Source organism: Schistocerca gregaria, chromosome 6 (genome assembly GCF_023897955.1).
Source record: "Schistocerca gregaria isolate iqSchGreg1 chromosome 6, iqSchGreg1.2, whole genome shotgun sequence".
Lineage (NCBI taxonomy): Eukaryota > Metazoa > Arthropoda > Insecta > Orthoptera > Acrididae > Schistocerca > Schistocerca gregaria.
In genome coordinates, this window is record NC_064925.1 from 497,356,887 (window position 1) to 497,632,701 (window position 275,815).

Sequence of the window (275,815 nt, forward strand, 5' to 3'; positions counted from 1 at the left end):
TATGTTGCCACATTTTCTGATACCCGAAGCATTGTTTAGTCTAGTAGGATTCTTATTCTTTTACTGTAGATCATACTAAAACCAATGTACAGCAGCTCCATAAACAATACAGTACCCTTTACTCGAAATTTTTTTAGAAAGTTTTTACTACTTGTGATTTATCTACTACAATTAAATTTAATTTGTTGTGTGCATTTTTTGTGTATAGTTGAATTAAATAATATTTTTCAGTTATAAAAAATAGTTAACCTAAGTACAGTTACAGAGGGTGAGTGGGGGGGGGGGGGGGGGGGCAAGCAGCAGTGACAGATTTGGCAGTTCAGCCAATGGCGCAGGATCCACTCTGTGTGGCACTTTTCGCTGACAATTCATTGAACAACATGGGAATAAGCTGTCACTGTCCCCACTCCCATTCATCTCCAACCTTAACTGCAGTCAAAAGTAATTACTGTATTCTGCAAAAACCAGCTGCATATGTTCACTGTCTGGTAAAGTTACCATTATCTGATCTGACAATTACTTGCCCTCATTCTTTTAATAATAATATTTTATGACCTAAGTGGTCATTTCAGATATGATTGTACTATTTGATTATTACATTTTTTTCTATATGTTACCGTATTGTTTATTATATGAATATTCATTGACCCAATAAAGGAGATGTAGAGTTCAGCATGCGTGTCTGATCATGGATTAAGTTCATGAAACAGTTTTCCTCTAACAGCTGGTTCCTGAAAGTGTGTGGCCACTTTGTGCTTACGTACATTGCTGAGTAATAATCAGATGAGTTACATGGTACTTAGATATGAACATCCCACGCACAAGAATGGTCCAAGAAATTATTGGAAACAGGCAAGGTCTATAAGAAAGAACACTCACATGCAACATATTCAGAGGCAAACTATTGCCTCCTCCTTTGGGCAACTCCTTGTTTATTAATGTTGAATGTATTTTGATCTTTAAACAAATTATCTTTAGTAGATCATTACTTTATTTCCCTTCATATTCCAGGTGAGTGACTTTCCTGTCAACTTATATAGTTTACGGAAAGGTTTTTACACAGAAAGAATTTTGCCAGATTTTAATGTATACTTTTACAATACAGAGAAATTGCTTTCAAAGCACCACTATAACTTATGCTATTGATTCAAAGCAAAACAAAACAAAGGAATGAATACTCAAATATAAAGGAGAATATTTATTACATATCAATGCTGTAAAACATTTTAAACTAAGAACTGTACACAAATCCAATGCTGAAAATATAGTATCAGACTTTTACACTCTCATAGTTTGCCAAACAATACTTTCACATATAATTAAGGCCGACAATGTGTACAAAAGATGAAATGGAAAAAATTTTCAAGATAATATCACGTTATACAAATGCACAATTTGACGACACTAGGTTTTGTGCACTTAATTTCGTTGCATAGGTCTGCAATGTAGCTGCCAATTGTGTAAGCTTGGTCAGTTCTGCAGCTGCTTAATATACACAGACTTTCAATACAATGATATACAAATGTAGTACAATATAAATTATATGCTAAAACACTGTAGAAATATATATTTATATATAATATAGAGATCTCAAGGTAATGTAAAAACTGCACAATTCATAAATTTAATTTCTGAAATTTAGATGTCAGTAAAAATATTCTTTATTTGCTAAATCTAAATCTACAAATCAGAAAAATTCATACAAAACTTCAGATAATAATACAAAATCTTAAGAAAATATTTCCATAATTTTTAAAAAATTATCCAGAAATTTATCAAATTTTGCTTCCTGTGTGATGTAAGATAACTGACGCAACTCAGATCTACATTCGAATCCACTGAAAGAACCACTCCCCACTTACTGAACTACAATGAGAAACAATCTCGCAATCTTGCCTACAATATTTTACAAACTGCATATCGTCCATAATGCTGTCTCCATATCTTTAAAAATTTTTACATCACAAGCATGAAACCACTTCTCTTTGTAACACATGTTATGTAAATATATTGTGACAATGCTTTGGAAGGAGAATGTCAAGTAAGAGTATTTTTTTTAACTTCAATACAGATTTAATTACATACGGCATCACATTAGTGCCTGCTTTGTCTTGGTCCTCTGGTGAACTTTTCGTGGCTAAAATAATTAGATGCCACTGATGGTGTAGAAAAGGCACAAGCATATGTTCCATTACTTGACTGGCCACACACACCACCATTCACTTAGGCGCACTTAGTACCTCTAGTCCCAACACAGATTCTTCAGTCCTATTCCGCTGCTGGTTTAGCCTGTGAAATGGAAACAATGTTAATGCTGTACAGATAGTTTTCAGCGTGTTACAAGTACAAAAAATCTCAATAGCAAAATTATGCAGAGTGTACTTCTAGGAAGTGAAATGAGCAGTACTGCTGATGCATGTAAAAGTAAAGGGAACACCTAGCATTCAGATTTAGTAGTTTCTTTGCCAAAAGGAGATAAGGTTAGGTTGCAGAAGATTAAAAAGAATGTGTAGATCACTCAGAACCATGGAAGATAGAGTCCCACCTGTAGTGAGGGTGAGTATTAGTTCAATATGAAGGGGGAGGCATCATATATGGTACATTAGAAAGCACTGTGCCAGGACAGAATGAGAAGTGACTCCAGGCTTGAGAAACAAATAGCGTGTCTAAGACCCTATTTTTACAAGTGGCATTTACCTAAAATTTCCCTGATGAATCTACAAATGTGTAGAACAAACAGTTAAAACTGTAAGTTCTATTTCAATTGCAGGACTTAACTAAAGCCAAACTAACAACAATGCAATGTTACAGCAATTGAGAATACAATCTTTACTTTGGTTTGAAATTGCACTACATAGTGGGACTATGAGATATTTACCTTCCACAGACTACTTCACATCTTGAAAAGTCAAAACTGCACAAAAACCTTTTCTCAGGGGGTTGTAGGATCACAGAAGTTAAGAGCAATTCTAAAACTAACAGGAATGACTTAACTGCGAGTTTAAATCCAGTTATTAGAGAGAGGGTCCAACAAATCAATGGGAATACCCTTTCTGTGGGGCCACACAATTTTCATTCACAAAACTTTTGTTACAGAACATCTGTAGAATCTAGACAAAAGGGGCAAAGTGAGACTAGAAAGGGCAAGGAAACAAAAACCTGTCATATCTTCCTTACATAAGCATTAATATACTGTTATACACAGGGTATTTCATGCATTTTGTGTGCTTTTTATATGCTGATAGTTCTGTATTTATTTATTTAATTTATTTATTTATTTATTTATTTATTTTGTACAAAGATTTGACTGAGTATTTAAGTGAGTAAGACTTGTTTATTTATTTCTGGCATGTTGTTGTGGTCATCAGTCCTGAGACTGGTTTAATGCAGTTCTCCATGCTAATCTATCCTGTGCAAGCTTTATCTCCTAGTACCTACTGCAACCTACATCCTTCTAAATCTGTTTAGTGTATTCAGATCTTTGTCTCCCTCTACGATATTTACCCTCCACACTTCCCTACAATACAAAATATACTCTACCAACTGATCCCTTCTTCTAGTCAAGTTGTGCCATAAACTCCTCTTCTCCCCAATTCTATTCAATACCTCCTCATTAGTTATGTGATCTACCCATCAAATTATCAGCATTCTTCCGTAGCACCACATTATGAAAGCTATTCTCTTCTTGTCCACACTATTTATCGTCCATGTTTCACTTCCATACATGGCTACACTCCATTCAAATACTTTCAGAAACAATTTCCTGACACTTAAATCAATACTCGATGTTAACAAATTTCTCTTCTTCAGAAACGCTTTCCTTGCCATTGCCAGCCTACATTTTATATCCTCTACTTCGACCATCAGTTATTTTGCTCCCCAAATAGCAAAACTACTTTACTACTTTAAGTGTCTCATTTCTTAATCTAATTCCCTCAGCATCACCCGATTTAATTTGACTACATTCCATTATCCTCGTTTTCCTTTTGTTGATGTTCATCTTATATCCTCCTTTCAAGACATTGTCCATTATGTTCAGCTGCTCTTCTAGATCCTTCGCTGTCTCTGACAGAATTACAATGTTATTGGCAAACCTCAACATTTTTATTTCTTCTCCATGGGTATTAATTCCAACTCCGAATTTTTCTTTTGCTTCCTTTACTGCTTGCACAATATACAGATTGAATAACATCGGGGAGTGGCTACAACCCTGTCTCACTCCCTTCCCAACCACTGCTTCCCTTTCATGCCCCTCAACTCTTATAATTGCCATCCGGTTTCTGTACAAATTGTAAATAGCCTTTCACTCCCTGTATTTCACCCTGCCACCTTCAGAATTTGAAAGAGAGTATTCCAGTCAACATTGTCAAAAGCTTTCTCTAAGTCTACAAACACTAGAAACGTAGGTTTGCCTTTTCTTAATCCAGCTTCTAAGATAAGTCGTAGGGTCAATATTGCCTCACGTGTTCCAACATTTCTACGGAATCCAAACTCACGTTCCCCGAGGTTGGCTTCTATCAGCTTTTCCATTCATCTGTAAAGAAGTCACGTTAGTATTTTGCAGCTGTGACTTATTAGACTGATAGTTCGGTAATTTTCACATCTGTAACACCTTCTTTCTTTGGAATTGGAATTATTATATTCTTCTTGAAGTCTGAGGGTATTTCACCTGTCTCATACATCTTGCTCACCAGATGACACAGTTGTCAGGACTGATTCTCCCAAGGCTGTCAGTAGTTCTAATGGAATGTTGTCTACTCCGGGGGCCTTGTTTCTTCTCAGCTTTTTCAGTGCTCTGTCAAACTCTTCATGCAGCATCATATCCCCATCTCATCATAATCATCTACATTCTCTTCCATTTCTATAATATTGTCCTCAAGAACATCGAACCTGTGTAGACCCTCTATATACTGCTTCCACCTTTCTGCTTTCCTTTCTTTGCTTAGAACAGGGTTTCCAACTGAGCTCTTTATATTCATACAAGTAGTTCTCTTTTCTGTAAAGGTCTCTAATTTTCCTCTAGGCAGTATCTATCTTACCCCTAGTGAGATAAGCCACTACATCCTGATATTTGTCTTCTAGCCATCCTGCATTACCCCTATTTGATTTTGAATTTGTAACCCTGTATTCACCTGACCAGAAGTCTTTTTCCTCCTGCCACGAAACTTCACTAATTCCCACTATACTTTAACCTATCCATTTTCCTTTTTAAGTTTTCTAACCTACCCACCCGATTAAGGGATCTGACATTCCACACACTGATTCGTAGAATGCCAGTTTCCTTTCTTCTGATAATGACGTCCTCCTGAGTAGTCCCCGCCCGAAGATCCAAATTCGGGACTATTTTACCTCCGGAATATTTTACCCAAGAGGACACCATCATCATTTAACCACACCGTAAAGACGCATGCCCTCGGGAAAAATTACAGCTGTAATTTCCCCTTGCTTTCAGCCATCTGCAGTACCAGCACAGCATGGCCGATTTGGTTACTATTAGAAGGCCACATCAGTCAATCATCCAAACTGTTGCCCCTGCAACTACTGAAAAGGCTGCTGCCCCTCTTTTGGCATACATAGTTATAAAGCGGACAAAAAAATAAAAAAAAGACATTACACTTCTACAAAACTGGCACTGCAATGACGACAGTTTTGAAGGATGGATTTATGTAAGAACCTTTTCTTAAGGGAAGTATGGCCAACCACTCTGTCATATAGAGTAAGAAATTTTGAACATCAGTGTAAATTCATACTAAGTGCAGGCAAGATGGTACTCAGTTTTACAGGACACCAAGCATCGAGCTGAGACTATTATTTACCAATGCAGAAACTATGCCTCACAGTTCCAAAACTTCTGCAACATTAATGTTTGTATCTGCAGAACAATGATAAATACTCTGATTTTTGTAGGATTATCCACTATCCTATCTTACTCCAACAATTTGACAATTTTCTTACACTTCAAAAATATTTAGGACACACATTCTCCATCAAGATTGTATTTCTACTGGCATAGATTATACACAGCAGTTTCCTTTATTAACTGCATGGGGAAACCTAGGTACCATAACAGTTATTTAGGACAGTTGTGTGCTTTAAAGATACCTTATTTTCCATTGTCAAGCAGTATCAAAAACTGAAGCTTTGTGGGAATTCAGGATCTGCAAATGTAGTGCTAATATGAAGAACCCTCAATTTGAACTGTATTCTCAAGAATTAAATTTCAACATCCAACCATTGCAACGTGAGTCTTCGATATTTGAAAGTTACATATTGTTAGTCTTCGCAGCTATTAACATTATGGCAAAGGTATATTTACTCAAAGTCAGCAATGTCCTCCAAGATTAGCCAGAGGTCAATAAATCTGGATGTACACACAATGATTAGGGTGCTTTTGGGTAACCAAGTATTAGAAGGTAGGAAAAATAAGACCCTAGCCCAAGTAAAAAGGAAATTTAAGTAGTACACAAGTGTGTTCTCTTTCAAGCAAAAACCAACTACTAAAGCCACACAACTTCTATATAAACATCTGTAACGTACCTGCGTGTCTGTGCCAGAGTCTGTTGAGGCAACTGCAGAATCTGCTTCAGCAGGTACTGCTGCTGCTGCTGCTGAATCTACAGCCACAACTGTAACATTTTCTGATGACTCTACGACATCAGTTGTGGCAGCGGCGGAAGCAGGTGTGGGAGTAGCTGGTGCTTCCGGTGCAGGAGAATTCTCTGGCTTATCTTCCTGTGGAAGTGGCTGTGGTTCCGGAGTTGTTGGCACAGGAGGGATAACTGACGGAGGCTCTACAGCTGCTGGAACCTCTGGTACTTCAGAGGAGACCTTCACTTCTGGAACTGGGCTATCTGCTAATTCAGGCTGAGCCACCGAGACTGGCGACACAGCCACATCTGCCGGGATCTGGGGTCCTCCTTCTGTCTTAGCTGGTACTGGAGAAGCTGGTGTTGGGGAAGCCGGTGCTGCAGGCAGTGATGTCTCAACTGGGGGAACGACCTCTCTTGTGCTTTCAACAGATTCTACAGGAGAGGCAGCTGCTGCTAGCACTGGTGCTTCGGGAGATGCTGCTTCGACCTGCACCTCGACTGGTGGCTGAGGAGATTTTGGTTCTTCAGCAGGTGGTGGATTTGAAGGAACTGCTGGAGCTACTTCCTCAACTTTAGCTGGCTCCTCTTTCTCCAGTTTAGTTTCTGAATTTGTTTCTGTTGCACTAGCCTGAAAAAATAAGTACCAAATTAAAATGAAATCTTATAGGAACAGAAAATATAACCCATACATCAGCTCATTTCAGCTGATCATGCCACTTTGAATTGATTTAAGAAATTAATGGCAATAGTAAAAACCTGCAGTTTAACTTATTATAGTAGCTCCAGTGCATGTGAGATACTAGTAAAATTATTTTAACAGACTGTGTGGGCTTCATGATTATCCAAGGAAATTACCTCATTTAGAGGGAAACAAACAAGGTTTAGGCACTAATTTTTGCATCCATTTGAATTTTAGCACTCCCTCAAAGTACCAGCTTTGTATGAAATTATAGTCTATTACTTTTCAGTCACAATTGGCTACTTAATTTGTGAGATCTGCCACTCACCAGCCTTACAACTTTCCCTCCAACCATTGTTTATATTCCTCTGAGACATACCTCACTGTTATAGATTGTAACCATGGTGGTGTTTAGGAAGCCAAGCTATTACTAGCTAGATCACTGCTCAAAGTTTTTTGCTGGAGTAACTACAGTACTTACTTCCTGAGCTGGTGCCTCATTTGGAGCCAAAACTTCTGGTTCTTTTGCTTCTGGTGAAGATGGTACTTCTGATTTGTCTTCCACTTTCACTTCCACCGATGACGAATCAGCCTGAAAGAATTACATAAAAATTACTACTCACTCTGCGCATGCGTGCTTGCACACCAATCCAGACCTGCTGCTATGAAACAGGAGAACATGAAACTTTCCTGTCTGGTCCTTTATTACTTTCATAGTGTTCAAACAAGTTTCCATTCCCTTATGAACAGATTGCCCAACAGCCTCCTCCACCCTCAGTTCCACTACTTACACCCACACCTTTTGCCAGCAATTCTCAACTTCATATTTTTGTAATTACAATAAAACATTAAATAGATGAATGCTAAAACTGAACATTGTAGAATTAACCATACTAGCTTATGACAATGTATAAAATTATTTGTACATTGGTGTTTTGCAAAACACAAGGCACTAGTTTTTTTTATCTCTAACTTTATTTGCAATTAATTCTACCCGAACTTTAATAGGGCTGATTTCATAATCTAACAAGTTTGATTTTTGAATATTTCCCTTAAAATCCAAGATTTAAGAACAACATATTCAGAAAATTGAGCTAAAATATTAACAGATTTTTGAAATATGAAATAGTATAAAATTTGGTGGCGTCAATATATAACTTTTCAACTATCCAATCTTAATGTAAACTAATTTTTTCCAAATCGAGACCACCTGGTTTACGAAGTGTACGAAGTTGGTGGTTGTTAATTTTGACACATTTGTTTTGTATCTTAATGATTTTATGGTTAAATTACAGTATCTCCTGAACTAATTAACTTTCAATAAAACCAATCGCATCCAAACGTTCGGCATCAAAGGAAACATATCTATAACGTGCATTAAAAATATTTTATGAAAGGGAGAAGTAGACAAATGTTTATGCACATATGGTGCAATCACAATTTTGTTGTTATGATAAAGAGATGTCTGTAGAATGTTAATGGCTGAAACAAAACATTATGTTTCAAATGGAATCTTAACATCCACGTATTGGTCACAAGACCCAGTTAAACCCTCTTCTATTGTGGCTAAGCATATTAATTTTAACTATATTGCAGAGATAAAGACGGGCTGAGCTCACATATCATACCTGTGGTGCAGCTGTGTCTGCTGGCATTTCTGCTGTGCTAGCACCATCGGTCTTCTCTTCTGCAACCTGCAGGCAGATTTCCCTCCAGATTAGCAAGAATAAATTTATTTACAGAATTATTTAATAATCTAAGGAAAATCCATTTACAGCTGTTCCTAGTACAAAGTTAGGAAAATTATTGTACTTTTTGTTATGTGTAAGTGTCATAGAAAACCTATTGCACAGCATATGTGATGGTGATGTTTAGTGTCAATACCGATTTTGGGCAATTCGAAGCACACAAGTAAATTACTGGCATGTGGATGCTGCTTTTTCCTTATGGCCAACACCAGTGCCTTTTATTACAGTATGCATTTTAACAGTTGCTCCTACACATATTAATAGGCATTATAGGTAGAACCTGTCTCCAAATGAACCATATTATTATTATTATTATTATTATTATTATTATTATTATCATTATTATCATCATCCTCTCATGAGCGGCTTACAGTTCATAGAATAGTAAATGTTATTTACTGTGACTGCTGTATCTATCAATATTTATCATATACTCAAAGGTAAAGACAGGTTTTCCCTAATAACTTAAATGCACATTGCTTCCTGAAGTAAAGTTTTATTCTGGAAGGATGAGCACCATGACAACAACTTGAGGCTGTTCAAAACTGACAGGATGGGAGGGGATGTGAATCCCCTGACTACCAGCTTGCCTCCCTTTCTAACAACGCACTACATTTTAATCTTATTTGTTTCTGTCCTGTTTCTTGCTCTAATATTTATTGTCCTTTAAATCTCTATCTCCCACCACCAGCTGAAAGTATTAGAAGTGCTAACAACTGCAGTAACATTGTATGTTCTCTTTGTGCTCAAAATATTTTAATATCTCTTCGTCTAAAGTAATTATTAAAATGAAATATCAACCTATGAAAACACCAAATCACTGGTGCCAAATACAAATTCAGTAAAAGACGTTTTCTGACAAATTTTAGTCACAGAACTAATTTCTCCACTAACGAAACATCTGACAACTAAAGCCAGTGCTGCAAGAAGTAATTGCACCCTCAGCTGTAACAGTCTACTTATTTCTAACTCCATGCATACACCTTCGATGCCTCCTTATCTAGCACACAAACCAAGTTTTCTTCTGCACTATTACCTACATACTTTTTCTTCAGCATGATCTTATTTCCAGCCTTTCTCCCCACAGCAAAAAGGTACTTCATATTCTGTTCACAGAGGATGCAATTTAACACCCAATTGTTACCATCTTAATTCCTGCCAGCTCTACGTTGGCTGTTTCCCAAGACCCAGTTAAACCCTTTTCTATTGTGGCTAAGCATATTAATTTTAACTATATTGCAGAGATAACTGGCAACTACCTTCTAACTTTGGGTAGATCAGTCTTTCAGACTCAGAAATTTGTCGTAACTGACGTTCCAATACCCTTGTCACAGAAACCAGCCGCCGCCAATTCTCTACGAAAGTCTGCCTTCCTCTGTTGTTGCCAAAATCTCCGCGTAGCCAGCAGTTTGTGAGAACCAGAGGAGGTAGTCAATCATGGGCTGTATTGTGGGTGATCAAACACTTCCCATTAAAAACGCTGCAGGAGCGTCTTCATAGCTCCTGCAGAATGCGGCTGAAAATTGTCTTCAAGAAACGCTTGACATTTATGTTATACGGGCTGCGTAGCTTCAGGCGAAATCTCACCAGATCGACATACTTAGCGGGAGACTCGTTTTAGCCATTTATGCGTGACCACTTTGCATTCTGAACTGAAAAGAGCGACGCGAAGCGATAGACACACTAAAGACACTGCTTAACACATCTGTGCAAAGTTCCATCGGATTTTCACAGTTTTTTTCATTTCACGCCTAATCAAACCTTACTTTCCGAATACGCCTCGTATATGAAGTACCCTGATTTTTGTAATCATTTTGCCGGTACGAAATAACTGCCTCCTTGTTCTGCCAACTTTCTTCATGATTACAACATCGACCTTGCTTTTCATGTCACCTCTTACGTTTGCACACCTCTTTTCAACGGTTCCAACAGAATTTCGAACTTCTGGGTGGTTTTATAATTTATTATGCTACGTGTAGTTTATAGGATTCACGCCAATTCTGTGACTGTTAGCAGACTCCAGAATCTTTGAATGCAGTCTTAAATCGGCACTGTTTATGCTTAACCTCGCACGTCTTTGCTGGTTAAGTGCACGACTACGTTCCGTGTTCATATACGTCCGGATTTCGTATCTTATCCGACTTGTGGTTCCGAGAGTAGGTTCAGATCTGCACCCATACCAGTAAGTAGCGAGCATGAGAGGTTAATGGCCACACTGCTACATGCCACTTGCCCCACATGTCGCTCCATGCAAGAAAAAAAAATTATCTACAAAGATTTATTAAATCTTGATGTAACTGAAGTATTCACAACGTACATGCACAAGGAACGCACATCGCTGCAATTTCCGCCTCATTTACAGCTGAAATGTGAAACAAGAGCTAACATATGGAAATAATGGTTCACAGAGCAGCGGGCGAGATGTAACTGGTACCCGAATAGCAGTCGTCAGGCACAATTTCAGTGTTGTCTCCAAGGCTGTTTTCAATGCGGTTGTTGTGAAGTAATTGTGGAGACAGCCGAAACAGATTGCAAGTGGGATGCTTATTACAATGTCCCGTGTACAGTGGAAACTCATTACAAAACACATGTCAAGGAATTAATGTCGCCTGTAGAAGCGATAACCGCAACCTATTTACTTTAGCTCAAATCTCAGTTTAAGGGCAACTGAGCGTCACAGTAAAATGCTCAGGGAAGTGTTAACAGTAATTACTGTCGCTTGGTCACGTCAAATTACAATTTTCCGCAAATTTTGTTTGTAATGAGACAAAACAGCAGCTACCGTATTAAACACCCAAAGCGCTGGTTTGTGTCGGCGACCTAACACCCCCCCCCCCCCCTCCTCAAGAAACAAAAATCCCTCCAACAAACAACAGCTGGCGACTTAGGAACAGGACTAAGTAGTCAAGTTTTTTCATGTCCACGCGATACTGATTTATATGCAACACTTTTGAGAATATAAGACGAAACTTCCGAGAAAGGGATACGGCTGCGAGATATAGTTGCATTACCCGTCTCTACGTAGCTCTTTAATTTCATTTCACAGCGTCACGCAGCCAAGTGTTTCGTATCAAACACTAGTGCGAACGACAGAGGTGGTACACCCAAGCTACTTTCTCAATCACACACTCCAAAAATTTCAAACTTTTTCAATAGTTGAACTGATATTTTTGGTGAAACGTCAAATTTCAGCTCAGTTTCTAAGGGTAAGTATACAAAAATACTCGTGAAATAAAAGTAAACAAGGTTTTAAAAAGCATGGACTAAATAGTGTCCGCCTTAAAGCAATTATGTTAGGCGCTTGTTTCACGACAAGTTTCTAAGACTTTCACCATTTTGAGGTAGATCAGTGGATGACAATTCCTGTTTCGTTTGTGTGGTATTTAGTGATAGAAACATATAAACAGTCTCTGAGAACATCTGTTTACGCTATTTATGTAAAGGATGTTAACGTTAGCGATAACTGCCGTAAATTATACCATTTCACGGAGTTTCGCGCTCGTTCACTGCTGCTATATTCTTTAACTGAAAAGCCTCTATTTTAACGATGACACGTACACATGCCTGAAGATTTTTAAGTTTGACACGTGTTAGAGCAAAATCTTTAGCAGTGCCGCTTAATAACAGCTTTAAGGGTGAAACTGCAAATGGGAAATGAGTGTCTACAGTCAACGGTGAATCTACCTGAAGATACAGTTGTAAGCCCTCAAACCCGTCTTGAAAGATAAGGACATAAGAGAAATTATAACTATATCTGAGGCAGTTTTTAAACCATCTGCTCTCATCTACATGATTACTCTAATTCACAATTAGGTGCCTTGCAGAGGATTCAAGTAACAAGCCACTACTGTTCCAGTCTTTAACAGAGCACGGGAAATACTAACATGCAGATCTTTCTATGCCAGCTCTAATTTCTCTTATTATTATCATTTCTCCCTATACAGGTGGTCGCCCAAAAAATTTTCACACTCTGAGGAGAAAGTTGTTGATTGAAATTTCATGGGAAGATCCTGCAACAAAAAACGCCTTTGTTTTAGTGATTACCGCCCCGAATTCGTGTAGTATTCTATTGCGAGATACACGAAACGCGCGGCCCTTCTATGAATTTTTTCGATGTCCTCCGTTAATACCATCTAATGCAGCCCAATAAGGACTGCAAAATCAGTTATTACATTAAAATCAATCCTTTAGACAACACCGATTCCGTCTAATTCACCCGAGAAAGCACATCTGAAAACGTTACTTCATTGGGAGCGTTATCATTAATTTAATGCGATCAAGTCAAAGTTTAGTATCAGCAATACGGGGTTGTGGGTCCGCCTTGGTGCAAAGCATTTATTCGCGAACTAGTTTTAGCGACAATATGGTTATCATTAGTGGGTTCTTTAATTCTGAAATATGCAAAACATAGCATATCCACAAACATTGTAACACATTACTATACGTTTACTGTTCGGTTCCAAATAGGTTCTTAGAATTTTTTCATATTAGCTTGTTTGCTTTACGTCGCAGCATGGTTTCTACGTTTGTTGCCTCTGTTTACGGCATATTTTCTTTGTTTTTGTCGCCGTTTCTTCCGCATATAACGTACCACTTACAACTTTATGAGTGGCTGTTAGTAAATAAATACAAAACAACTTTGTCAGTGTTATACTATTGGGTTTGCTATAGTGTTGTGAATGCAGTTTTGGTGTGTACTAGGTTGTTACGTAGTTTATGATGTACTCTGAACTGGTTCTAAGGGCTCCAAGCACTATGGGACATAACATTTGAGGTCATCAGTGCCCTAGACTTACAACTACTTAGACGTAACTAACCTAAGGACATCACACACATCCATATCCGAGGCAGGATTCGAACCTGCGACCGTAGCAGCAGTGCGGTTCCAGACTGATGCGCCTAGAACCGCTCGGCCACATCATGTACTCACGTTCGTTGGGCAACTTGCAGCTGTTTTTAAACACAAACATACAACATTTGGCACTTTGTTTTTATCTGTTTTTAAAAAGCACCTGCAAGTAGTCCAACGAACGTGAGTACATAACATATTACACACCAAAACTGTATCTACAACACTACAGCAACCCCAACACTTTCATATTTTTTACTAACAGCCACTTAACATGCTGTACGCCTCAGAAGGATATGTCGAGGTAGAAGACCAAGAGGCAGACCACGACCGAAGTACATGGATCAAATCGTGAAAGATGTGGGATGTAACACCTATAAAGAAATCAAGAGAAAATCTGAAAGACGCACAGAATGGAGACAAGCTGCCATCGTAGCTATTGCAAACCAATCCTTGGATTGACCACTACAGGAGGAGGCCATTACTAGTTTCGAGTCTGAGACCGTCAGATGGTAGCGTCTACTTCTTTGCATTTTAGGATGCAAATATAGAATTTGCTATGTTTTGTGGTCTATAGCTTACAAAAGGTTTTACATTTGCCGCCTACAATGTGACAAAGTTTTTATTATTACGTAAGTTTACACTTGTATACGCCCTATACATTGTACTTACTGATGTACGTAATATGACTACAGAGCGTTTAGCAGGATAAAATTATATACAATTTAAATTTATATAGTTTTACATTTGCGTTCTAAAATATATCGAATGTCCACGCTACCATCTGACTGTCTCAAGCCCGAGCCTAGTAATTGTACAATGAAATCATTTCTGAAAGGCTTGTCGCTGGTTGCTACAGTGTAATTTAAAAAATCTACATCTACATCCATACTCCGCAAGCCACCTGACGGTGTGTGGCGGAGGGTACCTTGAGTACCTCTATCGGTTCTCCCTTCTGTTCGAGTCTCTTATTGCTCGTGGGAAGGAAGATTGTCTGTATGCTTCTGTGTGGGCTCTAATCTCTGATTTTATGCTCATGGTCTCTTCGCGAGATATACGTAGGAGGGAGCAATATACTGCTTGACGACTCTGAAGGTATGTTCTCGAAACTTTAACAAAAGCCCGTACCGAGCTACTGAGCGTCTCTTCTGCACAGTCCTCCACTGGAGTTTATCATCTCCGTAACGCTTTCGCGATTACTAAATGATCCTGTAACGAAGCGCGCTGCTCTCCGTTGGATCTTCTCTACTTCCATGAACTCCCACACTGCTGAGCAGTATTCAAGCAGTGGGCGAACAAGCGTACTGTAACCTACTTACTTTGTTTTCGTATTGCATTTCCTTAGGATTCTTCCAACGAATCTCTCTGGCATCTGCTTTACCCACGATCAACTTTATATGATCATTCCATTTTAAATCACTTCTAATGCCTACTCCAAGATAATTTATGGAATTAACTGCTTCCATTTGCTGACCTGCTATAATGTAGCTAAGTGATAAGGGATCTTTCTATGTACTCGCAGCACATTACACTTGTCGACATTGAGATTCAATTGCCATTCCCTACACCATGCGTCAATTCGCTGCAGATCCTCCTGCATTTCATTTCAGTGCAATTTTCCATTGTTACAGCCTCTCGATATACCACAGCATCATCTGCAAAAAGCCTCAGTGAACTTCCGTTATCACTAACAAGGTCATTTATGTATATTGTGAATAACAACGGTCCTGCGACACACCTGAAATCACCCTTACTTCGGAAGACTTTTCTCCATTGAGAATGACATGCTGCGTTCTATTTTTTAGGAACTCTACAATCCAATCACACAATTTGTCTGATAGTCTATATGCTCTTTGTTCATTAAACGACTGTGGGGAACTGTATCGAACGCCTTGCGGATGTCAAGAAACACGGCATCTACCTGGAAACTCTTGTCTATGGCCTTCTGAGTCTCGTGGACGAATAGCGCGAGCTAGGTTTCACACGACCGTCTTTTTCGAAACCCGTGCTGATTCCCACAGACAATGACACTAGGCTCCAGTTGTAACTGGAAATATCTACGGTGACATTTTTGCTAAGTCTACACTAACTATAAGCCACAGAGCAACAGCATAACGGATGACTGGCTACTGATCAGCGCCCGTACCTTCTGAGGTGCGGCTTCCTGCGTAGCGGCTGCAGCCGTCTCTGAAGCTGGCGGAGTAGTGGATTCAGGAGCAGGGGCAGGGGTTTCTGTCGGTGAAGCCTCGGCCACGGGAGCAGACTCCGGGCCGGGGATCACTTCTGCAACGGGAGCAGCAGCGGGAGCGGATTCGGGAGCGACCGCAACTGGGGGTGTAGGTTCTGGACCAGCTGCAGGTGCAGGTGTGGCTGTGGGAGCGGGTGCAGGTTCGGCCGCGACTGCAGCCGGCGGTGCGGATTCAGGTGTAGGTGTAGATTCGGAAACGGCTGGAGCGGGTTCAGGGGCAGGCGCTGGGGGCTGGACGGGCTCGGGCTTGGCGGGGGCGGCTGCGGCGGCGGCAGCCTGCTCGGCAGGGGTGTCGGCGGCGGGGGCGGCCGCGGACGACATGGCGGCTCGCGACAGCACGGCTCCCAGGAAGCACGCGGCGACGCCGGCGAGCCCAAGGCACAGCAGCACCAGTACCAGCGACAGCGTGTCCGGGCTGCGAGGGCGGCGATCCCTCTGGTCGGCGGCGGCGGAACTAGGCGCCCGGCACGGCCGCTCGCGCACTTTTATATTTACCCAGTACCCCTCCTCCTCGGCGGCACGGCCTTCGAGGAGCACCACGAACCGAAATACCCCGTCCCCACCCCCAGACCGGCCCACCCTGCCGCGGCATTCCGAGAGGTCGGGACACGGGCTTCCGGAAGCGGCGGCCGCCGCAGCGCCAGGCACAAAGAGCGCCTGCCATTGGTCGCCTGCCGAACGGGCGGATCGCGTTTCACGGTGACATTCCCGGCGCCCGGTCTCCCGTGGGGACACGCCCTCCCTCCGAGCAACGCGCCGCTTATTGTCTGCCGTGTCGTCGTCCGCTCGCAGCGGTACCATCCTCGCCGTTTGTACAGTCAGTAACTGCGAGGCTTCTAGTCCAGATTGTAGGTTCCTTTCAGACTATGCTTATGCAATAGCTCCATACTTACCGCTCGACGAAGATCCTAACCCAAAAACTGCACAAATCACACCAATATTCGAGAAAGGAAATAGGAGCAATCCACTGAACTACAGGTACAGTCGTCGACAAAACGAGCGAGACCCTCGCCTTTTCGTTATGCTGATCCGCACAGTGGATACGGAGATTGTATGAACTGCTAGAACTGTAGATGCCTGTGGTGTGACTAAATAACGCCAGGGATGTCTGCCAACGTGCGTCATAAACTTGTTCGCCGATGTCATGCTTGCATTGAGGTTGATGACCATTAGTTTCAGCAGATTTTGTATTATATCATACTAACGATCATTCATTGTCTCGATGATATTTGCGGTTAACTAATGTAAATAGGAAATGTACACAGTACCGGGATTTTATTCCTCTTATCTCGTAAGCTGTATTCCCCAATCTCAGGTTCCTTGGCACAAGTTGTTCAGTGGAGCATCCTCCATGTCCTGTTTGCTTTTAAGGAAACACCTTGTATATTAACGATTCAAGAGGGAGACTGAGCAGCCGTGTTAGGTTGTTCGCAGATATTGTCTACCTCCTAGTAAAGTCATCAGAAGACCAAAACAAATTGCAAAACTATTTAGAAAAGATATATGTGTGGTGCGAAAACTGGCAATTGACCCTAAATAACGAAAAGTGTGAGGTCATTCACATGATTGCTAAAAGGAATCTGTTGAACTCAGGTTACACAATAAATCAGTCGAATCTGAAGACCGCGAATGACAATTACGAAGAACTTAAATTTGAAGGAAAAACAGAAAATGTTGTAAGGAAGACGAACCCAAGACTACGATTCATTAGCAGGACGGTTACATGATGGAACAGATCTACTAAAGAGACTGTACACTCCACGGTGTAGGATCATTACCAGAAACTAAATAGGGTGAACGTAGTGCCTCGAGCAAGTTCATCGAAGAGCAGCACTTTTGTATTATCGAGGAAGGTGGGGGGGGAGGGGAGGGAGGTCACTGACATGATACAGGACATGGGGTGGACGTCGCTAAAATGCGATTCTCGTTGCGATGGGAACTTCCTCCTCACAATGCGAAAATATTTTCCTGACGCCGACAAAGGAAGAAACGATCATCATAACAGAAGAGAAACTTGAGCTCGCGCGGAAAAATGGATGTGTTCTTTCTCCCTGCGCGCTATTCGAGAGTGGAACAACAGAATTAGTGCGAAGGTGTTTCGATGAACCCTCTGCCAGGCACTTAAATACGATTTGCATAGCAGCCACGCTGATGTAGGTATCATCACATCCCACGCTGTACCGTCCGTCCCTATGCAGTCACTGACGCTACAGTTTCATAATACTGTAACAAAGTGACATCCGGGCAATTTATGTGACACCTACTCGTCACAGCACACTGTTCAGCCGGAACATTATTACCACCGACCTATCGGTATAAATCACCTATCGGTAGAAATCACCTGGCGAGAAATAACTGCCAGTCAAGACACACGCACCGTCTATCTAGTGTGAGCATGCTGTCCGTATGGAGAACTGGAAGGCACGCCATCCTGAGTATGACCGACGGCAGATTGTGATGGCCCAGAGGCTTGGCACGAGCATTCCGGAAATTGCACCAATTGTCGGGCGTTTGAGGAGTGCTGTAGTGTCTTCAACCTGTGGCGAAACCAAGGTGAAACCACGTCTAAACGTTGCGGAGTTGGACGGCCACCCATAAATAGATGTCTGAGGTCGTACGTTGGGCAGTCTAGTAAAACCGGATAGGGAGGGGGTCTAACAGTGGCGGAACTAATGTCAGACAAAGATGTATGTGAACGCTCAGTGCACCGAACGCTCCTAAAGATGGGCTTCCGCAGCCGACGACCCATCGGCGTGCCAATGTTAACGCCGCCAATTGTGAAATTAAGATTAGATACATACTGCGCATAATAAAAGCTCATGGCTAGAGGTATAACGTGGCAAAGCACCAAGATGCACTTCTCAGCCGTTGTCGACAAAAACCAACAGTTAAAAGAAGCCGTTGCGGTGAAATACTCTCTACGATTCACAGGTTCCTACAGTGTCGTGGTGCAGCTATAAGCGCTCGGGTTCGTAATCCAAAGGTCGCCGGATCGAACCTCTCGACATGCAACCTTTTTTTAAGTATTTGTTTTTTGTAATTCAAATGTATGCACATTATATATATATTCCCGCCAATCAGTTGCAACAATTATGCATATAATAAGTTGTTGAAAGTCGTTTGTCGTGGAAAAACTGACAACTTCGAACATCATTATGTTTTCCGCAAACAAAGTTGTATTTCACAAATGTTATAATTGTCTTCGTAATGCTAAGCACGTATAGTTAACGGAAGACGTAGAAACGATATTCCGAAACGAATAAGTATAGCGTAAGTCAAACGTTCGAATTGGAAGAGAGACCCCACGAACACAAATTTGCTGCGGCAGGTATGAAATATAAACTCAGTTACTCGCTCGTTACACTTTAAGGGCAGATGTTGAATGGGCCGAAACGAGCCGCCGCATAACAGCGTAGCTGCCTGCTAACATCGAAAGAAGGTAGATGCGTTCCCTAGCGCAACTTATAACATCGTCGAAAATCAGTGCGGACGTGAAAACTTCGGTACACCCTGTTAAACGGAAAAATGGAGGCTGTACAATTGGAGAGCGATCCGCCTTCAACATGCATAAGCAATTCATTAATAGTAGATTATAGAGATATTAATCTCAATCACAAAAACTAATAATTAAAAAAATTTCATGGTGCGAGATTAGATCCGGCGACCTTCGGATTACGAAACCGAGCGCTTACCGCTGCGCCACGACGCTGTTGAAATTTATTAATCGTAGAGAGCATTTCACCGCAACGGTTTCTTTCAACTGTCGATTTTCTCGACAACGGCTAAGTGCATCTTGGCGCTTTGCCACATTACACCTCCGGCCATGAGCTTTTATTATGCGCAGTATGAATCTAATCTGAATTTCACAATTGGCGGCCTCCCCTTGTGAAATGGACACATGACTAGGCACTGGACGTTGAGCGGAGACAATCTGGAGGGGGGCTCCATTATGCTCTGGGGAACATTCACGTGGGCATCCATGCGTCCAGTGGAGCTTGTCCAAGACACGACGACGACCAAGGAGTATCGTACACTGTTTGCAGACCACTTACACTCCCTTCCCGACGACAGTTGCATTTCTCAACAAGATAACGCTCCGTGCCTCAAAGGCCAGGAGTGAGAGTTGTTCGACGAACACAGTGGCGAGTTCCAACCCTGCCAAAATTCACTGGGCAACTGCCCGACTCCGGAATATCTGGGAGTGACTCTGCGCTCTACACCTTCATAGCACACAGCCTAAACATGAAAAATGTGTGCCAGAAACAACATAACACGCAAACTAACAGATAGTACATGGGGGGGGGGGGGTCACCCATGCACCGCGAGAATTAGCGGCGAGTTACCTTAGTGCTGAAAATGCGTCTTCGGCATAGTACATGTCCAGTCATACCAGAAACCGATGTGGCTCTTAATTAGATCTGTTTCACCATCACGGGTTGTTTAAGACCTACACTGTTCTGCTGGCACAGCCCCTCCTGAAATTAGACGCGAGATACCTGCTAGATGCAAGAAAAGCAAGGCTACGACTTTGCAAGAAAAGCAAGGCTACGACTTTGCAAGAAAAGCAAGGCTACGACTTTGCAAGCACGTCCTTTATACTGTCGTCAGCCAGCACATCAACTCAAATTAAGAAAGAGCTTCTTAGCAGATACTGGAACTCTCACAGGAACATCTAAGCAGATACTGGAACTCTCACAGGAACATCACAGCAAGCAAGCAAGGATCTGAAAGTGGCATGAGAAATTTCAACAGTGAGATACGGACTGTCTCGAAGAAAGAAGTAATTCAGGGAAGTGGACAATATGGAAAGCTCTCAACAGAACATCCTCTACTATCACGATATGCAGACCAAACTGTAGAAGTGAGGTTCTCTTGTGGAGTTTTTTTTTCCAAGTGCAATCCTACGCAGACTACCAACGCTCTGGGACAGTGTCATCTCCAGACACATGCACCGCGAGAAACTGAGGGCGGGACGAAATTCACTCAATGTGCCCTATTTATAGTCAACTGATGTCAACGATCGATTTCCTTATGTCGATTATACTTCTTATACGATACTAAATACAACTAGATAGTCTAGTTATTTTTGAATCCAGACGGACTTTTTTCACCTGTCATCTTTTCGCCTCATCACACGTGGCATTCACAGTCGTCATGTCTTCCACTCTAGTTTGTTCTTCGACTCTTGTCATACGAAAATCAAAGCTGTGTTCCAGAAAGTTTTTTTTTTTACGTCTAGAGGCCTAGAAACTCTTTGCAACAGCAGGGAGCAGTCGACAAGAAAATGCCTTCATTCAACGTTTCCCACAATCTGTGTAATAAGATGTACCATTGATGAAAAGGCCAACCCATTTTACTCAACTAATTTTACGAAAGTATTCGCTTCGACTAACAATGGTATCTGCATTAGTGGGTTAACATCAACGAATGCTTAAGCCCACCACAACACTGAGAACACGGAAATTCAATGTTCCCAAAATGTCTTTCCTCTCCCAGAGGATGTAGATGACAATGAACTATGTTTTTGCAGTAGCTATAGCAGAGTCTTTTTGTTACGCAATCACGGCTTCTCAACCGTATTGACAAACACGACAAATTTGTATTTTCAGCTCAGCATGCTCGGCGGGTAAAAACTTGCCAAGGTTTTTTTTTTCAAAAATGCTCCGTGCGTTTATATTTAAAGCGGGTCCGTTATGCGCAGCCGGCAAACGAGATTTCAGATTTAGAACTGAGTCAGGAGGTGAACTGCGCACCTCCAGCTTTCTGTAGACGCGACAAACGGGAGCATCTGTCGCGGTACCTGGGTCAAAGTAGTCACCACTTCAATCGATACAGTTTTTTTCTTCGCGGTTAACCAAAGGCCAAGAATTTCAAATTCTCTGATTTTGAATTGCATTGATCTGAGATTGCAGATGCGAGCAGGAAATCAGTTTCCTACGTGTGCCTTCTTTCATGTTGCTAGTCATCCTTATTCGCAAACATATCAGGCGTTTTTTATAGCTCCATACACTCCAAACAAAATGTTAACATTTGTGACAAACTATTTTTACCTATCTAGCCGCAATCTTCAGAGTATGCCAAAGAGCAATTTATTATATTTTAAAACTTATGGAGAAAAAGCTAAGTGTAGTTGCTTCTACACACTAGTTCTTTTTGAGAAGATCCTGCAGCAGCACACGTTTGGTTTGAGAGGTGTAAGTTATCGGAATGATCTATTAAGAAGGGTGAGGTATCAACAGTTAAAGGGTAGTTAAATCAATCACACTTGCAAATAAGTTTGTTCAAGTAACTGGAGCACTTTTGCAGTTAGTGCAAAATCCTCCTGAACAACAAGAGCAAAGTGAGTTTGCGATCAAGTTAAAAGAGTTGAAAATTATTTGCTGCAGGGCACAACTTTTTGCTGCGTCTTTGCACCTAAAGCAAATTGTGCAACCACCATTCTTACTCATCCTGAATAAGGCCGCCTCGACAACGTAGTATCGGGGAGCAACCTGATATCGGCTTGTTTCATCCCAGAAGTAATTGGGTGTCTGGCAGAGGATGTTAACTATAATTCCATTGAATATAGCTTTAGTTGCTAGCTATTATTCTGTCCATCTCAATTATTCGATCAGTGGTTCTATTCCTGGAGGCGCCTTCATTCAAAGGGCGAGAACCTGATAATTCACACGTTTGTTTGGTTCGGGTCATATACCTTTGAGCGTTAACCATAGCAAATCACGGTTTGCACATTTTAGTTTCGTTCAGCATTCTCCAGGCCGAGAAACTTACCTGTGTTCTTAATTTATGACGCTCCTCCCATAGAAAACTCCTCGCAAATTTTAGACTCCCCAGTATTTGCGTCTATTTCGTTGAAGCAGTACCAAATTACACTACTAAGGTACCATTACGATTACTTTTCAGCCGATGGAGCAGCTCAAATTCAGACCACGCCACACACAGCGTTAATGGATCGCGCATGAACGATTTTAAAAATTATAGCCGTCACTTTAAAGCCCTTTCGCATACCAGTTCTTCGGAAATATCACTAATCCTCACAGTGGATTTATGTACGAGGCGATTTGTAAACAGCGGAATTACAAAGATTGGAACATTAATATTGGCAACTATTTATTAATTCATAAATTTTGAGAACATTGTCTATGGACCTCAGCGATGTGGTGCTACACTTTAAATCAACATCGAGATCGCAGTAAGCTTTGTATATTGACCAGTTTCGGCTGATGTTAAAGGCATCGCTCAAGACTCTTCGGGGCCCCTATGAAGGGTGCTGGCGGCTCTTGTTTTTCCGGGATACCACGATCGTACAACAATGTACAGCAGAACCTGTCACTAAACAAACGTTATTACTATCCCGACTGATCATTTTAACATATTGATTTGAAACGAATGCAAAGTGGATACACGTTTGAAAGTTTTGTCCTTCAAAGTAGTCACAAAGTCTGTAACCCGTTGTCTGTGATGTAGAAGTCTTAGGATACCGTTAGCACCACCAGTTGTGGTGATAGTTCAAGCGGAACAGTTTATTGCCCGACGAATCTCAGTTTTGAAGCGAATGCCAAGAAGAGGTTCCCTCATCTTAGGAATACAACTGCAACCACATGGATTGGTGGATGGTACAACTATTCCCAGGCACATCGATAGAACAAATCAGTCACAAACTTGCGCCATGTGCGTCCGAGCAGTCCTGCAAACTAGTGGGCGGGTGCTGCAGAATTTGTCGCCACTTGCTTTTTAAGAAGTTCATTTTTTGGAACAACGCCTGCGACAAACTTTGAGAAAGACGGTAAGATACTGTGGGGCCCGCCCACCATTCTGTAGGGCAATGTTCGGGCGCAGCATACGGCGCACCTTGTGACTGACTCGTAAGATTTAGGATGCATTTCATGGCAATCGTTTCGGAACTCCGATTTCTCTGACAACAGACCGCTCTGCTGGAACTATCAGCGCAACTGGCGCTGCTGAAGGATATTTTACAACTTCCACAGCCTTGACAAGAGGTTACACACGAAGCCGGTGACTACTCTGAAGAACAGTACAACTTTGAAACACATTCCTACTTTGTGTAAGTTCTAAATGAATACAGAATTGGTGAGAAGTCGCTCCTTAGTTTTAAATGTCCACACGTTTTGTAATTATTGCTATTAATAGTCCTGTTACAGGAACCCTGAGAACACCTTGGCCGTCCATAGCACGATCTTACGGTGAACGAGGAGACAGCAGAAAGGTGACTTCACGAGAGCGCGCTTAGATCGCTTCATGCAAGTGTAGAGAGATGTAGTTTTTGTTCACCGACGGTGGTGGTGTTGACGGCCCTCATGAAACACTTTATGCCAAAGCCTTTACGAATTATCACACCAAGCTAAAGATAACTGGATCTGTTGTGGACAAACCACGAAGACGGCGACCTTCGGTGGCGTCATCTCTAAAAAATGTGGTGACACTGAGGGACACCAACACGCGCAGTACTGGGAAATCAACACGCCAGGCAGCTGGCACACGGTACATGGTGTATTAAAGAAGGGCCTGATCTCTAAATCCTGGAAACCCCGTATGTTTAGGTGTTGCCGTTGGAGGATTGATTAATTGAGGGGGTTTATGGGCCCAAACGGCGAGCTCATCAGTCCCGCGATTCCGAAGTTGCGCGCAGAAGAAACAGGCCCCCTAAAAATGGACTGATTCAGTCAGGGAAGTCATAAAACAATGAAGTTAAACACACAGTGAAAGGCATAAAAGGTGAGACCAAATCTAAAAACTGGTAAAGAGCGGCCGGATATCCGGAGCTGGAATCATGAAAGGGAATGGGGTTGAGTATCAGCGTCTCTAGCCAATGTGTCACCCAGTTCATTCCCTGGGATGCCCATATGACTTGGGACCCAGAGAAAGACAACTGAGCAGGCGACACAGCCAGTGGTAGAGAGGTGGTCATGAATAGCAGAGACGAAAGGGTGACGAGAGTATCATCGGTCGATAGCCTACAGGCTGCTCATTGATTCGTAACAAATTAAAACACTGGGGAGGGAGGGCTGAGAAAAAGGACAGCCATGTGAATCTCTAGAAGATCTGCTGTCGACACACTACATGACCCTGGTAATAAATGATGTTCAAAACCAGTAAAATACGTGAAAGCATATTCCATTTATTGTCTTTGGACTATCAGTGTAGAAGCTGGTGGCACTCAGGAACTGTGCAAGGATGGCACGTACAAGACGCCGGAAAACTATAGGGACGACAGATCTTAGGACCCTGGAATAGATCCGTCCTGTCATCTAGGCACCATCCTGAAGGAGGAGGAGGGGGGGAAGAGGAGGAGGAGGAGGAGGGGGGAAGAGGAGGAGGAGGGGGGAAGAGGAGGAGGGGGGGGGAAGAGGAGGAGGAGGAGGGGGGGGGAAGAGGAGGAGGAGGAGGAGGAGGAGGGGGGGGAAGAGGAGGAGGAGGAGGAGGAGGAGGGGGGGGAAGAGGAGGAGGAGGAGGAGGAGGGGGGGGGGGAAGAGGAGGAGGAGGAGGAGGAGGGGGGGGGAAGAGGAGGAGGAGGAGGAGGAGGGGGGGGGGAAGAGGAGGAGGAGGAGGAGGAGGAGGGGGGGGAAGAGGAGGAGGAGGAGGAGGAGGGGGGGGAAGAGGAGGAGGAGGAGGAGGGGGGGGGAAGAGGAGGAGGAGGAGGAGGAGGGGGGGGGAAGAGGAGGAGGAGGAGGAGGAGGGGGGGGGAAGAGGAGGAGGGGGGGGGGAAGAGGAGGAGGAGGGGGGGAAGAGGAGGAGGAGGGGGGGAAGAGGAGGAGGAGGGGGGGAAGAGGAGGAGGAGGGGGGGAAGAGGAGGAGGAGGGGGGGAAGAGGAGGAGGAGGGGGGGAAGAGGAGGAGGAGGGGGGGAAGAGGAGGAGGAGGGGGGGAAGAGGAGGAGGAGGGGGGGAAGAGGAGGAGGAGGGGGGGGAAGAGGAGGAGGGGGGGGAAGAGGAGGAGGAGGGGGGGAAGAGGAGGAGGAGGAGGAGGAGGAGGAGGGGGGGGGGAAGAGGAGGAGGAGGGGGGGAAGAGGAGGAGGAGGAGGAGGAGGAGGGGGGAAGAGGAGGAGGAGGAGGAGGAGGAGGAGGGGGGGAAGAGGAGGAGGAGGAGGAGGAGGGGAAGAGGAGGAGGAGGAGGAGGAGGGGAAGAGGAGGAAGAGGAGGAGGCGAGGAAGAGGAGGAGGAGGAGGAGGGGAAGAGGAGGAGGAGGAGGAGGAGGCGAAGAGGAGGAGGAGGAGGAGGAGGAGGCGAAGAGGAGGAGGAGGAGGAGGAGGAGGCGAAGAGGAGGAGGAGGAGGAGGAGGAGGCGAAGAGGAGGAGGAGGAGGAGGAGGAGGCGAAGCGGAGGCGAAGAGGAGGAGGAGGCGAAGAGGAGGCGAAGAGGAGGAGGAGGCGAAGAGGAGGCGAAGAGGAGGAGGAGGCGAAGAGGAGGCGAAGAGGAGGAGGAGGAGGAGGCGAAGAGGAGGGGAGGAGGAGGAGGAGGAGGAGGAGGAGGCGAAGAGGAGGGGAGGAGGAGGAGGAGGAGGAGGAGGAGGAGGCGAAGAGGAGGAGGAGGAGGAGGAGGAGGAGGAGGCGAAGAGGAGGAGGAGGAGGCGAAGAGGAGGAGGAGGAGGCGAAGAGGAGGAGGAGGAGGAGGAGGAGGAGGAGGCGAAGAGGAGGAGGAGGAGGAGGAGGAGGCGAAGAGGAGGAGGAGGAGGAGGAGGAGGAGGAGGAGGAGGAGGAGGAGGAGGAGGAGGAGGCGAAGAGGAGGAGGAGGAGGAGGAGGAGGAGGAGGCGAAGAGGAGGAGGCGAAGAGGAGGAGGAGGAGGAGGAGGAGGAGGAGGCGAAGAGGAGGAGGAGGAGGAGGAGGAGGAGGAGGAGGAGGAGGAGGCGAAGAGGAGGAGGAGGAGGAGGAGGAGGCGAAGAGGAGGAGGAGGAGGAGGAGGAGGCGAAGAGGAGGAGGAGGAGGAGGAGGAGGCGAAGAGGAGGAGGAGGAGGAGGCGAAGAGGAGGAGGCGAAGAGGAGGAGGAGGAGGAGGAGGCGAAGAGGAGGAGGCGAAGAGGAGGAGGAGGAGGAGGAGGCGAAGAGGAGGAGGAGGAGGCGAAGAGGAGGAGGAGGAGGAGGAGGAGGCGAAGAGGAGGAGGAGGAGGAGGAGGCGAAGAGGAGGAGGAGGAGGAGGCGAAGAGGAGGAGGAGGAGGAGGCGAAGAGGAGGAGGAGGAGGAGGCGAAGAGGAGGAGGAGGAGGAGGCGAAGAGGAGGAGGAGGAGGAGGCGAAGAGGAGGAGGAGGAGGAGGCGAAGAGGAGGAGGAGGAGGAGGAGGCGAAGAGGAGGAGGAGGAGGAGGAGGCGAAGAGGAGGAGGAGGAGGAGGAGGCGAAGAGGAGGAGGAGGAGGAGGAGGCGAAGAGGAGGAGGAGGAGGAGGCGAAGAGGAGGAGGAGGAGGAGGCGAAGAGGAGGAGGAGGAGGAGGCGAAGAGGAGGAGGAGGAGGGGAAGAGGAGGAGGAGGGGAAGAGGAGGAGGAGGGGAAGAGGAGGAGGAGGGGAAGAGGAGGAGGAGGGGAAGAGGAGGAGGAGGGGAAGAGGAGGAGGAGGGGAAGAGGAGGAGGAGGGGAAGAGGAGGAGGAGGGGAAGAGGAGGAGGAGGGGAAGAGGAGGAGGAGGGGAAGAGGAGGAGGAGGGGAAGAGGAGGAGGAGGGGAAGAGGAGGAGGAGGGGAAGAGGAGGAGGAGGGGAAGAGGAGGAGGAGGGGAAGAGGAGGAGGAGGGGAAGAGGAGGAGGGGAGGAAGAGGAGGGGGGAAGAGAAGGGGGGAAGAGAAGGGGGGAAGAGGAGGAGGGGGAAATACATGGAGTGCATTCCAGCGAGTGGAGATGGAGATCCGGACAGAAGAAGTGAGATGCGCATGCCAACTGGCAATTCCACCCGTGGGCAGTTGTCAGGAGATATTCAAAATTGTTCAAATGGCGCTCAGCACTATGGGACTCAACTGCTGTGGTCATCAGTCCCCAAGAACTTAGAACTACTTAAACCTAACCAACCTAAGGACATCACACATATCCATGCCAGAGACAGGATTCAAACCTGCGACCCTAGCAGCCGCGTGGTTCCGGACCGAAGCGCCTGGAACCTCTCTGCCACTCCGGCCGGCGAGAGAAATTCCTCGTTAGCAAAGAGGACAGGGTACACTGGATGGTCAGGGAATTGGCGAATGGCGATTGCTTAAGTTGGCTCCGTCTTATTTTGGAGGGGGAATCCCCCGTCTGTAAGGAGACTCAATGGAACCAGTGCGAATGGCACAAATACCCAGACGCAACCGACAATGGTGAACAGGGTCAAGTATTTGCAGAGTGGAAGGAGCCGCTGCGCCATACACCTAACTGCCATAATCTAGTCTGTGCAAGACCAGAGCACAGTAAAGATGGAGAATAGTAGTAAGGTCTGCACCCTAAGATGTGTGGGCCAGGAGGTGGAGAGCACTAAGCTTTCACATGCACGTAGTTCTTAGGTGGCCAATATGGGTCAGCCACGTCAGCTTTTTATCAAACAGACGACTAGAAAACTGACCTGGTCAGCCGAGTCCCGAATTCAGTTGGTAAGAGCTGATGGTAGGTTTTGTCTGTGACGCAGACACGAAGCGATGGACGCAAGCTGTCAACAAGGTATTGTGCAAGCAGGTGGTGGCTCCATAATGGAATAGACTGGCCTGGCCTCTTGTCCAACCGAACCGATCAACGACTAAACTGTTACGGTTATGGTGTTAGTTATGCTCGTCCACTGGGAGACGATTTGCAGCTGTTCACAGACTTCGTGTTCCCAAAAAGCAATGAAATTTTAAGGACTGACAATGCGCCATGTCATCAGGCCAGGCCGACTGTTTGCGACTGGTTTGAAGAACATTCTGGACAATTCGAGCGAATCATTTGGCCTTCCGGATCGCCCAACATGAATCCCATCTAACATTTATGGGACATGGTAGGGAGGTGCACGAAATCCTTCAGCGGGAATACTGTCGAAATTATGGACGGCTATCTTCATCTACATTTATACCCCGCAAGCTACCCAACGGTGTGTGGCGGAGGGCACTTTACGTGCCACTGTCATTACCTCCCTTTTCTGTTCCAGTCGCGTATGGTTCGCGGGAAGAACGACTGAAAGCCTCCGTGCGCGCTCGAATCTAATTTTACATTCGTGATCTCCTCGGGAGGTATAAGTAGGGGGAAGCAATATATTCGATACCTCATCCAGAAACGCACCTTCTCGAAACCTGGCGAGCAAGCTACACCGCGATGCAGAGCGGCTCTTGCAGAGTCTGCCACTTGTGTTTGCTAAACATCTCTGTAAAGCTATCACGCTTACCAAATAACCCTGTGACGAAACGCGCCGCTCTTCTTTGGATCTTCTCTATCTCCTCCGTCAACTCGATCTGGTACGGATCCCACACTTATGAGCAATACTGAAGTATAGGTCGAACGAGTGTTTTGTAAGCCACCTCCTTTGTTGATTGACTACATTTTTTAAGGACTCTCCCAATGAATCTCAACCTGGCACCCGCCTTACCAACAATTAATTTTATATGATCATTCCACTTCAAATCGTTAGGCACGCATACTCCCAGATATTTTACAGAAGTAACTGCTACCAGCGTTTGTTCCGCTATCATATAGTCATACAATAAAGGATCCTTTCTATGTATTGCCTATACAGACAGCATGGTTCAACAGACGATTCGTTGAGTCTACGATACGTCGAGTTGCTGCACTACGCCGGGCAAAAGTAGGTCTCGTCACCTCAGAGTACAGGCGCTCCGTTGGAAGGAAAGGGTCGCGAGGCGAGGCGGCTTGTCGGCAGACGGTGAGTGCGTAACAGAGCAGAGCAGGAGGCGCGGAGGTCGGCTGCGGTGGGCCTGCGGCCTCCGGACAAGGCCGCTGGCGCTCGTGTTTCCCGCTGCATCGACAGTCCTGAAACCGACACCCCGGCCCGAGCTGCATCTTGTCACGCAGCAGTGGGCTCCGAGCTTCGACCTTGTGCGGACGTCCTCAGCGAAGCCCTTCCGGGGAGCAGGCCAGCCAGAACCTGCGACCCACCGATTCCCACGGACTTTGGCGAACTGTAATCCGTTCATCATAAGAACAAACCTGACGTAAGCATTGCCCTACGTATTCTTCCACGTGGGACTGCAGCCAAGCTGTCTCGAGTACTTTCAAGTACGATAATACGGGACAACGGCTTTACCTGCGCATTTAAGTTTGACAGCACTGGCCGGTCAGCTGGTACAGTTAGCCTACAGTGACGTGGCCAGATGCAGTTCACACAAGAGGAGCAGATGAGCAGTACAGCTTCGAATGTTAATTTTTAAGCAGAATGAAATTGCACACTGCAAATCTGCCGCAATACGCTCCTTAGACGACTAGACGAAAACCGCAACACATCGATTTCATTGATTGGCGACTCCATGGAGTGTTCTGTGCACCACGGCCAAATAGTGGATTAATTGAAAGGAGAATCAGCATTGGTCGTATTTTTTTTATTATCCGCAAAATCGATTTTCGGTCACTTAGTGACCATCCTCAGTGCTGTAATATACAATTAAAATTGGTAGGCACTGGTATCAAGCTATAACCATAAGCTTAGAGCGCTCATGTAAAACTTTACAGCCAACGTAGTATACGTAAGAGTATTGAAGGATTTCACCGTAAATATTGAAGCCACTGACGATATTATTTAAGCCTAGTTTACACGACGACACTAGGTTGCAGGCAGCTGCGCTACCGGCCACTGCGCATGCGCGCCGCGCATTTGCGCAACTCGGTGAAACTAAACACTTTCGGCGTGTTCCAACTTTGGCGACACTAGTTACATGAGTTTTGAGGTTACGTGTATTCGTAGAGTGTAGACAGACTGAAGTATGAAGTGGGGAACGGAGAATAATGTTTGCGTTCTGGATATCTATGCTTTGCATAGTGTTTGTGGGATTTCAGTGACGCTGATTACAAAAATAAGCAACATACTGCTGGCGCTAAGACAGTCATGAACGATAATGACCTAGATTGACAATAACTGAGCTGCGGGACAAAATTTATTGATTTAAAAGCACATATGCAACTGAATTACGAAAAATACAAGCAAGTGTAATTCTAGCTGTGGCAATGCTCTCGTCTACAAGAAGCTGCATTCTTTAGTCAAACGTCGCTGCAGTGCTCCCCATTCACATGTTAGAATTATTGCCCCTGTACAGATCTATCTTCAACAGAGCAGTTTGCAAACCATTCTATTCTTAATGCACCCTGCTTAGAATAATTATTGTTGCTAATGTCAATAATTATTACCGTTACTGTTAATAATTATTAGTGTTAATGGAAAAGCATCAACAAAAAGGTTATCTTATAGCATGCCGTGTGTTCGATTGTAAAGCACGCAGTATGATATGTAATTTCAGTTCTGGCGACAGTCCTTCATGCAGTACAGTACCTTTATTCCTTATCGCATAATTAACTATTTAGAAGAAATGTTAACAGTTCTGGCGACATTCTAAGATAATTAAAACAACTTTTTGAATCTTGCGTTATAAATTTCAGCAAGGATACTGGGCAACCGAGCTGAGGTATTTTCTTCATCCAGTCACGATTCTCCACAGGTTTCTTTTTTTTTTTCTTATGCAGCGATTCCACACAACAAACTCACTCCATCGTCGTGCGACGTGCAGCTGCCAAAACTTCCATTTCAGACCCGACTTAGGGACCCACGAAACGACGAAACTGAAATGTATACTGGTGTCGCCGTGTCTACAATCATATATGAAACCACTTGCGTGCAACTCATTCCACGCAACGAGTGGTGCAACCCAATGTCATCGTGTAAACTAGGCTTTACAGTCAGTCGTCTGGTGATCTTAGCTCCTTCCCTATCCGAGAAACATTTCAGTTCTGGAAGTGTCGCCTGCTACCTCGAGCCTATCAACAACAGAATCCACGAAACCAACCAGCCGCAGCATTCTCTCTTTTGTGACGAGCCGTTCTATATCCCGTCACCGTTCGGCAGTGACGAGTGAAAAAGCTGCGTGTTCCTGTACGTCTGGCACCTCAACAGTCTTGTTACTTCTCGGGTCAGATCCCGCAGCTTGGCTTCGGATCAGTTCTGTTGGTTTCATATTGCAATGGTACAGTAGCAAATGTAAAATGCAGCACTTTTAATGTGCGCCCGATGCTGTGAAAATGATTGTTTTTCATGTTCCTACAGTACTTTTCTACCTCTGTGGTATAAAACGATGGGCATAGTCCAAATAAAGAGGATTTGGTTTTTCATTTTTGCTTTAAAAATTTTAATGTTTTCTTAATTTAAACAACTTATTAACAGTCTTTCATAAAACATCGGTAATTAAGAATTTCCATTTGAAATGGTAACAGGAATTTCGCGTCCAATATGTAATTAGAAGACATGCATTATTCATAAAAAAAGAGTTATGACTACAAGATTTAGGTATTTCACATTGAACGAGAAAAAGGTACTTAGGAGATTTGAACCAATGCACGAATAACCGTATTTCGTTCACATTACATTATGCTACCGACTGCACTACATGTTCAATGCGAGTTTATCAACTGCACTATATGTAACGCTGGGAAAACTTCAAAGATGATCATCTCCGTAAATTTGTGATCAACACTAAGAACAGGCTATTTCTCGGCACTTTTTAACAGGTTCCACGCGCTTGTTTCACTACCGAACAGAAAGCGGCCTCTGCCATTTTCATATTGCGCATTAACAGCGCGACGATCAGAGCACAACGTTGTAGAGGCTGTGACTACATGATTTTTAAAATAAAACTACGTAGTAAGAGCGTGATTAAGCAAAACGATGGCTGTTAATACATTTGAATATCTTAGTTTCATTTAACTTAGTAACAATACATCTAACCCATAAGTAGGACCTACTTCAACCACCAGTGTACGTTTGCTACGGCTTCTGACCAATCATAGCGTTTGTGCTTGTTTATGTCAGATTTATTGTTATACTGAACGGATTATAGTCCCGGGACACTGGTAGCTTATTACGCTTTCGTTTATGGACCGGTTCGAATAGTTACGAAGGGCTTTCAATTTATGATGCAACACATTCTTTTCCTCGTCAAACTGCGGTAGAAAGAATGCGTAATTTGTTGGACATGGTGAAATACTTTCACTTCAGACCCTATAGTTTGATGAAGTTCCAACAGGTTGCCTTCTGAATGGCGTCTGACGGCGGTGCGTTCTAAGCAGAGAGCGGTCGAGTTTCTTTTGGCGGGAAACTAGGGCATCTCAGATATTGTAAGGTGCTTGCAGAATGTCTACGGAAACTCGGCAGTGAACAAAAGCGTGGCGAGCCGTAAGTAGTGTGGTTTATTGGAATCCTGAATGAAGCCGACCTGCCTTCAGGAAAATAAAACATGCTGCTTTACTTATTGAATGCCAGTTTTTAAACACGACAGGTTTCACATGTACGACCTCAGGGAAGACAAGTTTGGATTTCAAAAGAATGTAGGCACACGCGGGGAAGTACTGACCCTATGACTTGTTTTATAGGAAACATTAAACGAAAGAAAATCTCTATGATATTTGTAGACGATGAGAAAGGTTTCGAAAATTGACTGGATTACACTCACATTCTAAAGAATTGGGGGGGGGGGGGGGGGGGGGAGGAGAGAGACGGGCTTAGGGTTACTTCCAGCTTTTAGAGAAAACAGTCACGTGAGTCGAAGGCTGTGAAAGTTAGGCAGTAGTTGAGAATGGAGTGAAACTGTGGTGTAAGCGTATCTCCAATGTCATTCTATCTGTAAAATAAGCAAGCAGCGAAGGAAACCAAAGAAAAGTTTAGGGCAGAAGTTTAAGTCCCAGGAGAAGAAATAGAAACTTTGCGGTTTCCTGATGACATTGTATTTCGGCCGAAACAGCGAAGGACCTAAGATTAGTTTAACGGAATCGATATTGCCTTGAGAGAAGGACGTAAGATGAGCAGCAAAAGCAAAAAGGTAATGGAACACAGTAATTAGATCAGGCGCTACTACTGGAATTATGTAAGTAAAAGAGAAAAGTAGCATATGAGTTTTGCTATTTGCGCACCAAAGTAAGCGATAGGAGAGCATACAAAATGCAGATTGACTATAGCAAGGAATGCTTTTCTGAAAGAGCAATATAAACTTAAATATTACGAAGTTTTATGACGGTATTTATTTGGAGTGTAGTCTTGTATAGAACTTAACGTTACGCAATTCACGCAAGAAGAGAATAGAAGCTTTTTATCGTACTGCAAAAAATGCCGAGTATTAGATGGCTACAGCGCGGAACTAATGAAGTACTGACTAGAATTAGTGAGTCAAAATATTTGTGCCATAACTAAAGTGATCGGCTGACAGGGTATGTTCTTTGCTATCAAGGAATCATTTTAGTACTGGAATTGGAGAGAGAGAGAGAGAGAGAGAGAGAGAGAGAGAGAGAGAGAGAGAGAAAGGAAACCGGAGTGCCAGTGGGAAATCCTGTGACGGAATGAAAATCCTTGTGACTTCAGTGCTGTTTATAGAGTATCTGCCGAAAATAACTTCCAATCGCACGAGGGGAGCCTTCGCCAGACGATTTAAATTACCACCCGGACATCAAACTGTTAGAAACAAACATTTACATGTGCACTTGCTGTGGCTGTGGCCTTTTGTTCTATCAAGGATTACTAAATTGTAACCAGGATGTGAATGAAAGCTATACAGTCCATAACTACCCGCAGCTCGTTTAAGAACACGTTGTCTACCGGTGCAATTTGTTATAAAATATTATCTAAATGAAACACCTAACGTCTCGTCACACTCATTGAACAAGAGCTTCTATAGTCGGTTAAAATGCTGTGGAGTCAACTCGTGGGAGTGCAGAGAATGGTCGAACAGCCCTTCACCTAACATTCGGAATCATCACGATAGTGTTTGGTGGTGCGGTGTGATGCAGCGAAACTATGTAGGAACTGAACATGCAACGTCCTTTGTTAACTGCTTTGCGCCTGAAAACCATGACAGTAATATAATGCCGCAGAAACTTACTTTACAGATAAGTCTTTAGTTTTGCTCTCCGACAAAATTTTTACCACCACCTAGTACTAAATTATTTATAAAACTTCAACGAAATTGTCCGACGATTCTGGAACAACAGCTTTTAAGAGATGTGGCTCCCTTTTCAGAGCTCATTAAACATTACGAGGACATTACACAAAATGAAAAATGGCTTTACGCTCACTCTGTAACAAAGATTGTCTTGGGATGTCTTGACTACGTACCAGCTGCTGCCTACGCCGCTTGCTTCAGGAAGGTGGTGATGTGACCTGAGTTGTTGCCAGGGGAGCCGACTGATATTAAGTAAGCTCTCTCACGACGGGGCTACATGTTTACAAACTCTAGGACGACACACACACACACACACACACACACACACACACACACACACACACACACACACACACAGAAGATTAGGCTACAGTCTAGAAATCTCACGAGAGTTTAAAATCTCCGTCACACATATTAGCTAAAATAGACGGGAGATTCCCATCGAAATTTGCTTCTGTTCTCTCATCACAACGCAAAATCCACTGAAGGCGAGGTCACACATTCGTACGAGGATTACTTCAAAATTTTTTACACCTGATAGTCTATTAGGACAACATTATGTCTGAACCTTCCTGTAGTTTGCAGGTGGTTCCGTTGTTCTGCGGTAGTTTGCGCCGTATGAAACATGTGATTAATTCCTCACTGCTGAAAAAATTTTGCAAACTGGAATCCCTCGACGCTTGCTGAAGTTGTGTGGAGACGATACAATAGGCGTGAGCAATGTGGGGCGAAGGGTACGGCATTTTCAAGGCGCTGAGAAGGATGTGCATGAGAAGCCACGGTCCGGTCGCCCCTGCACAGCTGTCATCCCTCGTAATGAAGAGCGCCTCGATCAACTCATCCCTGCTGAATGGCGGATAACGACCAGAGAACTGTGTGCGAAGCTGAATGTCGGCTGTAGTACCTTGAAAACGATGTTGGAACATCTGTTATTGCAAAATCTGTGAGATGGGTCAGGCGGATGCTTACAGAAGATGGCTCTGAGCACTATGGGACTTAACATCTGTGGTCGTCAGTCCCCTAGAACTTAGAACTACTTAAACCTAACTAACCTAAGGACACCACACAACACCCAGTCTTCACGAGGCAGAGAAAATTCCTGACCCCGCCGGGAATCGAACCCGGGGACCCGGGCGTGGGAAGCGAGAACGCTACCGCACGACCAAGAGATGCGGGAGCTTACAGAAGAACAAAAAGCTCATCGAATGGAAATTTGACGAGAGAATTTTCTGAATAGCATCGTCACCGGAGATGAGACGGTGTCACCAGTACGAGACAATCCATGAGACAGTCCATGGAATGGCGACAAGAGAATTCTCCGTCGAAGAAGAAATTCAAAACAGAGCCGTCTGCAAGCAAAGTAATGTGTGGAGTCTTCTGGGATAGCCGGGATGTTCTTTTGGATGTCCTCGAGCAACTGTCGCTTAGTACGCTACAAGATGACACTAAGCTGAAAGCCCGAATTCCTAGAGAAGACGACAACCCACCTTTTCACTTACAATATAACAACTCCAGGCCTCACAAAGATGGACAACGTGGCGAACATTTTCAAGACTCCGTGTTGTCTAAGCTTAAGTGGTTAGCGTCGCTGGTTCCGATATTTTACAAGCGCGGCATACAGGCTCTGGTTCATCGTTGGCAAAAAGTGCGTAACGAACTGTGGGGATAGCAACCTGTAGCTGAAATATTCCCTATTTAGCTCTGCTGTTGTGCTTTGTGTGTGTCACCTATATTTGCCACGAATAAAAATAGGACCCTCGTAATTGTGGTATAAAAAGCAAGCAAGCTTGACGAGCGAACAGCTAATGAAGGCAAGTAAACATACGAGTGTATCGTTATCCTTTGGAACGATGGCGGCGCCAGGGAGCCCAGGAGTGGGGCAGTGTGTTGGAGGAGAGGGTGTCACCGGAGCCCGCCGCCGTCACGGCCACGCGACGCTACAAGAGACGCGAAAGCCGACACCGCAACCCTAGCCGCGGGCCGCGCAGCGCCTGGCGCGCAGTTTCCGGCGGCCGCCGGGAGTCGAAGCGGGACCAATCGACCGCTCAGAGCCTCGTGCCGCCTCCAGGCGGCCAGGGGAGCTGACACTTAGTACAGCGATACCACCGAAGCGTGCCAAGTTCTCTTACCCAGAGAATCCGACAACTTACCTACACACAAAATTGGTTGTAAGTAAAGCAGATTTGCGACAGATTAATTGGAATAGGTCGGTCGGTCAACCTATGCGAAACAGATGGTGAAAAATTTGAGCTGGCGAATGCTTGAAGGCAAACGGCTAGTTACGAAATTATGAAGGAACAAGCAGTCTTGGTTGCTAAGTTAAAATTTTTATTTCTTCCCAATGACGCGTTTCACCTTAAGACATCTTCGGATTGGTAGCGATGGCTACGTCGGCTACCGTGCATACAAGTATCAGAGCAGGGCAAATGCCCCTGCACACATCACACTGTACAGCCACAATATGAACTATACCATCGGCGCGTCGCGAGGCTTGATCCTGTTTGGTTTGCATCAGTCAGCACCAGATGCCATAAGAAAGGCACCGCGCGGTGTTTTTAAAGGTTTGGGAAGGGACATCTGCCTTTCCGGATATTTGTACGCGCAGTATCAGATGTACCCATCGCTAAGATATATCAGGCAGTCCGGAGGCGCCTAAATGAAGGTCAAACGCGTCACTGGGAAGTAAAATTGAACACTGCAACCAAGATTGCCTGTTTATTCATATCACGCATACTGGTTGCTGTTTCACAGCCCGGAATGAAACGGAACCAGTTACGAAGATACAAGAAGCATCTGTAAGTGAGAAATCCAGAAATAGTGAAGTCTACGAAATATCGTCACCATTGGGACTGTGACGACGCATTTCTCGGAGCCCACTTCCCACGCTCCATACTCTACTGAAACCTGAAGCTGATCTAATACGTGGTACAATGGAAAGCATACTGCGCACGCGAGAAACTGAAGTCATGAGTCCGAAAGATAATGAAGGGAAAGCTACGAGGCACGGTATGCCTGTCACCTAGGCTCCTAATGCATCGGGGAAAGTACTGACCACATTCGCCACGGTGGTGTCGGTCGCGTAAAGCTGTAAGAACAAGAGTGTTAGAACTGCAGACAAGGAGCGCGGGTGCGCCAATGAGATGCTGATGGAACTTCGACAACACACCGTGTTAGGGACTGCCGGAGAGAATGGCAAAACTGAATGAAGCTCTTGAAGCAGAGCGTTCCGAGAGATCTGCTGCTGTCTGAATATAAAGGAGGCGGCAGCTATCCGAACCAGCCGGACGGAGCAACCAGCACGGCAGCTGCAGCGCCGCTGATGGTCTTAGTCGCTTATCCAGTGACTGCGTGCGCTCAGCACCGAGTCGTTTCACGCAGGCGGAACGGTGTTAGTCACTGTATCTGTGCAAAGACGTTTACCTTTAGAGCAAGTACATCATGAGTTGGTACTGTTTTCTGAACAAAGTCAAAAGTTGTGAAACGCTCTTTCATTGTCATTTCAGTACTTACAACTAGCCTTACCATTTGTGAGAAGGGAATATTAACACGTCAGGTCAGGGTCAGGGCCAGGCCTCCCTCTCCTCTCACTCGGCCCAACCAACCACTCATTCCCGAACCCAGTCGCCCAGTCCCAAGAAACCCTTAAGCCGGGGTTCACACACGCAAGTATCGCCGCAAGTCAAGTCATTCTGGAGTGGCGCTGTGAGCTACTGTTCACACTGGACGCCACAAATTCTTCGTAACTGCGCAGTTTGCAAAATGGCATCTCCTGTCTCAGCTGATTAAACGGCTGTACATATTACTAAATAAGATATTTTGGAAACCATGTAAAATATTTCTTACCGAAGTGTTTCTCGTCTCTCTTGTCTCGACTACATGTTTCAAGAACCTATCTGCAGCTTCTAACCAAGCAAGGCTGGGTTTATAAATACCGTCTATAGATGCACCACTCCTAAGTGATTTCAGTACTTCATGTTCATGTAAGCATTTCGAATGCTACGAATTTTTAATTTTGTTGTAGCTACATCAATTCCAGGTACATATTCTGTTTACTATTTCAATTAATGCAGCATCTCTCAAATTTCTGTCTCTGTATGATTCGCTTTTGTGGTTCCAAAGGCATTCTCGTTCTTGATACACCTCAAAGAATCTAATTATCGCTGTAGACCACTTTGACATATTAATAGCAAACGCACAAAAGCACTATCTGCGGACGAATACGCACTAGAAAGGGTTGAATCCAGTCGCGAGGTAGCAATCTAATGACGTTATCGGTTGTGGAGAAGGCAAAATGGCGCAACAAAGTGGAACCAAGTTCAACTTTTTGTGGCGCGACAAAAGTTGCGCTTCTTAAATGGCGCCACCGGGAACTAGGAGTTCACACATGAAACTACAAAGCAACTGCAGTTCGCCATTAATAGTGGCGATACTTTTGTTGCCTGTGTGAACCCGGCTTTACGATTGGGACGCGACAGCATCGTCTGGAACGACGGTCGCGTACTTGGCAGAGTTTTGCGGCAGCACCTTCACTTCTGTACGGTCCGTCTGGGTGCCGCTGCGGCGCGGCTGGGGGAAGTCTAATTGCTACGCATGCACACAGGCCGCTATTGATTCGCGTCGGCCACGTCCGGCGCCGCTGGAAGCCCGGCCAACGGACGCCTCCTGCTAGCCACCCACTATGCTGGCCGTGGCTGCGCACCCGACTCCAGCGTATGCGCCGTGAGAACGAGGGCAAATCGCTCCATAGCTCCTGACAATCTTCATTCATTTGTAAGAAAGCTGATCTATAACTTTTGTGGCGGGCTACACAGGCTATTGTACCAATTTTACCCCCTCGATTGCCGTTTGCAATCTATGGAAGACGAAGCCTCAACTTCAAGCACTTTGGCACCATTAGCTATGAGAAGGGTAGAATGACGGATCCTCAAAATTACAGACTAATATCCTTAAAATCGGTTTGTTTAAGGATTCTCTAACATTCTCAGTTCGAATATAATGAATTTCTTTGATAGAGAGAAGTTGCTGTCCATGCATCAGCACGGCTTTAGAAAGCATCGCTCCTGCGAAACGCAACTCGCTCTTTTTTCACCTGATCTTTTAAGGGATCCATGATTCCACGAACATAGATGCTAGTATGCGACACCCAGGTCGATAGACAGGGATCGATTTCAAGCACTGCAGAAGGCGGTGAGAGTGTGTCGAGCGAAGTAGTACGGGAGTGTGTCGAGTGAGCAGTGGTAATGGAGAGACGGGCAAGAATGGATTGCAGTGAGGATTGTTGTGGATGTTAACCATCGTTGCGTGTGACGAAATACTTAAAATCTACAACCAATAAGAGACAACAGTAATTAGATGTGTAAGGCGAAGGTAGCAACTGCCTCAATTTGTGAGTTAGGAGGAAATACATATCGGTTTATACATCGCAACCTTTGTGGTCCTTAATAATAGACAAACTTTCAATCATTCCACTATTCAATATCAGAACAGCCGCACTCGGTTGAAGTACCCCCGAAACCACAGCCGACAGCCTTTCTTCCATTAAGCACACGGCCATATAATCATAATTAACTGTTTGGCGGCTTCGGAAATTACACAAAACCCAATTAAGGATTTAAACGGGGGTGTTTCAGTCTCGAAGCGATATGAAGTGGGACAAGCACGTAATGACAGTAGTGGGGAAGGCGGATAGTCGTCTTCGGTTCATGGGTAGCATTTTGGGAAGATGTGGGTCATCTGTAAAGGAGACCACTTATATAACACTAATACGACCTATTCTTGAGTACTGCTCGAGCGTTTGGGATCCTTATCAGATCGGATTGAGGGAGGATATAGAAGCAATAGAGACGCGCTGCTAGATTTGATCACGCGAGCGTTACGGAAATGTTTCAGGAACTCGGGTGGGAGTCTAGAGGAAAGGAGGCGTTCTTTTCGTGAATCGCTAATGAGAAAATTTGGAGAACCATCATTTCAGGATGACTGCAGTACAATTTTACTGCCCCCAACTTACATTTCAAGGAAAGATCACAAAGATAAGATTAGTGGTCGTACAGAGGCATATTGGCAGTCATTTTTCCCTCTTTCTGTTTGGGAGTGGAACAGGGAGAGAAGATGCTAGTTGTGGTACGAGGTACCCTCCGCCACGCACCGTATGGTGGATTGCGGAGTACGTAGATGTAGAGATTCACATCTGCCAGTACAGCTTGTTGCTCCACCACAATATCCTCCACTGTGGTAAATTTAAGACTCAGAAAGGAGGAAGAAGAGGAAGGCGAGGAAGAGTAACTGAAGAGAAATGGGAGGAAGAGTAACTGAAGAGAAATGGTATAAATCAAGACCAAATTTGACAACTATGTGCCCTATCCGACAGAAGGCAGGCTCCGTTTTCTTTAGCAGTCTTTGTTCCCTATATTTTCACCTTACAATCACTATCAACATGGAAGCGTTAGAGGGGCCGAAGTATCCCCAATGGATTTGTCACTTTGACATCCAATGACCAGTTCACATTTAAAGTCCCTGACCTTTTCCGACGCACCACTATGCTCTTTCTGGTTCTCTGCTGACAACAGTACTCCCCACCTCGTTTTATACTTTCGGGTCGTGCTCTCGTGGAATCTAATGGCATCTACTGGCCAGTTCTGAATAGCATATGGGTGTCCAGATTCCTTTACACGACAGTGTCAATCTTTTTGCGAAAGAAGTCACGAGCACTCACGTAGTTTTGCCGACAGCCTTTCTTCCCACTCACCATTCGCGACCGGAACAGGGAAAGTGCCCGCAGGCAGCAACTCCGAGGCGTCCCGTGCGCTACAGATGTGGGCGGAGTCGTGGCTGCCCCGCCCTGCTGGAATGCGGCGCCAGATTTACTGCCAGACGGTAGGGAGGATCCGCTCCAAAATATTGTGTGCCTTACTCCCGCCAGAAATAGCCGCCCTCTACACTCCAGACTTCGTTACGCAGGCCACAATTCAAGAGCGGGAGGGGCGCCTTCGAGAGCAGCCGGCCACAAATCTCGCTGCCAGCAGCGGCCGTGACGCGCGCTGCTTAGGCAACACTGTGTGCTGGCGCTCCTGTACTACGGCATGTAGTGTCTGGACTCGCTCACTGAACCGCGCGCACACTAACCCTGCCATACTAAGTCGTGAGAGGGTGGTACTATATTCCCTACTATTAAATATTTATGCGTGAGGATTGCACTTTGATTCTTGCTCATCTTGAGCAAGCAAAACGTTATCCAGTAGCAAGCCCACAGTTATTTGAAGTGGGTTTTCGCTAGCAGCGTTGTTATGATACCAGGTATCCCACAATAGCTTGTTCTTTTCACACTTCTATTTTTGTGTTTGCACGACGAGAGGTTCAGTATACTTTTACTGGGGAGAAGTGAGTGATGCTAAAGGATGAGAGGAATATGGAGGCAATGAAACAATTGGAGATGAAAGCACTGTCCATGATGTTGAAGAGGACGTGACAGTCTATGAAGAAGTGATATTTTGGTAAAGAACCTACACCGCTACGAACTATGCCGAAAGAGCACACTGCTAGAGCAGGACACTGTTTCGTCCCAGGGAGAACGAAAGAAAGAGCTTTCAGTGTTAAAAACTGAACAGATTTATTTGCCACACACAATGTCTAAGTCCTGTTCGTAAATTATGGGGTACTGATGTCCCTATTCACTCGATTGTTAATTTCATTGGAATTAATGATTCGAATAGCTATTTTAATTATTTTCACACCGCGGATATAGAGCTCACAAGTAATAGGTATAGTATTGCAGTTACATTTTGAAGCTGAACTTTAACCCATACACGTGGCAGCCCATCGAGAACGTGGAGCATCGAGCAGCACATTATTTCCTGCACCTGAAAGGGAACGATGATGTAACAAGAAATACTGGTCAACTGTACGGCAACAATGCACTATCACAGAAGAGGCAGTGTCTCTTCAGGTGCGGCCAAAGTAGTCTAACTAATAACGCCGTAACAGACTACTGCTCTGTTAAAGAACAGGTAATCGCAAGATATGTGAAGTCGACAATGGAAAAGCGCATATGTAGATCTGATATAATTACTTTGTAGTCGAGACATTTGAGTCATCTTTATCTACGGTAATTATGAAAGCTGAAGAAATGAATTAAAATTTGTGCCACGGCCGAGACTAACCCAGGTCTCGTCACTAGCAAAGTACGCTACCCGTTACACCAGCACAACAAAACAGCTAAGACAGCTGCACGGACTATGCTAGTCCGTATTAGAATAGAATCCCAGAGTTGGACATAATGGGGAAATCTCGCCTGTACTTCAGGTGTATGTTATCTATAGCTCTGATAAAATTTGATTTTTGTTAAGCAGGCGTTGCACTAGGGTCGTCCCTGCCGATAGCTATAGCGCCGTGGTGGTGTGGTGGCTAGCATTTCTTCCTAGTAAGCAAGGGTACCCCGGTTTCAAGCCTGGCAATGTCACAAATTTTAATTCATTTCTTCAGCTGCCATTATTTGCACAGTCGGGGTTATCGTTTCAACTGTGGTGGTGGTGGTGGTGGTGGTGGTGGTGGTGGTGGTGGTGGTTGTGGTGGTGGTGGTGGTGGTGGTCTTCAGTCCTGAGTAGTTTGATGCAGCTCTCCATGCTACTCTATCCTGTGCAAGCTTCTTCATTTCCCAGTGCCTACTGCAGCCCACATCCTTCTGAATCTGCTTAGTGTATTCATCTCTTGGTCTTTCTCTACGATTTTTACCCTCCACGCTGCCCTCCAATACTAAATTGGTGATACCTCCATGTCTCAGAACATGTCCTACCAACAGATCCCTTCTTCTAGTCAAGTTGTGCCACAAGCTCCTCTTCTCCCCAATTCTACTCGATACCTCCTCATTAGTAACGTGATCTACCCATCTAATCTTCAGCATTATTCTGTAGCACCAGATTTCGAAAGCTTCTATCTTCTTGTCTAAGCTACTTATCGTCCACGTTTCACTCCCATACAAGACTACACTCCATACAAACACTTTCAGAAACGCTTTCCTTGCCATTGCCAACCTACATTTTATATCCTCTCTACTTCGACCATCATCAGGTATTTTACTTCCTAAATAGGAAAACTCCTTCATTACTTTAAGTGTCTCATTTCCTAATCTAATTCCCTCAGGATCACCCAAATTAGACTACATTCCATTATCCTCGTTTTGCTTTTGTTGATGTTCATCTTTTATCCTCGTTTCAAGACACTATCCATTCCGTTCAACTTCTCTTTCAAGTCCTTTACTGTCTGACAGAATTACAGTGTCATCGGCGAGCCTCAAAGTTTTTATTTCTGCTCCATGGATTTTAATACCCACTCCGAACTTTTGTTTCCTTCACTGCTTGCTCAATATACAGATTGAGTAACATCGGGGAGAGACTACAACCCTGTCTCACTCCCTTCCCAACAACTGCTTCCCTTTCATGTCCCTCGACTCTTATAACTGCCACCTGGGTTCTGTACAAATTGTAAACAGCCTTTCGCTCCCTGTATTTTACCCCTGCCACCTTCAGAATTTGAAAGAGTATTCCAATCAACATTGGCAAAAGCTTTCTCTAAGTCTACAAATGCTAGAAACGTAGGTTTGCCTTTCCTTAATCTTTCTTCTAAGTTCTATGGTTTCAACTACTTGCATATAATTTTGAACAGAGTTTGCCGGCCGCTAAGGTCCTCTACTGCTCACACCCATTCAGAAACCGCATGAAACGGAGGAGGAGGAGATTAGTGTTTAACGTCCCGTCGACAACGAGGTCATTAGAGACGAAGCGCAAGCTTGAAACGGAGGAACAAGCGAAAACGTTAACTTGTCACGCCAATGCAACTGACTTCTGAAGACCACGATACAGAGCTGTGTGTATCATCATGACTCCGGGAGAAAGGAGCAAAGCAAGTAGTACGCGAGTTTCGACCTCCCGAGTAGACGGCAACCTCCGCCTCGTGAGCTGCTCGCCGTAGCTCTGACAAAAACTATACTGGTGTTGTCGGGAAGCTGAGGTTACTCAGAGCAGAGCGGCAATTTTGGGTGTATTTCAGTTTTTACAGTTCCGTATCTTGGTAATATATTTTGCCCTTCCTATGCACACATTAAAGTACCCACGAAACTGCGTTTTGAGCCATAATATGTGGCCGTGGCATGTTTCTGAACGAAAATCGTCCGCTTTACCTTCTGAACGAACAGCATGAGCTGTTAGCCTATTTCGAAAATTCTATACTTCAACAATGCTGTGCAGCAATTAACATATAGAAACACCTATACACATTACATAGAATTAAGAAACGAAAATAAAACTGTCTGTGGAGATTCGAGTCCACGTTAATGCGAAAATGTTTCTTTATTACTAGCGCGCTATCCATTGCGCCACACCAACACGGCAACGATCCGCTCCATAAATGTGTACCAGCATTATCGAGACAACAGACTAACGTCACAATGGATATGCGCTGTGAGAAGTCAACGATGTGCTAGCGAAACAAGGAATGAAGCAAGCTGCCAGAAAATGGACTCTGGACTAAATTGTTCATTTAAGTAGTTTGGAATGTACAGTTACTGCACTACAGAAACAGAAGCAAAGTTTGTTCGCTGAAATGGACACAGTTTTTATAACCACCACGAAAGAGCTTTACTAGAATACCCACAGTTTAACGAATCAATCTTTGACAACTTGTGAGAATAATATTCTAACATTAGATACGTTTATTCTCTTCAGTATTTGGCGAAATAAGTTACGACGAAATAAAGAAACAAGTGAAGTTCCGGAATTCTGAAAATCGCCAGTTAACTTCATGTATTACAGTTGTAGCTACAATTTTATATGACGTGCTATTTATTGATTATAACGTGTTTTGTGTTTAACAGACCTTCGAGAATTTACGAGTGGTTCCTAGTCAGTCCAAATAGTACTTTCAAATGAATGTACGCCTGGAATATTTATCAGATAGCTTTTTAACTTTTATGGGTATCAAGATGAAACTGGTGTAACGTTATTTCGTCGTAACTTAGTTCATCGTATATTTAAGAGAATAGACATAGCTAATGCTAAAATATTAGTCTCACAAGTAGTCACTAACAGTAAGTGATTTGCGCATAATAGTATGTACAATGGAATTTTGAGTCCGGTTATGAAGATTATTGTAACTATCTCCATCGCTGTCGCACTATAAAATTTCGATCACATCATCTCAGACAGGATTCTCGCATCCCGCCGCCGAATTCGCTCTCGTATCCAACATGAACGCGGTCGTTTTCGTTTCTCTCCTTTTTCCACAAAAGGCATTAAGTGCGGCTGCAGCCCGTCGCTCTTCTATCGCAACCTCTTCCTTCACGGACAGAATGACATACTACTCTGTGTAAACGCTTCCGACATATGCTCTCGCAAGAGTCTCCGACCCTAAAGAGTACTCGCATGGAGCTATCCGACGATAACTGATGGAAAATTCGCCCCTAGTATAAACCATTCTGTGAGTACTATTCGAGTATAGTAAACTGTCCGAAAGCAAAAAACTATTGTTCACCCTAGCCCTTGTAAGGGACATATCGTCACAGGACGCTGTCAAGATAAAATGTCGCGGAAAGCTGTTGCTCCGTAACGCCCCAGTTGATTCAGCACACGACAGTCGCACATTTCTGCTTCCGGTGGTCAAATTTTGCCTCACCCTCCGAATTCACCCAGTACGTACTTTATCGTTCTTGAGAGGAAGCAACCGTTGCGGGGCAAGCGCTAGAACAACAATGTTTCGATGCCTATCACACTGATAGGAAATTATACTAGCGCCATACTACTGAAAGTACACATTATGAATGTGTTTTCACACGTTTTGTAAAATGTGGCTGTAATCGGAGCGTGATAATCCCCGGCGCAGAGCAGGCACGTCTCCCACAGAACTACGTAAAGGTAGTAAAACCTTTCCAACTGAACGCCTGAGAAGGCGCATCCGGCAGTAGTTGGGTGTGATGGCTCCTCAACTTGTTTACAGCCTGCAGCCAGTTTAGCGGCGAGTAAACGGCGCGTTAACAGCTATCTCTTACCAGCTGTAATGATCCGAGCGCTGCAGCTACTACCTGCCACCGGGATCTAAATTTCACAGATGTGTTTCTACTGCCAAGGCTATCTGCTAGTCTCTTCCTTACTTTCGGCTATGGCAGTAAGCACAAGAATCCAACACTAAATACGGATCCGTATTTTTTTATCTGATGCGTTAACAGTTTTTGTCACGGTACTTATACACAGTCTTCTGCGGGTCCAATTATAATATTCGAAACAAATTCTACTTCATACTTCCAGAAACACACGGACAGGAAAAAAATTTCTGCACCGAGATGGAGTTGTGTGACGAACTGAAGTTTATAGACTTTTTCTGCACCTTAATTTCGGGCAGTCGGATAATACTGGCGCTAATAGCGCCACTGTGAGGATTCGAATGAGTTTTGCTTTGAATATATTCTGTAACGGTCGTGAGCGTTGGTTACTTTTGAGACTGGACGTGGCGAGTTCATGTTAGCAAAAAATGCCTTTAAGGCAACAAAAACGCTACTATCCACACCTCACCTAGTTTGGACAAAGTTGTTTAACAGGACTACGAGAAGCTATATATTTCTTCTGCGATAGTGCAGAAAGACTTGGCAGGAATTTAGCCACTGTACGTGACAGCTGGCAGCGGTGGTCAGTAGAATGTAGCGTCACAAGAGGACCGGGCTCCGAACGGGCGAGTGGTACTACCGAGGTGGAAGACCATCGTTTTCGGCGTATGGCTGTCACATCGAACTGCATCTGCAGCAGGAACTTTAAGCAGTAGTTTGTACGACAGCGACAAAAAGACTGTTACAAATCTGTTGCTTCAAGGGCAGCTCCGAGTCAGACGCCCTATAGCGTGCATTTCACTGACCCCCAAACTACCGCTAATTAGAACTTCAGTGGTGTCAAGCGATAGCTCATTTGAGGGCAAGGTGAAGGTCTGTTATATTTCTGATGAAAGCTGGTTCTGCATCATCGCCAGTGATGTCCTTGTCTTGGTAATGAAGTTGTTTGAGGGTGTGTACACACACACACACACACACACACACACACACACACACACACACACACACACACACACACACACACACGTTGTGTTACCATTCACGAACAGCATTCCAAGGGAGGCTATGTGTAACAGGATAACACTCGCCCACGCACCACTGTTGCAATCTAACATGCTCTGCAGTTTAGACATGTTGCCTTGTCCTGTTCGATCACCAGCTTTGTCTCCAATCGATAACATATGGGACATCTGACGATAATTCAGTCATCCACAAACAGCATCGACATCCCTGTATTGATCAAGTGGAACATTCCACAAAATGACACCCGGAACTTTTACAATGCAATACATTCCCGTTTGCATGCTTGCATTTAACATTTTGGCGGTTACACTGGTTATTAATGTACCAGCATTTCACATTTCCAATGGCTTACTTGAGCTTACATCACATCTAGATACATATTTGTACATTCACAGCAAGCTGCTACTACTACTATCGCACAGGATAGAAGTTTGAAGTCATCCTTTATTCTCCTACAACCACAACGACACTTTCAATTACGTCGTAGGCGAACAGTCGCATAGTGGTGCTCACCCCGCCCGCCACCACATGTTTTATACCTACAAACAGCGGTCCCATCACAGTTCGCTGGGGCTCTCTTGATAGTATCTTTGTCTGTAGCACTTGCCTCGGAGGGCGAAGTGGCCTTCTGAGATACATCTGGGAACGAACCTGTTCCGTATGCTCGTACCTTCGTTAACATTCTGCAGTGGGGCATTATGTCAAATGCTTTTCGTGTATCTAGGAATATTATATGTGCTTGTTGTCCTTCATCCTGGTCCGCAAGATATCGTGCGAGAAATCACGCACGTCTTAGGAAACTCTTTGGTTGTATTAATAAGAAATCTAAAAGTGGAACAGTGAGATTGGAAGTTTCATTGAAGCGTGGTCTCTTGGTCAGCTAAAGCGTTAAGGCGACTGTTCGCAAGATGCAGTCCTGGTTTGGCGTAAACTATCATTTGTCACTTGATACTCTTTGCACTGCAGGATTTCGCTGATAGGTCAGACACGTCCCACCCAGTGATTGTTCACAGTTCACCGCACTTTTTAGCAGTAATGTACCAGGATACATGCTGGGAAGCACGGTAGGGGCGTTAGGCCCGGTGGCGGGGCTGAGCGCACTCGCAAGGCAAACATTTGGAGTGCAACGCCCTGCATGTGCAGTGCGGTGCAGCGGGGTGGGAGGAGGGAACAGGTCGATACGGCGTCCCGCCATTGTGCCGCAACTGTTTTCACTCGCGGGAGCACCTCTTCAGTTCCGCTGCTGTGATCTCCGACGCTCGGCAGTCTCATTACGGTAAACGCCGTCGACACGCAAGTGACTCTCCAACAGCAGCGTTACACGCCTCTAGCACTGCCGAAATAAAAAAGACACTCTTCTGGCGCAATTTCACGATCGAATTCGGAAGCCATCCAAGCAGAACGTCTGGTGTCCCCCTATAACTTCCATTAGAAATTGGTTGACTGCCTCCTCGGCTCAGCTGTGAAGTAATACATCAGTTCCCTGAAGACGTCCTTGGCTTCCGGTTTCTGCGATTCATCGCGCCATTGACAATACAGGCACTCGATCGACATGACCACTTCAGGACGACGTTTGGGCTGTATCGCGTGCATTCGGCTGCGTCACGAGGATGCCTTGTACAGAAACACTATCTGATTGCAGCACCACCACACGTGCGTCTTCTGAAATATTTATCGGAATGGGAAGCATGTCATGGTACAGCGTGGCCTGACAAAGTCAGATTCCAGCAGGAGTCCCACAAGGTTCAGTATTCAGCACTTTACTGTGAACTACAAAAACCAAATGTGCCATTGTGTCCACTATCGCTGTGTATGCTGACAACACGTGGCTATACACTCAGTATGAGGCGAAATGAAGGCCGGTCTTCGCTGCATCGAACAGCCGAACACTGTTAGCGAGACGACCGGTCCCCTTTGATTTTAGTGAGCCAGACTTCCTGGCTGGGTCTGTGCAACGGCGGAATTCGGTCACATACAGGGCTTCCACATTATAATGGATCACTGCAAGAAATGCATTCTTGAACATAAATGCAGATGCTAGCAAAGCCTGCACGTATTGCTGTTCTATCTGACCAGGAACAGCTGTGCAATGCTCAATACATGTTTGTACAGCGGGTGTTTCCGTAACCAAGGTAGCCTAAATGTTTGGTGAGGCACCATATCGCCGATTTATACCGAATACAGGGAAAACGGCAAAACGTCATCCACTAAATCAAGACGTGCGTGTCGGCATAATGGCTGATTATACTCTTCCCAGTTTTGCAGCCGCATAATCTAGTCATCTGAAATGCCCACACCAGGAAAACGTGGCGCCAAAGTCTTAAAACATGAGTGTAAAATGATAGTAGAAACTCATCTGGTCAGTTGACTTGTTGCATACAGTTTCCGTTTATCCAGTAATAAAGTGACCTACACGGTGTTTTTCCTATACATTGGATGTCGCATAATGGACTGGGTAATTATTTCTATCAAGAAAGTAAAGTTTAACAAGGCGGATCTAGGGCGCTGTTAATTTTGCGACTAACGCTCTCTGCGACGTACATTATCCCTGGTGACCCCACAGTAGTTGGTTAACAATTCCCGTGAAACTCAAACCCGTGACAGCGCAGCTCTTCATATAATCTATATTTTCCGTTAAACACCATGCGCATCTTAGACACGAACAATATTCAGGAAGGTCGTACGAGAACTTGTTAAGAGTCATACTTCCTGAGGATTCTTCACACTAATCTGCCTGGCATCTGCCTTTCCCACGGCTACATTTAAATAAGTCAGGACGAACTCAAGGACTAACACTGAATTCGAACACACATTTCGTGAACACTATGATGCCACAAATCAAACCTACACTCATCTTCCAATCTTTGTAATTATTTTCATTACTCAATACTAAAGTAACAAAAACTTTCATTCCTCAATACCAAAAACGCTTTATATCTTATTTGCTGCGGGTTTATTTTCGACAGGCAAACATTAAAACTGTATTGGTGCACTACCAGTTGAAGTGGAAGCAGATAAATTCAATTAGTGAGATATGTACCTCAGAGATTAAAATATTTGATCCGAATTTGGGCCAATCAGGGTTCGAATCTGTGACTGCTAAGCCACGCTGATTCAGTTTGTCTACGTCTTCCAGAAACAATTAAGTCCAACTAATTCGTCGTGTAGTGCAAGCTTCTGCTTCGTCGTTGGTGAGCGGTGTATATCAGAAATTTCCTTACCCCCTCCTAAATATTCTTTCTGCACCTCTCAGTTGAACTGATCAAAAAAGTATCAATAAAGCTTTAGTTATATCGTGCATGATTTGTATAGTCACCGCCACGTGACACGCATTTGTAATATGTCGTTGATGAAGATTTTAGTCAAACTACAACCTTAGTTTTTGAGAAAACTGAACGAGCGTTGTACGCATTGGGAAGACTGGACTCATCCTGGAGAACCTCCGTTCAATCACCATCCGACCTTCCCGATTTCCATTTTCCGAGATTTCCCCGTATCTGGGACGGTTCGCACAGGGAGGGAGGATTTTCTTCCTCGTCACAGCTTCTCTGTCTCCAGTGACATCCAAGATGTAATGTTAGCTCCTAATCTTCCTTTCCAGTTTTTATAAATATTTATATCACTTCCTGGTTCGAAGAATCAGGTAAGAAGTTACAACCATAATTCAAAGCATTTCTCGTACACTAGTCTTCTAGTGATCAAGGTTTGCACTTATTTAAAGTATTTTTAATTTTTTTAGATATCATGAAAAGCAAGTCTAGATTCTACGCGCACGTGCTCTCTGATTAACCGACACGGAGCAGGAAGTCACGTGGGCGGCACCATTACCCGCGCGCACGGCGAAACACGTGCGTGCGCGCTGCAGCCATATTGAAGCAGGCAGCGGCTGGCGGGCGGCGAGATAATTACATCGAAGGGGGCGGGGGCGGCGGGGGTGGCCGGGTCGATACCAGACGTGGGGCTCCTGTTGCCATGGCGACCGCCGCCCGCGCTCCGCATCGATCATCTGGGACACTTTCACACGCGCCGCGGGTCGCGGGTCGCCACTCCAGCGGAATGGTACCTCGTCCCGTAATGACCCGGCACAGCACCGGGGCCGAAATAAATACGGTCTACCCGTGGCCGCTACGCATCGTCGTAAGTCTCGACACGTGGCGAAGGAGCGCCTCATTTCACGGTCTGCGAATTCCAGACAATTTCTCAAATCTATGGAAATATTTTATTACCCAGCAACCCTTTGTAACTGGACCAAGCAAAAAAGGAATTCAAGAAGAGCCTCTCAATTCAGATATAGTGTTCATCCAGGGCAGGATATTGTTTCTAGCACATTTAATTGCGTGTGCACCATGTTCTCCGCACCAAATTAGTGCCGTGAGTCTGCTGACCTGGGTAGATTCCTTGACGGTATTTTGACAACCGTAAACCGGTTGTACTTTAAACGCCGTGGTTACATTGACCACTCACACAACGTTTTTCAGCTCTCTTCTGAGCTGAGTGTTTAGTGAATACTGTTTGGTGGTAATGTTAAATCAATATATATTAGATGGCGATGTGTAGTGCCGATTTTCTTGCCCAATAGTTCGCGAACCTGTTATTTCTAATTCTATACTAAACGAAGTGTTGAAATATGCTCGTGCCAAATCCACCGATATCGTTTAACTGCAAAGCCATCAGTTTTTTCGACTATATTATGTACGTTACTCGATTAAATCTCCAAACAGACCACCGATTAGTTTTTTCTCCACATGTACGTATCTGCCAGTATATTACAACTTCTGAAGTCTCATTTCTCTGATTCGAGGCTACTTTGATCATTGGCCATTGTTACACCAGCATTACAGATACACAATTTGTTGAATAGTGTATAAGCCAATGACTGTCTAAGTAATATAGACTAAGCAGGATTATACTGACGAAATCTCCATTTGTAACTGCAAATGGGTCAAACTAAGACCAAATGACAATCATATTGCTCAAACTGAAAGCTATTGTTTACGCAGCGATTGAGGTATAACATATCTCTTGAAAGAAGCTACGACGTTAGTCTGGCCGCAAGTGCCAGATATTGACTGTTTTGAAACGAGAGTTTAGGTTTAAGAGGAATAAAATTGATATGCTCTAATAAATTTGGAGCTATGTGTGTGTGGTACTCTATCCTAGTACCTTCACTGCAATATGTATTATAAATATAATTCTGATAACGGATCTTACTGATTTTTGCACCGTACTAGGTTTCTTCCTTTTGTGAGAATAAAGGACTTAAGAAAACTTTAGATCAATGTTTTTATCCCTGGGCGGTCAAAGTGTCTGTGTGTTTGAAATACTGACAAACGGAATGGCAACTGACAGTTGTGGAAGTGTAGGCCGCTCAATGTATCCCGAAGTCCATGCTTGCTTACCACTACAATTTTTCCTGTTATTTCCTCTACATTATGAAAATATATTTTAGTAATTAGTATGTAATCCTTCCATGCAAGCCCCTACGTTCACTACCGTAAATAACACTTTAGTTAAACAGTCATGATAATCTCGTCTGAATCTGAAAATCTGCCAAATTGTACCCGATTTACCGTAATTTGGCCGATCCTCCCACATCCTAATTTTACTTTTAATGGTACTGTAGAAGATGATCCACCCCTGGTTGCTCAGAGTAGGTCCTCTGCCTAAGCTGCTGCTGTCACCGTCAAGTGAGCATACGAAAGCCAGCTACAGCTTACGCTACAGTCTGTACTCTACGGACAGATGTAATCAAAAGTAGTGATTACGCATTTTGAAAGTTTTCGCTTTAATAATACACATGAAAGTCTCTTCATATCAGTACCCAGCAAGTTTGCAATTTAACAGTGCTTTCTTGGCAGACAGAGCATCTTTCTCTACAGTCACACACAAGTAACTTCGTCTGTTTCTTTGGGACCTGTTTCTTTGGCGTTCAGTGATACTGATGATTAAGAATACCAAATGGGAGTAGTAATCTCAACTTTTGCAGATAACACTCGTCGGCAACAGCGCTGTCGGAAATTTAACACGCAGGCTAATATTTAAACGTTAAAAACCATCCAAAAGCCAAAATGCCACAAAATATTTTTATTCAAGATAACCCGTTTCAACAGTCATAGCTGGCATCTTCATGTCTTAAACTTTTTTGTAGTAAAATATGTTCATTTTACGCAGAACCTCATGCACACAAGTGGATGAAACAACACGCTATACATATCTGTCACCGCTAAAAATATTTAATGACTTACAGCACCTTGTGTAAATGGCCATTTAAAGTGGATTCGCACTGTATAGTAAGTTTCCAGCATATGTAAATATATGTGCTATCGCGTATACTGCTTTTATCATGTAACCAGCATCTGTGATTAAAATGTATAAGGGCATGGCCTATTGGACAAGGTGCTTTTTGTTTTTAAGTACTTTAGCGCTGACAAACGTTTATAATGTGCTATTTCATCCGCGTGACATTGTGTTGAGGTTCGGCATGAAATGAACATTTCTTTCTAAAAAAAAAGACCGTTGACTGTTGAAATGGTTGTATTTAATAAAAAGAGGACTGTGCGGTCTTTGCTTTTGAATGGTTTTTAACAAAACAGATAGCCCTTTAATAATCTCAAATGGGAAAATTCAATCAAAGAGGCTAACAATAAATTACGATAGGTCTAGCGCGCGAAATAAACTGCAGAATTCCATCTTTGGATTGGTAGAAATATTTCGTCCGAGAACGAGTCGATTTAGCGCTCTATGCAAAATTGTCCTATACTAACCTGTTCCCCTTTGTCTAGCTATGCTGCAAGCTAGATCCATTTGAAACCTGTTTACTGTAGTCATGTCAGTCTCATTCTGCTCTCCACCCCCTACCCGATTTCCCTTCGCTAAGATATTTACGACACACTGCTTGCGCCTGATGTGATATAGCAAGTTATTTTTCTTTTGCCATAAATTCCTTTGCAGCTTAATTTTATTCAGCACTTCGTTAGTTATATTAACTGTTTATCTGATCTTTGGAATTATTCTTTAGCACAAGATTTCAAAAGCCTCTATTCCCTTTTAAGGGTCTGTTACCTCTTGTGTATCGTTTCCACATTTCACTTTCGTCGAAAAGAATTCTTAACGTTTTGTATTTTTGACAAGGCTCCACAACTACGCCCAAGATTCAGGAAACCCCTAAATTACAATAAGATGCAGCTGCCTGAGGTGGGATACTTAAAGGTGGTATATTCGTATGGGGGTACCCAGCAAAATATGCTAACTGAACTGAGGACATTTTTAAAACACTTGCGAAAGGCAAGAGGCGATCAGCATCGCAACAACTCCAGTGTCCGTGAGGGGAGGTTTGACTACTTTTTTTAACACCACGGACGGAACACACATTTCCTGCGCGCATCGCCGGAATTTACGAGGTGAAGTCAGAGCATGTGCAATGTGGTGCGCTATGAGTACAATGTCTGGGGGGTGATTAACCGCTCCGCCGCAACTATTTGGCACGGTCTCAAGACAACGAGCCGACGCTCATTGTCTAGCCAGACCATTTAGGAGCTGTGTATTCTACATCTACATCCATACGCCGCAAGCCACCTGACTGTGTGGCGGAGGGTACCCTGAGTATCTATCGATTCTCCCTTCTATTCCAGTCTCGTATTGTACGTGGAAAGGAGGATTGTCGGTATGCTTCTGTGTGGGCTCTAATCTCTCTGATTTTATCCTCATGGTCTCTTCGCGAGATATACGTAGGAGGGAGCAATATACTGCTTGACTCTTCGGTGAAGGTATGTTCTCGAAACTTTAACAAAAGCCCGTACCGAGCTACTGAGCGTCGCTCCTGCAGAGTCTTCCACTGGAGTTTATCATCTCCGTAACGCTTTCGCAATTACTAAATGATCCTGTGACGAGGCGCGCTGCTCTCCGTTGGATGTTCTCTATCTCTTCTATCAACCCTACCTGGTGCGGATCCCACACTGCTGAGCAGTATTCAAGCATTGGGCGAACAAGCGTACTGTAACCTACTTCCTTTGTTGTCGGATTGCATTTTCTTAGGATTCTTCCAATGAATCTCAGTCTGGCATCTGCTTTACTGACGATCAACGTTATATGATCATTCCATTTTAAATCACTCCTAATGCGTACTCCCAGATAATTTATGGAATTAACTGCTTCCAGTTGCTGACCTATTTTGTAGCTAAATGATAAGGGACCTATCTTTCTATGTATTCGCATCACATTACACTTGTCTACATTGAGATTCAATTGCCATTCCGTGCACCATGCGTCAATTCGCTGCAGATCCTCCTGCATTTCAGTACAATTTTCCATTGTTACAACCTCTTGATACACCACAGCATCATCTGCAAAAAGCCTCAGTGAACTTCCAATGTCACCCACCAGGTCATTTATGTATATTGTGAATAACAACGGTCCTATGACACTCCCCTGCGGCACACCTGAAATCACTCTTACTTCGGAAGACTTCTCTCCATTGAGAATGACATGCTGCGTTCTGTTATCTAGGAACTGTTCAATCCAATCACACAATTGGTCTGATAGTCCGTATGCTCTTACTTTGTTCACTAAACGACTGTGAGGAACTGTGTCAAATGCCTTGCGGAAGTCAAGAAACACGGCATCTACCTGTGAACCCATGTCTATGGCCCTCTGAGTCTCGTGGACGAATAGCGTGAGCTGGGTTTCACACGACCGTCTTTTTCAAAACCCATGCTGATTCCTACAGAGTAGATTTCTAGTCTCCAGAAAAGTCATTATACTCAAACATTATACGTGTTCCAAAATTCTACAACTGATCGACGTTAGAGATATAAGTCTATAGTTCTGCACATCTGTTCGACGTCCCTTCTTGAAAACGGGGATGACCTGTGCCCTTTTCCAATCCTTTGGAACGCTTCGCTCTTCTAGAGACCTACGGTACACCGTTTCCATTTGGAATTACTTTAGAATCACCTCTCACAAAAAGTAGCTAAGGAGTCGTCGAGCAAATTGACTTGAGAGGAAGACAGCGTAATTGGTTTATCCTGGGTTAAGAAACAGCATACTGATATTAAAACTGCAATATTGAGACTGCATTAAAGTTTCTTTGTAACTGAAAATGCTATAGTGCTGCCGGGGATAAGACCTGAAAGATCCGCGTGTACATCAGACGTGCACGTATTACAGAGGAGTTGGTGATATGTTAAGCTCTGCATTTTTGAAATTAGTCAGCGAACTGAACGATTGTTCCACTTTCAGTCGTTCTAGTACCACACGATAGACAAATTGTGAATAAGGCGAAACGCCTAACAACCAGTTGACAACTTACGAAGCGCTTTGAATTATTGCTATTCTGCCGGCTGAGTGATAAAATTAGGGGAACTGAACGAGTGCCACACCTACACGTAACCACTTCAGCACTTGAGGACTCAGCGGGAAAACTAGATGCGATTTCGAAGCTCCAGTAACACTGAGGGCATTTCTTCCCATATTCTGTCCAGTTTTTAAAACTGGTTACTTTTGCGAGTCATTTTCACTGTTATAATACTTGCGCCGTTGAGAAACAAGAGCTGGTACGCTTAAGAGACACTGTCTCCATGTTGATAGTATGTTGCGGACCTGGGTAGCCAGTGTGCCTTTCTCACTATCACCTGGTAACGTCTGACAGACACTAGGAATTTCTACTCCGCTTGGACAACTTGTGCAATGTTAGTAAACTACAAATCTGCGGTGTAGTCGTGTGCTACAATACCAATAGTGTAGTGTCCTTGGTTCCTGACGAGCATACAATGTCCTAGTGCCGTACGTAGTGCGTGTGTTTTACTGTGAAGATCACGGATTAAAACGAAAAGCAAATTTATCAAGAATATCGGAATGCACGGGAGGTACAGCTAACAAATGAATAATGTTAATATGAGACCCTGAGTGCCCTGAACACATTTTAAATGTAATGTAACTAAGATATTCGATCACTGGAGGGTGACTGATCCTGTACTATATGGATGAAATGGACACCTTACACATCTACAGCCAGTCGCAAAGCCAACAGCGTAGGCGCGACATTACGCTGAAATGAAAACCAGCCGACACTTTTTCAGTTGTGTTTCCGATGGAAGTATTGAGAATGGCTATGACGCGGAATTCGATTTGAGATCAGTTATGGTACCGCTTCTGTCATGATTTGCCTATCAATATGACAGGTGAGTCTGTAACACTTATTTTCACTCATTTTTAACTTTCAATTCAACTAAATCTGCCATTATGGTTAGAAAGAATGGGATTACGGAGTCTGAATATTTCCATTTCCTAGGTATTCAGATAGCAAGTTATCGTTGGAAGTCCATGTTTAGGAACTTGTTCAAAAACTTAATGCTGCTCTATTTAGATTAGAACTGTGCGAAGTGCTAGTCTAGTTTAGTCTATTTTTATTCGCTTAAGGCATATGGTGTTACATTCTGAGCTTACTCTCCCCCCCATTCAGAAAGGGTATTTTTGGGTCAAAACGAGCTATTCGAGGAATGTGGCGGAAGTTCCCTAACCTCTAGTCGACGCTTTTCAAGTGTGTGCGAATTCTAACATCGGCCTCTCAATAGATATTTTGTTTAATGTTAACAATATGAGCTTATTCCCAAGAATTAACAGTTTTTACGCAGTCAAAACTAGGCAGAAATCCAATTTGCATTTAAACAGCTCCTTGACTAACGCAGAAAGCTGTACAGTATTATGTTACATCCGTTTTCAATAAGCTACCACAAAGATGAGAAAGTACTGGTAATAATTCAAGCACTTCCAAGTCTAGTACTAAGTTTCCTCGTGGGTGAGCCCTCTACTGTGTGGGAGTTCTTTGGAAAAAAATTAAGGTAATTCCAGCGTTTCATCGTTGATTACGCTAATATGAACTTTTAGTTTGTCTGCTGCATAGGAGTTGCATACATTACTGCCCAGATTATAAACATAAGGCATAAAATGGCACACAAATTTTTTATTCTGTATTGCATGTGACATTATGTTTTTTTTTTGTAAGTATGTACTATTTGTTATAGGCCTGAGTGACGTAACAGCGGAATCTGACGCCATTTGCGAAAGTATATTCAAACAAGGAGACAACCCAACGCGTCCTCTGGTATTATGAAAGTCCAGAGAAACTTTGAGACATATCATAAACAGCCACCACATATTAAAAACAGCAAGTTGGGGTACGCAAAGTTTTAGAAAACCAGGAGAGTCTTATCTCCTTGTAACAGGCAGTCCTGGACGTGATGCGCAGATATTCAGACTGCGAGAGTCTCCGAACTCACAAGAAGTCAAACAGCAGAGCCTCACGTGAATGGCAAATTCCGAAGAGGTCAGTGCATCGCATCCTACATAAACAACTTTTCCGTGAGTACGAAGTCAACATCTCGCAATCCCTCCAACCAACGGATTGCAGTGTCCGTTGTGTGTTTTCTGTTGCCATGCTGGCGGAGATTAGAGAACGATTATTATCTGAAACTTGTCCTTCTCTCAAATGAGGACCGTTTTTTGTGACTGTCTTCATAGACGAGACACTGGGCTTTCTCCTGGTTCGATTACACGTTTGCAAACTGTCTCCGATCTACTGTTAAGTCAGTGGGTCTTTTAACAAACAGTTAAGTATTTATCTACACAAAAATTGATATGTCAATGCCATTAAAGTTAAAACGTATTTTCTTATGTCCCATATTTTATGCCTTATGAATGTGTGTAATCAGGCGAAGACTTCCGAGACACATGGTACTTTTCTACACTGAGATGATAGACATGGGATATCTCTCAATATTTCGAACGTCCTTTTGTCCTGCGTGGTGAAGCACCTGTGCGTGACATGGACTCAAGTTGTTGGAAGTCCGCTCCAGAAATACTGAGCCACGCTGCCCATACAGCCGTCAATACTTGCTGAAGTGTTGCCGGCAAGATTTTGTGCACAAACTGATCTCTCGATTATGTCCCACACATTTTCGACGTCATTCACGTCGGGCGATCTGAGTGGCCGAATGGCCCAGAACGTTCCTCACACCAATGGCGAAAATTGTGGGGCAGTGACATGGCGCACTCATCTATAAAAATTCCCTCGTCGTTTGGAAACGAAGTGCTTGAATAGCTCCAAAAGTTCTCCAAGCAGATGAACATAATTTGCAGTCAATCGGAGCAGAGGACTCAGTCCATTTCATGTAAACAAGCGACACCCTTATGGAGCCACAACAACTTGGGACCATGGCGCGTGTGGTCGGCGCCACACAAACGTTAACATCAGCCTTCGCCAATTTAAATCTGGACTCATCTGACCAGGATACAGTTTTCCAGTCTTCCAGTGTCCAACCCATACGGTCACGAGCCGACGAGAGGCGCTGCAGGCGATGTTCTGTTAGCAAGGGCACTCGCGTCGGTCATCTCCTGCCGTAATAGCCCATTAATCTCAAATTTCACCGCACTGTCCAGACGGTTACGTTCTACTTACGTGCCAAATTTATTTGTGCAGTTACTTCCTGCCGTGTTTCTTGTCTGTTAGCACTGACAACTCTACGCAAAAGCCGCTGCCCTCGGTTGTTAAGTCCGTTGGCCACTGCGTTGCGCGTGGTGAGAAAATGCCGGAAATTTGGTATTCTCGGCAGACACTACAGTGTGGCTCGCGGAATATTAAATTCCTTAACTATTTCGAAAATGGATGGTCCCATGTGTCTAGAAGTACCATTCCACGTTCAAAGTACATTATGTCGTGCGGCCATACTCGCGTCGGAAAGCTTTTCACATTAATCACCTGAGTACAAATGGCAGCTCCACCAGTGTAGTGCCCTTTTATCTGCATAGCGCTATCACATGACTTGTCACCTCTGTGTTAGTTTGTGATGCTTGTAATTTAACGTGCTGATTCGCTCCGTGATCATTGAGACTGAAGTTTTCACTCTTACTGAACTAGACGTATAAAATAACAGATTAAATAAAATTACATCTACATGGATACTCTGCAAATTACATTTAAGTGCCTGGCAGAGGGTTCATCGGAACATCTTCACAAGTCTTATTCCAATCTCGTATAGCGCGCGGGAAGAATGAACACACATCTTTCCGTACGAGCTCTGATTTCTTTAATTTTATCTTTTTGATCGTTCCTCCCTATGTAAGTGTGTCAACAAAACGTTTTCGCATTCGGAGGAGAAAGTTGGCGATTGGAATTTCGTGAGAAGATTCCGTCGCAACGAAAAACCCGCCTTTCTTTTAACGATGTCTATCTCAAATCCTGTATCATTTCTGTGACTCTCCCCCATACTTCGCGATAATACAGAACGTGCTGCCTTTGACCTTTTTCGATGTACTCAGTCGTGTCTGGCAAGGATCCCACACCGCGCAAAAGTATTCTAGAAGAGGACGGACAAGCGTAGTGTAGGCAGTCCCCTTAGCAGGTCTGTTACATTTTCTAAGTGTCCTGCCAATAAAACGCAGTCTTTGGTTAGCCTTCCCCACAATGTTTTCTGCGTGTTCCTTCCAATTTAAATTGTTCGTAATTGTAATACCTAGGTATTTAGTTGAACTTACGGCTTTTAGATTAGACTGATTTATGGTGTAAACCAACAGAGGGGAGTTTGGTACGCGCGGCAGACGCTGGAGGTCCGATAAGCTGCGTGTTTAAAATAAACGCGGAGCGGAGGGCCGGCTGGACGGAAGGCGGCAGCAGCGGCCGCCGGTTTGCTGCCTCGGCCGGCCGGCCCACTGCAGCGCGTGTCGTTTTTACTCGCGGGCCGCGGCGTCTGGCATCTCTGGGGCGGCGGCAGGAATCCGGGGGGAGCGCGACAGAGAGAGGCGCGCGCGCGTGCGGCAAAAATAGACCACAGCCGGCATCCGGCTGCACCCCCCCCCCCCCCCCTTCTGATCGCGTTCCGGACACCGCCCCATACAACTACGCCGCCGCTCATCACTGTGTCCGGAAGCCAGCAATCACCAGGGCGCTACACGAAACTCGCACCTATCCGAGTACCATGCGCAGGAGAGAGAACGCGGGCGAAGAGCACACCTGTTACGCGTCTTACTGGGATTACAAGATAATTAGTTCTATTCTCGCCAGTTACAATATTTTTACTTTTCTTCATGAAATCTATACCATCAAATGGAAATAGAAACTAATAATTCAGTCTTAATTTTTAATTAAAAATTACCACTAACCACAATGTTGTCGCCGTTTAGTAAACTAGCTCACTGTAACTTTGACATTACGTAGAACTACAAATTACGAAACGAATGATCAAAAAGGTTCAGTCGTGGGTAAAGTAGATGGTAGACTTCGGGTAATTGGTCGAATACAGGGAGAAGTGCAAGCAGTCTACAAAGCAGATGGTTTACAAATAACGTGCGTTCCGTTCTAGAATATATGCTGAAGTCTGTGGGAACCGTACCCTATACGACTAGCAGGGGACACAAAGTATACTGAGAGGGGCAGCATGAATAGTCACCGGTTTTTTAATTGGTGGGAGGGAGTCGCGGAGATACTGGAGGAACTGAACTGGCTGACTCAAAAACAATCTATCCCGAGAAAGTCTTAACAAAATTTTCAAGAACCGCCTTTAAATTATTACTTCAGGGATGTACTACAACCGCCTATGTATCGCTCACACAGGGATTGTGAAGCCCGCCGGTGTGGCCGAGCGGTTCTAGGTGCTACAGTCTGGAACCGAGCGACCGCTACGGTTGCAGGTTCGAATCCTGCTTCGGGCATGGGGGTGTGTGATGTCCTTAGGTTAATTAGGTTTAAGTAGTTATAAGTTCTAGGGGACTGATGACCTCAAAAGTCCCATAGTGCTCAGAGCAATTTTTTTTATTGTGAAGATTAGAATAATTACTTCACAGCGACATTTAAACTATCATTCTTCCCGCGCTCCATACGTGAATGGAACAGGAAGAAACCCTACTAACTGGTACAACGGGAATGAACCTCTGCCGTCTACCACCTCTTGGTGGTTTGCGAAGTATTGATGTATGTGTGTGTAAGGTAACAAAGCAGTAAGCAATGATACGAATAGGAATGACTCTTGCTGAAATACTGTAACTACATTGAAGCCCACTGAACACTAAAAAAAAGATAACGGCAATGTATGCTCTGCGACATGATCCTATGAGGTATGCGACGAACATGATACTGATTTTTTATTTAGCAAACTATTTTTTCTAACAAATTTTCCTGCTCAAAGTAGCTCTCTTCGGTAGCTATATATCGGCGGGGTCGGCGATCCCAATCTTGGTAACAGCACTGAAAGGCTTCAGCTTTGTAGGGCCTTTAACATGCTGTTCACATTGTTTTGAACGTTCTCCTGATTCCCAAAATTACGTCCTTTGAAGACAGTTTCGGGAAAAGATAATGGTCAGAAGGGATCAGATTCGATGACAAGGGCTATGGAACAGGAATGCCTTTGGAAGTCCAAAATTCTTTTCCAAACTCACAATCTCATTTGGATATGGTTTTCATAGACATTTACAAGGAATGTTTGTTCGTATATATGTAATTTATTACTGCAAAGTATTAACTAGCACTTGAGAATGTGACATTCTGTGGGAACTACGGAAGCTACGAGCTGGTGAACTAAGGTGGCGTTTGGGAAGAAGGATTTTCGGTAAGAGTATTTTCTCCTCGTGGCCATTACGCGAGGTGTAAGCAGGGAGGAGTAATATGTTGTTCGGCTCTTCCCGAAAAGTGCTATCTCGAAATCTGAATAGTAAATCTCTCCGTGACGCGCAACGCTTATGTATGAAGATGTGCAGCACAAGTATTTAAACAGACGATCTCATTTACTTTAGAAAAATGAAAAACCCGCCTCGATTGCGAAAAAAGCACCAAGTGTTGTTAACCCAGGTTTCGGCGTAGATAATTGCACCTTCTTCTGAACAATAAAACCAAGAAGTGCCTAAGAAGTCCTTCGTCAATGATTAAAAGACCATAGCTATACATTTATAAACGAAAGCTCTTAGGCACTTGTGGGTTTTTATTGTTCTGAAAAAGGTGTAGTTATCTACGCCGAAACCTGGGTTAACACTTAACACTAGGTGCTTTTTCGCAATCGAGGCGTGATTTTAGTTTTTAATATATTAACCAACGATTGCTGACGCGCTGCGATGTTGAAGGTTCTATCATTAACTTCTCACGAATAGCAACGATATTTTGTAACTGTGAATCGGCCAAGGCTCGACAGAGCCCGAGAAGGTACCAGGCCTCGAACCCTGAGAACCACCTTCAGTCTTCGGCGAGTTGGTGGGTCGGGCCGTGACGCAGCCGCGCTGTCACACGGGGGAAACTGCGACGCCGCCAGCGCGATGTCCTCGGGCGAAATTTAGCGGGCTCTTTAGCCGTGTAAACAAGCCGCCTGCGGCTCGCCGCTAGACCGCACAGGTGGAAAGCGGGGACGCCGCCGGTGGCGAACGGCCAAGTAGCCTCTCACGTTTCTCGCTTTTAAATCCGATCTCTGAGTCACCCAGCCTCACCTGCTTATTTCCCCTTCGCGACTTTATTACGACGTGTGAACACCGGCATACCCTGTGACATCGAGCTGCGTCCATTTCACGCCTAATGAGTTAGTGAACTTGTAATCTACTGGCGGCACACGGGCTGCTGAGTGTGACACTTATTGTTCTTTCGAGCAAGTGAGTTCCTTAGTGCGATGTGACAGACAGGATGTTACGACACGGAGGCACCTACGATTCCGCCGTTTGTGACGTTACTCTTCATCTGGATAGCACCTAGCGGCACTCATTCAAAACTACGGAACTCTAAAAGGTAAGTCTTTGAATCTTACAAGATACTAAACTGCTAATTCTGCAAATTTATTCTTCTAGTCAAATTTAATATTTTACACAAATAGCTCTGACGTAGGAATAGTCGTGCAGTTAGCTAAACGTAAAATACGCCTCGTAGTGCCGCTGTTAGCGAAGTTCACTATTCCTTGAAACATGTACGAAGGCCGCCCAGAAAGTAATGCACAGCATTTTTTTTTCTTCAACATTATTTATTGAACATAAATTACACACGAAGGAATGGTGTTCTATCTACACACCCCATTTTTCTACGTAATCACCATCCAGTTGTACGGCCTTCCTTCAGCGCAAAACAAGGCCGTGTATGTCCCGTCGGCACCATTCCTTCTCCTGGTGGCGGAGCCAGTGCTTCACTGTGTGAAACACCACTTCATCGTTCTCAAAGCGTCTTCCACTTGTTTGGGCCACTAAAGGATGCCACTCGTGGAAGTCTGAAGGGGCTTTGTCAGGTGTGAAAGCCGTGGATGGTCTCCCCGCGATCGCTGCAAATCGTGGAGCTCCGTCTAACTGCCTTCTGATGACCTCACCCTCGGTGCCCAGCTACTAACTGCACTTCCGTCAACAGCACATGCTCCAGTCTTTGCACAAGCGTTTGTGAAAATTCCTCACGGTTTCCATCTCAGCAGTGAGAAATTCAATGAAGCCATGTTGCTTGTAACGTACATCACCTTCAGACATCGTTTTGAAACTGTCCTGCAGCTACGCTATCTGCCTGAAGTGAAACTCTGCGCGTTCACTCAGGAGGCTTCAAATAACATTTAACGTTTCGCATTCGTAGCATTGTTTTCGGCTGAAAAAGTGCTGGGGAACCTTAGTACGAGGGCGTGCTGAAAATTAATGCCTCAGAGCTTTTTATTCTATTTAAGATCAGTTGAGGGACTGTCCTGCAGAGTAGTGGAGGGACATTCCCGCTTCGATGACGTAAATTTCAACTCTGTCGCTAGAGAGCTCCGAAGTTTAGGTTGTAACATGGCGGAGTTTAACGCAGCTGCCAGTGAGTGGCTAACAGCGAGCTTTAACCGAGCCTCAACAGCAGAAAACTTTTATAAATCCAGAGGAATGAAAGCTCTGTAGGGTGCTAATTGTACCGGCATCAGTACTGCGTGACGCTGAGATGGACGTGCTCGTAATGAAGAAAATGGTGGTGCCAACCTCAACGAGACAGAACTGAGTGGACGATGAATGACCCACTGGAATAGGGTTGATGTATTCATCAGATAAAATCGTCGGATAACATATGCAGCACTGTTAACTGTGGCATATCACGAGCATACAGGTCATCACTGCAGCACAGAAAACCTTGTGCCTGGTGGGTTCCTCGAATGCTCAGCTCTGACATGAAACGGAAGACTTGACATTTGTCAACAATTGCTTTTGCCGAAATAGTTCACGGGTGAACTTCCGGATGTTTTCTTTCGCGTGAGGGTGACAGGTTCTTTAACACTAACAGGTAATGAAAGCTGTGTTAACCATTTTGATCCAAAGAACAAGAGCACCAATGAACTTTCACCACAGAGGATCACAGGCGTCAAAAAATTCCAGACCATGTCAACAGAAGGCAAAGTCAAGCTCAGTATTTTAGGATGATCACTTGGGATTCATGCCTAAGGGCATTGTATAGACCTCGCAAGGTACTGCGAGGCCCTCAAAGCTGAAAGCTCGGATTTGGAGAGTTGACCAACATATGGAGCAACCTCTCTAACATAACGTCAGAATACATACGAGCGGTGCGAGATCTGCAACAATCCGAGGCTTCTGGATCATTGTCATCGATCATCCTGCATACAATTCCGACTTGGTTCCATTTGATCATCTGTTTCTTTGGCAGTGATAATATGATTGAAGAAGAGGCGAGGTTGTGACTCCAACACAATCCAACATTCTACAGTGACAGTACCTAGGAGTACATCTCTGGGAGAAATGTGTTCGTCGGCAAAGTCAGGAAGACGATGTTGAATGAACAGGTAGACATGAATCAAGATATAGAATGTTAAAGTTTTATTTACAAAGATTTACGAGTTATCGCCTAAATTCGGAGCCATTACTTCTCAGCACGTCTTCGTACATATCTGTAGTCTCTCTTGAGATGAGTAGACAGTCGTGCAGCTGAAACGTGGAGCCATTGCGTACAGGGAATACTTCGAATCGAGTGATCCCTAGCAACAGACTCCCTTCTTCAGTTAGGCTGCAATGTGATTACGAAAGATTCAATACGGCAACTGACTAGGGCACACGAAGGGCGACATAACCTTCACTGGTGACACGCTATCACACACCCAAATCGTACACGCACACGCTTCTGGAAACCATGCCACACAAATGCGAAGACGCTTTACCAGACCAACTTCGGATACACTGATACGGCAGTAAACATTCATAAGGCAGCAGCGTAAACTACTTTGACAACTGGCTCTGTCGATGCAACATTTAGTTGCCCCTAGACTGCAGCTGGAACGACAGTACAACAGATTTAGATGTCCGCCATCAAACTTAACTAGCGTCCAAGCAGACAGACTAAATCCATTAACTGACCCGGACTGCTTTCAAAGGTCAGGACTACAGTTACTTAGGAGCAATTATTCGCGAAATGTGTTCCATGGGTCCGCAAAAGCAATGCACAGCATCCTGTGCTTACATTCGGCTACTCCCCGCTGTCAGTTTGAGAGAGACGGGAAGAACGGTTTGCTTCCGCTGCGTATTCTGAGCCTGATGGCTGCATACAGCTGCCAGCAAACACACAGTCCCACCGCCAAACACCGAACTGCCAGCTAACTAAACAGTGCCTAATGATCCTGTTGCCCACGGAAAAATTAAGCATTTATGTCTTGTACTTGCCCCATGTACTTTGAAGTACTACGCAACCTAGAAACATACGATTTGTAATAGCTACAACTATTGGTCTGCAAATGACGTTAATACTGATGTAATGTTGTTCAGTACACTTTCCTCAGTCACCGAAAGAAATCTCTGCACTTCCGTAAGTCACACCCCGTTTATGCCCCAGTCATTATCAGCGTGCATAGAAGGCGCTGGTCACAGGTCAGGGAACAATTCCCCCCACAAGCGCCCGAGACACGGAGGGACGCCGCAGAATGCAAGCGCTGAATATGCCCGGCACACATACCAGTGGATGACTGGAGTGTGTGTACAGACTGAGCTCAATTGTGACGAGATGAAGTTGAACGACCACAAGTACAGCTTCAGTACAGAGTGCACTGCTTGAATGCCAATCATTATCTAAACCTGCGTTCGTGCTTTTCTACGCATATTTCAGATTCCGAAGTAGCGACGTCCGATCTAAAGTTTAGTTTAATACGAGTTATCCAGTTACATTTGTCTTTCACAGACACGTTGCAGCAACTTTATGTATTTTAATTTTTGTAGATGTAATAGGTTACTGATTAAGTTCGCACCGTCTCGAGCGCGCGACTGTGCACTAATAACTTATTGACTGGACTAAGGTACACCAGATATGTTCCATTCTTAGACATCCGCAATAACACTAGTATGTTAAAGGTTCATCCTCGCGTGTGAAACGTGCAACCTATTTCTCTATTTCTTTAAAGACAGTTTTACCAGGTTGTTAAAATTAGCAGTTCAGTCACTGTGGGGCAGTTTGGAAGTTTGGCTCATTTTCAAGAACACAAATGGATGTTGAGACATCCACCCAGAACATGGTAGAAGTCACGTGCCACGCACGTTTACACGAGGCACAGTCCTCAATCGACATTACCTCGGGATAATTAATCAGGAGCTATGCGCACAGAGCAGTTTCTAATTCACACTGATACACACTCCCAGTAGGGAAGCTTCAGGAAACTGCGCACTTTGTTCTCTGACGTAAGAATTCTTGCGCCATCCTTATTAGCAAATTAATCAACTCACATACCAGCCCCGTCGCAGTATAATCATACCTCAGGTGTCCATACAGATAAATCATTGTCACGTTGTAACCACGAAGTCCAAATCCGAAAGCAGGGTCGTCAACTAAGCACAAAACCTAGCACTGAAAGCACATAATACAGACATATACAGCCAGACAACTATCTCCTAGAACCTAGACGAGGAGTGCTTCTATTTATACAAACACGAAATATTCCAAAATAAGGAAACAGGACAAACACACTTCGAGAACCTTCTGGAAATGATAAAATACTACATAACAAGTATTTGCTAGTGCTCGAATTTGAACAGGGGAGACAATACGCTAGGTAGCGAAACTACTGCTACTCTGCAGCGCGGCACGTTTCTTTTCTACCGCCCTGCCAGTGTCCAGCTATGTTCATTTGTCTAGCTAAAAGCTGTAGTAGAAAATACTAGACCACTACTGTCGACTGCAGGTCGAAACATACATAGAATTGTCCGGTAAACGGAATGTGTCCAACTACTGAAGTAAAAGTTTTAACTTGGCAATGTAAATTTTCAGGTGTATTTTACGATGAAGATCACAGTTAATACTGCCAAGTCCGTACTAAGTGTACACAATGTAAAGCTCCTACGCACACCTCACACACGTAGCCAGTTTATGGTATTTACATCCGTTACCGAAGTAAACAGTTCACTAGTTATGAAAATGCTCGCTCAAATGCTGTGCGCTCTTCTCTACACGTAATACCTGTTCCAGTCTTAGATCGCACAACACGCCACGCGGTTTTAACTAACAGTCAATAGCAATTTTTTATTCCGTCCGAAATGCCACACGACTTCCACTACACCGTTCACTTAAATACACTTTGTACTACTTCGCGAACTCGTAATTAGCATTTTTCCGCTATTTTACAGTAGCATAGATTGCCGCGAGCCTGTATTTTTCTGATTGGCTGACATAAACAGCAAATCAGGTTGCAGTATTATCCCGCGCTAACCCGCGATTTACTTGAATGACCAATCATAGTAAAACATTTCTATGGCAATTGCTAAATAAATTTAGAAAAGTATCAAATATAAAATTACTCCTTCCGAAATTACCGATTAATTTGTGTTCTACTCACGATTTATTAGTACCATAAACTGACTGCACATTTAACTATTGTAAATCCCTGTATAGTTTAACTGGTACTCCGTGAATAAACAAAACAATTTTCATTTACTTCTGCTTCAATCTTACAACACACACACTGCTAATTACTACACATATAAAACAATTATAATTATGCAAATACATTAAATATTAGTCAAACATAACTTTAGAACATTGTTTTGACTAAGACTGCTAGCACTGTCCGTCAACTGCTGACCTCTGCCGCCTACTAGTACAACTACGTGCAGCTCTCTAACTCAGGTCCATGCCAGCTGGTGACATCTGTCGATGACTCGTGCCTATAACGATATCGTCCTAACAGGTGACAGGAGCGATGCGAAAGCGCTACGCCTCAACTCCACACTGCACGGTTCCCGGCAGTGTAGCCGGGTATCCGAAAACTCTTCGGTTTTTCGGGAAGGGCGTAGGAAAGTTTGTGATCTCTCAGTGGATAACTTCCGCCCTGTACCTGAGCAGTCTGCCTCATGCAACCCAGTAAAAGCTCTGGTTATTAAAAGCACAATTCCACTTCCGGCCCGGCTGACTTCGTGACTTTGCCGACTTTAGGCGCTGATTTGTTGCTTCCTGTGGGCCAGCGCCGGCAGCGCAGAAACTGTGGGACAGGCCGCGCCGCCAGCACGGGATTCCGGACGGCCAGCGGGTGCAGTTCCGGTGACGCAGGGGTCCACTGCGGATACACGGCCGCCGCTTACAGGAAGCGACGCGTCCTGGCCACGTACCCAGCACCCCGGCAACCCTATCTCTGAACGAGTTCCGTTCTGAAGCATCGCACCACCTTCCGCAAACGCAACGCCGTGGGCCGTTCAGAAGCCACTACACATTATGAGCACTGTCCTTGCGCCACTGAAATGATACGCTACGAACACGCACGATTCTCTGGCACTACAAATGGGTGGTCCAGCCCCCAATTCTGACCGTGTATGTCGCTTCAAAAATGTGTGATGAGGGTAATGGCACACGACAACCCACAGGAACGAGTTTACTGAAACGCTGGAGTGTTCGAACTAACCTTCAGCTCAATGGTATCCTTACCCGGTTTTCGAAAGTCTGAAGAATCACCTATGCTCACAGCCAACAATTTAAACTAGGACGTCACTCACTATCTCTACGAAGAATGCCATGCATGCTATCTATTTTGTAGCCGAGAGGAGAGTGCGCTTGATACCACTCTTACACATTACTCTGTTGCATTCGCAGAGCACGAGAGATGCTGTACCTCTTACAGATGAGACCACGTTAGAGAATAGTTCTGCACATCTCAAGCTTCTTTCACAGCCTCTGCGCCACAAAGCAACCTCGAGGACGCGCGCTTCATTTCAGGTAGCCGTTTGGATTTCCAGTTTTGGAATTCCTTCTGCGTGTATTTAATCAACAATACCGCCATTTGAGTGTTTAATTACTAGCACCATCACGATTTCAGCTTTTGAGCTATTATCAAGTGCAACTGAGAAAGAGATAAACACACGTCAAACATGTTTACATAATGGGTCTTAAAATTACTACCGCTATCATAATTACATGCGTGACTGGCAAGGGGTGTAGTTTTAGGTGATGGTGACGTTAGGTAGTGCATAGTTTAAAAATATCTAAGTTTCATTACCGCTTACAGTCCGCAAGTTCTGCTGTGCAAGCAACCTGTGAGATGTATACGATGTCCTGCCGTGTCCTTGCCGCCATGATACCTACCGAATGTTCCACCCTTGTCTTCCTTTTCTCCCAGGAGAGAGGTAACTTATACCTAGAGAGGAGCTGTTGAGTTTGGGGAAACTGCCGACAAACTGTCGTCCTTTGAACAGTAGCGGTAGAAACTGATACCTCACTTAGTATGAAGTTGGCTGTTTCGGTAAAACTCTTGTGTGGATTTCAGAAGCCTGAATAACAATATTTTGCTTTCATTTAATACGTAACAACGACCAATTGCCTACTAGTAGTTAAGAGCATGAAGACTAGTGGGATAAGAATATTGCCAAAAAATTGTTAACTTGCACAAGCTGTGTTTGGGAATGTAAGCTTAGAAATTTCAGGGTGCTCCATAAACAAGCCTCTTATGTTTAAACATATCATTAAAGATGGGTAACTTAAGCGGTTTTTCATGCCAGGTACGTACAGACATAAGCAGTATATAGATACGAAGCAAAGTATCCCACTTTATTAGTGAACGATGAGAGCGTTGTACCTCTTGAAAATTTACTATCACGTCGTCTACAGCGTTTCTTCAATAAATTACGAACGTCGAGGGGGAAACAGTTTGCGTTGCGCAACAGAATAAGTCAACGCAAGTACGTACGGAACACAAAGCACAAATATTTTTATAACAACGCAACTGAGGTTTTTATACGGCCGTATGAAGAGCATGGTGAGAATGGCTAATACGATCAGTCAGTAGACTCATTTTTGATTTAATGCAACAGTTGCCTCTGCACGGGAAAGGCAATTTTGCTCATCCTTAGAGGACTTAGCACCTGCTGCTTTGGGCAAGGCTGGGGAGGCACCACCGTTAAGTAATGTCTCCGAAAGAACAGACAGCACTTTGATCCAGCAGCCATTAAGAACTGAGACACAATGGCTGCGAACAGGCATTGCTTGAAGTCACTGGGGAAACTGTGCCGGACCGGGGTTCGAACCCCGCTTACTAGGTGAAATGCACTACATTACTAGCGTGTAAGTTGAAAATTTGGGTGTTACGAGAGGAGTGTCAGGGCAGTCGGGCACTGTCTCAGAACAGCTGAGTGGTCAGAGCACCTGCATTCCCTTGTGGATGTCTTAACGACTGGGCCACATCGCTCGAGGCATTCGAGCGTTGAAAGAGGGCCACAAATAGCAGTGGCAATGTACTGCATGCACGCTCTGGAGGCGCCGCCGCTCAGATACCTGCGCAGCTGCCAAGGCGCGCTTTTGGCGAGGCCGGCGTGCGTGGTCGTCTGGCGTTTACCGCCGTGACGTGGGAGAGCAAAACAAGCCGCACCTGCTGCCTCCTTCCTCACACCCTCACTTTCCTATGTGTACTTCTGTGCTTGCCATCTACGTTTAAACTCCCAATTACTGTAAAAGATTGCCAGGTGGTGTAATCTGTTGTATCCCATATTTGTATCTTAAGGCTCATGATCTTTACAACTTATGAATGGGAAGAAAGAATGACTGGACCTACCAAGAGTATTCAGACTTTTTACTACTTCGAAAAAATTACGTAACTTTTCCAGATACATCTGTAGTTCTGTATAGCGCCCCCAGTGAAATAATACGAAGAGACTTAAAAAACAGTATTTGTAAAGAAGAGACATTTAAAAACTGAATAGTAAACATTTTTCTCATGTACCCGTATTATAATAATTTCAGTTTCGAGGGCAAAGAATTATTAAAAAATGATCTAAAGAGACAAGATAAGCTTTTTTGTTAATTTTTTAGTCGTCTTCACTTCTTGTCTTGTCTTGGTTGCAAGTAGACTGACATCTTGCGAGTGCTGGCAAATGTAAGCATATTTGTACTAATTAAGCAGATAATATATTGATTTAACATTGTTCATTTTTAATTTGTAAGAGCTGATCCCGATTTCATGTCCGCCTTCCTTGAATTAACCTGCATTCGAGTAATTTACAGTGCAATAATCGCAGCGGCCGATGCAGCTAACGACGCCATGACGTGGCGATATTAACTTATCAAATTTAGCGGAAACTAAAAACTCGCCCGCTGTTAACATACATTTTTCTCCACAGGCGCCCGACGCTGCAGAAAATACGCAGCTTTAAGATTCTTATTTTCAGTACAACAGCTGAGAGCGAGAACCAGAGCCAGGACTGACTACAATGCAATGGTTAACGGAGGTAAGAAAAACTCTCGCGCATGTGTGGCGGCCGCAATTGTGATTAATAACTAAAGATTTTTTTGCTTTAAAGTGAACTGACTAGCCGAGGAAATTAATATGAAAAGTTTATTCCATTGTTCAACATATGTCCATGTTTTAAGATTCAGCCAGTCTAACATTCATTAACGTAAGAATTTTCACTGAAGATCAATGTTGTTAAAAAAGAGACCTTCAAAAAAGCATTTAATTCTAAATCAGAATTGAATGAAATACCATTGTGATTAAGGCCCACCACGTAAGTCGGCAACAATAACCACTACCAATAAATTTTTGTGGTAAATAATATATTTAATTACGACGGCCGACGGACGCGAGATCTGGTACACACTAACGTCTCCGGCCACAATATGGTAGCATATCGCTAGGAGCTAAAAATGGAGCAAGTCATTTTGTTTTGCCTCCTATGGCGGAGTGCTAAGGCAGTATAGGCAGTATAAGCGCGGATGTCAGTGATGGACCGACCAAGGACATACAAAGCGGACTAACACTGTCAAAGCGATATTCCCGGCCAAGAGAAGTCTACTGGTTTCAAACATAGGCATTAATTTGAGGAGAAATTTCTCCAAATGTACGCTTGGAGCACAGCATTGTATGGTAGTTGAATCGTGGACAGTGGGAAAACCGGAACAGAAGGGAATCGGAGCGTTCGAATTGTCGTGCTACAGAAGAAAGTTTAAAATTAGACGGACTGGTCAGATAACGACGTTCTCCGCAGAATAGGCGAAGAAAGCGACATAGGGAGAACACTGACTAGAAAAGGGTGATATTCCACGTGTTAAAGCATCGGAGAATAATCTCCATGGTCCTATAGGGAGTTTTAGAAGATAAAACTATAGGAAAACAAATACATCCAACAAGTACTTTAGGATGTAGAGTGCAAGTACTATTTTCAGGTGAAAAGGTTATCGCAGGAGAGCAATTCGTGGCGAGACACAGCGAAGCAGTTGAAGGACGGATGACAAAGTATCATCCCTTGTATACCTCTGTCCAAAGTTTTAGTCTCATTTTGTTCATCATGGGCCGCTTGTTGCGGGTTGCAACTGGTTATTACTACAGAGATGTCAGGTGCTTTACCCATCAACCGTGTTGACCCTATCGGTATCACTATCACCGCGTATGGTGCTGGTTTAGATGTCCTACGTCCGTATTACAATTACACCATTCGCTGTTTTCTGCAATAGCGTGTAACCTGGGTGTCATTACAGCAAAAAATACGTGCATGACAAATGCAATTTCAGCTGTAGGAGGGCGAATTCAATTGACAGCAAGGGCCTTTAAATACGTTGTCTATAAAAAATATACGCTCAGTGATTCAGAATTATGTTCACAGCACCGCACAGGACAGGACTTATACTTTGGAGAAAAAACTTAAGCCCTCAAAACCAGAGCATATGATTGTGGAAGCTTTTGGGAGATCATTAAACACGAGCTCACTAATTGGAATTTAACAAACGCTTCCGGTTCTCTTCCCAGTATTTGTAAGTTACCGGACTATTAGCTGCGAGTTCCTTCGCACATGCATTATTTCCCATGTTTACCGAATCGGATACAGTAACAGCACGAGGCATACGTGTAGTCTTAACCTTCTTCCTTACTTCTCCTCGAGTCTTACCAACTGAAGCTTGTCATCTACTTCACTCGCGACTGGAACGCATTACCTGCTGAAGAATGCTTCTTCTGACATGAAACAAAAATGCATTTGTCATCTATAAGCGCAAACCAAACTCAGATTCGGCACAATGCTGATTTGATAGTTTCCTCCGTTACAAATCGCAGTCTATTGTTGGGCATATATGAAAAACACAAAGCGCGCGTTGCAATATTTATGAAGACGCCAGACGTTTAAAAGAGCGCGAAATATTTGCACGTTGTTACAGAAAACAGTTAATGACACGATAAATGTACGCGCGGTAACTAACCCATCCCATCCGGTCTTCCCGTGTTGGTACAGGGCTTGCAACGGTGAGTAGCTGCTGCAGCGACAGCTCGTGCACGGCGCCTTCCACTTCTGCTGACCCGCAATGCACTCCCGTCAAGCGGAAAGTTCACGCTTATTATTGTTAGGCGCGAACCTTTAATATTCGAAAATTTGTACATAGCTTGTTAATGAAAAAGTAAACATGTGGAACTGAATACAAGTAGAGGCTCAAGTTTAAATAGGTGTTTTGATCTCACTATTCCTATACGATTATCTTATCTGCAACGTACGTTGCTGAACTAGTTTCGTATGACTAAACAGAGCAATGCGCGTTTGCACTTGTTTCGTCGTTTCGCGTGTGCCGAAATCGCGTCTGAATTGGATGTTTTGCAGCTGCTAGAGTTATTGAGTTACTGCTTGCCCGCATAAAATATCTTCATAACGAAAGTATAAGAAGCGCGATTAGATTCGAAATTTATTAAAAAAGACTTCAGCTCGGAGGTAGAGCAAGTTTGTTGACATAGTGGAAGTGATTTCAAACAGCTGACGATGTCATCTAACAGTTCACGCTTCTTATGGTGAATGACACGCGATAAAGAAATATGAAGCATGAAGCAATGTCGCCCGAACTGGAACTACGCAACGGCGGTTTTTGGCAAGTGGAAACTTCGTATTCATTTCTACAGTTTACATTTCGTGTACCAAAATAAATTCCCAATTTGTTACAATCGACAAATCAGTTCACACGTAAACTGGCGGATGTCCGTTCAACCGGCACAACATTTGGGCAAACGACCAAGTTGTCCTTGTCTAGTTCCGCTGCGAACTACTTGCCTCTAGGTAGGGAACGAGCTGGATTTGAATCTCTTCAATTTGTGAATTTACAACTGAGAGAGAAATGAAATAGCCCCAAACCTAAGCGGGATTTGTCTTTTAGGTATGTCCTGTTCCACAGACAAATATTTTTTGTAAATCATTAGCGTATGTGTTTCTAAAGAAATGAATTTTGCTCTGCAGCTCCCATATCAATCTATGTTCAGGTGGCGTTGGACGGTCTCGAGTACAGTGCATCACACCTCGCTCCTTATTTTTGTAGTTAACATAACTTAAATCCGACGAAAACCTATGCATAGCGCAGAAGCGAGCTCCTTCCTTCACCCCCCTTTTCATTTAAATGTTGACGCCCTACTGACAAGACACTACCTCAACCCACGCGCAACTAGTTCTCTCTCCAAAACTGGAACAAGCTGGAACAAGCTGGAACTTCAGCGTAGGCAGCGACTTGTGCAACCGCATGTCGCGGAGGCGCACTTGCCGCTAGCGCGTTTTCCAAATTGTTTCTCAACCTGGTGTTGCCGTTTGAACTAGCCTTAAAGTTCCGCGAAGTTATGTATTTCATGAATAACGGGTTAGCGAGTTAAGACCAAACGACTTTAGCAAGGACTATTTAGTAAACATTCTCTAGATTTATACCAACTACTGTCCTACTTTAGAGACGGATAAAATATTTCAGCCCATATATTTGGTACCGGCGATGATTCTACTATAAGCGCACTGCAAGAAAACGAAGCATGTTCAAGAAGTAAGTGTACTGGATATCTTTGAGAAAAAGTATTTGTAGAAAATTACAGAATACTATTGATCCACTTATTGACTATTTTTCCACATAATGGCCATCCCGTTCAACGGATATGAGCAGTGGCACAGGCATCTTTACGCCACTGGTAATTACCTTGCGTGTGTGAAAGGTAGAGTTGTGACCAAACTGTGTAATTAAGAGCTAGAAATCCTACGGACTTATTTGACAGCTATTCTCAAGTAAACCTATAGGTGTTACATTTGGTCAATCTACTTACGTTCATAAGTTACTCATAAAGACCATTTTGCGTATATACATCTAGTTTGAATATATGTCCTTATTACGTCAGTAAGTAAACTGCCAACCGTATTTGTTGCATTTTGTTCGTATAGAATATTTTCGTGAAATACTTTCTGCAGCTGGATTGACAGTATTCTCGGTGATGTTTTATATTTACAGTGTAACCTTTAGTAGTTACATTAGTTGCGTTTTACTGATATTTTGTTATCGTTTGTATCCATAGTTGTCTTGTTTCACGTGTACTATGATTTTTATCAGTAAGCCTAAATAATTACATTACAATTTGTCTTATCCGCACCTACCGGCTGTGTTTAAACAGTTCATGCATGTTTTAGGCGTGTGAGTAACCTATATCTAGATGTCGAGTATTTCACAAAAATATTTTACACATACGTGGTGATACCGATGTAGCAACAAACAAAAGGTCTTCAGCTAACTCTCTGATGCACTATGGGCATCTATTCCAACTAGATTAAGTATGAATGCAAACTGATCTTTATGTAAAATTTTATAAAGTTCAGTAGACTGATCAAATCTAACCACCTACAGGTTTGAGAATGACGCTATAGCCGAAATAAGCTTGTAGTAAAGAAGCACTATTCAACTATTTGCAGCTTACCTAGAATTAATCATTACAAAAATTTTAGGTGTTGCGAAACGTGACTTCTTATTCAGTACGTTCCAAGCTATTAACGGCACATACTTTAAGCAGTCTTATTGGATAGGGCACGCAATCATTGTCAGAAGCGAAGAATACCAACGGATGTGAACTTTTACTAATTGAACAGTCCTATTTCCGAAAACTACTTACACTGCTATAAATTACTAGTCGAGAGATTAGTCTCTTCTCCGCTTGCACAGATGTACGCCAACCGAAGTTAAAGTTGTCTGCTAATGAACGTTGGCAGTCACCAGAAAGGAGTCATCTGCACGTCATTTAGCTTATCAGCGATCTCGACAGTTATAATTAGCAAGCACTGAAAGCAGAAACACTTAACCTGTATTGGTCTGCAAGTCGCCACTTTGTACAGAGATCCTACGAAATCGAGCGCTCTCTGAAGGACACAGTTGGCACACGGACTGTCACGGTGGGTGCAGGCAGTGAAGTGCTCCCTGCATATTCAGCCGCCAGTCTAGCGGATCCGCGGTGCTCTTGCAAGACGCCATTGTGAGCCCAGCCGGCTGGCGTGGAACACGAACTGCGCCATGTGTCACTGTCGGTACGATACACATGTTAGTAGGTTCGCGCAACATGCAACTTGGAAAACTAAATTTTTTACGAGTTATGTCATGTGCGGTATTCTCATCGCGCGTAAGGCAGCGATGTACTCTACCTGGGGGCGTAACTTACCTGGGGGCGTAACTGTCTAGTTGATACACCCCAAGTCAGAGGAAGAACGAAGATTAGGACTTAACGTACCGTCAAGGGCGAAGCGTAAGATCGGATTGGGGAAGAAAGGTAAGGAACTGTACCGCGCCTTTTCGGAAGAACCATCCTAACATTTGCTTTCAGCTATTTAGGAAAGGCAGCAAAACCTAAATCTGGATGGCGATGCGGCGATTTGAACCCACGTCCTCGCGAGTACGAGATTCGTGTCAACACGGCTCCTAGGCAGTAGTAACACGAGGGGTCATATTTTTAAGTAAAGGAAATGGTGTGATTTTATAACTATCTGTGTAACGAACTCACCGACGTTCCAGCACGATTCTATACAGAAGAGGCATGACATCTTTCAGTCTTCACCCGTCCGCTATCGCAGCTGTGTGGTACCGTAGTGAATACATGATCCTCTGTTAACGTTCATTATTGAGTTCCTTTACAAGACAATATTAGCCTTGCCACTTTTTTTACACTGTCTCATGTAGTTTGAGACATTCTGATGCGTCAGACACGCCGCACAGACGAACTACTTGCACGAATGACAATTTGACTAACGGCAACAAGTGTCTTCTGCAACTGACAGATTACCGGTACCTGGAGTAGAAGAGCGATATGGCAGTCGTGGGCATAACTGACGGCGTGATTCATCTCGTTCTCTCGTTGTTGCTAGGCAAGCAATTCCGTGAACTCAATTTTGTTATTCTGATTCACGTATAGTTATTGGTAGGACACGTCTGACATTTCTTATGAAATGCTTGTACGACTTACCGCTGAAGAGATTGGAGCTCTGTGGTCTTCTATAACGTAAATCTACTTATAATGCAGTATTCTCAGTCACTTTCCACATTCGCTCTGCACCTGGAAGGAGAAAATCTGAAAATACGGAAAAATAGGAAAACTTCTGCCAAGCATTTTACAGTTTATAGATTCAGGCAGAGCCGGGAACTAGGACAACTAAGTCGGATGTGGCGACGGTCGCTGCAACATAACGCCACCATCTGGTGTTTCGCCCTGTACCAACAGTGGAACACCCTCTCCACATACCGATAATCACATTGTGAGGTCTGCAGTTCTCTTGCTAGCCCAAGTTACCCTTGCAAGAAATGGAATCTTTGACCAAAGAATGAAAATATGCTTCAGAAACTTTATTCTGAATGTTCTGCAATAACTAGTATCTCCTGAATTAAGCATTTTCCAAGTAATGAATCCAACGTGTAATCTTTGGACCTCCCAGAGACGATTCTCAAACCAGCTACGCTGGTTGGTAGGGATAAGAATGAATGGATGGATATGTATCCACAATCTGTTTATTATGAATCTTGTTTCAATAAGCACAGTAAGCCGTATGAAAAATTTTTCTTCAGGGAACAATGCATACAAATAATGTGCAAGAATCTTGCAAGTTCCTTTTTTTGTAAAGTCACACGTCATATTACCTGCCACTGAACGCTTTTAATGTTTTGCTTTTTACATCTCTTACGTTTGCAATCATATTGGGCCCTTGACTTGTTAGACGATATTAAGGTAAATTTACGAGTTCCTTTGCGTGGCCATCCTCCGCAGCAAGCACACGAATATTTGTTTTGCAAATAAAAATGCCTTCTCTTGCTACACTTTATATTATTCTCCCAGAGGCGTTTCAGCTTTTTTCCACTTTAAGACATCCGAGGGCTCTATCATGGTACAGTTATGATACACATCTTTTGTTGTGTATTATGAAATAGTTCACTTCTCGCTTCTTATTTACATAAGTGAATAGTTCTTCGCGTTCTTAGTTATATGTTTTCTATCGTCTGGTCACATGCTGGAGCTCTCACTCCAGCTTTGTACACGAAACATAAGCATGTTTGTTTGGAACATTTTTCTTCCCACTTTTCATTTTCTTTGCCCTTTTTGTGATGCATATCACTAACATACACACTATCGAAGTGGTTATGTATTGAAGTTACACTTTTCGATCAAATGTCTAATAGTGACCCAACAAGGGCGCACAAAACGAAAAGTGGTAAGAAACCTGTTCAAAACACAAAAACGCGCTCGTGTGTCGTAAATAGACCTGTAGTGCGACCTCCATCACGTGGCCAGATGAGGGGGACGCAGATGCCAACCAAGAACACGAAAAACTAAGTAACCACTTATTTACGCAAAAAACGAGGAATGAACTGTTTTGATACGTATTAACCGTACATTATAAAACAAAAGTGTAGTTATCATAGATCCCACTGATGATACCTCAAAGTTAAAAAGGGCGAAACGTATCTGGGAGAATAAAATACAGTGCGGCAAGAGAAGGCTTTTTTATTAACAAAACAAACTGACTTACTGAGGAAGAGGGACGAGAAAAAAAATGCTGAGGTCACAGGCCAACGACTTTCTTCTCTTCAATCGCTGGATTGAATACAATCCCTCTACTTAACGTTGCATTATCAGCAAACTGAAAAACGTGTTTCGTTAAGACTAGTGTAGCACTGCACTACAACAGTGCGAGGGAAAAGTTACATTATACCTATGCAGATTACTTTATGCTCCTCCTGCCTGCAGGATATTACAGTCATACTGAGGTTATTCCACAACGCCCTAAAGATTTCCTTCCCCCCCATCTCCCATTTAGTATGCAGTCTAATGACCTGGGGAACTCAAAACCTTATATCCCGTTTCCGACTAACAGAGCTACTGACGTGTGTCGTCTACCTGAAGTCTCGTGTTATCACACAACTATAAGAAATAATTTTTTATGTTTGCCACTTTACTGGTAGCGAGATCAGAAACTAGTACTTTAGACAGTAACGTTTATTGCAATCAAATACGGCTATAAAATATTTTCAGTGGCTGTTACATTTATCCTTAACGCGTCATTTGACGTTCAGGTTCACACTGCGTAGTTCTACTAGCCACGCGCAGGTAGTCACCCAACGCAGCTTTAGGCCAAGAAAACACAGGCTACTGAAAAATGATTAGAATCCGGTTTAGCCACACATTTTATCTTGACTGTCTTTCTGTACCTGATACAGAAATTTGACGTTCCTGAAGAGGCGCGTGCACGAGCGTGAAGATGTCGGGCTAACTGGGTTAGCAGTTGCCACTGTCAGCGAGCTGTGGACTGGTGTGTGGCCGGCAACAGGGAGGAAGCCGCGAGGAAAGCGCCAGCGGCATCAGGGATTCTGTGGCGGTCGGCCGGCGGAAGTCGGGATGGAAGTGCTGGGTTATGCAGGCGGGCGGGCGCCCGGCGCTGAGTCACGGCGCGTACCGTATCGACCGCGGTACGCACGCACCAGACGCACCACCGCGCCGGGCTGACTCATCCCGGAACGCCTGCCTCCCCACAAATCGCCGGAAAACACGAACAGCTCCGCGGGGCAGGCGCTGCTAACTACTACACTTACAGCTACCGGTGACGTTACGGGGAACAACTAACTTTGTGGCCTCACGTTTTCGCAGCTTTGTTGACTAACGATATATATTCGGGTGTTCAGTCGAGAAGTTTCCATTTCTTCTGGACACTATACAACCCACACTTTACGAGCCGTGAGTTATGCGTACTCCCTTACTGGGCTACACCTACTGGGATATTCACGAGAAAAGTCGGTATGACCAGAATGTGTGACAACTGTGGCAGAAGCTGCACCCCTAAGGATGAGTGGAAAAGGGCGCTTGATGCTGAAAGGTTAGAGTAATAAGCTGACATCTACCATCCAACAATACCGCTACTGATTCTTCCATCGGGGACATCGACATCTGGTAGCATATAGAACGCCGCACACTTCGAAGCGTCTCCATGTCTTAACTGCCAGTAGCACACGAAAGTAACGTAAGGCCTGCTAGCAAGACCGTAGCTTTTGACGATGACAAAGTCATCTTGACTATACCATCAAATCTGACGCAGCAAGAAAACCGCCGTGGCGCTATATGCATCTGAGTTCGACTCCCCATCTTGGTTTGTGGGGCACTCAACTGCGCAGTTATCAGCGCCCGTACAAATTCCCAACCTTCGCTCATACCAATCTAGCCACTTTCATGAATGATGATGATGAAGGCAACACAAACACCCAGTCATCTCGAGGCAGGTGAAAATCCCTGACCCCCAATCTCAGGAGAGATTCCTAAGGAAAAATATCTTATTTCGCTTTTATCAACAAATGCAAATCTCTTGTCAAAGCATGTATCGCATTCTATGCAAATGTGACATCTTACGTGGAACAGACGTTTAGAATAATCGAAGAGCTTTGCGAAACACTAGTCTGTAAAAAACAAGCAAGTCCTTGCACGATTTCCCCTCTTGTGCCAACCTCTTAACTCAGCAGCACTTCTAAGCAAAGTCCTCAATTATTTGCTAAATGTATTCCAATATCTGTCTTCCTCTACAGTTTTTGCCCTCTACAGCTCTCTCCAGTACCATGGAAGAGATTCCCTGATATCTTAACAGCCTATCATCCTCCCCTTCTTGCCAGTACTTTCCACATATACCTTTCCTCTTCGATTCTGCGCAGATCATCCTCATTCCTTGCCTTATCAGACCACTTGATTTTCATTAGTTTGTAGCACCATATCTTAAATGCTTCGATTCTCTTCTGTACCGTTTTTCTCACAGTCCTTTCATTACCATACGAAGCTGTGCTCCGAATGAACAGTGTCAGAAATTTCTTCCTCAAATTAAGGCCTATGATACTAGTAGACTTCTCTTGGCCAGAAATGCCCTTTTTACCGGTGCTAGTTTGCTTTTATGTACTCGTTACTCCATCCGTCACTGGTTATTTTACTGCCTAGGTAGCAGAATTAACTTTTAGTGTGTAAGCTTAGGGACTCATGACCGTAGCAGAAGTCCCATAAGATTTCACACACATTTTAACACACATCCTCTTTCACTTTCACTCAGCAATGTCATCAGCTAATGTTATCACTGCCTTTCACCTTTAATTGTAATTCCGCTCCTGAATCTTTCTTTTATTTCCAAGATTGGTTCTTCGATGTATAGACTGAAGAGCAGAGGTCAAACATCCATCCTTGTCTTACACCCTTTTAAGTCCGACTACTTCGTTATTGATCTTTCACTCTCATTGTTCCCTTTTTGTTCTTGTACACTATTACCCATGTTTCCCTATAGCTCACCCTTATTTATTCTCAGAATTTCGAACACCACCATTTTACATTTCACGTTTTTGCCAGGTCGATAAATCCTATGGACGCGTCTTTATTTTTCTTTAGAGTCGCTTCCATTATCAACTGCAACGTCAGAATTGCCTCTGGTGCCTTTACCTTTCCTACAGCCATACTGACCATCTGACACCAATTTTCTTTTCCATCATTGCTATAACAAACAGCTTATACCCATGTTATAATATTCGTGCAGAAGTTAATTATTTCAGAGTATATTTAGTATAACACCAATTTTTATTTTGTATCTACAGGTAACCTATCCATCTATATAGACTAGGGCTCCAGAGACGAAGTATGTATCATTTTTTCTCCCGCCAAGAAATCTACCTGCGTCTCAACTTGTTCGAAGTCTGAACAGCGCTCAAGATGTAGAGCGATGTCAGCTGCAGCCTGTCCTGCACACACTACGCCGCAATTTTTCTTACCAAAGTCTGAAATAGTTGGTAATTTTGGCGACTGCGTGACCCTGGCTGACACCCAATGCCGCCCGCTGCTGGCAAGCGCGCACCAATGGGGGGTGTGCGTCACACGGCCAAGTAAACAGCGCAGCCTCCAGTGTAAGCAGTTCTGCTGCACTACAGCTGGGACAGTCGCCAGTCCGAGAAACAACACACCAATGCATGTACAAAAGACCAAATAATACTGTACCCCCCAGTCATTTACTAACCAAATTAAGAGCATATGGACTACCAGACCAATTGTGTGATTGGATTGAACAGTTCCTAGATAACAGAACGCAGCATGTCATTCTCAATGGAGAGAAGTCTTCCGAAGTAAGAGTGATTTCAGGTATGCCGCAGGGGAGCGTCGTAGGACCGTTGATATTCACAATATACATAAATGACCTTGTGGATAACTGAGGCTTATGTAGATGATGCTGTAATATATCGAGAGGTTGTAACAATGGAAAATTGTACGGAAACGCAGGAGAATCTGCAGCGAATTGACGCATGGTGCAGGGAACGGCAATTGAATCTCAATGTAGACAAGTGTAATGTGCTGCGAGTACATAGAAAGATCCCTTATCACTTAGCTACAATATAGCAGGTCAGCAACTGGAAGCAGTAAATTCCATAAATTATCTGGGAGTAGGCATTAGGATTGATTTAAAATGGAATGATCATATAAAGTTGATCGTTGGTAAAGCAGATGCCAGACAGATTAATTGTAAGAATCCTAAGGAAATGCAATCCGAAAACAAAGGAAGTCTGTTACAGTGCGCTTGTTCGCCCACTGCTTGAATACTGTGGGATCCGTACCAGATAGGGTTGATATAAGAGAAGACGCAACGGAGAGCAGGGCGCTTCGTTGCAGGATCATTTAGTAATCGCGAAAGCGTTACGCAGATGATAAAGTCCAGTGGAAGACTGCAGGAGACGCTCAGTAGCTCGGTACGGGCTTTTGTTGAAGGTTCAAGAACATACCTTCACAGTTGAGTCAAGCAGTATATTGCTCCCTCCTACGTATATCTCGCGAAGAGACCATGAGGATAAAATCAGAGATTAGAGCCCACACAGAAGCATACCGACAATCAATACGAGACTGGAATAGAAGGGAGAACCGATAGAGGTACTGAAGGTACCCTCCGCCACACACCGTCAGGTGGCTTGCGGAGTATGGATGCAGATGTACTTCCAGACTGACACGCGGGCAATGGGACATGTGCAAGTGAACTGTATCTACCAGTATCAACTTTATCCAAGCAGTGGCGCAAATCTATCTAAATTCCACCCGGGGATCGCATTTCTTCCGCTGACAGGAAAGAGCAAAACCACACTTAATTGCTGTACAAAAACAGTTTCGAAGTACTAGGAGCCAACGACAATGTGTCAGCCGAGTTCGTCGAATCCACCATTTTGGGAGACTTATCCCGTGTCAGCGTTTAACTCGCTAGTCAGGTGCATGATAACTGCGTGGGGAGAACCAACGTTTGCAAGACATGGCTTAACGGAACTACATTCACCAATATTTTTGGCTTCACGATTATCAGCACCTCACTGGCTTTGAAACACACAACCCAATTGTCCCAGCCCCCCCCCCCCCAACCTACCGTTCGTTTTTCTAAAGAAGGATATGGTTGTCTAATATATTTTCACTCACTTTTGACTGCCTATACAGCATCTGACTACAGAATGAAAGATAAGCTGCTTTATTGTGCCAATAGATTTTCGAGAAGACGAAATGATAGTTCCACCTTCAGATGTGTGTGAGCAATGAAAAATGAATGTTCCACAGATTGAATAATATACGTTATATCACTGATTTTAAACAAGGTGAAATACAAGGAAGGTTGATAACTTTGAAACAATTAGACATTCCGAAAGGCAACTGGGCAGCGTAACGAAACACTTATAAAATGTAGGTACAGTAGATCCTAAAATTAGGATTAGGTGGTCCACAGTAAGAATCTGAGCAGTGACAGTAAGGACAAGACGCATAGTTACTGTTAGATTTCTACGACCGACATCTACGTTTTCTGTACAAATGCATTCGTTGCGCTTGACGCAATCTGTTGGAGTGGTTTTGTGGTATAACGTTATCGTCAGGCGGTACTTGCCTTATTAGTATGCCGTGTGTGACTAGTACGTTACTGGCCGAGCTACGTCGTGGAGACTTGCGGCAGTCTCCAAAATTGTTGCGACAAAACCATTGAAGGGAAAAGCGCTTATAGATTTGATCGGTGGCAAATCCTATAAATACTGTTTCGCTAGACAGCAAGTGGCAGTATGCTGACGTGACTTACGACATCCACGGCTCACTGGGCTACCACTGGGTTTGTGCACCATTCGTGTAGCTATCAGTCTTCCTTTGGCGTTACTAGTGCAGCATTGGTTGAACGGAAGCTTAGTGATGCTTTTCGCAGATTCTGTTGTCTACAGAAAAGTAGCTGCGTCAGAAGACTGCAGGGAGATCGATGGTTGACGGAGGACTCTCAGTTAACGCTGAATGGAACTAACATTGTGTAAAAAAATAGGCGAAGAGACCCACTATTGGTGATAAATCATTGGAAACGTTCCAACTGCAGAATAGAGTTAGTCTTCAGATCAGTCCGAGGGACTACTAATTACCACAAAGCGATTGTACGAAATATAAATTCCACACGAATCCATTGGAAGACTAAATTTAATACATACACGAAAGATCCACGCCACAGAACACTTGTTTCATCTATTTTTCACTATTTTAGGATCCTTTTCAAATTGGCTTAATGGAACGTTCCGGACACCAAGGGGTCGTTTAAGGAGCGCGGTGGCGTGTCGGTGACTAACTTCAGTGGCTGCCGCTTCAACAGTGGCGTCTTATCAACGGGAGTTTTGCTGTTTAAGTTCAGAGTGTAAGTTCCAAGAAAGTCTGCCTGCACATTTCTTCCAGACAGGTCAGGCGAGATGACTAGAGCGAGAAAATTGGATAACTTACAAACTGTCGTTTCCAGGCTCCAGATAAAGGGGGAAATGAGAGGAAGTACCTTCCCCGACATCCGTTGAGATGGCTTGCGAAGTATTAAGGTACAAAAAGTAAGAAGCTACAAGTCATTTACTACGACTGAAACACATTACCATTATCTCACTGTTAAGATAATTAGCTCTTATAGTGAATCACTATCTACCGAAGTTTATGACATTATTCGAGTGCGTCATAAGCAGCAACAAGAAGTTTTCCTTAAAGCTTATCTAAGCATTGAGTGGTTACACATTAAAAGCTCATTTACGACGAAGTACCGCGGGATCATTTTGAAGACTTACATCTAAGTAATTTAATTGATTCGCAGAAATGCGTAAGCTCTGTGCGCACAACCGTGACAAGGAAGAGAACCAGCCTCTGATAAAAAGTTTCCGCGGAACTCAGCTGTCCCATGAGTTCCGCGGAAAGTTGCTGTCAGCTGGGTTCCGGACTGCGCAACTTCCGTCGACGATGGTCGTACAAACCAACCGCGACGCACGCACACGCTGCAGCTCTCGACAGGCAGTCCCTTCTCCAAGTGCTGGCAACGTCCCGTTGTTTTTGACAACGACCGCACGGAAGATAGATATGGCGACGAGGCGGAATAAAATTACCTGCCCGCCGTCGCGACACGCCAGCCAGACCAGACAACCTTATTTCATAAGTCCTGAGAACTAGATTATCTTATTTATACCCCTGTGTATGCTGCGACGTTCTAACCGACCACAGGCTGAAGAGAGGAAAGTATTACTGCGTCTTGAATCAGTTAGGTAAGGGAGACCTTATGAAAACAAAGATGTTTTGAAAATTTGCTCCACTGAGCTCACAGAATATTCAGCAGATTTTGTATATAGTATTCACGCGTGGTGAAAAAAATTCACTTTATCGCTGCCTCTTAACAGCAATGGCTAGATGTTTCACCAAATACATACGACATTGCTTTGGCAAAAGTGAAACTGTGATATAGGCAGACCAACGAATGTGTACAAAGGCCCGGATTCGATCCCAGGTCGCTGCTCTCGCTAGGTACAAATTTTGATTTATCGCTTCAATCTGCATACACCCAACACAGGTATTTTAGACAAGTCTCTTGAACTAGGCAGTTTCATTTGACTTAAGCACCTGTACCTGGGTTTCATGTGTGTCGTTCGATGCTGAAGTGCTATTCCAATACAGTTGGAGCCCCTCTGCAATGCTGTTGCAGTTTAGGGGAATACCAAGTGGTCTAAGGCGCGAATCGGCATTTTGACTGAAGAGGGAGGCGTGCTAGGGTAGTCCACGCAGTAGTGGAAATCCACTGTGCCAGGGTGGCGTACTGGGTAGCGCTTCAGTCTAGTGAGTTGGGGAGACAGATTCGAAACCCGGCCTTAATACAAATTTTCATTCGTCGCTTCAGTATGCTCACATACAATTTAACTTCTGCGTCCCAATTTTAGACATTAAGACAGGCGCAGTACGGAAATTACACATTGGCACAAAATTTTTAGAATTCCTAGGTGTTTATCAATGATGCGTTATAAATCCATCTGCAAAAGCAGCTCCTAACAGCAAATATTTCAAAATGGCTCTGAGCGATATGGGACTTAACATCTGAGGTCATCTGTCACCTAGAACTTAGAACTACTTAAACCTAAATAACCTAAGGACATCACACTTCCATGCCCGAGGCAGGATTCGAACCTGCGACAGCAAATATTTATCCCTACTCTACGGATGGCTACGAATTCTACAATCAGTTTAATTCTAGTTTAAAATCTTAAAAGGGTTAGTGAAGAGGGATGCGCTAAACAGAATAGTGGGGTTGCATACTATCACATTTGTCGAAAATGAAAATTATACTGCCACAGTAGTTAGCAACAACTGTATCGGGCAATTTTCGATCAGAATCAGATCGCCACACTTGGGTGCCTCGTTGTCGTCGGTGCTGCGAGAACTTAGTAGCTATTGTGGTTTGCGCGTGCTTGTAGGAGGAAGGCAACGCACTCCGTCCCATGTGTCTAACTGTAGTATCCTCTGGTGTTCAAAACCATGACTACTGCACTTCATTCAGATGTCACCATGTCAAACAGATAATGTAAGGAAAATAACCCAAAGAACATGGGAACTGCAAGTTTTAACAATCTGCATTCTGGCAAAGCACCTATAAGGTCATGTCAGTCTACTTCTGTAAGCATTCGTTTGACAATACGGATATACACTGAAGTGCCAAAGAAACTGGTATAAGAATGCGTATTTAAATACAGAGAAATGTGAACAGGCAGAATACGGGGCTGCGTTCGAAATCGCCTATACAAGGCAAGTGTGCTGCAATAGTTAGATCGGTTACTGGTGATATGATAGGTTATCAAGATTTGAGTGTGCGTGGTTGTATAGTCGACGCACCAGCGATGGGACAGCATCTCCGAGGTAGCGATGAAGTAGGGATTCTCCCGTTCGACCATTTCACGAGAACCGTATCATGAATCCGGTAAAACCGATTCTCAGACACCACTGCGGCCGGAAAAACATCGTGCAATAACGGGACCTACGATGACTGAAGAAAATCTTTCAACGTGACAGTGCAACCCTTCCACAACTTGTTTCGTTGAATGGTTATCACGCTGACACTTTATGGCCCAGCATTGAAATCTGCAACAACATCGATATGGGCTTTCGGAGCCGAAGGCCCACTCGTGCATCCTCTGACAGCATGACAGAACTTTGTCTCGCCTGGGCCCGTCAACACCGACGTTGGACTGTTGGTGACTGGAAACTTGTCACCTGGTCGGACTAGTCTCCTTTCAAATTGTATCGAGCGGATGGACGTGTGCGGGTATGGAGACAACCTCATGAATCTCTGGACCGCGAATGTCAGCAAGCGACTGTTCAAGCTGGTGGAGGCTCAATTGCGTGGGCGTGTGCAGCTGGAGCGAAATTGGACCTCTGGTACGTCTAGATAAGACAAAGGTGACGCTTACATAAGCATCCAGTGATCGCCTGCATCCATGTACATTGTGCATTCTGACGGACTGACTTTTCCAGCAGAACAATGCGACACCTCACATGTCCAGAATTGCTACGGAGTGGCTCAAGGGAACTGAGTTTAAACTCTTCTACTGGCGACACAACACCCCAGATATGAATATTATTGAGCGTACCTGGTATGCCTTGCAACGAGCTCTGTAGGAAAGATCTGCACCCCCGCCCCCTTGTATGCTTACCGATTTATTGACAATCCTGCAGCATTCATGGAATAATTTCCCTCCGGCACTACTTTGGACATTAGTCGAGTCCATGCCACGCAACGTTGCGGCACTCTTGCGTGCTCGCGGGAGCCCTGTACGATATACCACATTCTTTGGCTGTTCAGTGTATGAGTGGATGTGTAAGCAGCACGTTAAGATATCTCTATTAGACAATCTGCGTAGTCCTAACTACTAGATTCTTATACACTAGGCATCCAGTCAACGCTTGAACATAAACCTGCTTCGCATCAGGTACTGACTTAAAGTGGTTGCCTTTCGTTCCTCCGACCAGTGAAACTTCCCTCTTAGCAGAGGATAATAACGGCGCGACTTTCTAGTTCGAGTGGCCAGAGGCGAGGATCACATTAAGCGGCAGCGGCCCTTTTACTAGACGGAGAAAACGCCAAACCTCTAGACTGTTACGGGGCGCGTCTAAGGTAGGGGTGCAGCGCATCTTGTTAATACAGGGCACCATTATACGGCGATCCTTTACAAGCTGGTTGGCTGACGGAAGAAGGCGTTCCGTGGGACCACTCCTAATAAACGTGCGCGTCTGCCACCCGTTGCGCCGACACGCACTCTTAATATGTTAAATTAAAGGGCTGACTCCGTGACTTAAAAAGCCTGCAAGTGCTTGAAAGGAAAACGTGAATGGCCCTTGTTCTAATAATTATACAAAGCCTGTAAGCACTTATTTGTGCACCGAATGTACTCCAATTAACAGCGAAAAGCGGAAATTACCATTTTCGACTACCTCAGTTTCATAGTTACCGTTCAGAATCCATTCAGTTCCACCCAACCAATTTCATTTGAGAATCTCTAATAACTTTCTAAATCTTTGTTTCTTACCTCTAAAGCCACAAACTACTGTCAAGCGCCTGCTAGAGGGTATATCCCGTTGTAACACGCACTGGGTTCACTTCGTAAGCACGCGAACGATGACTGCTGAAATGCCTTACATTCACCTTACACTGGCCGCCCCACGGAAGCAATCCTAGGGGGGCTGTAGTAGCATATTCCTACATTCCTCACTTAATACTGATTCTTGGAACTTCGCTATCAGGCTACACGGGTAATTGGTGTTCACCTATAGGCGTTTGCCTGTTCAGATATGGCTATTATTTCTGTGACGTTCTCTTTTGGGTCAAACCATTCAATATCCACGCTGCCCTTCTCTGTGAACGTTTAGTATCCTCGGAGGGCTATTTCGGACTGATTGAGCACGAGTGAAATGATCGTATGGCATTGTTGGCCGGGAGGCCCCATACAGGGAAGTTCGGCCCCCGTATTGCAAGTCCTTTTTAGTTGACGCCACTTCGGCGACTTGCTAGTCAATGATGAAATGATAATGAACACACAACACCCAGTCACACGAGACAGAAAAAATCCCTTACCAGAAAAAATCCCTTACCCCGCCGGGAATCTAACCCGGGACCCCGTGCGCCGGAAGCGAGAACGCTACCACAGGACCACGAGCTGCGGACTAAGCACGAATGATTTGCTATTAGTCTACTTTATAGGCTGGCTACTATCTTACCCACGCAACACACCAGCCTGTCACCTGCTTCAAATGGCTCTAAGCACTAAGGGGACTTTACGTCTGAGGTCATCAGTCTGCTGGAACCCAGAACTGCTTAAACCTAACCAACCTAAGGACCTCACATATCCAGGCCCGAGGCAGGATTCGAACCTGCGACGTAGCGGTCGCGCGGTCCCGGACTGAAGCGCCTAGAACCGCTCGGTCCCAGCGGCCGGCACCTGCTTTATCTACGATTCAGGAGTCCATATGATATTTGCATATCCCCACCGTTTCTATATCGAGGTATTTGTAGAAGCAGACCAATTCAAATTAAGACTGATTGCAGTCATAAGAAACTACGTTTTCGCAATTTTTCGAAGTGCACGGATTTACATTTCCGATCATTTAAAACAATGCTCGGAATCTTGGGCACCACTTTCAAATCTTATCAAGATCGGGCTCATGAGTGTGTAGTTGCTATTAACACTGTCTGCGAGGTCATTGATACAGAACATGGTCAGCAAGAATCCCAATACACTTCCCTGGAGCAGGCCTGAAACTGCAGCGTGTGGACAAAAGAAGATAACTAAAAATCGCATATGGAGCAGCAAAATCGTTGGCATTCGGAACAGCTCTTACCCTATATATGACGACACGCAAGAAAATATGTCGTCACACCGAACTACACTGGACCGAATCCAGTACATCGTAACACGAAAGGGTACGACGATAGATGGAAGAACTGCAGTGACTAACTTTGTTGAACACAGTCGCCTTGTCTTGGGTGTGCGGCGGTGCTGGGAAATTGTGGTAGCAGGGTCCGCTGAGCGGTACAGCTGAGGCGGCGGCAGTGGCAGGGGCTCTTGCGGGATGAATTGGGGCGGCGGTGCGGAATCCGCCGGCTCCACCCCCGCTACGTACGGTCCGTTCCAAAAACATGGGACACGTATCGAGGCCGCTAGTGCTCACCGAATTTATAACATACAGCGCCTTCCTGCGTTACAGAAATATTTACCAAGACGTTTGCCATTCCACAAAGTTTTTGAAGTACTCATTTCTCGATTTTTGCATACAATACCATTAACGCTTCTGATTTATGCATTTTGACTACACTAAGATACATATGTGTGAGCGTTATTTTTGCCTTCTATTACTCCACTACGACCAAACACTTATTCTGAAGGATTATTAATCTACTCCTAAACGACAGAAATCATTCGCGTTGCTCAACTTACAAACCCCGATACCAATTAAACAGTTTAGAGTTTCGCCTGAAACTCTTCGTGACTCAGACGAATGGGACGTTGCTACAGCCAGTGTAACATCCACGTGATAAATTTTTGGCTACAGTGCGACGAGAGGAAATTATGCCTTTAACATTTATAAACATTATGTATTCGACGTATGAAAAAACAGTGAAATAAAAATTATTTATGTAATATTCTATGATGTAATTAGACATATCGATATGTATCATACAAAGACAATGATAATCGTAAATTCCTTTTGTGATCTGCGATTGTCATCCTTTGTTTTTACCTTTTGTTGAATGGCTTTTGTAGGTTCAGCACGCAAGAAGCATATCAAACTGAGGTCTGTTAAATTGTAATTATTTGTCAATTATTACTTCAAAATAGAGTTCATTATTATTGTAAACATGAGTGAATAATTATTTGCAACTTTAATTCCTCTCTCAGTAAGCATTATCTGTGTTAATTTCTTTCCGCTGCGAGGAGCGCAGCCATTGATAGCGATTTGTATTGCGTTTTTGTCTCTTTTCCTTAGAAACAAATCAGATGTTTCCTTGATGAAGTGTAAATACTGCACAATACGAAAGAAGAGTTTCTGTAAAGTTTAATATGCAGTTAAAATACTTAGTTGAACAATAGGAAGTCTACAATTGTCTGCCGCCATCTTAATTATCTCTGCAGCAAATTCAAATTACGCAACTCCTGCAGAGACAAATACCGAAAGTAATAGAAATGTGTAAAAATAAATGTGCACCGGTGGTTCCGAACTCATTTTAATGAAAATTCGAATCAGATTGGTTCTTTGAAAAACAGTGCTCATAGCATGATTCTTATAAGAAACTTTTCTAGCTGATGTATGGAGCCGAAATTAATTACGCACGAGTTGAGAAGAATGTTTCAGGTAACATCCGTCAGTGTTGTGCGCGGCTGATATTCGGTGGTTGTAATGATCATTTCGCTGAAGATGACTGTTTCCATCGTAATCCATAGTTTTATAGAATCCGTTGAGTGAACTGTGATTTAGTGACACACAACTCACAGACAACACTAACACGACGTTAACTTTGAATTCCTTAGCAACTGACCAAATCTAGCCGGGAGAAAAATTTAGTAATTACTCAACGTAATAAAATAAGATTGCCATTTCCATTTACAAATTAGTTAAATAGCAAACCACTGAATAATCCAGCGAAAGCTACACCAGCTCGCGTTTGTTAAGACGAAGAAAGAGCAAGTTCTAACAGCTACTTGTCTACGTCGGGAGTGCTTTTTCATCCTGTATCTCTGTGGCAAGTAAAACAGGTGATGTGCAGTAGACGCAGTTGGAATCTACTTTAACACGAAGGATAGCTTTGCTGCCTCTGGATCACAGGCTCCCGGGTTCGATTCCCGGCCGGGTCGGGATTTTCTCCGCCCGGGGCTGGGTGTTTGCGTAATATCATTCGAGGGGTGCCGAGACTAGAAATGGAAAGATGTGGAACTTGTACGGGCGCTGATCACCACGGTGCTGAGCGCCCCGCAAACAACAACCCCCGCACAGGAGCTAACATGATATTTGTATTTCGATGGAAGTACATTTCATAGTATGGAGGAGAGGGTTCTATGATTCAGGAGTTTGCTGATTTCGATTACATATTCTATCTGTCTCTGCACATACACGCCTTAAGTAAGTACATTCATGGCGGAGAGTACTTAGTCATACGACAAACCTGCGATTTCCTATCCTCGTGTTCGTAGAAGTGCAATTTTTGTACTTTCCGCAGCCAATAACGGCATCTCCCATAGCTTGTTTTACACTGTTTATGGGTCATACAAATCCTAGAAAGGCTACCAGTTCAGTCAAACCGAATACCGCCCACAGGCTGATGTCAATCCAGGAATCGATGAGATTAGAGTTTATCCTACCCAGCTATCTTCCACTACACGTCATTTACACGAGAGAAATCTGAAATTTCATCTCACTGCGCTAACTCTGGAAAATAACTGGGTTGAAACTCTGCAGAGATCAATGTTACATACGAAACTTCCTGGCAGATTAAAACTGTGCCGGACCGAGACTCGAACTCGTTACCTTTGTCTTCTGCAGGCAAGTGCTCTACCAACTGAGCTACACAAGCACGACTCACGACCCGTCCTCTAAGCTTTACTTCCGCAAGTGCATCGTCTCCTACCTTGCAGAACTAACTACCCCACGAAGTAGTAATCTGCCAATAAGTTTCATACCAGCGCGCACATACCGCTGCAGAGTGAAAATTTCATTCTGCAAGTGCTACATGTTTACTTACCTAAAATTTTCATTTTACTTGCTATTTTGTAGGTTACAAACATGTATCTGAAATATCCGGTATATTTACAGGCTGTTTATAAATTATACAAAAGTAACTGAATTGTGGAAAGGTAAATAACTTTCGGAAACTTATGATACATCACTGAATGCAGTATATCTTCAACCAGTCTAAGATCAGAATGGAATAATGATAATTTGTTCAAGTTTTATTTAGGAATGTTCGATGTGACTGCCTTTCGTAACATGATTAATGTCATCTCTAACAAGTTTCCTGCCAAATCCTATGAAGACAGTCTTTACGCAAGGCGGTAACTGCTTGTGTTATCCGTTGTGACAGCTCGTCGACCCTTCCGGGAAGCCGAGGAACAAACGCTCAACCTTTAACGCAACCCCAGTACACAGAGGTCTATGGGGGCTAATTCCGCAAATCGTCGTGGCCACGACACTTTTACAAAGTCCAATCCAAATCGGCACATTCCTCCCAAGACGCGACAACTTCACAATGGTAAGTGTGGTGGCGCTGAAAAATTCTGTTCCCGTATTTATCTGTAATTAGGTCATTATCTAATGTTCAAGCATGTCCAGGTACGATATGCAAGAAAATGGACAGTACATCTCTTTACTACTTACAACCCTAGGCGAGTCCGCTACATGTTCTATTATGTTTCTACTCATCTTTCATCCGAACATTATGCCGGCTCACTTTACCAAGGTATGGAAAGTAGGTTTGTCACTTAACACTACAATCCATCTTCAGTCTGCATTTTCTTAAACACTTCTACACAAACGTCAGCTCGTTTTAATGTCTCATTCTCTTAAAGTTTGAGACAGTTCGAGTTTCAATGGTTCGAATGACAGGCGTTTCCTAATGCAGTCCACACTAACACTAGGCGTATTCATTGAGCTGGCACGTCTTGTTTATTTACCCGGACTACGAATTTAAGACTGCAGAACTTTTTCAACTGCTGCGTCAATGACTGTTGGACCTTCCTCACACGGAGTTGTGTGATGCAGCCAGTTTCGGTGAAATTGGTAAAAGTTTGTCGTTGAGGTGGTGGCTGCTTGCGAGATTAGTTCTGAATTTTGTGTGAATTGTAGCCGATATGGATTCCTGAAACCTTACGCAACACTGCACCGTTATACGTCGACTTCATGATGACGGTATTTATCATTCGCGCATACCATCTTCCAGCAACTTAGGTAATTAACATTTTTAAACGGGTTAAAATTTTAAAATTTACTTATTCAGTGCTGCATCAAACATTTCTGTAACTCATTAACCCTTTTCACAAAGGTTACTTTTGTCTATTTTATACACAGTACGGCAACATGACATTTTCAGTATACACTGAAGCGCAAAAAGAGGGAATGGACATGCGTATTCAAATACAGATGTAAACAGGCAGAATACGGCGCTGCGCTCGGCAACGCCTATATATGAGAAGTGCCTGGAGCAGTTAGATCGGTTACTGCTGCTACACCGGCAGGTTAGGAATATTTAAGAGAGTTTGAATGTGGTGTTATAGACGGCGCACGAGCGATGGGACAGTATCTACGGCGTAGCGACGAAGTGGGGGACTTTCCTGTACGAGCATATCAGATATCTGGCAAAACATGTGCGACTTCGCTGCGGCCGAAAGAGATCCTGCAAGAACAAGACCAACGACGACTGAAGAGAATTGTTCAGTGTGACAGAAGTGCAGCCCTTCCGCAAATTGCTGCAGATTTCAATGCTGGGTCATTAAGTATCAGCGTGCGAACTATTTAAAGAAACATCGGCATGGGCTTTCGGGAGTCGACGGGCCACTCTTTTAGCATTGATGACTGCACGGCAAAAAAGCTTTACGCATCGCCTGGTCCCGTGAACACCGAAATTGGACTGTTGCTGACTGGAAACGCGTCATCTCCTCGGACGAGTATCGTTTCAAATTTTATCGAGCGGATGAACGTGTACAGGTATGGAGACCAACCTCATGAATCCATGGACCCTTCATGTCAGCAGGAGATTGTACAAGCTGGCAGAGGCTTCGTAATGGTGTGGAGCATGTGCAGTAGGAATGAAATGGGACCCCTGATACGTCTAGAAAGACGTACAGGTAACACGCACGTAAGCGTTCTGTCTTATCTGCATCCATTCATGTCCATTGTGCATTGTGCATTGCCTCGGCAATTCTACCAGGACAATGCGACACCCCACAAGTCCAGAACTGCTACAGAGTGGCTCCAGGAAAACCCCTCGGAGATTAAACACGTCCGCTGGCCAACAAACTCCCCAGACATGAAGGTTATTTAGCATATCTGGGATTCCTTGCAACGTACTGTATTGTTCAGAATAGATCACCTCTTACAGATTTATGGACAGCCCTGCAGGATTAGTGGTGTTAGTTCCCACGAGATCTACTTGAGCCATTAGTCGAGTCCAAGCCTCGTCGTGTCGCGATACTTCTGCGTGCTTGTGGGGGTCCTACAAGACATTGGCCAGGTGTGCAGTTTGGCTCTTCAGTGTATTTTGACTAGGTTCTCGGAGATCAGGAACAGCCCATCAAATGAGATGCACCGTCATAACACGCATTCCTATGAGAGTACACATTAACGCCTCGACGAAACGCACATCATTAAAGAAATACGTCCTCAGTGCAGCTATCACTGGCTGGGCTGGGAGAATGTGTCAGCAGTCATACTGACAAAACCGACAGTGTTCGATAGAGATGAATCAAGAAAAATTTAAAATGGCGTATGTCAGAAGGGTTCGAGCCTTTCTTCTCTCTAATACGGTTCCACTGCCCTCATTGGAGGTAGCTGACTAACTGAAGTACATTACTCTTAGTAGATTCGAAGCAACCTTTCAGTAGATTCGAAGCAACCTTTCAGTAGATTCGAAGCAACCTTTCAGTAGATTCGAAGCAACCTTTCAGTAGATTCGAAGCAACCTTTCAGTAGATTCGAAGCAACCTTTCAGTAGATTCGAAGCAACCTTTCAGTAGATTCGAAGCAACCTTTCAGTAGATTCGAAGCAACCTTTCAGTAGATTCGAAGCAACCTTTCAGTAGATTCGAAGCAACCTTTCAGTAGATTCGAAGCAACCTTTCAGTAGATTCGAAGCAACCTTTCAGTAGATTCGAAGCAACCTTTCAGTAGATTCGAAGCAACCTTTCAGTAGATTCGAAGCAACCTTTCAGTAGATTCGAAGCAACCTTTCAGTAGATTCGAAGCAACCTTTCAGTAGATTCGAAGCAACCTTTCAGTAGATTCGAAGCAACCTTTCAGTAGATTCGAAGCAACCTTTCAGTAGATTCGAAGCAACCTTTCAGTAGATTCGAAGCAACCTTTCAGTAGATTCGAAGCAACCTTTCAGTAGATTCGAAGCAACCTTTCAGTAGATTCGAAGCAACCTTTCAGTAGATTCGAAGCAACCTTTCAGTAGATTCGAAGCAACCTTTCAGTAGATTCGAAGCAACCTTTCAGTAGATTCGAAGCAACCTTTCAGTAGATTCGAAGCAACCTTTCAGTAGATTCGAAGCAACCTTTCAGTAGATTCGAAGCAACCTTTCAGTAGATTCGAAGCAACCTTTCAGTAGATTCGAAGCAACCTTTCAGTAGATTCGAAGCAACCTTTCAGTAGATTCGAAGCAACCTTTCAGTAGATTCGAAGCAACCTTTCAGTAGATTCGAAGCAACCTTTCAGTAGATTCGAAGCAACCGCGCCACACAGTAATGTCAACGCCAGAACTCGAGAACACGCGTTTCACTGCACCAACTGGCTCGCTGCCAGATTTACAAGGAACAGGAGCACGCGCGAGTAGCAGCGGACTGGCGGTGGCCGTCCCGGGCAGACGGACGCCAGGGGTCGCCGCGGGACGCGAGGCGGCGCGGTCAGCGCGCTGCCAGCGATAGCTTTGTTTGTCACAGATAAACCCAAGGCGGCCGGAAGAGCCGTACTTTCGGCGGCGCGAGCCGGGCGCCGTTAGCGAGACGCCGAGGGCAAAGTTTCTGGCCGCCTATCACGTTTCCTGGCAACCAGACGCCGGCACGCTCCACCACGGACCACTGAGTGCCTCCGACCGTCTATCCACATTCACTCTCATGTCTCAAGGTCGCGACCACACAAATACACTGACCGGCACGACAAACGCAACAAATGATGTGTAATTATCTAATCAAAGTGGAGCACTTCCAAGTTTTCTAAACGTATTTTACTGCTGTTGCCTTGCGAGAAAATGAAGTGTTGATTGTTTATTGTACTAGCCTTAATTGTTTCTCGCGCAACCTTGAAAACATCACTGAATGTGAGCGAATAATGCTTTGCCACTCTTGTAGCTCGTATTATTATACTCTGAACTGTCCGCTTTCAGACGTGTTTGCAGGATCTTTCTGTGACTGTCGTAATCAGCTTTGTGGAGTGAACATGCCGTTAAGCCCTGACAAGCTGCGGAAGCTGTTGTGGTGGAAAATGGCCGCAGCATGGATTACGTTGCCCAAGTTTTGAGGATTGGACCTGCCACATTTCCACAAGCCTAGCTAGGTAGGTAAGTAGGTACAGGGAAACTTTAGCCTTTGCAAGGAGACCAGGAACATGCCTGACAAGAGCAATATCGGAGAGATGAACGCTTATTAGAACTTCAATTTCTCCGCAACCGTCACACCGCCGCCACGGAAGAACTGAAGTGTCCGTCTGGTTTATTTTGTTAAATTTGTTTGTACTCTCTTTTTCATTGCTGGACACTTAAATGCGACCGTACCACAATATTCCATCGTAAGATACTGATTAGTGATAAAAGCGTAAATTTTTAAAATAAATTTCAGTTTTTGCAAGCAATTTAAGTATTCAGTTTTTCGTGCCTGTCAGTGTATATTTAACTTGCGCAAAAACGTCAGGTAAGGGCGGCACTTTAACTAACGAGGGTCTGCGCAGAATGTCAACAACGAACAAAGATCGTGTTTGTCAATGTCTACAGACATATCCGCTAACTCCCTTCAACCAATAGCAAACGGTAGAATATGTTCATTACCACGGACGAAAAGTGCTGACTAATGTTTAAAGTCTGCGTATGTAACACCTACGGACACACCCCCGTCAGTCAGCAAAGCTTCGAAACACTTAATAAAAAACGTTTAACATGGCGATTTTAATGCTTCAGATGCTCTAAATAGTCTAAGGGCAAACACTAACACCGTACTGAATACGTAAGGTCCACCAGGAGAAGCGATGTTTTAGATTTCATAGAGCTTTCCCACTACCGTGCTCTAGAATCAGCATAATTCATAAGTTCAAATCCGCACATTTTTAGGTCATCTGAAATGACCGTGAACTTCTGTGATAACTGAGAGGGTATCTTCTCCGCAATTAATTGTCAAAATTAGCACAAACTCTGCTAATCACAGTCAAAGTCCGATAGTCACGCACACACACACACACACACACACACACACACACACACACACACACGGAAAGAGCCCAATAAAGTCATTTAAAGGAACCAGAGCATTACATAATACGACAGCTTTAAGAAATATAATTAGAGTGAAGAATTTTTCAGCGTTACTTTTACCTTCGCAGACGGTTGTAGGCCTGCTAACAAACTTTGTTATTCTATGTGGGTTTACGCACAGTCGTCCAGTCGTAGCAGACAGCCTTGCTGATTACACGATGAAGGTTATTTGGCAACAATTTGAAATTACACCACCGACAGTTCAGCTCGTTTAAAGAAGGGCAGTCACGCACGAACAATAAGAGATTCTGACATATTTACTCTTGGACAGTCGCTTGTACAGCGTTCATTTGGTACTGACGAAATGCCACAGACGTGGTTGGTTAGGACCTGTAAAAGCGTTTTCGTAATTCTTTGTTACGAAAGTTGGGGAAACCGCGACTTTTCAATTATCGCTAGTTGCACATTGGTTCCATTCGGTAACCATGCATGATTCTACGACCTTCCACTGCCGTTCTCTTACCAAATCACCTACAAACTAAAAAGTGGGCTACGTCTCAGGATCAGTTTAGCTGTGTGTCTAGGGGGGAGGGGGAGATGAAACAGACGTGTCAACTTTTCGTGTCATACATTTTTCCGTTTCTATAAATTTCCGCTAGAACGAGCACGTCGTCTGGTCCAAAAAATGTTAATGTAACTCCTCCACTGGATTAGGAGTTACATTAACATTTGTTTGACCAGACGACTTGCTCGTCGTTCTAGCGGAAATTTAGTTATAGAAACGGAAAATTTTATTACACGAAAAGTTGACACGTCTGAGTATCACCCCCCCCCCCCCCCCCAACACACAGTTTAGCTGTCATAGCTTGTGCAAGAGTTGGCGAAAACCAACGAAGATGCCATGACAGGTTCACGCGTATTTCCAGTTCTATGGGGTTTTTGTCAGAGATGTTAGTGGTAGGTTCAACATTCCCGGAAGGGCGTACTCACCGAGTTCTCCTTGGGTGGCTCTGCGGCGTCCTGCTTGCCCCTGAGCAGGTTCCTCAGCGAGAACTTCCTGGCCACCGGCTTGCTCTTATCCTTGCCCTTGTCCTTTTCCTTCTCCTTCTCCTTCTTGTCCTTCTTGCCCTTTTCCTTCTTGCCCTTCGGTTTGTCCTCCGCCGGGGAGGCGGCCGCGTCGGCTCCCTCCTTGCCATCAGCGTCCGCCGCCGCCTCCTTGGCGTCCGTGCCGTTCACGTTCGCTTCTGGCTCCGCGGCCGACACGGAGTTCTCCTCCCCGTCGGCTGCTGCGGGTTCGGCTTTGAGTGCGGCCGGCGCCTGGGGCGCAGCGTCGCCATCCTCGTCTACCACGGCCTCCGACCCGTTCACCATCACCTCGCCATCCTGCACAGACACGACACACCCTGTAGCTACACATACAGAACTGGGCGCAGCGTGTTAGTAACTTGAAAATACATATTACAACAAAATACTGCATCTTCTGATGTCTCCTGCCGCATGGCCTGATTTTTTTCCAGTCTTAACTGTATCACATACATGGACTCAGTAGTTCACTGGTATCTATTTACAAGTCATCGTGATAAAGAAGCTGACGAACTGCTCAGGTTTCCGTACAAAATTGTGTGCAGGCAGCTCATCTGTATGTTCTGATACGAGTTTGAAAATGTGAGAGAAATGACCCTACCTTTTGCTTTAAGTGACTCAAGACGCTTAAATTTGTTTTACACTATAAAGGGACAGCAGACCTCAATATTTGACAAATTTCAACTTCATAGCTCTAACCGTTTCTCATATAAAAGCGTCCTAACAGGCGGACAGAATGATACTGTAAGGGGTCCAATTTTATCGATCGCGGTACAAACCCTGAAAATCATGTTTAAGACCAATTTAAGAAAAACCCAATATTTTGTTACAGAACTAAGACGTCGAACCGTCACATCAAGCGCACCTTAGTCGCTTAAAACACATCTCACGTGTCGTACTTAGAAAAGTAAACTTACGTTCGTAAAGAGCATATGAACGTCTATGCTAGTTTAACAAAACGGTTTTCTAAACACTTTTTTGTACCTTCTGCTTTGCAAACGAAGCCCGAATCTGATTTATCGTGGTAAGTATACCTTGTGTAACAAGTGTCACTTAACCCCAGCTCGATCCCATGACCAATTTTTAAATGGAGGGATAAAGAATTATCGCAATTACACCACCTTAAACAATTATTTCAACAACTAAATGAGCGCCGAGAACCGAAAACCCACTTGGACCACTAGAGCATACACTAATTTCAGATGTGCAGGGCTGGAGGATATATTCCACAATATTCTAAAACTTATGATCCACAGCTTCCGAAGCAAACAGATTTTTGTCCCCCAATAACTGAGTTTCGTAATCGCTTAAGCATAATCTCCATCGAGTCCAGCGCCTACTACTGCGACCTAAACGGAAGTGGTAAATATTTTAGGAAATGCAACAAAATGCATTTTAACCATCAGTTGTTTGTCCCATTAGTCATCTGCAGGTTTAGATTATTAACCCTCACACAGCATGTATGGGACAAGAAAATTAGTTAAAAACATCCGATACTCCTTTCAAGCTAAACAAAAAATTATCCAGTGAAATTGTACAAACACCTGACAAATTTTCTTAGAATACTGGCAGTCATACCCCAGTTCAAATAGACGTCACAGGAAAACAATTACTGCAAGAATACCTCAGCAACCATGTTAATATCACTGCTGAGGGATTCTTTTAGTAATTCTGTATTTCAGAACTGAAACCATTGGCGTCTATTTCTTATAGAGGCACGTTGCATAGACCTGTTGTGGAAACACTGTGAAGCTGAAATTGAAAATGTTGGATCGGCACAGTGAAAGAAGGCCTGAAGGAAGAGCGAACGACAGCTTGATACAGAAGTCATGAAAATTGGCAGAAAATGACGGTTGGACAGTTGGCCTGATAGGAAACAAGGCTGAAGCAACTAAGTCTGATGAACAGACAAGCGCTCACCGAGCAAGAGTGAAGTAATGTGAGCGCGAAGTAATGTGAGCGGAAAGAAACGCGAAAGCAAAAGAACTATGAAAACACCCCTTTAACATCATGCGGTCCAGTAGGAACCAATTTAATACATACACAACTGAAAAATTTACGCAATGGTCGTGTTGCCTTAACTCAGGTAAATACGACTAAAATTTACCCTAGAGGGGCAAGAAAAATTTGCAAATTTCAAATTTCTTTTACTTGTAACGCATTTGTTTTATTGTTTTGACATGTTTCATACATGAGTTTGTACAAATTCACTTCAGCAACAAATATTAACATTAAATGTGGTCACTACAGGTAACTACCACCCCATTACAGTATACAAATTCGATATTTGTTGGTTTAACTTTGAAATAACTAGTTTTTAATTTTCTTGGTATCTCTTGAAACAGGATTTGCCTGCTCTCAGATACAAAGGTACTTTGCACACTGAACACATTCACACTGTTCACACTGTATTTTTCTTTGAACTGCAAGCTGCGCATCTTCTAGATGAGTGAATAGGTTGTTTACTGCTTTTGTGGCGAATACTTTCGTCTAAGTATGGTTTGTGTGATTTGATCTGGGTTGCTATACTACTTTGGGATGCAGAAGCAAAATTAGCTGAAACTGAATATTTTGGAGCCAAGATTTTGTACACCTCTCGAGGAAAATCTGTTGGAGAACTGCTCCATTTCGATTTCTTCGTGCATAATTAACACATTTGTTACACTGCAGTCTAAAAACTGAAGAAACAATCTCATCCACCATTTCTTGCTTTTTCTGCCAATAGCATAGTCCTTTAGTCGATCAAAATTGTCCACATAGTTCGTACTGGAATTTTAGTCTTTCCATACAATTGGACAAGTGATATTGGTTATTGTTCCATATTTCATTTTTCAAGTTACTGTGGACACATCTGATGGTGAATGACATGTTTAAATCAAGTTGACTGCCCTGTTATCTTTCCATCTATAGATTATTATGCCATCATTGCTTATTTTGTAATCGAATTCCCTCTTTCCAGTTCCTTTTCCTCCTTGACTATTGGTATGTTTTTCCTTCTGGAATTTATTGTTCCACAAGCTTACACAACATTGGATTTTAGGTCCTTGAACAGATCATATGATGTAAAATAATTGTCCATGAAAATAATGATTCTTTCCATGAAGACAACTGGTTAAATTTAGAACCACACGACTGCACCCAAGACTAGAACTCTCACAGTTTGTCGTGAATGTGGGGTCATTTCCATCACGGTCAACACTGCTATCACTAGAAGATATTTCTTCAAATAAAATTCGGTAACATTCGTCCTCAGTTATTCCTTTTCGGCTAGACATATTCGATGGAGACGAAGAAAATACATTGGGTGGAGCAGAAGGGCGGTGGTTAACAGCACTAACCACACGGAAATTTGTAAAACATGGAAAATTCTATTTCAATTTAAAGTTACATTACACGTAGACTTGTGTGATCAACACAAATATAAGCAATTACCAAAAATAGTCGTATAAAGAAGAGCTACAGAGAACACTGCACGCCGCTTCCAAGAACAGTGCTAACAATTATGTATGAACTATTGTTCTGAATACGCGTCAAAAATTCGCACAGAAGACCTGCACTGCCATCTAGTGGCATTTTAGGCAACTTACGTGGTGGGCAGAGAGAGTACTGGCCCCTGAGCGGAAAAGGGAGAAAATATGTGGTCAGCCACAGTGACCACCGCCCATTGAAACCGTTTACGTATGTGGTTAGTTACAGTTTTGGCTGCCCTTCAAAGCGTTAAAGCAGCATGCCAAACTTCGTATAATTTCATTAAGTCTAGGGGCACAAATCGATACAATTAGGCAATTTCCAAACGAGCACATCCGTAAAGGCTCGCGTACGAGCTGTGAATAGACAGCGGTTCCGGTCTCGGGTCGGCCATTCAGCCAGTGGTAAGTGAGGAGCCGTGTGTAGGACGATACAGCAGACAGCCGCTGGATGGGTGAGTCACGTGTTCCTGCGACCTGACTCACGGCGGCCGCTGGCTGGCTGGCAGTGACTCAGGGCAGGTCGCGCTCTCTGCACAACAGCTGATGCACGCCGTGTCGCTGCCGTCGCCTCATGAGGCAACACCAACAAGCGTGTCCGATTCGGCCCCAGAAAGACGTCTAAACTGCCGCTTTCCAATAGAAGCCCAAGAAACTTTCTACAATTTCCACGACCTGATACATTACGAAAGGCACGTCAAGATTAACGCACAATGACAGGAAGGCTAAATCAGAGCTGCTACGAATATTCTGACGGAAGAAGTTAAGCGTACACGTGCAGGACGCTGAGTGACATACAAATTGTGGCTCCTGGGTCAAAACATTCCGCAGGTGATAATTGCTCAGAGGGGGTGTTTAAAGTTTAGTAACTAACCAAAAAAGTCATGTATATCAACACTCCCTCCCCCTCTCCCCCCCCCCCCCCCCCCTCGCACATCACAAGTTTACGAATTGATTTTTAAAGGCACTCATATTGCAGTGATGTCTTTTCCTTCGAAGTATACCGTATAAAAATTACTATTTCTGGGCAGAAGATATTTACCGTTTCATTACAAATTGTTACAGTTTCACTGAAGGAGGGAAAATTACGCTCTAACGACCAGTCGATGGCGAGATCACTACAGCGTTCAATCACGGATGGAGAGCAATAAATAAGTTTACACACATCCCTCTATGCGGCTTACTATCATTCTAATGGTATGTTTAAGGTTCGTGTGACAGTCATGTGGCTTATTCAGTGTTTTTGGCAGGTTCTTGCGGCATATTTTTCTTGGACCATGTTTTTCGTACTTTGGGTACTTTTTGAAGCACTGGTGTTGCTGCCTTCTTAACAGTTTCTACATCTGGTATGTATTTCCTCACAAGCGTCTTCTAACCAACTGCGTACCTATGGAATACTGCCTCAGTTGTGCTATTGGATTGGTGATTTCCTGTCAGAAATGTAACCGTTCGTACTAATAGACGGAAAGTCAACGAGTAAAACAGAAATAATATCCTGCGTTCCCAAATGAAGTGTTTCATGCCCTCTTTTGTTCCTGATCTATATTAACGACATAAGAGAATCTCAGTAGCCGTCTCAGACTGTTTGCAGATGATGCTGTCATTTACCGTCTTGTAAAGTCATCAGATGATCAAAATGACTTGAAAAATGATTTAGATAAGATCTGTATGGTGCTAAAAGTGGCAATTGACCCTGAATAAGGTAAAGTGTGAAGTTATTCACCTGAGTACTAAAAGAAATCCGCTAAATTTCTATTAAGCGGTAAGTCACAAATCTGAAGGCTGTAAATTCAACTAAATACTTAGGGATTACAATTACAAATAACCTAAATCTGAACGATCACATAGATAATATTGAGGCTAGGGCCAACCAAAGAATGCGATTCATTGGTAGAACACTTAAAAGGTGCAACAGGTCTAGTAAAGAAACTGCTTACACCACGCTTGTCCGCCCTATTCTGAAGTATTGCTCTGTGGTGTGGGATCCACATCAGGTGGAACTGGCCGACGGCATCGAAAAAGTTCAAAGGAGGTCAGCTCGTTTTGTACAATCGCGAAATGGGCGAGATAGTGCCACAGATATGATACGTGAATTGGAATGGCAATCATTAAAAAAGGCGTTTAATGAAATTTCAATCACCAGTTTTCTCCTCCGATTGCGAAAGCATTCTGTTCGCACAAAGGGAGCAATGATCACGATAAAATGAGAAAAATCAGGGCTCTCACAGAAAAATGTAAGTGCTAATTTTCCCGCGCCGTTCGAGAGTGGAATGGTGGACAGCTGGAAGGACTTTCATTGACCCCTCTGCCAGGCACTTTATTGTGAATAGCAGAGTAAGCACGTAGATATAGATAATCCTGACAACTATTACAGTAAAAATATTACATTTCACGTGCAATTCCACCCGCAAACAAATCGCCGTTTCACACTATCAGTCAAGGTGCAAGTGGGTCACGCCTTACCCCGGCAATTTAATCCAGTTCCATCTGATGTACACAATGATTACTTCCTGGTGCTTGCATAAATTTTACTAGCTCAGAGTTTACTGAAAGGTTAATCACGTTTCGGCTGTCGAAACAACTGGTTTTGGTTTCGCGAACCTAACACAAGCGAAGCAAAACATTTCGATTATTGGTCGAAGGAACACGTCACTCTAAACTACATTCGGAAGACAAATTACGTGACTAATTCCTCTTCACATCACCCATCTGTCATCAGATTAGCATGTAAATTTAGAGACTAATCTGCAATTTAGTACAGTGTCTTAACAAGAGCAAACGCTTTTCTTAAGGTTACGAAAAAACAGTCTCTTTGGAAAAATAGGCTTCCTACTGAACGCACAAAGAGGAACCTTAGGATTGACAGACTAACAGATTATATTGATAATATTTAAACTACATCTCAGTTCGCGACACGTAAAAGCAGTCTAGCAATGTCAGAAAACATTTTTATGCGGCGTTTCTAGCTTCAAAGAGGAAGGAGGGACGGAAGGGCATTTTACAGCCGTTTAATTGTACGCGACACCTATACACCAGAATACGCCAAACCACGGCCTCAGTATTTACTCGAGATGGTATTGCTACTTATGTATGACCGTCTATATAAAGTTATCAACATTAAAATTTACACTGCGCACAGGAATCACCTTTTACACATTGAGATGAAGTAGAACGTATGTACGAGGCGCAGCAACAGCGTTAATATAACAAAGTGTCATCAACGCCGCATTAGGAGATATGGTATGGTTGAGAATGAAACTTCTGTAACACTGTAATAATGTGGTGGCTGTTTTAATAGAAGAGTTCCAGGTTATTTCACTTTCAGTTACCGAATTTCGCTGACCCAGTTTTTATGATACGTGAGGCCACGTATTATTTCTCTAATTTTCACGACGGCAAGTTACACTTCAGTTGCTACGATCTCTTATTGGCCATTATTTCCAGTTAGAACAAACTACAGTTTTACCAACAGTCAGTCTTACCTAACGGCACACTTTAAAATTTCTTCGTTAACATCGTTTGCCCTTGAGCAGTAACTATGTACGAGAGGCAGGAGAGACGCTCAGTAGCTCGGTACGGGCTTTTGTTAAAGTTTCGAGAACATTTCACCGAAGAGCCAAGCAGTACATTGCTCCTTGCTATGTATATCTCGCGAAGAGACCATGAGGATATAATCGGAGAGATTAGAGACCACACAGAAGCATACCGACAATCCTTTCCACGAACAATACGAGACGAACAGAAGGGAGAACCGATAGAGGTACTCAGGGTACCCTCCGCCACACACCGTCAGGTGGCTTGCGGAGTATGGATGTAGATCTACGAAAAAATCACAGGAAAGCACTTCGAACTGTTGTTTCTGGAAAGTGGTATCCATAGGCTGATAGCAACGAAGTACCACAAATCAAATCCTCCTTTACTCGTCGCCAGGCAAAGAAAGTAACTGAGCATGAATATGCGAGACTGATCTTCGAAACACGCGTGTTCAACTATGGACTTAAATTTTTCTAGTGAACTCTACAGTGCTACGCAATTGCTAATGAGAAGGAATTAGAAATATATGTTACAACGTTCTCCCGCTCCGCTTCCCCCCAACCCCCGAGCCTTACGAAGTTTCAAACGATTGAATGTCCACATTATTTTAACTATAAACCTCTAAGTCATGAAACCATCAGTCTTCTGTAAAACTGATTGCGAGGATGAAAGTACACTTGTGTATACAAATATTGTTCGGAAATTTGGGAATTTATGTAAAGGTTACATGCCCTGCTCTTAGTTAAAAACTGACAGCAAGAAAAAACTAAACTGCACATTTTCGCAGCATAGCATTTTCTTTCTCGCAGATCGTTACAACATAAAACCTGTGCACTATTGGTTAAAAATAGTGTACATCTGTCTCACTTCATTAGAGTATTTCGTAAAAATTTTAAGTAAATCTTTCAAGAACTGAGATTTTTGGAAACTACCTGTTTTATACAGAGTCCGCCAGAAAAATGTGTACAATTTTTATCAGGCTCAATCGAGATTATCGATATTGTCGTTCGATTTGACTTACGAGTGTGTTTTATGTTCTTTGGCTCAACATGTTATTTCATCTCGCTATTGAGAAAACAAGATGGCTCGAGCATGTTTGACATTCGAGCAACGAATATGTATTGTTAAGTGATTTTTCAAGTTTGATAGTGCCGTTGAAGTGCAACGTCATAGGAGCCGGGGAGTTTGAAACGGAACCGCCAACGCGCCTAACAAACGGATCATTGACTAGTCTGAATTGCAAGGAACGATGTGTGATATTCACAAAGGAAGATCAGGAAAACAGCGTACAGCTGCAAGTCCTGCTTCGTCGGCTCTCGTGTTGGAAAAGTTTGTTAATCCTCCACAGAAGTCTGCTACACAGTGTGGACGTGAAGTGGGGTTAGTACAATTGTACGAAGAATTCTAAAAGCTTCCAAGTGGAAAGTTTACGTTCCACTACTACTGCACTTTATTAATGACAACGATCCTGATCGCCCAATGTAATTTTGCGAATGGTATCAGCAAACTAACATTTGTGACGAACGTAGTGGAGTGACAAGGCATAATTTAAACTTTATGGAACCGTGAATCGGCATAAGTGTACTGAGCCCCGGAAAGTCCGCATGTTTATGTGGATAAAGCGGTCATACTACCAGGGGTTCATGTGCGGTGTCGACTATCATCCAGAGGCTTAGTAGGGCCATTTTTATTTGATGCTAGTGTCACTGTTGACATGTACCTGTACATCAATTTGGCCAGGTATACATGCTGTTTATAGAGTTGAGGTCTTCTACCAACAGGACGGCGTGCCACCATACTACCACCTAGCCGTGAGAGCTTTCCTTGCTGACAATTTTCTGGGGCATTGGATTGGACGAAGAGGGCCCATTGAGTCCCTTCCGCAGTCGCCACATCTAACACTTATGGACTTGTGGTGTAACTGTGAAAGGTATCGTCTACCGACGTAAGCCAAGCACGCTGGAGGAACTTCGCCACTAGATTACAGCGTCATGCGCAGCGATCTCCCTGTAACACTACCGTAGTTGCGTCGACCGCTCGTCGTTCTCTTCTGTATATAGCCGCCAACGGTAATCATTTTGAACATTTAAAGTAACCATGTGCTAACCTGAAGGCTGTACAACATGTGTTATCAATTATTAAATTTAAAATAAACGCATAAGTAATACTTTTCGTTGTTTAAAGAGTGTAAATTTTCTGGAGGACACTAGATTTACGTTTAAGTGAATAACGAAGTCAGGGCTACATGAACATGTTTACAGATAGTTTATATAGGTTTTGATCCGGGTTGCGAACTACAAAATATGTGACTGATAGCTGTATCTTGACTGCATGGATGACAGAATGAGAAATTTGGACTTCATTCCTACACTCGTTCCTGAGAAAAGGGGTCTTAACAGATGAACGACGAAGTAATCCTGTAAGGGTCTCATGTTTATAGGCAGGTAAGGGGGGCCTAAATACGAATCTGATTTTTTCTGTCAATGAAAGTATCTAGTCTCAGACTCTCCTGAATCTTTCACAATTCAATTTTTCCAGGAAATCTACCTGAGAATTGGCGATTTTCCACGGTTGTCAGATAGGTCGCCGCTACTTATATGGAACACGAGGCCTCGCCTCATAGCTCAGTGAACTGTGGAAGAAAGCAGGAAGAACCTCGCGGTGATCTCATTCGATGGTGGTGGTGCTTCTGACTGGCCACCGCCGCAAGACGTATCAGCGAGGAAGCGTCACCAGCCGAGGAAGTTCCCGCCAGATAGCGCGCGTCCGGTGCCATCTGAGTGAGTGCGCTAGGGCGGCCTAGTTTTAACACGGGCCGAGCACTAACTAAACCCCGTGAGAAATACTCAAGCACCTGGTCGTTCTGTGACACGAAAAACTGTGCACATCAGTCGGAAGGAGGCGCAGAAGTTAGACAATTTTGTTCATTTGCTGTAGAGTCTTTGAACGTGAGCTCTAAGTTAATGAGGTTCAACAAAATGACGCCATCCCTACTAGCCAAGAGGGATTCCGCAAACATCTTAATGTGCGAAACCCAACCCTCGTTTTCTCAGTTGACATGCTGAATGTCTTCTCTCAAGACAGATGCAGTATGTTATTTCCGGAAACCATTACACATAAGCTTATTATTTATTACTGAAAGTGTAATCGCATAGGGTATCAAGCGAAATTTGTGAGGGTTTTTTGGTAGGGACTACATTCAGTGTTATCTTGGACGCACAATCGACAGCTACAAAAGTAACAGCGGGTATTATATTAATCGCCCTTGCATAAAATAGTAACCTCAGACTTTTCGCAGATTCAGTTAGCTATAATGAAGCAATGTTTGAGAAATTAATGTACAAATAAGTGACACTGGAAAGATTTCAGATTGGAGCAAAAAATTGGCAACTTGCTTTTTGTAAAAAACTTCGGAAACGTAAAATTGTAAATTTCATAAATCGAAAAACCCAATCTGCGATGATTACAGTATCAGTGAGACACAATTGTAACGCTAACTATTACCCGAGTATTTTAGCGATATGAAATGGAACGATCATATAAACTAAATCGCAGGAAAGCAGATGACATTCATCAGTGAAATACTAGGGAAAAGCAGTCTACAAAGTAGATTGCTTACATAACACTTCTGCGACCCATCTTAGAATATTGTTTAAGAGAGTGGGAGACAATAGAACAACACCAATGATCACAGGTTTGCGCTGAAAGAACTGAACTGGCGGACGCAAACTATCCCGTGGATGCCTACTTAGTTTCTAGAAGCAACTAAATTATGAATATATACTGCAGCTCCTACACATCTCATACGAGACGCGAAGCAAGATTAGATTAATACCAACATTCAGAGGCTTTTACGCAATCATTCTTCCCTTGCTCAATACGTGAATGATCATCGGTAACGGTTACAATGGGACGTCCACTCTGCCATGTTTTGTAGAATATGGCTGTAGATGGTAATTAGTAAGAATGGGGATTTTAACATGTTAGCTTTAAAGAACATGGCCGTTGACAAACAATCGTCAGTACTCTGGTCTCGGAAAAAAAAGAGGATTTCGGTGTTTCCTGCCAGTTCTGTTTCATTTAATTATTGTATCCTAGTACGTTTCGAAGAACTTTAAAACCGGAGAAAAAGCCTTCAAGTTGGTTCTCACGCTACATTACAGTGTATGCCACTGCTTGCTTCCGAACGGAACCGAATTTAGGTTAATCTACGCCTACATTGCAGTTTTATTTAATAATCGTACCAAGAACTGAGTTTATTTTACTCTAGTTGTCGGAGGTCTCGTATCCAAACGAGCAATAGCTATATACTGACTGCACCGCTGAAGTTGGCTAAGCCCCATGACATACGTCATGTGCCTTTCGTATCAATCTCTAGCCAATGTTTGTATAATTTTGACGTTTTGCCCACCCGAGTTATGGCATTATCGAAGGTCTACCCTTCACTGGTGATGGCGGCTGAATCTTTGACAATGATAGCCACTGTTCCTGCAAACCGTTAGCAAAACAAATACACCAACATCCGCCGACAATACAGAGTTAAAGTCGACAGCCAAATACGTCAACACGTGGCTGCAAAAATCTCGACAATTTTAACTCCACTAGTGTCCTGTCTTCAAATACTAGTCTAGTAACAAGCTAGTTGTCAATATAAAAATTCTTTAACGATTAGTAATTTTCAACTCTACCGCGTAAAACGCTACGTTTTTCTTATTTGATGCAGTTACAATGTTCATCCTGCTAAATTTCCTTTACATTTAGGACACTTTACTGATTCAGTTTCTAGGGCATTTTTTCATTGTCTTTACGTATTTCTATCTTTTTACAAGGAAGCGGATCGGTTCTGAATTTTCACACTTCCGTTAATCTTCACTAAACCACTGCACCAAACAGTGGAAGTCTCCTAAACTACCTCACGTTTTCAAATATGTAAATTTCTTCTGCTAAACATTTGCAACCACGACAATTCTAGAAATAGCCCTTAGTCACTTCGGCATCAGGTTACGCGAAGCGCGTATGACTGAGTAAGATTAAGTCACTCGCATTCCAGAGTGTTGAGACTATGGATTTCACCTCTTCTGTTACGCATGTTTTTACCTTGAGAGTATCGGCCACGAAGCTACGTCACATAAAAATGGAAAGTTCACGTATTACCGCCAGCCGGAACGCAACTGGGCAAGCGTACGAAACTGCGAAATCACTAACAGCCACCTGAGTTGCTCGCATGGTAAGCAGTGTAATCACGTGACTGGAAAACACACTGATGAGAGCAGACGTACAGTAGCTTTTTCTATTACGCTGTCCGTGCGAATTTAAGCACCGGTACAACAGAGAAGCCTCACCATGGTAATTTGTCTTGCCCCACGTATCATGCTGCTCATTCTTCCATTCACGAAATGTCATTCCTTGTCTGTGAGGTCAGCGGAGCTTCAGCCAATAACAGAGTTTCTGGTAAACCATTGAGCATAATAACAGCCGGATATGAACATTTGGTACTTCAATTATTCGTTGCGGTTCGTACGTTGATGGCACATTACACTTCTTGGCGTCTAAACTGGTAGCATGTTTTAAATATACCACAATTTATTTTAATACAGCTGTTTGTTTCAATTATTCAAGCAATAGAGCGTTTTCCATCACGTGACGAATCCTTGATATTTAGTAATTTCTAAACTTGCATTACATAAATTGATAATATGAAGCGTAAATGCTATTTGGATGTTACAAACACTTAACACAGGATTGCATTCGATCATTCGAGAACCTGCTGGTAATCAAAGGTAGACTCTCAGCGCTGTGTACTGTAGGATTTTCGAATTTGCCTTAGGGCAAGGAAGTTTAAGGGTGACCCAAGTTTAGACTGTTGAAAAGTGAGAAATGTAAACAGTGGGCTTTTTCAGATGAATGGAACGTATAATTCCTTTACACAATTTATGTAACTTACAGAAAATGTAAATGTACACGTCATAGCAGGGCTATGAACCGCTGAATTTCCAAACGCGAATCCAATGTCTCACCACTGAACCACAGTGACTGGGTTGCGACACACCTCTTGCAGGTCACAGCGTTATTGACAACCTGTTAATGAGAACTATTTCGCGAAAAAAGGTGAAGAATACGGTCAGCCGAATCAAGTTTCGGTGCCGACGGTGGAGCATTTGTGTATGGTGGTGACAACTCGAAAAATTGAGGTTTGTTACATGTCCGCAGTCCTGGTAAAGACTGAAATCCTCCGTCAGAATAGCGTAGCACGCACAGAGGAGCGGAAACATACTGCAGCCCACTCAAGTGGAGTCTTGTTGGATAGCTTTTTTTCCGATAGAGTCCAACCATATAAAAATCTTAATTTTCGCAAAATTGACTTACCCCTATAGTAATCAACTAACGCAAAAAGAAACTGGCAAAAACTGAACAGTTTGTTTACAGTTTTATTTCACTTTGGGAAGCACTCCCAACATTTTCCATTTTCCTAGACAATTCGACATTTCTAAGCTCTTATTGACTAATGCCTAAACAAATTATAATCCTACATAAGCAAAAATGAGGCTTAAATTTAATAAATTTCTATCAGCAATACAGGGTAATTCAAAAGGCATTTTAAAACTTTAAAAATTCATATAAATTTTTTTGAAAGAAGTTAGAGCTAAGTTTAATGTTATTTTGTAGGGAAACGAATCACATTTTTTACCTTAAACTAAAGATGTATGATACTTGTTTGTTATCCTGCACACAGCTCATCAGAAGTCAATTTCTTCTGAAACTTTCGTCTTATTTCTCGTACGATCGTCAGTCTGTACTGTTTCAAATGCAAACGGTTCTTCAACACATGCCAAACAATCTTATGTGGGATTTGAAGTTCGAGAGTTGCACGCCAGGTCTATTTCGTAGAGCTGTAGAGAAAATTCAAGGACGTCGTCAAATGTCCTTGGACGACCTGATGATTTCCCATGTCTTACCAAGCACCCTCATTCTACAAAGCAATTATGCCACTCAAATTATAGTCCTACTAGGAGGACCTTTAGCATACTTTGTACGGAAATTACGATGAACTGTTGTCGCCGACTTCAATTCATCAAACTAAAACTAGCACACTAGGATCCAGTGCCGGCAGCCATCTTTAACGCCACTGCTGCTAGCGCTCCTTACGGTGCGATTCGACACTAGCGAATTACGCGAGAAAACTTCATGTACTTCCTTACAAACTGACACTACGATCACTTCTGTAGGTACTATTAATAAATTCATATTAATTTTCAAAGTTGTTCAGTCCTTTTTGAAACACCCTGTATATCCCAGAACAGTAGTATAGCACTGGATCTGCCTTGCAATAGCATTGACAGTTAAATACGGAAGGTACCGGTACTTTAAAAATGTGGTTTGACAGAAACCACTGGTGCTCAAAGGGTTAGAGAACAATGCTGCAACAATTCATGCCTTGTTGGTACTCTAACAATGGACCATTGTTATAGTTAGGTGGTGCAGCGCTTTCAATGTGGTCCGCCAAGTGAAGTGTCAGGATATCTCTGAAGCAGAAATCTTAAGGATAGTGCTCTAGAGCCGGCTCACGATAGTGGAAAAATTGAGTCGTCATGGATCAGTTTTCAAAATCTTACAAGTCATTTTGAACATATGAAAGGTCGCGCCGCTGCATTTCTCCGACTGCTCATATCCGTACAAATAAGGCCATCTTACAGACAATAGCGGAAATCGTGCAGCTGCGTCAGTCCAATCCAAATGACTTCCTTCAAGCGCCTGAGCACCGTGGTAGAGTAGTGCGCGACTTCTATGACACCGAGGCAAATGAGCACAAGAAAATCTTAACATGGGAATTCATCGCTGCCAGGAAAGCCGAAGATCAAAATATCATTGGAGGTTATGTGGGTGTTTTTGGACTGTCATGATGCGATGCTAATATATGCTCGTAAGGCCGGTATTACACTATCAAATTTCTTTATTAAAGAGGTGATAAAATATTCCGTCAAATATATTTGACAAAGATGTTTGACGTAGCGCTAGAAGGGGTAATACACTCATTTTTCGTCAAAGTTCAAGATGGCTGACAATAACTTGTTATTAACTGCAGCAGTTGAATGTAACAATTGCACTGTGTGAATATGCGGAAGAGAAGCGGGCGAAAAAAAAACCGGTTAAACCATGGGTTTTACGACGACACGATAAAAGCATTCAACAAAACTTGTTACGTGAGCTTATAGTGGAGGACGTCCAGTCATACATCAATTACTTAAGAATGGATGATCATACGTTTCTGTATGTGCTCAGTGAAGTGTATCCTCGTATCACAAAGCACAATATTCACTTAAGACTGCTACCTCTGCAGAAGACGGGCTCACTGTAACACTCCGATTCCTTGCTTTGGGTTAGGTTAGGTCTCCAACCTTCGTAATCTATTTTTGTATTCAGCGTGCCTCACGTTGTAAAGTGCCTCATCAGCTTCATACATCTCTAATTTTGTAGTTGTCAGCACACACTAATTGAATTTACGCGCAATGTTTATTAAAACACTACAGACGATAGAATGCAGCGATGCTAGTGCTCCATGTGGTAACATGTCACATTGCAGTGAAAAGAAGACAAGCGACTTCTTTGATCAAATCTAAAGCGAGGCCCTAGATTTGATCAAATATTGGACGACATTCGACTAAGTTCCCTATTACACCATCAAAGATATTGGACAAATTTGAGAGTGTAATACTTGCCAAAGGGACAAACTCAACTGTTACACATCACTCAAGACAGACTCGCAGGAAGCTGTCCCAGAGAGGTGTGTGTGTGTGTGTGTGTGTGTGTGTGTGTGTGTGTGTGTGTGTGTGTGTGTGTGTGTGTGTGTGTGTGTGTGTCCACGACAACGCCATAGCTAATCTACATGGGACAGTGGCCCTTGCTGCTTTTTTGGACTATCAAATTCTGCCTCAGCTTTTTATTCTTTTGATAAGACACCCAGTGACTCTTCTCTTTCCTCAGGTGAAAATACTGCGTGGTAGCCGTTTCCAGAATGCAGACCTCTGCCACCACCGATAAGAAAAACTTAATGAAGGCTGAACATTCATGTCATGGCCACAGCTAAATTTTTTTGAGGTGAAACCAGTCGTCCATTGTAAAATGGGATCGCGATCGCTAGCGCTTTCAGACGCCTGGAACGCATGGAGTGACCCGGGAGTGCTTTCGTGACAAACTGGCCACGCAAGCGAAAATTGCCCATGTAGGAAAATTGCCTTGTTACACGTGTCGGGCCATCGGCCCTGCGGCTGCGACAAGAGCCGACAGTGGCTACGAAGGGCGGCAGGTGTTCGGCGACAGGGCGGTGGACGCGCGCAGACAAAAAGGATGTGGCCTCGCCACGGCCTTGGGAGACACTCGTACTGAGCTCTGTCTAGACGCCACCACTGCGGGCCTAGCTGCGCGCCAAAAACACGGTTCCAACTTCACGACCCGTTTCTACACTGAAAGCTGCCAACACACGGTTATCACAGGGGACTACAGCACAAATGACTGCCATTACATCTATGAAAATAATGGTCATGGCCACTGCAGCGATTTCTCTACTATTTGGATGTACAACTGCTCCCCGTGCATACAGCTTCCGCGTTCGTACTGACTCGTGCACTGCATCATCCGCCAATATTCTTAGGCAGAAGTTTAGATAGGTCTGTGCGAGAGGATTTTTAATGACTCGTGCACTGCATCATCCGCCAATGTTCTTAGGCAGAAGTTTAGGTAGGTCTGTGCGAGAGGATTTTTACTCATTTCAGACTAAAAAGCCTTATGAAAAGGGGTATACCAATAAACCACAACAATAACTGAGGCAGGGAATTAGATCAGCAGGGTATTGCACTACAAGTGGCGTACATGATCAGAATAGCTGCTTCCTTCACGTATGTTACGAATTTTAGAGTGCTGAGGTTCTGTTACTGCTAATGTTAACAAGTTAGCGCCCCAGAACTATTTCGTGCGCTTTCTATCTTTTACTGTGTACGTTCTGTAGGGAATGAACATTTGCAACACCATTCCCATCTTTTCCGCGTATCTGTAGCCCCATGTAGGTTCCGCAAGTGCAGATAGTTTTGTAAATTCTATATGTAAGCCACCGTGAACGAAATATATTGTATCTGCAATAGGTGCCTGGATGACTGGCAACCTAAATAGCTAGCGCACTCCAGAGACCAAACAAGTAAAATTTTCAGAATGAGATTTTCGGAGTGTGAGCTGATATGAAACTTCCTGGCAGATTAAAACTGTGTGCCGGACCGGGACTCGAACTCGGGACCTTTGCCTTTCGCGGGCAAAGTGGTTCGCAGGAGAGCTTCTGTAAAGTTTGGAAGCTAGGAGACGAGGTACTGGCGGAAGTAAAGCTGTGAGGATGGGGCGTTGAGTCGTGCTTGGGTAGCTCAGTTGGTAGAGCACTCGCCCGCGAAAGGCAAAGGTCCCGAGTTAGAGTCTCCGTCCGGCACACAGTTTTAATCTGCCAGGAAGTTTCATGTAAAATTTTATTTCGTTGTAGACAGAGGCAGGTGTCATTCGATTTTTATCACTTTTCCATTATTTTGTACGGTACCACAGCCGTGAATGTGTAAAGTGCAGTGCAATGGTTACACATCGGCTCTTAACATACATCTACATTTCGCACCATCTACGAATTCCCCAGTGCTATAGGTACATACAATATATAATACAAAGTGTACTAGGAAAGTTTTGCAGTAAGTCGCAGGAGGTTGTTGCTGTGTTCTGAGAATACTTCATACCTGCATTGTAGCCGCAGTGCCAAGCTTACGGCCACCCTCACTAACAGGGATAGTTACAAGTGCTTCATATGCCATCGTGGTCACGAAGTCAGATTCGGGCAGTTTTGCGGTACAACTTCGAACGTGCTTTGAGCATAGACCAGTGCTTTGAAGAAGCACTCTTGTGTCCACATCGTACAACTACATTCAGGTGGTGCAGAAATTTACAAAGAGGATATTTCATTTTGGAGGACGCTGAGGAGACGGGAACGCTACGATCGTCAGTTACTGAGGAAAACACTGATGCTGTGGCGAAAGTGCCGGACGATGACAGGGGAGTGACCTATAAGCAGATAGAGGATACCTCAGGGGCTAAATGCACCTGCAATTCCTTCCATTCTGCATAATGGTTTGCAAGTAAAGGAACTGTTGTCTCTTGATAGATTGACTAAAGTGCAGATGACACGACGTGACTTCGCGCAGGGAGATGTGGAAGTTTTCTAACGGACAACCTCAGTATGTAAACATCTTGACAGGTGACAAAACTGTTGTGATACGAAGTGCCGACTAAGACTCAAAATTCGGGTCATTGAAGGCGGTACACCTAGACGATCATTAAAGGAAATGATAGCTGTTTCTCTTTCAAATCGATTGGAACTGTGGAGCGTGTTTTGGACACCCAGGAGACAGTCATAGCTAAGTGGTACACTGATCAGTGCCTGTCTAAAATTATCCAATCTTTGAAGAACCTGCGAGTGATGTCACGAATTGACACTTTGTTCCTCCATCACAAGTCTCCAGGTCACTGTGCCAAAGCATGCACCGAATACTTGCGGGGTACAGGACAGACTTCTTGAGCATTCCCTTACAGTCCACACCTGGCTCCTTTTGACTTTTGCATTGTTCCCAAATGTGGAAATGAAGCTGGAAGGAGTGCAGTTTTCAAGAGATGGACAACGAGTGCGCCTTGCTCCCTACAGAAACTTTGGAGAACTGGGTCAGGGATTGGTCTTTGAGGATGGAGAGGTTCATAATGTGGTGGAAATTACTTCGAAAAAATTGAAGCTGCATTGCAAAAATTTCCTAGTACCCTTTGTATGCTAGACTATAAGCAGCGCACATAGTATTTATAGCTCCTAAAGCGGCAGCATAGACTATGTGCAAGGAACTACCATGTCCGCTGCTTCTAGGCTGATGTCGGTATCTGTAGGGCTGCCTGTAAGGCAGAAATTTGCCATTGGTGTCAAACGTTATGAACATTTGTTAATGAAGCTACAACCGGAACCATTACGCCGACGTTTAATAGGTGTAAGATCGGTTCACAATAACCACAGGTAGTTTTGTGGGTAACAGTATTTCCGAGTGGTGCTATTCCTAAACATCTGATAACATAGTGCAAGATACGTCTTCGTTGTTTTTCTACTGCATCTCATGCTGTTCTATTTGAAATGATACAGCAGAATCACCACCCTTTTTTTCACTAGTGCTGAAACAGACCCACAAACCACAAACATGCGATGTAGTAGGGTTATCAGAGTAGAATCTGAGTATTTTTTTTGCATTTAGTGTCGGCAGGTGGCCGCCATATTGCGGCACATGCAGTCCAAAGAGATATCACTGGCCCGTAGATAAGTTTATTCCGATACCTGCATATACAGCCCCTTCAGATGCACGCATCAGTTAGCCTGCAAATGAATGCACTAGTGAAGAAAGCTATTTAGACGTTGGAGATTTGTATTTGGCTTTCGCTGGGAGGTGGACATTTGGAAATTTTCTTCGAAGAGTCAGTTTATGGAATGGGAGACATTTACACGCCAGATGAGACCATTAGGAACAAAGAACAGCCGAACCACAAGCTGTTGGAAGTGGGGGAGGAGGGAGGGAGAGATAGAGGGAGGGAGGGAGGGAGGGAGGGAGATTTAGGGGAGGGGAGGAGGGGGTGGTTACGTGCCGCCACAAGCTTGTGAGTTGGAAAGGGCCGCAGTACTCAGTTGGCTAGTGCATCCCGGCCGCTTTCCCCGAGCAAGGCCGCCAAGCCTGTCAGCCCGCATGGCGAGGCCACACGTGTGCCCACACCCGCCGTACCCTCCGATCACGCTACACCAAACTTAACACACTGCACGGCTCAAAGCAGGCAGCTGCTCATTTACAAGTAAAGGCAATCTAGAGGCGCCATTCACCTCTATAAACTTACATCCAGCACGTTCACCGCTACCGATGCTAATTCTACAGCACCATGGTCTTTCTTTTGTCATCAGTCTTCTGACTGGTTTGATTCTGCCCGACACGAATTCCTCTCCTGCGCTAACCTCTTCATCTCAGTAGCACTTGCAACCTACGTCCTCTATTTTCTGGATGCATTCCAATCTGTCTACAGTTTTTGCTCTACAGCTCCTTCTAGTACACTGGAAGTCAATCCCTCATGTCTTGACATATGTCCTACCACCGTGGCCCTTCTTATCAGTGTTTTCCACATATTCCTTTACCTCTCCGATCCTGCGCAAAACCACCTCATCCCCTACCTTATCAGTCCCCCTAATTTTCAACATTCGTCTGTAGCACTATGTCAAATGCTTCGGAACCGAAGGGGCTGCTCACAAAATTCCGAAATCTGATCTTCACCGAGGATGTAGAGCAGGGATCTCCAAACTATTTTGGACAAGTGAACCCTTTCCCAAAATGAACTTACCTCAGACCCCAGGGCCAAATTACCTACTTTTATGATCAGCCCCGTATTCATAATGGTCGGCTAACTTAAAACAGCAGCTACAGAGTGTTATTTTTCATTCTGACTTAGGTCAATAGAAGACAGTGAGGATTAGGAATGCTTCAAGTTAGCAGAGTATTATGAATAAGGTGGCCTATCTTTAGTCGTCGACCCCCAAAATCAGTTTTCGTTTATGACAACCCCTAGGTAACCGATATCTACCACTTTGGGAATCGCTGACGTAGAGCATATATTTCCAAGTTTCAAATGGCGCAACGATCACCTTTCAAAGATAAGAGAAATTAGAGCTCGTACTGAGGCGTTCAGACAGTTTTTTCCCCCTCTCGCGATCCGAGGAGAAGGAGGGGGGGGGGGGATGTGACTGACGCGAATTGTGCTCTCCGCCACACACCGCTTGGTGGCTAGCTGAGTATGTATGTAGATGTAGAAATCAGTTTCAAGATTTTCATTATTACCACAATTCTGTGAGACATCTGTTATGTATGTTACCGATAATCACTTTTACTCAATTAGTAGTATTAATGCGGAGGTGGTGACAGGTTCCTCAGATAATTCACCCACTACACGCGTATGTTGTGCTTTGACCCGTAAAGCGGTGATAAAAAATTCGAAATATATCAAGAAAATGTGTTCAATTTGCAGATACAGTAGAGCGTCGAATTTCCAAACGTCGGTCAACCGAACGACCGCCTAACCGAACTGTGTACTCGCTCGCACCTGTTACTCTCCCACCCCACCGTCCATCATCCCCGTCACTCCCAAACCAAGTTTCCCACAGTGGTCGCCACACTGGGGCCACCGCTGGCGGAACATTGCTTCTAATGGGGCCTTCACAAGGCTCTGCTGACCAGACCAAAATAAAGGAATTTTTTAAACGTTAATTGTGTATACTGTGTGTATTGTTCATGGAAAATGTGTATGTAATATGGATATATTTTTGTTTAATAAACTGTGCCACATACTGTATTCCTACTGAAGATGTCTTTGTTACTTTATAATACTAAAAGAGATGCCTGTTTTTATGAATAAGTTTACTGTACAGTACTTTTTGGCAAATATACATGTACAGCTCGATTATCCGAACAAACCGGTTTTCCGAATACCCATGTCCCCCAATCGACGCTATACTGTAGTACCTGTAGCAGTGCAGAAATTATTTCATTGACGGCTCGATACCACACTAACTACGTAACGACTGCTAGACTACTGTACACATTATTTACTATTAATAAAGTGGTTAGACATAGCATTAACAACCTGAAGCCCAACTTCTGCCAGTTCAGAAGTAAGGAGCTTAGCAATCAAGTGATTTACAAACAGTAAGTACAGTGCACACATCTGAACAAGTCTGATTTTAAACGATGTTGCAGTGTGCAGGTCAAGCATTGATGAGTAACGCAGAGGTGTGTTTTGCAATGAGTGTATACCCTCACTGTGGATGATTAGCTTTCCTTTCTGAGAAGTTGTGGGCAGCACTTGAGATGCACCACGAATGGCTTCATTCATTCAAAAACACACATTTCCTAATTTTAAAAATAAAAGTGTTCCAAAAAATGTTTTTCGTTCTACAGTTTGGCGCTAAATTTGGTGACAGAGCGGAGAGGGGTGGGGGTTGGATTACGGCACGGGGGACGGTACTAGCTAATGTGATTGCACTCAGAGGTAACGGTATAAAAAAGGATGGAACCACTGGCATAGCAGACACGTTTCTGACGCGTTCAGCTGGTGACGCTCTGAAGATGACGCAAGACCACATGTTGCCAGTGCTGTGCTGACCTGATACAAGGTACTCGACTGTTGCAGGTGGACAGCGCCTCCTCCAGCTCTCACCCACTGCAAAACATCTGGTCGTGAGCTGCCGAGAGACTGACGCCACCACTCAGCAGGCACTACGGTTAATGAACTCCGACACTTTAACCAGCGTGGAATGTCATCCACGCTCTCAGTTCGACTATAACCAACCAGTTATATCGAGGTATCTGACTTGCTTTATATGAAATGCACACGCACACTTTCGCCGCAAGTACGCGATGAATGTCCCACCTTGAGTGGGTATATTGAACGACATGAATGCCTTGGGTGCTTACGGCCGGCTATCATCTATAGTTTGCCTCGTGTCCCATCTACACTGAAGAGCCAAAGAAACCAGTACACCTGCCCAATATAGTGCAGGGCTCCCGCCAGCACGCTGAAGTGCAGCAACACGATGTGGCATTCACTCGATTAATGTCTAAAGTAGTGCTGGAGGCAACTGACACTGAATCCTGCAGGACTTCATAATCCGTAGGAGTACGAGGGGCTGGAGATCTCTCCTGAACAGCACGTTGAAGGCATTCCACATACGCTCGATAATGTTCATATCTAAGAAGTTTGCTAGCCAGCGAAGTGTTCCTGGAGCCACGCTGTAGCAAATCGAGACGTACGATGTGGTGCATTGCCTGCTGGACTTGCCCAAGTCCGTCGGAATGCACAATGGACATTAATGGATGCAGGTGATCAGACAATGCTTACGCACGTGTCACCTGTCAGCCGTATCTAGACCTATCAGGAGCCCTATATCACTAAATGCACACGCCACACAATTACAAATATTCCATCAGCTTCAACAGTCCCCTGCTGACATACAGGCACCAAGGATTCATAAGGTTGTCTCCATACCTATAAACGTACATCTACTCGATGCAATTTGAAGACTGACTCATCCGACCAGACATGTTTCCAGTGAACAGTCCTCTGTTGATGGACCCAGGCAGTCATCAAGAGCATATGAGTGTGTCTTCTGCTCCGAAAGCCCATACCTATGTTTCGTTGAATGGTTCGCAAGCTGACACTTCATGGCAGAGCATTGGAATCTGCAGCAATTTGCTGGAGGGCTGCACTTTTCACGCTGAACAATTCTCTTCAGTCGTTGTCGGGCCCGTTCTTGCACGATCTTGCACGATCTTTTTCCGATTGCTGATATTCACGGTACACTCGTGAAATGGTCGTACTGGTAAATCCCGTCTTCATCGCTGCCTCTGACATGCTGTGTCCCACTGCTCGTGCGCCGACTATAAAACCACGTTGAAACTCAATATTGATAGCCTGCCACTGTAGCAGCAGTATCCGATCTAACAACTGCGCCCGACACTTGTTGCCTTCTATAGGCGTTGCCGACCGCAGCGCCGTATTTGCCTGTTTATATATCTATTTGATACGCATGCCAATGCCAGTTTCTTTGGCGCTTCAGTGTACATCGGCGGATGAACATAAGATGCAACAACACCCATACCACAATCCGCGGGCAGGAGCGGTAGAAGCGGGGCTAGATCTGAAGGTGTGGAGTATTTTCAATATTTTGGAAATCGAATGGCGTCATGTGAGTAGCCATAAAAAGTTCCAGTCCCCGACGCCGCTAAACATTTAGTAGCACCAACTTACAAATCATTTTCTTCGGAGAAAAACAAGTGACTGCACTACGTTGCTTTCCCTGGCTTGAGCGGCCTTAAGATATGGCTGTCGTGTACCGCCCCCACCAGTGGCCCCACCGACATGTCCAGAGTGCACTACTTGACGCACCGATTTCATTATGTGCCACCACTCAGTTCCTGCCAGATACCACACTTCATGTGCAACCAGGAAATTGCGCAACGTATACAACGACACTGCCTGGAAGAACACACACACCGCCACCTTAGCTGCCCACGACTCATTCTGCTTCGCTCTACTTTTCAGGGACGACTTCGAGGATGCCGATAACATTTACACTCGTTAAGTGTTGCCAGAACTGATTTGCATGAAATAGGGTCCTAAGGATTGATTGCTTAAAAATCGGCGGGACAAGGAGCTGGAGGAGTAGATTTTAAATTAGATATTTGCTTGCAATATGTTATTAACAAAGCCTGTACAGTGGTACAACTGTACACGAAAGTACTTTTCTGTTCATCGAAAGTACAAACTTTAGGCTAATAGTGCGCAAAAAGTGAAATTCGATTTTAGCTAGTCTTCCTGACACCTGTGACAAACTACAAAAGTAAAAGACTTCCACAGTTGCGAAAATGAACGAGCGCTCATAGCTCTTACAATAAGCATTTTGGAAGTCGAATTGACTGGACTTTTCTTCGAACGATCGTTCTTGTCCTATTCCTGAATACTGACCATTCCTCCTGGAACACCCCGTGTGAGTAACAGGTTTAATACAGACTTACGTCTTGCATTTCTTAAAAATACTGTACTAATGGAAGAAAGCTTAACACCGGGCAATGTTTAGGCTTACAGGTGTAGGCAGTTTAATGTTCAGTGAAGTTACATGCTATATAATTATGTATTTACTGCGTTTCCGAAAGAGATATTCTACGAATTGCTGAACGCATTTACTTCAGTTCACTCAACTGAAAATGTCGATGGGTGTTTTGCACAGACCTAGACGTTAGTCACCTGCCTCTCGCCGTTTACTTCGCACTGAAAAAAGCACGAAATTAACTTTCGCGAGCGCGAGGGTTGGTCACCGCCATGGAATGGAAAGACACGAAAAGATGCGGCCTACAGTTTGGTACTGCCTCAATCGCGGTGCAAACGCATTTTTCACATTAACGAATTACTGCACGAGGTGAAGAACGAATAAGTGACAAATCTAAGCCCACCTGGAGACAAACTTTGACCTTTAGATTTTTAGTCTGACGCACAATGAACAGTGACATTGTATTTTTTCAGTTGCTAAATGTACAGAAATGTCTGGGCGAGAGGGGCATAGGAAACAGCGGCGCAAGAGTAATAATAATAATAATAATAATAATAATAATAATAGTAATAATGATAATAATACAACAATGTATGCAAAGCGGCGATTCTTTTTAATGTCCCATGAACTTAAAACTCAGTGCAGGTGATGTCATCAGACCCCTAAACATCGGGGACTCAGGCAACGCTTTGACCTAAGCAGTATCTTATCGGGCAGTGCTGAGGAGTCTCCTGACATCTCAAATCAGAGTTCCTGCCTGGAAATTCAAAAACCATTTTTGACGTTTGTCACCCATATGCCCACAGGACGACAGTGTCGCTTCGAAGCAACTTTTCAAGGAGTTTCCTCCGCGTATCTTCGGTCGATAACCTAATATGATTTAATGCTGACTTTTTTGTTTACCACGGTGGCGGATGTTCACGGTTATGTAGTTGCGTAACTGCCGAGGTAAGATCTTCTAGAGACTTTTGTGGTCGCGTTATTAGATTTTAGAGCCCTTTGAGGCTGGCCCCGAGCTCGCGGCTAAAGCCCTCGCAGCGCTTGTCGCGTTATGAATAGCGTCATTAGGCTCCGGCCCTTCACAGTGGGAGTCCTTGTTAACGCGAAAACTCCGCGCAAATTGCTATCCGCCGCGCACAGCCCGCTCTTCTGACGAGAACTGGTTTGCGCCTAATGAGTATTCACACAGCTGCGTATCACAAAGAACTTCCAGCGCTGTTTTAGATTTACTTCATATCGGAAAGTAAGGTTAAGGCCCTATATCGTGTTTACATTTACATCATTAACGATGGAAGACACTCTAAAGGAGGTCGCGACCTTAACCCTGCATTACGCTGGCGGCATCTTATTACACGCCATTTTGTGTTAACAGGATTGGTATCTACCACATTTCATTTCTCTTTCTGTGTACCTTCTTTTGTAACCCGAGTTACAACAATAACGAGCCTGGCACCAGCAACAATAGAGAATTCAACTACCGTGTGTCACAACCCAACAGGCTACTTTAGCAACACTGGTAAAGTCTTGAGTACTGTGTGTTTTTGGATCGAAATGTCAATCTGTTCTATAAATGTACTAAGCAAAATGTGTTAGAAATGTAGGAAGCATAACAGGTTCACATACTGAAACTTCAAGATTGTTAAGAGGAAGAGGAAAGATAGTAGTTGCAAGTGTGTGTAATGTAATTTTGGGCCAGACAGTGAATAAAATACTGATACGGAAGCAGACTAGTGCTGAGGATTGAACTACTAAATAGAAAAAATTTCAGATTAATACGAGAAAAGATGAGAGTTGCACACTACCCGGTAACCAAATGGCACGTGCCTGTCATAACTCACGAACGCTTTATTTTGTGGTATATATTATTAGTGAACACGCACGATAAATACAAAGGAAAAGGGTACCTGAAATTTAAGCTTGCGTATCACTGTTTTACATGCCCAGCGTAATGAAGCCAAATAATGTGGATGATTTATCGTCGAATGCTATACAGATTCGACAAGTCTTAGGGACGTTCCCGGAGGTACGTGTTACCAGTTTTCTAAGCACGGATCACGAAATTCTCGTAAATGTTCGTAAATTACATACCTGTGGTTTGTAAAAGCGAAACTGTCGCCCGATATAGTCCCAGATACGTTCAGATCACGCCAATTTCATGTCCAAGACTACTTCACTAACCTGCTCCTCCTGTCACTAACACGTTATTGGTCTTGCGACACTGACAGTTATCCTGCTGCCGAGCGAAACATCAAGCATGAGAGAATGAACGTGGCCTTTATCCTGCTGCCGAGCGAAACATCAAGCACGAGAGAATGAACGTGGCCTTCAATGGAGTTCACGTAGTCCATGGCGCATTCGATTACTACAACAGGGTTAATGTGGAAGCCTAGCTGACTGTCCCCCACAGTATTATACTGCCTCCGGCAGCGCAATGGATGTTCCGAGCAGCACATTCGTGGAAAACGCTATTTAGAAGATGAACCCAATCCACAAGTTTGAAGATATGGCAAAGAAATTTTGTACCATGCACTGTATCAAATTATCACGTTTCCTGTAGTTTCTTGGCTTATAAATAGCTTTTCATGGAACTGAAAATGCTTTTCAATACACACACATCCCTCAAACTATTCAAGGGTTTTCGACAAAATTTTCTGTTTACTCACTTTCCACACAGTAATCTTGTTTTCTGCCTTCTTTCCTTTACCAGGCCTTTAACTGACCTCAGCTGCAGAAGCGCTGTAAAGCCATTTTTCTGAAGACGTCTTTAGTGGAATTTCCCATCTTAAAGCCATTCTTTCTAAAACCTACGTATGTTCCCACCATTAAATGCACGTAGTCACCGCAATGTCATTTCGCTATCTGGAGCCAACGGTCAATACAATGTACTTCATGCATCATCTAAATGAACTTTTCTGTGTTAGAAATACAAGAAGCTTTCCTTTCGAAAGCTGCAAATTATATTTTTTATGTGTGTTCCTGATTTAGACTGCTGACGGATTTCTTATTCTTCCTTATTCCTAAAAGCACTCGCTTATGGTCATATGAATGGTTCATTGCTATAGGTACGCTGGTAAACAATATGTAAGAGTGTCTCTTCCTGACCCAGATGTTACACCATCCTCTCGACTGCGCCAGCGGCTGCTTTGATGAGAGTCTAGCCCCTCTGCCTGCTGCCGTACATATTTCCAGGTTTTATGTGAATGCTCTAGAGTCTAACAAGTTATTTAAGACCACGATTCCCGGCTTTCGTTCTGTATTCTCGAGTGAAACGAGTTGTCTAGATTTTCGGCAAGTTTGTCAAATTGTTACCATTTCTCCAATTGAAAAATGAATTTTGTAACAAAAAGGTAGAAAATCTATCTGCGTGATTTCAGTTCCTTAGATCTTTCTGCACCTATAATTAACAGACTTTTTTATTAAAAAACCTCGTTGACAAAGTTTAAATGCTGCACTCGCATCCGAAGTGCCTGAAAAAAAGACCCCGTATCTTCCTGCAACGCAAATTTTGTGAAGCAGCAGTTCAATAGCAGCTCGGTGAACGCTTTCTTGAATTACATTCACAAGGAGAGATTTCCAAACTCTGTTGGATGTTTTCTAGCCTACTTAGATTTCTGACCGATCCGGAACTTCTGAAGGTGTTCATAGCATAACCCAGAATCCAAATTAGTCTAAATACGTAAACGATGCCCCTTATACCTCATTTTCATCTGTTACAGTTGGCAGAATTGCAACTGATGCAAACATGGTGAATGTAGAGGCCAGCAGATATTCCACCCTTGGGCTCGCTTTGCGTTCGCCATAAGGAAAGAGGAGACGTAGGCGGCTGAAGGAGTAGCACAAGAAGAGATGACACGATAAGCGAGTCAAATAGGCATCAACTTCGAGGATGGGCGCTCGTCCATTTGAAGCGGTATTGGAAATAGTTGCACAAATAAAGAAAAAGGACACATTTGCGATAAGTTATTCTTGCAACTCAGCGCCTGTCTATTTTTAATAATTTGGACACAAGAAATTCATGTGAAGACCCACAATTCAGTGGCGCAATATTGCCAGTCAGGTTTAGAATGAAAAATTTTCGAAGCTGTTACGAAAGCATGGGACATTACAAAAACATAGATAGCTGTGTTTGGGCGTTTAATTATTGTATTTGACGTAGAAGAAATTTCTAGCCCTTGCTAAAAGTTTATTACACCGAAAGTAAGTTTTGGCACCAGAATCTCCTGAACTCCAGATCAGCTTTTTGTTCCATTTCCCAAAATTAGTCCGCAATGACTTCTTTACAAATGGTAGCTCTTGTTTTAGGTTTCATTTTACTATATTTTGATAACTGATCGTACTGCTGCATTTTCCTCAGTTACTGTATTTCATTTTACATATCAAACGGCTGAAAACGCCCTACAGATTTTCCACCAACGCTAAAAATGAACCTGAGTTTCGCTGATTTTCAAATTATTTCCAGTTAGGTTTCACAACACAGATCGGACAAAATAGTTTGGCATATACTTGACATATGGTAAGTATATAGAATATCAGAACACTCAGTGCAACCAATCTGCGCAATCTTATTTCAGTAATCCATCAATACACTGTACAATATATTGCACAATTTCCGTGTAATCTACAGCTTGAGAAATATTTCAGTATAGAAAATATTCATAATAGACTTAGGAGCCGCTTAGAGATAAGATTATCGAAATATGAAGCCAGTTTGAAAAACTGGATTTAATAACATATTAAAAGGCGATGTGTATATAGTGAGTAATTGTGTTCTACTTATGTGTCACCTAACTCAGGAAGATGGCCTGTAACTATTCTAGATGTTGATAGAACTAGTGCCCAGATTCTATTCACAGGCAATACGGAGACTAATATGAAACTGCACCAGGTTCCTCCAATAGAACTCGCGGGAGATGAATTGGCAGCAGTGAATCGACAGGTCACTGCTCCAGTATGAGAATCAAGTGAAACGTCCAAAACAAGGTTTTTGTCCTCTACCCTCGTTCACAATACAAAACAGAGCACGATTCGTGCTTAAAAATGTATCTGCGCTTGGAATACATTCCAAAGTGTGAGGCATGTGTTTGTGAAACAAGTAACTGAATTCCGCTACTTTTAATTTTTCACATGTAGTTTCCCATCATAACGTGTCTTTTAGTGACAGTATCGTTGACTAAACAATACGGATATTTGGGCAAATATCAAATTTTGACTTCAAACTTGCATTCCTGCGAAGACCTAATATTTTCAGTTTATTGCAATAAAATTACAGGATTAATATTTGGCAGTAAGTAGTAATTTTCTATCAGTGAAGTCCTGCGGTGTCAAATTCCATCAGAATCATTTTCTTTCTACAATCTAGGGTAAGGTTAAACAACGAAAAATCAACACTGTAGCCCGGAGTTTAGTCGTATGGTGGAGGAAAGCCATTGGCTTTTTTTTTGCATTTTAGTTTAACAGTTTCCAGGACTCACTATCCCGGGACAATCTTATTACGGCGAAGAGTCAAATCCTAGAATGATAAAATTTTAGTACCCGTAACCGTCACTGATACTCTAGTAAAAGTTATGATATTCGCGATGGCTGCACCTGCTTTCGTCACATCCTCTTAACTCTTTTCGCCTTTGTTACAGTGTGTAGTGCGCGTCCTATTATTTGCAAAGTTTGGTATTCCCATGCAACCTGGCCCATGGTTAACACGCGTATACACCACGGTATCTGACTTGGTTCGGTGCACGTCCTACGCTTTCCAGGACATTACAGACCAAGGGCTTTCCTAAACCAATGCACGACTTTACGATATCGCGCTTAATGGTTCTTCACTGCTTTATTCCTTGTAATTCAAGTAAGCACTATGTTATTGGGCCGTGAAATGCACTTTTAACCGCGACTACAGTGCTCAAAATTTTCTTGACATGGCCTCTACGCTGCTTACCTTGATATCTTCGTCCCTTGCGAAGTCTGATTCAACAGCCATCTAACCGACCACAAAATCCTTTACTGGTAAGCAAGGCTTTCAACAAATACTTTATGTTTCGTAAATTTAGAATACAACAGTATTAGATCTTTTATTCGTTTCAGGAAAACCATGTCTGTCCATTACACTGAAATCTGAAGTCTAAGCAGAACTGTTGCCCTCACATACGGAACAGTGACGTAAGGTACATCGCACACCCACACTCCGCAAGCCACCCTACGGTGTGTGGCGCAGGGTACTTCCCTTACGCTTCATTATCTTTGCCCCTTCCCTGTCCACACGCGAATGGCACGTAGGGATAATGGCTGTAGATAAGACACTGTATGAGCTGTAATTTCTGAGTTTCTCGTAATTTGCGGTGGGGCATTATGTTGTACAACCGTTCTGAGGTATTCTACTTTATTAAGAATTGCAAGTATCAGCTCTGAAAGTGTTCTAAATCCCACAACTGGTTACTTCATATATATAATTGCTTAATCGCGGTGGAAAAATTCTACGGAAATTGCCCTAAACAAGCAAATACGCCATACCATTTCCTGCAACTTAAGAGCGCCGATACACTGTTACGCCTACTTATCAGACTTTAACGTGAAGACGTTTTTGTTTGCGATAATCATCTCTTAGTTGTACGTAACGTTAAAAAGCGCCAGTATTTGTGTAACGCCGGCCGGCGCCGGAGTACGCCGACACGTGAACACTGAGGGCAGCGAACGACCGGGACGCTGCACAGAACTGTTTTGGAATGGCGTACTTGGTTTACAAGATACACAAGCAGACCTGGACCCAAAGAGTGCAACGACTACGGGTCAGATGGTCCAAATGGCTCTGAGCACTATGGGACTTAACATCTATGGTCATCAGTCCCCTAGAGCTTAGAACTACTTAAACCTAACTATGTAAGTAGGCTGTTTAGGTCTTTTATTGGTAACGCCGCCGCCACATAGCGCTCTGCATGAAAATCACTGGCTGTGCCGTGTGCAGTCTGGCTGGTTTGCATTGTTGTCTGCCATTGTAGTGTTGGGCAGCGGCAGATGGATGCTAACAGCACGTAGCGTTGCGAAGTTGGAGGTGAGCCGCCAGCAGTGGTGGATGTGGGGAGAGATGGCGGAGTTTTGAAATGTGTAAGAATGGATGTCGAACTAATATATTATGACTATTAAGGTAAATACATTGTTTATTAAAATATTTCTTTTGCTAACTATCCCTATCAGTAGTTAGTGCCTTCTGTAGTTTGAATCTTATTTAGCTGGCAGTAGTGGCGGTCGCTGTATTGCAGTAGTTCGAGTAACTAAGATTTTTGGTGAGGTAAGTGATTTGTGAAAGGTATTGGTTAATGTTAGTCAGGGCCATTCTTTTGTAGGGATTATTGAAAGTCAGATTGCGTTGCGCTAAAAATATTGTGTGTCAGTTTAAGCACAGTCTAGTATAATTTTTCTAAGAGGACGTTTCAACTAACCTAAGGACAGCACAACACCCAGTCATCAGGAGACTACGGGTCACCCAGCTATGTAACAGCAAAGGGGAAGCCAAGCTGTAACGTCAGTAACCGGCTTCCCAGCCAAACGTGTTTCTGTTTACTATCCATTTTGCCAAGTTAAGTTCTTTTGACTGCATTAATATGTTTTTGCAATCAGCCGTCTATTTTTGTTGTTTATGAGTACAATGTGTTCACCGAAACAAACACCGCCCCTACCTCATCATCATGAAGTCTGCATGAAGATCCAATCTTCCCAATGTAACTAATCACTTGTTCCTCATTCTGAATCTCTTCGCCCTCTCCATCACTTTCTTCACTAATTTTCCACTGCTTTTCTCGGGGCCTCTTCAACTCACGGTAACTTTATATTTTATTAATTCTCTAGGCCGAAGAGCTTCAATTTACAGCTGCCGACTCTTGCCTTGATGGGCGAAGGAATAGAAAGAAGGAAAGTTTATTGCATGCAAGTTAAAACATTACTTTCAAATATACTGATGTGAAATACACGCGTGTCATATCTGCATATTACGAAAGTTTACTTTTAATGTAACACGCATCCAGCCAAACTGATTTTTCCCGTGGTTAACCGAAACTCCATTACGCAAATAATTATAATCGACTACTTCCTCTCCTATTGAAATTAAATGTTAATGCCAGGAAGAAATCACTTTTTGTTAATATACAATACCATCACAACTCTTGTGGGCATTAACGTGTAAGTTTTAGATCTGTGTGTGCGAAAGGGTGAAGGAGTGGGGGTGTCGCAGTTTGGGACAATTTGCGTAAGGTACTGGTAGAGGACGGGGCTATGCTATCGTTTATGACGCTGCCAACCTCATCAAGCAACTGAGGTAGCCATTACCGAATGCTTTGCGTACTCCACTTTGCTACTATATAGTTCTTTGCTATTTATTGTGAGATGAAGATGCTGTTCTAGGTTCCTTACGGGGCTCAGCTCCCACAATCCCATGAAGGGTCAGCGGACGCTATCAGCATGCATCTGTTCCGTTTTCGAAGGAGGAACATAGTTGAGCTGTCCTGCGACGTGGAGGCCGGGCTTCACCCTCTCGCCTCGTCTGTGCGGCAGCGGACAGTTTACTCTCGCAGCTGACCGCTACACTACTACTAGGGTGGCCGTCACGAAATTAAGACCTCAAGGTCACCCCCGCTTCCCGCGGTACTCTGGCAGTTAGCGCTGCGATTCGCCCGCCTCATTGCTTTGTTGCCTCATTTACATTCGCCAGCGCCAACTGACTTATTTCTCATGCGACACCGTATCTTCATGTGAGGTTGAAGTCCTTCGTGAAATGGCGCACCGACGTACGTTTGGTAGAGAGCGAAATGGCAAGAGCCTGTGTGTTGGGCTACTTCGGAAATGATCTAAAATTGTATGGAACGTACTGAAGTTTTTACTGGTCTGCCAACAGCGAAACTAGATTTAACAAATTATGCCCACGTTCATAAAACAAAACCTTGTTTTTCGGAATATACTGTTTTCCGTACTAATAGTGCAGTAACATCGGCAGAATCTATAGACTTGGGAACGGGTTTTCATTCTCCAAACAAGAGAATGTAAATTAAATCTGAAACTACTGAACTTGACGATTCTGACAGTGCATAGAACTTCACGCCGATATGACGACAGGGGATAGTATCTGAGAGCTGGAACAAATTAGAGCTCCGTGAAAAAATTCTGGGTCAGAGACTATCGTTCTTTATCTTCCACGTCCACTTGGTTTTTATTAAGAATGTATGATTTTTTAAATTCCGAGACATTGCAGAAGCAAAAACGAAGCTTTGTGTAAAATATAATACGAGCACACGACGAGGTCTTGTATACTTCGATACAGCCTGGATTTCACAAGAACCACACGCGAAGATAAACATTTTGCTCGACTTCTTGGTCTCAAAGTATCTACAGTTACTTTTGTATAGCGTGTAGCGGAGATTTGGGTAATGGGTGCAGCGGCGAAGGGTCAGTCAAAGGCCGCAAATACATTTTCGGGACACAGCCGTCTGAAAAACCTGACGGCGGTATAGAAGTACTCGCGCGCTATCGGCGGCACGGCGTCTCTTAAATCTGCGTTAGTCGGTGACACTATACAGTAAAAGATCGCATTACCGATAATTTTCATAGTTTGAACTTCCTAGCTCTAAGTTTCTATAAGGTTCTACAGAATGCGAACTCATCACCGACGACGGTTTTTTTTTTCATTACACAGGCGGAAAAGTTCCACTTCTGTTACGGGAATTTATTTTTATTCGAGTACTTTTATGTTCTTCCGATAAAATACGTATCGCGGACATCTATAAACTGATAACGTTGATATAATTTGCAGTCCAAATATACATGGTGTTTCACAATGCACTTCTAGATGTCGTAGAGGGGACTTTTAGATCAAATACCGGTAACGTCACCCAACGATGCTGCAGAGCGTCAAATTTATACGTGCCGGCGCCTGTAAATTTATGTGTATACATGATGGAGACTGATAAATATATCTATTCGAGGTTACGCACCTTGGTTCGGAAAGTAAGGAGCTTAAAGTCAAAAGCTAAAATCATTGTGATACTTATCACACTGGAATACTGTTACTGGTACTTTAGTTGCTACAGATGTAGGGCAGGCAACTTTCTGAGGTACTGGTATGGACCAAGACAAACACGTGCTCTAAAATGCATACTTGACCTATGAGCATTTGGTTCATCTTCGATAGTGTGACATGTCTACCGAACACGTGCTCATAGCTCTTAACGTATGCATTTTAGAACCCATGCTTACTAGACATTCCACACAACCACTGAAAGCTGCCTACCTTACAATCTTAGCAACAGAACCGGCACATGTATTCCACTGACATACCTCAACGCTTTTTTGTTATAACTTTCGACTCGTTTCCGGTACAAGGACCCTTACCTCAAATTGAAACCTTTATCTTTCTCCATCATCCTTCAAAGTTTGTAATGTTACAGAAGCACCCTGTTTACAGGATGTAACAAACGTATGGCACTAATTTCACGACATTCCTTACACGTAGACGAAACAAATGTCAACATGGGTCTCAAACGCTTTGTTTTCATGTTACAATTTATTTTCTCGAACTCCATCACGAGAAACACGCTAGAACAAAACGTTAGTTTTAGTTAGTACTCGTGACGTGTAGTTACGCAGTGCACAGTCAGTGGTTTGTTTTACAAGTGTTGCTGACTGGTAAGACCTTACTTTCTTCCACCCAAGCTCAACGGGCAAAGTTATTTCGTAGAGAACTTTCTACCTGATCTGTCAGCAATGTGCCTTTAGCTGTGCGGCGAAACATGCACTTCAACGCTGCAGCACCTAGTTTTAGTGTTAATGTCTGTCGGCATCTAACTGGTTGTGACGCATTTGTAGGTACAGCGGTAGATGTTTACATACTGTGTCCATATATGGAAGGCTACGAAACCATAAATAAACCATAAGCAATACTCCAGGAATACATCAGCGCATCCGAGATTTACCACGATGGCGGGTTGATACACGTATCAATGCCCACGGAGAGAAGTATCTCCTGCGAGAAAGATTCATATAGTATGATGGTGCATTCTGTTCGTGTGCGTTTCCCATGATTGAGTTGGAGAAAGTTTTAACGGGGATACAGAGCGTTTTCAGATCCATGTTCACAAAATTTCTTCGTCTAAGTGTGAGGAATGTGTCTGGCCGTACATTATTCTTACACCCGATACATGACTACATACATTTACAGGTACCGGCGCGTATAACTCTTGAGGCTCTTTAGCGTCGGTGGATGTTTGCGGACACGAGTTTCTATGTAAAATTTGATCTAAGTTCCGTCTACAACATTTAGTAGTGTGTAACATGAATTGTTTGTTTATTCGTATGGTTCACGTGCATTGGCAAAATGCAGATATATGAGAGAATATAAATCAGAATACAGGGAGAAAGCTACATATAAAACTAAATGTCAATATGTAAGTTTCTAATCCATGTAACAGCTGTAGCGTCAGCTCATGTGGTCGCTCGAACTCACCTGAAAGAGGCATTCGTCTGACGTACGTTACTGGATCGAAGCACCAGTTACAAACCGGAGACTACAGCACTCCATTTTGCAAAGAGTGCGCCTCTACCATGCCCAGTGAAAGCTATGTTCAATTTGATCGATTCTGTGACAGCAGTACGACAGTTATACTTTCTGAAGTATTCACGCTCTTCAGGATTTTTAATAAGTTGACCTTTTCTGATCCACAGGTCCCTCACCTCGATAATAGTGGCATCTAGCTGCTCCGCTTGCCGCAACGGAGTGTTTCGTCATAGGTTACGTCTTCCCGTATGGATAATTCCAGGCGCTTCTGTAGTTTTCAGTGTAGTTCTATGGAAGGCCTCGCTTCTACGAATTGGGGGTGGATAGATGTTCAGCAGAGGAACCCAATGAATGAGCGTTGGTCTGGTTGTTCCAACTATTAACTACATAGTTGGAAACATTCTGAATAAGCGATTGTGCTTTTCCCACAGGTTGAGGTAAACATCTTTCCGAAATTTCTTGTAAGGGAAATTTGGTAGAAAATCCGAAGAAATTCTGGTCGTATGTAAAGTACACAAGCGGCAAGACGCAGTCAATACCTTCGCTGCGCAGTGCCGATGGTACTGTTATCGACGACTGCGCCGCTAAAGCGGAGTTATTGAACGCAGTTTTCCGAAATTCCTTCACCAGGGAAGACGAATGGAATATTCCAGAATTTGAAACACGAACATCTGCTAGCATGAGTTTCTTAGAAGTAGATACCTTAGGGGTTGCGAAGCAACTCAAATCGCTTGATACGGGCAAGTCTTCAGGTCCAGATTGTATACCGATTAGGTTCCTTTCAGATTACGCTGATACTATAGCTCCCTACTTAGCACTCATATACAACCGCTCGCTCACCGATAGATCTGTACCTACAGATTGGAAAATTGCGCAGGTCGCACCAGTGTTCAAGAAGGGTAGTAGGAGTAATCCATGTAATTACAGACCTATATCATTGACGTCTGTTTGCAGTAGGGTTTTGGAGCATATACTGTATTCAAACATTATGAATCACCTCGAAGGGAACGATCTATTGACACGTAATCAGCATGGCTTCAGAAAACATCGCTCTTGTGCAACGCAGCTAGCTCTTTATTCGCACGAAGTAATGGCCGCTATCGACAGGGGATCTCAAGTTGATTCCGTGTTTCTGGATTTCCGGAAGGCTTTTGACACCGTTCCTCACAAGCGACTTCTAATCAAGCTGCGGAGCTATGGGGTATCGTCTCAGTTGTGCGACTGGATTCGTGATTTCCTGTCAGGAAGGTCGCAGTTCGTAGTAATAGACGGCAAATCATCGAGTAAAACTGAAGTGATATCAGGTGTTCCACAGGGAAGCGTCCTGGGACCTCTACTGTTCCTGATCTATATAAATGACCTGGGTGACAATCTGAGCAGTTCTCTTAGGTTGTTCGCAGATGATGCTGTAATTTACCGTCTAGTAAGGTCATCCGAAGACCAGTATCAGCTGCAAAGCTATTTAGAAAAGATTGCTGTATGGTGTGTCAGGTGGCAGTTGACGCTAAATAACGAAAAGTGTGAGATGATCCACATGAGTTCCAAAAGAAATCCGTTGGAATTCGATTACTCGATAAATAGTACAATTCTCAAGGCTGTCAATTCAACTAAGTACCTGGGTGTTAAAATTACGAACAACTTCAGTTGGAAGGACCACATAGATAATATTGTCGGGAAGGCGAGCCAAAGGTTGCGTTTCATTGGCAGGACACTTAGAAGATGCAACAAGTCCACTAAAGAGACAGCTTACACTACACTCGTTCGTCCTCTGTTAGAATATTGCTGCGCGGTGTGGGATCCTTACCAGGTGGGATTGACGGAGGACATCGAGAGGATGCAAAGAAGGGCAGCTCGTTTTGTATTATCGCGTTATAGGGGAGAGAGTGTGGCAGATATGATACACGAGTTGGGATGGAAGTCATTACAGCATAGACGTTTTTCGTCGCGGCGAGACCTTTTTACGAAATTTCAGTCCCCAACTTTCTCTTCCGAATGCGAAAATATTTTGTTGAGCCCAACCTACATAGGTAGGAATGATCATCAAAATAAAATAAGAGAAATCAGAGCTCGAACAGAAAGGTTTAGGTGTTCGTTTTTCCCGCTCGCTGTTCGGGAGTGGAATAGTAGAGAGATAGTATGATTGTGGTTCGATGAACCCTCTGCCAAGCACTTAAATGTGAATTGCAGAGTAGTCATGTAGATGTAGATGTAGATGTTTTTATTTCATTTCTCGTAGCAACTGAAATAACGGCATCACATTGTAATTAAAGGGAATATTACGTATTTTTTCGAACTTTTAGTAGTATTTGACAGTTTCACTTACTGGTAATGCTGCAGGGCGGTGACTTGACCACACGGTGCCTGTTTTCGCGATGGTCGCTGTACTACTACTACAACATTGCGTTTAAAATAAGTTGCATCTTGACAGTTCAGTACGGAGCGAGTGACTGGAAGCTTAGTTGCCGTGTGTGCCGGGCGCGACAGCAGGTGGCCACAGTATAATGCCAGGCCTACTCGCCGAAGAACCTGGCAGGCTCGCTTGACTGCTTGAACAGCTAGCCGTGCAAGCCGGCCGATCAGCGACCTTCGTCAAATGATTTTAAAGAAACTGTTCAATAATAAACTGATCCTCGCACATGTTTAATTCGTCAGATTTTAACATGGCAACAAGAGACGATACATATTCCTCAAAACTCGTCTGAGTCCTCCGTGAATCAATGCCTCCTCAACCACCTCCTTGGTATGGGTAATAACTCAAGACCAGTCCTGTATTAACATTTGCAGTGGCTTATTTTGCCAGCATTTGAATCGCTGTGTGCTTAAACTTCTCGTTGGTTTGTCACATTACTTTTCACCTGGGCCCATATACTGTGATTTAAATGAGCATGATACGGTGGAAGCCTCAAACTATGCCCTTTACGTTTAGCCAGCTTAACGACCTGGTAGCGTGATGTTTGGTTTGTGGGGGCTCAACTGCGGGGTCATCAGCGTCTGTACGAAGTCCCAATATTTCGCAGCCCGATTTTTGCACCCTGTCCTGTCTAACCACTGTCACGAATGATGAAACCACAAACACCGAGTCCCCAGACAAAGAAAATCAACCTGGCAAGGGAAGCGAACCCGGGACCCCATCATCCAGAGGCAGCAACACCAGCCACTAGACTGAGCTGCGGACGACCTGGTATCATGAAGTTCCATTAACTTCGCCTTGTACCTCATCCAACATTTCATTTGTTTTACCCTGAGCAAAGCATCTGTTTCTCTCCATTGCATTGTTGGAGATTTGAGCATCACAATGGTGTGGCGTTTTGCCCATTACTATTGAATTCAGAGGAATCAATTTGCAGCACAACTATCTTCACCAACTGGTGAACGGTGATCCTGGGCAACAGTTTTATTGCAGATATCTTCAGACGTAGTGCGCTGTTTGTACTAATGCAACGCGAACGAAACATTTGTTCACCATACCTCATGACTACAGAACATTCCAATGCGACAAAATACGACTTTACAATGAGAGCTGACGAACGCTGACTCATCTAATGCTGCACGCCACGTGGTACTGTTGTGCCAACAGGGGCGTTTTACCCGCCGAAGAGCCGGCGGCGTGGTAGGGAAAGCCGGCTCGCCATTGGTGTTACCTGGACAACGGCGTCAAGTTCCCTATGGTCAGCCAAACGTCAAGTCTGAACCAATTCTAGAAGCACTACACTACTGACAGCTGCAAAATACTAACTCGAATTCTTTACAGGCGAATGGAAAAACTGGTAGAAGCCGACCTAGGCGAAGATCAGTTTGGATTCCGCAGAAATGTTGGAACACATGAGGGGCAATACTAACCTCACGACTTATCGTAGAAAATAGATTAAGGAAAGGCAAACCTACGTTTCTAGCATTTGTAGACTTAGAGGAAGCTTTTGACAATGTTGACTGCAACACTTTCAAATTCTGAAGGTGGCAGGGGTAAAATACAGGGAGCGAAAGGCTATTTACAATTTGTACAGAAACCAGATGGCAGTTATAAGAGTTGAGGGACATGAAGGGGAATCAGTGGTTGGGAAGGGAGTGAGACAGGGTTTTAGTCTCTCCCCGATGTTATTCAATCTGTATATTGAGCAAGCAGTGAAGGAAACAAAAGAAAAATTCGGGCCAGGTATTAAAATCCATGGAGAAGAAATAACTGAGGTTCGCCGATGACATTGTAATTCTGTCAGAGACGCAAAGGGCTTGGAAGAGCAGTTGAACGGAATGGACAGTGTCATGAAAGGAGGTTATAAGAGGAACATCAAGAAAAGCAAAACGAGGATAATGGAATGTAGTCGAATTAAGTCTGGTGATGCTGAGGGAATTAGATTAGGAAATGAGACACATGAAGTAGTAAAGGAGTTTTGCTATTTGGGGAGCAAAATACCTGATGACTGTCGAAGTAGAGAGGATATAAAATGTAGACTGGCAATGGCAAGGAAAGAGTTTCTGAAGAAGAGAAATTTATTAACATCGAGTATAGATTTAAGTGTCAGGAAGTCTTTTCTGAAAGTATTTGTATGGAGTGTAGCCTTGTATGGAAGTGAAACATGGACGGTAACTAGTTTGGACAAGAGAATAGAAGCTTTCGAAATGTGGTGCTACAGAAGAATGCTGAAGGTTAGACGGGTAGATCACATAACTAATGAGGTATTGAATAGAATTGGGGGGAAGAGACTGTGACAACTTGACAAAAAGGGACCGGTTGGTAGGGAATGTTCTGAGGCATCAAGGGATCACTAATGTAGCAATGGAGGGCAGCGTGGAGAGTAAAAATCGTAGAGGGAGACCAGGAGATTAATACACTAAGGAGATTCAGAAGGATGTAGGTTGCAGTAGGTACTGGGAGATGAAGCTTGCACAGGATAGAGTAACAGAGCTGCATCAAACCATTCTCAGGACTGAACAACAACAATACTACTACTACTACTACTACTACTACTACTACTACTACTACTACTACTACTACTACTACTACTCACATGCGCGCCCTCAGACGGGGCGTGGGTGTCGCCGTTGGCCTGTGCCGGCTTGATGGCGGCCGCGTCGCCGCCGTCTTCGATCTTCTCCAGGCGCCCTTCCAGCGGCTGGCCGTCCACCTCTCCCTTCTTCGGCGTCGTCGTGATGTCCACCGACCGCTTGCTCTGCTTGCCTCCCATTATGACGCTCTCAGCTTTACACTCTGCAACAAAGACACATTTCCGCTCATTTCCTGGAGTCAATGCTACAACAAATTAAGCTGTATGTAGAAAGGTTACACACGAAAATGATCATTATCAGCGGTCAGTGTTTTATTGGCTGCTTGTATAAAACGAGGTACACCTGTTTACATCGAAGTTCCGTATACGGCTAGTCGGCGAATTCACAGCAATGATCTAGCACCAACTCACTAAGATTCTCTCTTTGGTTCACAGTGCCTAGGATCGATGCGATTTCAAAACTATACTGGATGTTTTAAACTCCGCAGTCGTTAATGAAGTGTTATTTTAGTGTCATAACCGGTTTCTGGCTACCACGTGCATCTTCAAATGGCTAAGTTTTCGTTACGCAGATGTCTGCTCCTCACGGCACAAAAATATTTGAGTATTAATTTGTTTACAACGTGTGTGCTGTGTGGAAAGAACGTATACATCGACCTAGAAAAACATGGACCACAACGAAACAAATCGCCATCTACGGGAATTTAAACAAAACTATTTTGCAACAAAAATGCGAGCACTTTAGCTAATTTTTATTAATGAAATATGAAAGTGGCACTAAATAGTTCAATGTCCTCCTGCAGTGTGGACCAGACGACGTACTCTTGATCAAAACATCTGGGTAACAAAGTATTCGACATCTTAAGTGGGCATGGTAGTCCAAAACCAAGTATTTGTGGCTGGTTGCGTCATTCAACTAAATTGCAAAACTGTACATAGATTTGGTTATTTTAGTTTGCCCTTATCCATAAGGTACGAGCATATACAATAGGTTCCCAGATATGAGGGGAGTTGCAAAACCTGCCGTACGACTTTCGTAACACTAACATGAGAAAAACTTAACTTCCTATCATACTTGTAAAGTTGAAATTTGCTGTATTTATTACCATTCGTGGTCTCTAGAAGTATGCAGAATATTTGGAGATCTTAAGTTATTGTTGCCAATACTTTTGCGTATTTCATTTGCACGTTGTCAGTTTCGATACAAACCGATAGAAAGGGAAAATGTGTTAGCATTTTTAGAGCAATTACATCTTTCATAATTAATAACATCATCCTCTGAATTAACGTGAAAACTTGTGTGGTTATGCAAGTTTAGGCTTTAAGGTACGATGGTCCTCTTCTCCAGGTCTTTGTTCACATTTCGTCACTCACATCTGTACTCAAGTTATGAATCACTTTCCTGTTTTCAGTCACAAGTTTATAGTATTGCAGATGAGTATCATTTCCCACTGCGCAGCAAAATGCTTCAACACTTTCTGAACGTCAACTACTTTTGCCTCTGCAACAGGCATGTCAATTTTGGCGGGGCTTTGGGTGCGTATGTTTAGTGAAGTGTAACGTTGCAAATCAATAAAATGGAATTAGGTGTAAGGGTTGAAGCACGGTAGACGAATGGCCGAATTCGGCTTATTGAGAGAATGTGACGAAAGTGCGGTTCCACCTGTAAAGGAGACCGCATATAGTACATTAGAGCGACACACTGACTCTACTCGAGTGTTTGATGTTCCTCATTAGGTCGGATTAAAGGAAGATATCGAAGCGATTCGGAGGCGGGCTTCTAGATTATTTACCGGTAGGTTTGAACAACACGTAACTGTTAGGGAGATGCTTCGTGAACTCAAATGGGGATGCCTGGAGGGAAAGCGATGCCTTTTTCGTGAAAACCTATTGAGAAAATTTACAAAACAGACATTCGAAGCAGACTGCAGAAAGATGCTGCTGCCGCCAACATACACTTCGCCTAAGAATCACGAATATTAGAGAGATTAGGGCTCTTACGGAGGAACACAGACGGTAGCTTTTCCCTCGCTCCATTTGCAAGCGCATCAGGAAAGGAAATGATTAGTAGTGGTCCCATACGGTGGCTTGCGGGGTATGCATATAGGTGTGATGTACAACACGTGGGGTAGCTAGCTTCTTAAGTCTGAACTATGAAAATCCGAGAAAGTCTGTCGGGATTATCGCAGGTATCTTAATACTGTTAGATTTTTGTACAATTTGTTGCAAGTGTAACTTCTGCAGGTCTACCACACGCGTGGTAACTTCTCTTATCCTGAATCATTTCCACGATAAAACGTAATGGTTTATAACGAGTTATTTTACATTCACGTCACTAATTTGTAAATATGGCGAAACGCTCAACATTTACAAGTATTTGTCCTTTTCATAAATACTGCAGGCCTACCTGGCGCATTTATGAAAGAAATAACGGCCCAACAAACTTATTTTCTTCCACATGATCACAGCGCGCTTTGTTACAGGATCACTTAGTAATCGTGAAAGCGTTACGGAGATGAGAAACTCCAGTGGAAGACTCTGCAAGAGACGCTCAGTAGCTCGGTACGGGCTTTTTTTGAAGTTTCAAGAACATACCTTCACCGAGGAGTCAAGCAGTATATTGCTCCCTCCTACTTATATCTCGCGAAGAGACCATGAGGATAAAATCGGAGAGATTAGAGACCACACAGAAGCATACCGACAATCCTTTCCACGAACAATACGAGACGAATGGAAGAGTACCCTCCGCCACACACAGTCAGGTGACTTGTGGAGTATGGATCTAGATGAATATAGGAGTGGCTTATTTGCAATGATAATTGTATTCTTGCACTAGAACGATCACGTCCATTTTTGAATCAGAATAAATTTAAGTAATATCACCCGAAGTATGAGTGATGGTTTGATCGTAGTATTTGATAACACATTCAAACTTTACTTGGAAAGTATGTAATGGTTGGTTGACTCGGGGAAGGGCCACAACAGCAGGGTCATCGGTCCCATCTGAATAGGGGAGGAAGTCGGTTGTGCCCTTTCAAAGGAACCATCCCGGCATTTGCCTGAAGCGATTTACGGAAATCGTGGAAAACAAATCAGGATGGCCGGGCGCGGGCTTGAACCGTCGTCCTCCCGAATGCAATTCCTGTGCCCTACCCATTGCGCCACCTCGCTCTGTGGTCTATAACGGAAGGACACGCAAATTTAAATGTGAATGCTCAGACCTAGCAAAGTGAACTAATTAACAAGCAATCAACTAACGGAACTGCAAACGAAAAACAGCATTTTTATTTAAGTCTGGTGCTAAGAATTTTGAATAGTAAAACCAGTCAAGTCGAGCAGACTGACCCTCACAAATGCAGACTAATGAATACGACAGCCAGCTCCGTGCATGCAGTGCCGTCCTTTCAAGAACCTGTTTCTTCGCCAGTATCCGAGCATTCGCAACAGATAGCTGTCTGAAAGAAGAGTTCACAATACCCTGACCTGCTACCGGCCGGCACCACCCTTTCTCCGTCTATCTTCTGCAAAACTGTGAGCCTAAGCAGCGAATACTACTGCAGCCACGCAACTACGAATGTTCCTTCGGCACTGCATCATTTAACGCGTGCTATAGTTATGACTCAGGAAGTACGCAGACGACGTCCAGCGCGTCAAGTCGTTATCGGTCATGCTGCACTTTAAACTGAAGGGTGACACTTCCCGGAAAGTTGTAGCAGTGGCAAGAGTTGCTTTATCACACCCGATTCAGACCACACGAAACGTTGTTACTGGAAATAAACTGCGCAATTAGTGCACTCGTTTGTCCTCACACTGCGCTGTAACCGTCACAACGAATTCCCGTGTTTCGTGTCATCACTTAACTGCCTCAGTCGACTGTCCCGTTACGTGCTGTGGATGTCACTTTCACTATACATCATTTTCTTCAGAAAATCGCTCCTATGTGCACACAACGTGTTTAACATGTTATCAGACACTAGTCAATACACATTCACTAAGACGGCAGTTTTTGTATGGACAGATGAAGCATCCACAGAACAGACCTGCAAACTACGAGAGCTATCCACAAAGTACATTACGTTTTGGAATTAAAAATATAGTATTGGAATTTTTTTTATATACAGATGAAAGGCACCCTTACCTACTACTTTTCTACATAGTTGCCATTTAAATTAAGGCACGTGGTTACCTCTTCTTTTGGGACAGAAAAGGTGTGATTTTTGTGGATTCCCTGGAAAGTCACTACAATAAACTCTCAAAGACTCTGCACAACCTCAGAAGAGCAATACAAAACAAGCGCAGGGGAAAGTTGGGCTCAAAGATCTTGCTGATTCACGACAACGCCCGGGTCCACACGGCAAATGCACTCGTGAAGTTCTCGAATCTTTTAAGTGGGAGCTGTTTCCTCATCCGCCGTACAGTCCCGACCTGGCACCGAGCGACTTCCACTTATTCCTAGCAATGAAGTGGTTGGCTATGCAGCGATTTGATTACAGATTCAAGAAGAGGTAATCACGTGGTTGAAGGCGCAGGCGGCCGAATTTTACGATGAAGGAATTTCCAAGCTCGTCCATCTATGATAATTGCCTTAATTTAAATGGCAACTATGTAGGAAAGTAGTATTTAAGTGTGGTTTTCATCTGTATATAATAAAATTTCCAATACTTTATTTTTAATCCCAAAACGTAATTTACTTTGTGGAGAGCCCTCTTATTACCTTCGGTAATAGACGACGCGTTCTACGAATAACATGTTTCCTATCTGTTGCTCGCTGGTCCTTCGAATCTCAAATTGTTCCGAGATTGCAAAAGTTTTTACGATTTGAAGAAAAAGGTCGAGCCAGCGCACGTGCGCGTGTGATCTAAGGCCCCTACACACGCATCAGCGTATCGGCCGAGAGACCAGTTTCGTGGCAGCCTACCACACGTCCCGAACGACTGCACTCAGCGATTACAGGCGCTGCCCGGTTGTGAATTTTTTCGTTTCACACCAACAAGAAAAGTTTTGCCTCGGCTGTTTTCGAGGTAAGCTGGGGCAAAGAAGTGGCTACATAATGCAAGGAAAGAAATTTACCCACATTGTTAACTGGGAGCTGATTTTCGTAATTAAGAATGGATTAGATGCATTTTGAAGCTCCTGAACATAAAATCTTAACAATAAGATATTCAGAGGATGTTAGATACATTACTATTTCTACTTAGTGCGAGACGTTAAGAGGATATCAAATTCAGTGCGGTTGAATCCACAACTACATTGAATCCCGAAACCTGCAATGTGATTTATAGTTGACTGAGGAAATAACATCACGGCAAACCAAAATAAAAAATGTTCACGTAAACGTTAATTTACTTAGGTATGTAACAAAAGATGACCTGTAAGATTAAGAAACTCAGTTCAAATTCGAATATTAAGACACATGGCGGCGCAAATCTAAAAGCTACAGATATATGAAAAATTTGGCAACTGCCATGACTAATGAAAGTCGCACATTTCCCTCGTTGCAAGGGCCTCTGATGTAGACAACGTTTTTTAAACTCTTATACCAATGAACCAAGTGAGTTTTAGATTTCCGATAAGTGTAGTGAATAAAAGCTAAAAACAAATACAGAAGGTCGATAGACATTTCTTCTACATGTCATACGAAAGCTTTATGAATTCGTTAAAAAGAAAAAGCTCTTGCATCTATGCTCCACGCACGTGTCCCACAAACATCTACGGTCTTTAAATTTCTCCAGAATCTGTAAACTTCGCGCGCCTCGCACCCTGTTACGTACGTTTGGTCAGCATTTAATCCTGCTCGCAGTGATAAAATAACTGGCGGTTGGCCCAACTGTACGTTTTCTTGTGTGGGGTGGGGCAGTCGTCTGGTCCTACCTATGTAGCCCGTATACAGAGTGGCCATAGGTGAAGATGCCCGTGATTGGTTGATTAGCCTTGGCGCCATTTTTCTGCCAAACGTCTCTCGCGCTTCCTATGTTCGCCGAGCGTTTGAGTTGAATTGAAATTCAGAGGACTTTTGGAAACGATTAAAAGGGATTTGAATTGAGAGACTTGTTATGCATTGTGCGTGCATGTTCGTTGTATATTGTTTTTAGTACGTAATTAGCGTTTGCGATCTTTTCGTTTGTACCAGATGTATTCAGTATATGAAAAAAACTCGTAAGCAGGTGTTTACTATATGACATGCAAAAAGTTTGAAGACGTGACAAGTACTAATACGCCTCACTTTTTGCAAGTCACAAGTAAACAACTGCTTACGACTCATCCATCTGACGGAATACAGATACGTTAAATCTTTAGCGTTATTCACTTCCGGTACAAAAATGCTATACACTATTTTTTTGTTTACGATACTTTCATTGCAATATGTCTACTAAACGAACTTTAAAGGTGATACATGCACTGTATCAAATTTTCCTGTGATGTCAGGAAGGTCGCAGTTCGTAGTAATAGACGAAAAATCATCGAGTAAAACTGAAGTGATATCAGGTGTTCCACAGGGAAGCGTCCTGGGACCTCTACTGTTCCTGATCTATATAAATGACCTGGGTGACAATCTGAGCAGTTCTCTTAGACTGTTCGCAGATGATGCTGTAATTTACCGTCTAGTAAGGTCATCCGAAGACCAGTATCAGCTGCAAAGCGATTTAGAAAAGATTGCTGTATGGTGTGTCAGGTGGCAGTTGACGCTAAATTACGAAAAGTGTGAGATGATCCACACGAGTTCCAAAAGAAATCCGTTGGAATTCTATTACTCGATAAATAGTACAATTCTCAAGGCTGTCAATTCAACTAAGTACCTGGGTGTTAAAATTACGAACAACTTCAGTTGGAAGGACCACATAGATAATATTGTCGGGAAGGCGAGCCAAAGGTTGCGTTTCATTGGCAGGACACTTAGAAGATGCAACAAGTCCACTAAAGATACAGCTTACACTACACTCGTTCGTCCTCTGTTAGAATATTGCTGCGCGGTGTGGGATCCTTACCAGGTGGGATTGACGGAGGACATCGAGAGGATGCAAAGAAGGGCAGCTCGTTTTGTATTATCGCGTTATAGGGGAGAGAGTGTGGCAGATATGATACACGAGTTGGGATGGAAGTCATTACAGCATAGACGTTTTTCGTCGCGGCGAGACCTTTTTACGAAATTTCAGTCATCAACTTTCTCTTCGGAATGCGAAAATATTTTGTTGAGCCCAACCTACATAGGTAGGAATGATCAAAATAAAATAAGAGAAATCAGAGCTCGAACAGAAAGGTTTAGGTGTTCGTTTTTCCCGCTCGCTGTTCGGGAGTGGAATAGTAGAGAGATAGTATGATTGTTGTTCGATGAACCCTCTGCCAAGCACTTAAATGTGAATTGCAGAGTAGTCATGTAGATGTAGATGTAGTAGGCTACTATGAGCCTATTGTAGCTGTAAAGAAAGGCATTTAACGAATATTAACCATATTATGTTGTGCATTTGATTCGGAGTGTGCGCTCCACTTCTGGCCATTCAAGAGTCCCGCCCGCAGTTTGGCAGAAAAATGGCCGCCGTATCGTCCGGTTGGCCACTCTCTCCCGATACAAGCTCTAGTCCTACTCACCCGACGTCGACAAGGAAAGTGCATCGGTGGGTCAAAACGCCAATTTGTCCGTCCGTCGGCGCTTGTGCAGGGCCCTTTACGCACGTGGCGTATAACGTTAAAAACAGTTAACGCCCCCACCGCTTACGCGGAGAAAGATTTTTCTTTTGTGTCAGTAACTGCAAGAGAGAGAGGGTGGGGGGGGGGGGGATGACGAGGGTGTGTGTGGTGGGAGGGGGGAGGGGGGGTTGCGGCACGTGAATGGAGAAGCGAGTCAGGAGGAGAGCGGAGAGCGACTTCACCTCTCTCTCAGGTTGACCCTGAAACGCATCTCCACCCTCCCTTGTGAATGAGGCTTGTTTTGCACCAAACGCAGCAGAAAAACAGACGGCATGAGACATTGGAAGAATCGCATGCCAGATTTACTAAGACCATTATCAACGCCCCCCCCCCCCAAGTTACCGATTTTACAAGCTTATTTGTATGCAAAACCGCTCTGAAGTATTCCCTAAATCACTATTTTCAATGAAACCATCAGACAGGACGCTATATTTTCTGTAATTTTCAAAACACCAGATTAGAATAAGACAGAAATCACGCCGGTAAGTAATAATTCAGCTGGTTATGTTACCGTGCTGATGGGAGATTTGTAAATTTCGTCCAAGATCATTTTCATACATATGTTAACCCAAATGCATTCCTCCTCACCCTTCTCTAAAAAAAAAAATGGTTCAAATGGCTGAGCACTATGCGACTTCTGAGGTCATCAGTCGCCTAGAACTTAAAACTAATTAAACCTAACTAACCCAAGGACATCTCGCACATCCATGCCCGAGGCAGGATTCGAACCTGCGACCGTAGCGGTCACCCGGTTCCAGACTGTAGCGCCTAGAACCGCACGGCCCCTCTTCTCTAGAAAAAAGTTACCGATAGTACAAAGCCATCTCTAACTAGTACAGATTAAGAGTAGTAACATCAGGCAATTTTTTGAGAGTCATTACTAATAGTTGGTCCGGAACTCATTAGCTCCAATATTCGCTGTGGTAAATTTAAGGTAAAAATGCAGTAATACTGTGACAGAAGCAACAGTAAAACGGTTGAAATGTCGGTGCTTAGTTATAACCAGAACCATGACAGTACCAGTGAAACTGGCAGCGAAGAAAATGTCACAGCGAACTGTTCACGATCGAGACTGAACTCCCTCTGCCACCGGGCGAAGTACGCGGCAGCCTGGAGAAAACGCGGCTCACCTGTCCCGCTGACTGCTGGAGCTGGCAACGCCGTCGCAACACCTGCTGCTCGACTGACCGAGTGAACGCACGGGAGCTTCCCTGGCGACGTCCTCGCCCCGACTGACGGGCCCGCTTCCTTCGGAACAGCGCAGCGCACCGCGAGATAAGGAACCGCCGCGCCGCGCCGGAAACCGGGAAGCGAAGCGTCCGCTCCGTCTGCGGCCGCTCGGCTACGTCACCCGTGACGTCACCCGCCCGCCGACTGCTCTGACACACTTGGCGTGCTACACACACTGCGCCTGCGTAGCCGTAGGAATGCGGCAGCTCAGCGGAATTCCACGAATGCGACGCGACGCGATGTGATGCGATCAATGCGCTGCGATGAATCACAAGCCGACGGATTAGTCCTCGCCCGTACCGAGAACCAGCGAGCGGTGTGCTGCTGCGAGAGAGACTACTGTCGCGTCTCCTTCGCCAAACTCTTCGTCTCACCATCTTACACCCTATGTCCTTAATTATTTGCTGTGTGTATTCCAGTCTCTCTCTCTTCTCCTACAGTTTTTACCCTCTGCAGTTCCCTCTATTATCGGGAGGTTATTCCCCGAAACATTACCGCCACGTCCTTTCACCATGTCCTTGTGTTTTCCTTATGTTCCTTCCTTCGCGCGATTCGTGGGAGAAACCCACATTCCTTACCTTATCACTCTAACATTTGTCTGTAGCACCAAATCTCGCACGATTAGATTCTCGTCTGTTCCGGTTTTCCCACACTCTATAACTCACTGTTCACTACCTTGCAATGCTGTGCTTAAAATGTACGTTCTCCGAAAATTCTTCCTCAAATAGAGGCCTAGTTTGGTGCTAGTAGACTTCTTTCGGCGAGTAATGCTCGCTTTGCCAGCGCTAGTCTGCTTTGGTTCGCCGTAAGTTATTTTGCTTCCTAAGGTAAGAGCATGTCTTAAGTTCGTCTACTTCAATATAACAAATTTTGTTAAGTTTCTTGCTAGTCTCATTATTTTTGCCTTTTTATAGTTTACTCTCAATCCACGTTATGGACTCATTAGATTGTTCATTCCGTTCAACAGGTCCCGTAATTGTTCATCACTTTAAATGACGACAGCAGCGCCACCAGCGAATTTCCCAATGATGTATATCCTGAATTTTAACCAAATGCCTGAACTTTTCTTTTTTATTTTATTTTTCAGCGATGTAGAAATTGAACAGTACGGGGCGGGAGGAGAAACTACATCTTTGCTTTACAACCTTTTTAATCCGACCAATTCATTCTTGTTTCAATTTTGCCATATACAGACATGGCTGGGGGACCGTAGCTGTTACATAAAATAAATTGTTGATGGTGTACAGCAACCAGCCAGAAATTGGTTTTAGATTACTTTATTGAAAAAGTGCCGTTACCGGTTTCGATTTTTTTTTTTTTACAATTCACCAACGGACGGGTTTTTCATACAAAAATCCGATACCGGCAACGGTACATTTTCGGTAAAGTAACCTACAGCCAATTTGTGGCTGCTTACTGTACACCATCTACAATTTGTTTCATTCTTGTCTCCTTTATTTCTCCTCTCTTGGTTCTTGTACGTACTGCACATTACCCGTATTTTCCTACAGCACTGCCTAGTACGGCGGCGCGGGTCTCCCGCATCGTTCCCCTATGCTCTGTCAAGAAGCATGGGACTTCATTTCCATATTACTACTTTTTCACAAAATTTTAAACTATCGCCATTTTACACGGAGGAAAACATTTTCTAAGGACAGCAAATCCTATGAATGTATCTTGATTTTACTTAAATCTTCCTTCCATTATCAAAAGAAATGTCATAACTATCAAGTGCCCTTACCTTTCCAACTGCCACACTGATAATCTAAGGAATCCTCAGTTTTCTTTTTCAATCTTCTGCATATTACACTTTGTAGTAGCTTGGATGCATGAGATGTTAAGCTGACTGTGACAGTTCTCGAATTTATCTACATCTACATTCATACTCCGCAAACCACCCAACGGTGTGTGGCGGAGGGCACTTTACGTGCCACTGTCATTACCTCCCTTTTCTGTTCCAGTCGCGTATGGTTCGCGGGAAGAACGACTGAAAGCCTCCGTGCGCGCTCGAATCTAATTTTACATTCGTGAACTCCACGGGAGGTATAAGTAGGGGGAAGCAATATATTCGATACCTCATCCAGAAACGCACCCTCTCGAAACCTGGCGAGCAAGCTACACCGCGATGCAGAGCGCCTCTCTTGCAGAGTCTGCCACTTGAGTTTGCTAAACATCTCCGTAACGCTATCACGGTTACCAAATAACCCTGCGACGAAACGCGCCGCTCTTCTTTGGATCTTCTCTATCTCCTCCGTCAACCCGATCTGGTACGGATCCCACACTGATCAGCCATACTCAAGTATAGGTCGAACGAGTGTTTTGTAAGCCACCTCCTAAGGACTCTCCCAATGAATCTCAACCTGGTACCCGCCTTAACAACAATTAATTTTATATGATCATTCCATTTCAAATCGTTCCGCACGTATACTCCCAGATATTTAACAGAAGTAACTGCTACCAGTGTTTGTTCCGCTATCATATAATCATACAATCTGTCCTTGCTCTCTTCGGAATTTTGAGAATAACATTTTTCTGAAAATCTGATGGTATTTCTCCACTCTTATAGAATCTACACACCGTGTATAGCTATTTGGTTACCATTTTCCCCCAATTATTTTAGAAATTCCGATAGAATGTTGTTTATCCCTCCTGCCTTCTTTGATCCCAAGTCATCCACAGCTTTTAAAATTCTCACTCTAATAATGGATCTCCTATGTCTTCCATATTGATACCAGTTTCTTCTATCAAGTGATCAAACAAGCCCTTTCCCTTATCGAGAGCTCCATATAATGACGGGTGCACAGCTCAATACAACTACAGCTCCCACTTATTAACTTATCCTTCTAACGGAGGTAGTTCTAGATTAAACTACTTGAAAATATACAGCAACCAGCAACTTCATGCACAGCTTTGTGCCTGCTACGACGCTCCGTCTGTAATGATCTCGATGTGGACGGAAAGTGAAACCCAACCTTCCTTGCTACGACGCGTTTCGGCTTTTCAACCTCATTCAATTGGAATCTTACCCATTAATCTCCAGCTCCACCAAGAAATGTAATTTTCGGCTGCAGCTCGTCTGTGCAAAAAATAACCGATTCGGTTGACCTTATTGAATCAAGGAGACGAAACAACAGTGGTCTTAGCTTCCTGCTGCCTGCAGCGAAACTGAGTTTACTGTGCAGTTTCTCTAACATTCTACGAAGCCAACCGGCACCCTTCAAGAGTAGTAGACCGTTTACTAGGTCTTTGTTATACAGTCTTTTCGGCAATTAATGTTGTCTTTTGACCTCTAGTCCTTCGCATTGGAGGATTAAATAAGGAGCGGTTTCATCACCCACACCACATAGTTAGCACTTACGTTTCTTTCTCTATATTGATCGTGTGCAGGTGTTTAGAGTTCCCGTGGCCAGTCATTAGACCTACCTAAAGATTAATCCGCCTTCTGTTCAAGCCGAGGATTGCATAACTTCTGTTAAAACATGATTCCAGCGTCATTAGCTTGCTTTTTTGGGTCTACGTGCTGTCTCCTGATCCGGCTACGTAGTTTATATTTTACTATCGCATTAGTGATGGTTAAGCCAGTTTCCGATCCAACAAATGCAATGGTCTTTCCTGCGTTGGCCAGCCTATCAACTTGATCCTTGCCACAAATAATAATTCAATTAACTAGCGTTTTACCCAAGTTTCATATTTACGTTTAATTAAGACTTGGGTCCACTTTCATTCAATAACTTGTAGTACCTTCTGCGCATTTATGATCATAATACACACACTATTACCTCCTATGATGCAGACAGCATTCGCAAAGAGACCGACTTCACTTATTTACGTCGTATCTTACAAATAGTCTAGTTACTTTTCAGACATATAGAACTGCTACTGCTATCAACTGTATTCATCAGCACTGCGAAAGTCGTACACGGTCAACGTAAGTCGGCCACATGGAGAATGCTGCATTGATAAATCTAAAAGTTTGGTATTATGCTTATAAATTCAAAACAAGTAGCTAAAAGTTACAAAACAGCAGTGAGTGTAAACATACAAGTAACGTAAGGTGATAAAGGAATTATATTCCAAAGGGAAGCTACAGTGCTCAAAATGCAGTCGACAGTAACGTCTTACTGATGAAGATATAAATGTAAAACGCAATTTGAGGATATGTGAAAGTCCGAAACCATTCTTGACAAAAATAAAAGTATATAAAACTTTGTTGGTAGCTATATTTCAAGTAATGCCTTTTACTCGTTCCAGTCTATTAACAAGATGCAGCGAAGAAGCCTACGCTTACAAGTTATCGTATATTAACCCCTCAATATTGCGATTAGGCTACTACCAGATTATAGGCACGGCCCGTTTAAGGTCTAAGCTGCCATTACCGCACAGTTATGAGCAGGGAGACAGAGGTGCCCTTACCGCAAAATTTGTGCACAGGGTCTTCCTTAATTAGTGGCAAAACCATACCAACTCCGCGAGCACAAGGTTTAGATGTATTTTTGATGGTCTTCTCAAGTGGCCAAGGAACGGTAACTAATGTATGAGGCAGGGAAACGCGGGAGAGGGGCAAGATATATGCCATTTCTGCGGAAAACGTTCACGAACAGATCCTGCATCCAGGTATGTCACATTATTTGGTCGAGTCACTAACAAGAAGTAAGCGTCATCGCTGTGTACGAACGGACATTATTTACACGTCTTGCTATCGGAAATTATTTGCTACCTTCAAAGAGTGGCGCAGTGTTTTGATTCTTCAAAACTGGATGCCGACAAGCATCAATCTCTGATATGATGGTTATTGAAGTTTTAAAAAGTAAGCGCGCCTCGTCATACGATGCTTTTCGCTTTGTTGGCGTACATATCAAACAAGCCTGTCGCGTTTTCAGTTGTCATTTTCAAAACTTTGACAGCTTTTTCAATAGTTCAGACCTGCTAAGAGACTTCCCGCACACGAGTGATGCGGAAGTAATGTAGAGATAGTGTCGTCAGACTTTCGTTCATCCACAGAGCGGCAACCAAACGCTCGTCTCTATACCCAGAGTGAACATTAATGAAGCTGACAAACTGCAGGTGTGAACTGGAAATGGAGGGAAAAAGGTCCTGTGAAGATGTGTCCGGGAATGGACGGTGTGCGCGCAAAGACAACAAATCGTTCCGCGACACAGCACAGAGCTGCATCGCATCCACATCACAACAGGTGTTCAAACTGGCCCCATGGGACTGCAGTAGTGATGATTACGTTTGTCATGCAGGACACATGTAATCACACTTTGGCTTGCACTGTGTTGGCGGGCCACTTTCCTGGATTTTGTACTGGGGTTCGTCTCAGTATCCCGTAGAACAGTGATTCCCAACCTGAGTGCATCCAGCCCCCTCCCTCCAACATCATCAACATTAACGCCTAACTAAAGTCTACAGTGCAAAAGAATTTTCTCTGAAAGCTTTTATTTTTTAAATGACGGAAGATAAATTATATTTTAGTTTTCGTAGGTGTCTTATTAAAGCTCGAAATAAGTCAGACAATTGCTACAGCTTAATTCCAACATTACATTTACATTTATAGAAAAATGAAGTAATTCTCGATTCATCGCCGAGTGTTACCTAAAACTCCTGCTCAGAAAACAAAGCTAATTATCCATATTGGTAGTAGATATTTATTACAAAACGTGCTTCATCTGCACCACTCGTCTCCGTAGTGACACTTGCTATACTCGCAACGTCAAAGGGTATACACCATAACTACCACTTGTATACTCCTTACCGCTTAAATGCTAATTGGAAGACTTTAGGCTGCCAATGCTTAGCGTCTGACCACTGCCTCACAGCAATGTAGTAGCCACTACATAATTATTGCTTTGTTATGATCTCAGTTAGATCGTTTATTGCAGCGAAGTGTATAATGAAGCAGTTTCTGGTCCATTGTGGGATTACATACAAATCGGACAAGGCATTTTCAAGAGGAATTTACGCATTTATTTATAATTTAACTGAGTGATGATTCAAAAGTATATGTGCAATAGGTGGAGTATGTGAGGAAGACGTTGTTCACCCATTCGTTTCACTAGCTGCAACCTCCACCCCAATGTGTCACACATTAATGCTAGTATTTGAAATAAAGAATGTCATTACAGGTAACTTATGCAATCAGTATTACTGTTTTACAAAATAATAATAATAATAATAATAATAATAATAATAATAATAATAATAATAATAATAATAATAATAATAATAATAATGATGATGATGATGATTCTCCGAAAATGTTTATTTCGAGACCCAAACACTAGTGAACCTTTTTTTTTAGCCCTTAGAAAATTTCAGGTTAGGAACCACTGCTATAGAACCTGATCCTGGAAATATAGTCCGCCGCCTCCCTGCACGTTCGTCTGTCTGAAAGGAGCCGCGATCACACGGGTCTTTTAAACGGATTGAAATGTTGTGTAGTGTGGTTGGTGTCTGCGGAGGTACTTGTTTTGGTGAAGCCGTGCTGCCTCTCGAACGTTTCCATTTGCTTGGCCGTACATGAACACCATATCGGCGCCCGCATCTCGTGGTCGTGCGGTAGCGTTCTCGCTTGCCACGCCTTCGATTGCCAGCGGGGTCAGGGATTTTCTCTGTCTCGTGATGGCTGGGTGTTGTGTGATGTCCTTAGGTTAGTTAGGTTTAAGTAGTTCTAAGTTCTAGGGGACTGATGACCATAGATGTTAAGTCCCATAGTGCTCAGAGCCATTTGAACCATTTTTTGAACCATATCGGCTTGTTTCCGACATGAATACCGGACCATTCTGCTGCTTGCTGTACGCTGTGTCAATCATACAGCCTGCAACACATAGGGAACACAATGTGTCAGATGAACTCTCATTCGTCAGCACCATTTGCCGTGGCAACGACGCAGTTCCTGATACATCTTCATAAGACCGTTTTCCTGTCATTTTCCATCACGAATCTGTTCCTGCAGTTTGTAAAGTTTAGGAATTTTCACACTGTGTAACTCTGGAAATACGGGTCTGTCTTGAGCAAACACAAGGTATTCTTATTTAACACCCAAACATTTTGTCAGTGAAACGGCTCCATCTGCAGTAGATACATTTATTCTCTTGGTGCCACCTACTGCTATTTATGTAGCTGTCTGACGTTTGCAGTACAGCTTATATTTTACTCGAGGTTGTCATTCGGAAATGCCTGGAACTGCGTTGTGATATTCAAGTTATGTGTTAACCAAGAAGAATTATTCCGATAATGATGTATTAGGGTGCAAACACATAACAGAAGAACGGAAAAAAATGGTAGAAACCCCGTCGTTCGTTTTACCACTGTGGCTAAACTAGTTTTCATATACAATACCATTCACTGCTTATATATTATGACTTCTTAGCCCTGAGTCAGGAAAAAAGTAAATACATAAAACACTATTCTTTAAAAGTTAGGTAGCGTAGTTGAAGAACAGAAAAAAAGACGCTATCTCCTCTCCCGTAAAGAAGTTCCAGAGCTGGCGTTCATCAACTTGTAAGCGTAAATATGAACCAGAGATAGATTTGAATATTTGTGGCCCAGGTGATGACTTCAAGAACGTTTGGTCGTGGTGGAAGTTCAACGGCTGCGCCAAATCCTCCAAAGAGGCAAAAAAGAGTCCTGTGCATTCCCGCCAACGCCACCGCAAGCGAAAGTTATTTTAGTAGGACTGCTTAACTGTATCAGTGAAGCCTTGCTGAATCGAGTGAATGACATTTTGTTAATTCATAATAGTAGGAGAGGCAAGTAAATTATTTAATGACCACATCCAATCACACGAGATGAAATACAAAGAATCTGTATAAATAGCATCTACTTGCGTAATGTACACGTAGCATAGTTTTTTATTCTGAAGTTAAGGTTATAAATATTTTATGGTTCTGGACACACAGGTGCCGCATGCAGTGCGTTACAACTCATCTACTTCGCTAATGTTACTTATAATCCGTCCTGATGGCAAAATTTTTTTTTTATTCATATGACCGGATTCGGTTCATTCAGAACCATCTTCAGATCTGATATTTCAGTTACAGGAGTAACCCGTCCAAATCCAGCAACTTTCACATGCTGCGTCACATGATTTGGACGGGTTACTCCTGTAACTGAAATATCAGATCTGAAGATGGTTCTGAATGAACCGAAACCGGTCATATGAATAAAAAAAATTTGCAATCAATACGGATTGTAAGTAACATCATACAATCACTGATTGCTGCTGTCCCATAAGACATTATGTCTGTTTTTGCAAATCATCTACTTCGCACTTTCCGTTTTATTTTTCATTTAAATATCATAAAAAACACTTTCTTCCACTGAACTGTGAAATGACTTCATACGAGTATAATTATAGCAGACCAAAGTTTGGATTCTAGGCACGTGCTCAACTAATCGTGTGACCATTTTCTATAGCCACGATGTTTCTAAACATGAGAGCAAGTTCAAAATATTACGATGATAAAGTGACGGATGCTGTTTTTAATAGCAGGCAGTTCTTTATCAGACTTGGGCTGCTTCCCTTCCACTACGATTGAGAGTCGTCTCGCTCGTTACCGCCTCTGCTTGAGCCACGACGTATCTCACACACCCACGTTCGAGAAGACATAGGGAATTAACGGGAAACTTCAATGAGATTTTCACTCTGCAGCGGAGTGTGTGCTGATATGAAACTTCCTGGCAGATTAAAACTGTGTGCCGGACCGAGACTCGAACTCGGGACATTTGCCTTTCGCGGGCAAGTGCTCTACCAACTGAGCTACCCAAGCACGACTCACGCCCCGTCCTCACAGCCTTACTTCTGCCAGTACCTCGTCTCCTACATTCCAAACTTTACAGAAGCTCTCCTGCGAACCTTGCAGAACTAGCACTCCTGAAAGAAAGGATATTGCGGAGACATGGCTTAGCCACAGCCTGGAGGATGTTTCCAGAATGAGATTTTCACTCTGCAGCGGAGTGTGCGCTGATATGAAACTTCCTGGCACATTAAAACTGTGTGCCGAACTCGGGACCTTTGCCTTTCGCGGCACTGGCAGAAGTAAGGCTGAGAGGACGGGGCGTGAGTCGTGCTTGGGTAGCTCAGTTGGTAGAGCACTTGGCCGTGAAAGGCAGAGTTCGAGTCTCGGTCCGGCACACAGTCTTAATCTGCCAGGAAATTTCAACAGGAAACAATCGGGCTGGCCAGACTGGGAGAACTTTCAGAAAAACGATTAAGAGAATACTAAATGTGCTGGCACAGGAAGCCACAACAGAATTTGACTCTCTACACTGTGGTCATTGAGGAATTGGGAGTGAAAGATTAAGAAAAAACCTATAAAGACAAATAAGTCACATACTTCCACGGTTTCATCTGTGAACGGAGTGGTACGACAGAATGAGGTCCGAGGAGCGCCACAGTTTTATACGTAGCTACCGAGAGGCGTTTTCCCCTCTCGTAGCCTCTGGCTTTGGCAGGCGTTACAAGTCGGGACAAGTGGCGGGTGTCTTGACTTAGGAGATTCGGCCACCTGTCGCCTGACGTGGCACCTGTTGCTCTGGCCCGCCCCTGGCTGCTTGCCAACGCCTGCAGCTCCGGTCACAAAAAGGCTCACCTTAGCTCACCTACGTGGGCGCCGAGAGCGAGCGCCAGAGTGTGTACTCCCCGACAGGGCAAACATTTGTATACGTAAGAAGCGCAGACACGTGAATCATGCACGCATAAATTTGCTCACGTGCTCTGGAAGAGGAGCAAACACCAAGCCATACCACAGCACACTACCGCATATACTTAAGACACGAGCTACTGAACAGATCACAAGGCAGGAGGTTATCGTCTTCAAAGTGTATGTTCCCGCACGTGGCAGAAACTATTATCCAGTTATTCGACGAATATTTTGAAAGTAGGTTATGAGATGAGCAATTTGTTGTCAACGTGAAACTATTATCCCGCATTACACCTCACGTGAACGTCTGAGCTCTGCCTTTATTTCGGATGCGTCGGCACCTAGCTGTTTGAAGCACATAGGCGAGCCCGAGTGAAGCGTTGCACGGATCACGCTTTTGCACCATTACTGAGGAGCCTTAGACACCTTTGGGGAAAATGACAGTTTTTTTTCTTTAAAAAAAGTGCCCGTTAATTTTTTGCGCAGTCTACAAAACAGCCTGACGTATCCTCGATAAGTCCTGTGAGCTTTCTCTTTAATTAATGAAACTGATTTTGTAAAATTTTCTGCACAATATTTTCTAAAAACTAGATTTTTAAATGAAATTGCGTTAAAAGTTGTCGTCAGATAGTGCATACACTTCAAAGTTAGTCATATAGTTCAATTATCAAAAGTACCATTATTTAAAACCATGTTAACCTTCAACACTCATCACTATAACGAGCGTTGTATTGCGTACTTGTAAATATAATTAAGAGGAACGTTTGGAGATACTCTGAATTTATGCTGAATGTTATTTGTGACGTACATGATACACAAACGTGAAGTGAAGAATCCAGTGGAGAGGAATGTCCAAAAGCGCCATCATAGCGCTGTGTGGCAGCCTCCGCTAATTGCGCAAGTGACCTCTGTTACCGTAAACGAAACACGACTGACTCAGGCAGGAATGACTCAGGGGTAAGGCAGCTGTTCTAACGCCGGAAATAGGATGCACGTGTAATTGTGTGTAAAAGCAGGTAGAAAGGCATGGCAGATGTCAACAACGCGTCTGAACTTTCCAGCTAACGCACAAGGAACCTAGTACGGTGCCACTCCGTTTCAAATGGGTATTAGCAGTGATTTAAAACGAAGATAATTATATTACAGATCACATACAACGCAATTAGACGAAAACCGCAATACTGACTCTGTCGTTCAACGTAAACCACAGAGCAGATATTACTGCGGATGTCCGCATCCGCGCAGATCCCTATCTCCAGCAACGATGGCCGCAACTGATTAGACTGGCTATGTTGTCTGTTCCAAGCAGTCTTCGAAGATCCTCTCTTTGCACAAAAAGCTACCAAAGCAGACTCACATTCTACACCGTTCTGGCGAAAGACGGAGTCCTTCTCCTAATATACTCACTGTCTTTGTAGAGAAAGGATTGTGAGGCAACGTACAGTGAAAATGGGGATTAGTCAACATAGCTTGGCATATTCTGCGAGACCTAGTGAATGGAACCATCTAGGATATTAGCAGTCAGTATATTAGTATAGAAATAGGAAAAGAATCCTTGGGGGTACTTACATAAGGCACTGCTCTGAGTACAGTAACTATGGTTAAATCAGATGCGAACATCTGCTACGCAACGCCTTAGCTGCATGACTTGTCAGAATGTGGGGTTCGGTGAGCCTCTCGTAGGGGATCAGCTGACAGCTATGGAATTGTTTGTCAGTTGTGCGATGCGTTGGATCGAAGGTGTCCAGGCCAAAGTGACACATGGGCAACTCGAGCCGGTGACTTCTTGGAAGGGGCGGCAGCAGTACAGCTACAGTGGGATTTGCAAAGACGCAGAATATCGACTTAAAAGATCTGCAGTATCTCCACGAAGATAATTCCACGCACACTGGCCCATGGTATCGACACTGCAGTTGATACAATCATTAAGGGTGGGTGCCACTTGATCATGTTTTGCAGTACAAATTTAGTAGCAAGCCTGACAACCGGCGCAATAACATACGGAGAGAGAGAGAGAGAGAGAGAGAGAGAGAGAGAGAGAGAGAGAGAGAGAGAGAGAGAGAGAGACTGAGACTGAGTGTGGTGCATAGAATCAACCCATACTTCTGCGCCAAACATCGTACACTGCAAGCGGGTATCACAACATTCGCACAATTACAGACTTCCGCTTCATCCGAAACAATGGTTGACGACACACTTTAAGAGTTATCACACGATGCTTTCTGGGATTCAGGTCTATTGAACATACTGTGTTGGCTTTAATATATGAGGGGCGTTTGAAAATTCCATGCAAAAATAAAAACTACTTACATGTTTGGGGTAAACCATTTGTATTTTTGACATAGTCTCCTTTTAGACTTACACACTTCGTCCAACGCTTTTCTAACTTGTTGACCCCTTCCGAATAATAGGAATTGTCCAAGGCTGCAAAATAGCAATTAGTTGCTACAACCACCCCCTCGTTTGAATAAAATCTGTGTCCCGCCAGCCATTTTTCTTCAAATTGGGGAACAAATAGTAGTCCGAGGGAGCCAAGCCTGGAGAATAGGGGCGGATGTGAAACGAGTTGGAATCCTATTTCCATTTATTTTGCGACCACAACTGCTGAGGTGTGTGCTGGTGCATTGTCGTGATGGAAAAGGACTTTTTTGCGGTCCAATCGCCGGCGTTTTTCTTGCAGCTCGGTTTTCAAACGGTTCAGTAACGATGAATAATATGCACCTGTAATAGTTTTACCCTTTTCCAGATAGGCGATGAGGATTATCCCTTGCAAAACCCTAAAGACAGTCGCCATAACCTTTCTGGCCGAAGGAATGGTCTTCGCCTTTTTTGGTGCAGATTCTTCCTTGGTAACCCATTGTTTAGATTGTTCTTTGGTCTCAGGAGCATAGTAACGTATCCATGTTTCATCCATAGTGACACAACGACACTTAAAGTCATGCGGATTCTTCCTGAACAGCTGCAAACCATCCTTGCAACACTTCACACGTTTCCGTTTTTGGTCGAGCGTGAGCATTCGCGGAACACATCTTGCGCATAGCTTTCTCATGTCCAAATGTTTATGCAAAATATTATGTGCCCGTTCATTCGAGATGCCCACAGCACTAGCAATCTCACGCACCTATTGTCATCCACCACCACCACATGGATTTTATCAATGATTTCTGGAGCATAACCTCTACAGGGCGTCCAGAACGTTCAGCATTACTTGTGCCCATATCGCCACTCCGAAAATTTTGAAACCACTTATAAACTGTTCTAATCGAAGTTGCAGTCACTGTAATGTTTATCTAGCTTCTCTTCAGTCTCCTGAGCCGTTTTGCCTTTCATAAAGTAATGTTTAATTGCCACCACTACAAAATTTTAGAAAAGATAAAACGTCAGAAACAGCGAAGTATAATAACAAGGAGAATAAACTGGTGGGAGGGACGCCCGGGTTCGATTCCCGGCGGGGTCAGGATTTTCTCTGTCTCGTGATGACTGGGTGTTGTGTGACGTCCTTAGGTTAGTTAGGTTTAAGTAGTTCTAAGTTCTAGGGGACTGATGACCATAGCTGTTAAGTGCTCAGAGCCATTTGAACCATTTTTCTGAGCAGGGGCCGCCACGGGATCTCTGGGACAGAGCAGGTGAAGGATGTTCCTCCAACTCTTCAGGCGGTCAGTGAGGCCAAAGCGCCTCCCCTCTGAGGCAAGTAAAAACCACGTTCACGAGTGAAACGTAAAACCAGGTCAGCCGCTGTGGCGTCGTCTGCTAACATCAGAGGAAGCGTGTCAAGAAGGATAAGATATCGCGGCAAATCATCAAAATTTGGGCTTCTAGTAGCATGTGGGCCACCGTCAGGCGGGCGCCACATCGGCGGTAAGGTAGGTCCTAAAGCCGGACTCAGTCAAGTGTCGCCAATGCGTAGCCGACGAGGGACAGTGAATTTCCAGCGTGAAGCGGGAAGAAAAGAGTGTCTGTCACGTGGTCGTGGTCTCCGTTATTGCCCTCAGTTTTTTTTTTTTGGAGGGGGGGGGGAGTCCAGGGAGAACCTTATTGTGACTTCTAACAATTGACATCACTTGGTAGTTTATACTGAACAAAACGGCGCAGTGGTCGAAAAATAAAGTGCTTTCTTCACGAGGGGCAAGCTTCCGATGTACATATGTGCATCAATTACCCTAAACCACGTACAGGTGAATGTCACGTTGGCTATTTTTAAAAAGTTATGACCAATACCTTGTTTGAAATTCTGTCCCTAATGACCTCGCTGGCTACGAAACGCCAAAATTCAACTTTCGTTCCTTCATGTATTCGTGAAGGTGACTGTGTGTGTGTGTGTGTGTGTGTGTGTGTGTGTGTAGCATTATCTATAGGTGTAGATACAATATTATAGCAGTTTGCATTGAATGTCTCTTTGAATCCTACTATGAGTTTGCCCCTGTCATGTAGATCTGAAGGAGGTTGTCTTTTATTGCCCATACCCATACTCTGCCCGCTCCCGGTAGCTGAGTGGCCAGCGCGACAGAATGTTAATCCTAAGGGCCCGGGTTCGATTAGCGACAGGGTCGGGGATTTTCTCCGCTAATCATCATCATTTCATCCCCATCGACGTGCAAGTCGCCGAAGTGGCGTCAAATCGAAAGACTTGCACCCGGCGAACGGTCTACCCGACGGGAGGCCCTAGTCACATGACATTTACATTTACCCATATTCTGCAGTTAATCTCATTTACTAAGTACCGCACCCGAATTAATAGTACTATCTTCTAAGAAGTGTACTTCTCCCAAGCGCTATTATCAAACAGAAGATAGCGCGAGAACAGACACTTAATCAGTTGCAATAGCGCAGTTACTGAGAAGCCAGGCAGTTTTAAGATAACCTTTTGTATTCGCAAGCACCTAAGTTCGGAAACAATTCGCAGAGGTGCACGTCAGGTTACTTTAATACCAGCACAACGTTACGCTCACCGTTAAGGAACACAGAAGTAAGGCGCTAGATTAGAATTAGCATAAGAAGAGAGAGAAAGAGGGAGGGTAGAGCGTCATATTTTCGTCCGAGACTGAGTTAATATTCGTAGAGTCTTCAACCAACTGGTCTTGTTGCTTGAGATCAGATACTGAAATGCTAAACATGCAACATCCAAGCATGTAATACACTTCACGTCGAATTCAATATTTGTTGCACACGGCTTTCATAGCACTACACTTTTAAAGGCTAGCAGCGTATTTCGCTGATTTTACTCAAACGATCTCGAAGATAGAGGATTGAATAATATTCTTAGGTTCGCTATAAAAGTCGGTCCTATTTTCTAAGCCGATCCTCACATTTCTGTGCAGTGCATTCAGTTATCTTTCTAACATGTTTACTGATTATATATTTTTTTTCTTTTCGCACATCGTCTGAGTTTTGTTCTTTATAGTGTTTTATGAAACTGCTCCTTCTCACTCGTTCATTAAGGAGTAGAAGCTTGAGGTTGTTCGGAGTTCAATAAAAATGAGGCGCTGACCCTGCAAAATGAAACGTGATCATTGTTATTCCAGAGTCATTTTTTCATTCACAGGGCGTGAATATTAAACGTTACATGGGATATACTAACCGGTACTGCATGCTGTGGTCATCTGATGCGCTCCATAAGTCAAGCTTCGAGATCGTTCAGGAAGATTATACTCGTACTTGTGAAACACAACTAGCTCTTTATACTCATGAAGTGATAAGTGCTATCGACAGAGGATGTCAAATTGATCCCATATTCTTATATTTCCTGAAGGCTTTCGGCACCGTTCCTCACAAGCATCTTTTAACCAAACTACATGCCTACGGAGTATCGCCTCAGTTGTGCGACTGGATTCCTGATTTTCTGTCAGAAAGGTCACAGTTCGTAGTAACAGACGGAAAGTCATCGAGTAAAACAGAAGTAATATCCGGCGTTCCCCAAGGAAGTGTTATAGGCCCTCTATTGTTCCTGAGACAATCTGAGTAGCCGTCTTGGATTGTTTGAAGATGATGCTGTCATTTACCGTCTTTTAAGGTCATCAGATGATCAAAACGACTTGCAAAATGATTTAGATAAGATAACTGTATGGTGCAAAAAGTGGCAATTGACCCTGAATAAAGAAAAATGTGAAGTTATCTACATGAGTACTAAAAGAAATCAGCTAAATTTCGATTACACGATAATTCACACAAATAGCTAAATACTTAGGGATTACAATTAAAAATAACCTAAAATGGAACGATCACATAGATAATTTTGTGGGTAGAGTAAACAAGACTTAGGAGGTGCAACAGGTCTACTAAGGAGACTGCTTAAACCACACTTGCCCGCCCTGTTCTGGAGTATTGCTATTTTGTATTATCGCGAAATAGGGGAGATAGTGCCAAAGACATAATACGTGAATTGGAGTGGCAATCATTAAAACAAAGGCGTTTCTCGTTGTGATGGGATCTTCTCATGAAATTTCAAACACCAGTTTTCTCCTCCGATTGCGAAAACATTCTGTTGTCACCCACCTACATAGGGAAAAATGATCATCACGATAAAATAAGAGAAATCAGAGCTCGTACAGAAAAATTTAAGTGCTCGTTTTTCTCGCGAGTCGTTCGAGAGTGGAACGGTGACGAGACGGCTTGAAGGTCGTTCATTGAACCCTCTGCCAGGCACTTTATTGTGAATAGCAGAGTAATCAGGTAGATGTACAACAGGAAACCTTTCACTTGAGGTTTTTCCGCATCCTCGAGACTCCACAGATGTAGTGCTGTCAGATTAGCCCCGAAATATTCATCTTTATAGTCTAGCTTACACAAAATCAACTATCGAATGAAAATTTGCTGAGAGGAGCTGGTCCAATACGATGCCAAATATGACAATTTTTTGTAGACCATCGCCATCGGAAATGAGTCGTGGTGTCACCACAATGAGCAGCAAACCAGACGACAGTCCATACAGTGATAGGAGAATTCTCCAACAAGGAGAAGTTCAAGACACAACATTTTCAGGCGAACGCGATGTGCATAATCTTCTGGGATAGTCTATCCAGAACACTCAACACGACACCGACATGGCTGAAAGTCACAGAATAAGATCTTCAGACCCCACAACAGTTTTGCTAACACGAAAGTCGTTGCCATACTTGGTTGCACTGTGCTATCTAATGAATCCAACGTACAGTCCTGATTTGGCACGATAATACGACAGAACTGCGAGGGCCAGGGTGTAGGAAAAGTGCTCTTTGCGCATGCGCTACATGAGAAGCCAAGTCGTTGCTGCCAACATCAGCCATCTCATTGTTAGTTTGGTATTTAGGTCAATGCTGGTAGTTCAGACTGTAGCCGGTGCCAAATGACATGTCTGCAAGCTGCTTTGAGTTCTCTTGGCTTGGCGATTGTGCTTCCACGTCTTTGGGCATATCAAAGACGGATTAGTGGTCTACACTCTCCAGACTCAGGTACTGTAGTAGAGTTTTCAGGTTGTGGGCAGCCTCAAACGGTTCAGGTGCTTATGAGAGAGATATGCAAGAAATTGTGGTGACTTCGTGATATAATGAAATGTACCTGAAATCTTGTTCAGCTGTGTTACTGTGCTATCTGTATCTACGAGGTGTGGTTACGAAATAACGGGACTACTAATGTAAAAATAATTATTTCCAAAAACACACACATTTAGTAACTGTAACCTCAATATACTCCTTTCCGTTAGCCGTACAACGCTCCACACGAATTTTCCATTGATGGAAACAGTGCTGGAGGCCTTCCTGTGTGAGCTCCTTGATGACGAGTGCCACTTTTTCTTTCACTGCTTCAATGGACTAAAGTGTTGTTTCCTTTAATGCACACTTGACCTAGTTAATATATAAATGTCATGCTTTTGGGTCATGCGATTAAGTTGGTGGTCTAACCTTGGGATGCTGTACCTCCCTTGAAACCCCATAACAGACAAAGCGGCATCAGCCGGTGTGTTGTGTAGATGCAGAACCATTCACTTGTTCTTTCACAATTCGGGTCTTTCTTTTCTTATTTTCCCGCGAAGTTCAGCAAGAACCTCAAGGTAGTAATGACGATTAATAGTCTGACCTTCACCCACTCATTTAAGATACACATTTCCTTGATGATAAAAAAAAGTTACCATCATGGCTTTGAATCTTGATTTGCTAATTCGAGCTTTTTTCGACCCTTCCAATGCATGGATTGGCGCTTAGCTTCTGGATCATAATTGAAAAACCAAGATCGTCACTTGCTGTTTCCAAGAAACTAGGATCATTTTGTATGGCATTCAAAATGTCAGTAGAAACGTTTTCAAGCCTTTCCTTTTATTCGATAATGAGAATTTCGGGAACGAGTTTCGCACACACTTTTATCGTGTTAAATTGGATATGTAAAATTTTCCACGAATTCCTTATCAGTTCCTACAGTTCCAGCGATCGATCAGATACTCAACCGATAGTCAGATCGAGTCTGATTACTTACTTTTTCGATACTCTCATCCATTTTTAATGGTTAATAACGTCCCGGGTGTGAGTGATCTTCAACGTCTTCATGGCCATCTTAGAAATGCTTGAACCACTTAAAAACTCACGTATGTGATAAAACAGTCTTCACCTTACAGTACTTTTAGTAAAATATAGGCTGCATAGCAGTTTTTCCAGGTTTCATGAGAAACTTCAGGACAGTTCGTTGCTCTGATGTTACACTTACCATTTTTCCGGCAAAACAAATTAACAGCTCGCACAAGAACGAAGGGCACGATCACACAGATTTGTATACAGACACCAAAGATGCCACATTAGACCGACAAGGGGAAGCGACGACGCTGGGCTCACAGATTTGCTTCAAATTTTGTACACCTTTATTTAGTAGGCCATTAAAAGAACCTAACCTGTTACGTAATAAGGTACACTGCTCAATAAGGTACACTGCTCTGGCCATTCCGCGAAACTCACAAGAGAAGTTTTACGCTTATGTTGTGTGGCTTATGTATCTGTGCGAAGGTGGCGGACGTTAGATTTCAAGGTGGTCAAGTGATTAGCGTTCTAGATTAGTAAGACGAAAGTGTGTGAAGCGAAGGTTAGACCGCCATGCGAACTTAATTATTAATCTATTTCTTTTTTGTCACTTGACTATACATTTGAGAGGTAATATAATGAAAAAACACGTATTTGCATGTAGTAATTGCATAAAGTTCCCGTTTATGTTTTCCATGTTTGTAGGTCAAATAACATCCTGCCAAGTGTGATGCCGAGAGCACATCCGACGATTAATTGTACATTACTCTTGTGGTCTGGCACAATGTGACTTACTGCATTACTGGTTGTGATTATCGTCATTCGCATAATTATTTATCGAGGTATGACCTGGGCTTTCCAAGCCTCTCCCTCGTCCTTGAAAATTTAGAAATAGTAGATATTTCAAAATTTTAAATATGGCTGGAACAGCATCTGTTGAAAATCTTCACGGTAAATGATAACAGCCAAACTGTTGCAGGATAAAGATTAATTGCAATCCTTGACTACAGTTTCGGTATATCTAAATGTACCTTCATAAGGAGCAAAAATACACCTGAACAGGAAGTCACCTTCATTAGCAAAAAACTTGGCAACATAACTGAGATAGAAGAAAAATAAAACACTTATAGCTTAAAGTAACCCACCCTGCAGTGCCAAAGGCGTCGTCAGTAGCTAACATTTTTGCTTCTGATAAAAGTATATTTAGATATACAGAAATTGTGGTCAAGGGTTCCAATAAATCTTTGTCCTGCAACTGTTTGGCTGTTATCATTTACAGTGAAAGAATACTAGATAGTCAACACACAAAATTCACTACAACTTCATGAACATGTACATGGTTTTTCCCATTACATCATCTCTCAAGTGTCATATAAATTAAATAATGCGACCAGCGACAAAAAAATATAAATTGTAAAACAATTTATTTTTCAAATTATTCGTTATCGTTCGTTGCATTTGGTCGCGGCGGACGTCACAGGACACCCTTTCCCATTCATCGCTTCTCCTTTCTGTGGTATCAGCGCCAGACACCACACTTGCTAGGCCTTTAAATCGGCCGCGGTCCGTTAGTATACGTCGGACCCGCGTGTCGCCACTATCAGTGATTGCAGACCGAGCCCCGTCACACGGCAGGTCTAGTCTAGAGAGACTCCCTAGCACTCGCCCCAGTTCTACAGCCAACTTTGCTAGCGATGGTTCACTGCCTACATACATTTGCAGAGAGGACAGTTTAGCATAGCCTTCAGCTACGTCATTTGCTACGACCTAGAAAGGCGCCATATTCAGTTATTACGAATGTATTCTGAACAGATAATATTGTGCCTCATGTACCGTCAAGAGCGACGTTCATCATTAATGGATTAAAGTTGAGTATCAAACTAATTACGTCCGCTTTCTGAATTCTAATGCCTTGTCATGTTCCAGACCTCACGTCAGTATAGTTCTTCCCTCCTCACGTCAGCCTGCGTGAGCTAAAGCGTGTGCATTTCGGCCTCCATTCGTAACACGGTGTTGGCTCTTATGCCAACACAGCACTTTCACTCAGTTTTTTATTACAGAGGGCAGCCAGGCCTCCGACCGGACACGCTGAGCTACCGTGCTGGCACAAGTTGGCCTCAAAGACTTCCTTCGGCCGTCACCTTAGCACAGGTACATTAGCCACATAACGGATGCGTAAAACTTTTCTTGCGGTTTTCTCGCAACTGCCAGAGCGGTGCCTTAATGGGCTAAGTCGGTGATCCCAACGTCGTGGCTTCCCCTTGTGACAAGGCTACACAATTCAGAGCTATTGGTCGTTCGTCTTTAGCCCACGAGTGCTTACTCTGTGACAGGATCAGTCCCGTTATTTTACAGCCATGCCTCATGCAGTAGTTTACAAGAATATATATACCGGAGGCTTTGTTTCAGAATGAGGCTCTTGGCTTGTGCTAATTTCGTGTGCTCGCCGGTGCCGTTAGACGCAGACGGAAGCCACGTTAATTGATTCTTTCCCCAGGTGCCGGGCCGCAGTGTGTCGGCGAGACTTTCCGGTCTAGCGGCTGCGGTTCGAGTCCCAGCGCCAGGCAGCCCCCTGCGGCTCGAGTTCTCCGGAGCAGGTGCGGGCGCAGCTGCCGCCGGCGCCGCGCAGGCCTGCCAACTGCAGCTGCGCCGTGAAGGCCGCGCGCCACGCTCACACACTTGGCCGGCGTTCCTTGGCAAGGCAAGCCTCGGCCTCCCCCCTGCAATACATCCCGCCCGCCCACGATAAACTGGGCATTCAATTTTTAACTTGTTCCAACCGCCGCTAACATCTAAAGCCGCAATTAGCTCACATGTGGCATCGAGAACAACTTGATTTAACTGACAATTGTACAATACTCTTACAAGGGAACCTCCCCATCATCGCACCCCCCCCCCCCTTCCCTCTCAGAGTTAGTTATAAGTTGTCACAGTGGATAGGCCTTGAAAAACTGAACACAGACCAATCGAGAAAACAGGAAGAACTTGTGTGGAACTATGAAAAAAATTACCAAAATATACAAACTGACGAGTCCATGTGCAAGATGGGCAATATCAAGGTAGTATGAGCTGAGGAGCGCCGTAGTCCCGTGGTTATCGTGAACAGCTGTGGAATGAGAGGTCTTCGGTTCAATTCTTCCCTCAAGTGAAAAATTTACTTTCTTTATTTTGCGCAAAGTTATGATCTGTCCGTTCGTTCATTGACGTCTCTGTTCACTGTAATAAGTTTAGTGTCTGTGTTTTGCGACCGCACAGCAAAACCGTGCGATTAGTAGACGAAAGGACGTGCCTCTTCAATGAGAACCGAAACCATTTGATCGCAAGTTCATAAGTCAACCGATTCTTCCACAGGAAAACACGTCTGATATATTCTATATGACACTGGTGAGGGGCATGTGCGTCACATGAATGGAATATGTTATTGACCCACCTAACTTGCACACTTGGCGAATAGGTAAAATGATTCTTCTACCTTGCCCGATTTAGGTTTTCTTGTGGATGTGATAATCACTGAAAAAAAAAGTGATGAAAACATTAGAGTTTGTCACATAAACTGCAACAGTTTCACAGTCGCACAGTTTTCCCTGTGCTCTGTCAAAACATATGTTTTTAACGTTTTCAAATTTTTCAGTGTGTATACCGTCAAATCCTGCATATGTCCAAGCAAATCTAAACATGTCCTGGAATTTTGGAGAGCGAAGTTGATTATGTGTGACTGCCTGAACTTTGATAATTGTCTGAAAATAAAAAATTAAACTCTTCACCCGAGGGAAGACCCGAACCAAGGACCTCTCGTACCTCTGCTGCTCAGGCTAACCACGGGACCACGGCGTTCCCGAGCTAATACGATCCTTGATGTTGCACATCTTGCGCATGGACTACTCAATTTGTATATTTTGCTAATTTTTTTCATAGTTCCACACAACTTCTTCCTGTTTTCTCGATTGCTCTGTGTTCAGTTTTTCAAGACCTATCCACTGTGACAACTTATAACTAAATCTGAGGCGGGTACGATGGGAGGTTCCCTTGCTAGTGAATAACACGTAGCATGTTTTTCTAAATCTAATTTTACATCGCTGTTTTACAAAAGTAAAATTTCAGTTTCTCCGCTACCATGCAGGTTGGAGAAAGACGACCTGATGATAAGGTGAGACCATGGTAAGGGACACCGATTCTAGCAATATTTTCCTGTTTTGGAGCAACGACCACAAAATTGCAGCCTATCATTGATAAGAGCGACGAAATGTGTGCGTGCCCTAGCTAGTACCTTTTATGCTAATTGTTGTGTTGGCAGAAGAGCAAACACCGTGTTACTATTGGAGGCCGAAATGCACGCGTTTTAGCTCACGCGGGCTGGCGTGAGTAGGGAAGGACTATGCTGACGTGAGGTCTGGAACATGACAAGGAATGAGAATTCAGAAAGCGGACGTAATTAGTTTGATACTTAACTTTAATCCATTAATGATGAACGTCGGTCTTGACGGTACATGAATTTACAATATTATCTGTTCAGAATAGCAACAGAATATGGCGCCTTGGTAGGTCGTAGCAAATGACGTAGCTGAAGGCTATGCTAAACTAACGTCTCTGCAAATGAGAGCGTATGTAGGCAGTGAACCATCGCTAGCAAAGTCGGCTGTACAACTGGGCGAGTGCTAGGAAGTCTCTCTAGACCTGCCGTGTGGCGGCGCTCGGTCTGCAGTCACTGACAGTGCCGACACGCGGGTCCGACGTATACTACCGGACCGCGGCCGATTTAAAGGCTCCCACCTAGAAAGTGTGGTGGCTGGCGGTGACACCACACTAATGACCACAGTTACTAAACAAATTAGCTGAAGATGGTTTCAGATATGCAAAAAAGCTAGGAAAACTTTATCCGTTTCCTTCGCTGCTCAGGATAGAAGGGAATTTTTTGTGATATTTAATGGGTGAAGTTTGACTACCAAATGAACTACGGTCAAGATACGGCGACTGGACAGAAATAACGTCACACCTCGAGAAACCTGAACATAAATTCAGATTCTAGCCAAGTCTGCACCTGTGCAGTGTCCTCGAGACATTGCAAGTGTCTGTCGTGGTCACAGCAGTGTTCTGTGTAGTTGTGAGTCCGTTATGTCGGAGCTACGTGCATTCGAAAGTGGGCAAATCGTTGGTGCTTGTGTATGGTGAGTGCTTTTGTAACCGAGGGGCTCGAAGATTTCGGTGTTTCAAGAGGCATTGTATCAAAAATTTATACCGTACATAGGGAAAGCGGAAAAACGAAGATATATACCGCATATTGGGAATGATGAGAAACAGCGCCGAGAAGCGCCGCCACGAAGACGAAGAAAGCAAGAGCAGAGAAGGCGGTGAGGTGACGTCAGGCGATAGCCCGCTGACTAGGTCCGAACGACGATAAAGCGGCCTCTGCAAGAAGAACATATAAGCGCCGCTTCTGTCAGCCTCGGCCGCACAGTACCAGACCCGACCTAACAGAGAGGGCTATGATACCAGTTATTAAGGATCTGTACTCTCTTACAAATTCTGAAGGTGGCAGGGGTAAAATACTTTGAGCGAAAGGCTGTTTACAATTTCTACAGAAACCATACGGCAGTTATAAGAGTCGGGGGGCATAAAAGGAAAGCAGTGGTTGGGAAGGGAGTGAGACAGGATTGTAGCCTCTCCCCAATGTTATTCAATCTGTATATTGGGCAAGCAGTAAAGGAAACAAAAGAAAAATTCGGAGTAGGTATTAAAATCCATGGAGAAGACATAAAAACTTTGAGGTTCGCCGATGACATTGTAATTCTGTCAGAGACAGCAAAGGACCTGGAAGAGCAGTTGAGCGCAATGGGCAGTGTCTTGAAAGGAGGATATAAGATGAGCATCAAGAAAAGCAAAACGAGGATAATGGAATGTAGTCGAATTAAGTCGGGTGGTGCTGAGGGTAATAGATTAGCAAATGAGGCACTTAAAGTAATGGAGTTTTACTATTTTGGGAGCAAAATAACAATGATGGTCGAAGTAGAGAGGATATAAAATGTAGACTGGCAATGGCAACGAAAGCGTTTCTGAAGAAGAGAAATTTGTTAACATGGAGTATAGATTTAAGTGCCAGGAAGTCGTTTCTGAAAGTATTAGTATTGAGTCTAGCCATGTATGGAAGTGTAAACATGGAGGATAAATAGTTTGGACAACAAGAGAATAGAAGCCTTAGAAATGTAGTGCTACAGAAGAATGCTGAAGATTAGATGGGTAGATCATATAACTAATGAGGAGGTATTGAATAGAATTGGGGAGAAGAGAAATTTGTGGCACAACTTGACTAGAAGAAGGGATCGGTTGGTAGGACATGTTCTGAGGCATCAAGGGATCACCAATTTAGTATTGGAGGGCAGTGTGGAGGGTAAAAATCGTAGAGGGAGAGCAAGCGATGCATATACTAAGCAGATTCAGAAGGATGTAGGTTGCAGTAAGTACTGGGAGATGAAGAGGCTTGCACAGGATAGAGTGGCACGGAGAGCTGCATCAAACCAGTCTTAGGACTAAAGACCACATCAACAACATCGTTATCTTGTATGGACATTGTATACAGCAAAAGACTGTGTTTGTTTGTCGCCCATCGCTTGCGACCACGTTGTAAATTCGAATTATTGTCAATCTTCTTATTTGTAATAAATACTATTAATGTTATATGCCTGAACTGTTGTATAGTATCCTTCAAGCACCCTATAAGCGACGAGGGGGCAGAACCCCACAGAAACATCAACTGTTAAGTCATAACGTTAGGAAGGTATATGTAGAGTGATCGTGACGGATGGTCACTGTGGAAGATTGCGACGAAAAGTAAGGACGACAGCTGCAAACGTTACAGCAGAACTGAATAGCGCACTCACAAACCGTCTCAGCATCCAAACATCTCGAAGGGGGCTCCATAAGCAGTGAATTGCAGGGCGTGCTGCAATTCGAGAACCGCTCATCAGTGATGCAAATGTCCGTATCAGGAAAAAGTGCAGCTGGAGCCAGAAAACTTGAGCTATGGAGCAATGCAAGAAAGTTATGTAGTCGGATGAGTCTTGTTCTACCCGTTTCCAGCTTTATGGCCGATTTTACGTTCCAGTACTGAAGAACGATGATACGGGGAACCATATCGTGGAATTCCGTCGGCCCCATGGCTAGTCAGCAAGGTCGCATTACTACCAAGAATTACGTTACCATTTTGGCTGACAGGCCCATCCCGTGGTATGATATTTGTTCCCGAACGGTGAGGTGTTCCAAGAAGAGAGGGGTTCTAGGCGCTTCAGTTCGGAACCGCGCTGCTGCTACGGTCGCAGGTTCGAATCCTGCCTCGGGCATGGATGTGTGTGATGTCCTCAGGTTAGTTAGGTTTAGGTAGTTGTCAGTCTAGGGCACTGATGCTTAGAGCCATTTGTACTATTTACACAGTTCGAATCGGCCAGGACTGATTTTATGAGCACGAAGATGAACTGTCGCATCTCCCCTGTCCGCTACAGTTGCCAGATGTCAATATTAACGAGCCTTCGTGGTCTACTTGCGAGAGAAAGGTACGTAATGGCTACCCACCTCCATTATTGTGACGTCAACCTGCGATTGTTATGCACGGAGAATGGTGCAAAATCCCTTGAAAACCAACAAGAACTGTGCTTATCCATTCCGAGATGACTGGAAGCTATTTTGAATGGCAACGGGTTTCCTACGCCGTATTAGGCACAGTTGTGCTTTTGGTGACTGCAGATTTTCGTCTAACCTTGTACCGTAAATGCATTTATTTGTTAATATGTAAGATGTACTGCGAAAACAGCAGGCAATATGTTTTAATTTTTCTTAATGTACTGATATCATGAATTAGCCTTCCATAAAAAGTACAGTAGAACAGTAAGTTTGGAAAATGCCGCAAAAGAACACATAAATTAAATTTCTAAATCTCATTTTTTATCAAATTAAATTTTAAACTTTCTTTTTATCTCCATCCATACTTTTTTTACAGAGAATGTGCGAATTTTCCGCCTCCACGGTCGCGGTACAGTACACGGTAAAAATTGCATAGTAGCGCAGCAACCAAAGCTCAACACAGTAGCAACTTAGTCGGAGAAAACCGCACTGATAGACCCATCCAGTGGAGAATCATATTACACTGGATGAAATGACTTCAGAAATCATCGAATATATTACTCCAAAAGATTCGATTAATTTTTTTTTATAATTATGTAGCAGTATAGGTTGCAATGTATTCCAAATACATTTTAACAGAAGAATAAGAGTGGCAAATAGCTTACTACTTAAACCAATAAATATCATTTAAGTTAAAACAGGCGTCTTATTTAATACACATTTTTTTATCCTGAACTCCAAAACTGTTACCAAAAACTACTTTAAGCAACACCAAATTTTATCAGTTTGTCGGTAGATGACCCCAACTCTCCTTTTGTTAAGCCATATTCCACTCTCCTCCACCCCCCCCCCCCCCCCCGCCCCCCACCGAACCGACTTCTTGAATCGCCCCTGGACTCATCCTAACACTTTCACTAACCAGATAAACTTCGGAGCAGTTGTCGGTCATTGGCCGTCGTTTTGTGCCCGTAGCTGCACAACAGTGCATTTCCGGCCTCTGGTAATTTGAAAACATTGCTCGATTCGACATGACCTACCCTGACGTGAATTTATTGTCCGCACAGTACATATTTCACTGAAGGTAAAAGCTATGTGTTCTGACTACGCTGTATTCCTCTACAAGTTCCGCAAATTCGACGTTTCGACACCTCCGGTAGCGTCTTCCTCAGATTCTTCTGGTGTCCAGAGTTTGGAGAAGAGGAATATGGCGAGTCCTAATAACCCAGAAGATCTGACCGTCAATCAGAACCAGCACGAAGGCGTACACACTTTTATAGCTATTTCATCGTTTAATCTGCTGGAATGAGGAGTGTCTCGTTTATACAACCACAGGTAGTTTTGTACAATTTCCCTATTATCACACTTGTCTGCAGCGATATAAGTGTGTACCGCTAGGAAAAAATAGAGAGACAATCAAAAATTTCCGCCTGAGTGCGTTGCTGCAGAGTATACACAACGTACCACGACGCCGATACCGGTATACAAGCATCGACATGTAGGCAGGGATTAGTGTCGCAATCGTGTATTTCCAACGAGCGTGCGGCAAATAGGGAAACGTGAACAATGGCGCCGTTAATATCAAATGCGCTCAAAAAGGACCAAGCACTGTTATTCATTTTTTGGTTGTCGAAAGACAAACACCTGTAGACGTAGGTCGGAGACTGTTGAATGTGTTTGTATAAGGGGCAGCACATGTGTTGAAAACCGAATGATGCGACATGGGCTGCCGCTGCTTCGTGATAACGCACGTCGCCACATCGTATATGTCGTAACGCAGAAGTTACGCCAACTCAAGTGGGAGAGACTCGAGCACTCGCCCTACAGACCTGACCTCTCTTCATGCGATTATCGCGCCTTCGGTTCCTTAGAACCGACCTTGAAGGGTCAACGATTCCTGTCGGACGAGGATGTGTAGCAGGTTCTTCACGCAGTAGGACACCGTTTTACCAAGAAAGTACTTTCAACCTGGTGCCACGGCGGGATGATTTTTCTCAATGCTCACCGTAATTTATCCTGACTGACGTGATCGTCCCTGATAAAATAACGTTCAGAATGTGTGTTCTGTCATTCCACTACACTTTTGTTCATTTTATGTCGTCGTTCTGTAACTGCGGCAGTTGCCTAACAATCGTCCTACACAACGACCACACAGTGTCCGCCCCCGGTAGCTGAGTGGTGGCCGGCACGGTAGCTCAGCGTGTTCGGTCAGAGGGTTAGCTGCCCTCTGTAATAAAAAAAAAAAAAAAAAAATAAAATAAAAACTGAGTCAATCGATCAACAACGAGCTTAAACGAATGTCTTACGACGTGCGTCCCGAGCACATGCAACGGACAAAAGCGAACAAAATGAGATAAAAAAAGTGGTCTACCCATATTCTGTCCGCTCCCGGTAGCTGAGTGGCCAGCGCGACAGAATGTCAATCCCAAGAGCACGGGTTCGATTCCCGGCTGGGTCGGAGATTTTTTCCACTCAGGGACTGTGTGTTGTGTTGTCCTAATCATCATTATTTCATCTCCATCGACGCGCAAGTCGCCGAAGTGGCGTCCACTCGAAAGACTTGCACCCGACGAACAGTCTACCCGACGGGAGGCCCTAAAAAATGGTTCAAATGGCTCTGGGCACTATGGGACTCAACTGCTGGGGTCATCAGTCTCCTAGAACTTAGAACTACTTAAACCTAACTAACCTAAGGACATCACACACATCCATGCCCGAGGCAGGATTCGAACCTGCGACCGTAGCAGTCGCACGGTTCCGGACTGCGCGCCTAGAACCGCGAGACCACCGCGGCCGGCAGTCACACGACATTTTTATTTATTTACCACACACTGCACAGTTAACTAATCTTGACAGTCAACAACATGGGATTTGATGTACCGGTATATACTTTGTTATCCCCAAACGTTGCCATCCTCGGCTGCACTTTTTCTAATCCTTATGGGTCACCGCTTTGGTAAATTGTTGCTTTCTCATAAAACATGTCACATGTTCGATTTACTGGCTGCCTCGAAAACTATTTTTTTTGCGGTAACAGCTTAGTTACATTTTGCGTTACCTAAATAAGCAATAAATAAATACATGTTAATCTGGTAAATACATGTGCTAAACGGCTTTCAATTACTCTAAATGTCTCTGATAAACTCTTTATTTACAGCTGTCAGTGAAGCAGCTACACGATTCCAGAGGAATGGTTAACTGCGCTATTATACACAGAGAGAAAGTTTCAATGCTTTTATCAATTAAATACGGCCAACACAAGACATGCTAAAGATTTCTTGAAATTACTGCTGCCTGTCTTGTAGCAACTGCCACTGGAGTTCGTTGAGGCTCTATGGAACGCTCTCGCGCCGAGTAAACAATCCCGAGACGAAACGCCCCGCTCTTCGTTGTAGCTTCTTTATCTCTTCTATTAATCCTACTTTACAAGGGTCCAACTGTCATGAACAACACTCAATATTCGGTCTAACACGTGTCTCGTAAGTCACCTCTTTGGTGGATGAATCGTATTTCCTTAAGACTGTCGGATTTACTGTATCTCATGGTGGATGAATCGTATTTCCTTAAGACTGTCGGATTTACTGTATCTCATCACATCACTTTAGACAAGTTCGGATGTTAAGTCCTACGCACATTAAGGCAGTTACTGTTTATAACGATTTGTTGCCAATACTGTAATAGAGCAGTAATTGATCACTTTGCCTATTTACGCTACGCGGGAAAATCCTTTTAAGAAAAATTACTCCTTTAAAGAACAAACCTCAAGGAGGAAGTTAAACACAGAAGTGACTTAGAAGTGTTAGAAGCACCGTTGAGATACTTGAACCAACACTTACGTATTTTTAAGAGATATGTTTTCTTGGGTACTACGGAGTGGTCGCAACAGACAGAACGTTATTCTATGCTGGTGCTTACTATTTACCTCGTTCAACCTCATTTCTTGCAACAGGTTCTCACGAGCGATTTTTTTACGCTCGTTATACGTAGTGAGTTCAGAAAGTATGTTAACCATATCGTGTTACACTAAGATAATTGCTCAACAGGTGTGGCACATTGTCACAAGCTGGTGGATGTTCCGGGTTTGCTACAGACACAGTTCTGCTACGGTGCGGACACAGTTGCGTCACAGTGTGGGAGTGAAATGGGGCAGCAACTGGAAACTTACTCAAATGCGCGGGTCAGTACAATTAATTCTTGTCAGCATCGAGTCTCAACTGCACACAGATTCAGATTCCAGCCATAGTGAAATTGTGGCAACAATTTAAACAAGGCCGCACAGACGTGGGTGGCGCTGATTAGGAGGTTCACATCTTGCACCATGAGATTTGCAACTTTTAACAAACTAAAACAACTTCGAAAGCTTTTTTCGAAGACGAGGAGATTGTAGAACGTCTTCGTGCCTGAGCAGCAGTCAGTCAATGAATTCACTGACTGGTAGAACGTTCCGACTTCGTGACCAAATTGAAAAGCAGTCACACATCTGTGTCCCTTTGAAATATAGTGGAGCAGGTAGCTTGGCTTGCCATACTTGCTAGCTTTGTTTTAGAAGTCCCCTAGTGACGATCGCGTGAAGCCTAGCTCGCGCTATTCGTCCAGGAGAATCAGAAGGCCATAGACACGAGATCCTAGATAGATGCCGTGTTTCTTGACATCCGCAAGGCGTTTGATACAGTTCCACACAGTCGTTTAATGAACAAAGTAAAAGCATAAGGACTATCAGACCAATTGTGTGATTGGATTGAAGAGTTCCTAGATAAAAGAAAGCAGGATGTCATTCTCAATGGAGAGAAGTATTCAGAAACAAGTGTGATTTCAGGTGTCGTTAGACCGTTGGTATTCACAATATATGTAAATGACCTTGTCGGAAGTTCAGTGAGGCTTTTTGAGGATGATGCTGTAGTATATCGAGATGTTGTACCAATGGAAAATTGTACTGAAATGGACGAGGATCTGCAGCGAATTGACACATGGTGCAGGGAATGGAAATTGAATCTCAATGTAGACAAGTGTAATGAGCTGCGAATACACAGAAAGAAAGATCAGCAACTGGAAGCAGTTAATTCCATACATTATCTGGGAGTCGGCATTAGGAGTGATTTGAAATGGAATGACCATATAAAATTAGTCGTCGATAAAGCAGATGCCAGACTGAGATTCATTGGAAGAATCCTAAGGAAATGCAGTCCGAAAACAAAGGAAGTAGGTTACAGTACACTTGTTCGCCCACTGCTTGAATACTGCTCACAGGTGTGGTATCCGTACCAGATAGGGTTGGTAGAAGAGGTAGAGAAGATCCAACGGAGAGTGGCAAGCTTCATTACGGGAGCATTTAGTAATCGCGAAGGCGTTACGGAGATGATAGATAAACTGCAAGAGAGACGCTCAGTAGCTCGATAGGGCTTTTGTTGAAGTTTCGAGAAGATACATTCACCGAGGAGTCAAGCAGTATATTGCTCCCACCTACGTATATCTCGAGAAGAGACCATGAGGACAAAATCAGAGATTAGAGCCCACCCAGAGGCAAACCGACAATCCTTCTTTCCACGAACAATACGAGACTGGAATAGAAGGGAGAACCGATAGATGTACTCAAAGTACCCTCCGCCACACAGCGTCACGTGGCTTGCGGAGTGTGGGTGTACATGTAGAGCCGGCCGATGTGGCCGAGCGGTTCTGGGCGCTACACTCTGGAACCGCGCGACCGGTATGTTCGCAGGTTCGAATCCTGCCTCGGGCATGGATGTGTGTGATGTCCTTAGGTTAGTTAGGTTTAAGAAATTCTAGGGGACTGATGACGTCAGATGTTAAGTCCCATAGCGCTCAGAGCCATTTTTAGATGTAGATGTAGTGCTAAAGTTTCATCCATCGCCTTTCTTTCTTCTGCTCGCAACAAAGTAGAGCAATTACGATAGCAGTAGCGTCTTTACTGTCCCACACTTCAAACCAAACTAAGTATTGCACAATATTACAGCACATTTTTTATTCCGGAGTATAGGGAGAACATTAATATTGCACAACATTATTGTCGGTCTGGGGGCCGTTTCGTGGATATGTGCAGCATTAGATCGCTGACTCCTGTTGGGACTAGTACGATTCGTCTGGGAACGGTGTCGTACGACATGCCTCGAAACATTTCCTCATTGTATGCTAGGCAAATTATGAATAATTGTGTTTGTTATCTTTCAGTTTCAGCTGCGTTTCTTTTCTCAGGTAAGTCATATACCAGGTGTGGTTCAAATGGCTCTCAGCACTATGTGACTTAACATCTGTGGTCATCAGTCCCCTAGAACTTAGAACTACTTAAACCTAACAAACCTAAGGACATCACACAACACCCAGTCATCATACCTGGTATACCGGTATGAAATAAGCGTTAAGATACAAATGTGTCGATAGGGAACATTTGTTGTGAACGAGCCTTAATTTTTCTTTGTTTGGTTGGTATGACATCTGTCAGAGATATTTAGTATACACCAAGTCATGGAATAAACAACATCATAGGTTTTCATCGTGTTGACAATGTCGAATTTTGTACCAGAATGTGATGATTTGCGGAAAGCACCAATTTTTTGTTTTCATATGAAAAAAAAAAAAGTGCTGCAGAGTCGCATCGAAGGCTTGCGAGGCATATGGTGATCATGCTCTATCAGAAGCAACATGCAAAAGATGGTTTCAACGGTTCAGAAATAATGATTTTGATGTAAGAAATGAAGAACGTGGAAGACCACCAAAAAAGTTTGAAGACGCCGAATTGCAAGCAATATCGGTTGAAGATGATGCTTTGAGTCAGAAGCAAATGGCAGCAATGCTAAATGTTGCACAACAAACAATTTCTGACCGTTTGAAAGCTATGGGAAAGATCCAAAAGTGTGGAAAATGGGTGCCACATGAATTGAATGAAAGACAGATGGAAAACCGAAAAACCATTTGTCAAATTTTGCTTCAAAGACATGAAAGAAAATCAGTTTTGCATCGAATTGTTACTGGCGATGAAAGAAAAATGAATGTATTATAAGAACCCTGAACGGGGAATGAAGAACGTGGAAGACCACCAAAAAAGTTTGAAGACGCCGAATTGCAAGCAATATCGGATGAAGACGATGCTTTGAGTCATGGGTTAATCCGGGACAACCATCAACATCGACTACAAAACCAGATCGATTCGTCAAGAAGACAATGCTCTGTGTTTGGTGGGATCAGAAAGGTGTGGTGTATCATGAGCTTCTAAAACCCGGTGAAACTGCGAATACTAATCGCTACAGACAACAAATGATAAATCTAAACTATGCATTGATCGAAAAAAGACCAGAATGGGCCAGAAGACATGGCAAAGTAATTTTTTTACACGGCAATGCACCTGCGCACAAAGCAACACTGGTTCAGGATACAATCAAAACACTTGTCTGGGAGCTGCTACCTCACCCGCCGTATTCACCAGACTTGGCCCCTTCCGACTACCATTTGTTTTCATCAATGGGACACGCAATGGCTGAGGAACACTTCGATACCTACGAAAAAGTTGAAAATTTGGGTGTCTGATTGGTTTGCTTCAAAAGACTAACATTTCTACTGGCGTGGTGTCCACAAATTGCCGGAAAGGTGGTCAAAATGTATAGAAATCAGTGGTCAGTACTTTGAATAAAATGTTTTTATTTTTCAATTCAAAATTAGTGTTTCATTTTCAGAGAAAAACGCTCATTTCATACCGGCACACCTGGTACGGCAGGCACGTTCAAAACGATATGAATGTTGACGACAAACAGCCGACGTGTCAGCTCAGAGCACGGTCAAACGCCGAGTTGACAGGAAGCAGGTAAGCGAAGCGTACAGCCTCTGTTCCGAGAAGTGAAGAAGCCCAGGGCTGGTCCCTTATCTGGCTGGCATTTGCCTGAACAGCTTATCTCAAGAATGCAGCCAGACCGCTAATTGCCGGGTGGACGGCTTTGCTGACAGCTTAGCCTGCACAGGGTGGGAGGGAGGGCACGGAGAGGACGAGGGCGAGGGAGGGGGAGAGAGAGAGAGAGAGAGAGAGAGAGATTAGTCGACCCGAGCTCGGAGCGTACGCCCACGCGGTACGCAGCTGTCGCGCCAAACAGCTGCCGCCAGCCCACACGCTACACTGAGGGGCAGGGGAACGGAGCAGCCAAAAGAGAAAAAGAAGGGTCTGTGCCCGCGGCTGCCAAGGGTCGCACAGCTGCACCGCGGAAGGCCCGACAGCTGGGGCTGCGACAGTTTCTCTCAGGTAGCGGCCGCCGCCAACGTACTAATCAGCGGCACGTCTGCATCCAGCCCTTACTACAAACTTACTGTCGCTGCTCTATCTAAGTACACATACCTTTACAACTAATGCAATAAAGAGGTATGTAATGTTACAGTTCTACATCTACATCTACATGGATACTCTGCAAATCACATTTAAGTGCCTGGCAGAGGGTTCATCGAACCACCTTCACAATTTTCTAGTATTTCCAATCTCGTATAGCGCGGGAGGAATGAACACCTATACCTTTCCGTAATTTCCCTTATTTTATGGTGGTGATAGTTCCTCCCTATGTAGGTCAGTGTCAACAAAATATTTTCGCATTCTGAGGAGAAACTTGGTGATTGGAATTTCGTGAGAAGATTCCGTCGCAACGAAAAACGCCTTTCTTTCAATGACGTCCAGCCCAAATCCTGTATGATTTCTGTGACACTCTCTCCCACATTTCGCGCTAATACACAACGTGCTGCCTTTGTTTGAACTTTTTCGATGTACTCCGTCAGTCCTATCTGGCAAGGATCACACGCCGCGCACCAGTATTCTAAAAGAGGACGGACAAGCGTAGTGTAGGCAGTCTCCTTAGGTGTATTACATTTTCTAAGTGTCCTGCCAATAAAATGCAGCCTTCCCCACAACATTTTCTACGTGTTCCTTCCAATTTAAACTGTTCGTAATTGTAATACTTAGGTATTTAGTTGAATTTACGGCTTTTAGATTAGACTGATTTATCGTGTAACCGAAGTTTAACGCGTTCCTTTCAGCACTCAAGTGGACGACCTCACACTTTTCGTTATTTAAGGTCAACTGCCACTTTTCGCACCATTCCGATATTTCTTCTAAATCGTTTTCCAGTTTGTTTTGATCTTCTGATGACTTTATTAGTCGATAAACGACAGCGTCATCTGCAAACAACCGAAGACGGCTGCTCATATTGTCTCCCAAATCGTTAATATAGATAAGGAACAGCAAAGGGCCTATAACACTATCTTGGAGAACGCCAGAAATCACTTCTGTTTTACACGATGACTTTCCGTCAATTACAACGAACTGTGACCTCTCTGACAGAAAATCACAGCTCCAGTCACATAGCTGAGACGATATTCCATAAGCACGCAATTTCACTACGAGCCGCTTGTGTGGCACAGTGTCAAAAGCCTTCCGGAAATCCAGAAATACGGAATCGATCTGAAATCCCTTGTCAATAGCACTCAGCACTTCATGTGAATAAAGAGTTAGTTGTGTTTCACGGGAGCAATGTTTTCTAAACCCATGTTGACTGTGTGTCAATGGACCATTTCCTTCGAGGTAATTCATAATGTTCGAATACAATATATGTTCTAAAATCCTACTGCATATTGACGTTAACGATATGGGCCTGTAATTTAGTGGATTATTCCTACTAAATTTCTTGAATATAGGTGTGACCTGTGCAACTTTCCAGTATTTGAGGAAGGGTATTTCGTCGAGCGAACGGTTGTATATGATTGTTAAGTATGGAGCTAATGCATCAGCACACTCCGAAAGGAACCTAATTAGTATACAGTCTGGACCAGAAGACTTGCTTTTATTAAGTGATTTAAGTTAGAAGGTATTTAACATTAACGGTGGAAAAAACTTCGAATAGAACATTTTGACTTAAAGATATCGCAGAGTTGATAGTGTCCGCATAGCAATATGCAATAATAATATATTTAGGATGTAAAGTGAGATACACAAAAATTAAAAAAAAGTGTGCACCTGCTGTCTTCTTCAACCGGTTTTTCCACTGAAGCGGTAAACAAACTGGTTGAGCCAGGCGTATTCAAATACTGAGATATTTACACAGGCAGAATACGGTGCTTTGGTCGGGAATGCGTAATAAGACAACAAGTGTCTGGCGCAGATATATCGGTTACTGCTGCTGCAATGTCACATTATCAAGATTTAAATATGTTTGTACGTGGTGTTATAGTCGGAGCACGAGCGATGGGACACAGCGTCTCCGATGCAGCGATGAAGTGGGGATTTTCCCGTATGACCATTTCACGAGTGTATCTTTAATATCAGGAATCCGGCAAAACATCAAATCTCCGACATCATTGCGGCCGGAAAAAGATCCTAATAGAACGGGACCAATGACGGCTGAAGAGAATTGTTCAACGTGACATAATTGCAACCCTTCCGCAGATTGCTGCAGATCTGGGCCAGCAACAAGTGTCAGCGTGCGAATCATTCGACGAAACATCGTGTACCCTTGATGAGTGCACGATACAAAGTTTTACGCCTCGCCTGAGCGCGTCAACACCGACACTGGACAACCTGACGGGAAACATGTTGTCAGGTCGGACGATTCCCTCTTCAAATAGTATTAACCGGATGGACGTTTACGGGTGTGGAGACAACCTCATGAATCCATGGACCCTGCATGTCAACAGGGGACTGTTCAACCTGGTGGAGACTCTGCAATGGTGTGCGGCGAGTGCAGTTGGAATGATATGGGACCGCTGATACGTTTAGATACGAATCTTGACAGGTGACACGTACGTAAGCACCCTGTCCGGTAAGTTGCATCCATTCATATTCTATTGCGACTTCCGATGGACTTCGGCAATTCCAGCAGGACAATGCGACACCCCAAACGCCCAGAATTGCTACAGAGTGGCTCTAGGAACACTCTTCTGGGTTGAAACACTTCCGCTGGCCACCAAACTCCCCAGACACGAACATTACTTAGCATATCTGGGATGCCTTGCAACGTGCCTCCATCCCCTCGTACACTTAACGGAATTATGGACAGCCCTGCAGGATTCATGGGGTCAGTTTCCTCCAGCACTACTTCAGTCATTAGTCTAGTCCATGCCACATGGCTCTTCAGTGTGTATGTAAAGGTGTTTTCTCTCTCTCTCTCTCTCTCTCTCTCTCTCTCTCTCTCTCTCTCTCTCTCTCACACACACACACACACACACACACACACACACACACACACACACACACTGTGGTTATCTTTCGAAGCGTAATGACGTATAATGCTTATCCAGGTCTGTAATGTAATTTAGTGCGCTTATGTCAAATAGACAGTAAGTTAAAACGTCAGCCGAGCTTTATCTAGAGAAGTGTAAACCGATGTCAAATAATAGCAATTTTCGGAAGTACGGCATTGTCTTCAACGGAGCAAAAACAGCATCGGTGGAGCTCTGCCGTCCGCCAGCGTTACGCGGCACGTTTAATTTAAAATTTACACTAACGCTTTATTGTCATCGCAGATTGTTTAATAATTTTTCTCGTGGCAAAGGTGGAGCAAGCAGTTTTATTGCCAGTTATTTTAAGGTATTAGGTGGAAATAGGCCGTCGCCTTAACTACGTCTATTGACAACGACTTTCGATACAAAGAGTCAACGTTGTATTTGACCTGCCACGTTGAAAAGCTAAGTGACAGCTAAAAGAATCTTTATTTTCGTCAACAATTATGAAGGCGCAATGGGTTGTATTTTAATGTGTTCGTAAGGTATCGATCATATGTGGCTAGAATTTGCATAGCGTCCCTAGATTTATTGTACCATTTTATCAATTGTAGCAATATTACGCCACACACAGACAATTTCACTGGAATAGTAATATTTAAGTTAACATAATAATATTTTCAAGGAATACATGAAACATAATTTAATCACAGTACAGGCACACTGAAACTTAATAGTTCAATTACAATAACTTCGTGAATTTCAGAGTGTACTAGTAGCGGAAAGGCGCCAGCATGGTAAAAAAAGGACGAGGCGAGGTGGCATGACGTCACAAACTTGAAGCCAATGTCCGCCATCGTAACTAGTCTAAAACATAAAGTTCACTGCATTCATACTCCCATAGTTCACCGCGGTGACACTTCCCCGTGACGTCACCCTGACGGTGTCGCTTTACTAGGGCAAATACGCATTCAAGAAAAGAAAAACGTTCGAAGTCGTCTTCCTGACACTACATTATTCGTGTAAGCTCTACAATTTTTAGTACTTAAAATAGATGTTTCGCGCACACAACAGAAATAACGTACAACAAGCAATTGTAAACAGTAGTCTGTTAATGTTATTGACTACTTAAAATGGCGACAGGCCCCGCCCACTCTGGCTTCAAAACAAAGTACGGCGTTAAGTCCGTCGTGCCAACCACAGTTCTCCACGTGCTCGCTGCGATGTGCGTCGTAGCTATGTGCTGAGCCTTACCTGCTGAGATAGGTTACTCGGGTGGAGAGAGGAGGGCCAAACACTGAGTGAATTATATCAATCGCATGTGCACGTGGTACGCTGCGTCCTTGCCCCCCCCCCCCCCCCCCCCCCGGCACCTGTCATTCACTAACTTATTTTTCTTGAAACGACTCCTGTCTTTCACTTCCCACACAACCGACAGCTGTCTTTCAATAAATTATTTTCCTTGAACTACTATCACACAGAAAAACAGGTAAGGGAAATATATTCAAATTTGGAGGAAAACAAAAATGCAAAAAATACGTTCTTTTTAATTAGTTTTCCGTAACGCAATAGGTAGAACGAAATCTTTATAGCAGATGTTCCCAAACTTTTGTTCTGACGGAATACTTGCACAATCCCGGTACTTTGATGAAACTCCTTGTTATTTTGAAGTTTAATAATATTTTTAAAATGACAAAAACTCTATTCAATTATTACATCAATTTTAAATTATACCTAATAATACAGAAACCACGAAAATCTATTTAAAAATAATTAGTATCGTCAAAATGTCGTAAAAACATGTCATTACTAGTTTTTCGCAGAGGAATTATTCACTTCCCGAGGGCTACCAGTGTCCATGGCAGACGGTGTGCGAAACCCTGACTCATAGGAGGACTTCGCTGGCCGTCTCTTGAGATCCCTTTTTTTCTCAGGGTCGGGTACAGGCATCGAGTTGAATTTGTGTCATTTACCTACGTCTACAATCCGTCAGCTTTGTAAAAAGAAATTTAAGCTTCTAAGTAAGTGCAATCAAAAAATGCGGCCTCTATGTCATATGTTTTGACTCTCGCAAATTCACTCATCAAAACACACTGGGTTCTTTCCGTTGACCTACAATAACGAAATTTGGCAAGAAGCATGGTTTCACAGCACAGGTAAAAGCAAAAATCTGAAAACTGTTAATTTAAAGTTATATCACATGAAAAATATGTTTTTGACATTTTTTTTTGTTCGTATTTCTGTCCGTCAGCCGAGACCCTATTTTCTCAGAAACGGTATCAAGTCGAAGTTTATGTCAAATACTAAGTTGTACGGTTCTTTGGCAATGCAAAATATTTAGGCTTCTATGTCAATGCAATGATATAGCATGGCCATTTACGTCACGTATTTTGATACTCGTGTCAGAAACACACACTATAGCTTACAAGTTATAGAAAAGTGTTCCAAAAATGGTACTGTAAGCATAACAATTACAATTAAATGCGGCGTGACCAGTATGCAGCAACTTCGCGCGCTTCCTTGGTAGGACCGATGTCATTCTGTGGTGTACATGACGCTGGGAATAGGCTGCAGACAAGAAGATGACTAACTGTCTGTTCTTTACCGCATTCACATGCTGTGGAGTCGAATGCAAAAAAATGGCTCTGAGCCCTATGGGACTTAACATCTGAGGTAATCAGTCTCCTAGAACTTAGAACTACTTAAACCTTACCGACTTACAGACGTCACATACATCCATGCGCGAGGCAGGATTCGAACCTGCGACCGTATCAGCAGCGCAGTTCCGGAGTGAAGCGCCTAGAACCGCTCGGCCACATCGTCCGAAGAATAAAGGCCTGGTTCGTTTGGCCTGAGATGCCTAGCGTGTGTGTGACCTGGGACTAGATGTCCCCTTCCAGCTAGCTACTGTGTGTGCTCGTGCTTCAACAAAGGGCGGCGGCTATGAGAAAGAGTAGGCCACAGGTGCCCTCCCACGCCGCATGACCGCTGTTTACGTTGCGGCAGCTGTTCTTCTGCTGGCGCCGGGCGCACATGTCAACCATGTGCGTATGCCAAGGACGCTCGCGGGATCGATAAAATTGACCTCCTCCTCTGTCTTCAGCTTACGCGGCGTGCTAAGTGGCCAGCATTCGCGTTGTTTAACGGAGTAGCCATCTTCGTTTGGATATGGCGTTTACGTTCTGTCCTGGATTCGACTTCGCGCGAGCTTATATTTATCACTTGACACAGAACTACCACAGAACACAGAGCCTTGCATTTCTTTATAGACGCAACGGAGCCACCCCCTTCGTCAAGTGTTCGTTTACTAATTGTAAGCGCCAAATTCTCACCGAGGAACAACCCTAGCGGCAGACGTCACAAGAGAGGCGTTCATCATGTGCTTAAATAGTAAAATTTCCAAGAGCGAAATGTCCTTTAAGAATTAAACAACATGATACTTTCTTCCACACACACGGAGGTGACAAAACTTGTGGGATACCTCCTAACATTCTGTCGGACCTCATTTTGGCCTGCGTAGTGTAGCATCTCGATGTGGCATAGTCTCAACAATGTATGAAATTCGTCATAAACAATGGATTACAGTTTGAAAAGTCAAGTAATGTCCATATAAACAAAACTATAAGAAAAAAATAGCCTTTGTTACTCGTTAAAGCTGTCAGTGGCTCAAATCAATATGCACTCCGTCTTCAGGTCAAAAGTGGCCCATCGGGACCATCCGACCGCCGCGTCATGAGGATAGGAGGGACATGTGGTCAGTACACCGCTCTCCCGGTCGTTATGCTGGTTTTTTTTTGACTGGAGCCGCTACCATTCGTTCGAGTAGCTCCTCATTTGGCATCACGAGGCTGAGTGCACCCCGAAAAATGGCAACAGCGCATGGCGGCTGGATGGTCACCCATCCAAGTGCCGTCCACGCCCGACAGCGCTTAACTTCGGTGATCTCACGTGAACCGGTGTATCTACTGCGACAAGGTCATTGTCCAAATCAATATGAATCCACAATTTTTGATCACCTGCGTAAGAATATAAAATGGCTGTCAGGTATAAAACCAAGATTTTGATGTAACCTAGAATTCCTTGAACATCATTTCGATTAAAAAAAAAAGACGAGAACACGACAAGAGCTATGACCAGATTGCCCAGAAATCTAGGTCAGTGGAAGAGGAGCCGAAACAAGCGAACATCTGTCTTGCTAACCCCTAAATACTCAACCGTTTCTGACAAAGCGATCGTCAAAAGCTTTCGACGACTTTTAGATGCCTTTTAGCGCACATAAAGCTTGGCAAAAGTGGTGGCGTAATGGCTAATGTCGAGGCTTCTCACTTGCGCGTCCGATGTTCGAGAGCCGGTTATTTTTATTTATTTTATTATTTTCATTTATCTAACTACGTCCGTAGAAGATTACTACATAGATGTTTCTTATCAAGTTAGGGGATACAAGGGCGTTACGTTAACTGTAGAATTACAAATGAGTTTCACAATAAGTGTCATAAATTTACTATATGATATTTGTGAGTAAAGTGTTTCCAGACCTTCCAATTTTTTGTAAAAATTCATATGTTTATATTTCATTCTTATATCAGTTCTTAAATCTTACATTTTATTCTTACGTTTATTCTTCAGCAAGCTTTGGCCCATTCCTTGGATATACCGATTGTAGAAACATCCGAAACACAGAAACTCCGAGCGCCACATTTTAACATCGTCGGTAGACAGGTTTGCCACAGTGACATTTCTTCGCATGAATGTCACTCGGGAAAGAAAAGTCGTAATAACACTGCTGAAGATATCGGGCGTTGGCAATAATGTCGCGGCATACCAAGCACAACGAATTATTTTTCAAAAAACTGGCGCTTGCAATTACTTATGAATCAAGATACGATACTGGAATTGCACCGAAAACAATTTTAAATAGTTTTTTCATTCTTCCTTTTTTTAAATTAGCAGACAAAGTAAGGACAACATTATTTCAAGATTCACATGAAAACATCTTTTACAGATATGGATAGAAATATGAAAAATAAAAATGACGCATTTAGCCATCTGCTAATACAAATGCACCAGACGGATATTTCACGTAAGTTGCATTCCAACACAGGTAACCATTTTGGTTACACATTTGTAATCTGTAAATTATATTTATCCTAGGGCAACTCACAGAAAACCATTCAGTGTACACTCTGATTGATGAAAGCATGTGCGGCTGGTCCCGGCGGAGGTTCAAGTCCTCCCTCGGGCATGTTTGACCTTAGGATATTTTAGGTTAAGTAGTGTGTAAGCTTAGGGACTGATGACCTTAGCAGTTAAGTCCCATAAGATTTCACACACATTTGAACATTTTTGATGAAAGCATGAAAAAACAGTCTGTTGATGAAATGTAAAAAATTCCAAACCGGTAACGGTGCTTTTAGAATAAAGTAACGTAAAACTAATTTGTGGCTGATTGCAGTTCGCCATCAACAATTTATAAATAAAAATGATAAACGCGTTTCGAACACGGCAGGAAGGGGGGGGGGGGGGGAGGCAAAAGTGAGAAACCGCGACGATGGCCACTGCGCAACCTGCAACCACTTCGGCTGAATTCAGTACTCGCTAAAAGCCACACAAAATTTCTCGACAACTTTGAATGTTGTTTTCTCAGAAACGTTGGAATATCTACGGACAAGCTGAGACAAGTGCTCGCTTACTTTGGCTCCTCTTCCATTGAGCGAAATTTGTGGGAAATTGGGTCATGGCACTTGCCGTGTTCTCCTCGTAATACGTGGAAAGGTCACAGCCGGAAAGAACGTTATCTCTGGAGGTGGCTGCCGTAAGCACGGCGGACGCTAGAGATGAGCGGCGAGAAGCCCGCGTGTTGAGGAACCCGCAGGAGGTGCGTGGCAGCCATTGGCGGCGCTAATTGCTGTGTGTCTTGCCCACGAGTTGGCTCGTTAGTGGCGGCGCGTGAGCCCGCCTAATGTCGCCATTACGCAACCACAGGCGCTGCCGGCCGCACTGCAGACACCTGCTGCGAGACAGGGCCCGCCACTGGGCACAGGGTGAGGTTCACCACCCCCTCCCCTCCGCCCCCCCCCCCCCCCCCACCGATAGAAGTCTTTATATTCTTATACAGGGTGTTACAAAAAGGTACGGCCAAACTTTCAGGAAACATTCCTCACACACAAATAAAGTAAAGATGATATGTGGACATGTGTCCGGAAACGCTTCATTTCCATGTTAGAGCTTATTTTAGTTTCGTCAGTATGTACTGTACTTCCTCGATTAACCGCCAGTTGGCCCAATTGAAGGAAGGTAATGTTGACTTCGGTGCTTGTGTTGACATACGACTCATTGCTCTACAGTACTAGCATAAAGCACATCAGTACGTAGCATCAACAGGTTAGTGTTCATCACGAACGTGGTTTGCAGTCAGTGCAATGTTTACAAATGCAGAGTTGGCAGATGCCCATTTAATGTATGGATTAGCACGGGGCAATAGCCGTGGCGCGGTACCTTTGTATCGAGACAGATTTCCAGAACGAAGGTGTCCCGACAGGAAGACGTTCGAAGCAATTGATCGGCGTCTTAGGGAGCACGGAACATTCCAGCCTATGACTCGCGACTGGGGAAGACCTAGAACGACGAGGACACCTGCAATGGACGAGGCAATTCTTCGTGCTGTTGACGATAACCCTAATGTCGACGTCAGAGAAGTTGCTGCTGTACAAGGTAACGTTGAACACGTCACTGTATGGAGAGTGCTACGGAAGAGTTAGTTGTTGCCGTGCCATGTACAGCGTGTGCAAGCACTATCAGCAGCTGATTGGCCTCCACCGGTACATTTCTGCGAATGGTTCATCCAACAATGTGTCAATCCTAATTTCAGTGCAAATGTTCTCTTTACGGATACGGCTTCATTCCAACGTGATCAAATTGTAAATTTTCACAATCAACATGTGTGGGCTGACGAGTATCCGTACGTAACTGTGTAATCACGTCATCAACACAGATTTTCTGTGAACGTTTGGGCAAGCACTGCTGGTGATGTCTTGATTGGGACCCACGTTCTTCCACCTACGCTCAATGGAGCACGTTATCACGATTTCATACGGGATACTCTACCTGTGCTACTAGAACAAGTGCCTTTACAAGTACGACACAACATGTGGTTGATGCACGATGGAGCTCCTGCACATTTCAGTCGAAGTGTTCGTACGCTTCTCAACAATACATTCGGTTACCGATGGATTGGTAGGGGCAGACCAATTGCATGGCCTCCACGGTCTCCTAACCTCAACCTTCTTGACTTTCATTTACGGTGGCATTTGAAAGCTCTTGTCTACGCAACCCCGGTACCAAATGTAGAGACTCTTCGCGCTCGTATTGTGGACGGCTGTGATACAATACGCTATTCTCCAGGGCTGCATCAGCGCATCAGAAATTCCATGCGACGGAGGGAGGATGCATGTATTCTCGCTAATGGAGGACATGCTGAACATTTCCTGTAACAAAGTGTTTGAAGTCACGCTGGTACGTTCTGTTGCTCTGTGTTTCCATTCCATGATTAATGTGATTTGAAGAGAAGTAATAAAATGAGCTCTCACATGGAAAGTAAGCGTTTCCGGACACATGTCCACATGACATATTTTCCTTCTTTGTGTGTGAGGAATGTTTCCTGAAAGTTTGGCCGTTACCTTTATGTAAGACCCTGTGTATGAGGTCTGTTCGAAAAATTCAGCAACTACACAAAACTTTTCTACCGACTGTGCATGGTATCCGAAATAGTCTCTCCCACAATTGATGCACCGCTCCCAACACCGTTTACACTTCCGGAAGCAGTCGTGCTGTGCCTCTTGCCGGATCGCAAGCGCCGTCCGCAAATTTTCTTTTATCTCGTCTGTCGCTGCAAATCTTCGTCCTTTCAACAGGGTTTCCAACTTTGGAAATAAAAAAAAGGTCTGTAGGGGCAAGGTCTGGAGAGTACGGACAATGAGGCAGTTCAGTGACTTCGTTTTTTGTGCAACAGTCACACACCAACAGGGATCAATGTGCGGGTGCGTTATCGTGAGGCATGAGCTATGAATTGTCTCGCCACATTTCATTCCATTTCCTTCTCACATTTTCTCGCTGGCGCCGGAACACGTGCCGATAGTACCACCGATTTTGTTCCTGCGACACGAATTTATGATGAACTAATCCTTGAAAGCCGAAGAAAACTTTCAGCACTACTTTGACATTTGACCCGAGCTGACGAGCTTCTTTCGGTGTTGGGGAACCTTGGTCTCAACATCACAACCGCAGACCCACGACTCATGATCAATTGTGATTCTTTTAAGGAAGGCCGGCCGCAGTGGCCGTGCGGTTCTAGGCGCTACAGTCTGCAGCCGAGCGACCGCTACGGCCGCAGGTTCGAATCCTGCCTCGGGCATAGATATGTGTGATGTCCTCAGGTTAGTTAGGTTTCATTAGTTCTAAGTTCTAGGCGACAAGTTAAGTCGCATCGTGCTAAGAGCCATTTGAACCATTTTCTCTTAAGGAACATCTCGTTCTCATTTGTACGATCCAAAAGCTCTTCACAGATTGCCAGGCGAAGGTCTATCTCCTCTTGACTCATGAGACCTGGGGCGAACTTGGCGGCAACACGATCCATTTCGAAATGCTGTGTCACGATTTCATGAGATGATACAATACGGAAATGTTACATTCTTCAAAAATGGTTCAAATGGCTCTGGGCACTTAACATCTAACTCATCAGTCCCCTAGACTTAGAAGTACTTAAACCTAACTAACTTAAGGTCATCGCACACATTCATGCCAGAGGCAGGATTCGAACCTGCGACCGTAGCAGCAGCGCGGTTCCGGACTGAAGCGCCTAGCACCACTCTACCACCGTGGCCGGCTGTTACATTCTTCTAAAGTCTCTCAGCCAGTCAGTCCGACTGGCACGCACAATTTCACTGGTGTTCCTGGTGTTATCGTCAGTCGGCCATTTTTAAACTGTGTGAACCGTTTTTAACACCGACTACGGCTGAAGCACCAATCACCGTTGGTTTCCTGCGCCATTTGGTGTATCTCTGTAAAGGTTTTCTTGAGTTTCACGCAAAATTTAATGCAGACGCGTTGCTCCTCTAACTCTGCCATACCGAAAATTGCAAACTGTACGACACAACGTTCTACTCAATACAGCGCCGAACAATTCCTAACAGACATAAAAGAATGAAAATTCCGCTATTTACACAATAAAAACAGAGCACATTTCGCTTCAACACACAGATGGCGCGTAATTACGAATGTTCCGGAATTTTTTGAACAGACTTCGTATACGTATCTCGTATTGCTCAGAGTTGTCATCAAAGATGAGCTTGCATGATGACCCCACGAGAAGAACATTCTAGCAATGTCAAGGCACACATGCACAGAATGACCACAGCTGCTGCTGATAACGAACCTGAGACAGTTCGAAGGCCTACAGTGGTGGCCGCCAAGCTATTTTGCTCAAGAACCAGTACTCACACTTGGAAAATTTTTGGTAAGGACAATGGGACCAAACTGCTGAAGTCATCGGTCCCTATGCTTAAGCACTACTTAATCTAACTTAAACTAACTTACGCTAAGGACATCACACACACCCATGCCCGAGGCTCCGACGGGTGAGAGCCGCTCGAACCGTGACAAGACGCCATAGACCGCACGGCTATCCCGCGCGGCCGTACTCACACTGTGGGGTGACGCCACGAGCCAAATTTATAACCATCTTATTATTAATTGATAACCTCCATGAAGTAGTATGTCATGCGGCCTCAATACACAAGTTCTACCAAGAGCTCCATAAGCTGCCGCCTGCACCCAAGTACTGATCGTTAAAAGTCGGGCGCCATTCTAAACATTTTGTGTCCACTGCGCTCTGTTTCACGTTGCTACTACCTTCAGCGATCCCAAAGTTACGATACAGAATTTCCTGACAAAATGTTGAGTTTTCTGTGTGAGCGGATGATTAAGTGATTAAGAACAGAAATTGTACTTACATTTAAATGCATCTTAAAATACGAGACGCTATCACAAATGTGTAGTACATAGTTTGAAAGTAATTTTTCTTTTACTCATTGCTTTGTATTACAACGGGCTTGATTTAATTTTATGTTACTTGCCACAAATACGTAACGCATCTGAAGATGACCGTCTCTGTAAGGCGCACTTCCGTTTCAAAATTTATACCACAGTAGTTGATCGATTGCGCACGCCATTGAATTGCCGACACTGGAAGACGAACAATAAATCATTCCCCCTCTCACATCCCCCAAGCCACAGTAGCCGCGGCTATCTACCCATCTACCCCTCAGGTAAGCGGCCAGTTTTACTTAGCTCACGGCTGAATTCACCAACGTCCATTAAAATTAAGCACAAGTTAAAATATTAGTCTCTCTAAGTAATTTTGTTTGCCACAGAATCTGAAAACTACTTTCTCAAGACGGTCTTAGCGTTTGTTGACGTTTTTGAATTCGGTTGTTTGTTGCTAGACATATACTGTTTATAAAATATGGCTAAGACATACGGGCCGCACGAACATTTCATACGGGCCGCTTGACGAGCCAGCAAACCACAGGAGGTTGAATAAGGCAAGACACGAAGAACCGCGTTGCTGCTGCGGTCGCAGCCTCGGGTTGGATGTGTGTGATGTCCTTAGGTTATTTAGGTTTAGGTAGTTCTAAATCTAGGGGACGGTGACCTCAGATGTTAAGTCCCATAGTGCTTAGAGCCATTTGAAGTGCTGGGCTAAGAAAAACGACACTGTGTTCACGTTCCGTCCAGTGTAAACCCACATCCATTTGAGGGGTCGAGATGCTGTAACCAAGTCATTGCCTCACACGCGGCGCGGCACCCCAAGGAAGCCGCAGAACCCCTCTGCACAGTTCTGTGGAGGAACACACACACAGAATCACTTCTCAAACTGGCGTGACTCATCGGAAAGCACTATGCGCTGTCCACAGAATGATATCAATCCTGACTCATCGCGCGACCCCGCAGACACAGATGGAAAGAGGTTCGAATAACTGGGGATTGAAGATAAGGCATATTTGTATACTCTAACGCCGATTGTTTTCCCAATATATCGAGTAGACGTGCCGCGGGCGTGAGCAAACACTTTCGAACCTGCAGAGCCTTTGTCAGTTTGCGCACGGGCGTCTCTGTTTTAATAATTCAAAACGCTTATTCTTCGCACATCAAGTTTCCAACAACTACGATTACAATCGAGCAGCTGACGTCCGTATTCTTAGGGATCTTGTTTTCGGCCACCGCCACCAGCCGTCATGCTTGTGCTTACGGCCTGAAATTTGTACAAATTATGGAAACAGGAAGAAACATCTATCATATGTTATGGAAAACCGCTTGAAAGGCTGTAGTACGGAATATTCTCGAATACTGTTCTAATGTTGCGGGCTTTTATCAAGTTAGCTTGCAGGAGACGTCGAAGTACGCCACAAGGAGAAAAAAAAAAAAAGAAAGAATGGTGTCCCAGTATGAAGGAGAGTGCTTGTGTGTCCTGTGCAGAGAGGGATAGGGTGCTTTGAGGCAACATCAGTGGATATGCTTAGGTCAGAATTCTTACGTCGTTTTCGGACTGAAAGTGACTATCTTCAGCGAACAAACACAGTGCATGCTCCTGAACTGCTGCTCGCACAAGGTGTAACTGGACATCCTCCTCTAACATTACTTTTCCTCAACAGTAGTTGTCGATACCAGTAGTATTTTTCAAATTTTGGACAGGTCAGTATTATCTCAGTTGCTTTTCTGAAAACTTTCACATAATTTTTATATAATATGTTTTATTGCAAACTAAAATTTATGAAAAGGAATTACTTTATTTTCGATGTTACAATCGATAAGTTCTAGTTCTGGACGCACAGTTAAAATTATTTCTTTAGAAACATTTGAAATTATTTGGCACACTTAAAATATCTATTATTGATTGCGCAATCTAGTACTGTTTACTATGTTTATTCCTGGATTCGTTTGTCAAGAAAAACTGTAAACCCTTTGAAATATGGTTATTACCGCAGAGTGAAGTAGGAGTAAGCATGTCTCTCATGTTATCCGACGTATTTTTGTATTCTGGGCGAATAACGTAATTTCGGCTTTGTTAACGTGAAAATTCAAAAGACTGTATGATATACTACAAAGTGACAAAATATATTAACGTAACAACAAGAGTTCTGCAACAACGATTTTCAATTTTTTTTTAGATCAGTTCAACCATGAGGATCTAAAATGTGAGAATTTCAGCTTCAAGAATCAGACCTCTAGTCAAGAAGAACTGGAGCCAATTCTACCCGAAAAGCTAAGTAAACTAGAAAGTGTATTGTAGTCTCAGCTCCTCTCAAACTTTTCATAAAAGACTTTGCTTATTGTGGGCGTCAGCTGCAATTAGGAAGGAGGGTGGAGATTACAAAGGGCTGTTAATTTGTCGCGTGTTATGGCCGAACACGACACTCTAATGCCTTCTTGTCGCACATTCAGTGTAGCCGACATTTGTCGACGGATTACTTCGTCCTTAATCTCCCTGAGGTGATAGTTGAGACTTATTACCTGCGGAGACCATGGTGTGTATTTAATAGGAGTTCTTCGACCTCTCTATTGTGCAGTTGGAGAAACGTTGACTAATTGTAACGAGACGGAGCACAATCTTGATGTAAATAAAATCTCTCGTCTCCAAACTCCTCTCGGCCGACAGGGCACACCCAGCGAGACGCGGTACTTCGTGCGATTTGATTGGTCCATTGCTCCTTTTTAATTTTTAAGGACGGATCGTGTGTACCTCGGTGGAACGCACCAGGCAAGCAATCTACGGCACAGGCTGTCCTGGGATATCTTCTGTCAGACCCTCCCAAAAAGTGGCTAGGTTTGTCGATTCAAGCAATTTTTTTTATTATTATTCAGTAAATTTATTTTATATTCAGCTGCGAGTCAGAGGCAACGTCTATTCTGTCGTACCTTGTTGTAAGTAACCATTTTCATTTCTCCACTGCCATTTCACACCTATCAGTCAAAACGAGCGTAGCTATGTCGTCGCAAGTGACCTTCTAAATCGATGGAAACTTCCAGCACCGATCAAGTACAACTCTGAATTTCTGAAAGGAAAATGTATCTGCCTTCGTTGTTACACTGTATTCTCCCTGCAACAAGCACACAGCTTTGTGTTAGCGAGCAAGCGGATATCCGCAATAATACTGACTTTGTTGATGGAAGCCTCCGTCGTTCGATATCCGCGAGTGCATCTGCGGGTTTCCGCAATAATAATTACGTTGCGTTTAAAAATTAAACTTCAGCGTCAATACTACTGTTTACGTCAATGTTCACTAACAAAAAGTTTTAGTTTCAAGTCACAACTAATATCCATTCGGGATGGAGTGCGGCCATACTGGATTAACCGCGCCATATCAGAGCTAGGGCAAAGGAGTTGTTAGACGAAATAAACTTCCGGCCGCCTGTACAAGCTCTGACACTTGGTCTCCTAAGATACGTACTAATCGATGTTCTTCGCACTAATCTTTATCTAAATACGATCTCGCCACACTCAACTGCCAGATTCCAGTGTATTATTTTCGTACGACCAGCTCGCAAAGTGTTGATGTCAATTACAGCTTTAATCGACTCGTTGCCCTCAGCAGCCTGATTGTCTATGTATTCATACCAATGGACTGAAAATTCCACAAGAATATTATACTCAATGTGCTTTTCTATGCCCTAAGCTTCAAGTTCGGAAAGCCTTCAAACTGCCTAAAAGCACTTCTCTATTACGGAGGACACAATGGCTCTTTTGGAAGAACTTAAGTTTTCATCTTGAACTCCCTTCTCAAAGATATTAACCGTGTCTGATGCCCAGACCGTCCTCAAAAATATTCAACATCGAACAAGGAATACGGCAACCAACCGTTATATGAAGGGCTTATTTCAATAGTGGTACAAGTCCATTACCTCCACTTTTCTGCCCATAATGCTTCTGAAATTAATGGTCCAAACAAACATAAAGATAGGTTCATCTCTAGCAAGAAGCCATATGCTTGAATATTTCTGGTAACTTAACTGCAGACTTTTCAGCGCTCATATAACTTTAGGACTCTGTATCTGAAAATGAACAAAAATGGACTTGTACCACTATTAAAATAAGCCCTTCATATATTGAATATAGTTTTAGAATATGTTCGGAGTAAACGGAGGGGGGAACTGGGGGAGGCATGCTGTCCGTTTGCTGTGGGTGCATTCCCACGCTGGCATCCGCTAGTGAGAGGAAGTTGACTTATTAACGGAGCAGGCACCGTCCTTGACGGAACTGGCGTCTAAGGGCTTCTTAAATGACATCAAGAGCCACGGAAAAGATCAATGGCAAGAGACGGGAGCGTGACCGAACAAAAGAAAGGTAGTTATTATGACGTGTTAACAACGTCAAAATCCTACAACGCTGTGTTATTGATCGCATTTGGACAGATGATCGACTTCGATCATCATTCGACTCGGCTTCAGCCACGACACTTTTCCTCTCCCTCAACATCGGGTCAACTTTTACAGTTAGTTCTTCTCCATTTGAGTGTGATTTTGAGTCGGAAGCCAATGCAAACCACATCTTGTATCAGTGTCCCAAATCTGACTATGAATAACTGGACTTTTTGAAGAAACGCTGCGTTTGAGAGACGACTTTACACAATCAGCCTCTTCTCTTTTATTTACTAAAGACTTTCGCTTTTATAGAGTTCTTCTTAATTATCTCACGAGTACTGAAAAAAAATCTGCGGGTTTTAAGAGCACATATATTTCATTTTTAAGTCTTGCTTGTGATGAAGTCGTAAGAATTTATGACTCGAAACTGTCTAATTTACTTTTAACACTATTTTTAAACAATTTTGTATGAACAGCATTATGATAGCTTGTTTCTTATATCTGTAAATTTAAATCGATGTATTTTCTCGTACAATTCAGCTGAGTGATCATATTTTCTCCGCTTGAAGATTGTATATTGTGTTGACTTGCAACTAGGCGGCCGAATTTCCCCGGATGGGAACTCACGGCCCTTAATGCCATACGATCATTTCACTTCACTGTCCATTGTAACTACGTGTTTTAGATGGATAAATAGAGTACTGTCTCTAGACTCTGTGAACCACGTGCATGGCAGAGGGTATGTCCCACTGTACCAATTATTATGGCTCCATTCACGTATGGAGCGGGCGAAAAATGATTGTTTAAACGCATCTGCGTGTGCTGTAACTAACGTAATCTTATCCTCACGATCCCTATGGGATTGTTATGTAGGAACTTGTAGTATGTACCTGGAGTCATCATCTACAGCCAGTTCTTGAAACTTTGATAGTAGACTTTATCTGGGTAGTTTCCGTCTATCTCCAACAGTTCGCCAGTGCAGCTCTTTCCACGTCTCACTGGCCCTCTCCTGCAGGTATGAAAAACATTTGACCATTCGTGCTGCCCTTCTGTGTATGAGTTCAATATCCACTGCTAGTCCTATTCCGTACAAGTCCCACACACTTTTGCTATATTCGAGGATGGGTCGCACGTGTAATTTGTAAGCAATCTCCTTTGCCGAGTGATCGCATGTCCCTAATAATGTACCAACAAATCGAAGTCTGCAACCTACTTTCCCCACGACAGAGCCTATGTGATCGTTACACTTTATGTCCCTACTACGTGTTACATCCACGTATTTGTATCAGTTTACAGATTCCAACTGTGATACCATGATTTATCATCTTGTGAAGAGCACAATTTACCATTTTTGAACATTTAAAGCAGACTGCCAATTATTCTACCAATTTGAAACTCATCAAGGTCTGACTGAATATTTGTACAGTTACGATCAGACTACTCTTTTGTAGATAACTGCATCACCTGCGAAAAGTCCGAGGTTACTATTAATATTGTCAGCAAGACCATCAACATACAATATTTACAGCAAGGATCTCAACGCACTACCCTGGGGGCAGTGTGCGATTTGCAGGGGGTGGGGTATGGGGGGATTCCCCCCCCCCCTCTGCATCAGACCATCCTCTCCTCTGGTTTTAGTTTATGCATCCCAACCTGGGATGTTTATTTCCCACGCACTGGAGTAAAACTTCACATATAATTTAAAATTGTGGAGCCGAACACTGAAAGTTTTTAATACAGTCTTACTATTAATATGTATGCTTATTAATTTTGAAAAAGTGTTCTGTAGTAGGTAAGCATTTCAAAACATTTAGAACTAAACGACAAGACGACACACGCCACATTTCCGTAGCATGCCACAATGTTTGCAAGACGTCGCCCCAGCGTAAACGAGGCTTTAGAGCCAGGTCTGTATTGTATGGTGGATGCGATGTGTTGCGTACGAAACTAAAACCTGCAATCAGATCCAAACGTCGTGGAAAACTGCGAAGAGGTGTCATCCTGCAGCAAGATAACGCTCGCCCACATTCTGCCAAACGGACAGCCGACGCAATAATGGAGTTGAGATTCGAGGTGCTGGAACATCCACCATACAGTCCAGACCTGGCTCCAAGCGATTTTCACATGTTTGGACCCTTAACGGAAGCGCTACAGGGAAGAAGGTTTCAAAGTGATGAAGACGTCATTGCTGCGGTGCAAAATTGGTTACAGATGCAACCGATAAACGTATTTTCTGATGAAGTAAAAAACTCGTAAAACATCGGGAAAACTGCATTGACGTCCAGGGAGGTAATGTAGAAAAATAACGCATGTTTCAGTTTTCTATTATCAGAATAAGTACAGCTTTTCACAAATGTGCCTTTACTTTTTGAATTCCCTTCGTATATCTGTATGTAGATGATTTTGTAAATAAGCTTTTCCTATAATGTACTTTTAAAGATATAACAAGGGATGGCTTTTGTGATAGTGCTTACGCGTGAATAGTGAGTTTCGGCATTAACATCTATTTATAAATAACTGTTTAACCATGGGTAAAGCCACGGTCCAAGTTAGTAACATATATAATTATACTAACCCCCTAGGACATCCCCCATACTGGTAAATGCACAAATCGAACACTGCCTGGGGGTACACCCGAAGTTACTCCTACATCTGTCGACGGCTCTCCATCAAAGATAACATGCTGCGTCCTCCCTACCAAGAAATCCTCAATGCAGTCACCTATTTTGTCTGCCACCCCATACAATAATATTTTTGATAATAAACGTACGTGTGGTACCGAGTCAAATGCTTTTCGGAAATGGAGAAATACTGCATGTAGCTGCCTGCCTTGATCCATGGCTTTCAGGATGTCACGTGAGAAAAGTGCGAGTTGATTTTCACATGTTCTATGCTTTCGAAATACATGCTGGTTGGCATGGAGGAGGTCGTTCTGTTCGGGATACTTCATTACGTTTGAGCTCAGAATATGTTCTAGGATAGTAACCCACTAGAATATTCGATCCATTGTCTGGCCGCCTGACTCCCGATTGTATATCACATAGGACATGAATAATGTTCGATATAAATTCAGTGTACCCATCAATGATGCTCTTAAACATACCGGGTGATCAAAAAGTCAGTATACATTTGAAAACTGAATAAATCACGGAATAATGTAGATAGAGAGGAACAAATTTTCCACACATACTTGGAATGACATGGGGTTTTATTAGAACCAAAAAAATACAAAAGTTCAAACAATGTCCGACAGATGGCACTTCATCTGATCAGAATAGCAATAATTAGCATAACAAAGTAAGACATAGCAAAGATGATGTTCTTTACAGGAAATGCTCAATATGTCCACCATCATTCCTCAACAATAGCTGTAGTCGAGGAATAATGTTGTGAACAGCACTGTAAAGCATGTCCGGTGCTATGGTAAGGCATTGACGTCGGATTTTGTCTTTCAGTATCCCTAGAGATGTCGGTCGATCACGACGGTACACTTGCGACTTCAGGTAACCCGAAACCCAATAATCGCACGCACTGAGGTCTGGGGACTTGAGAGGGCAAGCATGACGAAAGTGGCGGCTGAGCACACGATCATCACCAAACGACGCGCGCAAGAGATCTTTCACGAGTCTAGCAATATGGGGTGGATCGCCATCCTGCACAAGCATCGTACGTTCCAGCAGGTGCTTATCAGCCAGGCTGGGGATGATGCGATTCTGTAACATATCGGCGTACCTCTCACCCGTCACGGTAGCAGTTTTGCTGTCCAGCGCCATCTGTCGGACATTTTGTGAACTTTTTTTTGTTCAAATAAAACCCCATGTCATTCCAAGCATGTCTGTCAATTTTTACCTCTCTATCTACATTATTCCGTGGTTTATTAAGTTTTCAAATTCATACTGACTTTTTGATCACCCGGTATTTTCTAGCACACAATGCATCACTTACTACAGTATTATTGAACTATGCGAAATCAAATCGTCAGAACTTGTCAACGGTTTGCGTTAGGGCGTTCAAACTGCACGATGCGAATTATTATTCACACTCGCGCGGTTGGATTTAACGACGAAGCCCACTTTCCTTTGGATGGGTTCGTCAATAAGCAACACTTGCGCATTTGGGGGACCGAGAATTCGCATTTAGCGATCGAGAAGTCTCTTCACCCTCAATGGGTGATTGTGTGGTGTGCAATGTCCAGTCACGGAATAATCGGCGCGAAGTAAAGTTTTGAAATATGATTTACTCCTCTGATTCCGACAAGATGTGGTTCATGCAAGCAGGAGTATGTTTGATGTCCTGGAGGAGCAGTTTGGGGCCCGCATTCTGGCTGTGAGGCGCCCAAAGGCTACTGGCTTGAGCCTCTCGATAGGCGTCCACATAATCTACAAAGAGTCCCGGTGTACCGAACAGCTCAAAGTAATCAAAATATCCACGGGTGTACTGCCGGTCTATAGCGTCCAACGGGGCACAATATTTCGGCGATCAAACATGTCGCCATCATCAGGTGAACTGACGGACTGAGCTCCTGTGAACGTGCCGGCACGGAGATCCGTACCCTATGGCTGCTCAGGGGGAACTGGGTTCGCTCGCTCGCTGTTACTATCGAGCAGTCCTATGCTCGAGTGTTGGCAGTATAAGCGATCTAGCGCTGTTCCTGCTGATAAAATGGTTTGATGAGATAGGAGAGTCCTGTCTTGGTGAATCGACCTCTCGGATGCATTGCATCCTATGGGATTACGAGTGGTTTAGGCTCGTACAATCGAAATTGATGGGTGGCTGTTGTCTCAGGAATGCTATCATTTCCGGAGAGAGAATGGATGAGAGTGGTGGGATTGTTTCCTCGGCCTCAGTCGGGTCTTGCGGTGGTGATTCGCGACCCGTCGAAGACTCCGTCTCCGCGCCCCCGCCTGAGACCACAAAAATGTGTTCCCAGTCAGAGGGCGTGAAGACGGGGTACTTGTTGATGACATATAGGTCCTTCTTTGATACCAGCCTCCTGAGGACCTGGTTTTGCCTCACTGGTCCGTATGGCTGGTGGGGAAGGGGTGGTTTCGGCCTATCGGGAGGGGTGAAGGGGTAGAGGTTGTCCATGTGCGGGTAGGACTGGGTTCGCTCGCGGCGGCGGCCGATTTAAATACCCTCCGCCCGCGGCGCGCTCCCTCCGCCGTCCGCGCCCCGCGCCACGGTAGCGCAGTGGAACAGATTGCGACGGCGTCTGAGATGACGTCGGTGTGAGGGCTCTGTCCGCCGTGGTCGTCACAACTATGCGTTTGCTCGATTTACACTTGATTAACCCAATCGCTGGTTCACGAGCCTTGCTAAGATTATAGCCACAGTCACGGTTTATGAGGTCGTCATTGGTGCTAATTTCGATGGCCTCTCTAACAACGCTGTCCCAGTATCTCGACGTCTGTACCAGAATCCTCGTGCGGTCATACTCCATAGCTATGGGAGAAACTCAAGAATCACAGCTCAAAGTAGTTTACACTACTGAATAACCGCGGATCCGCATGAAAAGACTTGCGGATACTGACAGCTATTTTCATCGGCGCAGGCAACAATATACTCCTTTTGACACCCCTTTCGCTATCGACTGCGCCCGACAGTGAAATACAGCGGCGAAGGAAAAATGTAAACCAGTTTCGTTTCGTGGCACAGATACTGACTGACAAAAGAGTGTGCAGTTTCTTTTGGCATCCCCAGGGCGGGCGGGCGCAGGTAGGCGGCCGCTTATCCCGGCACAGGTAGCGGCAGCGCCATTGTGCGCGATAACCCGCTTATCTGGGGGCCCGTTTACACAGGCCGCCCACGCCGCTACTGCGCAGCGCCTACAGTGCGCCCCGGACCGACACCGGCGCGCCACAAACCGATACGCCGCCACACCCTTACCCCTTGCTCTTCTCAATACTGTCTTATCGAAAACTGACATTCTGAGCCCCGGGCTCAGGCTGACTCTTACAGAGAAAAATGGTTCAAATGGCTCTGAGTACTTTGGGACTTAACTTCTGAGGCCATCAGTCCCCTAGAACTTAGAACTATTTAAACCTAACTAACATAAAGACATCACACACATGCATGCCCGAGGCAGGATTCGAACCTGCGGCCGTAGTAGTCGCGCGGTTCCGGACTGAAGCGCCTACAACCGCTCGGCCGCAACGTCGGCGATGAGTGAGATGTCCTTAGGTTAGTTTGGTTTAAGAAGGTCTAAGATCTAGAGAACCGATGACCTCAGATGTTAAGTCCCATAGTGCTCACAGCCATTTGAACCATTTTTGTGTGACTGGTGCTTCAGATTATGTGTATACAATAAATAAAAAAGTGCGTCATATAGGCTCCGCTGCGCACGATCGCAAGCAGTCAGCACTAGAACGTACGGCGATTTTTCAACGCGGCCACCACCCCAACGAAATTTCGTCGTTTGGGTTAAGAAAAAAGTGGAAGCTAATGTAAAACGTATATCAAAGTGAACTAGCCGTTCAAAGATGGACTGCGACTGGTAACGGTGCTATTTAAATAAATAAATAGCACTGTAAAAGGTGGCTGGTTGCTGCTATCTTCTATGTAAGAGTCAAACTATAACTTCTCAACACATCGAAGGTGAGGTTACTGAATCGAAAAGCGCTAAGTTCAATGAACACAGCAAGCTAGCTAACACGAACATCGCTGATTCTTCACAGAGCGAACAGATTGATATACACGGCAGGAGCGCAAGCAGATATTGCCTGCAGAAAACAGCGAATGCTGACGTTCTTCTTCTTTTTTCTTCATGACAGCCAAAAGTCGCACTCAGTAGATTTTATTGACGGGTTTCGGTCGATAAAAATACACGAGCATCATCAGAATCCCTGAAATGTGCACTATGAAATATACAACATACCGTGACAACATCGAATCTTCACTGACGTTACTTTTGTAGTATAGTAGTTGGCCGATTACATTGACAGCGACAGAAATTACCCGACCGTGGTGGTCGAGCGGTTCTAGGCGCTGCAGTCTGGAGCACTATGGGACTTAACTACTGTGGTCATCAGTCCCCTAGAACTTAAACTACTTAAACCTAACTAACCTAAGGTCATCACACACATCCATGCTCGAGGCATGATTCGAACCTGCGACCCTAGCAGTCGCGCGGTTCCGGACTGCGCGCCTAGACGTTATTAACGAACGTTCAGCACTGGCAATAGTTTGTGTATGAGTAATTTTATTCATTATGGTATATAAATAAGGCATTACGACGGAAAGGAAGAAGCAACCACGCTTTGTTGCCAAATTCACTATGCTGTCGGTTTCGATTTCATAGGACAGATATACACTCCTGGAAATGGAAAAAAGAACACAGTGACACCGGTGTGTCAGACCCACCATACTTGCTCCGGACACTGCGAGAGGGCTGTACAAGCAATGATCACACGCACGGCACAGCGGACACACCAGGAACCGCGGTGTTGGCCGTCGAGTGGCGCTAGCTGCGCAGCATTTGTGCACCGCCGCCGTCAGTGTCAGCCAGTTTGCCGTGGCATACGGAGCTCCATCGCAGTCTTTAACAATGGTAGCATGCCGCGACAGCGTGGACGTGAACCGTATGTGCAGCTGACGGACTTTGAGCGAGGGCGTATAGTGGGCATGCGGGAGGCCGGGTGGACGTACCGCCGAATTGCTCAACACGTGGGCCGTGAGGTCTCCACAGTACATCGATGTTGTCGCCAGTGGTCGGCGGAAGGTGCACGTGCCCGTCGACCTGGGACCGGACCGCAGCGACGCACGGATGCACGCCAAGACCGTAGGGTCCTACGCAGTGCCGTAGGGGACCGCACCGCCACTTCCCAGCAAATTAGGGACACTGTTGCCCCTGGGGTATCGGCGAGGACCATTCGCAACCGTCTCCTTGAAGCTGGGCTACGGTCCCGCACACCGTTAGGCCGTCTTCCGCTCACGCCCCAACATCGTGCAGCCCGCCTCCAGTGGTGTCGCGACAGGCATGAATGCAGGGACGAATGGAGACATGTCGTCTTCAGCGATGAGAGTCGCTTCTGCCTTGGTGTCAATGATGGTCGTAAGCGTGTTTGGCGCCGTGCAGGTGAGCGCCACAATCTGGACTGCATACGACCGAGGCACACAGGGCCAACACCCGGCATCATGGTGTGGGGAGCGATCTCCTACACTGACCGTACACCTCTGGTGATCGTCGAGGGGACACTGAATAGTGCACGGTACATCCAAACCGTCATCGAACCCATTGTTCTACCATTCCTAGACCGGCAAGGGAACTTGCTGTTCCAACAGGACAATGCACGTCCGCATGTATCCCGTGCCACCCAACGTGCTCTAGAAGGTGTAAGTCAACTACCCTGGCCAGCAAGATCTCCGGATCTGTCCCCCATGGAGCATGTTTGGGACTGGATGAAGCGTCGTCTCACGCGGTCTGCACGTCCAGCACGAACGCTGGTCCAACTGAGGCACCAGGTGGAAATGGCATGGCAAGCCGTTCCACAGGACTACATCCAGCATCTCTACGATCGTCTCCATGGGAGAATAGCAGCCTGCATTGCTGCGAAAGGTGGATATACACTGTACTAGTGCCGACATTGTGCATGCTCTGTTGCCTGTGTCTATGTGCCTGTGGCTCTGTCAGTGTGATCATGTGATGTATCTGACCCCAGGAATGTGTCAATAAAGTTTCCCTTTCCTGGGACAATGAATTCACGGTGTTCTTATTTCAATTTCCAGGAGTGTATAACCTAGAATTCGTCAATCGTATGCAGTTAGAATTCGCCAATCGTATGCAGTGAAAATTTCCTCCTCCCTCTTCTTTGGCAGTCGTATCTGGCGTTCCAAAATTTACCGAGAACCAGATTGAACCTTGACGTTCACTGCATTTAACCTTGTTATGTACTGAACAGCAAGCGTGTAGCATACAGTTGATTGAAAACTTATCAACGATTTGTGAGTCCACAGCCAGTGGATACACAGAAACTACAGGAGGCATATAAGGCACTGCGTATACCTAATCCAATCAGGTAAAAAACGAGTTATTAAAACTAATAATTCATTTGTTAAAACCGAGTAACAGTTTTTCTTATCTACAAGATAAAACACCATTAGGACCTGCTTAGTCGCGCCTTGATCTCATTCTCCCTCCATTACAAAACTATTCCTTGACGCCTCTAGATTTTTGCTACCAACCTATCACATCTTTCAGTCAAGCCGTGGCATAATTTTTTTTTTTCTCCCGACATTGATTCTGGACCTCTTCCTTTGCTATATGTCTATCCATCTAGACCCTGTTATCGTTTTACTTTCTTTGATGATCATCTTATAAACTTTCAAGACATTATCATTATCCATTCCGTTCAACTGATATTCCAAGTACTTTGTAGCCACTAAGAGAATTATATCATTGGCATCCCTAAGTTTTTATTTCTCCTGCACGAGCTTCTAATTTCTTATCATACTTACCTTTCTTTATTGTTTGTTGAATGTACACTTTGAATAACACGGGGGGTAGAGCAGAAACCTGCTTTGCTGGCCGAGGTGACCGAGCGGTTCTAGGCGCTACAGTCTGGAACCGCGCGACCGCTACGGTCGCAGGTTCGAATCCTGCCTCTGGCATGGATGTGTGTGATGTCCTTAGGTTAGTTAAGTTTAAGTAGTTCTAAATTCTAGGGGTCTGATAACCTCGGAAGTTAAGTCCCATAGTGCTCAGAGCCATTTGAACCATTTTTTTAGAAACCTGCTTCACTTCCTTCACGGTAATTGGCTCACAGTTTATAGTTGCAGTCTGATGTAAAAACCTTTCGCGCCCTTTACATTATCCCTTTTAATTTCAGAATTCCAGTGACCTCACTTGTACTCTCTAAATTGGCAATACATAAAATAATTGCCGGCAGATGTGGCCGAGCGGTTCTAGGCACTTCAGCCTGGAACCACGCGACCGCTACGGTCGCAGGTTCGAATCCTGCCTCGGTCATGGATGTGTGTTATGTCCTTAGGTTAATTAGGTTTAAGTAGTTCTACGTTCTAGGGGACTGATGACCTCAGATGTTAATTCCCATAGTGCTCAGAGCCATTTGAACCATAAAATAATTCACCGCGTCTACGTGAGACTGGTGAAGACGACACTGTTGCAGCCGTTGTCTGCGACGCCACGCCTGGTGCAGGCGCCCAAGCTCGGAGCAGCTGTGCTTCCTGTTGACAGATTCCGCCGGCTTCCCGTTATTCGGACAAAGGTTGGGGCGGACAGAGCGCATAGCGGGGTCTCCGTGTCCCGGTGACGCACGGCCCCGGCGGCAACAGCCCCCCGGTCTGGGCATATCGACCGCTGAGGGAGGGTCGCGCCGTCCGCCTACGCGGCTCCGGGCAGCTCGCCTCTGCTCTCCCCCGCGTCTCTAGACTGAAGAGGCGCTCCTCAGACACCTCGGCTCACACGCGGGGAATGAGCAGCGCAGCTCCTGTGAGCCTCTATTCGCTCTCCACCTGGTGGCGCGTCGCTCACAGGCCGAGGGCAGCTGTACAAAGGGGTTACAAACCCGCGTGTATGTCGATATATCTAACAGCAAAAATCATAGCTAAACACTGACATTGGACTGTTGATGACTGGAAACATGTTGCCTAGTCGGACGAGACTCGTCTCAAATTGTATCGAGTGGATGGGGGTGTACGGGTATGGAGACAACCTCATGAATCCATGGACCGTGCATGTCAGCAGGGGACTGTTCAAGTTGGTGGAGGCTCTGTAATGGGTGGGGCGTGTGCAGTTGGAGTGATATGGACCCCCGACACGTCTAGATACGACTGTGACATGTACGTAAGCATCATGTCTGATCACCTGCATTCATTCAGGTCCATTATGCATTCCGACTGACATGGGCAACTCCAGCAGGACAATGCGTCACCCCACACGTCCAGAATTGGCTCAAATGGCTCTGAGCAGTATGCGACTTCTGAGGTCCTCAGTCGCCTAGAACTTAGAGCTAATTAAACCTAACACACATCCATGCTCGAGGCAGGATTCGAACCTGCGACCGTAGCGGTTGCCCGGTTCCAGACTGTAGCGCCTATAACCGCACGGCCACTGCGGCCGGCTCGTCCAGATGTGCTATAGAGTGGCTCCAGGGACACTTTTCTGAGTTTAAACACTTCCGCTGGCCACCACACATCCCAGACATGAACATTATTGAGCATAACTGGGATGCAGAAGAGATCTGCACCCCCTTGTACTCTTACGGATTTATGGACAGCCCTGCAGGATTCATGGTGTCAATTAACCCCAGAACTAGTTCAGACATTAGTCGAGTTCATGCCACGTCATGTTACGGCACTTCTGCGTGCTCGCGGAGACCCTACACAAGAGGCAGCTTCTTTGTCTCTTCAGTGTATAAAGAGAAAATAGAGGAACACGGACGAGGGGGATCTCTGATGTGGGACAAAACAGGTAGATAAGAGCTGCAGTCTAAACTTTAGCTTGAGAGAAACTATCAGGGACATCGATTTGAGACATAAGGTTAGGTATCTTGTGTTTCGATTAGGTCGTCGTAACTGCAGCCTGGTGTTTGCAGCCTGAGAGCCCAGTAGCACGTGGCTGCAACACGGCCGCAGCCGCCGCCTGGCGTCGGCCTTCGGCACGACCGCGGTCCACGACAGCGGGCGCCATCTGCCGGCGGGACGCAGAGGTCGACCGGTTCTGCCGCAGTCTATTTTTGGAACGCGCACAATTCAAAGTCGCTTTGCGCGCAGACACCGGAGCGCAACTTTCCCGCATAACAGGAGTATTATCCTCACCATACTACTGTGACACTGTAACACAACACGAAGGCGACACCAGCTCGGCGTTTGTCTTCCGAAGATAAATCGTAAGCAGTCTACCTAGCAGGTCCATTTGACATCGTGCGAACACGAGAGCACTGCAAGTGAACTGTTGGGGCTACAGTTTCGGTCACACTTTGTAGAGGTATGCCAAAAACGAGCGCGCTCAGTTTCATTACTCATTCTGCTTCTCCATCAGCACTCGTTCCTAGCCTTCAAAATGTCAACATTTCTAGCACGAGTCTCGTCTATCGCCCTATAAATACTTACCAACTTTGGAATTAAGGAAACAGCGGGGAGTGGATAACAAACGTTGTAAATTTCATAATAAACTCAACGTTGGTATAAGTGGTAGTGGCGGTGGTGACGGAGGGCGTGTGTCGTGTACATAGTTCCGCGTAGTCAGCGCGTACATAACTTTCCCACTAGAGCGCGCCCCGCTAAGCACAACAGCGCAGGCGCAGCGCTCGTCCGTCTCCGCACTACGAGATGGCGCTGTCTTAGAGACGGACCAAATTCTGCTTCCGCCGAACCGCGTATTGATATGTAACGCAGCCAATGAGATTGCTGATTACATACAACCTTTTCTCCTCGCGGGTCACATTCGCGCAGTATACACGAACGCGCGAGGTATTATAACGAGTGTACAGACCTCCTATTAACAGTCTGCAAAGGTCTGTAGTCAAGTTTCAGTCTGCGCCTAATAAGATTACCATATTCCTGTACATAACCATGAAGAGAAATGTATAGCCACTTTGTCAAATATCAGAGATATGTGAGAATAAGATTAACGTACCAAGACCAAAGGAACTTCAGATTGTCAATTGTAAATAGCATCCCGAACCAAGTTAAGTTATTTTTATGCTTGTTATATTTTAATAAATGTGTGTGAAAATTAATCAAGTTCTGTTTAAAGTTGGTCACCGACAATCTGCTACTCTAAGCGTGCAAGTGGCATTTCTATCGTCTGACCTAACGGCAGAAGATAAACACGCCACGATAAGACCACGAGATATATTGCTGACACTCGCATAGAGCGACAAGTCAAATAATCTGATGGTGTGTGTACCGAAGGTCTTACAGTACGCACACCACAGCGAGCGACACTTCCTTCTCGGTCTACGTATCTTGTATCCTCTACAGATTGTGTCTCAATCACGTAAAGTGTCAGTAACAAGGATTACACTGAACGATATGTTGAATACGTTATAAATTAATGTCGCAACTCTACGGAACTAAAAACAATGCTCAAATACTTTCCAAAGGCACAAGAAAAATACGACAACAGCATATAATTTACTTCTTAAATGGAAGTTAGTCTCCTATGACGAGCGCATTTAGCACTTGCACAATTTCAGCAGTAGCCATTTCTTGTAGGTTATAGGTTCATGTTTAACGACAGTTTTGAGGGTCGCCTGATTGACAAAGTTTCGGAAATTTCTCTTCTCACAATCAGCGATTATAATATCAGCGAATGTGATTAGAAAATGTCATAATGACGCACTTGCTGTTTACTTTAGCTCGAGAATTCTAAACAGTAAATCGGTCAAAGGTGCAAAGCTGTAATTCGCGACTCTCGATGGTGAACATGTGTGTCCTCGTAGAAGTGGCTCAGAGTAGGCATGACCCGTCACTCACTCTTTATGTTGTTTGAAATTTAGGGTGCGGTTAGACTGTACGCTGTTGACTTCAGATTGCGCTGTTGTGGTCTAAGGAATAGGGGTTTGGGAGTGGGTATTGTGTGCCTGCTTGTGGTTGCGTTGAGCAGAATTGTGGCAAAATTTGGTGCTAATGTGATAGCTCGCAAGAATTTCTGAGCTGTGGCCTTTTTTTCGCATGTGTCGCCATCTTGCTGTTTGAGCACCATCCAGCTCGAGGGTAACGGGATGGCGCCGCACCTTTGTAGCATTACAGAGAAAATTGTAGGCACTTTCGGCCTAAATTTCAGAGTTCTGCCTCTTAGTGGGGGACAATTATGAGGTTTCAAAAAAGTGACCCTTTAGGCTAATTGTATTGGAATATTTGTAATTTCGAGCGGGTTGGTGTGTTCGAGCGAAATGTGGTTGCCATCCCTGCACAGGTCTATGTTTAATGTGTAACTGCAAGAAGTTTCATTGTTGTATGTCTGTTGATCAATGTTCAGTGATGTATTGAACAGAATGGAGTGTCGCACAGTATGCGAATTTCGAGATGGCAGGGTTAGGGTAGCAAAACGTCTGCATTAAATGTTGCATGAAACTGAAGAAAACCTTTATAGAGAGACACCAAATGATGCAGGAAGCCTACCGTGATGGGCGATGGGCGGACGTAAGTTGAAGATGACACTCGTTCAGGACGCCCTTCGACGTCTACCGACGACGCTGACGTCAGGAACGTCAACAAAATTGAGCATGCCTATGGAAGAGTGACTGTCCGAGAGAGTGCAGAAGTACGTAACATTTCAGTTGGCTCATGTCATGAAATTCTGACACAGCATCTTGAGATGTATCATGTTGTCTCCAAGTTGGTCGCACGGCTCGTGAGTCAAGACCAGAAAGACCTTCGCCTCGCAATCTGTGAAGAGCTTTTGGATCGAGCAAATGAGAACGAGATGTTCTTTAAGAGAATCGTAAGTAGTGATGAACTGTCGGTCTAGGGTTATGATGTTGAGACCAAAGTTCATTCATCACAACGGCTTGAGAAAGGTCAGGTGAAATGTCGAATGTAATGCTGATAGTTTTCTTTGGCTCTGAAGGCTTAGTTCATCAGGAATTCGTGCCAGAGGCACAAACTGTTAATCGATGGTACTACCGGGACGTGCTGCGACGTTTGCGTTAAAAAGTGAGAAGGAAACGGCCCGAAATGTGGCGAGACAATTCATAGCCTTTGCATCACAATAACGCATCTGCACATTGATCCGGGTGCGTCACTAGTGAACAAATAACGGAATCACTGAACTGCCTCATCCTCCATACTCTCCAGACCTGGGCCCTGCTGACATTTTTCTTTATTTCCAAAATTGAAAACCCCGATGAAACGACGGAGATTTGCAACGATAAAAAGGCCGCGACAATAATCATTAAGTCTCTCCGTGTGCGGGAGTACAGGACGCAAACGCACGGTGACGTATGGAAGTCTGAGTTGGTCCCCTGGGCGTGCTCGGATGGCCGATGCGGTTAAGGCGACCGTTCACGTAAAGCTGGACATACGGGTTCGAGTCCCGGTCCGGCACAACTTTTCACTGTCACGGGCACATCGCGCAACTGGAGTATAGATTTCCCGTATTTTAGGAATGGCGCGATACTTTGCCGAGTACGGGCCGCGGTTGCCGCTGGCAGTGGGTGGCGGCTGGCGCCGGCGTGGGGCAGGCCAGAGGCTGGCTATACAGGGCCGGCCCGCGGCTGCGGCAGCGCCGGAAGCGGCGGATGTGGCGGCGACGGAGCGCGACACGCATCCGCGATGCGGCGCTCATTGTCCGCTCTGCGCAGCGCCGGCCTCCACGCCCAAACGGCGCTCTTTGTACCGACACGCGCCTGCCAAAGTCCCTCTCTCTCTGCGCCGTTGTGTACACAAGACATCTCATTATTACAAAATTGCCCTGAAACACACCGAGGGCTACAGACGCAGCAGTGTCGGCTCGCTTTCTTTTTGCAAATTGCCCACCTCGTTTGCGTGAGTTGGGGGCCGCGATATACTACACTGTTCATTTAGGCAGCATGGTGGTGGTGACCCCGATCGGGGAAGAGAAGTGTTGCTGCGTGGAATAGTGATGCACCGGCGGCGACGTCATCCTCTCTCACAAGGGAAACTCCTCATGGCACCCCCCATCAGAATTAGTGATTAGATGGCCCACAGGATAGCCCGTTAAAAACTGATGTGCAACCCTGGCCGAACTGCAAGACGTACGATGTCGTGGTTGAGTGCACTCGGTGTTGGTCAGCATTGACGTGTCTGTTCTACTTCTCTAGTCTTGACAGTTATACGTTCGTTATAGAATATGCGCCATGTGGTACGAATAATAGGCAAGATGCTGCACAGACCTCTCACAGTAATGAGAACAACAAATAAACGGGTATGAACTACACTACTGGTCATTAAAATTGCTACACCACGAAGATGACGTGCTACAGACGCGAAATTTAACGGACAGGAAGAAGATGCTGTGATAAGCAAATGATTAGCTTTTCAGAGCATTCACACAACGTTGGCGCCGGTGGTGACAACTACAACGTGCTGTCATCAGGAACTTTGTTTCCAACCGATTCCTCATACACAAACAGCAGTTGACCGGCGTTGCCTGGTGAAACGTTGTTGTTATGCCTTTGTAAGGAGGAGAAATGCTTACCATCACGTTTCCGACTTTGATAAAGGTCGGATTGTAGCCTATCGCCAATGCGGTTTATCGTATCGCGACAATTATGCTCGCGTTGGTCGAGATCCAATGACTGTTAGCAGAATATGGAGTCGGTGGGTTCAGAAGGGTAATACGGAACGCCGTGATGGATGCCAACGACCTCGTATCACTAGCAGTCTAGATGAAAGGCATCTTATCCGCATGGCTGTAACGGATCGTGCAGCCACGTCTCGGTCCCTGAGCTCAACAGATGGGGACGTTTGCAAGACAACAACCATCTGCACAAACAGTTCGACGACGTTTGCAGCAGCATGGACTATCAGCTCGGAGACCGTGGCTGCGGTTACCCTTGACACTGCATCACAGACAGGAGCGCCTGCGATGGTGTACTCAATGACGAATCTAGGTGCACGAATGGCAAAACGTCATTCTTTCGGATGAATCCAGGTTCTGTTTACAGCATAATGATGGTCACTGATCGTGTTTGGCCACATCGCGGTGAACGCACGTTGGAAGCATGTATTCGTCGTCGCCAGACTGGCGTATAATCGTCGTGATGGTTTGGGGTGCCATTGGTTACACGTCTCGGTCACCTCTTGTTCGCACTGACGGCACTTTGAACAGTGGACGTTACATTTCAGATGTGTTACGAGCCGTGGCTCTACCCCTCATTCGATCCCTGCGAAACCCTACATTTCTGCATGATAATGCACCACCGCATGTTGCAGGTCCTGTACGGGCCTTTCTGGATACAGAAAATGTTCGACTGCTGCCCTGGCCAGCACATTCTCCAGATAACTCACCAATTGAAACCGTTGGTGGCCGGGCAACTGTCTCGTCACAATACGCCAGTCACTACTCTTGATGAACTGTGGTATCGTGTTGAAGCTACATGGGCAGCTGTACCTGTACTCGCCATCCAAGCTCTGTTTGAGTCTATGTCCAGGCGTATCTAGGCCGTTATTAGGCCAGAGGTGGTTGTTCTGGGAATTGATTTCTCAGGATCTATGCACTCAAACTGCGTGAAAATGTAATCACATGTCAGTTCTAGTATATTTGTCCAATGAATAGCCGTTTATCAACTACATTTCTTCTTGGTGTAGCAATTTTAATGGCCAGTAGTGTATGTTACAAAAAAGAAATTCAAGAGCCAAACTTCCAAAACTGAACGCAAGAGTCGTAGCATGTGGTGTCTGTGTTGAACAAGTAGAAGGTACATACATCTTACACCTCGCTGTTACAAACGGACGTTACACCATGATACACACACAAATTTGAATACAGCCACCAGACACGGGAATGACGGGACGGACAGTCCATAATACTGTGAAAAAAAAAAAAAATATTTGTGGGCACGAGAGAGATTTGAACACGGATCTCCCCCTTCGCAGTCCAACATCGTGACCACATATCGTTGACACTTTTGTGAGTCAAGTTGCACATATTCAGCTTCGACCGTTCACTGTTTCTATTTTGCTTCTTTTTCCACAGTTCACTACACCGTCTCCCTGTTTTCGTGCTTCATCTGCGTTCAGATTTTGACGGGCTGTCCACTGAGCCATTTCACCCCTAACAGTGAAATATGTTTTTAAACTTGGCCAAGATTTTTTTAAATTAGTATGGGAAGCTACTCCTGTTGTTAACTGTTCATTCTTTTGGATTAGTGGTTTATTAAATCTGGCAGTCCCCCCACCCCCTACCCCCATCCTTTCTTTTAATGTCGAGGGTGTAACAGCACAGGCTTTGGGCAGGCAGGCGCGGTGCATCTGCGGCGCCTAGATGCAAACAGATTGTTTTTAGCTATTCCTTATTTTGTCAGGTCATCACCCTGTTGGATTCTATTTATTGTGTTGGGTGTTACCATTCAAACGTTCTAGGAGGAAAAGCATATAACTTCCATTTTGTGGCTTAAACCTAGTGCTTAAAGGATTTATCCCTGCCGAAAATTGTGGCCGCGCGTTGTTAACTGTGAGCGGTCTTGCACGTGGCAAAGTTCCTTGATACTGAACGTTTATTAAGCTAGGGGAGGAGGAGGAGGGGAGGAGAAGGAGAGAAAATGCTCTAGCGCCAAATATTAAATATGTTTGTCACTCAAAGACTTACACCCGTTAATGTTATCCCAGTGTCCTTTCTTAAAATATACGCAGCCTGTGATTTAAATGACAATAACTTTTGGTCGTCATATGACATTAGATATTTCCAATTTTATGGGTTTGTCTAAAAATAGTTATAATTTGATAAAACACCGTTTTTCATTTTCTAACTGTTGCTGGTATTCAAATTCTAGTCCCCTGTGATAAAAGTAAGGGTCACTGAATAGGTCATAACTTTTTTTACTTCCTGTTTCACTTATTTGTTGCTGATCTCACAAATTGTTTCTCTCAGTAGGTATACGGCTACTTTAATGGTAAAAAAGTTCGCCAAATGGTGAATGATGTGTACTTAAACCCCTGGTCCAGGCCTTTCACGTCTCTGATTTTGGTTAAGCCGCGCTCTAAAAGGTCAGGCTGAACTTTCGTCAGGGTGTTCGGGCTGACGGCTAATCATCATATTAAAGAAATGTGGGGACCGTAAACAGATACGATATGATTCAATTACACCACAGTCGGTCTATCTTTGCAGTCATAAAACAAGTGAATACGATTAGCATCTTAATGAATTTCCGTCGCTGTTTGGCAAAACAAGACAACAACATTAAATAAGGAACACTTTCCTGGTGTTTTCCAAAACATTTATTTGAACACGAACAAGAGTTATGGCCTCTTAGGTCATGACAAGTGATAACTGAATGTCGCAACCACAGATAAACTGACGTAAAACTTATACAGAAGATTCGTAGACTGCTGAGATACGCACAGATTACAAAAGAAAGTATAATTTTTAATTATTTAGCAGAAATGTTTACATTAACAGGTGAAACAACATATAAAATTTCTGCTTTTTCCTCTTCTTTTAAGTTTTAGTTACGCAAATGTTAGATTACAGCCAACAGCCCCCACCCTCTGAGTTTTTATAAAATCGAACTGCCATACACAGGGTGTTCATGAATCAGTTACACAAAAGTAACCTTTAATTGTGAAAGAAGTAAATAACCTACAGAAATGTTTGATACAGCACTGAATGCAGTGGATCTTTGCGTTTTATTTACAAATGTTCAATATGGTTACCTTTCGAAACACGACAATGTCGCATCTGTAATCAATTTCCTGTCCTCGCCTGGTGTCCTCTGTGGTACGCAGACACTTTCGGTGTAAGTATTGTAACAGTTAATAACAGTTACTTTTTGAGATGGTGGCTTGCGATATTTAGTCATAAATTGCCTGTGAATTACAGTAGCGGATTTGGATTCATGAAACCGTAAACAGCACTGCGCACACACTGCACCGTTTACGGTTGCATGATGACAGCTGGAATAATTTATTCGCGCATGCCACCTGGCGGGAACATCGGAAACTAACAGTTGGTTGGGAGTAAAATATACCGCATTCAGTGCCTGTAGTTATTTACCCTTTTCGTAGTGGGTGCTTTGAGCTCCTAGAGTTAGGCTGCCTGAAGACACATACATACTTTCTAACTTTTATATCTGAATCATGCTAAATCTTAGATGTGTGATTGTAGCTCTTAATGAGTACGTTATCACAGCAATAGAATTTTTTTAATTCTGTCGGAAAGTATATGAAACATTCAAAAACAAGTTTTTGTTGGTCTTGGAATCCGCAAGACAGGCAGCCTGCAATAGGAACCAGGTGACCATGTTATCTACTTAGTGATTCAGATTGTAAATTCCATCTTGTTATGTGTTGTTAAGCGTGACGATTTCCATGTAAAATTTTATCTGCCAGTTTTTGTTAATGAGTGTTTTCCTTCCCCGTCCTTTCTCAAGCCTGTGCTCCGTTTTCTAATGACATCACCGTCGACAGGACGCTAAGCCCTTATCCTCCTTTCTTTCAGTGTACTATTGCAGCCTGTTTCATCAGATTTATTCACTATCTTCATTTGGTTTTGCTCATTCCCCATTTATTTTACTTGTTCTCTTTTCTCAATCAGCGCTTTGTAAATATGATGGTTTGAACTAGACATATAGGAGTCATATATATATACATCCTCCCCCCATGAACCATGGACCTTGCCGTTGGTGGGGAGGCTTGCGTGCCTCAGCGATACAGATGGCCGTACCGTAGGTGCAACCACAACGGAGGGGTATCTGTTGAGAGGCCAGACAAACGTGTGGTTCCTGAAGAGGGGCAGCAGCCTTTTCAGTAGTTGCAGGGGCAACAGTCTGGATGATTGACTGATCTGGCCTTGCAACATTAACCAAAACGGCCTTGCTGTGCTGGTACTGCGAACGGCTGAAAGCAAGGGGAAACTACAGCCGTAATTTTTCCCGAGGACATGCAGCTTTACTGTATGATTAAATGATGATGGCATCCTCTTGGGTAAAATATTCCGGAGGTAAAATAGTCCCCCATTCGGATCTCCGGGCGGGGACTACTCAGGAGGATGTCGTTATCAGGAGAAAGAAAACTGGCGTTCTACGGATCGGAGCGTGGAATGTCAGATCCCTTAATCGGGCAGGTAGGTTAGAAAATTTAAAAAGGGAAATGGATAGGTTAAAGTTAGATATAGTGGGAATTAGTGAAGTTCGGTGGCAGGAGGAACAAGACTTCTGGTCAGGTGACTACAGAGTTATAAACACAAAATCAAATAGGGGTAATGCAGGAGTAGGTTTAATAATGAATAGGAAAATAGGAATGCGGGTAAGCTACTACAAACAGCATAGTGAACGCATTATTGTGGCCAAGATAGATACGAAGCCCACACCTACTACAGTAGTACAAGTTTATATGCCAACTAGCTCTGCAGATGATGAAGAAATTGAAAAAATGTACGATGAAATAAAAGAAATTATTCAGACAGTGAAGGGAGACGAAAATTTAATAGTAATGGGTGACTGGAATTCGAGTGTAGGAAAAGGGAGAGAAGGAAACATAGCAGGTGAATATGGATTGGGGCTAAGAAATGAAAGAGGAAGCCGCCTAGTAGAATTTTGCACAGAGCACAACTTAATCATAGCCAACACTTGGTTTAAGAATCATGAAAGAAGGTTGTATACGTGGAAGAACCCTGGAGATACTAAAAGGTATCAGATAGATTATATAATGGTAAGACAGAGATTTAGGAACCAGGTTTTAAGTTGTAAGACATTTCCAGGGGCAGATGTGGACTCTGACCACAATCTATTGGTTATGACCTGTAGATTAAAACTGAAGAAACTGCAAAAATGTGGGAAATTAAGGAGATGGGACCTGGATAAACTGAAAGAACCAGGGGTTGTACAGAGTTTCAGGGAGAGCATAAGGGAACAATTGACAGGAATAGGGGAAAGAAATACAGTAGAAGAAGAATGGGTAGCTCTGAGGGATGTAGTAGTGAAGGCAGCAGAGGATAAAGTAGGTACAAAGACGAGGGCTGCTAGAAATCCTTGGGTAACAGAAGAAATATTGAATTTAATTGATGAACGGAGAAAATATAAAAATGCAGTAAATGAAGCAGGCAAAAAGGAATACAAACGTCTCAAAAATGAGATCGACAGGAAGTGCAAAATGGCTAAACAGGGATGGCTCGAGGACAAATGTAAGGATGTAGAAGCTTATCTCACTAGGGGTAAAGTAGATACTGCCTACAGGAAAATTAAAGAGACCTTCGGAGAGAAGAGAACCACGTGTATGAATATCAAGAGCTCAGATGGCAGCCTAGTTCTAAGCAAAGAAGGGAAGGCAGAAAGGTGGAAGGAGTATATAGAAGGTTTATACAAGGGCGATGTACTTGAGGACAATATTATGGAAATAGAAGAGGATGTAGATGAAGACGAAATGGGAGATACGATACTGCGTGAAGAGTTTGACAGAGCACTGAAAGACCTGAGTCGAAACAAGGCCCCCGGAGTAGACAACATTCCATTAGAACTACTGACGGCCTTGGGAGAGCCAGTCATGACAAAACTCTACCAGCTGGTGAGCAAGATGTATGAGACAGGTGAAATACCCTCAGACTTCAAGAAGAATATAATAATTCCAATCCCAAAGAAAGCAGGTGTTGACAGATGTGAAAATTACCGAACTATCAGTTTAATAAGCCACGGCTGCAAAATACTAACGCGAATTCTTTACAGACGAATGGAAAAACTGGTAGATGCAGACCTCGGGGAAGATCAGTTTGGATTCCGTCGAAATGTTGGAACACGTGAGGCAATACTGACCTTACGACTTATCTTAGAAGAAAGATTAAGAAAAGGCAAACCTACGTTTCTAGCATTTGTAGACTTAGAGAAAGCTTTTGACAATGTTGACTGGAATACTCTTTTTCAAATTCTAAAGGTGGCAGGGGTAAAATACAGGGAGCGAAAGGCTATTTATAATTTGTACAGAAACCAGATGGCAGTAATAAGAGTCGAGGGGCATGAAAGGGAAGCAGTGGTTGGGAAAGGAGTGAGACAGGGTTGTAGCCTCTCCCCGATGTTATTCAATCTGTATATTGAGCAAGCAGTAAAGGAAACAAAAGAAAAATTTGGAGTAGGTATTAAAATTCATGGAGACGAAGTAAAAACTTTGAGGTTCGCCGATGACATTGTAATTCTGTCAGAGACGGCAAAGGACTTGGAAGAGCAGTTGAACGGAATGGACAGTGTCTTGAAAGGAGGATATAAGATGAACATTAACAAAAGCAAAACGAGGATAATGGAATGTAGTCAAATTAAATCGGGTGATGCTGAGGGAATTAGATTAGGAAATGAGACACTTAAAGTAGTAAAGGAGTTTTGCTATTTAGGAAGTAAAATAACTGATGATGGTCGAAGTAGAGAGGATATAAAATGTAGACTGGCAATGGCAAGGAAGGCGTTTCTGAAGAAGAGAAATTTGTTAACATCGAATATAGATTTATGTATCAGGAAGTCGTTTCTGAAAGTATTTGTTTGGAGTGTAGCCATGTATGGAAGTGAAACATGGACGATAACTAGTTTGGACAAGAAGAGAATAGAAGCTTTCGAAATGTGGTGCTACAGAAGAATACTGAAGATAAGGTGGATAGATCACGTAACTAATGAGGAGGTATTGAATAGGATTGGGGAGAAGAGAAGTTTGTGGCACAACTTGACTAGAAGAAGGGATCGGTTGGTAGGACATGTTTTGAGGCATCAAGGGATCACAAATTTAGCATTGGAGGGCAGCGTGGAGGGTAAAAATCGTAGAGGGAGACCGAGAGATGAGTACACTAAGCAGATTCAGAAGGATGTAGGTTGCAGTGGGTACTGGGAGATGAAGCAGCTTGCACAGGATAGAGTAGCATGGAGAGCTGCATCAAACCAGTCTCAGGACTGAAGACAACAACAATATATATACATATTAAGCAGTCACGTAACCAAATCTAAAAAAAACAATGAATGCTATAAATTCTAGATTGCTATCCTTATTTGCCACTGCATCTAAGCACTTCACAAATAAGTAAAAAAGTAAAAGGTGTTTGACGAAGTACGCAAGACAGGAAATACTCTGCATTTTTATGAGAGTAGTTCGTAGAATCCTTGCGGAAAACAAAGACCAAAGTGCAACGCAAGCTGTCAGCGAAAACCGCATAACAAGGAAGATTAAAGTCAGGCGCCGTATGGGAGGATAACTCAGTACAGTATTCTAGTCGCACCAGGTGCCAAACGAGTGAAGTGTGCACGGTGAGATTCCAGGCTGACTCGTCTAGCTTCGTAATCATGGAATCATTTCTTTTTGAGGCTATGCCAAATCGCTAGCCCGTAAGAGTTGCTCTGCCGGGAACCAGACAGCTGATTGGCGAAACCGAACGATAGATGTGTGACAACAGTGATGCGAAATTTCATAGAGTGTACATGGGGACACAAGGGATATTGTTTTTGACGCTGAAACTTAAGAATTGTATATTTATATACTATTTTTTCCGTTCAAACCGAGGTGATTTACACACTAGCAAACAGTGTACTTACACACGGTACACTCCACTCCACGGAGTCTTTCACCTGGGAATGCATAAGCCCACATATCCACAGCTCGGTAGTTTTTTTTTCCTTTTCCTAATCACTCTCCTGATTAGTTTGATGCGGCCCGCCAAGAATTCCTCTCCTATGCCATCCTCTTGCAACCTACGTACTCAATTATTTGCTGGACGTATTGCAGTCTGTCTTCCTCTATAATTTTTATCCTCTACAACTCCCTCTAGTACCATGGAAGTCATTCCCTGATGTCTTAACATATGTCCCACCATCCTGTTCCTTCTTGTCAGTTTTTTCGACATATTCCTTTCCTCTTCGATTCTCCCCAGAAGTCTGCTTTTGATGTCCTCCTTGTTCCGACCATCATTAGTTATTTTGCTGCTGAATTCCTTAACTTACACTGTCACCATCAGTCCTAATGTTAAGTTCATCGCTGTTCCGATTCTTATACTTCTAGTTACTTTCGTCTTTCTTCAATTTACTCTCAGTCCATATTCTGCACTCATTAGACGTTCATTCCATTCATCCGATCGCAAAATTCTTCAGTTTCTATCAGGATAGCAACGTCATCAGCGAATCATGTGCTTTCACCTTGAATTTTAAATCCACTCCTGAACCTTTCTTTTATTTCCGTCATTCCTTCTTCAATGTACAGACTGATTACACCCTCGTCTTACACCCTTTTTAATCCGAGCACTTCGTTCTTGGTTGTCCACTCCTATTTTTCCCTCTTGGCTCTTGCATATATTGTATTTTGTCCGTCTCTCCCGATAGCTTATCCTGTATTTCTCAGAATTACCAATATCTTGCACCATTTTACACTGTCCAACGCTTTTCCCAGGTCGAGAAATCCTATGAACGTGTCTTGATTTTTCTTTAGTCTTGCTTCCATTATCAATCGCAACGTCAGAATTGCCTCTCTGGTGCCTCTACCTTCCCTAAGCCAAACATCGTCATCTATCTTATCCTCAATTTTCTTTTCAGCAACTTGGATGCATGAGCTGTTAAGCTAATTGTGCCGTAATTCTCGCACTCGACAGCTCTTTCAGTCTTCGGAATCGTGTTGATGATTTTTTTCCGAATGTCAGCTGGTATATCGCCACACTCATATATTCTACACACCAACGTGAATGGAAATTCTGCCTTATTTGATCTTACGTCTTCCAAAGCTCTTTTAAATTCTGATTCTAACACTAGATCACCAATTTTTTTCTAAATCTACTGCTGTCTCTCGTCATATTCAGAGCAAATATTCCCACAGATGCCAAATATGCACCATTTAGAGGAACAATGCTCCTCACCAGAAATGAAGAAGCGGTAAGCCGCCCATGTATCTCACGTTGATACGAAGTGAATGCACAGAAATACGTGATGACCATTGTGCGCAAATGTCGCATGGAATTACACATCGTGTCACTTTGACGTGTAGTGCAACATTCAATAAAAGCTACTTGGCTAGCCAAAATAATGTGTATATCGTAGATCCATGTCAGTTACAGTGAATCAGTCAGCAATCCGAAGATTGTTTTGATCACCACAATGCTTTGAAAAATGGTTGAAATGGCTCTGAGCATTATGGGACTTAACATCTGAGGTCATCAGATCCCTAGAACTTAGAACTTCTTAAACTTAACTAACCTAAGGACATCACACACACCCATGCCCGAGGCAGGGTTCGAACCTTCGACCGTAGCGGTCGCGCTGTTTCAGACTGTAGCGACTAGAACCGCTCGCCCTCCCCCCCCCCCCCCCCCCCTTCTCCGGGCAGCCCACAAATGCTTTACTAGGCACGATACGCCTTTGCCTCCTTCCAGCTCTTTACCTAACCACGGTGCAGCTCGGCATTTGTTATATCAACAAACATGGTGAAAGAAGTGATAAACGAAATATAAAAATGCTAGGATTAAGCGAGGATCAAACCTGAGACTTTTGGGTTGGTAATTTGGCACTTAACCACCAAAGAAAGCAGTTGGTCGTGCCCTCCTGACGACCAGAAACACGGGAGCGCTGAAGTGCCTTGCCCAGGCCCGAGCAGCTGATGGAGCACACGCGTGACGCGACACGGCCCACACGGCGGCTGGTGGGTGTGGGCCACGCACGCACACATCAGATAGCTGGCAGGCAGTTTTCGCGCGCGCCGAGCGTGTAGTCGCCGGCCGGAAGCACGCAGCCCGGGACCGCACACGGTGAAGACGAGCACTGCACTTCACGGGCGTCTTACTGCCGGACCGAGGCTTCTTTACCGCTACTGGCGTTTAACGCTGCGTCGAGCAAGCAACCAGGGAGACAAGCAGAGTAGGGCCACTGTGGTAGGGCGCAAGCAGTGCTCACGATGCCGCCATCCCGTCACTAACCGGACTGCCTTAGATACTGTTCTAACAAATGGGTAGCCTTACTTTTTCACGGACTGATCTAGAAAAAGCGCCAATATTTACTGCAACATGTACATTGTTTAACAGTCCTTTTCCGTTGACTGGGCAAAAATTCGACAAAAGTCTTCTTCCAATGCCGGCCGGAGTAGCCGTGCAGTTCTAGGCACTACAGTCTGGAGCCGAGCGACCGCTACGGTCGCAGGTTCGAATCCTGCCTCGGCCATGGATGTGTGTGATGTCCTTAGGTTAGTTTGGTTTAATTAGTTCTAAGTTCTAGGCGACTGATGACCTCAGAAAATAAGTCCCATAGTGCTCAGAGCCATTTTCTTCTTCCAATACTATGAGAAACAAGACTTCAGCCACCTACGAGCATTGAAATAAATCAGTGGTGAATACTAAAAATGCGGACTCGATACCGGGTGCGCTGCTTCTATAGAACGGTTGTCTTAACAGCCTCGGCCATCCGGACACGCTTCATGGCCGACCCAAACTCTCAACCTGTCACGCGCAAGTAGTTCAAATGGTTCAAACGGCTCTGAGCACTATGGGACTTAACATCTGAGGTCATCAATCCCCTAGAACTTAGAACTACTTAAGCCTAACTAACCTAAGGACATCACACACATCCATGCCAGAGGCAGGATTCGAACCTGCGACCGTCGCGGTAGCGCGGTTCCAGGCTGTAGCGCCTAGAACCGCTCGGCCACTCCGGCCGGCGCGCAAGTAGTGCCCACTTCCATTAGTAGCACTGCTCGTGGCATTTGCTAAGTCCCGCACAGGTTCGGAGGATACGGTGCATCCACAATGAAAGGATCTACAACTGTCTTTGCTCATACATATACTGAAAGGAGATGTCTGTCCAGCCAGGCATGTCCGACACAACAGACACCACATTTCAAAAGTCTTCTTAATTCTTTCTTTGCTTCGGGTGATACTACAGCTGAGAAAAAGAGTGGTTACGACAAAAAAGTTTGCACTGGTCAATGTACTCACCCGCTTACCAGAGCACACAGGTAACTTTAGACCGCTGAAGATGGTATAGAACTGCTAACAAGCGCTTATTTATTCTTCACAGCTGATGTATGTCATGGCACTGGAGTAATATACTTTACTCATCACGAAAATACTCTTAGAAAAAAGACGCAGCACGAATTGGACAAACAAGTGATTGCAGTTTCAGAAAAATTAGATGATTTATTCAAGAGAGAGAGATTCAGAAACTGAGCGAATCAATAACGCATTGGTCTACCTCTGGCCTTATGCAAGCAATTATTTGTGTGCGGCATTGATTGACAGAATTGCTGGATGTTCTCCAGAGGGTGCCTTGCCCAACCGCGCCCAACTGCAGCGTTAGATCCTCAAAATCCTGCGACAGTTGTGGGGGCCTGCTCATAATGCTCCAAACGTAGATTGGGGAGAGATCCGGCGACATTACTGACCATGGTAGGGCTTGCTAAGCATCAAGGCACGCAGTAGAAACTTTCGCCGTGTGCGAAAGGGCATTATCTTCGTGAAATGTAAGCCCAGGTTGGTTTGCCATGAAGGACAACAAAACAGGGCGTGGAATATTCACGTCAGGCCGCTGTTTTGTAAGTGTGCCGCGGATGACAACCAAAGGGGTGAAACTTCCAGGCAGATTAAAACCGTGTACCGGACCGAGACTAGAACTAGGGACCTTTGACTTTCGCGGGCAAATGAGCTACCCAAGCCCGATTCACGCCCCGTCCTCACATCTTTACTTCTGCCAGTACCTCGTCTCCTACCTTTGGTTCGCAGGAGAGCTTCTCTAAAGTTTGGAAGGTAGGAGACGAGGTACTGGCAGAAGTAAAGCTGAGAGGACGGGGCGTGTGTCGTGTTTGGGTAGCTCAGTTGGTAGAGCGCTTGCCCGCGAAAGGCAAAGGTCCCGAGTTCGAGTCTCGGTCCGGCACACAGTTTTAATGTGATAGGAAGTTTCATATCAGCGCTGCCGAATGAAAATCTCATTCTACAACCAAAGGGGTCTTGCTATGAAAAGAAATTCAACGCGAGACCATCACTCCTGGTTCTCGGGCCGTATGGCGAGCGACAGTCAGGTTGGTGTACCAGCGCCGTCCGGAGCGTCTCCAAACATGTTTTCGATGGTCATCAGTCCGAAGTGTGACTCATCACTGAAGACAATTCTACTTCAGTCAATGAGATTCGAGGCCCATCTAGGTTTACGGTATTCAAGAAATTCGGAAAACTTCAATGTCGATTTTTCTGGAGAATTTTTTAGAGTTGCATTGAACTGCTTTGAGAAGTGTTATCTGAGTTCTGAACCTGACGCACCATAAATGTAATACAATACAAAAATCCGACTGCCGTGTGGTTTCGTTCTCTGACAAGAGCCAGTGCAGGAGAAGGCATCAACCATCGCCCTGTCTATTAACTCGTCAATGAATTGGCCTGCTGAGGTTCCGGCAGATTATCCTCAACCTAGGACAAAAAGAATGATGATGATGATGTTTGATTTGTGAGGCGCTCAACTGCGCGGGTATTAGCGCCCGTGCAAATTCCGAACCTTTGCTCATCCCAATCTGGCCAATTTGACGAATGAGTCAGAAAGGACTTTCGACAAGATAGTAAATGGGGGCTCGTGCCGCACCGCGTGTACTCGGTTTGCGTTTCCATCAAGTTCAGTATGTTTACTAGGCGCATTAACCCTGTTGGGACTTTGTGGACACAATTACCGCTTCCAGCGCAAATAGAAGTTACGCAAACACGTGGAACCGATAGTACAGCTGGAGGGAGGTCAGGGAAGGACAACAGTAGATTCGCCTGGCCTTAAATATAAAAGGATGAGTGTAAGAGAAATATGAGGATCCATATAAAAGGAGTAATAATACTAGGTTTAACACTGTTACCTTGCATATAAAAAGAAGAAAACACAGAAGACAAAAAGAGCTAAGTAATTTTTCAGAACATTTCTCTCGGAGAACAGCGGTTGCTTTATTACTTAAAAATGAACGGGAACAGTCACAACCGCAGGAAACTTTTTTTCTGAGGTTACCAGTTTCGGTCTATTTTTGACCTTCTTCAGACATCACACCATGACGGCAGATGGTGGCCGTGAAAGCATCTGTGGAGTCGTAGCGCCTGCTCCGTTCACAGCCACCGTCTACCATCATGATGTGAGGTCTGAAGAAGGTCTAAAACAGACAGAAACCGGCAATCTCATTAAGTTTACTTCGACGGTGACTGTTCAAATTCATTTTTAAAACAGTGCTAAGCCGAAAACTGTGTGGCTTTTATTGATGTTGCATCGCCAACAGACAACGAACGTGACACCAACAGCTCGGAAGGCGGTGAGATCGAGGAGTGTGAAGGGCGCGCGGGTAATGGGAAACAGAGAAACGAGGCGACGGTTAACACAGGGCCGTGTGGGAACGCGACGGCGGCAGGAAGCGGCGAAGCAAAGCCAAGGCCCAGCGAACAGCGCCCCGGCGCGTCGGCCGTGACGGCGGATGGGGCTGATTGGGGCCAATCTCAGGACGCCGGAAGTCGGACTGAAAGGGCTGCCGCCGGCCGAGCTAATTCCGTCACCGCCACGGGGGTTTTCGATCGCCGCTTTCAAATGCACTTCCTGCGTTCATCGCGCACCAGACACACGGCGACAGAACAAGCGAACAAGAAGGAACCGTGCGGTCCCAATTAAAACGGCATTGATTATGCATATTGGACTGATACATCTCAGTAGATCGACAAATTTCGGAACCCCTTTTTCTCCCTCCACGAATATTGTGTTTTCTGTGCAAATCAACCCTTCAACTGTGGGGAACACTGAAGGCAGCATATATCCGTACAAACCTATCATGACTTGACTTTAGTCCGTTCAGAATCGTCTACTGTTTCCCAACATGTGCGCGTTCTTCACACTCTGGGCCTCAACGTCCAAACTGTTGGTTTCACTTTCGTCGTTTGTTGGCGATACGACGCTGATACACTGGACTCGCATTCGGGAGGACGACGGTACAATCCCGTCTCCGGCCATCCTGATTTAGGTTTTCCGTGATTTCCCTAAATCGCTTCAGGCAAATGCTGGGATGGTTCCTTTAAAAGGGCACGGCCGTTTTCCTTCCCAATCCTTCTCTAACCCGAGCTTGCGCTCCGTCTCTAATGACCTCGTTGTCGACGGGACGTTAAACACTAACCACCACCACCACCACGACGCTGATAAGGGCTACGCTTACTTTGTATACTAATAGGCGTGGGAGGTGGGGGGGGGGGGGGGGATGAGACGCGCGGGGGGCACACTAAATTGTTTTATGTCTTTGTGCATTTTCTCACAACACTACGACCTGCTGGTCTTCTCGCAAAATTGTGTCAGAAAATTATGTCTCGTCTGTTTGGTAATTCGACGACCTACTGAACAGCAGCTCAGTTCTGACAAAACTGGTGCTCTTAATCTACCCCGGCGTTTACATCGGACGGGGCCAGAAACATTACGAACAATATGCAAGACGGCCGCTAAACAAATGCAAATACTTCTCGTCCTAATAAGAGGTCAGCGTTTAATCGTTGTCTTGGTGTTGCATAGCTGTTTCATGTGTGACACATGTTCTTCCGGCTAATAACATTGCACAAAACCAGAAGAAAAACATGTATGTCCAGACGCAAACCTTAGTGAGGTACACACTATTTTACTTACATCAAGAATGTTCAAAACTTTTGGTGTAAGCTATGTCTTGTCATGCCAATGGCCGTGCCGCAGTGGTAACACCAGTTCCCGTCAGATCACTGAACTTCACGCGTTGTCGGGCTGGGCCAGCACTTGAATGGGTGACCATCCGGTCTGCCGAGCGCTGTTGGCAAGCGGGGTGCACTCAGCCCTTGTGACGCAGCTTAGGAGCTATCAGACTGAGAAGTAGCGGCTCCGGTCTCGTACACTGGCATACGGTCGGGAGAGCCCCTCCATATTCCCATCGAGTGACGCCTGTGGGCTGAGGATGACACGGCGATCGGTCGGTAACGTAGAGCCTTCGTGGTCTGTTCGGGCAGTTTAGTCAGGTTCTGTATCAGCATCTACACTCCGCAAGCCATCTTACGGTGTGTGGTGGAGAGTGCTTTGTGAATCACTGTCACTCCGCCCCCCCCCCCCTCCCATCCCATTACGTCACGATGAGTTCGACTGAAGCTCAGTGTCAGCTTTAATTTTATGTTCATGGTCTTTTCGCGAGATATGCGTAAGAGGAAGCAACATATTTATTGACTATTCTATATTCTAGGAGCATACGCTGTAGGAACTTTTAACAGTAAAGCACATCGTGATTCAGGACGCCTCTATTGCAGTGGAGTTGCCTGAGCAACCCTGAATCGCTTTTGCGTTCATTGCTCATTTCTTACTGGTTGCTTTTGTTTCCCTATGACTTTAGCAGTAATGTCAGTCTCAACATTTTTCCATCTCAGGCATCAGTCATTATGTCCAATGTGTACAACTAAAATTTCAAATTTAATTTCATTGCTGCTTCGGAAACTACAGACTATGTATACTGCCATAGTTCAGCCAATAGCGTTAGTCGACAGTTCACGGACGGCTCGGCGTGTCGGGTAGACAAGTGTTCCGACCAGTAGAAAAGGATATTCAAGCACGTTTGGGGGCGTTATCCACGCTCCACTCTGCATGGGCAGTTAATTAGTTTCTCATTTACGAGAATCAAATGGCTCTGAGCACTATGGGACTAAACTTCTAAGGTCATCAGTTCCGTAGAACTTAGAACTACTTAAACCTAACTAACTTAAGGATACCACACACATCCATGGCCGAGACAGGATTCGAACCTGCGACCGTAGCGGTCGCGCGGTTCCAAACTAAAGCGCCTAGAACCCTCGGCCACACCGACAGGCTCTCATTTACAGCTTGTGGTCTCTGGCATCCAAAGATTCCCTAGACGGATCTGTTCTGCCAGTCGCATCTAAAACAGTGCAAAGAATCCGCAGTTCACTGTTTATGTAGTATCTACGAATGAGGCAGCATTCAGTACAATATAAGACTGAAAATACTTTATCGCAATAATCATGGGTGATCAAATGCAAATCCTCGAGTTATCATGAAAGCAAGACATCGGCTCCGATTCAGAATTTGAATGAGAACAGGATTTTTAGGTTTCAAGACGGAGGACCGTACACTTTACAGTGTGAACACTGTAGATTCTTTGCACCCGCGATTGCAAAAGTGATAGCCGCGCGGAGTGGCCGCGTGGTTACAGGCGCCATGTCACGGATTGCGCGGTTCCTCCCGCCGGTGGTTCGAGTCCTACCTCGGGCATGGATGTGTTGACCTTCAGCAGTTTGGTCTCTTAGGAATTCACACACACACACACACACACACACACACACACACACACACACACACACACGCACAAATGATATGTCACGGTGGTCTAGGGGCGCATGGTGCAAATGCTGTGGGAGAGTAAAGAGTGCAGGGCCGTGACACGAGATGACCAGTCACAAAAGGCGAGGGGCGCGTAAAAGCCAAATGCGCAGGGCGCACGCACAACACAAGCGGCGAACTTCAGCCGACTCATTATTGCCATGATAAATGGGCCAATGTTGATAGTTTAGGATGTAGCGTCGGCGCCAACTAAAATGCCATTAAGCTGTTGCGACTTCTCCTGCGTAGATATGGTTTTAGCAGATGCTATTTATCAACAATTTTTCCACGACAAATACTAACGCTGTTAGATTATTCTTGCAGAAAGAACGAAATTTTGGCTTGCAGACATTCGGGAGTCTCATTTTCTTTGCCGCATGCAATAACTAATACAAACGTTTAATGAGCGATCGATTTGTCGATGAGGTCCAGTACGATGGCGTGCCTGTTCATCGAGTATAGCACTAATGAAAGATAAAATGTGTGCTAAACCACTGACGAAGCATCAGCGTTGAGGAGCATTTGTCTCATGGTTAAGGGCAATACTTCCTACAATCTCAACAGAAGATTTTCATCCAACAGAACGGCAGTCTTTCATAAAATTTTTGTTTCCGGACGTTTGTTTACGGGGCACTTATTTTGTAGCTTCGACACCAACACTACTACCTCTTTTCAGAATACGGACACTTTCCTCAAACAATCTGTACAACTAGTCGAATGTGATTTCGACCTGCAATCAGTGAATGGTCAACTGTTAATAGAGTTCGCAGTACAATAGGTGCCCCATCTCATCTTTCAAACGGTTCACGAGATCAATACAATATTTACAAGTGATTAGCCGCCTAATGAAAAGGGTTCTCCCATATTGTTAACACTTTTATTTTCTTTTATTTGTGGAAATAGTTTAGCACCTACGGTTTGTTCCAGTGGAACGAGGTAATTTTAACGGAATTCAAAATGCCTTATACGAGGAGTACAGCGATAGAGCGAAAGTTGTTTATTCGGAGTGAAAATGAGCAGAGAAAATATACAGCGGCGTAAATGCTGTCCTTCGCAGTAAGTACTTTCCCGTGTTTTTGGAGACCCTCCAAGTTACTTTTATATCGACGAACTCTTTCTTTTTGTGCTGCTCTTGATTGCTGTTTAACATACACTCTAAGAAAAAAGAAACACGACCCACCACGAAGGTATTACCCGAATGGGACGGAAATCGGTAGACGTGATGTGCATGTACAGGCAAAGAAATGATTACAGTTTCAGTAAAATTGGATGATTTACTCAAGAGAAAGAGTTTCACATACTGCCCAAGTCAATAACGCGTTAGCCAACCTGTCCTTACGCAAGCAGTTATTCTGCTTGCCATTTCTTAAGGAAATTTATCTCATCCACAAAAGACGTGTCTTATAAGGCGCTTGTCCGCCCGATTCTTGAGTACTGTTCATCTGTTTGGGATCCCTATCAGGTAGGACTGATAGAGGAGATAGAGAAGATCCAACGAAGAGCGGCGCGTTTCGTCACGGGATCGTTTAGCTGGCGAGAGAGCGTTGCGGATATGCTAGACAAACTCCGCCGGCAGACGTTACAAGAGAGACGCTGTGCATCACGCAGAGACTTGCTATTAAAATTTTGGGACAGCACTTTTCAGGAGGAGTAGGACAACATACTACTCCCCCCCCCCCCCCCCACACACACACATACATCTCGCATATAGACCACGAGGAGAAAATTCGCCGGCCGGGGTGGCCGTCCCATAGTGCTCAGAGACATTTGAACCTTTTTTTTTTTTTGGAGAAAATTTGAGTAATTAGAGCCAATACAGAAGCTTAGCGACAAGTATTCTTCGACGCACTATCCGCGAGTGGAGCAGGGTTGGAGGGATCAGATCCTAGTACCGAAAGTACCCTCAACCTCACACCATTAGGTGGCTTGCTAAAAAGTACGATGTAGATGTAGACAGAATTGTTCGATGCTCTCCTGAGGGATATCGTGCCAAATTCAGTCCAATTGGCACGTTACATCATCAAAACACAGATCTAGTTGGAGGGTCGTGCCGATAATGCTCCAAACGCTCTCACTTGGCGAGAGGTCAGGCGAACTTGCTGGAGAAGGGAAGGTTTGTTAAGCACAAAGATAAGCAGTACAAACTCTCGCCGTGTGCAGGCGGACATTATCTTGCTGACTTGTAAGACCAGTATGGCTTGGCGTGATGGACAACACAATGGGGCGTAGAATTTCGTCGACTTATCACTGTGCTGTAAGTGTGCCGCGGATGACATCCAAAGGGATCCTGCTATGAAAAGAAATGGCACCCCAGACCATAACTTCAGGTTTGTATCCTACCACGGTCTGGAGAGTCTCCAGACACGTCTTCACTCGTCATCAGGGCCTGGAATCTCATTGACTGGAGCAGAATTGTCTTCAGTAATGAGTCCCGCATCGGACTGAGCCCGCCTGATCAGCTAAGACGGATCTGAAGACGTTCCGCATACCGGTACGATATCAACCAGATCGCAGCCCGCCATAAGGTCCGAAAACCAGGAGTGATAGTCTGGGGTGCCATTTCGTTTCATAGAAGGACCCCTTTGGTTGTCATCCGCGACACCATCACAGCACAACGGTACGTCGACGACATTATACTCCCCGTTTTGTTGCCCTTCGTGGCAAGAAATCCTCGGCGTACATTTTAGCAACATAATGCCCGCCCGCACACGGCGAGAGTTTCTACTGCTCGTCTTCATGCTCGCCAAACCCTACCGGTCACCCGGTCTCTCCCCCCATCGAGAACGTTTCGAGGATTATGGGCTGGTCCCTTCAACCAGCTCGGGATATTCACGATCTAACACGCCAATTGGACTGAATTTGGCAAGATAATGCTCAGGAGGACATCAAACAACTTTATCAATCAATGCAAGCTGAGTAACTGCCTGCATAAGGATCAGTGGTCGCCCAACGCGTGATTAACATGGAAAGTTTGTGAAGCTCTTATTCTTGAATAAACCGGAGGACATCAAACAACTTTATCAATCAATGCAAGCCGAGTAACTGCCTGCATAAGGATCAGTGGTCGCCCAACGCGTGATTAACATGGACAGTTTGTGAAGCTCTTATTCTTGAATAAACCGGAGGACATCAAACAACTTTATCAATCAATGCAAGCCGAGTAACTGCCTGCATAAGGATCAGTGGTCGCCCAACGCGTGATTAACATGGACAGTTTGTGAAGCTCTTACTCTTGAATAAACCATCCAATTTTCTTAAAGTTGTATCCATTTGTTTGTCTGTATACGTCAATCAAATCTACCGATTTCAGTCCCATTCCTTCATGGGGCGTCGTTTTTGTCTTAGGAGTGTATGTGCGATTTCATCGAAACGAAGCTGGTTTGATATCTTGACACAAAATAGGGATAATAAGTTTAGCCCCAGGGCGAAACCTCTCGTCCGCAAGAGTACTGTCGCTCGCCAGTAAGAAATATTTCTGTTTACTGAACCGTACTGTCCGATAGGTGGTACACGATGAGCATGTGGAAGGCACACACAAGATTCGGACAACCTGCGGTCTATTCAGTTCGGTTCTGATCCACATACAGGGCAGCTTCCTAACAATTCATTTTATAATATCGGGCGCGGAACAGGCGACTCAACGGCTCTCAGAGAGTTACAGACCTCGAGAATAGTGGTCCCGGGAGATTAACATTGCTGATATCACGGCAACCTGCAAAGCAGCAAGAAGATGCCTACATAGATCCGCAATCTTTACGGCGGATTGTTTCGTTACCGCGCACAAAATGGAGGCTGCGGTTATAAATAAAACGAGTCGTTAAAGCAGATTAAGCTTGTTACTGTCGTGTTGTAACTTAATCAAGACTCGTTCTCAACGTTGTCAATCTCTGCTTAACACAAAACTCAATGTAGTTACGTTGCTAAGATTTCCATCAACGGATCTTGCTACAATTTCTAAGTAGCATAAAAAATACAGCTTTAATTAACAATCTGGAAAGTATCCAAAGACTGGAACGTTGCACAGGTCACATCAATATTCAAGAAAGGTAATAGGAGTAATCCACTAAATTACAGGCCCATTTCAATAACGTCCATATGCAGCAGGATTTTTGAACATATATTGCGTCCGAACATTATGAATTACCTCGAAGAAAACGGTCTATCGACACACATTCAAAATGGATTTAGAAAACATCGTTCTTGTGAAACACAACTACCTCTTTATTCGTATGAAGTGTTGAGTGCTATTGACGAGGGATTTCGGATTGATGCCGTATTTCTGGATTTTTCGGAAGGCTTTTGACACTGAACCACACAAGCGGCTTGTAGTGAAATTGCGTGTTTACGGAATATCGTCTCGGTTATGTGACTGGATTTGTGATTTCCTGTCAGAGGGATCACAGTTCGTAGTAATTGACGAAGAGTCATCAAGTAAAACAGAAGTGATTTCTGGTGTTCCCCAAGGTAGTATTATAGGCCCTTTTCTGTTCCTTATCTATGTTAACGATTTGGGAGACAATCTGGGCAGCCGTTTTCGGTTGTTTGCAGATGACACTGTCGTTTATCAACTAATAGCCATCAGAAGATTAAAACAAATTGCAAAACGATTTAGAAAATATTTCTGTATGGTGCGAAAATTGGCAGTTGACCCTAAATAAAGAAAAGTATGAGGTCATCTACAATGCTAAAAGAAATCCGTTGAATGTTCCATAGGTTACATTGCCCTTTGTATATTCTCACTTAGTTTCTAGTTTTTCGTTTCCGGCTTTTAGGAGACTGTAGTAAGACGCTGATCGTATACGTAAAGGATGTGATCGTTATGATGTAACGCCCGATAGGTATGCAGCACACCTAACATACGGGTAACGCGGGTACGACCTTAACTGCGTAAAGCTAGTAGAAAAACTGCTGTTATCTACCGTAGCATGGAATCGTTTAACAACTGTAGGTACGACTGATATAGGAAGTTGATAAAATCCAAAGAAGAACAGCGCGTTTCGTCACAACTTATTTTAGTAAGCTGAAATCGTCACAAGCCGTTCATCTAACTGCAGTGGCAGACGCTTCGAGAGAAGCTTTGTATAGCAAGAGATCAAATCCAGAGAGCGTACGTTCCTCGAAGTCATCCAATATGTTGATTCGCCCGACGTATAAATCACGATAAGACCACGAAGGTAAAATAAGAGAGATTCGATCTCTCCCGAATACTTCCCAGTCATCGCTCTTCCGCGTACGATTCGCGAAGGCCGTCCTTAAACGCTCTAATCTTCCTTCCGTCTTCACTCGCGACGGGTAAGGAGTGCAGAGAAGTGCAGTTTATACACACTGCCCTCCGTGCACCCCCATAAGACGTGTGGACCAGTCGCGCTCGCATCGTCGGCGCCGCCGAGACAGCTGTAGAACGCCGTGGGGCGGCCGCGGCTGCTTCCCATTTACTTGCCGCGCTGTTTACACGGAAGTAAAATGAACTGGCGACAGTCTTAAACCCGAGCACGTGTCGCCCGGCTCCCCCTGCTTCTGCAGCCGCCCCAGCTGAACAAACTGAGAGGTACCCAGCACAGCGCACTGTCTGCGGGCTGTGTTACGCGGGCGTGTCGCTGAATAAAGGCAATACCGAGTCCGGCACAACCCGCGCTCTGCAGGCAGTTAACTGCGACTGATGCACGAAGGTGTTGTGGTGCTGTCGAGGCGGAACTAGGCGGCCTCCACGGTCTAGGATCGTCGCTGCTGCATTCTAAAGAGGAAGTCGCGATTTCTAGTCTCGTCTCGGGCTTAGCTGCGGGTTTTAAACGAGCCTTCACTGTGGCCTTGCGTTTGACCAAGCAGAGAATCGGTAATGACAAAACGGAGTGACATCTTGACGTTTGTTCTTACTAATAATATTATATTAATGGGCTTGAGATTACGTCATTGTACAAGTGAATGAATTTGTTTTGCCAGGCGCATTTTGCTTTCATTTGTTGCAGCGTGCATTACCGTTATTCTATATGTGTCCTTGCTGTTCTGTTGCCGAAGCTGGTTTGCCTCCACCACCAAGACTACTCGTCACATCAGCACAAACAGTACGCACTCCTTTCCATTTCCACAGTGACTTGACTTACTTCCTGTCGTTCCTGTTGGATCATAGGGCAGCAGTAAAGACCTTCAATCTGGTTGTGAGGCAGCCTAACACTTCACTTCACTCCATGTTTCACCAGCTTTTAGAGCTTCTTCTTCCACTGTTCTTTTACATGTCTTTTTCGGGCGGCCACGTCTACCTGCTCCTTGTGGGTTCCAATCCAGTGCTGCCTTTTCAACAGCTCCTTGTTGTTTGCGTATTGTGTGACCAATCCAACTCCATTTTATTCCTTTTATTTGTTCACTGATTGGTCGCTGGTTTGTCATCTCCCACAATTCGTCATTTGATCTAACATGTGGCCATCTCACATTTACAATTTGCAGAAGACACCGGTTTATGAAGACTTGCAGCTGGTTAACAATCGTGTTTGTTACCTTCCATGTTTCGCAACTATACAGGACTGACTTTACGTTGCTATTGCACAAGCGCAGCTTAGTTCGTCTCGAGATGTTCTTATTACGCCAGACAGGGTACAGTTGTACAAAGGCTCCGCCTGCCGTATCCGACTCTTTACATCCTCCTCGGCCCCCCAACTTTACAGACGATACTCCCTAGATATACAAAGGAGTCTACTTGTTCCAATTCCTTACCATACGCTGTTAGTTTCGCTTGTTTTTCAGATCGCATTCTCAATTCTTTAGATTTCTGAACATTTATATTATGTACTGCAATTTCTGCTTCCTCTTTCTGTTTTTCCAACTTTTCTTCCATTTCACGAAATCTTTTCGAGAGCAGACAGATATCGTCAGCAAAGTCAAGGTCTTCAACCTGTCTTGCATTCCCCACTGAATACCTCTTCTCCTACCATCAACAACTCTTTACATTACGCTGCACAGTACCTACAAGAACAAGGTAGGTGACAGAATACAGCCGGCCGCAGTGGAAGAGCGGTTCTAGGCGCTTGAGTCTGGAACGGCGCGACCGCCCGGTCGCAAATTCGAATCCTGCCTTGGGCATGGGTGTGTGTGATGTGCTTATGTTAGTTAGGTTTAAGTAGTTCTAAGTTCTACGGTACTGGTGACCTCAGATGTTAAGTCCCATTGTGCTCAGAGCCATTTGAACCAGAGCGGTGTCGTGACCACGTGTCCTTCCATATCCGCGTCCAGTGACGCCTGTGGGCTGACGATGACTCGGCGGCCGCTCGGTACCGTTGGGCCTTTCATGGCCTGATCGGACGGAGTATGGTTTCGGTAAGGGTATACATTACACAATGGACTAACATTGAATGATGTGCGGCTCTAATTATGTACAAAACAAACGAACAAACAACAACAACAAAAAGAGCAATCGTCGGTTCCCGTTTCCTCTCTTGCAAACTCACTTACGTTTCTTTCCCTACCAATGCTACCAATACTACCGGTAATCCATTTAGTAAGTCATTTATGTAGTGTACCAGAACTACCAAACCGTAGTTTTGGAGGAGCGCAACTCTGATCGTGTGCGATAAGGATCTCCGACTGACGAACAGTACTCAAATATGGGTTCTTCATGGATGGACTACAATTCCTGAAATTGCTTCCAATGAATCTCAGTCTGGCATCTGCCGTTTTTATTGTTAGTTTAATGCGGTCGTTCCACTTTAAGCCGCTTCGTAGCCACACATATATTCCAAAATATTTAATGGATATGAGTGTTACCCTGATTGTTCGGCAATCATATAATTATACTGTAATGAGGATTTCCATTCTTTACGCGCACTACGCTATATTTTTTATGATGTGGGTCAAAGGCAGGGCTGCAGAAGATAGCCCCGACAGCGCATAATAGTTTCTACGAGCCTTATTACTGAAGCCGAGCCAGGCAGTGTGAGAATTCTGGAAAAGCATACTTAGAGCTATAAACGGAGAAGCACAACGTCCTAATGAACGGAATTAATGCACTGACTTTCACATCGAATACGGAGTAAGCTCTACAGAAAACACAAGGGTCTATATTTTTATCTTCTATTAGTTGCTGTCAGACGAAGATTTCCGAAAATCAGTACCACGGACAATAATTTTTTTGTTTGTTTGTTTGTATACTGCATAGTTACAACACGTTTCTCCTACATACTGCTGCTCGTGAGGCATCCTGTGTAACCCGCTCTTTCACAGAATGCTGGGACATAGACATCCCGGACCATCTGCCAACGCCGCACATGCGTATAATACACGTAAAATTGTAAACTGATGCTTCACACAGCGTCCGTTTTGATACTGATTTTTCCTTTTATCGGGTGACCGAGAGGAATTTGGATTGTTCACTTCTAGTCACACACATTCTTTGTACGGGTGCTGTTGTTCTTTATTGTAACTTTTATTTTTATTTGACGTCGTATTCGCTGATTATTGGTTCTCTCTTTGCGATGTGGTACTGAACTTACCTAAGGCCGGAAACCCGTACAACGTCACACTACCACCTTCATGCAAGGTGCCGGCAGACGGAAGTGGTTGGCGCGTATCAGTTGACATGTCTAGTCTTCCAATTGTCAACTACGCCATGCCACATTCCGCGACCTCCACCCAATGAATGAAGACGCTGTTGAATTACGGGATATCACCACATTTCTATGAATATAGATGTTGTACCTATTGATTTTCCGGGCGAATGAAATGTCGCTTCATTACAGTGTTGGTGTTGGTAACTGTAAATGTTGTCAAAGATTTTTAACAAGTTCCGAACGAAACTTAAAGCAGTTTGTTGGATGTATATCACAACTTTCATAGATTATACATGCGTCTTCTGCCGAGAAATTGTTCTTAACCCAGGATTAATTTCAAGAAATTGCAGGCCGTAAAATTACTGTTCTCAAAATGAACATTGTTGAGATGTACGCTTTCTGTTTCCATTAAACGAAAAAGTGTACAGTTTGCCATGCCTGGGAGAGCACTACGTAGTGTTTTGAAATGGGGTAATCACGTAGACTCACACACTGGACTCGCATTCGGGAGGACGACGGTTCAATCCCGCGTCCGGCCATCCTGATTTAGGTTTTTCGTGATTTCCCTAAATCGCTGCAGGTATGCCGGGATGGTTCCTTTGAAAGGGTACGGCCGACTTCCTTCCCCGTCCTTCCCTAATCCGATGAGACCGATGACATCGCTGTTTGGTCTCTTCTCCCAAACAATCCAATCCAAATCACAGACTCATCGTAAAAGTGGGTGTTAAGACTTCGGTTCATTATTAGGATGCTGCGAAAACCTCTTCAAAGAAGATTAGCTACAAAGCACTCGTTCGACCCCTCCTGGAATTGTGTCCTACCCATATAAAATAGGATTAACAGGGCATACTGAGCATATACAAATAAGGACAGCACGGAATTTCCACAGGTTTGTTGGTCCCTCGGGGAGCGTCACAGAAATGCTAAAAAACGTAAACTAGCGGACACTTGAGAATACACGCCTACTAACAAAGTTTGAATAACCAGCCTTAAGTTAAGAATCTAGGAATATATTGTGCCCCCTGCATGCCGTGAAGATAATTAGACCAACTGCAGCTCGCACAGAGGCGTTTACGCAGTTCATTCTTCCCGCGCTACATACGTGACTGGAACGGGAAGCAGCTGTCAAAATTGGTTTGCGTAGTACAGATGTGGATGTATTTTAGCACACACTAGCTACGACAGGCTGATAATGCCGCTATGCTCGATGATAGCGTACGCATATAATCAAATGCCAACATCAAAACCTCATAGTTCCGTCACTGAAAGGGAATGAGGTCAGGTTTCAGCGTCAAGTACACGGTGCGGCCACTGGAGACGAAGTAGGAATTCGACTGGATACAGGAAGGCATCTGTCGTAGATATTTTGAAGGAACCATTCCTCCATTCGATACAGACACGACGAAGACCATCACTTCAGGAAATGCAGACGGATGTCTGCATGCTGCTGCTCTGATAACGACTTCGCTATTTAAAAATGCGTTCTTTTGGCTCGTTTGAGATGTATTCGAGAATTTCTGAGTAGCAATGACAGGCTTTGGAGAGTCTGTGTGGGCAGAAGCGGCCGCGTCTGCCGGCTCCCAATTAAGATAACGATCTGTGGGCTACGCCGCGCTGCTGTGTGTAGCTGCTGCGAGCGGCGCCTTAATTGCGAGACCAATTAAAACAATAGCCGCAGCTATTCCTCAGCGGCTAACGAAGCGCCGAGCAGCCCAGTGACCGCCTCTTCGGCAACGCCAGCTCTAACGGCGAGGAGGGTCCGTCAGCGCAGCTCACCGCACCACTGTCAGGGTAAAGGGTCCTACACAGCTGAACAATCCGCCTAACGCTTCCACATATGGTTAGGTTGAAAGTTACAGGGAAAAACATTTTGTTTCCCAACCAATCATGTCATTTGCCACCTCTAAGAGCAATTTACTCACGTTTTTATTCTGATATACACTACTGGCCATTAAAATAGCTACACCACGGAGATGACGTGCTACAGACGCGAAATTTAACCGACAGGAAGAAGATGCTGTGATATTCAAATGATTTGCTTTTCAGAGCATTCACACAAGGTTGGCGCCGGTGGCGACACCTACAACGTGCTGACATGAGGAAAGTTTCCAACCGATTTCTCATACACAAACAGTTGACCGGCGTTGCCTGGTGAAACGTTGTTGTCATGCCTCGTGTAAGGAGGAGAAATACGTACCATCACGTTTCGACTTTGATAAAAGTCAGATTGTAGCCTATCGCCAATGCGGTTTATCGTATCGAGGCATTGCTGCTCGCGTTGGTCGAGATCCAATGACTGTTAGCAGAATATGGAATGGGTGGGTTCAGGAGGGTGATACGGCTCCCAACGGCTTCGTATCTCTAGCAGTCGAGATTACAGGCATCTTATCGACATGGCTGTAACGGATCGTGCAGCCACGTCTCGATCCCTGAGCCAACAGATGGGGACCTTTGCAAGACAACAACCGTCTGCACGGACAGTTCGACGACGTTTGCAGCAGCATGGGCTATCAGCTCGGAGACCGTGGCTGCGGTTACCCTTGACGCTGCATCACAGACAGGAGAGCCTGCGATGGTATACTCAACGACGAACCTGGGTGCACGACTGGCAAAGCGTCATTTTTTCGTATGAGTCCAGGTTTTGTTTACAGCATCATGATGGTCGCCTCCGTGTTTGGCAACATCGCGGTGAACGCACATTGGAGGCGTGTTTTCGTCATCGCCATACTGGCGTATCACCCGGCGTGATGGTACGGGGTGCCAATTGTTACACCTCTCGGTCACCTCTTCTTCGCACTGACGGCACTTTGAACAGTGGACGTTACATTTCAGATGTGTTACGACCCGTGGCTCTACCCCTCATTCGATCCCTGCAAAATTCTACATTTCAGCAAGATAATGCACGACCGCATGTTTCAGGTCCTGTACGGGCCTTTCTGGATACAGAAAATGTTCGTCTGCTGCCCTGGCTAGCACATTCTCCAGATCTCTCACCAACTGAAAACGTCTGGCCAATGGTGGCCGAGCAACCGGCTCGTCAGAATACGCCAGTCACTACTCTTGATGAACTGCGGTATCGTGTGGATACTGCATGGGCAGCTTTACCTGTACACGCCATCCAAGCTCTGTTTGACTCAATGCCCAGGCGTATCAAGACCGTTATCACGGCCAGAAGCGGTTGTTCTCGGAACTGGTTTCCCAGGACCTATGCACCCAAATTGCTTGAAAATGTAATCACATGTCAGTTCTAGTATAATACATTTGTCCAATGAATAACCGTTTATCATCTGCATTTCTTCTTGGCACAGCAATTTTAATGGCCAGTAGTGTATAAAGAGCGATCAAAAAGTTACTGTCTGAAGCCGCTGCTGCTGCCTATATGCAACGTTGCTCGACTCCGGTGCGGATATATAAGCACCAACATGTAGGCAAGGGATTGGTGTGGCATTTGGGTCTTTCCGAAGTGCGCGCAGTAAATGCAGAAACGTGAAGTATGGCGATGTTAGTACCAAATTTGTCCAAACAGGATCAACGCGCTGTCATTCTTTTCTTGGCTGCCGAAGGACGAACATCTGTAGACATCTCTCGGAGAACCCACAATGTGTATGGGGCACCATGTCTATCCAAACCAGCATTCTGGAATTCTACGCCAGATGGCCGAGCGGTTGTAAGTGCTACAGTCTGGAACCGCATGACCGCTACGGTCGCAGGTTCGAATCCTGCCTCGGGCATGGATGTGTGTGATGTCCTTAGGTTAGTTAGGTTTAAGTAGTTCTAAGTTCTAGGGGACTGATGACCTCAGAACCATTTCAACCATTTTGGAATTCTGCGCCGAGGTGTCTACTGCCTCATGATAACGTACGTCCCCATAACGCAAATGTCGTAAAGCAGAAGTTAGCCAACTCAAGTGGGAGACACTCGAGCACCCGCCCTGTGTCTCCCCCCATTCGTTTACCCTGGCGTTGGTTCGAGTCCTCCCTCGAGCATAGGTGTGTGTGTGTGTTTGCCCTTAGGATAATTTAGGTTAAATAGTGTGTAAGCTTAGCGACTGATAACCTTAGCAGTTAAGTCCCATAATATTTCACACCCATTTGAACATTCGTTTATCGCGTTTTCCGCCCCTTAACAAGGGCCTTAAGTGGTCGATGATTCCTGTCGGACGAGGCTGTGCAGCAGGTAGCTGTATATTCAACTTTGTGCGTCGGTGGGATGATTGCCTCAATGCTCACGGCCAGTTTGGTTGATCTGCTTACCGATTCTGGAATGTACAGCCTTCAAACGGGAACTTTTCGATCACCCCTTATACTGCGTATCTTAATACTGACGAAAAACCCAAAAGGTAGCCAGTTTTAATGATCAGTTGGAAATCAAAGCAGGTAATTAATTTTTTGTTTGGGGTGTTGGGTTGTTTGGGGCAATAGACCAAAGAGCGAGGTCATTGGTCTCATAGGATTAGGGAAGGATGGGGAAGGAAGTTGGTCGTGCCCTTTCGAAGGAACCATCCCGGCATTTGCCTGGGATGATTTAGGGAAACCTTAATCAGGATGGTCGAACGCGGAACTAAACCGTAGCCCTCCCGTATGCGAATCCAGTGTGCTAACCACTGCGCCACCTCGCTGGGTAATTTTCTGATTGTTTGCCGTTATATTTCCGTAGTCCTGACACTGAAATGCTCACGCCACATTACCACATGCACGCACCTAGAGAAGTCAAAACAAAATGGTGCAGCACACTGATGAGATTAGCGTACCATACATGCTAAGTTATTACAAGTGTACGGCAACAATGCACCATACGAAGAACGAACTGAAAGACCATCACTCTGTAGAAAGCCGGAAACCGCAAGGGAAGGGCTGGTCTTGGTGTTCTAAATCCGACTGCGCTGTCGGTGCTTTAGTCATGCCATTTATCGCAGGAATTCTAAATTTGCTGAAAGTGCTTCATTCTTGCAACTTAATATGTGCACCTTTTAGGTGCACACTGATATGTACATATATAGTACAATAAATTTTTTTCGTTTGTTTCGGATAGAAGCCAGAAAGGACAGCGGCAGAAGAGAAGAAATGGACATGGAATGAAGGAACTGCCCGCAGGGCTAAACCTTCACCGAAGATCGGGAGAACAGGAATTCCCGTTAAGAAGATAGAGGCGAAGACCCCATCATCATTTCACGGTGATACTGACTTTTTTTTCTTTTTCAGGAAAAAAAAACTGTCACCATTTCATCCCCATCGATGCGCAAGTCGCCGAAGTGGCGTCAAATCGAAAGACTTGCACCCGGCACCGAGCGACGTGGCGCAGTGGTTAGCACACTGGACTCGTATTCGGGAGGACGACGGTTCAATCCCGTCTCCGGCCATCCTGATTTAGGTTTTCCGTGATTTCCCTAAATCACTTTAGGCAAATGCCGGTATGGTTCCTTTGAAAGGGCACGGCCGATTTTCCTCCCCATCCTTCCCTCAGTCGAGCTTGCGCTCCGTCTTTAATGACCTCGTTGTCGACGGGACGTTAAACAGTAATCTGCTCCACTTGCACCCTCCGAACGGTCTACCCGACGGGAGGCCCTAGTCACACGACGTTTATTTACCGTACAGTGCTAAGTTATGATGTTCGTAACGGACTAACCGCCACAGGAGCATACTACCGCAATCTCGTAGATTACGGGAGGTTATCAAGATGAAGCTCCGTGGGAAGCTGTCCAAAGGGATTGCTTTTGCTCCACGACAGTGCCCCAAATCATTCTGAATAGAACAGAACAAGGTATTTTTCTGTTCCAATTGTCTGAGCTGGGCCTTTTCTGTGTACAATCAGCTGATCGTAATCCCCCAATTGAGTGGTGTAACAGCTGTATACCCTCATCAATCAAAGCGGCAATGGGGATCTTTTACCCCTACTGTGTAGGTACTGCACGGTTGGTTTTATGCACGACGGTCACTTCAAACTAAGGACAACGATACACCGTAGGAGAACCAGTAGCTTAAAAGTGTGTTATTGGGTAAGAGATACATTTTTGTGATGCAATGATAAAGAAGTTAGGATGGGACAGTGGAATCTTGATCCATAGGGAGCGGAAGTGGGCTGAGACCACAGAAGGCGAGTGAATGTCGTCGGCAAGAAGTTCTAGATCAGGCAGAGGGAGCAGACATGCCAGCAATCCCAGATGGCGAAAGACGCCTTCTACTTGACGGTTTCATATGTTTTAAGAGTGTGCTGGAAGAACTGAGGAGACGAGAAAATTTGATTAGCTGGTAGAAGATAAAAAGAAAGTAAGATTAGGGTTTAACGTCTCGTCGATTAAGAGATAAGAAACGGAACACACTCTTGGTTGGAGGAATGGCGGTGAAGGACAACGGCAGCGGTGTTTTCAGTACATCCAGCGATTTAGGCAAAACAAGGAAAAATCCACGGCTGACCAAACGGGGGTTTGAACCACCATCCTCGCGAAAGCGAGTCCAGTCGCTAACAACTGCGCCACGTCACTCGGTGTGTTAAGAGCTAGCACACCAGAGAAGCTAGGCGGCGCGGGCTCTCTAGCGTAGCACAGCGGACGGCAAGCTGCGTTGTTATCACACCTGAACGTGCAGCTATGACATCATACGAGATAAACTGCCCCTTCATAGCACTCATAACAGAGCGCGTCATAAACTGCGGAGTACTTCGAGTCTTCGCAAGCCGCACGTCAGGACTAGCGAGGAGAGGAAAAACCACCTGGTCGTCTTTTCATCGCTCTGGCTAGGTCGTCAGACTTGGAAACTTACGGAATATCCCATAGAGCAGAAATTTTTCAAACAACCATAGGTCGTAAACGCACCGTTCCGGAGCTACGGTCATCAAACGACACCCAATCGGCAACGAGCGCGCGGAGGTCTGTCTGGTAGGCGAGTGTTCTCGATGTGTCTGGCTGTGCGGTTTTGTCGGCCTAGTAGCTTACCACATTAATGACATTGCAGTAGTTTTAGTGTATTTGCCCAGAAAACATCACAGAAAATTAGCTTCTAACGCAACCAGAAATCGTCAGGAATAGAAAATTTGCCCAGCTTTGACCGTTCAGTTGAAACCATTATTGTCAGGTAACTTGATTGGAATTTGTAAGAAACTACCACAGCTGTACTGACAGACATTTACTATGTCACGACCGGTTTCTTCCGAGAGAAAATCATCAGGTTACACTGAGAACAGTTTTCGTAACAAATCCCAACAGAGTTGTGCCAGGATAATGACTTAAGAAGGGAAGCTGTGGGTCTTACGATAGTCAAGATTAACTTAATTAGTAACCGCGCTTTTTGGCATATTTTGAGTCATCGGTCTTCTGACTGGTTTGATGCGACCCGCCAAGAATTACTCTCCTGCGCCAAACTTATCATCCCAAAGGATTTGCAATCTACGTCCTCCGTCATTTGCTGGAAGTATTCAAATTTCTGTCTTCCACTGTAGTTTTTACCCTCTACAAGTCCATCTAGCCTCGCGCAAGTTATCCCCTAATGTTTTAACAGATGTCCTATCATCCTGTCGACAGATCCTATGAACCTATCTTAATTTTTCTTGTCTTGCTTCCATTATCAACCGCAACGAGAGCAAGGCCAGTCTGGTTCCTATACCTCGCCTAAGGCCAAACTAATCGCCATCTAACAGATCCTCAATTTTCTATGTCATTCTTCTGTATATTTTTCTTGTGCGCAACTTGTATGCATGAACCGTTAAGCTGATATGCGATAATTCTCGAACCTGTCGACTCTTGCTATCTTGGGAATTGTGTGGATGACGTTTACCCGAAAGTCTGATGGTATATTCCCAGCCTCATAAATGCTAAACAACAATGTGAATAGTCGTTTTGTTGCCACTTCCTCCAATGATTTTAGCAATTCCAATATCCCCTCTGCCTCATTTGATCCAAGTCGTCCAAAGGTCTTCCCTGCACACTCCTGTTTCTGCTTCTATCGCGTCATGACACAAGTCGTCCTTCTCGTAAAGGCCTTCATTGTACTCTTTCCACCTATCCGCTCTCTCCTCTGCATTTAACAGCCACACTTTCGCGCGCTAGCCGCTCACTGGCCGTCGTTTTATGGTCGCCAACGGCATAATTTCGGCCCATGGTTATAAGGAAGATTACTCTGTTTTGACCTTATGATCAAACGTTTCCTTCACCATGTACACCGCAAGGAAAGGTGTAAGATCTGTAATTATCTGGTTTATCATTGCGTTGAGTTAATTGGGCGTTGTAGTACTCGTCAAAGGAACGGTTTACAGCCTGACGATTTATTAACATGATAAATTCCAGGTAAAAGCTCGCGGTCGTATGTTCTTCGGATAAATAGGCTCTTTTTATTGCATATAACGTGTTTCTTTTTACTGCCACAATCAGACCAAGAAGATACGACAAGGAATTATAAAATATATCTTAAGCGATGTAAACAGAAAATATTTTATATCTACCATTAGTGAAAACAGAAGCATTCTTGCACGGGAAAAAAGCACTTGTGGGAATAGTGTCGGAGGTTTTACATAGACTCATCAGGAAGCAAATCCATCCTTTGACAGCAAACCTATCCGCAACCAACTACGAGGTGTAATCAGTGGTCTCATTTGATATCTAATTGTTGGTGTAAATAACTATTTAGTTGATAAAAGCAAACCTGTGCAAGCAGAATCAGAAATCTAAAATAGCGAGAAAGTGAAGCAGGAACGGGGAGGGCTCGCACTCCACCCCACAAAGAACAGCTGACTCCTTTCTGCCAGCCGAGGCCGGCGCCCCTGCTTCCTGTGTTACAATTAGCCCCACACGGCCGCCGCCGCCGGCGGAGGGTAGCATTCCCTAAATAGTCTACCCGCTTCCTCGGCGAGCGGACCCCTCTATGACTGACAGCCGCATGAGCTATCTCCCGCGTACAGTGTGTTCAAAAAGGGACGCAGCCTTACGAGAGTTAGTCATACGTCATAATTACCACATCGAAACATTGAAGCTATGTAAGCAATTCTTTGTTTGTTTGCAGATAAATGTCTGTAGTCTAGCCACAATACGGCAGCACTGCACTTGCGAAGCGAAAACAAATTTTGTTTCGGCTCCTCTATTGCCGTGATGCAGTACAACGGTGCGGGAATTTCAATACGTACCACGAATACACATTTAACTTTATTATTTTAGGTGATAATAAAAACATTATGACCACCCCTCGTTGGAACAATGTCTCATTTTTGTTGCAAGTATTGCACTTACTTAACTGAGAAAGAAATGCATTACACTTTACATCCACTGTATTAAATCTCCCAATTATGCTGTGTTCGGAACGTCTTCACAAAAAAATTATGGCAGCGATACGCAAGACAAATACGACATCAAGCACAGTTTCAACAACTTTTGTAACTTTATTTTCCAATGGCTTATGTTAATTTTTGAACACTCTGCACTATGCAACTGCTTCTGCAGGAAAACATGCGGCAAATATAGTCGAAACACCTCCTTTCAGATAGATTTCTATTGATACCTACGAAAAATTGCACCTACTGGTGTATAGCAGGTAATTCTTCAAACCTGCACACAAAGTACAAGCTCTTAGCAAAATTAACTTTTCGTCAAGTATTTGTGAAATTTTGGATAAATATAGTATCATTTATAAACATTTGAGTGGTGGACAACTGTCAGTCCTAAAAGTATAAGAGAACTGAAGAACCTTGTAACAACTAACCTTAGTCTTTCAAGTAACAGACAGATCAACATGTTTACGTCATCTTAAAATACTACCAAACTGTACTACAAAGAGATGTGTAATATTGTAACTTTTATGCATTATGGATGAGGGACGCTGTGAAAGTGATGAATAAATGTTTCTTGAAGTTACAGCAACCAGAGACCTTTTGATTTTGTTCTTCAATTATTTTATTGTCCCATTACGGTTTCGAATCGCCTAGCGCTTCATCATCAGATGGTTCATATGTACTGGTTGTCTGTAGCAGTTTGGGAGTCGCGTAGCTGTGGCAAGATATATAAACAAAACATGTACGCACTGAGTGTGGCGAGAATTGTTGTGTAACAAGGGCTTGAAATCAGTGACATCTTGCTACAAAGCCGCGAATTCACTTCTCTTACATTCCTGTTGAATGTATATGGTAAATGAAAATGCCATGTTGCTAGGGCCTCCCGATGAGTAGACCGTTCGCCTGGTGTAAGCCTTTCGATCTGACGCCACTTCGGCGACTTGCGTGTCGCTGAGGATGAAACGATGATGATAAGGACAACACAACACCCAGTCCCTGAGGGGAGAAAATCTCCGACCCAGCCAGGAATCGAACCCGGGCTGTTAGGTATGACATTCCGTCGCGCTGACCCCTCAGCTATCAGGGGCGGACAATGTATAGGGTCCAGCGGTTAGAAAACGCGGTTTGAAATTTTTTGGGATTTTTGGTGGGACCGAACTGCTGAGATCATCGGTCCCTAAGCTTACCCACTACTTAATCTAACTTACGCTAAGGGCAAAACACATACCCATGGCCGAGGGAGGACCCGAGCCTGCGACGGGGGGAGCCGCGCGAACCGTGCAAGGCGCCTCAGATCACGCGGCTACCCCGCTCGGCGCGGTTCGAAACTTGGCTGAATGATGAACTGAGGATGTGGTGTGTCGCAAACCATTTTTAGATGTTGGGAGGGTAAACTCTGAGTACTATAAAAATATCAGGATTCTTACTATAACTGCGTAGACTTCCGCAGCCAGAGTCAATTGACGTAAGAGCTTTCTGAGTACCATACCGCATCGTACTAAAAAAAAACTGTCCTGGAGAAACCAGCGTTTCGAGCACTGTTACCGTGGCCTCCTTCTGGGACTGCTGATCAGGAACCAGAAAAGGCCACTGCAACCGTGGCCGAAACGTTCGTTTCTCCAGTATAGTTTTTTACCGTATGATGCAGTACGGTATTCAGAAAACTGTGATCTCAATATCGTTACTATTGTGAACTTCGATTTAAAAAATCGTGCATTTTCTCACTTAAAGGGTAAATTAGTGTGTGTGACGAACAAATCTGTGTAGCAATTACCCTGCATGATAGGATGTATAGCTGCGGAGAAATTTCTGGTAGCAATGAGACAAAGAAAGTAGCTTACATAAACTGCTTAGTGTAGGCAACTCTATACCGTAAAGAAAGTTGTGGCAGTGTGCGAATAAGCACAGGTATATTCGGGATAGTGATTCCTGATTTTGAGTGTAGGCGTCTTTGGACATTTTGGAGAGAAAGAGTAGACGTATCTGGAAGTCCGAAAGTAATCCACGGATTGACCACAAAGAAAGTATATTTACAATTAAGGAAGAAAAAAAACTGAGGTTACGAAAGTGTTTAATAAGGGTAGTAGGAGTAATCCATCGAACTACAGACCTATATCATTGACGTCGATCTGCAGCAGTAGGGTTCTGCAGCATATACTGTATTCAAATATTATGAATCACCTCGAAGGGAACGATCTATTCATACGTAATCACCATGGTTTCAGAACACATCGTTCTCGTGCAACGCAGCTAGCTCTTTATTCGCACGAAGAAATGGTCGCTATCGACAGGGGATCTCAAGTTGATTCCGTATTTCTAGATTTCCGGAAATATTTTGACACCGCTCCTTACAAGCGACTTCTAATCAAGCTGCGGGCCTATGGGGTATCATCTCAGTTGTGAGACTGGATTCGTGATTTCCTGTCAGGAAGGTAGCAGTTCGTAGTAATAGACCGCAAATCATCGAGTAAAACTGAAGTGATATCAGGTGTTCCCCAGAGAAGCGTCCTGGGACCTCTGCTGTTCCTGATCTATATAAATGACCTGGCTGACAATCTGAGTAGTTCTCTTAGGTTGTTCGCAGATGATGCTGTAATTTACCGTCTAGTAAGGTGATCCGAAGACCAGTATCAGTTGCAAAGCGATTTAGAAAAGATTGATGTATGGTGTGGCAGGTGGCAGTTGATGCTAAATAACTAAAAGTGTGAGGTGATCCACGCGAGTTCCAGAAGAAATCCCTTGGAATTCGATTACTCGATAAATAGTACAGTTCACAAGGCTGTCAATTCAGCTAAGTACCTGGGTGTAAAAATTACGAACAACTTCAGTTGGAAAGACCACATAGATAATATTGTGGGGAAAGCGAGCCAAAGGTTGCGTTTCATTGGCAGGACTCTTAGAAGATGCCACAAGTCCACTAAAGAGACAGCTTACACTACACTCGTTCGTCCTCTGTTAGAATATTGTTGCGCGGTGTGGTTCAAATGGCTCTGAGCACTACGGGACTTAACATCTCAGGTCATCAGTCCCCTAGAACTTAGAACTACTTAAACCTAACTAACCTAAGGACATCACACACATCCATGCCCGAGGCAGGATTCGAACCTGCGACCGTAGCAGTCGCGCGGTTCCGGAATACGCGCCTAGAACCGCTAGACCACCGCGGCCGGCGCGCGGTATGGCATCCTTACCAGGTAGGATTGACGGAGGACATCGAAAGGATGCAAAAAAGGGCAGCTCGTATTGTATTATCACGTAATAAGGGAGAGAGTGTAGCAGATATGATACACGAGTTGGGATGGAAGTCATTAAAGCAAAGACGTTTTTCGTCGCGGCGAGATCTATTTACGAAATTTCAGTCACCAACTTTCTCTTCCGAATGCGAAAATATTTTGTTGAGCCCAACCTACATAGGTAGGAATGATCATCAAAATAAAATAAGAGAAATCAGAGCTCGAACAGAAAGGTTTAGGTGTTTGTTTTTCCCGCGCGCTATTCGGGAGTGGATTGGTAGAGTATGATTGTGGTTCGATGAACCCTCTGCCAAGCACTTAAAAGTGAATTGCAGAGTAATCATGTAGATGTAGATGTGGAAGAAGCGCTGGTTAATCACGTCTAGTTTCAAGAATATAACAATGAAATATGAATTTTCAACATATTGCCTCGTTCACTCGTAAATCACGACAAGGAAAGCTCTGAAGCTCAAAACGTTCCCCGTTTGTTATGTAGCGCAATTACAGAAACGGCTGTGTCTTCTGTTTGACAACGCAGGTACAGCAGCAGTGCTAGCGACATCGCCAACGCCCAGCTGCCGGCCGCCTGGTGTGACGTGATTAGCTCCGACTGATTTGCAGTCAGCCAGCCAGACTGGACTTGCGACACGGATGGCTGTGACACGGCGCACAGCTAACTTTCCTCTCGTCCAGTGGCGCGTTCCGACTGTGTGCTGCAGCGTAAGTCGCAAGCGGTGATTCCAGTTGGATCACCTTCAAAACGCAACTACGGCACTCGCGATGCACCGCGCACTTTTACGTCTACACGCACATAAACCCCGCAGGCCACTGTAGGCCGCGTGTAGATCTCCAGCTGGCGGAAGCACCCCTGCAGTTCATCAAAAGAGAGTCGAGATACGTTTCAATATTTTATCTTTGTACTACTTGATAAAGGCTATTTGCAATTAGTACAGAAACCAGATGGCAGTTATAAGAGTCGAGGGGCATGAAAGGGGAAGCAGTGGTTGGGAAGGGAGTGAGACAGGGTTGTAGCCCCTCCCCGATGTTATTCAATTTCTATATTGAGCAAGCAGTAAAGGAAACAAAAGAAAAATTTGGAGTAGGTATTAAAATCCAGGTAGAAGAAATACAAACTTTGAGGTTCGCCGATGACATTGTAATTCTGTCAGAGACAGCAAAGGACTTGGAAGAGCAGTTGAACGGAATGGATGGTGTCTTGAGAGGAGGATATAAGATGAACATCAACAAAAGCAAAACGAGGATAATGGAATGTAGTCGAATTAAGTCGCGTGATGCTGAGGGAATTAGATTAGGAAATGAGATACTTAAAGTAGTAAAGGAGTTTTGCTATTTGGGGAGCAAAATAACTGACGATGGTCGAAGTAGACAGGATATAAAATGTAGACTGGCAATGGCAAGGAAAGCGTTTCTGAAGAAGAGAAATTTGTTAACATCGAGTATAGATTTAAGTGTCAGGAAGTCGTTTATGAAAGTATTTGTATGGAGTGTAGCGTTGTATGGAAGTGAAACATGGACAATAAATGATTTGGACAAGAAGAGAATAGAAGCTTTCGAAATGTGATGTTACAGAAGAATGTTGAAGATTAGGTGGGTAAATCACGTAACTAATGAGGTATTGAATAGGATTGGGGAGAAGAGAAGTTTTTGACACAACTTGACTAGAAGAAGGGATCAGTAGGTAGGACATGTCCTGAAGCATCAAGGGATCACAAATTTAGCATTGGAGGGCAGCATGGAGGGTAAAAACCGTAGAGAGAGTACAAGAGATGAATACACGAAGCAGATTCAGAAGGATGTAGGTTGTAGTAGGTACTGGGAGATGAAGGAGCTTGCACAGGATAGATTAGCATGGAGAGCTGCAGCAAACCAGTCTCACGACTGTAGACCACAACAACAACTACAACAACAACACTTGATAGCCAGCCTTCATGAAAAAAAGTCTTACTCATTCTAGTTTCGAAAAAATTATGCCTAACAGTTTTCAGGTTGAGATAAGGTGGAGTATACAGCAAAGGTACACTGAAAATAAACCTGTTTATGGCGTTTTCCCTTTAAAACCACATGCTGAAGTATTTTAACCTTTTTTTGCTTTTCTTACACATCCGCCTCGTTATCAAACTGTTGCAGGTTTTACTACTTGGTGCAACAACGCATCTACAACCTCCACACCTGTCGTTATCATAAATTTTTATGTCGGCACGAAACAATTTTACAAGTGTAGTAGCATGTTCACGTGAGTAAAACTAGACGTAAACATGTAGGGCATACTGCCTTAGGCAAACACAAAGAGCGCCCCTTAAACGAAATTTTGAATTACAGTATACATTTCGGCTCACGTCGCACAAATGAAATCACGACCGGTTCCGACTTAGTACCAAGTGATCGTTGGGTGATTTGAATATGTTCAGTAGTAACCCGTCAGCTGAACCGATTGTGAGCGCCTTCCGCATCTGTTCAGTTGACGAGTTACTGAAACTACCTTTTGACGAGTTACTATTGAACTTTTTCAAATCAACTAAGCATCACATGTTAGTAAGTCGAAACCGGCAATGATACCATTTGTTTGACTTGAGGCTGAAATGTGTTACAAAAACAACTAGATGTGTTACCAACTTTGTTTCGTATTTGATAAACAAATGCAAGGTCTCTATAACACAAAACCTGCAAATAAATGTCAGTCGGAGAATCTACTATCATAATGTGTTTTAATCACGTCTGATCTGGCGTAAGAAATCGAAAGTTACCGACATGTGTTACGTATGTGGACATTTCCGTATGTAAAAAGAACAGGACGCTGAAGCATTTCGGCATGTTAACAACATAAACTTTAAACAGCTTTACTGTCGTTGCGAACTTTCTGGATATTCCACATTTTCAGTATAAAAAACTTGATGGCATAATTTTGGTGAAACTAACTTTAGGTAGGAAAAATGTTTTATAAAAAGACAGAGCTCCAAATCCTACATTGCAAATACGGACCTAAAAAGAAAAGATGAAAGTGTTTATTGTTCGGGTGATGGTGTTTCAGCACTATCCGTGTAGCGCAGCTATCCACCACGAAACACGGTATTTCCCATGCTCCTCTCTTAACGACCATAATACCCTTTGACGTCGCTACCCGTCACTTGGATGGGGTGATCCATAATGGCTACGGACAACCACAAGAATTAATTCAATAGGTGCTCGTGATACATACACTATAGCCGTTCTAGACTGCTTCCGTATTGCTACAAGAAGCAGTTAGATCTGCAGACTGAATGTGCTCGCGACTTGAAGACATCACAAACTAAATGAATTGTCAGTCCTCACTGATCGTTACGTCACTTTTTCGAATTAATAATCCAGTGGTAGCTGTACACATCAAAATTGCCCTTAACTCGTTCCTATGTTATTGCAAACTGATGCGACAGCTGCAGCAAACTTCACAGCACTAGCCAGTGCTTCCTGCTCCAGTTTATATGTATGAACCAGTCGGAACAAAAACAGAGGTAAGTACTGGTTTGTACAGTTGTCAACCAGGCTTGCATCTACATCTACATGACTACTCTGCAATTCACATTTAAGTGCTTGGCAGAGGGTTCATCGAACCACAATCATACTATCTCTCTACTATTCCACTCCCGAACAGCGAGCGGGAAAAACGAACACCTAAACCTTTCTGTTCGAGCTCTGATTTCTCTTATTTTATTTTGATGATCATTCCTACCTATGTAGGTTGGGCTCAACAAAATATTTTCGCATTCGGAAGAGAAAGTTGGTGACTGAAATTTCGTGAAAAGGTCTCGCCGCGACGAAAAACGTCTATGCTGTAATGACTTCCATCCCAACTCGTGTATCATATCTGCCACACTCTCTCCCCTATAACGCGATAATACAAAACGAGCTGCCCTTCTTTGCACCCTCTCGATGTCCTCCGTCAATCCCACCTGGTAAGGATCCCACACCGCGCAGCAATATTCTAACAGAGGACGAACGAGTGTAGTGTAAGCTGTCTCTTTAGTGGACTTGTTGCATCTTCTAAGTGTCCTGCCAATGAAACGCAACCTTTGGCTCGCCTTCCCGACAATATTATCTATGTGGTCCTTCCAACTGAAGTTGTTTGTAATTTTAACACCCAGGTACTTAGTTGAATTGACAGCCTTGAGAATTGTACTATTTATCGAGTAATCGAATTCCAACGGATTTCTTTTGGAACTCATGTGGATCATCTCACACTTTTCGTTATTTAGCGTCAACTGCCACCTGACACACCATACAGCAATCTTTTCTAAATCGCTTTGCAGCTGATACTGGTCTTCGGATGACCTTACTAGACGGTAAATTACAGCATCATCTGCGAACAACCTAAGAGAACTGCTCAGATTGTCACCCAGGTCATTTATATAGATCAGGAACAGCAGAGGTCCCAGGACGCTTCCCTGGGGAACACCTGATATCACTTCAGTTTTACTCGATGATTTGCCGTCTATTACTACGAACTGCGACCTTCCTGACAGGAAATCACGAATCCAGTCGCACAACTGAGACGATACCCCATAGCTCCGCAGCTTGATTAGAAGTCGCTTGTGAGGAACGGTGTCAAAAGCTTTCCGGAAATCTAGAAATACGGAATCAACTTGAGATCCCCTGTCGATAGCGGCCATCACTTCGTGCGAATAAAGAGCTAGCTGCGTTGCACAAGAGCGATGTTTTCTGAAGCCATGCTGATTACGTGTCAATAGATCGTTCCCTTCGAGGTGATTCATAATGTTTGAATACAGTATATGCTCCAAAACCCTACTGCAAACCGACGTCAATGATATAGGTCTGTAGTTAAATGGATTACTCCTACTACCCTTCTTGAACACTGGTGCGACCTGCGCAATTTTCCAATCTGTAGGCACAGATCTATCGGTGAGCGAACGGTTGTATATGAGTGCTAAGTAGGGAGCTATAGTATCAGCGTAATCTGAAAGGAACCTAATCGGCTTGCAGAATTTCCCAAGTTCTCTTCGAGTTTGTATGTCACATTCTCTTTCCATCACCTTATCTCAAACACCTTCGAAATCATGAGAAAGTATAAAAAGTTACGGTAATGGCAGTGCAAACAGCAATACTAGGTACGGAAAACAATCACTTCACTAGATGATACCCATCAATACGTTCCCTCCCGTTAATCAAAACTGCGCCACAGACAGTGCTTCTCCTGAGAATTAAAGCAGAGTTCCCTGCAAGCTCGGTTACCTAATCAGAAATTTGCCTAACATTGTGATTATCAAATCGACGTTATTGGTTTAGCCATAAATAAATGTGTCCCACCTGTTCCAGGCCTTCTTTTCTTCATGACAACTTCATTATATATGTGCCTCCGTGACTAAGCGGTTAAATCTTATCTTAAGGTAACAAACTCAAATGCCCAGGGTTCGTTACCTGGTCGTTCCAAGGATATTTCCTGTTATTTATCGCTTCATTTGCCTCATTATGTGAAAAAGATCAAGTTGCTCTGAGGAACAAGTTCACCATTAAACTGTGGGTCCCCCTGTAACTGTCTGATTAAGTCAGTTCGAAGGTCGTGGTAAGATGGGGGCATATCACGACCACTAGGATATCATGCCTTGTAAAGCACTGTGGTATTTAAAGCTATATTCAGAGTGAAGGTAACTTTCATCCGCCGTTTCTTCCGGAAGTGCCTGCCTTAATTGTGAAAAACTTTCACAACTTATACGATTCGAAGTATTGACTATCGCTAGCCATTACTTTCTTCCATCACTCGGGCAACACAGGAATCTCGTAGCGGAAGAAATGGGAGTCTTTTGAGGTCCATGAATCGATCCAATTTTGCACTTATTCATACACTTACTGAAAAACAGGCAACACGAAAAAATAATTAATGTAGAGCAATGAAATTTCGGGAATACATTTGTGTAGGTAACAAATTTAAGTGATTAACCCCTTCAATACGACGAACGCACCGGCACGCTCTTCCCCATACCCCTTTGCACCGACAGAGCGTGCCGGCCCGCTCGTGGGCCTTCACTTTTGTGTTTACCTCGTTCCAAGGCAGTCCTCCGCAAAAATCCAAGTGATCTGCCATTGATTCTGAAATTCTTAGAGAACCACGACCACGTATTTGTTTTCCAGTATCCACAGCAGTTCGCCAGCAGTAATTCTGCAACCTCAAAGTGGGCGGAACAAATTTTCCTACGCATTTTGATTAGATTGTTATGTTGAATTCTTAAATAAATATTTCTTTTTTGTATCTGATCAAGGTACAATCATATATTGTAGGAGGTTATTGGAACGAGTATATGTTATTCTGATTGATTGAACATTTGGAAATAATATTTTCCACAAATATTTCTCCATCCTACTAAATAAACTTATTTTCGGTCAGAATGGTTCGCACTTGAGGAAGTAAAAGAAGGTCTGACGATTCTCAACTCATTCTATTAGTTTCTTCGGATCCCAAGTCTTCGACATCAACACCTATGCTGCAGACTTTCGCTGATACCTGTGCACCTCGGACGCTTTCCGCAGCAGCAAGGTTTGTGAGCGTGCAATTTTCAAAGATTATTCTTATTTTTTTCTTAAAAAAACTCTGACAGATGATTTATGAACACAGTGAACCAAATAATCTGCTTGACAAACAGATAATAACGCAATTATCAGAAAATCACTTTCTAAATTCTTTTCGTATTTGTGCTCTATTCTTCTTAGTGTCTTTCATTATAGGCATTTTATTGAATAAAATTAATTTGTTTTGTAAATATGGCTGGAAAACAAATTTGTTTACGTTTCCTTGCTTTTTATCTAACTTTGCAGACTTTAGTGAAATGATTTATTTTTGTGTACTCCCAGGCAAAGCAGAGTGGAAAGTGAGGACTGCACTGTCATCCTGAGGAGGGCATCCAGGAAAACATCAGAGACGGGACGAGGATTCCGCTAAAGTTGACAAGTGACGAGCCGCTGGCGGAGGTTCGAGTCCACACTTGGGCATGTGTGTGTGTGTGTGTGTGTGTGTGTGTGTGTGTGTGTGTGTGTGTTTCGTCCTTAGCGTAAATTAGTTTAAGTTAGATTAAGTAGCGTGTAAGCCTAGGGACCGATGACCTCAGCAGTTTGATCCCATAGGAACTTACCACAAATTTCCAAAGGCGACGAATCTGAAGTACCTCTCTCGACAGCTCAGGTAAGCGTCCCTTCAGGTCCTCAAACCGACCCCTAGACAATGAACCAGACAAACCCCTGACATACATTTAAAAATAAATCCTGAACTGTTGACATGACTCATCTGAATACCCCTTTAGACTTCTTACGCCTCTTTCTAACCGACGAACTCCTTGACCATGTGACACTAACAAATCTTTATGATCGATATTTAGGCACAATGGCCACACATCCTAAAGCATAGGCAAAAAATGTGGGAGTCTCTGGAAATAGAAGAATTTAGGATGTTTCTTGGTTTACTTCACCACATGGGAACCATTCCTGTGCAGAATAAGTGATTATTAGATTACTGATACTGCACCCTTTGGATTACCTTGCTTTCGTGGAGTTATGGGCGGGGATACGTTTTTGGGGATAATTCAAGCTTTGCATTTGGCAAAAAATCCACAACTCAATTAATCTCTACCTGTTGACAGACTGTACAAAATTCGATCCTTGTTAGTCAAATGGTTCTAATGGCTCTGAGCACTATGGGACTTAACTTCTGAGGTCATCAGTCCCCTAGAACGTAGAACTAATTAAACCTAACTATCCTAAGGATTGCACACACATCCATGCCCGAGGCAGGATTCGCACCTGCGACCGTAGCGGTCGCGCGGTTCCAGACTGTAGCGCCTAGAACCCCTTGTTAGTCATCAATAATAAAATCTCTACTTACCCCTATTGAAGAGACGCCAACAATGAGACAACCTTTAAAAAGAACTGGGATCAAAGAACTATCTACCATTTTCCCACAGAATTTGGGAAGCTGAAGGGACCAGAAAGAGGTGCCGAGTTTGTCTAGACAATACGAACAGGCAAGAAACTTCCTAACCTTGCCCTATCTGCCCAGATATGCCAGCGTTACGCATAATAACCTGTTTTTAATATTATCATAAAGATATGACACCTTAATATTTTATGATTTTCAAAATGTAGGATACATATTTACTTAGATTTGACTATTACTTAATAAAATCATGGTTTTTAAATATGAACTGCTTTTTTAAAATCAAAGTCCTAATTTCAACTTCTAAAAAACGTATGCGTAAGAAGTACCTCAATGGTGATTTTTAATTTAGAAAGTTGTACATTACAAATGAACTACGTTAAGTCCTACTGTGCAAGACCGCAGTGCAAGTCAAACTCCCCCATCTAGGGACGGCGAGCGCGCAGGCACGCTATTTGTCATTGAGAAAGGGTAGGGGGAGCGCACTGGTACGTCCTCCGTCGCTGACTAGGAATTCAAAGAGCGTGCCGGCGCGCTCCTCCCATTGTGGGGTTAACAACGCAAGATCAAAGGTTAATGTAAGCGCGAGATAAAGCCATTGCAAAAGTGAAATGCCGGTACATTAATAACCGTCGTAACCGCCAGAACGTTGTATGCAAGCATGCTAACGTGCGTGCATTGTGTTGTATAGGTGCTGGATGTCAGTTTGAGGAATGGTGTTCCGTGCCTATAGCACCTGGTTGGTCAATACAGGGACGGTTAATGCTGGTTCTGGACGACGCTGGAGTTGTCGCCCGATGATGTCCGATATGTGCTAGACTGGAGACAGATATGACGGTCGAGCAGGCCAGCGCAACAAGTCGACATTCTGTAAAGCAGCGGTACGTGGGCGAATGTTATCTTGTTGAAACACACCCACTGGTATGCTGATCATGAATGGCAGCACAACAGATCGAATCCCCTGATTGGCGAGCTATTATACTGTCAGGATGCGTGGGATATCCGCGCGAGATCTCCTCCTATCGAACGAAATCGTACCCCAGACTATAGCTCCAGGTGTAGGACCGGTGTGTCTAACACGCCGGGCTGTAGGCCCCCAATTGGCCTCCTCCTAACCAACACACGGCCGTCACTGACACCGATGCAGAACCAGATTTCATCAGAAAACACAACAAACAGAAGGAAGAAAATGGTTCAAATGGGTCTGAGCACTATGGGACTTAACGTCTGAGGTCAGCAGTCCCCTAGAACTTAGAACTACTTACGCCTAACTAACCTAAGGACATCACACACATCCATGCCCGAGGTAGGACTGGAACCTGCGACCGTAGCGGTCGCGCGGTTCCAGACTGAAGGGCCTAGAACAGCTTGGTCACCGGAGCCGGCCAGAAGGAACATCCAGCTTCTCGTAGCTCTATTACGCGACCTTATTCAAACTAGGTGAGGTGATGATAGTAGTGTCTCTGTCACTTGAACGGCATTCTTGACTAACATCAACTCACTGCGTCCAACTACAAAAGCAACTAACACTCACGACCGTTGCAGGTGTGTTTTAAAGCAAACCTGATTTGCATTCACATTGTGGCGCTACTAGCGCCACTCTCGTGCGACTAGTGCGAAATCTGAATAGACATCATCTTTCAGGTATAGAAACACGCCTATCAACTTTCGTTTGTATATCTCCATCCTTGTGGCTGAAGGTCTGGGGGACTACGGCCGTTCACTATTTACTTAACAGCTGACGGTTGAAGAGACATCACAATTACAGGTAGTCTGTGTAAACCAGTAATGCTGACCACTGATGTTCGTATATATGGGTGATAACTCTTTCAACATCAACTAAGACCTGAAGATAAAGCACTGAAGCGCCGAAATTAGTAGCTACGCAATAAACATCATCTTAAGAACGGCTGTAGGTGTTTCATTTTATTACCAATTTCGTATACGTCGCACAACTCCTTGCTGGTGTTGTGTTGCGATCTCCTCAGTGTATGATCAGAAATGCTGGTCAGCCAAGCCATGTGTTCTTCATCCCCAAACATGTGATAATCAGAGAGAGCAATATCTGAAGAATATGGCGGTGGGGTAGAACTTTCCATTTCAACGTTTTCAATATGTTCTGACTGGTTTTGCGACATTCATGCTGCAAAATCACCTTTTCATGTCTCTTGCTGTGTTGTGGCCACCTGTCTTTCAGTGCACGGCTCAAGCGCATCAGCTGCTTTCGATTCCTGTGATTTGAGTAGCTTCGAAAATCTCTCTTCCACCTACATGCCGGTCTTCGACGTCAAAATCATCACTCTTGAAGTGTTGAAACCATTCTCTGCACGCTCATTCACCAACACATGCCTCACTATGGGTCTTACCAGTATTCTATGATTTCAGCCGCACACTTCTTAATGTTAAAGCATAGAAATAAACCTTACCGTAAAAACAAGAATTTCGTTCGTAAATTAACATCTACAATTGAGAATAATTTTATGATGCAAATATAAATCTACCTAAGTTTACTGTAACATACGAGCTGCCATTTGTACCATCACTTGCCGCTACTGCCATCTATTGCGAAACGGAGGAAGCTAAGCTGTAGACCTTACACATCCTGCGGGAGTCAAGCTCTTTCCCTTGTGAATGAAAAGCGCTGCTCGGCGAACAGCTGAAACGTCAGCCCAGTGGCGCGTAGGGCCGCGCGGTCAGCATTCCAGGCTTCGTTAAGCAGCCGGCGGCAAAAAAAGAGAACACCAAACAAGCGCTTATCTCCCGCAGTACCCGCAGCCCTAACGAAGTGTGACATCTTCCCGAGCGGACGAGAAAAAAATTGCGCGGCCAGCCGCCTGCGTCGGCGAATAACAACAGCTGAAGTTCAATATGGCCAGTTTAAGGCATAATAAGGCGTGTCACAGGCCAAGAATGTTGCAACAACACGATACACGCTCTCATGCACGAGGGCCCTCTAGAGAGGATTATTTTACATTCTTACGAAGAGAAAGATTCCCACACTAATTAACGCACACAAAACTACACGACGTGCAAAAATTCTAATTCGCTAATTCGGGAAATCTAAGAATTATGTCCAACATCGCTTGTGACATACGATGTATAACACTTGTAGCCTTTATTCTGGGCCACATTTCAAAATAACTGACGAGTGAAAGACTTATATTTGTGATGCATATCGTAAGCATAAAGTCCTGCTATGTAAATCATGGACAAACGGCAATTAAAATTGGAGGGAAGGGTGATTAAGATCTAAAGCCTCGTCGACAGCAGGGTCATTAGAGATGCAGTTAAGACAGCTTGGAAATGAAGGGGGAAAAAACTCTGCCGGGCCCTTTTTCAGTGGCGTCCTGTCCGCCTCCGTAGCTGAGTGGTACGGCTACCAGTTTCCCACGAGGACCAAGGTTCCATTCCCGCTACTATCGGAGAATTTTCCTTGGTGGGAAGGCTGGAAAGAAGTCTCAGACTAGTAATGCCACCTAAGGAGCTACGTAGATGAGAAGTAGCGGCTCCAAGGTAATACGAAGGTGGGAACTTTAATAGTGGCAACTACTTATTTACAGCTCGTACAAAATAGATACGAGTTTCAAAGTTTTACTGATCTTCAAAGTAGTCACCAGCATTGTGTATAACCCGTTGCCAGCGATGTGGAAGTCGTAGGATACTCTTAGCAGTGCCAGTTGTGTTGACATTTCGAGCAGCGCGGTCTATTGCCCGACGAATCTGTAGCATTTCTGAAGCGAATGCCTTGAAGTGTTTCCTTCAGTTTAGAAATCGAGTTGAAGTTACCCTCGTAAGGGGAGTGCAGTAGGTAGTATAGCACTTAGCAGCTCCATCAGTCAAACAAATCCGTAACAGCTTGCACTGTACGTGATGAGCATTTTCCTGCAAAATGTTGGTCAGGTCCTGCAGAAAGTGTCATCACTTCTGTCTCTATGCTGTTCATTTTTGGAACACAAACTACGATCAGCTTAGAGACAAAAGTGATGACACTGTCTGCAGGACCTGACCATCATTTTGCAGGGCAAGCTCAAGCACGTACAGTGCAAGCTGTTACTGATTTCCAGAATGAGATTTTCACTCTGCAGCGGAGTGTGCGCTGATATGAAACTTCCTGGCAGATTAAAACTATGTGCCCGACCGAGACTCGAACTCGGAGCTTCTGTCAAGTTTGGAAGGTAGGAGACGAGATACTGGCAGAAGTACAGCTGTGAAGTCGGAGCGTGAGTCGTGCTTCGGTAGCTCAGTTGGTAGAGCACTTGCCCCCGAAAGGCAAAGTCCCGAGTCCGAGTCTCGTTGGGGCACACAGTTTTAATCTGCCAGGAAGTTTGTTACTGATTTGTTTGACTGATGGAGCTGCTAAGTGCTGTACCACCCATTGCAGTACCCTGACATAAGCCCTCGTAACTTCAACTTGATTTCTAAACTGAGAAACACTTCTCGGCATTCGCTTCAGAACTGCAACAAATTCGGCGGGCAATAGACCGCGCCGCTCGAACTTTCAACACAACTGGCACTGCTAAGAGTGTCCTACGACTTCCACATTGCTGGCAATGGGTTATACACAACGCTGGTGACTACTTTGAAGGTCAATAAAACTTTGAAACACATATCTATTTTGTACGAGCTGTAAATACATAGTTACCACTACTAAAGTTGCATCCTTCGTAAAAGCTGACAACGGTCCGGAACGCGGCGTGCTTACCCCATGCCCCTCTACAAAGCATCCAAGTGACCCCACTGTCTGAGAATGACATGGCAGTCGGTCGCCATACCAAATAATACCCCATAGTGCCTATCATTTACGAGACTGCAATAGCATGCTGTCGCGCGGTGAAGCCGAGCGGTCTATTGCGTCTTGTAACGGTTCGCGCGTTTCCCCCCGTCGGAGGCATAGGTGTGTGTGTTGTCCTTAGGGTAAGTAAGATTAAGTAGTGTGTACGCTTAGGAACAGATGACCTCAGCAGTTTGGTCTCATTAAGACCTTACCACAAATTTCCATTTTCCAGTAACACCCAACAGTCATTACAGAATTCAGTGCCTATACTATAGTTAAACGTTAACACATATTTAACACAAACCTGAAATGTCACAGAAAACCTTAGCTGGCAATAGCTGGATCAAAACCAACTATTCATCCTGCCACTTTACAAGAATAAAATTAAACCGCGCCTGCAGATCTCTATCCACGACAAAACGATATGTGAAATGTGGATCAGATATTAGATATCCATCCAGGATATTTTAGGCTTTTTGCTCTGCTGCTGGTAAACCTTTTGGGGTATAAGGTCGTGGAGCAGGAGCAACCCCTTTGAAGATGTGCAGAGCAGCTCTGGACGAAACGTTACGAACAAAAGAGTTTCGTGGACCACGACCTTACACCCCGAAAGGTTTACCAGCAGCAATGTCATCCGGTTATGAAAACCGTCATTGTTGTTTTACCTTCCGAGTTTGTAGCCCCTAACGTGTCATGCAAGTTATCGTTAGTACGTACAAGACTTACGTGACATGTTGTTACTGGAAAAATCCCGTTGTCGGCATGCTTGTTACAAGATAGTCCTATCACTGTATGTGGCGACGTTATCATATATTTCTGACACAATATTGCAGGACTAGTTATGTTACTGTACTAAAAATTAGCCCACTTTCAGTAATACAGGAACGATTTCCGATATACTCATTGTTGTTATACTACTGCATCTGTCTCGTTAAATAGCTGGGACGTGTGTAATTTCGGCACTGTGGCGTCTCCATTCAACAGGGTCCTACCATTTTCATTTTAGCGCATGTCATGGATTGTAAGAATTTCCTCACTTATGACCTATACCAGACATTGTGTTCATTTTATGTTTGCTTATAGTATCCGTCTAATGGCATACTGGATTTAATACGTTTGGCCTATGGGCACTATGAATATCTAACATTTCATTTTCCTGCTGATATTAGTGTATTATCGTCTTTGAGTCGTGCAGTAGTGTCTAGCTTCATGAAACACATGGATGATTTCATGCCCATTGACATATCATTTATTTTATCTCATGAGAAGTAGTACAAGAAATAGTTCCTTTTCCACATTTTGTATATGAGTATTACAGGGATTATTTCAGATTTGATATAAATGATGATATTTTCATTTTATGTATTGCTTGTAATATCCGTCTAATGCCGGATTTGTTTTATTATATGTGGCCTACGGTCACTACGAAAGTTTCAGTTTTTCTACCGTTTATACTAAGACAGTATTATCTTGAAATCAGCCAGCTACCGACTTCAAGATGTGCTTAGATTTGCATAGTTGGTTTCAATATTCTGTCTTCGTTGAGAGGGCATATGCCACATGATTACTATTAGGCTTTGGCGCCGAGTGTGCGGTATCTGGATACCTTTGATATCTTGTTTAACGAGGTGTCACACAGCTTCAGGTAGGATTCGAATTTACCTTCCTTAAGCGCTATTCGTATCATGTAGAGAGCTGTTCGTTCATCATATTATAGAGTTCCATAGAAAGGTCTTGTTTTATGATTCTATTTTCGGTGACTGCAATCTGGACTTGTATGGTGAGCTGGGAATACGGGCGATTTATTACGGACGGGAGAGCAGCTTTTAAAAAGCTTGTACACTGTGATGTAGTCGGGACTTGTACTTAAGCTTGTTATTATTTGTGAACAGTTTCTGACATGTGATTTATATTAGATACAAATAACGAGACTTTGTAAACAGCAAATGCATTTTCTATGGACTTATGATTGCTACAGTACATGTAAGTGGTGTCTATAAAGCTCGGTGAATGATATCAGACAATAAACAAAACAAAAGATACGAACAAATGTTTGTTCTTGGCCCTTCAAAATAGTCACCACCCGCTATAACACACTTTTGACAACGTTCGTACAGCTTCTGGAAACTATCGGCAAAGGCTTTCTGTGGAGTCGATCGCAGATCTTTAATGGCATTCACGTTCGCACTTTTCATGGCCGCCTTTAAGCGGAGAATCAGGAAGAAGCCCGCAGGAGAGAGATCATGGGAGAACGGAGAGTGTTCAGGAACAGTGGCCATCTTCTGCGCCAGGAATTGGCGCACACGGATCGCGCAGTGTGCAGGGACATCGTCATGGTGCAGCATCCATTTTCCAGTCCTGTGCAACTCTGGCCGAACTAACCGGATACGCTGTAGCAATCGGTTCGAAACGGGACTGATAAATGCAGCATTAATGGTTTGACCTGCAGGAACAAATTCCTTGTGCATGATGCCGTTGATGTCGAAGAAGGTGATCAACAGTCTTTTCACTGTTAGCACTAGGTCTCATCTCCCGTGACGATGCTGTTCAGAAGCAATGGATCCTGGTCACACATGGAAATGAAATCACCAGAAGTTTCCGTCCGTTTTGCTTTCTGCTCGTCTGTGAGCTTGCGCGGCACAAATCGGGAGCACATCTTCCCCTTACCCAAATCATAGAGGACGATGGTGTCCTCGCTAGTGCCCAGTTCCTCCGCAGTGAATCTGAGAGTCCGTCGTCAGGATGTATCAAACTTTCTCGATCTTTTCTGGGGTTCTACTTGTCAATGGCCGACCTGAACTTGGCTCACCCTCAGTTGTTTCCTTCCCTTCACGCAAGAGTTTGAACCATCCGTAAACACATTTTCTGCTCACGACTTCTCTCCCACACTTCTGCACTAGCATTCCATGTGTCTCCCTTGCAGTCTTCCCCAATTTATAGCAGAACTTGATCTTTACATGCAGCTCCACTTCCTCTCACACCGACTACGTTCAGCTGGTAGCAGTCTGTTTACACAGTCAGTCAAATGCAGTGCATGCCGTGTATCGATCTTCCTCAGGTATCTGAAGACCCATGAGCATGCACGTGCACATCCGCCAAGTTCCCGTTCAGGTATGACACCATTCGCCGAACCTTTTAGACACACCACGTATTGATAGTGAGATATTTTGTACAAGTTCATTTTGGATGGTTTAAGTACTCGATATATAGTCAGTCATAGAAATGTTCCAAAATACTTCGATGTGTTGTAGAGCGAGCAGATCTAGGATAGGAGTCAGTATCCGGAATCGTCATCAAACGACGCCACAGAACGTCGAAGTTAAGTCGCCGGTGCCTGCTTTTAGGCCACCCCTTGGGCAGAAAGCCCGACTGATTGCCACGATCGTCAGTGGAGAAGGTGGGGCTAGCTGCCGCGTATACAGGCCTTATCCCACCATGAATGTGATGCTCTGTTGTCTAGCCAGATGACGGTTTCGGACAACGGGTTCCATCCGCAGTTTATTTTTATCTTGGAACCCTCTAAAATCTCCCGTGTTCCTAATTATACAGGAGAAAAATAAACTGCAGATGGAAACCGTCATCCAGGCAACAGATAATCCCAATCATAGGAGACCAAGGCCTCTCTACGCAGCATCTCCCTCCACCTTCTTGACTGCCAATCAATCGCGATCACTAAATAACAAAAATAACATTGCGAGACGTTCCGGCAACGGTCCGCCAGCGTACGAAGTCGGGTTTGCTGCCAAAGGGATGGCCTAAAAGCAGGCGCCGGCGACTTAACTTCGACGTCTGTGGCGTCGTAGGATGACGATTCCGGATACTAACTCCTATCCTAGATCTCCTTCCTCAACACACCCTCTACAATACATCGAAGTTTGTCACAACATCTCTGCGACACCCTGTAGGCGATTTACTGGTCTCACTGAGCAACAACCCTGTCTGAATTCATAGCTACTGTTACGACATTCTCTCGAAGGTTGATGTATTCTCTGACTGACTACTCTTATTGAGCAATGGACTTATTTTGTACCTGCATCAGATTTACAATTAATTTAATTTCTGGGCTGAACAAATTACGATTTATATGTGCCTGATGATGATGCAGTGTGGCACCGAAACTAGTCGCAATGAATAAAAGAATTTCAAAAACACACATTCTGGCCAGCACTGATCTCCCAATGACAGTATTAGTTATTTCGAAGTGGCTACAGTTTACCGCCATAAGACATCATTGTGGCATGTTTTTCAATTATAACTGACTGTAGAATTCGCTTGCACATTCTCGCATGTTCTCTGTCATTTCATGTGTGTTAGCTGTCTCCAAGATAGCAAAGATTTGCTCGCTCGAGTAATGGTACCATCTCCCAGGTCTCCCATAAATACCACGAAATGCACTGTATATAGTGCAGCACTTCAATATGTGGTCACGTGTCACTGCACACCAGTTGAAGTTCACTACAGACACTAGGCGTAACGTTTAAGATCCAATTACGTACTATCATAGTCTGTTATTTTGAATAGTCTCTCGCGAGCAACGGTCTTAGCAACTTTTTCAGTTGTTACAAGCCTTCGAAGAACGCACTCGACTAAAGAATTCACGGTATCCAGATACTGATGGCTCCAATATGCCAATATCGGTACATCTGAATGTCTATACATCAAACACATGTGGGGTCTGAATATGGCGTACTGAAATGCCGCAACTGGTTGTCAAAATAAAATAAAATACACTGAAGAGCCAAAGAAACTGGTACACCCGCACTAATATCCTATAGGGCCACGCGAGCACGCAGAAATTGCTCAATAAGGCGTGGCATGGACTTGACTAATGTCTGAAGTAATGCTGCGGGGGGAATAGACACCATCAGCCCTGCAGGGCAGTCCATAAATCAGTAAAAGTACGAGGGGGTGGAGATCTCTTCTGAACAACACATTGCAAAGCCTCACAGATATGCTCAATAATATTCATGTCTAAGGGGGTTTGATGGCCAGCGGAAGTGTTTCAACTCAGAAGATCCACTCTGTAGCAATCCTGGACGTGTGGGGTGTCGCATTGTACGGTTGGAATTGCGTCGGAATGCACAATGGACCTGAAAGAATGCATGTGATCAGACAGGATGCTTATGTACG

At 44.1% G+C, this 275,815-nt stretch overlaps 1 protein-coding gene and 1 non-coding gene across 3 annotated transcripts; one reads left to right on the top strand and one right to left on the bottom strand.

The window, feature by feature from the left end:
• Positions 1 to 1,066: 1,066 nt before the first annotated feature.
• Positions 1,067 to 152,804, bottom strand: LOC126279030 (calphotin). Of its 2 annotated transcripts, XM_049979424.1 has the most exons (7): positions 152,599 to 152,804; positions 143,786 to 143,985; positions 102,470 to 102,862; positions 8,898 to 8,963; positions 7,751 to 7,861; positions 6,538 to 7,218; positions 1,067 to 2,289 (listed from the first exon to the last, which is right to left on the bottom strand). In XM_049979424.1, the coding sequence occupies exons 2-7, from the start codon at positions 143,960 to 143,962 to the stop codon at positions 2,269 to 2,271; spliced, it is 1,449 nt and encodes a 482-aa protein (XP_049835381.1). In that variant the 5' UTR covers positions 143,963 to 143,985; positions 152,599 to 152,804; the 3' UTR covers positions 1,067 to 2,268. The 2 variants fall into 2 exon arrangements, with proteins under 2 accessions (XP_049835381.1, XP_049835379.1); XM_049979422.1 differs by lacking the exons at positions 102,470 to 102,862; positions 143,786 to 143,985; positions 152,599 to 152,804 and adding an exon at positions 16,013 to 17,138.
• Positions 152,805 to 232,419: 79,615 nt separating this feature from the next.
• Trnas-cga (transfer RNA serine (anticodon CGA)) lies at positions 232,420 to 232,494 on the top strand. Its single transcript has one exon. It is a non-coding gene; the product is annotated as a tRNA-Ser (tRNA).
• Positions 232,495 to 275,815: the final 43,321 nt, after the last annotated feature.

Excerpts from the sequence above, each read along its gene's own strand:
- LOC126279030 (XM_049979422.1), bottom strand. The coding sequence starts at position 16,915 with ATGGTACCGCTGCGAGCGGACGACGACACGGCAGACAATAAGCGGCGC. Across the intron at positions 7,862-8,897 it reads CAGACACAGCTGCACCACAG|GCTGATTCGTCATCGGTGGA; the intron begins GTATGATATGTG and ends TAATTCTTTCAG. Across the intron at positions 7,219-7,750 it reads ATGAGGCACCAGCTCAGGAA|GCTAGTGCAACAGAAACAAA; the intron begins GTAAGTACTGTA and ends TTATTTTTTCAG.